This window comes from Abramis brama (assembly GCF_963993115.1).
Source record: "Abramis brama genome assembly, chromosome: 11".
Lineage (NCBI taxonomy): Eukaryota > Metazoa > Chordata > Actinopteri > Cypriniformes > Leuciscidae > Abramis > Abramis brama.
The window spans coordinates 7625093-7845965 of record NC_139973.1 but is presented as its reverse complement, the minus strand read 5'-3'; the positions used below and the strand labels follow the sequence as shown (position 1 = coordinate 7845965).

The 220873-nt window shown below is 36.8% G+C and overlaps 10 protein-coding genes and 1 long non-coding RNA gene across 26 annotated transcripts; 7 read left to right on the top strand and 4 right to left on the bottom strand.

Moving 5' to 3' along the window:
- The first annotated feature begins 14265 nt into the window (after window positions 1-14265).
- On the top strand, window positions 14266-74560 carry cfap20dc (CFAP20 domain containing). 5 transcript variants are annotated; one of them, XM_084128294.1, is made up of 19 exons: window positions 14274-14332; window positions 39352-39503; window positions 41444-41500; window positions 41897-41986; window positions 42724-42817; window positions 43369-43441; window positions 43728-43842; window positions 44012-44165; window positions 47224-47373; window positions 48822-49001; window positions 49154-49267; window positions 50009-50140; window positions 59544-59857; window positions 64750-65079; window positions 67340-67522; window positions 69306-69377; window positions 70278-70339; window positions 73568-73659; window positions 74240-74560. In XM_084128294.1, exons 5-19 carry the CDS (start codon window positions 42787-42789, stop codon window positions 74350-74352), a joined length of 2115 nt encoding a protein of 704 aa, XP_083984420.1. In that variant the 5' UTR covers window positions 14274-14332; window positions 39352-39503; window positions 41444-41500; window positions 41897-41986; window positions 42724-42786; the 3' UTR covers window positions 74353-74560. The 5 variants fall into 5 exon arrangements, with proteins under 5 accessions (XP_083984422.1, XP_083984420.1, XP_083984421.1 ...); XM_084128295.1 differs by lacking the exon at window positions 41444-41500; XM_084128296.1 differs by lacking the exons at window positions 41444-41500; window positions 50009-50140 and having other exon boundaries at window positions 14266-14332.
- Window positions 74561-74832: 272 nt separating this feature from the next.
- Window positions 74833-76842, top strand: LOC311092033. The gene is made up of 4 exons (XR_014608200.1): window positions 74833-75040; window positions 75123-75226; window positions 75683-75764; window positions 75864-76842. It is a non-coding gene; the product is annotated as an uncharacterized lncRNA (long non-coding RNA).
- A 306-nt stretch (window positions 76843-77148) lies between these two features.
- LOC311092086 (protein FAM3C) lies at window positions 77149-81344 on the top strand. Its single transcript, XM_084128400.1, has 9 exons — window positions 77149-77680; window positions 77773-77865; window positions 77981-78019; window positions 78117-78240; window positions 79039-79097; window positions 79299-79349; window positions 79462-79546; window positions 79651-79777; window positions 81206-81344. The coding sequence occupies exons 1-9, from the start codon at window positions 77668-77670 to the stop codon at window positions 81299-81301; spliced, it is 687 nt and encodes a 228-aa protein (XP_083984526.1). The 5' UTR covers window positions 77149-77667; the 3' UTR covers window positions 81302-81344.
- Window positions 81345-81835: 491 nt separating this feature from the next.
- Window positions 81836-89634, top strand: LOC311092087 (protein FAM107B). 2 transcript variants are annotated; one of them, XM_084128402.1, is made up of 5 exons: window positions 81836-81972; window positions 83382-83439; window positions 83858-84062; window positions 85659-85806; window positions 87354-89634. In XM_084128402.1, the coding sequence occupies exons 1-5, from the start codon at window positions 81949-81951 to the stop codon at window positions 87468-87470; spliced, it is 552 nt and encodes a 183-aa protein (XP_083984528.1). In that variant the 5' UTR covers window positions 81836-81948; the 3' UTR covers window positions 87471-89634. The 2 variants fall into 2 exon arrangements, with proteins under 2 accessions (XP_083984528.1, XP_083984527.1); XM_084128401.1 differs by having other exon boundaries at window positions 83382-83448.
- camk1a (calcium/calmodulin-dependent protein kinase Ia) lies at window positions 87843-117013 on the bottom strand. 2 transcript variants are annotated; one of them, XM_084128398.1, is made up of 12 exons: window positions 116675-117013; window positions 113949-114059; window positions 101609-101740; window positions 99239-99313; window positions 98963-99101; window positions 97992-98118; window positions 97569-97644; window positions 96872-96984; window positions 96480-96558; window positions 96291-96378; window positions 95357-95525; window positions 87843-93431 (listed from the first exon to the last, which is right to left on the bottom strand). In XM_084128398.1, exons 2-12 carry the CDS (start codon window positions 114032-114034, stop codon window positions 93340-93342), a joined length of 1176 nt encoding a protein of 391 aa, XP_083984524.1. In that variant the 5' UTR covers window positions 114035-114059; window positions 116675-117013; the 3' UTR covers window positions 87843-93339. The 2 variants fall into 2 exon arrangements, with proteins under 2 accessions (XP_083984524.1, XP_083984525.1); XM_084128399.1 differs by lacking the exon at window positions 116675-117013 and adding an exon at window positions 116295-116361.
- Window positions 117014-117670: 657 nt separating this feature from the next.
- pbrm1l (polybromo 1, like) lies at window positions 117671-134557 on the top strand. 9 transcript variants are annotated; one of them, XM_084127668.1, is made up of 30 exons: window positions 117671-117793; window positions 118575-118720; window positions 118813-118910; window positions 119784-119931; window positions 120117-120269; window positions 120367-120483; window positions 121648-121716; window positions 121951-122049; window positions 122137-122222; window positions 122300-122391; window positions 122558-122765; window positions 122871-123012; window positions 123117-123199; window positions 123323-123602; window positions 124953-125058; window positions 125156-125819; window positions 126435-126646; window positions 126775-126969; window positions 127155-127312; window positions 127703-127945; window positions 128038-128183; window positions 128292-128449; window positions 128971-129154; window positions 129322-129529; window positions 129850-130048; window positions 130466-130642; window positions 131308-131472; window positions 132054-132121; window positions 132856-133057; window positions 133770-134557. In XM_084127668.1, the coding sequence occupies exons 2-30, from the start codon at window positions 118586-118588 to the stop codon at window positions 133931-133933; spliced, it is 4959 nt and encodes a 1652-aa protein (XP_083983794.1). In that variant the 5' UTR covers window positions 117671-117793; window positions 118575-118585; the 3' UTR covers window positions 133934-134557. The 9 variants fall into 9 exon arrangements, with proteins under 9 accessions (XP_083983794.1, XP_083983797.1, XP_083983793.1 ...); XM_084127671.1 differs by having other exon boundaries at window positions 117671-117998; window positions 130466-130558; XM_084127667.1 differs by having other exon boundaries at window positions 117671-117998.
- A 229-nt stretch (window positions 134558-134786) lies between these two features.
- stau1 (staufen double-stranded RNA binding protein 1) lies at window positions 134787-150729 on the top strand. Of its 2 annotated transcripts, none has more exons than XM_084127676.1 (15): window positions 134787-134981; window positions 136878-137162; window positions 138819-138940; window positions 139029-139209; window positions 141594-141744; window positions 141888-142059; window positions 142743-142838; window positions 142918-143130; window positions 144361-144504; window positions 144904-145050; window positions 145825-145900; window positions 146039-146361; window positions 146438-146560; window positions 149588-149667; window positions 149819-150729. In XM_084127676.1, the coding sequence occupies exons 2-15, from the start codon at window positions 136973-136975 to the stop codon at window positions 149904-149906; spliced, it is 2106 nt and encodes a 701-aa protein (XP_083983802.1). In that variant the 5' UTR covers window positions 134787-134981; window positions 136878-136972; the 3' UTR covers window positions 149907-150729. The 2 variants fall into 2 exon arrangements, with proteins under 2 accessions (XP_083983802.1, XP_083983801.1); XM_084127675.1 differs by having other exon boundaries at window positions 146036-146361.
- Window positions 150730-151526: 797 nt separating this feature from the next.
- On the bottom strand, window positions 151527-156174 carry rdh20 (retinol dehydrogenase 20). Its single transcript, XM_084127747.1, has 5 exons — window positions 155644-156174; window positions 152948-153046; window positions 152690-152838; window positions 152209-152340; window positions 151527-152036 (listed from the first exon to the last, which is right to left on the bottom strand). Exons 1-5 carry the CDS (start codon window positions 156094-156096, stop codon window positions 151913-151915), a joined length of 957 nt encoding a protein of 318 aa, XP_083983873.1. The 5' UTR covers window positions 156097-156174; the 3' UTR covers window positions 151527-151912.
- Window positions 156175-159610: 3436 nt separating this feature from the next.
- Window positions 159611-164761, top strand: LOC311091715 (somatomedin-B and thrombospondin type-1 domain-containing protein; the record flags this gene model as incomplete). Its single annotated transcript, XM_084127748.1, has 5 exons — window positions 159611-159893; window positions 161547-161738; window positions 162213-162288; window positions 163048-163230; window positions 164369-164761. The coding sequence occupies 5 exons, from the start codon at window positions 159611-159613 to the stop codon at window positions 164484-164486; spliced, it is 852 nt and encodes a 283-aa protein (XP_083983874.1). The 3' UTR covers window positions 164487-164761.
- Window positions 164762-164855: 94 nt separating this feature from the next.
- kcnb1 (potassium voltage-gated channel, Shab-related subfamily, member 1) lies at window positions 164856-201234 on the bottom strand. Its single transcript, XM_084127746.1, has 3 exons — window positions 200666-201234; window positions 197913-198575; window positions 164856-170260 (listed from the first exon to the last, which is right to left on the bottom strand). Exons 2-3 carry the CDS (start codon window positions 198486-198488, stop codon window positions 168332-168334), a joined length of 2505 nt encoding a protein of 834 aa, XP_083983872.1. The 5' UTR covers window positions 198489-198575; window positions 200666-201234; the 3' UTR covers window positions 164856-168331.
- Window positions 201235-202123: 889 nt separating this feature from the next.
- Window positions 202124-211369, bottom strand: ptgis (prostaglandin I2 (prostacyclin) synthase). Its single transcript, XM_084129095.1, has 10 exons — window positions 211255-211369; window positions 211008-211131; window positions 210061-210236; window positions 209354-209500; window positions 208263-208387; window positions 207930-208111; window positions 205454-205592; window positions 204834-205015; window positions 203278-203429; window positions 202124-202386 (listed from the first exon to the last, which is right to left on the bottom strand). Exons 1-10 carry the CDS (start codon window positions 211314-211316, stop codon window positions 202242-202244), a joined length of 1434 nt encoding a protein of 477 aa, XP_083985221.1. The 5' UTR covers window positions 211317-211369; the 3' UTR covers window positions 202124-202241.
- Between the last annotated feature and the right edge of the window lie 9504 nt (window positions 211370-220873).

Genomic DNA, 220873 nt, shown 5'->3' with positions numbered 1-220873 from the left:
CGACTCGTTTCAGCAGTTCAGAATTGATTCTTTCTTTTAGAAGACAATGACTTTATTTGTTGTGCACTTTGAATCTTAAAACTTCACAAACAGCTATATTACACTATATTATGTTACTGCATGAAAGGTAATATTCAAAAAAGCATATAGGGACTTTAACATTAGCTCAAGTATTAACTTACATGAACTAACGGTAAAAAATAGTCTGTATTAGTAAATGTTATTAAATAAATAAATACTGTAGATTTATTGTTCATTCTTAGTTCAATTTAACTAATGTAGTTCACTAATGAAACCTTATTCTAAAGTGTTACCTTGTATTTTATTATTATTATTATTATTATTTAAATCCAGAAAAAAAATTTCACATGAGAATGAATTAATTTTGTCATCTTTGTTGTGAGGTCAAGATCTGAGAAAGCTCTCATGGGCCAATGGTTCTCCATCACCCTGTCAGAGCTGTGAGTTGAATACATTATCGCTAATTATCACTCCAAGGTTTTCTCACCAGTGCTCAAAGCCCATGTGTTTTTGTGAGAGTCTGGTTTTCTCCTAAGACAGTCACAAAAACGGCTACGGGACAGGGAACAGCAGGGGAGTTTGAGAGAACTGCCCAGCTGGACTTTAATTTGAAGAATCTGATTAAATTCGGTATTTAATTACCCTTCTCTCAGAGGAGCTGTTGGGGATTGTCACAGTGTTTTGAGCGTGTAGGGTGTGAGCCATCTGCCTGTACCTCTGGAGCACTCTCTGGTGACCCCTGCAAAAAGAGGAAGAAATCATTTTCTCTTTCAATTCTCAGCTCTCTCTCTCACACACACACACACTCACCCCCCGTCCTTTATATATAGCAACTCTTTATAATTTTTTCAGTTGATTTCACATGTTGACAGTTGCTGCATAATATATGGTGGAGTGCATCAATTATGTAGCATTTATTCAGGCAACAACTATACAGTATGCGAAATTCATTGAATCAGTGCAACTCAGCACACTGTAAATCTCAGACATAGTCATAACTCACTGTTATGTACGCCAAATAATTCTTCCCAAAGGGATCCTGCGCACATAGTTTATGGCACAGAGTGTGAAAAACATATAAAAGGATATAGAAAGTGCATGACTGGATTTGGTGGCATTCATAAAAGTTTAAATACTCAGGTCAAAAAGGAAGTGCTAATGAAAATCAAGGGCTCACTTGAATCCAATGATACTTCATCGCATCATGCATTTTATATAATGGCATTTACTTCTTGTAGCCACTTTTCTTTGCGGCATGGCGCAAAGAAAACCATGCGCAGAAATGGCTTCGAGAAAAAGAGAAAAAAGAGCTTGGCCATAAAAAGAAAAAAAGTGATTGCCTATTCACCTTGACATCAATGTGGCCTGCAATTAAAATATGAAAAAGCTTTAAAAAGACAGAGAGAACCTTTTGAAGATGAGCATTCGATGAGGATCAGCACAGCGATTCAACACTAAGGTCATTATACAATTGGGAAAGGCTCAAGTCAACGTAACAGAAAGCCATGTTAGAAAATTCTTAATGATGTTCGAATGATTCTGAAACCAAAGGGGGGCGGCTTGTTTTTTTTTTCTTTCCATGAATTATTATCTTGCCTTTCCCTTAGTGCTGATACTAATCAAAAACAGACGTGAAACCCTTATTAAGGACTTATCTGAATGTATCTTGGCAATCAGTCTGCCTCAACTCCGAGAGGGATATTTATGCAAATTGGATGCTTTGTCACCACGGTTTGTCATACATTATTTGTGAACTTCATAAAGAGCGCGGTTGCGGATGAAAATGTCTATAGCTTCTGGACGGCTGCATAATAACGCAGCCTATTTGCGAAGCCTAAGGTATCACGGCCAAAATATGCATTTCTTCTGGTCTGAGATATGCACACATATCAGCTTAAACGGAAAATGCTGCATTTGCATATATATGCAATTTAACATATTACATCATCACACCAGTGCATTCAATCCGCAGGAAAATCTACTTATCAGAACAGCATCCATATTCCGAGACACTAACCTGAGGAGGCTTGTCAAAATAAGTAGGAGATAAGAATAGGAGCTTTTCCTCTGCTTTCACAAGCCATAGACCTTAATTAGGCCATTTTGGGATTAGGGAATTTGAATTTCAGCAAAAATCTGCTGTGCCACTGCTGTTCCAAGACTGTTTTACATTTCTGCTTCAATGTGCCAATAGCCCTAGGCAGTGTGAGTTAAACATTTAGAAGGTACTGACTCCCAGACTTAGTCGTGATATGATATAGAGAGAGGTTAACCCAAAGAAGAAAGTATGAGGGCCAAGAAAGATGGCTTGTAAATTGAAGAGTAATACTGTGTCAGTTTAGAAGCTGTGTTGGCATGGTATTACTTTTTTACATAAAAAAAGCATTTGTCATCCAGTAGCTCTAGCAATTCCAAGGTCATGGGCTTGAATTCCAGGGAATAGATGAACTAATACAACGTCTACCTATCCATAAATGCTTTTTCTGAAGTCTGAACTTTTGTTGCCAGGTGACTGCATAATTGAGTTGACCCTATTTTCAAATTGAGTTTGTGCTTAACTGATTTGATGAGCACTACCCAATGGGATTAACACTTGCGCCGTAGTCCCGCCCACTGCTCAAATAGCCAGCTTTCAGATGCAAAATAAACTTTTTAATTTATAATAATTTTTCCTCAAAAAGTTGGGAGAAGAATTAATTTAAATTATAATGGTTCCTGTGCACAAGATGTGCATGTAAGGATCATGTAATGCGCAAAAAGGCAGTTTGGAAGAGCCTCCCACCCTATTCATTTGAACGAGTGAGTCGTTTACGCTGACATAACCTGATAACCTGTATGTCGATGATTCAGACTAGTTTAATTGAATCACTGCTTTATAGCGGATTCGACTTCATTTCGTAATTGACGAATTTTGCAACATCAACACTTACTGAAACAACATTAAACCAACACAAAATTAATAACGACGCTATTGTCTTCTGTAGAGCTGTATCACACACTTTTCATAACTAATGAACTGTACACAGTTATTGAACTGAACTGAAATGATTAAACACTGAACTGTTTTTTTAGAGCTGCTTTAAAGCAGAATTTGAATGTCTCAAATTTCAAATTTCTTTGGTTGACTACAGCCCTACAAATTTGATAAGGTTTGCATCATTGATCGTCATATAATGTTCATCACTGTAAAGCCGCTTTGAAACAATCTCTATTGTATAAAGTGCTATAAAAATAAAGGTGACTTGGCTAAAAGAATCAATACAAATTATGATTCTAGACACGCAACAGAGAATGCTGTATGTGCATCTTCATTGCTTAAATATTATGCTTCGTTGATTAAACATTGAAGCTTTTCATAACACTATTCTGCTACTTAATCAATACAGTAGCTTGTATCCTAAAAAGATACACGATTTAAAAAGTAGCGATGGTAGGCTACTGCAGATCACATAACTGCTGCCACATGCATAAATGTACAATGTACAATACAATAAATGTACAAAGCATTTGGCAATGCACCACGGATCATTTAAAATTGCTACAGCAAATAGCCAAGTGTGATAAAGCGAGAAACTAAAAATAGGACTCACACAGAACAACTTTACCCGGCTAAAGGTCACAGGTTTCATGAATGGTGGAACATCAATGAATCTATAAGCTCTGTTAGTGTCATCTCTTCCGAACACCCTTTCCTCTCTTTTCCAACCCCTCGCCACCCCTAAAGCAATCTCTGTTTGTCAATATCTGTAACCATCAGTTCTCCCAAGGACATGCGAATAGGAGGGTCAAATGCTGCCGCTCAACCTAATTATGCTGATGGCGGCAGGCAGCTAAAAGCCGGAAGGTTGTTAGCTTCCAGAAAAGTCCCTTTACTGTCCTCTGAACGGACACTCAGCATTAAGATTTCAATATGTTTGCCGTGCCAAATGGGCCCGCTGGGGCTGATATACAGTTTGAGACAACATCAGAATCATCAAAGGAAATGTCTGTCGAATGTGCAATCAAAAATGCTGAGCTGATTTAATTTTATTAACTCGAAATGCTGTGATACACATATGAATAAATCAATATGCATGTAAATGGAGCCTTGAGTATATATATATATATATATATATAAATAAAACACAGTTACATTTGCACATTTTGAAAGCTGTGGCTCATACTTTCTGATGAAAAACGGCCCATTTAAAAGAATCAGAGGCATTTGATAGAACTCCACTATAAATCAGTTTAATAGCATGTGACTGCTTGACCAAACCTTTGATATATGACTACAGGACCTTTAGCCACAACTCCTCCGTCTACAATGGGTTCAGTTTTCTGGATCTGTAGAACCGCACCATGACACGTAGATTGTGTTCTGAAATGAGAAAAATGATTAAGTCTAAAATTGAAATGAGGAATTTTTTTTACAAAAAAGACTCTAGAGTGGTAGCCTTTAGTTTATATATCTATATATAAATCATGACAGACATTACTTGGTAATGTCAACCCCCCATATACCGTATCTTGAACAGATTCATAACATCATTTATGTAAAAATGAATAATGAAGATGAATCATTCATTTGAATTATTCACTTTTCATTATAACTGAACTCAATGTCTGCAATGATGTGATGTGATTTGCCTGAGCGAATTGGATCTTGTCTCTGCAAAACCATTCTATTTTACCCAGCCTTTTCCACTTTATCAGTGTATTAAGCAGAACTGATTGGAAGTTTGGAACACCTGCTTGGAGGTTGCCACTGTCACCCTGACCCGGCCAACAAGGTCAGATGAAACCGTCAGTTCTTTTCCCTCCAAACACGACTAAAAGAAAGTTGAGGAAAGCCATGTTTGTGATTTTTTCGAATCTAGGACATTATGCATTGTTAATGTGCAATCTATATTTGTTTATGACTGCACTTGGAGGAAATGAATAATGGATGTTGTACTTGTATTCCCTATTGAAAATAAACAGCTCTAAAAACAATTAGCACCTCAAGAAGAGATGAGAATAAAATAGCCTGAGGGACAGTCATCACTGATTTTTATAAATACTTCTTCACTTGAGTTTAGCTGATATATTCCTGTACTCTTACCTTTATTTTAACTAGTAGCATGTGATCAGCATCCATGTTTCCTAAAAGGCATCAAACAATACAATTTTGTGGTTAGGGATAGGCTTAAATTATTGAACAACACATCTTAACAACCATTTCCTTCCCTATTTTCCAGTGTAATAGTCGCCACACCGTATTTATGACAATTCAATGGGATTTGTTCCTGCAGGCTAATACTATACTTACATAATTCCCATATACAATTGCATTTGTAAGTGGCCAGAATTGAAGAACTTTGCTCTTTATTGTTTAATTTGTTACTTTCTAGCATCATTCAGCATCCCTACGACCCTACTGTGTAGGACAAGCAGTTTGAAAAATGGATGGACTTTAAACACCCAGTTTTTATCAGCAGAACTGAGCTTTTTGGCCCCATTATGACACTCAGCAATAACCATTTTCTACCCATCATCCACTTTATTAATTATAAAACTCTATGACTGTATACTTTGAGAAAAAGCACCACCTGCTCTGATAGGATTTTTTTGTGGGCCAACACATTCTAAGACAAACTGTTCATCTCTGAACATCAGCCATGGCAGTTCTTCAATAAGCTTATAATTATAATAGATGGTGTTTGTCTGTTCTGAATCAACTGATTAGTGAATTGTGGTGTATTGTATTAACGCAGGAGTGTGGCAGATTATAAATCACTGAAACAAGATCACATTTCAGGTTTTGCTGCCATATTTCCTCTGCTGCAAAACCTAGCCAGTGCATAACTGAAAATTCAGCTATTTAATATCAGTGCTGCATGGTTAAATATGAATTATTACATCTAGCATTTTAATATTGCTGTTATAAAATCAAACTGTAACATTATCCTGTCATTAAGAAGATGAAATTTAGGATCTTTACTTCTGATGCAGTGCAAGTACACCGTTTAATTTCTGATCTGACATTTTACTTTTGTTGTAAAGCATATGCTAAAATTTAGCCACTTATAAATGAAGAACGAAGCACCTGGGTGAGAAAGAAAAGAAAACCTATACATTTCCTTCTAGCTTTATACTGACAGAAGAGCACTTCCCCTCTACCCCCATCTTTTAATCATCTAATTTCTGCCAGACTCTCAATTACATGTGACAGTTGGCTTTCTGTCTGAACGAGGGCCACTTTATCTTTGTATGTCATGGTTTGTTAATCACATCTTTCTTCTATTCATGTCCAACCAGTTGAACAAAATCAAGAGGGAGGTCTACACAATCAAGAAAGCTATTTCAATATTTAAATGAATTGTTAAACTGAATTTTTCTGGCTGCTACTTTTGCCCCTTTTGCACAGGTGTCCATCACACCACTAAAAGCAATAGAGCATTCAAATTCCTTGCACATTTTAAAGGGGTGGTATAATGCCCATTTTTACAAGATGTAAAATAAGTCTCTGATGTCCCCAGAGTGTGTATGTGAAGTTTTAGCTCAAAATACCCCACAGATCATTTTTAATAGCATGTTAAAATTGTCCCTTTTTGAGCGTGAGCAAAAACGCGTCGTTTTGTGTGTGTCCCTTTAAATGCAAATGAGCTGCTGCTCCCGGCACAGAGGACGGAGCTTCAAGAGCTTGTGTCCTTCCTTAGCAGCTTGCAGACACACACTAAAATATCAGAAACTGTTCTGCCTTTTATGTTCAAACTGGAGTCGGACAAAGATGGAGAGACTCAACAAGATGTGACTAACATCTAGAATGCAACAGGAAGTTTCTGAATGGTTAGTTGATGAATTTATGTGATGTTGAGTTAACTATCTCCAAGTCATTGATTAGCATATTCTGTCATGATAACCTAAAAATCGCTTGTTTGGGAACTGTTGTGCGATGCCTACAGAGCGACATGCTAGTGCATTTGTGTCTGTATTGCAATAAATGTGAAAAGACGGATGCGACAGCTTGAGCAGACTCCCAAATGTGCTCTACTACAACAACTCTTCCTCTTCTCATGGACTCAACCCCTTTGTTGCGTGTTCCCGGGGGCGGGGTTTATGTACATTTTAGGGTTGGTGATGTCACTAACCCAGAAGGAAGTTTGTGTAGGCCCTATCAGCCATTTGTTGTAGTCCTTAAAAAGCCATTTCTGTAAAAGAAAATATCTCCCTTTGCTTTGAACTTTGAGCGTTGTAACTTTGCAGATGTTGTATATGCTCAAACAGCAACATTACACACTAACTAAAGTTAGAAAAGTGAAATCATAATCAACCACCGCTTTAAGTTTAGCAACAACAAATACATTGTGAATTTATATTGCTTTTATACAATAGTTCAATAAACAAAAAGTTAATACTAAGAGATTTACATTTTAGAAACCAATATTACCATTTGCTTTGTCTAGTTTTTGCTCCGTCAATGAAAATATGACCAAACAAAGCCACAACAGAATTAACCATTTCTGTATACATTTACATATGCATGTTAAACAAAAACAATTAAATCAAATGTCCTAGACATGTTTTAAAATGTGCCTATTTTCAGCAGCCCATTTCTAAAACTTCAGTTCCCTTTTTGAGTCACTTCATCAAATTTATGATAGTAATGTAAAATCTTATTTTAGGCTATTTCTGTTGCAATATATTTCTAACAACACACACAGTAGTGGTGTTCTTAAATTAATGTGTTTACAAATCATTTAATGATTCAATGAAAACAGTTGATTGTTTCCTTCCTGAATATATATATATATTTTTTTATCAGTTGAGTATATGATTAAATGACTTAATCAAACTAAACACTAAACAGTCATTTGTTTCATAAATAAACTGGAATCAACTGAGTTATTCACTGAAAATCAAAAATCACGAGTTCACTGCAAAGCCTATGGATGGAGCTTGACGCCCAACTTCCCCTCTCTGGATATAATGGATGGAGCTTGATGGTCCAGCCACACCCTATCCCTATCCATAACCCTATCCCTACACGTAATTAGGTCAAGCTCCACCCATTACATCCAGAAAGGTGGAGCTGGATGTCATTTGGCTCTTCACTGATCACCACATGGAAAAATCACCAGCTCTAATGAACAGCCTGTCTTAAAAAAAAAAAAAAAAAATTGCTAGGTTTTTGCACCCACCCCAGCAAGCCCAGCCTCAAGCCCAGTCCACCCAAGCCTCAAGAACCACTATACATTCAAGACTTTATTCTTGAATAGAAATTATATAAAAACGTATAATTATTGTATCTTAATTACTGTAGTGCTAAGAAAACATATATCTTGGAAGAAAAAAAAAAAAAGTGTCACAATAGACATTAATTCTTTACAAGGAAGCCTGCACTCATGGGAAGCTTTATTGGAGCTGAGCAAGTCAGCTGGATACTGGTCCATAGACCTCTGTATCTAATATCTCCTCAAAGCTTTTTTAAATGTCCTTGCTCCGCAGTCACCAGCTCATGCTAATCTAATTCTACAAGCTCAATGTCTTCACTGAAGATTGTGATATGCTGACATGGCATGCTGGTAATGATTTATGAACGTGCCTTAATTGGAACCTTTGCTTACTCTGGATGTGCCAGAAATTCTGCTGGCATAAGCACATTTTAATCACCAAAACATGTATAAGTTGTCTGGGACATTTGATTGAATTGTTAAAGCTGCATATACTGTACATGTAAATACACTGTATATTAAAAATGACTTGTGATATATCAAAAATTGTATCACTGTGGTTTAGAAAAAGTTTTTACTTGACATGAAAACCGTTGAGTTTTGCCATGACTATGTGGTGCATTCGTTAACTCTAGCATAAAATGAATATTTATGGCTGATCTTATATATACTTTGTATTTTGAAACACCTGACCTTTGGGCTTATGAAAGATGTAAGACATAAGAGAGCTCTTTGCATGAAAAGGAGACTGAGGCAGGACACGTTTATGGTTTGTCTTAAACACATGACATGATTGATGGCCAATGGTTCTGTTCACTTTTTAGTCACTTAAATTCATCAGATTTATGATATCATTATAAAATCGTAATTTAGTCTATATTTCTCACCATTGCAATACATGTCTAACTTTTAACTTTAACTTTTCTAACTAAAACCCCATTCGTGTTTATTACCATGGTCGAAACGTTGTGGGCATCTTCTCCAGTTCTGATAATGATTGATGGCATTCAAAGTTATTTGCCAGTAAAATTGGTTTCCAAGATTACATCATCATTCTTAATTACACAGAGTCGTTCATGTGAGGTGGCAACAGTTAATTGAAAACTAATTCCCTTAAGTGGACAAGACTGATTGCTGCCGAAAGTGTAGGTCAGCAGAACTTCTAAAACCCTCTCTAAGTACAGTTGCCTTTGCCTTATAAATCACTTTTTAAACCACATACCTGAAATATAAGAGCTTTTGGGCGAATCTAGATTCTGTGTAGTGATGTTTTGTTGCATAACAACCCTTAAACTACAAAAGCAAAGTTTGTCAAGACTAACATGTTAGTATGAGAAAGCTTAAAAAGATTTTGAAGTGTTGAATTACAGGTGTTAGGGACGTCACTAAGTGGTTGCTAAAGTGCTCTAAAGGCCCGAATACACTTCAAGTGTAATTTTTGTGAAATAATTTCAAAAGCCTCAGCCTTCTTTGACACTGAAATCTTCTCTGGTTCATTTCTTCTGTTTAGTCCGTCCATGTCAGACACGAGTAAAAACATTGACACACTGGAGAGTTGCTTTATAGTTGAAACTGAAGTTGTAATTCTAATAAAAAAAGTGATGCTGACACTTTCTCTTTCATGTATAATACAGCCATTTATTGTATAAAGTGCTATAAAAATGAACATGACCTAACTTAACAGGATTGCCGAATTGCAGAGCTTGTGCAAACATATGCACATTGCTCAGATGCTTTCTTAACTGCGGTTTTCTCACCCCTGAGCTTCAGTTGCTGAGTTTGAGCTTCAGCAAGAACCAATGAGGATCATTCTCGTTTTACGCAACACGTTTGAGCTTCAGCAAGAACCAATGAGGATCATTCTCATTTTACGCTACACGTTTGAGCTTCAGCAAGAACCAATGAGGATCATTCTCGTGTTACCAACACGTTTGAGCTTCAGCAAGAACCAATGAGGATCATTCTCGTGTTACGCAACACGTTTGAGCTTCAGCAAGAACCAATGAGGATCATTCTCGTGTTACGTAACACGTTTGAGCTTCAGCAAGAACCAATGAGGATCATTCTCGTGTTACGCAACACGTTTGAGCTTCAGCAAGAACCAATGAGGATCATTCTCGTTTTACGCAACACGTTTGAGCTTCAGCAAGAACCAATGAGGATCATTCTCGTGTTACGCAACACGTTTGAGCTTCAGCAAGAACCAATGAGGATCATTCTCGTGTTACGTAACACGTTTGAGCTTCTGCAAGAGGTTTGTTCTCGCAAATCAAGCAGGTTCCATTGAGCTTTTGTTTATGTTTGCTGATTAATGTTCATCATATAAAGCAATCGTGTCTCTTCAGAAAATTTGGACTAAACCGTCCAAACCAATTCGTATGGATTAGTTTTACAATCTCTTCATGAACTTTTTGAGGCGTCAAAGTGCCAGTTGTGTAGCTGTCAACGGAGGGACAGAAAGCTTTCAGATTTCAACAAAAAGTTTGGAACGACATGAGAGTAATTAGTGACAGAATTTTCAAATGTGCTGCATATATTTACATATTCAGCTAATAGTATACAGATGTCCGCTAACAGTATACCACTGCTTGTGGATGTCAAACTTCTTAACCCTAAGCGATGAACAAATAGGAATTTCACAGTGAGTATATCGAGGCCATCAAGTGGTTTCTTGGAGTTGCTAAGTGAAGTTGCTGGGAGGTTGGCACACTGATAGGGTGTGGAGGGGTCGAGGGATGTGGGTTTGGGCGCTGATAATGGACTGCAGTCATGAACAGAGGTGATCTATAGTACTGCCTGTTTGAATTTATGAGCATTATGTATGAAACCGTCATACTTGAAATTTCAAATTCCGCAAGACATATGCACAGAGCTATAATCCTGCACTAAGTGATGGAACCAATTTTCAAGGATATGAATAACAGAAATGTTCACCAATAGAGAGGCAGTAAGACATAATTGGAGTCTTGTTTTCACAGCTAAGCTTGTGAACGACCAAAGCTGAGCTTGAGGACATAAGACACGGCCAGGAAGGGTAATAAATGAGACCATCTTACAAATGCACAGGTACATTTTTATGCTTTATCGACAATTTGACTCGGAGGCATCCCTTACACGAGGCGGAATTAATTGCATGGATTATATTGAGACCAAAGTTAATTGAGGACGTATGAATGTGACATATCTTTTTTTTATCCAGAGGAAACAAAACCCTCTATCTGCAAACAAGTCATGAATTGTTTGATTAAAAAAACAACTGCATGGATTCAGGGCAAAAGCAGCACAGATCGCTCTCCCAGAGTACATAATAATAATAAAATAAGATAAATAGAAAGAAATGCATGAGTATCTAAGTGTGTAATTAGACAATTCTTAAAATAACAAAGAGACAGTCCATCATCTTTGTCTTCAGCCTCTCCTCCGTTCTGCATCGGCAAGACAGCTTATGTGGGAGTATTTGTTCTGTTGTCCATTCAGAATTTCACAGTGAGCACTTGGTGATGAGATGTTTGCTCTGCCTTAAGTCAGTGTGGCAATTATGAGGTTGTCACACAGAAAAATAGAAGGCGGTATGAGAAGAAACTTTCGCAGATATGGAGCCGCAGTGAAAAAGCCTGAGAAGATGATTTTTTTCCAACTCTTCACATTTATGTCAACCAAGTGGAAATGTCATTGCGATATGGTTATTTAATGCCTCATTGTGCCTTTTTTTAAGCTGTGCATTTTTCTTCACATTGGATGCTAATATAGGATGACTGATTTCAGACCATATGTCTCATAATCTCTTAATGATCTGTAAAATGAAGGCAGAATATTATGACATAATGTCTAGATCTGTTAATTCTGCTTCCCAGTGGCCATATTAACACGCAGAGTATAAATTACTTTAACAATCTTCACAAATAACTATCATTTTTAAATGGGTTAAAGAACGATTTGTTTGATGTAAAAATAACTGTTCGGGATGGGGAGCTCATTAAAACAGGTGTGCTGATAATTTACAGTTATGCCTTTTCCGTTATCCAGCACATTAAGCAAAGTAATGCACAAGCACCTTTTACCAACTTGGGTTTATTCCCAAAAATACTAAAAGCAAGAAGTTACTGTAATATAAGAGGTTAAATAATTGGTGTGCAAACATTGGTAAATTTGACCCATTATTAATCCTGTTAGGGTTATGACAAATCCACTGTTGTGTGGTCTTTTCTCAAAAAGAACTGAATTAGAACAGTGCAGTTAATTATCGTTATTATAGCAGCAATTGACAACGCATCTTACTCCTACTCATACATAGACATATACATATATATATATATATATATATATATATATATATATATATATATATATATATCTGTTAGCATTCCTGCAAATTCTGCCAAAAACGCCTAAAAAAGGCCTACCCAAATTAAATTGCATGCTGTTCTTGAACCATTTGGAGTATATGCATGGTATTGGTCTCTTTTGAAAGGGGAGACTTTGAGGTTTGTTCCCAAACAGTCAGAATCACTGTAAGTCTCACTGGTATTGAGTAATAGAACTTTGAACACACTAAAAAAGATGGAAAAATTTTCCGCCTAACTTTTTTTTTGTAAAAAGATGCCTGCAGATAACTATAGCTGGGAGGTATTAGCTGGAAAACACAGTGGGATCACAGCATGAAGCCTTACCAAGCCCAATTTAAATGTTGATAACAATACCTAAGCTAATGAGTGTTTTACACAGGTTTATCTAAGTTTATGTCTAGGCGCTCCCCAAAAAAGGCCACTTGGAGACTCCAAATGACACTTTGTAACCACAGACTCATAACATGCTGCTATTCTTGAATGCTTTACTGTACAGTCATAATTTTGGGCTCTAATGAAAGGTTACACTTAGAGCTATTCTATTCCTTATTCAGATTCACTGTAAAAAATTGTTGACACATAGTAACTGAAGTATAAACATATTATATTGTTTTTTTGCAATTCTTGAAACTGAAATTTGTGCAAATAACAATACAAAACAAGTGTTATGATATTAAAATATTGTTTAATATTAGTATTTTATACACTACATATATATCAAACTATTTAAAAATTTATGATTAGGTTTTTCTTTGGTTATTGAACCTCTCTAGGAAGGTGAAGGAAAGGGTTCCTCTCTTGATGTCCATCATATGGCTTTCTGCTGACTCCCATTCTTCATCCAGTTCAATGTCAGATGATTTTCTGTGATATAAAAAAGCAAAAAAACAAATAATTTACATCTTTTATGTATTGTGTACTATTTTAAACACACACACACACACACACACACACACACACACACACACACACAAACCCGTGGATAAAGACACACAGGGACATAAACAACGATACACGCACACCTCATAACAATAACAAGAGCGCTAAAAGCACCAAACACACACAAACAAACACGGACAAACACAAACCCGTGGATAAAGACACACAGGGACATAAACAAACTGATAAATGTACAACACAACAGTAACATGAGCGCTCAATGCACACATACGCTTGAGGGAGCTTTAGCCATCAGCAGTTAGCACTGGGCATCTCAAAACAGTGAAACACAAACACAAGATACTCAGAAAAACACGTCAAATATGTTATATAGTATAATAAAACACTTACTTGTCGAAAGAGACGATTTCCCATCAAAAAAGCCTTTCTCCAAAGTCATATGTCATTTGCTACAGCGTTACGCAGTTTTGCGCACGGACGCACTGATCCAAAACAACCATTTGCGCACCGTCATTGCTGGCCGTGTTTGGATTCCTCCCACAAAAACTGCATATCGATGTCTTCAGGAGATCATTGGCTATCAGAGACGTCAGTCATTTGCTAACATTGCTCCAATTGGAGTAGCCAAATGTCCGTCAAAGCGAAGGATGGACCGTGTCCCTAATGCGCGGTGACTGGCTCAAGCTGGAGGAAAAACCCCCCTTAAACTCCGTGATTCGCTGAAATCCGCTGTCATTCAAAAGTTCAGGGGTCAGCGGCCATTTTGAAGTCAAAATAGCTGTATTATTGACATGTAATTTGAAGATTTACCATAGTATGTTTCATAGTTGTGAGAGGTCTGTCGGCTAACTTGGAATGCTACTATTCACAGTAAGTGGCTGTTTATTGATATATAAATGTGTTATGGACTAAATACTTAGCTGAATTGATTGTATGGAGCCTTTACAGTGTAACTAAACCATTGTTGTTGCAATGTAATGGATCAGTGGACGAACAGAAGGCTTTTTAGGCAAGTGTCTTCCACTTCCTGTTTGTTTATTTGGCTGTTGGTGGTCTGACAAATACACAGATTGTACCCGCTGTGTTTATTGTATCCTAAAACGGCTTATATCGTTAGAATCACAAGAATCTCAGCTTTCCATAGATATGCGACTTGTAAAAATTTTTTTTTTTTTTGTCTTTCATAAAGTTAACCCTCAAACCACCCAATGTCCCGCGGGCGACCCGTCGGACCACTATCTGGATATATATATATATATATATTAGGGGTGTGCAAAGCAGCCGGTATTTGTATCTGTATTTGTATTTGTTGAGGGGGGAAAAGTATTTGTATTTGTATTTGTATTCGAGTAAAATTCAAAATAGGTGTAAAAATCCATTTTTTTTGCGTTACACTTCTAATTTACGTTATAGTGTAAGTACTCTTTAATTGTATCCATTATAATAATTATGGATATGCAATATTGATTAATGTTTTTCCATAAATCCAGCAATGAACATGTAACAAGGAACGTCATTGAAAAGAAAATAACATAACAGCCATTACCTTACGCTACTCTGTCAACAGCCTATTGTCTAAATTACCGAGAGTTATCCAGCCAAGAATAAGCCTAGAACTGCTTTTCTGACGGACTGATATTAATGACGGCTTTTTATTTCATTTCTCATCTCCATAAATATATCTAAAGCTAATGCAAGGGCTAGAAATTAATTAATTCTTTGCTGATACTTCCTCGTCATCATGGAGAGCGCAGTTCGCACCGCTTTCTCCTTTCCACAAGCGCTTGCTCTCTCGTGGCGTCTGTCGTTGCTATGCAAACATGGACATAGGCGCACCTGGAAAAACGAACGCGCCGCTCGCTTCTATTATAAGCGCGCTTGCCGCGCGCCTACATTTGAAATCTGCACATGCAAAAAACGCGCTATGTGAACGACCCCTTATGACAACGTGACATTAGCCTAATCCAAAATATTTCCATATGTGGCTCTTTCCTCCTCAGCAGCACCGCCGGTCGCCATGTCTCATGAGGAAACGCAGCTTTTTGATATAAAGTTTTTCTTGTTCCCGAATACAAATATTTTTAAAGTATTTGTTCGAAATAAGTATTCGTAAAAAACACATTATTTGTGCCTTTCCGAATACCGTATTCGGGTTCGGCTCCACCCCTAATATATATATATATATATATATATATATATATATATTATTTTTTTTTTTTTTACATTTTACCATTACTTTTGTAAAGTAATTATGCTTGTGGTTTATCTTTCAAGCCACAGAAAAACAACACATCTTCCACCTTGAAGAATATCCTGGTTGTGTAATGCAAGTAAAAGGGGACTGGGGCTGTCAAGCTCCAAAAATGACAACAAAGGAACTATAGAAGGAACTATAATTCCACATCTTCTAAAGCCATACAATAGCTTTGTATGATACTTCTATAGTTCCTTTGTTGTCACTTGTGAGCTTGACAGCCCTAGTCCCAATTCACTTATATTATATTGAAAGGAGCAGCCAGGGTGTTTAAAAATTTTTTTCACAGTGCCAAGATAGCCAATGATGGATAAAGTCTATCAAAAATGATGTGCTTTTTAGGTTACCTTTTAAGATCATATATTAGAAAAGGCTATGAAATGATTTCCTTATAGATTAAGTTGTCTAATCAAAGATCATACATAAATCATACAAAATGGGGTATACACTGTATGAAGCTGCATACAAATTGTGAAAGCACATGTATTTGAACACATTCACTGGAGTCCTGCTGCAAAGAAAACCAGAAAATATTGTTATCATAGTAAAACTATTTCAACTGTAATCTAAAAAGAAAGGACAGGCTGACAAAAATGCTGCCAGTACAGTATTTTTGTATTTATTTCTTAAAAATTTTTTTTATATATATATATATATATGCATATGATTTATGTATATATATATGCATTTATCTTGCTTTTACATTTAAGGCTGAAAACAATAAGTTTTCAATAAAAGCAAACATTTTTCTGAAAAACATCATTAATGTAAGACTCAGGGTTTAACATGTATGTATTTTTGCTAGTGGACAGCTGGGGAAAAAAAATCTGGCAAAAAAAAGAAGAAAAGAAGCACTCTCATTACCAGAATGACCATGAGCTGTGTGAGCTTTGTGTTAAAGCCGATCAAATGCTTTGGTGAAGAAATCCAAAGGCAGTATATTGGTCATCAGCAAAGTAATTAGAGTGTGAAACAGTCCCTGAAAACAAATAAGGACTCTTGATCCTGTTCTCGCAGAGCTGCATTCCCAAACCAAGGTCTTTCATAACTGTGTTCTCATGAAAAGAACGTCAAGTTATTGTTGACTGAAAACCAGCAATAGCATCTTTTTTATAAACTAGAATTTAATGACTTGCTTTCATATATCAGGTTGCAAAAAAACAAGATTTTGAAAACTTAGTTGTAGTCAATTAAATTGTCCCAAAATTGTAACAGTACAGTAGTTTACCGAAAAATGAACATTCTGTCATGATTTACTCACCCTAATGTTGTTTCAAACTTACTTTCTTTTGTGAAACACAAAAGGGTTTTCCCACACAATTACAATGATTGAGGACTAAGGCTTTCAAGCTCTGTACAGGGAGCACTGTAAAAGTATAAGTGGTCCATTTCATACAATAACTTCATACATTTCATTCAATGTGAGAAACAGACCGAACTTTGTGAAAAAAGACCTGAAATGCCACATACTTAAATTGGTGAATCTTCTGGAATTTGTAATTTAAAAGAATTGTCTGAACAAACCAATTTAATAGAACAATTTAATAGACTTTCCAAAGTTACATTTGAGAGAGAGAGAGAGAGAGAGGACCATTTAGGACAAAGCGATTCGCTAGAATGAATGTGACAATAAAACATTGATAGACCCTTTTCACATTTCAGTCAGGACCACTTTTGTCAAATGTATATTTATTATAATGATAATGCATACAGTTAGTGTTGGCGGTATTATTCTGTTCTGGGCAAACTCCACGCGCCTGTCCATGCAGCCATGCCTGGACAGAACGGGGAGAGCAGCAAATCAGATCCCACTTGGGGTAACAGACCAGATCCAGTTATCATGCATACATAATTGCAATTCACAAATTTAACATGAGTTGTTGTAAACAAGCCAAAATACATGAGGGAGGATGATTACATTAAAATTTACTTTATGCTGAAGACAATCACGAAACAGATTTCCGATTAGATTACAGATTTCCAGCTAGGTGGATTTGAGGACGGAGGGGGGAGTTAGATGTAGCGTGCAGTCAAGCAATAGAAGAGAGGCTGAATGAATGGGGATTTAAAAGAACCGCTGTGATAAGTGTTGAAACTGGATTGGTAAACGTCAGAAACAGCTGACTATCGGCTGATGCAAGCTTGACTGACATGGCTCAGAGTGGGATTCAAACCGGGGTCTCCAAAGTGGGAGGCGGGCGCGCTAACAAGGATGCTAAAGACCGCAGCCGCTACGTCAGTTGCTAGTGCACCTCTTGAGATCAGGGGAGTTAGGTTTACATGCACAGCTCTTAATGGCCTAGGTCCGTTACACTCACTCACCCCCCTAAACCTTACTCCCATCCGGGTCACGGCACCAAATGTCACCGGTCCTACTCAACCTGCTCCCAGCGGAATTTAAATTGAAGTCTCCGGCCAGGGAGTCGGGTGCACTAACAAGGATGCTAAAGACCACAGCAACTAGCGTCAGTCGCTAACGCGCCTCTTGAAGCCAGGGAAGTGAGGTTTACACGCACAGCTCTTACTGGCCTACGTCCGTTACACTTGATTTTCAGGGTTATAAGAACAGTCGTCATATTTGGGTAAACTTCTATAGTGGTGAACAGGAGACGACAGCAAATATAATTTGTGAATTCCCATTTGCTCCAATAGCAAATGAAAAAATCACTACACTGCTAATAGTTGAAAAAAGTTGTTTGTTACTGAAAAAGCTATATTGTTCTGAAAGTGTTACTGTGATGCTACTTATTTATGCGGTTGGAGTGTCACTATCAGTGTTGATAAGCAAAGTTAACCTAGTAGTACTTTGCCAGTTTGATTGATTGATTTTGTGCATTTACATCAATCTGGTTGGTACTTTTATAGTGCTTTTAAAGCCTGAAAGCTTCAATTTCTGTTCATTGTTTGTATACAAAAGACCTGCAAAGTCTTCAGAATTCCTCCTTTAGTGTTCTGTGGAAAGTCATATGGTTTTGGAAAGAAAACACAATAACAGAATTATCATTTTGAGATGAACTACTCTTTCAACTCTATTGATTTACGAATTTAAAGTGACTAAAAGTACACCGTACACAGCATACAGTGCTCATCTTTCCAGGATACAGCTCTGATCCAAAGATCTGATCCAGATTTTGCAATAATCCTCAGAAAGAGGTGGTCAGATGCAGCAGAAGCTACTCTCAAAACACTCTAGCTTACAGTCATCTAAATATTATTCTCAAATAAAGCAATTCCATATACACTGAGCTGCAGTTACGTATTGTTCAAGTACTTTAGTTCTTTCAAAACGCTTTATACCCAGCCGAATGTACTGGTAATTGTTCGTTAATCTTGTTCAGTCTGCTTCCATATTCCAGTCTCAGTTATTTTCTGAAATTAATCATAATCTTATGCAAGTTTGGCAAAGAGTGTTAGGCCTTGAATTTAAGAGCATTATATCTTTAGGTGCATACAAATTGCAAGGAAATATTTAAATGTTTTACAAGACAAAACATTGCCATTATAAATCATAGGTTAAGTGAGATCCACATACCGCTCAAAATAAAGCAAATGAGTGACATAATGAGACCATCAATAATAGGCTATATCTGGCAGCAGTAAACACACTGACCTATTTATCACATATTGAAAAGTGATAAGGCAGAGATGGAAATAACAGACCATGAACATCTCATGAGAACTTGGAACCCCATGAGATTGAATTTGCAGTTCAAAATGTAATTTTATAAAAAACCATCACACCTCAGCAGCAAGGCTGCAATAAGCCATTGGCAACAAGACTACATTTACAGAAATATAGGCCCTTATAGGCTATGTATATATAATCGTTTCTTCGCTTCTTGGTTGTTTATTTTGAGGTAATGCTAAACTGATATTTATGCATTTTTTTATTATTATTTCTTATGTTTATTCTGATGTTTGACTCCTGTTATGTTTCTCTATTAGCTACTCCTACCTTTTTAAATACACCAGTTTATACAGGTTGAGATCGGTTCAGATAAGAGTAAGAGAAAAAGTTATCTTACCGTCTTCCATCTGACTTTAGGATTGAACTTTTGTTTAAGGTGTACAAGACAATGCAAGTAAAAAATATCAGGTCTATATTAGCATAGATGAAAAGGAATTTACATTTTTTTTTTTTTGTATGTTGTGGTTTTGTTTTGGATTAAAGTAGAACTTGTTCACTGGCTTCTGGCGAGTTTTGACGAGTAAGAACTTTTTCTCCTGCCTCATTTGGACTTTTGATTTTAAAATATACATGGCACCAAATGTAAGGTTATACTGGGCATTGTCTGCAAAGGATAAACAGAAATCATTAAGGAACAAATTTTCCCTAATGGGCGCCTGAGGCCGCCAGAGGTCAAATGGAAAGAAATGTTGCCGTGTTGGCTGTGCTGTAGTGAAGAAACTAGCTGGAACAGAAGGTAACTGAGGTCAAAAACATTCTGTTCTTGTGTTTCTGCTTAAACAAAGTCACAGTACACTTTGAAGGATTTGAAAACAGGCTAGGACATAAAGTCCTAGAATGCATGGGGCCAGAATTATCCATATTCACAATGGAATAGTTTTATATTATTTATTTATTTATTTTTGTATAGCATTATTCATGTCATGGTTTTGTTAATCTTGATTTCTCACAAATTGTGTGATTTTTCTGGGCAAGACAAAGTTAACTGCAGCGCTTACAGAGTCACACCGCCGTGCAGAGAGGACCAACATCCATGGTCAAATATTTAGTTAAATAATACAATCAATTTCAGTTTGTTTACCGTCTTATCCCCCAGAGCACTTGGAATATACAGCACGTGTCGCATGAGATTATTCTGTGATACTTTTGTGTCTTTTTTAAAAAGCTTGTTGCTGGTTTCTATTCACTGCCATTATATGGACGAGCATGAGTATTTTTTTGTGGTCCATAAAAGAAAGAAGGGCATACGGCATTAGAACAACAAGTTGAGTAAATTATGACTTAATTTTCATTTTAGCGTGAACTATCCCTTAAAGCCTTAACTTAAGAACTTAAACCCTTACAGATGTTCCTTCTGCTGAACACAAAAGAAGATAGTTTGAAGAATGTCGGTAACCAAACAGTTGATGTTCCCCATTGACTTCCATAGTATTTTTTTTCCTACTATGGAAGTCAATGGGGTACATCAACTGTCTAATTACTGGCATTCTTCAAAATATCTTCTTTTGTGTTCAGCAGAAGAAATAAATTCACACAGGTTTGAAACAATTTGAGGGTGAGTAATTGATGACAGAATTTTCATTTTTAAGTGAACTATTCCTTTAAAGGTTCTACTGTATATAGAACCTTTTCTTCTAAGAGTATAGTAGCTGGATTATTTGTAGGAACATGTCCCTAGCGTCCCTATAAATTCTACGCCCTTGCATATTCAGATTTAATTAGAACAGCCCCCCTCACTGTGGTGTAGAAATTTATTATTGGCTGTTGACTGATGTAATCGGCCCAGTTGAATGTGCTTTTGCTGAATTCTACACATTCTGCACCATCTCAAATGGACTGATGGGACATTTCAGAGCCTGAAGGGATAGTTCATGAAATCCAATTAAGGCCATGCCTTAAGGAGGCGGGCCGGGGGAGTGGTGGACACGCTTCAATCTTAATGTGCGTTTTTCTCGAATAAATGTCTGCAAGTGGTGAGACAAGACTTCTCTTGTTTTTAGTAGAAATGCCGTGGTTGGTTCAATCACGCCCATGGGCAAAAATGCAAGAGTTAATTTAAAAGCCAAGCAAAAAATTCCTGCCAATCCCAACAGCATGGAGACTTGATCTACATTTGTTGTTTGTTGTATTTCCAAATGTTCACCTGTTGCCTTAGAATCAACATATTCAAATTAGCTGCCTCGCTTCTAGCAACGACGCTTTTTAAAAGCTGCATACTGATTGGCTCCCTGCACTGCGATTACCTTAGGTGAGTGTATATTTGAGAGGCTTCGTGGGATGCGATTTGCAAGTGCGGGCCATCCTCAGCTGGACTCTAAAGACAGGTGCTCCACTGGCTGCTATTCAATTACTACAACAATATAGCACTCCCCCATGGTGTCAGCTTCTGAAGACTATTCATCTGCGCCTTAGAACCCTGCATTTTGTCAACAACACTTAGCAGTCAGCTCCCAAAGGGCTTTCTTGCATCAAGCTATTATTAATCTTGTTTGTTCCATTCTTTCTTTTTTCACTCCCTTCCCGGTATCACTGACGCTAAATTCCCAGAGGTCCCAGCGATCCATGGATCAGTGTAATCAATGATTTATCTGCATGCAGATGGTGACTGTGACGGATGTAGGCCATGCAATAGAGGGTTACGCTGCTGTCCTTCAGTTCTAATGGGTTCCTTGTTTTCTGTGTCCTTGTATCACTCAAAAGATATAGAGGAAAAACTGGGGCCAACTGTAACACATGCTAAATTTCTTCAATCATGGATAACTAAGAGTTCAAACTGATACGCATTTTATTTTTATGCTGTTGATTTTTTTTTTTTTTTATGAAATTAGGAAATATGACTGAACTGATAAAATATGACTGAAATTAATATTTTTAAATGGACATAAAAGCATGTAAAGGTGGAAAAGTACTAAAGCAATGATATTATTACTCTGAGATATGTGTGAGATATGTGTACAATTTATCTTTTTCAAATTGAGTTCATTAATATAATTTATTTTCAAGTGGTAAAATTGCACACCCGACACTCTTGTATTAAAGGCACAATATGTAAGATTTTGGGATTCAAATATCAAAAACACTAGAACAATGTTATATGTTGTTGAGTTATACATATTTTTGGAAACATTTGGAATAATGTTCACAAGAATTTTACGCAAGTCTGCTATTATAAAGATTTCATTGATTTATATTACAAGCCATCAGAATCCCATTTTATGGCTATACAGTATGATATAGGAGAATATGGAGCAAAAGAATTGCCATAAAATGGGATTCTGATGGCTTGTAATATAAATCAATGAAATCTTTATAATAGCAGACTTGCGTAAAATTCTTGTACGCATTTTATTACTATTATTTGAAATAATATTCATAATTTCTTTTTTAGATTTTTTACAAATATTTTGTCTAAAGGCTCAATACAAAAAAAGAAAAAAAGAAAAGAAATTATGACTATTATTTCAAATGTCAGGCTTTACAGGGTTAAAATAACCCTGCTGCACTGATATGCCTACAGTGTTTTGCATTTCTATGTAATAAAACTGACTGAAAGCTGATATTTACATGATTACACATTGTATTCTAAAGTGAAAAGTTATTTCCTGGAATCAGACACTATCTATTGTAAAACATTCTGAGACAGCATGTTGGATGGCTGAATATGTGTATTCATTTTTTCAGCATTCATCTCAACAAGAATAGTAAGCTATACCTTTGCACATAATACAGTCAGTGTTATCCACCCGTTGCAGTTGCCATTTGAATACTGACTTAATTTAAATATATTTGAATAATACATTCCATGTACGCATTTGATTTGCTGCTTTTACAGCGGAGGAAAAAAAACTGAATCCACAGGCACATGGATAAAATTGGTTTTCAGGTTCATTATAGTTTGCCTGTCACATCACTGTAAAATTAATAATGTGAATAATGTAGTTTGCTTCTTGTTTATTCTGAACCCGCAGAACTAACAATACACAAAGGAGGAACTATTAAAATGTGAGACAACAGTCAACAGGTTGATTCAACTTAATTTTACAGCTAACACAGAATGAAGGTGTTATTATTACTAGAATAATTTACTAGAATATTACAGTTTTATTATGTACTAGAAAATTTCTACAAAGCCTCAGATAAAATGTGTGAAAAAATAAGCAACCAAATACAGTATTTTTCCTGCAAAAAGCAGATTATTCAAATTGTTCCATATCAATATTCCCTTCGTCCTCATTACAAATAAGTTAAAGGAACAGTCCACCCAAAAATGAAAGTCACCCGCATGTTGTTCCAAACTCGTATATGCATTTCTTTCTCCAATGGAACAGAAAATAAAATGTTTAGCAGAATGTTAATTCTGCTTTTTTCCCATACAAAATAACAAAAGCAGTGAATAATTGCGTAAATGTTGGGCTTTTCTTCACACAATAGCAACCGTATGGCTTAAAATAAATAAATAAAACATCATGCTTGAAAAATGCACAAAAGATTTTTGAAATGACATGAGGGAAGTGCTGAGTAGATTATTAGTCCGTTACTGATCTCAAATTACATGACAAAAAATGTAGTTAATGTGATCCATTACATTAAGCATTGTAGGTAATATAATCTGACTACTTTTAGATTACTTTTGGATTACTTTTGCCCTAACTTGTTTATCACATTGAATTGAATAGGATAATATTGTACCATATTAATGCAAAAATACAAAAAGAAAGAAAATATATTCCATTCTTTGTTATCAACAACATGTAGTTTAGCATTAAACTTTACATTATGTCTAAAATTATTGAAGGAACTGCAGGGGGTTTGTGAGTTTAATGAAAGGCTAATAATTAAATAAATCTTTTTTTTATTAAAATAAATAATTAAAAAAAATAATTATAATGTGTAAATGTATACAATGTTTGAAAGAAAAAAAAACTGACTGACTGGTCTGTGTGAGCAATTTCACAAAGCTAGAATTTCTGAATGTATATAAGCAATGTGCTTTTTTAGAAAGGAACATTTAAGGAACACACGAAAAAGAAGAATTAGGGAGAATCAATAAATTATGAATGATTTGCTGCCATTGTGTGAATGATATGTAATCATGTAATAATAAAGTAAATGTAGTCTGAAGTTTTTTTTAAATGTAATACAATCGAATTACAAGTACTTAATTTTTGGAAACTGATTACATGCAATCAGTTACTACCCAGCACTGCATGAGGGTGAGTAAATGATGGCAGATTTTTCATTTTTGGGTGAACTGTCCCTTTAAGAACAGACTCCACCACTCCAACATGAACGACACAATTAATTAATGGAAACTACTGACAATTATTCTCAGTTTCTTTCCTGTTAAAGCAATGTGCATATCATAAACATACTGAATGCAAATTGCTAATTCAGAAGAGAGGTACAAACCGTTGCAATGTTCCAGTAGACTCTAAGCACATCAAGGCACTAAGCTGTCTGTAAGTCAGAAGCCTACTTCTAGTGAGGGCTTTAATTAGCCTATAGTATTATGGGGGAAAGCAGTTTTGATGGTCTGATCTTGACAAAAAGCACACAATTATTAAAACATGTCTGGCCCCAGAGAGAGCTCTTACGCAAGTGCATTTAGGTTCTTGACAGATGCTGTCGTCTCAGCTTAATGATTTATTTGAATTGCAGAAAAAAGTTGTAGTGCTACATACGAGTACCTCTACTGAAATAAAATAAATTAACGAGGATATGGCCGTCATTATCTGTAATGGTCACAATTACAGCCATCATGAGGCCTATTATTTGAAATCAAAATTGCAGAAAAACAAAAGCAAATAAACTCAATGCATAGTAGGATATTTCCACTGCTGTGGCCCTTCATGTCCTTCTGTTCTTAGTTTTTATTATAGATAATTATTGATGGAATTACATGATATGCAGATTCATTAAATCAAATAAATCACTATTATTTGTTTTGTTATTATTGCAGAATATGTACGGCAGGCTGTTTTATCACATTATTTATCATTACATTTTTTGTAACTAACGGGACATGTTAAAAACCCTTATCATAATAAAAACATCTATATTTTTATCAAGTCCGACGGCCAACCAAACATGTTGTGCCAGTCCGGGTTGGGGAACATTCCCAGCTGACCCTACACCTCTTACTGGGCTGCTAAATAAAAACCAAAGGCTCGTTATCAATCTGCACTTAATTAGTCTCCTTCACACAAAATCTGGCATGACAGATTGTGATGGGTAATTATGCATGCTGATGAACAAATATCACCCATGCCAAGATATGAGGACAGAGACAGAGGAGCATGTCTGTGTATGAGACAACTCAATGAGAGAGCGACACGACACAAGGATCTCACCATGGCCTATTCTCACAGTTTGCATCACGAACTGTTATTCCAAAAAATCTTCATATAGGCTTTCATCAAAATAAAATAACATGCTTCGTTTTTCTTGTAAAGGTTATTTAGAAATAACAAATATACAAAAAAAAAGTATAATAATTAATATTAGTAAATACTGCTATATATACATATTTATTGTGTGTTGTGCCTGAAATGTAAATGTAAGCACATGCAATCTAATATTTCAATGCTCAACGTGACATTTAAATGCTATAAGTACTCTATTTTTTTTCTTAACCTGAATATTCGTAATATTACATAAAAGAGAAATGCATGGTTTAGGAAGTGAAAAGTTCATTTGCAAAAACCTTTGGATTTCTTTTTCTTTTTATGGTATATTCCCTAACCAATATGACTGTTTTGCATCAGAACATTTTTGCAGAGCTACATATTAGCAGTGCATTGAATATAAATGATGCCTTTTAGACACACTGTTATTCTCGTAACCCACTGCCAATTAATGAACAACACATAATAGCTATCAGCACGTTTTCTCTGCCTAAATGTTTTGCTTCAGCTCAATTTTGCAGCAATTGCACGAACAATCAACTGTGGCCTTCAAATGGCATTTAAAGCTGGCTTTTATTTACTTCGTGCATAAACAGTAATTACACCTCACCACTTCTTCAGACAACAGCGTAGGCAAAGATTCAATACCAATCTAAGTAAATAAATAAATAATACTAGATAAATAATAAGTGTAACTCTGAACGAAACAGAATACTGAATAAAGAGATGTATTCATTAGTGAGTTTTAACATCTTAGTCAGAGTAGCGCACAGAGCAAGTGACAAAATGATGTTTGCACTTCTTTCGCTATTCATTTGGTCATCTTATATTTTCTGTCTGAAAAAAAAAAAAAAAACACATGAATCATGGCTGTTTGAAAAGCACACAGAGGTGTACAGCACAGATGTATTTAGGACTTCACACAGCTTGTGTTTCGGCTGAGTGCACGGCTGCCTCGCGGCAGATAGCCTGAGTCTTATTGATAATGTAATCCTTTAGAGGTCAGAAACATGCATCATGGCTAAGAGAGCTGGTGTATCCATCATGTGTGCGCCTCAGATAAACGATCTAAGAGAGAGGCGCGCTCTAATGACTGCTTTTAATGGGAGTTGTCCCCTTTCTTACCTAGGAAATGCCTGGTACGAATAAGTGGTTCTAAACAAATCGGTTGAATGAATCGTACATCAAGCACGTGTTTTCTCTGAACAACGTCAAAACTTGTTCTTTCAAACTGTTATTCATGCAAAAGTTGATTGGGACCCTACAGTAAAACCTAGAGGAATTTTTGGAGGACATTTAAATATTAAAAGTCTTATCCCGAAATGTGATGAAATTTGAACTTTGTTAACTGAGTCTAACCTTGATTTGTTATGCTTCAGTGAAACATGGTTACATGATAATAGTTTAACTATTATGGATGATGTTCCAGGATATATGCGTTTCAGAAAAGATAGAGTTAAAGGTAGAGTTGGTGGTGTGTTATTCATTAAGGATTCAAGGATTCGTTTTAAATTTTTAAAAATTGTGTGGAGGTTGAAGTTAACAAGAAACAAAGTGTCAGCTTGGCTTGATGCCTCTTGTTTAACCTTAAATAATAAAAAGACAAAGTCTATATGTTTTTCAATAAAAAAAAAACCTGTAACAGAGTACTTAAACATTAGAATTAGAATTAAAGATAAGGTTATTAAAAAAGTATCAAAGGAAAAATACCGTGCCATGATTTTAGATTCTCAGTTAAATTTTAAAAGTCATGTGAATAAGATACGTAAAACGATAAAGGCAAATCTTACTAGCTTCAAAATAATAAGAAATTGTTTAGCATGATCATGCCCTTCTGTTTTTAAACTCGATGATATTATCACACGTCATACGGGTTTGCAATTTCGTCTCAGACAAATCAGTCTGTAATTAATCATATCGAATGTCTTAACCTAAAAATATTTAGACAGAATGCAAATAAGATACCATCATTGTCAGATTCAGAAGTAAATACAAGATTTGTTTGTCTATTTACTGTTCTTGTTATTGTATTTATAAAAGCCCTATAGGGACAAGTTTTGCAAATTAGCTTTAGCTACAAGCATGATACATGCATTGGATGGCTGTTGTCCCAGTTTTATCTATGTTTATTGTATCTCTCCCTATACAAACAAAGTATTAAATAAATAAAAAATCATTCAATGACTCACTCATAAAGAAGTCCACTTTTTTATGCCCTTCCCTTAATCTCGTTCACTCAGGTGTACGTCATTGCTTATACTGCACAAGTGCCCACTACTGGCGGAAACCTTCCAGTGGGTTTAAATGGAACGCCCTATGCCCGTGATCACTTGTGGGTAAATTAAGTGCAAGTTTCTGTTGTGACGTCAAAATTGTGTTGCACTGTGGTCTATGGAGCAGCAAGAACTGTACATATGAGTAGACTTGTTCACTCTGTTAAAATTGAGGGTCTGTCCAAATAAACTTCCCTCGTCCACTTGACGAAGTTGAAGGCACTTCAAAATGGCGGCGCGGATTCCCCCGAGGGAAACGCTTAGAGAAGTTTGTGCGTCTAAAAGTGGAGTTAATCGCAGCCTACTCTTTCCCATTATTTTTTTGGGGGGGATAAATAATTAAACACACTACCCTCTACTCCAAACTCCAAAGAAGTTTTTGCATCTCACAAATGTTTTGTTTGCCTCTTCATATATTCCATCACCGACTTACTGGCAAAACACAAACGGAACTCATTAACTGCAAAGCCAAAGGTCCTTGAGCAGTAGGCACTCTCTTACTCCTTTGTTTTGTACAGTAATCTAAAAGTGTACAGTAATCCACGGGAACGGCAAAAGGTCAGTATGTGAGCGGGAGCTGTTGCAAAGCCTGAGGCTCCAGACAGAGGGATTAGTCATCGCTATATGAGAGCGAAAGCGAGTGAGAGAGACAGATTCGGCAGCTTGTTTGAGATGAGCGGGGGGGACTAGGAGCTAGGAGTGAGAGCGAGGCAGAGAATGGAAGAGAATTAGAGTGATGGACTTGCCGGCCTGTTTAATTAAGGTGGACGAGTGCAGAGATATGATACAAGCCTCCAGCAAACTGAAAATCCCATTTCACACAACTTGCAAAACATTTCGTTCACTTTTCGCTTCACTTACTGGTACTTAAAAGAGCTTTTAAAAAAAACTGTGTTATTGACAGGTACATTTTCTTCTTTAAAAAGGGCCAAAGTTGAGTTTGTTACATTAAATGTACTGTCTTAATAAATATTCCTGCTCACATTGTGCACATTTAATCAGGGTTCATAATGGGTTCAACAATTTGTTTTCATAACCTTTCAAAAAATATATGGTAACATATATAGTACAATTCTGAAACTAATTTCTGTTTGGCTGACATCATAGGCTGTATAAACGGGAAAAAATACAAAGTTCTGTCATGAAATTCTAGATGGCGCAGGCTGATAGGTCCTTAACTCAGTCTGCTTGCAATCACATCATTCTCTATGGGGCAAAGCTGATTGGTTCCTGCTGTATCATATTTAGTAGCCAATGAGCTCGCTGCTCAACCTTCAAATACTAGTTGCAGCATGCTTTCAGAAACCCTCCACCTTCCCCAGCTCCATATAGATATATATGTATAGATATGTGACGAGTAATTCATATACACTATATTGTACAGCAGAAACATGTCTTACTTGCTCACAGTTGTGTATGTGTTGGCAGTAGCAAGTCCCGTACTTGCACTGGAGCAGCAGCAACAATGACAGCAGCAGCGAAGCAGATCTATTCTGCAAATACAGCAATAAAACAATGCATTAATATTAGATGAAAAACTTATCTTGAAATTTTGCCTTGGCAAAGTGAAATAAAGGTATTTATGAAATAAAGGTAAATCGAAATATAAAAAAAACAATAAAAATGACAATAGCACAACAAAATACCTTGACTAAAATTAAAATGGAAAATATAAAAATAAAAGCTATTCAAAACAGTAATAAATACATTTAGTTTAATACTGAAATAACACTGTTCTGACAGCTAAGCCATAGTCTTGCTATTGAAAACTTCTTTTCGTTTGTTACTCCCAAACACCAAAAAAAAAGAAACAATGAAAAATGGTCATAATTCTCCAGTTTATTCCCACGTGCATTGGCAATTCGGGGTCAATCATATTGTTAAAACACTGTATTACAACATCCTTGAGTAAATTCCACCATTTATGTCCCCTCTGAGAGAACAGTGAGAGCTGTGTTTGTTACTGTGGCATATTTCATGTGAGTGAGCAAGAGTTTCTCAGTGTGTTCCTGGCCTGCCAAAAGGTCAGTTTAATTCTCCTTGAGAAATCTGTGATTAATGTTCTCTTGCCTGTATTGGTTTTTTGGCGACCTTTCCCGTCCCGTTTCAGGAACTTACAAAATGAATCCTATATTTAGTCGGCTATTAATAGAGAACAATAATTTGCAACATTTATATGCATTGGTAAAGTTACTCATGCTCATGTCTGCCGCTTAAACCGATGGAAAATACATTTGCATTTTCTGTGCAACAACTTGTGTTTGCATTTTTTTTTTCCGACAAAGTAAGATGAATGATAATAGTCAAAAGTTTGTGAGTTGAAAAAAGTCATTTCGATCATTACCATCTGGATATTGTTCTGATGATTCTCAATACTGTACTAAGGTTGTTCAAACCAAACAACTGGTCTAGAGTGGGATTTGGACATATGGTAAGAGCTTGTTATTGTAATTCTGAAGTTAGAAATATCTTAAAAAGCAGCTTAGATTCCAGTGTGTATAAATCGGTCCAAAAAATAATGCCACGGTTTCTGTTTCCAAGAACTGTTGCGTGAGCAATTCAAATAGTCTCGTAGTGCCTACTGTGGATTTCATGTACCATGTTCAATAATACATCAAATTCCTCTGAAATGGAGAAACATTCTTGTAGTTCTAGTTTTCCATTCGGAAGGATGCAAGCTATTTTAGGATGCTACTATGAGGGGAAATCTCAGTTCCAAACTGTTCCCTTCTGTGTTTTCCTTCCAAATAATTTCTTTATGATTCTGAATTGTATGCTTGTATAAAAAATAATCTTCTATACAGGTTTACTCTGACATCTGTCAGGCAGCTTTCATCTACACTTCTTCTCAAACCACAGAAATCTCTTATGTATATTTATAGATACAAATCTGCATAAACTGCTACAGCCGTAAATAATTATAGAAACATAAAATATAGAAATCTTCCAAATAAAATACTTTTAACTGCCTTAAAATTAAATGACAGAACTGCAAAAAATAAATAAATAGGGGGGAATCTAAAACACAAAATGGAAGATAATAGATACAGTTTAGACTGAAGATGCATTCCTGGAATAATTCTCCAATAATGTTTTCAAAGCTTGTATTTGCGTAAAACCCACCAAGACCAGTCTCTGTGTTCCATTATCACCTACAGCTATGTTAACATCACAAACTTAAAGAGATTTGAATGCATCTAATGAACAGAAACAAACATAATGTCTATACTAAATGACTGTAAACTGAAGTGGAAGCGGTTTATTGATTTTCTGTGCTTGCCAGACCATGCTAACAAAGGCAATCCAGAGAACTTTGGTTGCTTGAAGCACTGCACGTTCACTTAAAGGGATACTCCACTTTTTTTGGAAATAGGCTCATTTTACAACTCCCCCAGAGTTAAACAATTGAGTCTTACCGTTTTCGAATCCATTCAGCCGAACTCCGGGTCTGGCAGTACCACTTTTAGCATAGCTTAGCATAGATCATTGAATCGGACAGGACCATTAGCATCTCTCTCAAAAAAATGACCAAAGAGTTTCGATATTTTTCCTATTTAAAACTTGACTCTTCTGTAGTTACATCGTGTACTAAGACCGACGGAAAATGAAAAGTTGCGATTTTCTAGGCTGATATGGCTAGGAACTATACTCTCATTCCTGCGTAATAATCAAGAAACTTTGCTGCCGTACCATGAGTCCAGCAGGCGTAATGATATGACGCAGCGCCTGAAAATAGTCCCCAGCTCGGTAATTTCCAACGTGACCGGGACTAAGTTTGTCTAACCTATTAGACCCAGGGGGGTAATTGAGCGCTCGATTTCCGTACCACCCCCGGGAGCCGCCATTGGCTAACAAGCCTTCACCTGCTGTTAGCATCCCATTGACTCCCATTCATTTTGGCGTCACTTTGACAGCGAATAACTTTACATCTGAGGCGTTTAAAGACTCCATTTGTCCATGGTTTATTTCTAAAGAAACACGACAATGTATAAAAGGCTCCATTACCTTGCATCTTACGTTATGGCCCCGTAGAAGCAGTTTTTGTAAAAGTAGGCTAACGATTGCGTCATAACCACGCGAATCTCTGGAAATTACCGTAGAGACAGGAAGAGAAGCTCGCAGTCAATCGGGGGGACGTGGAGGCATAAAGTCCGATAAAGTCAAGGGAGAAGCCCATAGAGAGTCATGACGTTGCTCCTGGTCCTAGCTCATGGACAGCTCCTACTCACACTCTCCGTCTCTGCGAGATTCGGAAGGGAATGGTTCAGATTTCGCTTGGCACAGCTACTAGAAAACTTACAACTTTCAGGCAGGCTGCTCACATCACATCCACGTCGTCAAGCTCAGTTTGAGTCTGCGCAGTACGCTCAGCCATCAGGAAGTGAGGGCTTCTAATTTGCTTCACTTCTCTCCGTTGAAACCTATGGGGTCGCTGTGTCCAGTTTATATACTGTCTATGATTAGACCTATTTTCAGGCGCTGCGTCATATCATTACGCCTGCTGCACCCATGGTACGGCAGCAAAGTTTCTTGATTATTACGCAGGAATGAGAGTATAGTTCCTAGCCATATCAGCCTAAAAAATCGCAACTTTACATTTTCCGTCGGTCTTAGTAAACAACGTAACTACAGAAGAGTCAAGTTTTAAATAGGAAAAATATCGAAACTCTTTGGTCATTTTTTTGAGAGAGATGCTAATGGTCCTGTCCGATTCAATGATCTATGCTAAGCTATGCTAAAAGTGGTACCGCCAGACCCGGAGATCGGCTGAATGGATTCGAAAACAGTAAAACTCAACTGTTTAACTCTGGGGGAGTTGTAAAATAAGCCTATTTTAATAGAAATAGATTCTATATCTAATAGATTCCAGGTAAAACACTCCAATGCCTTCTAAAACTGCAATTTTAGTTGCATTTTTTTTTTCTGTTGATGATGATTTTAAGAAGTTTTAAATGTGTACAATTAAATATGTTCATGTATCTCCTTTCATTTTCTTCAAAACACCCTAGAAACCACTACCAATGCCCTAGCAACCAGAACACCCTATCAAAACCACATAGCAACAAAGCCGCTCCGAACACCTTAGTAACTGCATAGCAATGCCCTGTCAAGTAAATGCCATGTTCCAATTTGCTAGTTTAGATTTATTTATATTCATTACAGTAACTTGGGCTGTATAAAAGACATCCATTGAATATCAGAATGCTTTTCCGTAACCTCTCCACAGCTCATGCTTTTGGACATGCTGTAATGGTATTGTCATAACAAAGAAATATCACACACTCACTCAGTGAGCAACGATGTTCATGACATGTGTCACAATTCATGGCAGGGCCAGTAACATTGCATGTCAAGGCAGATTGCTTTCTAATGTATTTTGGCCTCTGAGTTTCACTCCACTCGACTGAACCCTTGACATTTGCAGAAAAGTAGATCCCTTACCAGTAGACCTACCAACACATGCTCATATTTATTTAATAAAGAGGACCATGAATAATGATATTATAAATTAATGGAATTCCACAATACAATTTCTGCTGTAATATTAGAGCTTTTATCTTATGCTTTTAATCTGAATTCAGAACCAAGCAAAATCAATATGAGCAAATCACATGGCATATAAAAGAGTATCCTAATTATCTTTTCCACTTTAACACGTCCAGACATATCTAGGTCATTTTTGATAAAGAAGAACAATGCATGCTTGAGGAATCAGAAGAGATGTGATGTTGAAGAACGTCTCATTAATACTAGCACTACTGGAGTCTTGACTTTTTCTATCATAGTTTCAAACTGAACTCACTTAGAAACACAATAAAGGCAGTTACATTTACCTTTGTATTGGTACACCTAACACGAACATTACACCGCACTTACTACACATCGTATTCAAGTTTGTTGATCTTCTAGCTTCAATTTCAACAAGAAACGCATTTGGTCTCGAGGGGCGTTTTTAAAGGGCCCCTGAAATAAAATTTTTTTTTTTTTTAGCTTTTAGTATGAATATGTTAGGCTTAAGGTTATGAATAAGCTGGTGTGTTCCAAACCAATGACAAATTTCACATTTAGGAGATATAAGCATTCAAAACTTACAGTCTCTCACTTCCACTAAAATGTATCACGGATTTGAATGACGTCACCGCGGACTTCAGCTTCTCATCACTTCTTCTGTCCAATCAAATGCTCTCTAGAATCTAATACCATGGCCAAAGCGGCCGACCATCCATTATTGACACGTCGCGAAGCAATATGGGTTTTTGCCAGGGTCCATATTGTCCAATACAGCTAACTTAACTTTAGCCATGCTGTAATACTTTGAGTAGTAGCATTCTACTTCATTCTATTCCATTCATTCTATTTCAGACTAACAGCATAATTATGATTATACTACAGTTCACAAGAAGTTAACTTACACAATTTGCTCCTCCAACGAAAATCGTACCAGGGTTAAAGCAGAATAAACCGCCTCCAAGCAACACACAAAGTAGTGGTGTTTTGATCCTGAATGAACTTGTTTTTGAACGAATCGGTTGAGTGAATGATTCAACGAATCACTCATAAAGAGGGCTTCGTTCCTGAGAGATTCAGCGTTTGTGAGCGATTCGGTTGAATGTTGTTGATTCACTCAAAAACGCAGTCCTTTGCTGACGCCTACCGGCACTATGTTAATGTGTACATACCAGGGCAGACTTAAGAAATTGGAAACCATGTAATTCTGAATACAATTTTAGATTTGTAAGAAAAATGTACTGTAAAAGTTTAATTTGTTGTTTTCCATGTATAGGTCATCAGGAACAGTAGCCAGAAGTATTTTTTCCATCATTTAATTAGAGGGAACATTTACACCTCAGTCAGAAAAACGAGACAGTGATTAATTGTTCAAAGACACTTGATTCCCTGTTGAGCCACTCTCCTGTGAATTTGCCTTACTGTCTATGAATAATTTGCAGTTTATTAGCAGCTTGTTTACATGTGTATTGCAGAGAGTGAAAAACTTACTCTCAGTCTCTGCATAACACCAAGGGACGGACATTCTAAAGTACTTTTACAGCACAATTATTTTCTCTATAATTGGTTTACTTGGAAAAAAAGCTGTTACATGGAAAAGTTGTCAAGCTATTGCCACACAAAGAAATCTTCATATATCCATGATGACAGTGAAATGATGGTTACAAATTTCTGGTTTATAAGTTAATTGCTGAGGCCATTCTCCACTGCAAAGACAATATTATAGTCAAATAAAGGGAAATTTATAGTTATCGCATGCAGCAACCTGAACCTTGAGAGACATGCACCATACAGATTTTATCAAATAATTTGCTGATTTTCTATCAGAGTTAGTACTGGCTGCAGATAAAGTCCTAATTGTTGGTGATTTTAATATCCATGTAGATAATGAAAAAGACGCATTGGGATTAGCATTTACAGACATTCTAAACTATGGGAGTTAGACAACACGTGTCAGGACCTACTCATTGTCGTAATAATATTATCACACAGAATCAATATTGATGCCGTTGAAATTCTGCAGCAGAGCGATGACATCTCAGATCATTATTTAACTTAATTTAGCCAAGGTTGCAAAGTCAGCTCTGTGTTATAAATATGGAAGAACTATCACTTCTGCCACTAAAGATTGCTTTATTAATAATCTTCCTGATCAGTTTCATCTCGTCAGCATCCCAGATAGCTTAGAAGAACTCGATGTTGCAACAGAAATGATTGACTCTCTCTTTTCCAGCACTTTAGACACAGTTGCTCCATTGCGCTTAAAGAATATTAAAGGAAATAGTCCAACGCCTTGGTACAAACGAGCACACTCAGGCCCTTGAGAGAAGCCAGAAAAATGGAGCGCAGCTGGAAGAAAACATACGTTTACGTTTTTCGGACTTCGTGGAGAGAGAGAGCACGATTGTGTATGAAAGGCCTTAAAAACTGCTAGATCTGCTTATTTTTCAACACTTTTAGAAGAAAACAAACACAACCCTAGGTATTTATTCGAAACAGTGGCTAAATTAACAAAAAATAAAGCTTCAACACCGGACGTTTCCAAACAGCACAGCATTTATGACTTTATGAACTTCTTTACTTACAAGATTGATAATATTAGAGAGAAAATTATAACTATGCAACCGTTTACTACAGTATTGCATCAGGCAGTGCATTGTAGTCTCCCTAAAGAAAATTTTGATTCATTCATTGCTATAGGAGAGGACGAATTGTCTAAACTCGTTAAATCATCTAAATCAACAACATGTATGTTAGACCCTATCAGTGTTGGGAGTAACGCGTTACAAAAGTAATTAATTACTGTAATGCATTGCTTTTTGCTGTAACGCGGTAATGTAAGGCATTACAGGGGGAAAAAATGTAATATTTTACTCGGTACAAATGTCAGTAACGCGCGTTACAAGCATTGTTAGTTAACCTGGAATAAAGTGGTAGTTTTTTTTTTTTTCTTCATACAAATTCGCCAAAATCACCGCGAGATCAGCAGAGGAGAAACGTCCGCGCAAAATGTTTCACTTCCTGTACGTTAATCAGACAGAGCAGAGATGAGTGAGCCTGCAGCGGATAGTACATTCTCAACAGCGAGAGAGGGAGTTTCCTGCTTACCAGTCGCAGTGGTCCAGCGCCGTTTCCATGGCAACTCTGCGCCGCGGCCGCTCCAGTGTTTGAAAGCGACATGAATGTTCAAAGTTCACGCGCACGGCCATTGATTAAACCACATCAAAATCATGCAGCATTTACAAACATCTAGAATTAGAACATTACTTAAATAAAAATCTCATTAATATTAAATTATACATTTAAAACTGATTTTGGAGATCTATGACTCGTTCATAGACCAAATGGCCTATGCCCACACTACTGCAGTCACTCACAATAATAATTAAAATAAAAATATTTGGCTTAGTTATTATTCATTAGTTATTTTTATTTTTGCTAAAGTTTAAGCCTAAAGTTTACCCCGGGCTTAAAGTAAAAAGATGTCTGTACCATGCGTCCATGCAAAGTACCATGGTAATATTTGAGGTACCATGGTTATATCTGAGGTAGTATGTACCATGGTAATATGTACGGCAGAATGTACCATGGTTATATCTGAGGTACTAGGGCATGTACCATGGTAAATCTGAGGTACCATACTATGTACCATAGTAACATACTGTACAGTATAGTACTTCAGATATTATCATCATGGTACCATGATAATATCTGAAGTACTATAAAGTATGTACCATGGTTATATCTGAGGTACTATGGTATGTACCATGGTAGGTACCATGGTAAATCTGAGGTACCATACTATGTACCATAGTAACATCTACAGTACCATGCAATGTACCATGGTACCATGATAATATCTGAAGTACTATGTACCATGGTTATATGTAAGGTACCATGGTACTACCATGGTACTACTATGGTACTACCATGGTACTACTATGGTATACCATGGTATGTACTATAGTACATCATGGTAAAATTTCTTATGGGTCCAAGCTCAGTCGGATACCACATCACCTTCTACTGGATGTGTAATGAGCTAATTGAGCATCATAAGCTACATTTAGATTGCCAAATCCATATTTGCAGTTATTTTGGTGAGAGTAACTTAAAAGTAATGCAATAGTAGTGTAATGCCTTACATTTTAAATACAGTAATATTGTAATGTAACAAATTACTTTGAAATGACAGTAACAAGTAATAAATAACGCATTACAGTTTCGAAGTAACTTGCCCAACACTGGACCCTATACTGACTAAGCTATTGAAAGAGATGCTTCCAGAAGTCTCTTCTTAATATAATTAATTCATCTTTGTCACTAGGATATGTACCGAAAACTTTTAAGCTGGCTATTATTAAACCTCTTATTAAAAAAATGCAACTTGATCCTAGAGAATTAGTCAATTACAGGCCAATCTTGAATTTACCTTTTCTGTCAAAGATACTAGAAAAGGCAGTATCCTCACAACTATGTTCCTTTTGAGAAAGAAATGATATCTGCGAGGATTTTCAGTTAGGATTTAGACCGTACCATAGTACTGAGACTGCTCTCATTAGAGTCACAAATGATTTGCTCTTATCATCCGATCGTGGTTGCATATCTCTATTAGTATTACTGGATCTTAGTGCTGCATTTGATACCATCGACCACAGCATTCTTTTGAATAGACTCGAAAATTATGTTGGCATTAGTGTAATTGCACTAGCATGGTTTAAATCATACTTATCTGACCGTTATCAGTTTGTTGCAGCAAATGGAGAGATGCCATATCGATCAAAAGTTCAATATGGAGTACCACAAGGCTCAGTACTAGGACTGTTGCTGTTCACTCTGTACATGCTACCCTTAGGAGAAATCATTAGGAAGCATGGCATTAGTTTTCACTGTTATGCTGATGATACTAAGCTCTATATTTCTTCGCGCCCCGACGAAACGCACCAATTCACAAAATTAACGGAATGCAAAGCTGATATAAAAAATTCGGATGACTAGTAATTTCCTACTACTTAATTCTGAAAAAAACAGAGTTTCTAATTATTGGGCAAAAAATCTCTGCACGTATTAACACAGAATACTGTCTAACAATTGATGGCTGCTCTGTCAAGTCTTTGTCATCGGTTAGGTGCTCTTTGATACCAATCTTTCATTTGAAAGCCACATTTCTAGCAACTGTAAAACCGCATTCTTCCATCTTAAAAATATATCTAAATTAGTTAGGAACAGTTAGTTCATGCGTTCATGACCTCAAGGATAGGTTATTGTAATGCTCTACTGGGTGGTTGCCCTGCATGCATAATAAACAAAAACGCAGAAACACAGCAGCTAGAGTTCTTACCAGAACCAGGAAGTACTGTATGACCATATTAGCCCCATTCTGTCAAAACTGCATTGGATCCCCATTAAACATTGTATACATTTTAAAGTATTGCTGACTTCAAAGCACTAAATGGTTAAGCTCCCAGTACTTGAGCGAGCTCTTAACGCATTATTGTCCTTCATGTCTACTGCGATCTCAAAATTCCGGCTAGTTGATAATACCTGTCAGTTTAAATCTAGACTAAAAATGCATCCCTTTTTACCTGGCATTCATATAGAACATTACATTTCTATTATTCAAATCGGTTAATTGATTATTAGGCTGCATAGATTAGGTCAGCCGGAACCGGGGACGCTTCCCATAACACCTGATGTAGGCTACTTGTTACATCATAAGTAGAATAGCATACGCTAATGTTAGTCTTTCTGTTTATTCCGAGGTTTACTGAAGTCAGCTGGATCCGGGCCGTATCCAGATCAGATGGTGGACCTGCGCCTGGACCCATCCAAACTTTGTTGTATTATTTTCATGTTATCACTGTGAAGCTGCTTTGATACAATCTGTTTTGTTAAAAGCGCTATATAAATAAAGGTGACTTGACATGTTTAACTTGATTCAAAACTGAAACAACAGACACTTCAGTGCAAAATAATGCACCATACAGTGAATGAGATTACTGATGAAAAAATGAGAATGTGCTTGACTAACTGAATCAAATAGACTTCATTTGTTAAAAGGTCATTTTGTACTGAAAATAAAATATTAATGAATGAAATATTAATAGATTACAACCAATAAAAACCAAGTTAAATGTTGGCCTTCAGATAACCATAGAAACATTTCAGCTTTATCTGAGTATTAAAATCAACCTTACACTGAGTAAATGTAAGCCTCAGTGCTGGGGTTGGCCTTTACATTCCTATAGATATTAATATATAGCAATGATAATAATGAACGATTTCTGCATAGCAGACAGTTTTTCTTGTAACTGCTTATTAAAAATAGCTCAATTAAACGCTAAAGGCATGAATTTGTTAAAAAGGCCAAGTTATTTTTATGGAGTTATTTAAGTTATGAGATTTTTTTTATTTAAAAAAAAAAAGCTTTCTAATCAATATGCAAAACGCATAACAGAATACACAACTCAACATTATTTAAACACATCCACACCAAAACAAACTGATAATTCAGTCAGTGCGCAATGTTTCATTTACATGCTGAAATAAATTAACATCAGGAACAACATTAATTCTAAGTGCAGTTTAAAGGCACTCAATAAAAAATCTTACTATGAACTCTGCAAATGTATTAAGCCAGAAAAAAATGATGTAAATGTATGTTTGCATCCATAGGCCTAAGGCTATTGTTATAGGAAATGACAGCTCGGTGGTCACCTATTACCTATAGGTAATTACAAAAAAATGGGGTAATCATTTTCAGTATTCAACAGATTGCCTACATTCACAATGAAGTGGCACTCTTTTTGGTTTCGAATAGTGTTGTTAGCTTATTGATTGTAGGGTGTCTATTCAGGTATGTTTCAAGCTGCCATCAAATTACATATTTGACCTTCAGTGACAATGGCCTTAATTTACATTGCTTAGTAATAGACTTATTAAAAACTGTCCAAAATCCAATTTGGGGAGCAGTTTGCAGTTGCTGCATCATTTGTATTGAAATGCATGTAAAGACACCATCTGCTCAAAGTTAAACCTTTGTCACACACAAACGCAAGACACGCTTCTCTCTCTAAATTATCATGGATAGGAACCTAACAGATAATATTTCTTTCTTTCTTTCTTTCTTTCTTTCTTTCTTTCTTTCTTTCTTTCTTTCTTTCTTTTTCTTTCTTTCTTTCTTTCTTTCTTTCTTTCTTTCTTTCTTTCTTTCTTTCTTTCTTTCTTTCTTTCTTTCGCACATTGCACAATGAATACTAATTCTCTGTTGATGCCAGTCTCCATAGTCACAGGGTAAAATACTGAAAGTTTAATCTCTGACTTACAAAAAACGCATGCATTTGACATTCACCATTCAACAATGATGAATGATTCACAATGCACTTAAAGCAGTAGGTCTAAGGTGTTGCAAGACTTTGGGGAAGATGTTATTTCTAACACATGCAATTGCACTGTCATTCAAACCTCACTAGTCAACGTTCTGTGTCTATTCTCCATGCGTAAAGAGAGGCATATTCAACATGACATAGAGAATGTTCAGGTAAAATCAAGTTAATTAATATAAATATATAATTGGTGATTGAGGAGATCTCCTCCTTCTATGTAAAGCTCTTTGAGTGCCGAGAAAAGGGCTATATAAATGTAATGAACTATTATAATATAATATAATATAATATAATATAATATAATATAATATAGGCTAATATAATATAATAATATGGACAATTCATACTAAAACAATGAAATGTATTAATAAAACTACACATAGCAAGTATATTAATTGCTTAGAATCTCATTGAATATTCAAATTCACATTACAGGTGGAATTTAAAATGCATTCTCTATTTATTCCAGAGTGCCACGGTGACAGCGTCCCGTTACCATGGAAACGACCTGCCGCTGCACTTGCCTGTGTGTGTATTAGCTAATCAGCTAACCAACTTAAGTGTTTTAATATTAAAGCGCTCTAACAGCCTAAATGACTAAACGAACCGAGAATTTTTAACACTGTTTTTCGTTCTGCTGGGTGAATGTGGTTCAAATGTGTTGTGCGCTAGTCTGATAGTTACCATTATGAAGGCGACTGCTAACGTTAGCTGATATTAGTTCTACAGAACCGTCATTGTGCTGCAGGGGTTATGAATCAGCTTTTGTTTGTCTCGAAGAGGACATAATAAAGCAACCTTCACAATTCAATCTTTTGGCAGCATGTTTAGAAACGATTATCAGGTAATGTGAGTGGGCACTGAACTATAGTTCTATGCTGTATTCTGCAATTCTTTTCATTGTGTGTGTGTGTGTGTGTAGGGTGGTCTCACGGTTGACATCTTCAGTGCACAAGGAAAAGATCCTGTGGCAAAATGGAAACTGTATGGCAGAAAACCTCCAATAACTAAAGTATGTATGTTTCAGTATGACAGATTTTGCCATAATGAAAAGAAGAAAACTGAGGTTTTTAACTGGTCATAGAAAATATAACGTTATACCCTACAATATTTTTCAGTATATTTTTAGCATCATCATATTTTGCTGTGTTTCATAATCGTTTTATTCTAAATTTAGCTTAAAAGCCTACAATATAAGCAATGTAATGATGGCCTCCCATTTTGACAACTTACCTCAGTCACAAGGTCAGCATGTGTTCAAAGAACGTATCTTTTTTTACCCTAGGCAAGTATATGTAGCCAAGACTCTAAGGCATGTCCATATAAAGAAACTGGCCTTCAAAAATAAACATATAAAGAAAAGAAAAACCTTGGAATAAATGAATAAAAACCTTATTCAGTGGAGTAAAAAGGGACACACATTCATAGAAACACAGTTTGCAGTGCAGAATCTGCCTGGTAAATAATCTCTTGAATTGGATGATGGCTATTATTTTACATTCTCATCTACTTGAAACATACCACGAGTAGCAGCAAAAAGAAGAGCTAAAATAATACCATACCAGAGAAACCTGCACAAACCCTTGTAACTTTAAAACAGCGGTATCTGCAAAAAGTCCATGCATTGCTTTTATGTTTTTATATATCTACTGTATATATTGAGATTGTGGGTACATACAGTAATACTACTGAGGAGGATTATTTGAAGCATCTGTCTTATTATTTATTTTATCTTCTCTTTGTTAACAGGTTTTTGATAAAGAAGTGAAGGGCTTTGTATACAGTCTTGAAGGCAGCAGTCAAACACACAAGATGCAGTTACCTAAGGATAGCAAGATGGCTCGTAAGTGCTGTCAAAATCAGAATAAATCAGATTTACATTTACATTACATTTCAGATTTACATTTGCACTTACATTTCACATACAGTAGCTAACGAAATGCTAGCTTTAGGGCTTAGATTAATTTTAAAGATTACTTAAGTATTCTATTATAGTAAGGCTACTGTTTTTTTATGTCTACAAAGCTAGATTAATCTTTAAGATTAAATTTAAACTGTATTCAAACATTCATAAAAAAGAAAAGAAAAAAAGGCAAACCTCACAGAAAATACAAAAAGCTCACATAATATATTGTTAATATAATATATTGCACCTTTGTTAAAAGTGCCAAATTCTATTTTTGAAGTTTTAGCCTAGATCTGTTACTGTACTTAAGCATCTTCACAACATTGCTTTCTCATTGCAACAAAAAGATCAGTTTAATAATGCCAAGTGTTACCGTATTGTCATATAGGGAGGGATTGATTATTGTTGAATCACCAATTATACATGTATGTGTCTCTTTGTGCGTATCTCTTTCATATCTTAAAATCTCATGTTTCTTGTTCCCATAGTTGGTCTGATTCAGAAGTTTCTGATTCTACAGGTCAACATTCCTTTGGGAAAAGACTTTTCCACGGAGTTTCTGTAAGTGTTTCTATTTAAAAAATAATTTAAAATTTAGTGTCATTGTTAACAGGTTCATCTGACATCTATCTTCAAGCTACTGAAAACAATCTTGTTGTTGCGCTGCTATGATATAGTTAAAATTCAGGGTTTATTACCATGGAGAGTGAATTAATTCACACTTTCAGGCATGCAGATACCACTCCTACACATTCTTGTTCAAACACACGTGAGAAAATGATTAAAGATCTTTCCATCTGCTTCACAGAGCAAGCTATTTAGTTAACTTTGTAATGCTGTCTTCTAGAGTGATTGATGAAGAGCACCTAAAGAGAAGACTCTACTTGTCGACAGTTCATAAAGAGCTCTCAGCAACCCCGTTGCATGCGAGAATACCTCTAACGTGCCTCAAACGAAATACTGTAAGTCCTGAAGAACATTATGCGCTGCTGCATTCTCCACGACTATCTGCAAATGAGCAGTCAGATCATTCTGTCTTAGCTCTGTGAGATACTTTGTAACATGACCAAAAAATGACCTGTAAAAAATGTTCTGGAGCTAGTATGATAAGGTACTACTGTCTGTGTGCAGTGGTGTAATCTGTGTATCGATCTGGACTCCCTCACCACTGAGATATTCAGAGGGAAGCGCTTCCTGTCTCTGGATGGCATCATCATCTCCGCCTGCTGTAAGGTTCGCCGCATCTTCACGATGAAGAATGAACCAGCAGACTGCGTAGATGGAGGTTGGGGAAAGCTTTACTTGATGGACACCATTTTGTAGCCCGCTTTTTAAAGTGTTCGTATTATGCTTTTTTTTTACATTTTCGACTTTCTTTAATGTGTGATGTTGCTGTTTGAGCATGAAAAAGGTGTGCAAAGTTCCAAAGCACAAAGTCACAGAGCACAAAGTCACTCCAAAGGGAGCTATTCTTAATATAAGTAAGCACTGTTTCTGAACTCCCTGAAACGCCTCGATTGTAGTCTTCAGTTTTCTTCTGGAAACGCACACGTCACAATATTCCTCATTTAAATAATTCCCACCCAAAGCATATGCTAAAAAAAAGTGCAGAGGCCTGGTTGAGTTAGTTAGAGGTGTGTTGAAACTCACGGTTATGGTAAGGGACGTGACATTTCCGAAACATACTCGAAGCGCTTGACCAATCACAACACACTGGTCCAGCCAACCAATTGGAGCACATTGCGCTTTTTGGAAGGAGGGGCTTCATAGAGACAGGAAATCAAGCCTAGCATCGGTTCTGGCAGTCAAGCTCGCATCAGCAGACTCTTAGATGATACACGTCTACCTATAGGAATACAACGCCTTGCATCCCTATATAAGGTCCATTCAGTATTATCAGCAGCTTTAATTACCCTAATTTCCCTCCTCAATCACCAGCTCCTCCTGTCGTCCAGACAGGGCTTGGCCTTCTGATATTCCTCTTCGAATCAGACTAATTTATAATAATAATCTTTTCTGGGTACTCAAAATGCTTTACATATGGAAGGGGGGAATCTCCTCAACCACCACCAATGATCAGCATCCACCTGGATGACACAACAGCAGCCATATTGCGCCAGAACACCCACCACACATCCGCTTATTGGTGGAGAGCAGACAGAGTGATGAAGCCAGTCAGTCAATATGGGGATGATTAGGCGGCCATGATGAGTCAGTACCTCAGTTTAACGTTTCATCCGAAGGACCGTGCTTGTTACAGTACAGTGTCCCCATCACTTTACTGGGGCGTTAGGATCCACACAGACCACAGGTTGAGCACCTCCTACTGGCCTCACTAACACCTCTTCCAGCAGCAACCTGGTTTTCCCAGGAGATCTCCCATCCAGGTACTGACAAGGCTCAACCCTCCTTAGCTTCAGTGGGCAGCAGTCTTAGTCTGTGTCTCCACCAAAGTGTTTTTTCCCCGTGTCTAGCGTATTTTTCAATTTTCAATTGTTTTCAATGGGAGGTTTGCATTTTTAAATAGGCAGGAGCGTAAGGAGGCGCTGAGCGTCTATTTCTATTTTTTAGCGGTCGCCGAGAGTTGAAGAATGTTCAACTTTGGGTAAAACGCATCGCTCATCACTGACACTGTCACTTTTTACCCAGCCGTCCAATCACAGTGGAGGAGAGGTGGGACAAATACCACACCGACCAACCGCCACATTCTGCTTGTACAGCGTCAACAGATGACAACAACAAGCATAATAATGGAAAAAAGAGTCAGAACAAATACTTAACATTGTATCTACATTTTTAAATAGAAAAAATACAGAAACAAACTATCTGTGAGATGAGATACTAGTAACACTTCCGTGGATATTGCGTATCATAGCAAGCAAAGCGTCTCAACTAAAAAAAAAAAATGAGAAAATGCTCTCAAGCACCCACAGCTAGGCGTTTTCAGCTGAGCACCTAGCAGTTTCAGCTGGCTAAAAACGCTTTGGTAGACATGCGGCCAAAGGGGGTTATTGCTGCACTCAATTGGTACTCACTGCAGAGTCAAATGATGTCCAGCTCCTCCTCTCTGGAGCTCTAAGGGGGTGGAGGGATAGAGTTGTTGGTAGGGTTAGGGTGTGGTTGGATATTCTAGCTCCACCCATTAGGCCCACATTACATTCGCTAGCTACACGTAAGCTTCAGCCATTTGCCCTGCAGTGCACTCCCTGTTCTTATCTATGCTAGGCTGCATGGATGGTTGGAGAGTTCTTGCCCAGTACAGAACCACACCACCAAATTGTATGCTATTTGTCAATCATCTTTGACGATAGTGATCCTCCTGACAGAACTAAACTGAGTGTTACTGACAGACTGGAAAGAGAGGTGGTGCAATAATGTGAAATATGTGAAAAATATGTTTTTTTGAGAAATCAAACTTGAAAACCTATTCTAGTAAACCCCAAAAGACAAAATCAAGACATTGAAAGGGGGCATAATAGGTCCCCTTTAAAGTAATTTGTGTAAGTGCCACTTTCCATTAATAGGGTATACTTTGGTATACAATTACTTTAATTAGAGCACAAAGAGCACAAAATCTAATGTTAAATGTAATGTTTAGCTGTGTCCTACATTTTTTTGCAAACCTGTTGCTGCATGACTTTCCTCCTATTACAAAAAACAACAACAAAAAAAAACAAATCCATACAGTTCCTCCTACGAAAATAAATCAGTTTCTGCAGCATGGCAAATAAATAAATATCATTCCATTTTCCAATGCAAGATTGCATTATTGACTGCACACCTATTCAAACCTGTAATTATAGAGATGGAAAAATATAATATTTGTGACATTTTTAACATTAATGTAAAAAATTGTATGACAAGCATTTTTTCTTGAATTAATGAGAAATACGTTTAGCGAATAACTAAAAAGCAAACTTAAAAGAATAATTTAATGTAGGCTATAAATATATAAATACATTTTGTATATTTAAAAGAATTATATTTATTATATGTTATATTAATGCTTAATATTAATTATACAGTCAATGTTAATAATGTTAAAATATTAATTCATACTTATTTTTCTCAAAAAACGAAATTAAACTGTATTCATATTCACAAAAAAAAACTGACAACAGTGTTGCAAAAACGGCAAACCTCGCAGAAAATACAAAAAGCTTAAATAATGTATTGTTTGACCTTGGCTGAAAGTCTTAAAGTTAAGCACCTTTTCACTGACCCTTTCTTGAAAAAGATAAAAAATTAATGGAAAGTGCTAAATGCTTAGCCTTACTTTTTGACCTTAAAAAAAATTGCTTTCTCATTGCCTAAAAACATTTACTTTTTGTATTTTACTCTAGGTTTAGGTTTAGAAATAGGAAATGGTCCAAAAGAGGAGATTCCCAGGAACTGTCAGTTTCCTAGTGAAGTTCAGCATGTTGTCCAGCTGGTGAACATGAAGACACTGGGACAGACTGATTTAAAGGGAGGACCTGCGAATTCAGATACTGGTCAGTTCCACATGCAAATACTTCATCTTTCAATGTAATTTCCCTTCTTTGCTTAACTCAGTGTTGAGTGTTTAACTCAACTGAGTCATAAAGTGTTGTGCTTTTCTCCTGTTCTTTGCTAAACAGAAGGTCAGTCCCCTCTGCAGAACTCTCCTGCTATTTGCTGTCTGTTAGTTTGCTGACAAGAGACACCTCTTGCCAAGAGAGCTCTAATCATCTCTCTTTAGTCACATACCTGTCCACTCTGCCAGCCCAGTGAGACCTTCATAGCTGTTCTTAGGTTTTTATTTATCCAGACATCTGTTAGCCTCACATCACAGTGCCAGACTGCTGTCATCTCACCTTTAGATTCTAGAAAAAGAATCAAATAATGCCCTAGCAAGATATTAACAAGAGGTCAACTGACAAGAGGTGTTGGACTGTAATGAGATTATATAAAATGTTTCTACATATACAAATACCGCAATCTCTAGTTCTACATTAATAATTTTTTCCCTGTTTTATCACCTAGCAACAATGTATCAAAACACCGTGGGCCTAGCATGAAACCGTGTAGTTGTGGCTCACAGCTTTGGATCCTGAGCTGGCTGTTATGCTGAAATGACAAATGGCAGTATTTTGTGTTTTGCTGCCAGGTTGCCATGACCTTAACACTGCTTTTTCTTGCAGCGTTGCACTAAATAACAATTGAAAATACGCCAGTTCCAAACCAACAGATGGCAAGGGCCTCACAATTACAAGGATTATGAATATGAAAGCAGTCGTATTGTCATAGAGAATGTCGTGATGTTAGTTTAAATACAAAAAATATTACATTAACTATTTTAATACATTGTCACTTTGCTTGAATGGCAGATGTTAGAATACTCAGGGGTTAATTTGGGTTGAAACAATCCACCTTTGAATAGAAATTTTGCTTGATTTATTAGAAGTTATGTAATAACTTTACATAGACAAGAACCATAGATGCTTTTATTTTATTCTGATTTTATGGTTGATTTTTAGCAGACACATAAGGGATAAAGCCTGACACATGGGGTTATAGTCAGAAAAATCAAATTTTTCGATATGGAAAAGTTATTGAACCTTTAGACATGATATTTTAATAATGTAAAAAAAAATTAAAAAAATAAAGTATTATATCTGATACATCAGGCTTTTATGGCTCATATATTATGATATTGTGAGAATTTGGAGCTCATACTCGTGAAAAAAAAAAAAAACCTCAATTTTTTATGCAATTTAATATGCAGTTTAGTGCAGTTGTTGATATTTATATGGCCAAAAAGTAAAATGAAATTCTGTAAATCAATGTATATATATATATATATATACATTATTATTATTATTATTATTTTCTTTTTTTTTTAGTAAAAGTATTGATTATGTTGATAATTTAGTATATCAGCTAGGATTTGGTAAGCGTTTTGTGCATGTCTGTTTTCTAGAAGATACAGGTGGCATCAAGGCATCCATCACAAGGTGTCCTACAACCCAGGATTTCTCCCATATTGCTTTTGGTTCAAAAGTTATCGGACCTCCTCCGCTCACCGCCAGGAAGAGCAGCACATCTGCAAATAGGAAAGAAGAAAGATCCAAGTCTGAATTGAGCCTCAACACACCATTAGGCAAATACATATTTATTTATTTTCTTGACACATAACATCTAAGTAATAAAAAATTTAGTTCAGAGATTAGATTTTTAGTAATGATACATGAGTTGATGTAGTCTGGGGAAAGCAATCATTTTTGTACTATTATATTATGTTTCCAAATATAGGCCGAGCTGAAAATGTTCAGCCACGACCTCCACTTGAAAGGCCGTCCACTGAGAGAATGGGATCTAGGATACCACAGAGAATCCACAATGCAAGGAGAGAAAAATCCAACACAGGTGACTTTATTTAAGTATATTATATACTGAGCCTGTTGGAGCTACCACCATTCAAATGTTTGGCATTGGGACCATTTTTTTTTTTTTTTATGTGTTTGAAATGTGTCTCTTATTCTAACCAAGGCTGCATTTATTTGATCAAATATACAGTAAAAACTTTAATACTGTGAAATATTATTACAATTTAAAGTAACTGTTTTCTGTTTCAAAATATGTCTTCAGTGTCACATGATCCTTCAGAAATCATTCCAAAATGCTGATTTAATTCTCTAGAAACATTTCTTATTATCAATCCTGAACACCATGATCAATTTTTTCAGGATTCTTTGATGAATAGAAAGTTCAAAAGGACAGCATTTATTTGAAAGATAAATCGTTTGCAACATTATAAATGTCTTTACTGCCACATTTGATCAAAATAATGTGAATTCAAAAACTCACCCCAAACTTTTTTTTTTTTTGTAAGATGTAAAGTCACTCAGCTTTAGTATGTTCATATGTTTTTGGCGACTTTAAAGATTCTTTGTTTAAAGGAGCACTTTTTATGTTTTTCAGTATTGATGTTTTGCATTTGGCAATCAAAATTAGCACTTTTTTTATTTTTAGAAATGTTAATCAGACAGACCCTCCCCAAGTGCTAAGTGTTCTCTTGAATACAGTTCCTTGTTGACTTTTGAAGTCTGCTGCTACTACAAAGTCATTGGATTTTATTTTAGTCTCATACTGTATGTACTCCCTAAGATAAAGAAGGTGGCAAAATTAGCCTGAACCCAAAGGGACCTGAGCTTCAAGGAAAATTTGCATTATCCTCACTTCAAACTCTGGGCTCTGATTTAACAGTAGAAGGTGAATTAACCGATCCAGTTCTGCAAGGTGAGTAATTATGTTCCTTACATGTTACATGTCATAGCAGGGCTGCCAACTCTCACGCACTGAGAGTGAGACTCACGCAATTGACACTTTTCAAACGCTCTCACGCCACACATCCATTTTCTCACGCACAGAAAAATTGTGGAGCAAAGAGGTACTTTTAATATTAAACTAATTCTCAGCTCTTAGATTCCGTCAATTTTATTACGAAATTCAGACAAAAATACGTTTGGCGCTTGTAAATGTGACGTGACAGATCGCTGAGCGCCTCAGTTCAAGTGCACGTGAACCGATCACCTGTTACTTTTTTATTTAAAGATGCAGTACAACTTACCGAAAGTATAAATAATAATATCGACCAATTAGTGTTTTTCAACCACGGAAAGAGGTCAATATAACAGCAGGAGAACAATTATGTCACATAACGTTACATTTACCTCAGGAAAGCCATTTAACGACCATAGCATGTTAATTGAATAGAAAAAATAGCTAGAGAGGAGATTTTGCTGAGCACTATATTACATATTTATTATATTTTTACTTATGTCATTAAATAATTGTTATTATAACAAAAACTGCATTATATTTAATTTAATGTTATTTTTAACCTTTAATAATACCAGCAGATTGGGCCCTCTATTTTTACAGCATTAGGTGAGATTATTTTTTTAAATAAAATTTAAAATAAACATGTATCCAAATTAGTCAATATTGAATCAAAATCGGAATCAAATCACAAGAATGGAATTGAAATCTTGAAATTTTTGTCAAGCAATAATAAAAACTGTATCCTATACCAGTCATTGTACAATGTAAACATTGTAACATGTTGTCACTAAACTTCATAAAATTCTATTTAGTTACCAAATGTTTTGACAATCACAATTACACTTATTGTGATGCAATATTTGTTTTTACATACCCCCCCCCCTCCCCCTCCCTCAAAAAAAAAAAATCTCCTCACTCCAAGCTAAACTCAAAAGTTGGCAGCCCTGCATAGTAACCTCAGTTGTGTGGCTTGTTTAGGAGAGGTGCTCTACTTTTAAAATGATTAATTTAATTGTTAAGTGATCAGACATATATGATTTTCACCTGATGGGTGATAAAATGGGTGAAAGAAAATATAGACTTGTAAGCCTTTAAACATCCACATAGCAATCAACCACCCAGAAAACCATAGAAATTAACTAGCAAGACCCTGACAATTGCCCAGAACAGCCTTAATAACACATTGTTATGCCCAGACACCCACCCATTGTGATGCCGATTTTTGCACAGGAAGGCATCATTCACATTTTCTAAAGGTAGGGTAGGCAATTTCGGAGAGGCTAGCAATAGCTTTGAAAGCATAGATCCCATCCTCTCTTCAGAGCGCCCTCCAAAGTCACGCCTCCTTCAAACCAGATGAGACCACTTCTATTATTAATTGCTATCAGGATTTGAAGAGAGTTACACCCAGTATAACAAAAAGTGATTATGAAAAACATTGCCTACCCTAGCTTTAATGCACAGATAATGTACAAATGTAGTTTTACATGAATACAACTCCAATTATGGAATAGTTTGTGAACAATGTAGATCAATCTAAATGTAAATTAAACATGTATACAACTACAAAATGTTTCTAAAACTAGATCTGTACATCCATCCTGATCTCTCAGAGTTCAACTCTACTTGTCTTGAAGTACCAAAGGCCTAGCAAACTAAACATACCAAATGAGTGATTCTGGAAGCCGCCTTGATGCCAGCACTGAGAACACGAGCAGTTGTTCCACATTAACAATCCTTTCCTGCGGAGTAGGTCTAACTCTAACTTCCCTTTAGCTGAGGAAAGAGAGTTCATTAGTGGTAATGGGACATTAAGTACACTGTGTAGGTCAGAAAGAAGTCTCTGGGGTTCAGGCAAGCTTGCACCGTGGGCAATTAGAAAAGGTGATTACAATATAAGCCTGTTCAAAAACGTGCCAGGAATCGAAATATGCAAAACCCCTTGGAATGGCAAGAGCGAAGGCAACTCTTGAGAGGTGCTCTGTGAGCGTGCATGCTTTAATTAGATGAAATGATACTCTGTGAAGAGCTTAATAGAGCCTTTACATCACTTTATCTGACATGGCCATTATGTTGCCGTTTTCGTATTTCATCTTGTTTAGCTGACAACGTCATTATGATCCATGCATGTAAGCAAAACAAACAGAACAAATCACAGGGCATTCAAAACAACCCATTAGAGCTGAATCTCAGTATCACAGTTGTTTCTCTTAGACAGCAATGAAAATAAATGGAGACAAAAATGGAGTGATGTGTCAAAGACCTTAGTGATAAATCATAAGTCTCTGCTAGACCTTCAAAAGTGTCTCAATAGTCTCAAACTGTGCTCAGAATCTTTGCCAAGATTTCATTTGAAGTCGGATTTCAGTGTAAACGTGAACATTTCTCATCAAATTCGTACAAAAAACAGATTATCTGAGAAACATTTTTTAATTAAATTTTATATTTTTATATAAATTTTATACCTCTATGTCAACAATTGTCCCATTTGTTTCTATATCTCATAAGGAATCTTAAGAAAAATAAGTTGATAAGTTGTCCTATTACGTTTTTTTTACATTTTCAAACTTTTTAGTGTGTAATGTTGCCGTTTGAGCATGAAAAAGGTCTGTAAAGTTACAAAGCACAAAGTCACTCCAAAGGGTGTTATTCGCTATATCAGTAACACTGTTTCTGAACTTCCTGAAACGCCTCGATTGTAGTCCCGAAGTTGTTGACCAATCACAACACAATGTTCCAGCCAACCAATCAGAGAACACTGGGCTTCATAGAGACCGGAACTAAACAGAGCATTACTGCCAGACTAAGAAGAGAAGTACTGCAACAATGTAAAATATGTGAAAAATAATGTTTTTGGAAAAATCAAGAATGAAAACCTATTCTAGTAGACCCCAAAAAACAAAATCAAGACTTTGAAAATCAAGCATAATAGGTCCTCTTTAAATGAAACAGCCGAGAAGTCTTATGAGCTACAAAAGCAATAAAAACTTTTATTTGCTGTGATATGACATTGCATTCATCTAATAGTCCACAAAACATTATGAGAAATGTAGTGTCATCAGGATGACCTGTGCATTTGTGGTGGATGATGATAGTCACCAACCAGAGTAATTTAAAGCGCAAAACAATTTGTTTGGCTTTTCGATACCCTTTATTTGTCCTTGTCTCTAGGTACGAGAAAGTACAGCTCAGGTTCACAGTTCACACAACTTCACAGCGGTTTAGTCAGACTTTTTGCTGCTGTGCATTTTGCTGAAGTAGATCAAAGCTCTGTACACTCACACAGCAAATTCATCACTTGGTCTCTGCGGTGTCTTTTGCTCCCTGCTCTCTGGGTGTCTTCTCTTTGGTATGAGGGCATGCAGACCCCACAGGCACACATCGCCCGTCTGAATTATGATCTTACTGTACCATTGCTCCCTATCTACTAATGATGCTGTTTTTGTGTCAGTGGGAAAGCCAGAAAGTATCCCCCCACACACACACTCTCTCCCCTATTCCCGAGCTCACACACACACTGGCAAGTTAATACTATTTTCTCTTTATTCTCTTAGGACCGCACATGTATATTCCTGCCATACACATCTTTAAAATATTCTTTTAATGCATCTCCCCCATTTATGTATATTTTAAGGCATAATTAAAGCATAATGCTGCAGTTATAAAATCCAGAACAAATGAAAGAGGTTGGACGTATCCTATAAATTTCTACTCGCACACAGTTGGCAAGCGTAGTAGAATCTATCTCAATCTTCAAGGTTTCTGGTTCTGCTCTTATTTGCATATGCTCATTAGAATGAACGCAGGCGAGGAACATGAGTGCCAGTATAAAAAATGAAAGACGAAACATTATGTTTAGTAATTAGATCTCCATTATTGATCTTTATAGAGACAGCAAGTCAACGGAAAAAAGAGGAACAAGTAGTAATTGTTTTCTCAACGTTATTACCATTGTTTTCAATTGTCTTTTTTTTACAGAAAGGTTGCACTTAAATAAACAAGGAAATTCTCTATGCTCAAATGATTTTCTTTTTCCTCTAACTGTTATTGTCGAAGAAATTGTAAATGAAAAAATAATAATATATACACTGCCTTTCAAGCATCTGGGGTCGGTAAGATTACAAAAAAAAAAATAGTTTATTCTTTAATTTTTTTTTTTTTTTTTTACATTTCACCGACCCCAAATGCTTGAAAGACATATATAATTTGTAGGGGTGTGACGAGACGCTTACTCCACGAGACACGAGATTGGGTTCACGAGAACGAGACAAGACGAGATTTTTACACAATTTTTAAGAAATCCTCAATGATGAAATATATGAATGGAAAATAGTCTTTTATTCAACTGAAAATCACAAAATGCAAAATAATTTAGGTGCATTTTGAAATCAACTTGTAATGAATGTTATTTTACTTCTATTTTAATGAATTATATGCAGTAAAGGACATGCAAACACTGCAAAATGTTTTGCTATAAACTCTACCGTCTGGCTTCTCCCCTGTACGATTTCACATGAGAAATCTAACTCCTTTCCACAAATTGAACATAAAAAAAATAAAACAGTATAATAAAATAAATATAAATAACTGAAATAACACTTTAAATGCAAACAGTAAGTGTGTATCCATAATCAAAGTTCAAACAGAAACAATTTTTTTCTTCAAGCATGAAAAAGAGATAAATTAACTACACAGAACAGACTAAGATTATGGTCATGTTCTTTTTCAAGAATTTAAGCATGTCGACGATTTCTGGCAGCAGTTGAGACGTTTGGGCAGTAACTAGGGCTGCACGATATGAGGAAAAGCTGCGATGTGTGATAACAATACATTGTTTAATATTGCGATGTCGATATGACTTGTGATATGTGAATGTTAGCTATACTGTTCCCATGTCTTAGTGCTTTAATAGGTTCTTTGCGTGATAGGTCAAATGTTTATTACCTGCCTGGTTCAGATTACACTATTTTCGCGCGATTTTGGCACGATCCGTTTCGTGGAGATTAGTAAAGGACAACGTTACGGGCGTCGGGACGCAAGATTCGATCGTTTCATTTCGTATAGTGTCATAGTGGGCGACAACCTACGCGTCTGCGATGCTTCAGGACATCACGACAGAAAGACTATGTTTAATTTTAACGGTCCTCCACGACGGGTTGAGTGTGAGCGAGAGTGAGTGTGCGCGAGTGAGTGAAAGTGCGAGCAACAGTGAGTGTGCGTGTGTGTGTGTGTGCGCGCGAGTGAGTGAGTGAGCGAGGGACAGTGAGTGTGTGTAGGCAGAGAATGTCTAATATGGCGAGAAGTTTCACTCTCAGTACACTTCCGGCTTTTGAACTGGTTGCAGTTCCACTCTGATTCCATATGAGGGCGCTCACAGGACGAGTGCAGAATGAATGGAGGTCTATGGCGCTATACCAATAAAAATCCACTTTTCTCAGGATATAATTTTTTTTCTAGTAATTTGAATGTTGTATTCGAAAGGAGATGCAAATAAATTACACATTGCTGGGTGTTAGATTTTTTTGAGTCACTTATTTGCTTTAAAAACTCTTTTAAAGTGTCAATGACGTCATACACATCGTACGACCAGAGATACTGCTTCACGGCAATCCTTCACTCACTCTGGTGCGTTCGCGCTCTGCACTTTCTTTTCACTCGAGGCATCGACAACACAGCTGACACAGGTAAACACACGTGCTAGAAGAGTTTTTGTTTTGTTTGTTTCTGGTCCCGCTGCGGATGGCACTATGCCATCAAGCGGTATCTCTGGTCGTAATCAGTCCTTCACTGACCAATCAGCGTTCATTAGCAGAATGCTAGCGTGTTATGGGCAACAACAACTCAACCTGTAAGAAATCAAAAGGACATAAGTACTCGTTTATTCAACTTTCGACCTAAAACCCATGTTGAACTTGCAAAATCTACAATCAGATCTGAGATTTCTCAACGGCAATCGGGTGAGAGAGACAAATTTAGCCGTCTAGCCCCATTGACTCCCATTCATTTTGCACTCATGGCGATCGCCCCCAGTGGAACTCTGGTGGTACTACAACCAAAATTCGGTACAATAGAGCTTAATAGGGAGTGGGCAGGCTCTCCGTAGACGGGCTCTGGTGTAGGCTTGTTCGACTTCATGCAGCTCTGCGCAGACCGATCGGCGGCTGACTTGAAGCAGTGCATGCCGGTTAGAAATTTTGTCCGACTTGATCCAGCGCCGACGCCACGTGACTGTGACATGTGTCATCAAAGTACCGCGAGAGCGATTCGAGAGTAGCCGGAGAACTCAGCCAGCGCAGCTTCTCAAGAGCGGCTGCACTGGGCTGCACGAGGGCGGGTGACGACACAGCTGTTCCACCATTGGCCGGATTCACCGCATGACAACGATCACGTGTGTTGCGTGTTTATTCAAACACCTTTAGTTCCTCTAAAGCTCACAAATCAGTTTTTTTTATAACAGTAAACACTCTTTTTATGTAGTTGCGATGTTAAATTGTGTCATGTTTATCAAAATAAAACTGATTAAAAAACGTAGACTCCACTTCATTGATAGTAGCTTATGTTGAACTTTATTCTTGTTCAAACAGACGCTGTATGAAGCAGTACATAAAGTATTTAATGAAAATGTCTCTGACACATTATTTGGCAAATATTGCATTTATTTCACTTCAGCTGTGGTAAAGTATGCAAACACCACGTGAGCGGTCACTACGGGAACCAGAAAGTGTCCGACTTCACGTCTCCGTTTGCAGCTCCTCCCCGCCTGCACGCGGCTACTCTCGCCGATCAGTTGCATCCAGCCGCAGCCGATGTCGAACACACCTTGTGTGTGTGTGTGCGCGGAGTGTGTGTGTGATTGGCCCGGCACACAAATGATTTAAAAGTGGCATCTTCAAGGGCATCTTCAATACTAATTTCACCCTCACGCTCCATCACGCTGACATCACAACAACTCACGAGACAATAGGCTTGTTTGAGATGAGCAAAATCTGCGCAGAATCGATCACCGGTGATCAGCGCGAGATGCATGCCGGTTAGAAATGTGTCCGAGTGCGGTCCGCCTTGCTCTGATGTCATGCTGACGTATGTCAAAAATCTCTCGCGATCGCAAGGCGGATGTGTCGGATTCTGCAGGCGAGCGCAGTTGCTCTCCACTTACTGCGCTGATCAAAAGCATGATGGGAAACGACTTGCTGACGACACAGCTTAATGCTCATTGGTTTAAACAACTGTGATGTATTGTTCTCTTTTAAAATGTTTGATTTTAAAACTCTAATATCATGTTTTATGTGTATATTTTATGTGTGAATATTCCCAAACTATCTGACAGTGCGATCTCTTTGGGTTATGCAATTTAATTTTTATAAAAAAATAAAATAAATAAAAACACATATGTCTGTATTAAAGAAAAAAATATTGATAAACATGTATTTGGAATGGAATTAAATAAGTACTTTGGGTGTCTTGTTCATTTTATTTATTTTAATATAAAAGCATCAGAACTTAAATTACATCCAGTTTATTAGCAACACCGTGCACGAGCGTGAATATCGTGAATCCCGCGATATCCATCTTTGATCTCACAGGTGTCAGATCCATTGCGAGAAGAGAGAACTGTCCGTCTTGCCTGCGCTTTTTTCACTCCTCCCCTCACTGCAGCCGCCTACTCTCGCACACATTTCAGGCGAGGCTAGGCGCATCTCAAACAAGCCTAAAGTTTCACCTCGACGAGAAATCTCGTCGCGTTTTAATCTCGCGAGATCTCGTAACACGAGATCTCGTCACACCCCTAATAATTTGTATATAAAGTATATATAAAAAAGTTATGCTCTTGTGATTAAATAGCTGCATTTCCAGCATCATTCCAGTCTTCAGTGTCACATGATCCTTCAGAAATCATTCTAATATGTTCAAGAAACATTTCTTATTATCAATCAGATTTTTTTTAAATGACGTCTTTTCTGTCACTTCTATTCAGTTTAGTTTTCCTTGCTGAATAAAAGTTTTGAATGTAAGTCTATGTAGTTGTTTAAAAAGTATTGGGACAAATTTGAATGCTTAAAGGGGTCATCGGAGTCTGATGCAAAATTCACTTTTATATGGTGTTTGCATATAAATGTGTCTTTGCAGTGTGTGGACACAACCACCATACAATGAAAAAATCCATTCACTCCTTTTTTTTTATCTTCAAAAAACACTCTCAATAATCAAGCCGTTTGGATTTTATGAGCAATATAATGTCATATTGCTCATGCTCTGCCCACGACCACTGACGGACTGTCCCGTATTAGCATATTTCCTTCAGCCATTTGTATACTGTCTGACAAGGCAGGTTGCCAAGGCAGCACTTTACATGTCTTGTGTCGACACCGACACGCCCCATGGAAGAAAGGGGTGGGGTGAGCAGTTGCTCATTATCATTTAAAGGCACACTATGCAGTTTCCGTTTTCTCAAACGGCGACCCCTAGAGTCACCGTGGAGTACTTGTATTTAACGTTACTGTCGTAAATGCCACTCATGCAGAGCCGTCTCTGCACTCTTCCGACTACACTTTCTTCGTTTTCTTCGTCGACTCTGCCATGATTCACGTCTGAAATGCGTGCTAGTGTCTTCCATAGAGGCTGCTTCATATGTTGTTGATGTATGTGACATCGTGCCGTAAAGCAAGTCGTGATTCTCGTGACATTTGTCGGGGCGCCACCTTTCAAACTTGCATTGCTGGTTTTGCCAGCGGCGTCCCCCCCCCTGCTTTGCTATCGGGATGATTCGCCCTACTACGAGTTCGTTTACCATCGAAATGATTTCGAAGCTGTTATATTAAGGTACAAATCTTGCATAGTGTGCCTTTAAAGAGACATGCACCGAAATGGGTTGCTGTGAACAGAGCTGTTTTTGAGAAGGTAAAAAGGGTGTTGTTTTACACAACCATTGAGGAATTTTAACCAAAGTATGTTACAAACTTTACATGAAGACCCTAAAGAATCACACCAACTTGTGGAAAATGGGCATCCGATGACCTCTTTAAGTCACACAAATATATGACTTTCAGTGCATTATAGTTGGTTTGACATCTTGAAAGTGTCCACATACTTTTTGTCTTAATTTCAAACAATATATTGTTTTATCAACTTAACGAAACGTCTTTGTGAAATTGTCACTTGAAAGGGGTTTCAAATGTATTTTTACTCTAAATTACACTTTATTTTTGTTATATGATGCACAGGCCTAAGACCTGTAAATCAGCCAAGTAAAGCCAGACAGAATTTCAGAACAAAATACTAACACATACAAAGTACTGCACATTTAAAATTGCAACAAATGGTGATGTTACCTGTAAATCTTCCTGTCATATTTCTGCAGACTGCGCTTCTAGTGCGGATACATCTGGGTCAGCCTTCAAGCCTCCATGTGCTGCTTCACCTCCAGAGCGTGTGCTGACTACAGATGATGCTGACCTTTGTGACACAGAAACCGAGCTCTCTCTCTGCGACGAGGAATACGAAGAAGAAGTCTTCACTTTCTCCTCATGCCCTCACTCAGCCAGACGGAATCAGGCTAGCAGCAACCCTGTTGAGGATTTGACCTTTGGCCTTAAAGGTCACAAGCTGGTAACAGAAGGAGAGCGCAAAGATGCACGTCTGGAAGATGATTTCGTGTGTAGTGAAAGTGAAGAGGTATGGACACATAGACAACACACACAATTTAAAATGCAGATACAGCAATACATTTATGGCTTTGAAATTGATAATTGATTTAACAGCTTGCTTCTGAAATGCAATTAACAGATTTCAAAACATTCAGAAAGTTGCTCAAGTAATTTGAGTATTTACTCTAATTAATTAACAAGAGCGGCTAGCAGAGCTGCACAACTGATAACTAGAGCTAAATTGTGTACAAAATAAGATAATAATATTTTTCAATAATTTCAATATAAGAAAATAAAGTAAGTTTTTGGTCTCGTCCTACTCAGCTTATGAAATCACTAAGAAAAACTAGTTTCTGTCAGATTGGTACTATTTCAAAGAAATTGAGATTTGTCATTTAATTCATTATTATAGAAAACAGACAGATAGATAGATAGATAGATAGATAGATAGATAGATAGATAGATAGATAGATAGATTGCATTTCGTTCTTATGTGGAACATAACATATATTTGAAAATGTCCTTACCATGAAAGTACTTTTTAAGCAATTAAATAAAAAAATAAATAAACAAAATGTGCATAAGGTCATCTTAATTTTGTCAATCCTGTACACATTTTCTGAGACACCTGAAGAAATGATCAACTCTTCCTTTAATGCCACAGATGTACTGTAGACATATGCAACCACAACATCAGAAACAATTCCCCAACTCCTTAACACCTGTTGCCTGCATTGTTTTCTTTCCAAATTTTCCTCTCAATCGACGTACAATCTAGTGGAATCAGCTGTTAATGATACACACACAACTTGATTGTTCCCCCCAGGGTCCCTGCCACTCTGTTAAGTAAATAAAGAAAACCATCAGTTTTCTTCAGTTCAGTTCATTTCTGACGAGACGGCATTGAGCTCCAAGGTGCTCCTGGGTTCTGCGTCCATTGAGAGGATCATCATTCATTTATTTGCAGTCTGTTTCCTCTCCTCTTGGGAAATCATTCTCATCTTTGGCATACATATGTTCCTCTTCACTTAATTAGAGATTTTTGATTGATACCACTGACAGATTTATTTGTTGTTTATTTCCCCTTCCGTTCCCACCCTTGATTTTTATTTTAATCTTTGTTTTTCATCTTCCACAAAGCAGATGTCTGCATTTGTCTACTTATTACTAATGGGAGTTGAAAAAAATAAATGATAAATAAATGATTTGTTTGAACATTATGTTTATGTTATACCTCTATAACTTGCACCTGTGTGATATTAAATCATTTCCACTGGAAGCAGAGGTGATTACATTCGCCTAATGACTTCCATTAATGCCACAGAGTTGTCAAAAGAAGATAGATGAAGGCTTAACATTTTGAAATTCATCTGTAACACATCTTAATAACCACTAAACACAACCTGAGAACATTCACTTTCTTAGATAACCTGCCTAGCTTAAATAAATTCATTGCAAATAGATATAGGGCCACACCAGACTGATGCGAGTTTACCGAATGTCAGCACTACTCATGGTGAGAGGAGATTTTATTTTATTTTTTAATCCAAATAAATGGCAAAATATTAAAACCGGTCCCTCCAGGGGATATGAAGATGGAAAGAAAGAAGACAAAAACTCAGGCTGATCTGATGGCTCGGCTGGCCGTGCCCTTTTAGTGAAGTTGTCATCATTAGTGTGAAGCTTGCTGTTTAAGACCATTAGTGTAGATCAAAGCCTCACTAGTTTAAAGACCTTATCTGTTCCAAAACAGAGCAGAGACAGACAACTTTCCGGGCATAGTGTCACCCTGATTAATTACAGGTAACTCTGATGTTACTTCGCCCGCGCCAGACTGTCTTGCGTTGTGGCTATTAATGCGTTTCATCTGTGACAGCGTTGGCGTTCGTGGCTCTGAGATCCTTGCAAGAGATTTCATCATTCTCTTTATGACTCCATCACAAGTTTGTTATTAAAATTGATATTTGTAGTTTTAGAGGGAAATTTGATTTATTAATGCATTTCCTTCCTTGTGTTAATATCCCAGGCTGAAAGAAGATAACCGAACGGAGTGCCGTTATTAATCTCGATATTTCATAACTAGTGATGATTGCTAAGGGAATTTATTTTAATTTTAAATTAAGCCTTAAGGATCAAACTTTAGTGCATAACTCCCCTAGTGAAAAAGAAATATACTAAAATGTAAATGAAATATATTTATTTTATGCTAAGTATTTTATGTACTTAATAGAAATACCCTGCAATTGTACTTTTAGTCTGCTAAATTGGAACAACTAATTTTGTACTTAATGCACTTTAATTATATTTAATATATGCTTAAGTATATTTGATCGTGCTAAAGTTGAACTATTGCAAGTATACTTTATGTGCACTTTATCTTGCATTTAAAGACTGATGTTATACAGAGATCATACTATACTAATAGTGATATTAAAACAAATTTTAGGCTTAATATTAAGAAATGTGCATTGTGCAATAAAAAAGTACTCCAAATAAAGTTTAATTATAATATTTATATCAGTAAGTCTCAAACGATATGTCAGTAAATATGTTAATGGCTTTGTAGTATACTTAGTATGAAATAAATGTATTTTAAACACACTTTGGTATATATATTTTTTTCCTTTGTGCAACAGATATGAATAATACCTCAAATCGTGTTGTTTGTTGAGGACAGGTGTGCTATTACATGTTCTTTACCTGGTGGATGAGAAAACGATTATTTTTTTTACATTAAAACCGACCAGAATATCATAAAGTCTTAAAGGTGCCTTGTGTAAAAATAAATAAATTCATACTCCACATTCCATACCAGATGGGGGCAGTATACCTCCAGAAAGTGAGTTGGTCTTCTCTAGAGTATGAATATCTTCAAGCTACTCCCCTTCACCTTTACCAGTGAATATGTTCATATTCGTTTTGTTCATATTACATTTTTATTGTTAGTTTGAATTACATTAATTTGACAGACAGCATTCGCTGATGTTGACCAAGCTAGCGCCAACATAACCAGAGCTGCCAACTCTCACGCATTAACCGTGAGACACACGCAAACACTTTTCACATGCTCTCACGCCACACATCAATTTTCTCACGCACAGAAAAATCGCGAAGCAAAGAGGACACGGAGACCGACAGACTAGACAGAGCAGGTTAGTTATGATATAAAAAAATCTCAGCTCTCAGATTCTGTCAATTTTATTACGCAATTCAAACAATAAATACCGTTTTGGCGCTTGTAAATGTTACACGACAGATCCCTAGCGCATGTGAACCGATCATCTCTACTAGCTAATAGTAAAAAAATCACGAACACTGAAAGATACAGTAACGTTAGGCTACAACTTACCAAAATGTATTCCTCATACATAATATCGACCAATCAGTGTTTTTTATCAGCGTGAAGAGGTCAATAACACAGCTGGAGAACAATTATGTCAGATTTACCTCAGGAAAGCCATTTAATATACATAATATAGGTCACGTAGTTGGCAAGAAAAAAAGAGCAATAGAGATTGTGCTATGTGTACTATATTACAATACTGTATTTATGAACGTTATATACGTTTATCGAACAGCCTTCGATACATTTCTATGTTATAACTTCCCGAAAATCTACAAACATATAAAACAAACTTCTAACGAAATACTAACAGCATCTTACTTACCAATCCAAAAGAAATGTTGCAAGTTCGAAGTCAAACCTAATTTTTTTCATGTCCATTAGTTGTCTCCAGCGATGGAAAGCAGTGCCAATGTTTACTCTGGTTCTGTTCCTTTTTTATCAGATTTTATTTGAATGTAGTAGTGGGGCTGTAGGCTACTTTCCACACGATTGACATCAGGTTCAAGTACGCCCACAAGCCGTGCGAGTTATTCGTGTATTGCATGTTTGGCTGGTGGTTATGTTGCCGGCATACCGCCTCCCATGGCCGAAACTGGTATTACGACACCTGTCGGGCCGTGGCTAGTAATGCTAATGCTAATTCAGGTTGATATCTCTGCAGCACTATAACTTGACATTTTTTTAATGACATCATCGCCCTTATTTCTTCTCATTCTTTTGATGCGTGTAGCTCATTTTTTGGATATTTTTACCTCAATTTTTACACAAGGCACCTTTAAAGGAGCAGCCAGCGATTTCTGAGAAATGCTGTAGATATTTGAAATCACCAAAACAAACACGCCCCTACCCAAAAGGATCACACCCCTAACTTGATAGCTCCGCCCACAAATTCACAAACACGCTATGCAGCACAGGTACCTCCCCCCTCATGAGTGGACACGCCCCTTACTGCTGATTGGCTACAAGTGTCTTTTGGTGCTCTGTCCAATCCACTTTCAACAGCGTTTTTTAGAAATCCCTTACTGCACCTATAAGGCCCATTCACACCAAGGACGATAACAATAATGATAAAGATTTAGTTCTAAAAATTGTTTTAAATATATAATAATAGCAGAGTCCACACCACACCTGTAACGATGACAGCACAGGGAAACGATATCGTTGGAATCACTTTCAGAACGTTATTTTGTCCAGCTGATGAACGATAAAAACATTGACAGGCAATCAGAATCCATTCCGCTTTAAAGAGCTCGAGCATTTAAAGTGGCAGACAAAAAACCTGCAGCACACGCTTAGACTAAACAGAGCGTTATCTTTTGTTGGTGTGGATGCTAATATAGTTATCATCATATTTATCTTCATAGTTATCATTCTTGGTGTGAACAGGCCTTTAGAGCTAAAAAGCAACCATCTAGTAACTACCCTATCATCAGAACACCTTTACAACTTCGTAGCAATGAACTAGCAAACACCCATTTATCAGCCTTGTATCGTTTTTTTTTCTTAAAATTTTAAAAATGTCATTATTTCATACGAACTATTTCTTATAATAACAATTATTTTTTCTTTTACAGGATGAAATGCAGACAGAGTTCCTCCATAGATGTGCAGTCCATTCCATTACTGCTCCCCCACCACCTCCTTCAATACAAAAACACACAGTCCTACCAGAGTTCTCTTATGAGCCAATTAAGACTCAGGCCTCCACAGTCCGGCATGTCTCTAAAGGACCAAAGAAGCATGAACCCATGCGAATAGCACCAACCCGCTGTCTCTCACCGAGTACCTCCAATAGACTGGATCGGTCCGAGGCTGGCAGACCACTGCCTGATGGAGATACCAGGATATCTATCAACAGAGCATCTGTGCGAGAGATCTCACTGAACAATTCTGGGCTCCAAAAGGTAAGCCTGTTCACTTGTCTTAGTGTTTTTTTCCATTCAAAAAAAGTCAGCGTGGTCTGATAATCTACACAAGCATATATACACAAAAGAAGACATTTTGAAAAATGTCAGTTTTTTTGTCTATACAATGAAAGCCAATGAGGTCCAGTGTTGTTTAGACTTAAATTAACATTCTTCAAAATATCTTCTTTTGTGTTCTGCAGAAGAAAGAAATACAGATTTGGAATGACATTCATTGTTCGGTGAACTATTCCTTTGAGGAACTGACAAAAAGTTGCAAGCATAATTTAGGTAATAATTTAGAGAAATGGGCCTCAAAATAAAGCAACCACATGGGTTTTGTGGAGTGAACCCACACAAATCACATGGCCTGTGTTCATGTGGATGAAATGTTTCTTAACCGTAGCAAGCATTCAGGGTTAGAGGGGATCAAATCAAGCACATACTTCAGCTGAATTAGTGCACTCCAGCAGAGTGGCTTGTTTATGAGGGCCTCAGTTTCTTATTGTAATTTCAGAACTGGTGTGGTTCTTATCTTCCCCAGAGGCTGGATATTTTAATCTGAATCCATTCAGATTGAGGGGAGTGGGTTGTGCCCTTGTATTGCAAATGGCTTGGACATAATGTTCATTTGTCTCTGTGATTTTTAAAGCATTTTTTAGGGGTTTTGAACTCCCAGAGGAATGTTTTTGCTCAGAGGTCGCTCTTTCTTAGCTCAGGGGTTACGCTACAACAAAATTACTTTGCCTCGGACATTTGACCTATATAGAAATAGACACAAATGAGACAATTGAGCATGAGTCAAAACTTTGGAGTCTTGATCAGTGGGACTTCACCAGTATTGATGTACTAATGTGATGCTTCCATTGCAAAGCCAATAAAAAAAAAAAATAATAATAATAATAAAAAAATAAAATAAAAATCTGGTCTATTGAAGACGTCAAATAGATTGTTTAGGCCCGTCGAAAGATCACCACAGACACAGTACAATCCACATGGGATAATCTCACAGTAAAACAAGCAGCTGTACAAAATAAAAATGATACACCAGTGTATGGCACTGAGAATTGGGTAAGAGAGAAACATAAACCACTTAATTGGGGAAATTGAAAGATTAAATAATGCTGATGACCTGGGTCTGTGGTGGAGTAGTGAGTTTGATGTGTGAATTAAACTCGAGGTTCTGTGGGGTGCGGACTGGATCGACTCCATTCCTAGAGCTTCCGAACAAATGTTTTTTTTGGGGGGTGCGGACTGATGGGGCAGTGAGTCAGTCCTAGAGCTTTTTAGGGAAAAATCGGGTCCATCCGAGACGTTTACTCTAATTCATTTTATAACTGTATCATTTTTCTCTTTTAATTCCTTTTATAACTGTTTTAACTTCCCTTGCTTTTATTTTGTGCTTATTTTCTATGCAAAGCACTTTGAATTGCCATGGTGTGATTATTTTTATTCCTTTCTATGTAAAGCACTTTGAATTGCCATAGTGCATGAAATGTGCTGTATAAATAAACTTGCCTTGCCTTGCCTTGAAAGGAACAAATCAAAAAAGAATATTTCGTAAACATTTACTCACCCTATATGTAAAGAAATATGTCTTTTTTTTCTTTTTTTTTGTCCATACAATGAAAGACGATGGGGTATAATGTTGACTCCTGCTGTATGGACAAAAACAGTGTAAATGTTCTTCAAAATATCAGAATATCAAAATAACAGATTTTTTCAATAATCCTGAAACAGAGACTTCAGCAAAATCTGTATTTGCTCTCCATTTCATCTCATTGAAGCCTAGGAAAAACAACTAGGAAATCAAAGATAACTCATTAGTGTTCTTTCCTCTCTTAGAAGTTGGGACATGTTTGTTAAACAGAAACTAAAACTGGTTCAAGCATTCAGCACGACTACCAGACTCTCACCGCAGGTCTGAAATGGTGATCAAGTAAATGGTTTAAATAGATTTTGATGTGGGAATGAGGATCATTACGGGTGCCCAATAACACTACTTTCCCCCATTTAAACATGGCACATAACTTTGATGCTGCTGAAGTTTCTGGAAGGTCGCTCCTAGATCCAGGTAGGACTTCATATAAGTGGATTTCTAAGCAGCAGGCAGCCGTCCCTGCTGATGTCTTGGCCTTAATGGGGGTGCCAATTAGCTTGCAAGCTATGATTGATTGCTTGCTAATTAGCTATACCCAGTAACGATTTGTCTCACTGCAAAGTGGCACTGATGAAGTAATGAGATTTTGGGGCTTTACAGGTGAGTGTCGATGGGAGAGTTCAACCTTTGGGCTCCAGCAGGTGTGATCTGAGGAGAAGTCAAGATGAAGATGAAGATGAAGAGGATGAGGATGAGGAAGATGAGCTACGAATATTGGCAATTTTGAAGAGAGAGCAGGAGGAAGAAGGAGATATGGGCAGCCCAGGCCTTAGTGCATCACAGGTAGGATATTCTAGCCTGACTTCGTCATACTCATATTCTAGGCAGAATGTGAGTCTGATACTGCTCCATAGAGCTTTGATTATGAGGCGTGTCTTAACCGAACCAGAAAAAAAAAACCTCTGCACTCAATTGGATAGACCTACAACCAATCAGAGCAATGCAGTAAGTTCTCTTTCATTCATGATTTGTTATTAATAACTTTAAACAGAATCATCAGCTGAAATCTGCGCGGATTATCAAAAATACTACACATTTATAGGACATAAAAGGGTCTCTGCGGCAAAAGTGAAAGTAAAAGCACAGAAAAGCACCCATTTCAATAAAAGGATATGTCAAAGTTTATATAACAGGGTCGGGAACAGACCGTACACTCGCACATCTGTATAAAAGTGAAGTCAAAGCATCTTGACCTCGTGGGGTTTTTGTGAGAGGAGTTTGTCAAAGGCTGGAGAAATTATCTTTAAAAAAAGAATTAGGCTCTAATTAGTAATTAGAAAAAGTCCTTCCACAGCAGAGAAATTAATATTTTTTTTAATAAAAATCTATAAAAAAGTGAGACATTGTGGCTTGATTTCTTTTATTAATATTCATTTTTCATGACCAAAATAACATTATGCACAGTGAGGAGCCAACAGGTTACAAGCTTCACATATTAGAAAAATACAATAATAAAAAAACACATTTTTAATGGCTCGTCAAGGTTGTTTCAGATCAGCACCTGCAAGTGTCGCCCATTGAGACGGGTGTCGGATTGTTTCGAAGCCTCGACGACACAATATGGCACATATGCTTGCTTCAACTGTTTCACTGTTTCACGAAGCCTCGATCTGCCCACCACCAGTTCTCTGTTCGTCTTTTAAAATTAATGCGCTGTCGTTTTCTTTTATAACAGATGTTATGATCGAAATGTTCGATCATTCGACATCGAATCTAAACATTTTAATTCTCCAGCTGCAGTCATCTTTGTTGAAAACCAATTAAACCCAAGCGCTATTTGATGCCGTGGTGATTACGTAACCGCAGATCATCTGTCCATCATCGATTAAAGCCCGCCCTGGCAATTTGATTGGCTCGGCCTTCTGGGAGCCGAGCATAATTACTCCTCAACGGATCGAGTCCAGACCGAACTTCCCGACCAAAAAATGTTGTGGGCGGGGTTCGGGCTGGCACCCAGGCTAAGGATATTCATATATCACCCTACAATCAATATTATCAATATAGTTATTTTATCTATTTCTTTATTTTATAAATAAATATTTTAAATATTACCAAATATTACCGCTATTCAAAAGTTTGGGGTTAATTAGGAGATTTTTTTTTTTTTTTTTTAAATAAATATTTTTCTTTGGAACTTTCTATTCATCAAAGAATCCTGAAAAAATATATCACAAAAACATTTCTTGAGCAGCATTTTAGAATGATTTCTGAAAAATCATGTGACAATAAAGACTGGAGTTATGGCTGCTTTCAATTGTAATAATTTTTTCCCCACAATTTTACTTTATTTTTGATCAAATAAATGCATCCTTGGAGCATAAGAGACTGTTTTGTTTTTTTTTTTACAAAAAATAAAATTAAAATCTTACCCAGCCCAAATTTTTCTGCAGTTGTGTGTATAAATATATACAATATAGAATGGGTGTCTTAATGATACTAAAAATACTTTCTGTTTGCAATACTTCTAACTTGACTGATATGGCACACCAGATTTCCAGGTTTTGTGAGATTCAATCATATATTAAAAACACAATACCAGTAAATAAACACTTTTATGCTCTTTTAGGTTCACCACTGCAACATAAGTCTGAGTGCAAGCAGCGATGACACCTCAACCTGGACTCAGTGCATTCCTTTGGTGGGCTAACACGCACACACACACACACACACACACACACACACACACATTGCCACACTTGAGGATGGCTTGGGAAGGTCTAAATTCCTCCTTCATCATTAGGTCTCTTAGTTATCCAGAGTAATTTGTATGGATGAACTGTAGCTAGCGGGCAAATAACAGAGTGAATATTAAAAACTAGTTTCCTATAAAGAAGGGCAATCAAACAGTTTATAAAAAAAAAAAAAAAACACTGATTAGAGTGAAATAAACTCCCATGGCATAGCAATATCAGACCCTATCCATCAGTTGTTGATGTGGTTGTCGTCTGTTGATTAGAAAGATATGCAGCAACTGCTAATCATGCCTGGTATTGAGAAACTGCAAATTATAAGACTGTAAGATTGTGAAAACATAGCAATACTGCCACCATCAGGTTAGAAGAACTTGCACAATACTCAAGTGCTTCTCAACTGGTTTTGCTGCAGGACCCAGATTTTACATTGTAACATAATTTATCTGGCAGAAGTAAATACAAATGTTCTTAAAATCAAACACCAAAGTGTATCAGTATTACTATGAACTACATAGACCCAACAATATGCAACATTATTAAAGTGACACATACTGAATTGGACAACTGACAATTTTGTAAATGCATAAACAACAGCAGAAGTGCGACTCTCCAGCCTAACACATGGAACGACATTAGTATTAAACTCAGAACAGACCTGCAACCCGATTTTGATTTAGGACCCACCAGTTGAGAACCACTGCTCCAAACTTAAAGCTTAAATCATTATTTAACAGCAAGGTATACAGTTATCCAGAACATATTATATTTTCCAACTAGACTGGAGCTAATAGTGGTAAAGAACCAGATTATAAATACACACTTCTTATTTTCTCTCTGGTTTATAGCCAGTGGATCAAGGCCAGCACTATCAGAAAGAAATGAACCCTCTTCTTCACTTTAATCCCAGGTAAGAGAAAAATACAGGTTTTTAGCCTCACTAAGTCTGTAAAGTTCTGTATAACTCTAAGCCATTATTCTAAGCTCTTAAGTGTTGAGGCTCAGTCGTGAATGAGTAATTTCAGGAACTTTATCATGCAAGTTCATAAGAGAACTCTTGTTAGCCCTCGGGCTCATGCACTTTCAACAATTCTGACTTCTAAAAAGTGGTAACGAAATGTGATAGGAACAGGGTAGCTTTTGGGCACTGAACATTTTGATGTTTCTATTGACAATTTTATCCATTGGTTCCAGGGTACTAAAAAGAACTTTTGAACATCAAAGCATATAAAAAAGAAAGCATGTGGTGTGCTCCACAAAATTTGATACCAGTCTTCAAAAGATTTGGCTGCCATTCATTATATGATGAAACTGTCAGACTGTCATTACGGAGCATTGCAACTTTTGTCAAAAGTCTCCTCATTCTCCTCACTCCTCAGTTTTTGAATTACTTGTGAAATAGGAATAATAACAACAATAATACCAATAATTTTTGTTATTAATTATATGAACAAAATGATATATAATATATATATATACACTCACCTAAAGGATTATTAGGAACACCTGTTCAATTTCTCATTAATGCAATTATCTACTAAACCAATCACATGGCAGTTACTTCAATGCATTTAGGGGTGTGGTCCTGGTCAAGACAATCTCCTGAACTCCAAACTGAATGTCAGAATGGGAAAGAAAGGTGATTTAAGCAATTTTGAGCGTGGCATGGTTGTTGGTGCCAGACGGGCCGGTCTGAGTATTTCACAATCTGCTCAGTTACTGGGATTTTCACGCACAACAATTTCTAGGGTTTACAAAGAATGGTGTGAAAAGGGAAAAACATCCAGTATGCGGCAGTCCTGTGGGCAAAAATGCCTTGTTGATGCTAGAGGTCAGAGGAGAATGGGCCGACTGATTCAAGCTGATAGAAGAGCAACTTTGACTGAAATAACCACTCGTTACAACCGAGGTATGCAACAAAGCATTTGTGAAGCCACAACACGCACAACCTTGAGGCGGATGGGCTACAACAGCAGAAGACCCCACCGGGTACCACTCATCTCCACTACAAATAGGAAAAAGAGGCTACAATTTGCACGAGCTCACCAAAATTGGACAGTTGAAGATTGGAAAAATGTTGCCTGGTCTGATGAGTCTCGATTTCTGTTGAGACATTCAGATGGTAGAGTCAGAATTTGGCGTAAACAGAATGAGAACATGGATCCATCATGCCTTGTTACCACTGTGCAGGCTGGTGGTGGTGGTGTAATGGTGTGGGGGATGTTTTCTTGGCACACTTTAGGCCCCTTAGTGCCAATTGGGCATTGTTTAAATGCCACGGCCTACCTGAGCATTGTTTCTGACCATGTCCATCCCTTTATGACCACCATGTACCCATCCTCTGATGGCTACTTCCAGCAGGATAATGCACCATGTCACAAAGCTCGAATCATTTCAAATTGGTTTCTTGAACATGACAATGAGTTCACTGTACTAAAATGGCCCCCACAGTCACCAGATCTCAACCCAATAGAGCATCTTTGGGATGTGGTGGAACGGGAGCTTCGTGCCCTGGATGTGCATCCCACAAATCTCCATCAACTGCAAGATGCTATCCTATCAATATGGGCCAACATTTTTAAAGAATGCTTTCAGCACCTTGTTGAATCAATGCCACGTAGAATTAAGGCAGTTCTGAAGGCGAAAGGGGGTCAAACACAGTATTAGTATGGTGTTCCTAATAATCCTTTAGGTGAGTGTGTGTATATATATATATATATATATATATATATATATATATATATATATATATATATATATATATATATATATATATTAGTGTTGTCAAATGCATCTAACATAAACGTTTGTGCTTGTATAATGTGTGTGTGTGTGTATATATATATATATATATATATATATATATATATTACATACATGCATACAATATAAAGATATAGGTAACACTTTACAATAAGGTTCATTAGTTAACTACATTAGTTAACATTAACTAATAATGAACTGCACTTATACAGCATTTGTTCATCTTTGTTAATGTTAATTTCAACATTTACTAATACTTTATTAAAATCTTGTTAACATTAGGTAATGCACTGTGAACTAACATGAACAAACAATGAACAGCTTTATTTTGATTAACTAACATTAACAAAGATTAACAAAAACAGTAGTAAATGTATTGCTCATTGTTAGTTCATGTTAGTTAATACATTTACTAATGTTTAATAAAGGAACCTTATTGTAAAGTGTTACCAAGATATATATATATATAAGATAAAAAATCAAATAATAAAGAACCTACATTTAATAATGAAAACATAGATTAGGAGGAAACTAATTCTGTTATAATAATAATAATAATTATTATTTATATTATATTTTATAATTAATAATATTTCATGAATTATATAAGCAAAATTATTATAAATAATAACAAACATTACTATTATTATTAGTAGTATTAGTAGTAGTCATATAAGTATATAAATAAATATATTTTTAAAGATAAAAATCAATAAAGAAAACCTATACTGCAATAATTAAAACATGGTTTATGCGGAAACTAATTCTGCATAATGTAGGACCTTTAAATGTAAATTAACTGATCAGAAAAATTTGGAGGTAATTTTATTATTTTATATGCACATTTTGTACAATCCCACAGCCTAACTATGGCTAGTTTCCTACGCAAAACTTTTCCTGTCAAGGGATGCTGCCCACACTGCCACGCCTCGGTGATTAATTAAGCATGGTTGTCAGGGACAATGAATAACCAGGAGTTATGCATGTGCTCAGAGGCTTGCATGTGTCACCTAGCTGTCACCGCTGCAGCAGAGCTCACTGGGAGGTCATCATCCACCTCCCTCCCGTCCCACCAGGGAGCCTGTCCATCAGCACCACATGGTGCCTTGAAAAGTGGCATGTAAATGAGAGAATATGAAAGAGAGAGACTCTCTGCAGAAGGGTGTCTTTCATTCACAACCCGTGAACGTAACCCGTAAGCAGCAGAGCAGGAGTTTCAAACATGGGCTTTGGTGCAGCTTTGTACAATGATTCCAAAAGCTTCATTATAATAAAACTATATATTAATATAATTCAGTTTTAGTACTAGGACAGATGCTCATGCCCCTTCAAGAGCTGTTTTATTTTAATGGCTATATGGTTAACCCTCTTGTAGAGAATGGATGGATGTCCTTAGCCCTCCGATAGTTCATCCAAATCAACAGATGGCCGATGAAAAAGGAGACCACAGCAAGGGCTCAACCAGAGGTATGACAGCAGAAAAATCCCCATCCTGGGCGCATATGCTTTGTTGCTAAAAATACATCATGATCTAAATTTCACTTGCACAGAGAAGATATGTGCTCAAGTACAATTACTTTCATGATTTTTATGAACCCACAGTGATATTTCTTTGACAGTACTAAAACAGCAGGGTCTTAAATTGCAGTTGTTACTGCTCAGGAAGAAGAGTTTATACACTATATGGGGTAAATTGTCACAATGCGAACCTGCTATTAAATTGCCTATGAGAAATTATTGAATGGCTGTAATGTAAAAAGTAAAACAATTTTGAAAATAACTGGAGAAATGCAATGGGTAACATATACATATATACAAATATAAAAACAGATAGAGGAAAATACGCATTTATTTTATTTTGTGTAATTGAACTTTTGACTCAAACCCTATCAACTTCCAAACTTTCCCAGACTTTATTTTATTATTTTTCTATATGTAACTTTTTTTCTCTATGCTTTTGACTCAAACCCTATCAACTTCCAAACTTTCCCAGACTTTATTTTATTATTTTTCTATATGTAACTTTTTTTCTCTATGCTATCCACAGGGTCTATGTTACACGACAACAGTGGAGAGGAAGAGTTTCTCAATTTGATGTATGATCCCTGCCTCAACTGTTACTTTGATCCACAATCTGGGAAATATTACGAACTGCTCTGATCCTGCGATGAGCAACATGTTGATCAATACTGCCACTATGTATGGTTTTAATTCAAGCACTATTATACTGTCCTTCCTAACAATGAATTTAATGGGTGTATATTTCTTGTAACTGTTTCTAATGCGATATAGTTTTTTAGTGATCAATTCATATTCAAGCATGTTTGAGCTCATAACTGAAAAGTTAATAAACCATACGATTGAATCCATTTCAGAGTTTATTTTAGTTCCAACTTTTTATTCAAATTTATAGAATTGTTCCTAGACAGTAAAATGTAAAACTAACTTAAATTGTAGATTATTTGTTCTAATTTAATTCACAGGTTTTAACTTAATCTCACTTTTTAATTAAAATTAACATAAAAGCAAAGCCACAATAATAATAAGACAATCTCTGACTGCAACAAGTTCTGCAACCTTTATTATTGACGGAAGTCGAGTGCGTTCACCATCGACCAATCACACGCCCGTTGCTCCTTTACGTCATGTGACAGGTAGAATCGCTAGGAAGTAAACAACTATAATGGCGAGAAAGTGTTTGAAGGTAAGCCACTACTCAAATATGTTACTAAATTTGATTTTATATGGTGTTTTTTGGGAGCTCGCCTTCGCTTTTCCGTCATATCGCGAATCCAGACAGGCAGAAAGTTCGGAGAAACCCACCTCAGCAGCACCAAATGTTCAACAGGTTCGTTATCGACTTTCTTTCTCAAGTCACTTCCCTGTCAGTTCGCATACTACATACTGACTACTGATGTCTTATTTTTCAGGTTATTAGACTCCATTCAGGGGTGATCGCGTCTGTTGTGGTCGTTACTGTTGCTGCAATAGCAGCTGCTGTCTTCATCATACGAAAATACTGCTGTCTGAAGAGGTAACTTATAGAGATATGCAACACTGTGTGCTTTATGTGACAGTGCAACCTAACCTTTCAGTCCTTTCACCCAAAAAATATTTTTCAATAATTTACACTACTTACACACTTCGTACACTAGTCCCTACGAAGTGATAACTTCATTTTGTGGAACCTGGTTTATATACTGTACACACACACACACACACACACACATACACACACATATATACATATATGCATATACAGTCTGTTTATCTATGTATGTATGTGTGTGTGTGTGTATATATATATATATATATATATATATATATATATATATATATATACGCATACACATCTCAAAATATTGTAAATATGAATATATATATATAGTATATTATATATGCATATTTATAATATTATGATTATATATATATATATATATATATATAATATTATATATATATTTTTTTCTTTTATTTTTTTTTTCTTTAGTAATGCAACATATAGATACTCAGAACTGCGAGAAATAGAAGAGCAAAATGCAGCCAGAGAAGAGGACAATGATTCAGATGAGGTTAGTACGTGCGGCATGTTAACAGTAGTTTATAATGGCTTTCAAAAACTATGTATACTTAATCACTTTTAATTCTTACTCTAGCTTTTCTTTCCACAGGACCTTTTGGACTGAATCATGTAGCACAATCTATCCTTCAAGTTTCTCTTCCATTTTAATACTGTGACTTTATATGGCCAAAAGCATCACATGGGTCATTTAAAAACCACCAGGAGTTCCTGAAATATTTATCTCTGTTCCACCATTTTTCAGCACGGATATGTCCACCAACCAGTTAAATTTAGCTGGTTACATTTGGGAGGATTAATAGGCCAAGATCCCCTACATTAAAGAACTGGGGGAAAGGGGTTCAGAAACGTTAAGATGCACATTAGAGATGAAAGTTACTGTGATTTAATTTCAGGCAAATAACTTCTGAAAAGAGCTGTGGCAGTTGTCAGTTATGGTGCCCTTTGCTTAAAATTTGGTTATTGGTACTTTTTAAATGCACTCCTTGAAATATGTATTTAGTATTTTCTTGAATTTCTCAGTGCACGAGGAACGTTGTACCAAAGTCTGTTACAATGATTGTTTCTCTTTATTTATTGTGTATGTGTGTGTGTGTGCCTGATCTTTGCTTGAGTTTAAAACAGCTTCTCATTTTAATCTCAGGGTTGTTCCCACTGGATACTTTGAACAGTGCCACTAATACCAGAAGCACATCTTAATAAGTGGTTAACTGTAAACTGTCTTATCAACTGTAATGTTGCTGTAGAGTTTTCACTCCAGTGCCTTACTGTGTAATTTAACTGTGGTATGCGAATGAACAATAGTCTGCTTTCCAATGCTGATAATGGTATTTACTATTGGCAGTGTTTGACTTTACCTGTATGTTAAGGTTATAGTGTTGAAAAAGCAATATTATGTGGGGCCCAGACCTCCATGACTGTGTTTCTCAGTTCTTGATTTGGAAGTATTTTTGATGATTGAATTCTATATCTTAAGATTTTCATGTTTTCACCTGAGACTCAGATGTTTCCCCACTAATGAATATGGGTTGTTTAACTGAGCAGGAATAAAATTATATACATTAATATTCCATGTGTGTTTGATGAGTATGCATTCACTTTTTTGTCCACAAGAGAGCAGTACACAATTGTAAAATCAGTGTGCATGCAATGACACTTCTCATCTGCAGCCATATCACCCTGTAGCCCAAGACTGATTGCCCACTGAAGCTAAGCAGGGTTGAGCCTGGTCAGTACCTGGATGGGAGACGACCTGAGAAAACCAGGTTGCTGCTGGAATAGGTGTTAGTGAGGCCAGTAGGGGGCGCTCACCCTGTGGTTTTTGTGGGTCCTTACACCCCAGAGCACCGTATTTCGCATGAGACGTTAAACCGAGGTCCTGACTCTGTGGTCATTAAAAATCCCATGGGCCAAATTTCTGTCCATCATGGCCTACTAATCATCCCCATATTGACTGATTGGCTTCATCTGTCTCCTCTCCACCAGTAAGCTGGTGTGTGGTGTGCGTTATATGGCTGCCGTCGCATCATCCAGGGGGATGCTGCACATTGGTGGTGGTTGAGGAGATTCCCCCTTCCATGTAAAGCGCTTTGAGTGCCGAGAAAGGCGATATATAAATGTAACGAATTATTATTATTATCTGCCTAGTTGGTAGTCGGTTAGTTGAGGAATTATATTGTTTGAATTAAGGCTGCAAATGTAGGCTACCACGCCTTACTTCCTGTTGAATAAGGTTTCACGGGCTATATACGGCTATATAGCCCTGAGAACTTTCAAACAGGAAACAACTCCGAAGTATAAGAGAGAGATAAAACACATTTCTTGTGGTTTGAAATCATTTTAATGTTGCATCAGGCCCTTGAGAAGCCGAGAAGAATATTTTGTGCTACCAAAAAATGAGACTTAAAGGTAAAGAAAACGTTTTTGGCATTTCTGATTAATTTGTGTGATCGTTTGTGAGTATAATGATGACATATTAATTGTGATATATTCATTTGCAGACTGTGTTTATGTTCTCGTAACAATGCTGATCATCTTAATATGGTGTTTCGCCGTCAAATGGTCAAAACACCAAGAAGCTGCCAAACGATCATGTAATGTACTGTATATGGTGACAGCTTGTGTCATGCATGATAATTTGTTAAACCAAAGATTTCAATCTAATTGTTATATTTTAATATGTCTAAAATAAGGGCCTTTTTATTTCAGATGAAGTTAATGGTTTTGTGACAGACTGTGATAATCCAGGTAAGATTAATTTGTATGTTTTTGTGGATGGGAGTTGCATGGGTGATTGCAGTACTGTATTTTTTCATGCAACTTAATTGTTTATTTCTCTGTGCAGGTCTGTTTAAGGCTCATTTAAATTGCTGTCCACTTAAACACTGCCCTGCCAACTACTTCCCATTCCACCTTTACAGCGGTGTAGCCGATGTGGTGGCTGCAAAAATCTGCCTTAACAATACAATGTAAGAACCGTTACATAGCTTATTCATGAGAGACTAATAAAGCGATAGTTCAATGTTCATAGTTCACCTTATGTTGTTCCAAACCTGTACCTGAGTTTCTTTCTTCTGTTGGACACAAAAGAAGATATTTTAAAGAATGTTGGTAACCAGACATTCTTCAAGTATCTTCTTTTGTGTTCAACATAAGAAAGAAACTCATACAGGTTTGGAACAACATTAATGACAAAATATGAAGTTTTGGGTGAACTATTCCTTTAAAGGAAGTTAAAATAATCACCCAAAAATGAAAATTCTGTCATCATTTACTCATTCATATGACTAAAAGTATAACAGTAGCCTATATAGTAGATATATTTTAAATAATGTTCATGCTGTTTGTCCATTTATTTGTTTGAAAGCTTACAGTGGTACAGCTTTCATTTATTAAAATATTTTTGGAGAATATGTTAATTCATCAATTGCTTAGTTCATTATGAAAACAGGTCAATTTAATCAGTTAAAAAGTATAAAATGGTTTAAATGTGGCTAGTTGTTGAACAAGCAAGATTCAGATAGTTACAAATGTATGAGATTATAACAAGTTGGATTTATTGATTATAAATTATATAAAACTAGTTATTGAGTATTTAAAGCACATTCAGTTTATAAGTACTATTACAGAAATGTCATTACTTCTTTCATTATGCATGACTGACATATGCATCACATTAAGATGTATTGAGAGTGAGTAAATGACACCATTTTTCATTTTTGTAATGCTTATAGATGCTAAAATAGCACAAATGTTCTTCTCTACAGCATCATGGGTGGCATCAGGAATAATGCAGGACAAGGGCTGAACATTGTGATAGCAAATGGTTCGTTTACTACAAATAATTATGCAGGATTTAATTTTTTTCTTGTTTATTTCAAAACATTTGAATTTTGACATGGAAATAAGTTTCATATTTTAAATACGTTACTATATTTTATACGTATTTTTATACATGTTTACAGACAATTCATAATAATTATGGACATAAAATTCAATTTGAATAACTGGCTCTTTTTTTTCTTAGGTGGAACCGGTGAGGTTTTAAGAAATGATTACTTTAATGTGAAATCTAAAGGTAGGTCTCTTAATGGATTTGTGCATGCAAGAAATTGAATCTATTAAATCTAAATTTACTTGAACAAATTAAGCTATCTTGACATACGGAAACGCTTCTTTCATCCTTCAAGATCCCGAGGAATTACTTGCCTATCTAAAGACACTAAAGCCAGGAAATATAGTGCTTGTGGCCTCACACATCGACCCCACACCACAGTAAAAATCTGACAGCCTTCAGACACCATCGACATGATTAACTAGGGTTTTGAGTTGAATAATTCATACATGTCTGACTTCCACTGCCACCATCTCTCTTCTAGACTGACTGATGAGATTAGAGAGATATTCACTGCACTGGGCAGCACCATGGTCACATCCCTGAAGCCCAGGGATAGCTGGGTATTCGCCGGCACCTATGGAATAAAGGAAGCTAGACCTTTTGAAAAGGTTGGAACGTCTTGTTCTTTTTTCTTCCTTTTTAATTGCTTTCACAAACTGAACAATGAGCTATTTTCTGTGTTAATTTCAATCATGACAACTCTCGGGATAGTGTCAGGAAAACATTTTATTAATGTAAATGGAATATACATAGGTTTTTTGGCCCTGGCGGACTAGATCTGCTATGGTTGCTGCTGCTGCAGAGAAAATATGGCTTGCTTCTGTTAAATAAAATAAAATAAATGGAAACATGCTGCTGCAGCTAGAGAGAGGGAGACCCCTCCATAGCAGATCTAGGCAGGTGGTGCTGGGGAGGTGGAGGGCTATAATAAGAAGAGTTAGTCCATTCGTTTGGATGCGTCATGGTTTTAAAGGGAAATAGTAATTAGGGTGAACACAATCCCAAAATTGGGAGCTTTGTCCCGCATCCCGCAAGACATTAGTGTCCCACATTTCGTCATGTTGTAGATAGAGAGGGAAATATCCAACCAATGCATTTGTAGAGAGGGATTTTTCTGCTGATGACAACTGTGTGGATGAAGAAAAGGAACCATGTGGACCTCATCAAAAGTCATTAAATATAGCTACACCAGCCAGGACAACAAAAACATACAAGTTCAAGATGCACTAAATCCGGGAAAAACGCATTTATTGTTTGCATAGTCTGATGAAGGAAAATAAACTAGTTGCTACTTAAGAAAATAATTTTAGTTTAAAATGTGTAAATTACATTGTATCACTCGAACCTGGGCAAACTGAGTGCCAGTCACAGTGCCGGTCACAATTAACAAAGCTTACTGATGATTTAAAATGTTATTCCAACGTGATGGCAAATAGGCTTCCCAACTAATGTAAATCAATATTTACATAGTATAGTAGTAAAGTTATCCCTCACTCACGTGTCCCGCATTGTCTCGCAAAATCACATACTGTCCTGCAATAGAGCAATAAGCAGGTGGTCACCCTATAGTAATGAATGCGTGAAACTGATTGGCTTTGGAAGTTACAATGAAACAACCAATCAGAATGCGAGTAGAGATTCATGGCTGAACTATTCATTTCTATAGAATCCAGTGTTATTTTAGTATTATGCAATATACTATATTATACCATTATATATATGCAGAGAGAGAGTTTAAGTTGTGGTCATTTTTTATATTTTTATTTATTTTTATTTTATTCATTTTTGTACTTCAACTTCAACCTATTTTAGTTAGATTCCAAGGCAGCATTTCTATTTTTGTATTTAACATTTCATTTAAATTCATTACATTTGTTTTCATTGACATTTATCTAATATTTTTATCTAATATCATTATTTCTATAAATGATTTATATATATATATATATATATTTATTTATTTTTTTGTAAATTTTTTTTTTTAATAATATTCACTGCAAAACATTTAAATAGGTTGTTTTCTCTGTTACATTTAGTTGATTCAGAATGATGTGGGGAGGAACGCGTATGGAGACTGGCCTGAGATGGGGGAGGTCATTGGCTGCTTACCCAGAATAACTGAGACTGAATGAGTCTGACACATTAGCCAACCTTAGATCACCACACTTTCTGGGACATTTGAAAATGGGACATTAACAACTCTTTTTGCCATCTTCCCTCCCTAAGCAAATAAAACTGAAGGAATAGTTTACTCTCATGTTTTTCCAAATCCATATAACTTCCTTCCATAAAACACACAAGGAGAACTTTTGCATACCGGTATGTTCACATTGCTCTTTTCCAAACAAGAGCAACATTCTGTCATGATGATCATATTATAAAGCAAATAAAAACTGAAAGACAATAACAGAGCTGATTCTTCTTTTCACACTGAATGCCTTCACATTGGTTCTTTTATATCAAGGTAACACTGTTGCTGTTGATATTAACAATGAGTGGAAACCGGGAAAGTGACATCAGTTTTAACACAATCTCTCTTTTTCTCTCCCCCTCCCTCTGCTGGATTGTAGTACCAGTTAGGGCACTGTATGCAGTCTGGGTTTGCTAAAGTGTGCTTGTGTTTGCGTGTGCGTGTGTGTGTGTGTGAGGGGTTTGCTTGGAGGGATGTAATTTCCCTCCTGCCTCTCCTCTTGCTCTGCATGAAGATAGCAGGTGGAATCCCGAAGAAGTTATTTCTGGAACAGTCCTGAAGCAGTGAGTGCTCTGCACCTTTGGAATCATGGGAGTGACCCATGGAAAGAAAGTAAGGATATTTTATTCCATTTTGAAGAGCCGGTCTATTGCTATGTTATGAGTGTAAGAACGATAAAGAACTCTGATTGTAAATGGACAATAGACAACGTTTTAGGCTTAAATTTGTGAAATGTATTAGTTGACTGTTTGTTTTTTCTGTTCATCAATTTTTTTCTGTAATCTAAAATACATATATGAAGAGTTCAGATGCAAAAGCCTCTAAGTGCCATCTGAAATTTTCTTCTAGAATGATCATTTTTATCAAGCTCGTATATTTAAGTTCAGTAATTTCACTTAAATGACAATTAATAGGTCATTTTCATTGCCATTTAAGTGAAATTACTGAACTTAAATATACAAGCTTGATAAAAATGATCATTCTAGAAGAAAATTTCAGATGGCACTTAGAGGCTTTTGCATCTGAACTCTTCATATATACTTAAAGGTGCACATTAAATACACTAAACTGTATGAGTTTTGAGTTCATTAGTTTCAGTTCTTAAGAATATGTGTGAAATCAAGGTGCGCAGAGTTGTTTTATTATTATTATTTATATAGTTTTATTGTTTTATTAATGTTTTGAATTGGCTTTTATTTTCAGTTTAATTTTAGTACATTTTTTTAATATAATAATTTCAGTGTAACTTTTAGTTCAGGAAAGATTTTTTTTTTTTTTTTTTGATTTATGTCAGTGAATTAAAACGGCTTTTAGTAAGCCGTAATAGCAGCTAAACCTGCATTCTTCTCGGCTCGAGACATCTTAATCTGCATAGCTTACATGTGACTTTTCAGTGTAAAAAAGGCATATATTTGGTTGCAGTAACTTTAACAATAACTGATGTACTTTCCTTTGGTTATTTAGTCCAAGGACTCCTCGTGACTTTCCTGACACAATCACATTCTAGACAGCAGATTATGAAGGGAAAATGGAGAGTTTGTTTGGCAGGCCCAGTAATGAGGTGGCTAAATGCCAGCTGGTCCCAAAACCATTTTAGCCCAATATGATCAACCCAGCGTGGTGTTAACACACACACACACACACACACACACACACAATGCCTCCCTTGTGTTAGTGCAAGTTTCTCTCAATACACAGGGCTATTGTCCTCTTCATCAACAGCTTTAGTGATTATTTTCGATCGTTTGGATGGATAGATAAGGATGAGAAAGTGCAATATCCACTTATTAACATAGTAATAGTGATAGCATGGTTTTTGGATACTGCTTATGATGGTAATACCGTGGTATATAAATATGTTAATCGCACAGTAATATGGTATATATGGTACAATGATCACTATACAGCTCATCACTGTGAAAAGCAGAAGGAAACTGCAAAAGAAATTAAAGATTTGTGTTCTGTAATTTGTGTTGTGGTTAAATATAATGACTAACTACAATATCCATATCCTCCCACAGGCAGATCATAATCATCAGAGTCATAATTCTGCCTGTGCTCAACCACTTATTGGACCTGGTGAATCAGGTTTTCTGTTTTTTATATTATTTGTTGCAATTACTGTAAAAAAAGATGTGATCAATAAGTCAACATGTTTTTTCTTTAACTCATGAAAACAATTTAAACAAGTTTAACTTTTAAGTTTTATGGAAACAAACAAAAAAATGAGTTGAAATGACTTGTACAATTTGATAAAAATTTAAGGCAGCAACTTAATAAAGTTGAATTATGTGTATTTCTTTTTTACACTGATGCTTTTCATTAATATTGCTCATTCTTTCTTAAACAATGTATTAATCTTTGGTGAATTTGATGCTACACTCGTGAGAGGAATCCTATTATTTTTCGATGCAAATTAGCTCACGATTTTCACCTGGTGGATGACATTGGCCGTTTTGTAATAGAAGGCTCTCTTTTGCTTCTCTCCCTCCATTAGATTTAGTCTCTGATCTTGGATCAGTGATAGATCCTGATCAGACGTGGGCCAGAGAAGAGGATTTAGACCAGAGCAAGTTGCTCCCTGAGCAAACGGACAGCGGTTACTATGAAGAGCTCATCAGGCCCAAAAAGCTCCACAATCCCATCAAAGCGTCCAAGTGCCATCAGGAGCTCCAGCGAGAGCTGATTATTACACACAAAAGGTGCAAACTGACCCAGATTTTGAGCAGAAAGCATGTTCACATTTTGAGGCATGAACAAAAGCTTAGTTTCAGCCTTAAATTATCACCTGACCCAATTTCTAATCTCACTTCAGACATGTGCCCGCAGCTGAGTTTGTGTCTCCTTTGCATGTACATGTTCTGTCCAATAGATAGCAGTAAAGGCAAAGTTGTGCTTGCAGTTAAAGTCACCATGAAATCAAAATTGACAATTTATTTTTATTTCATGGAATATTGCAGTTTTATAAAAGATTTTTCCATGCACATCATTTTTTTTTTAAATGAATGTGCCCTCATAATCTTTAATAAAAATAACCTCCTCTCCCTCTTGCAGTGACATCTCTTCTCTTCTCTGATGATGTGTTTACTGGCGCAAGGGCGGGGCAACCTGTCACTCACATGACATCACAGCAGTAACAAACCACAACCGTCCAATCAGTTCGCGATGGACAAAATCAAGTCCCGCCCTACATTTTTTCTTGTTCAAGAAGCCATTCACTCAGATATACTTGAGGGAAGAAAGACTATCTCAACTTCCGTTTAATGCTGACTTTAATGTAGTTTGTGTAGAGGCTCCTTGGCGTGGATACTTATGTAGTCCTAATGCATTTTCTGAAAAATGATCGCTACATTTGGTGTGTTGGCTATTTGAAGTGAAAACAACTGATATCAAAACCGACACTATTTAATTCCTTAAAACACACTCCTTATAGCAACGGTTCATCAGTACATGTCATTACGAAAAAATTCATCCTTTTTATCTTCACATTCATCAAGATGCCGTAACTGGCTTTACGTCTGAAAAGGTTTTCCTTTTTAATGACGTCACTAAGACCATGTTGACCAGTAGCTAATCAGTTGAGGTGCGTTCAATCCATATCAGAATTACCATAATTACGAGATTCCACCTTGTAATCAGCGTTTACGTGGTTCACGTCCTCATAGAATTATCTTCTGAGAGCTCCAACTTTTACCACATGACCACTGTAGATAATTTTTCCCTTGATAGTGTTGCCATAGAAACACACAATTCCGAGTCTAAGGACTTGAATGACTCCGAGTTGAACGGCATGGGTTGTCATCACATAATTAAGGCAATTACGACATGGCGCAAACGCAGTATTATTATTATTAGGCTATTGTATTTGTTTTTGCACCTTTATAAATTGAGAGAGTCTTTTGTTCCCTATTGTGACGTATGTCCGGAGTTAAACGGCTTCTTGAATGAGAAAAAATGTAGGGTGAAAGAACACGTCAATCAGAGAATAAAAGAGATGTCACTGCAAGAGGGAGGGGAAGTTACTTTGATTAAAGATTTACAGGGCACATAAAAAAAAAAAAAAAAAGTTGAGCGCATGGATAAATCACTTAAAATAAATACTGTAACATTCCATTAAAAACAAGAATTGCCTTCATGATTTCATGGTGACTTTAAGGATGAACTTGATCTTCAGCCTCCACATCCTGATCATTCCCTTTTCCAGCCAATTACAATGAATAAACTATTTCTATAAAGAAATATACTATAAGTAACAATACCGTAATATGAGATTTAGTAACACGTATCCTATCTATCAGAGGAGCAGTGATGGAGGAGAAGACAGAGTTACAGAGAGTTCTTGAACAGAGGAATAGAGCTCAAGCTCTGAAACAAGAGAGAAAACAGGAAGAAGGAAAATCACCCCTGGAGCAGGAGTTACTGAAGAGGCAGATGAGGTTAGAGAAGGTAAAACCTGAAATAACACCCCTCAAACGAAATTGATATGAGTATTCATATACGGTATTAATACTGTATTAATTAAATGCTAGGAAGCTATTCAAATGACTCAGAATATGCCCTGATTTTGTCCAGAAAATATTGATCTTTGTGGTTAACATGATTTCACCAAGTAGAACATTTCAATCAACCAATCAGATTTGAGGGATAGTTTTTTAGTTAATGTCAAGTTTAGGCTTTACACCATTCCTATTCACCTATCATTTTCCTCTGATTTTAGGGATATATTATGGGTTAGGGAAAGGGTTAGGACTATGTTTTTGGACAGGAATGTTGATCCAGGAACATGCCTTACTTGGCAAAATCACAGCGACCGATCTTTGGTCCAAAAGTTGTATTATGGATCATAATGTATATGTGACCCATGACCACAAAACCAGTCACATGGGTAAATTTTCTGAAATTGAGATTTATATATCATATGAAAGCTGAATAAATAAGCTTTCCATTGATGTATGGTTTGTTCGGATAGGAGAATATTTGGCCAAGATACAACTACTTTAAAATCTGGAATCTGAGGGTGCAAAAAAAAATTAAACATTGAGAAAATCTCCTTTAAAGTTGTCCATTTATGTTCGCGATTGTGCTGCATTCACTCACAAAAATAAATGTTTTATATATTTACAGTAGGAAATTTACTAAATGTCTTCATGGAAAGTGATCTTTACTTAATATCCTAATGTTTTTTGGCAGTACATTTTTTTTATTTATAATTTTGACCTATACAATGTTTTGTTGGCTATTGCCACAAATATACCCATGCGACTTATGACTGGTTTTGTGATCCAGGGTCACATATAACCATTTTCTATAACTTGTTTCTGTATACAGTAGTGTCCAAAAGTGATATCTGGAGGGGATATTTGTGTTTAAAGACCCTACAAGTTCAATTAAACCATCAAAATATGAGGAAAATATATATTTTTTAAATGATGTAAAAACAAAACACTAAACTCAGTTAAGGTATTTATCTAACAAAATTATTTGACAAAGAAAAGGCAAACTACAGCTACATGTTTTATTTTACTATGCAAAAAAATGCATAGAAAAACAAAAAAGCTCACAGCAAAAAGTATACACCGACTACAACATCATCAGTTATTAATATTTCATTGGTTCTCTCTTTAATCTTTTGTATTCGCATGTGTTCATAATTTCTTTGTAAGACAGCCCGGCCAAAAATTATGTCCACACAATTTGGCATGTTTCATTATGTTATCACCAAAATTTCACCCAAAAAATGAAAATTCTGTCATTAATTACTCATCCTCATCCTCAAACCCGCAAGATCTTCATTTGTGTTCTGAAGATGAGCAAAAGTCTTACGGGTTTGGAACGACATGAAGGTGAGTAATTAATGACAGAATTGTCATTTTGGATGAACTAACCCTTTAAAAATATTTGAATAAAGGATGTAGATTTTCCTAGGCTGGACATCACTTTTGGCTATTACTGTATACCAACACCTCATATAGAGATTATTTCATTCTTTTAAGCTTGAGAGAGAGGCCGGTGAGCAGAGGGAAAGGTCAAAGGGCGCACCTGAGTTCATTAGGGTCAAGGAGAGTCTGAAGAGGACAGCGATCGCAAGTGCTGGGGAGAAAGAGCTGTAATCACACATCTACAACATCATAGATCTACACGAGTGTTGATGCACCTCCAGCTGATGATTTGACAGTTCTTCATTGTTTAGAAAGCTTGGGTTTGGATTTTGAATGAAATCAAAGAATGTGAAAGAACAATATTGAGGACAAGAAAGTTGGAAATGTTGGCTAATGATATGTCAGTGTTACAAAATGTTAGGTACTTATAATGGTCTCATAAGATTTCATGTATTGCACCTTAATTGCTGAGTAAGTGGCTGTCATTTGCACACACAAGAACAGAATAACTCCAACTGGAACTGTATCTAGGCCTAGTGTTTGTGTATAGAAATTATTCGTCTGCCATATTTATAGATGATACACTTTTATGCTTTTTAATGGAGTTCCTAACAAATCTTGGGTCATGTAATCCTACCTACACAATGCGTATGTGAACAGACAGCAGTCATGTCCACTTTTTCCACATTTATCTTTTGTTGTTTAAATATGTTTTAAATAATTTGGTATGTTCAAATACACATACTAGTTTTGCGGTATGTATACGGTGGTGCACAGTATTCATGTTTTCTATGTGCACGTTATAACATGGATCTCCTACTACGTTTAACATAATGTGCAGTATACAACCAGAGCATAGGACAATGTATCCCATAATGCAATGCGTTAGACTTGATTTTCCATTTCTAGCATGACGAATGAACTGCCATTGTCAATTGCAAATTTTAACATCTCTTTTTCTTGACTTACTATTTGATCAGACAGGAAAAGGTTAGATTACACAAAATTAGATTCAATTGCAAGAAAAAAACTATTTTTTATGGCCAGTATCACTGCATAATGCAAATTTCTTTACAATTAAGTCATTGTTGATTTATACTTTTTGTATAAGTGACTTTTTACTGTTTTGAACGTCTCTTTTATCTAATTTACAGATCAAAAATGACCGGCCTCTTAAATTGCTTATCTCTCATAATGCAATACTGTCATGAAAACGTTTTCGTTTTCTTTCAATTTGCACAGGTATTGTATTACTTTTTGAAACTGATTGACCGTAGGCCTCATTGATCTGAGCAGTTCCAAAAAGAAACCTGTGCAAAGTGAAAGTGAAAACAATTGATAAAAAGATTACAATAACATACCATAACAAAAGATTTATAAGCAATTTTTTTTTCAGCCAGTCATTTTTGACTGGGAACAAGGTGGGGAAAAAGTAAAAAAAATAATATATATTTTGGAAAGTTGTTATACCCAGTGTGAGTAAAGTCAGTAAGTTTTAGCCCAATGCAATCACATTAAATCTAGGGAAGGAAATAGAGAGGCTAGCAATAGCAAGCTAGCTTTGAAAGCATAAGATCCCAACCTTCCTATCAGAGCTCATTACAAAAATAGCCACGCCTCCTTGATGAACGCGCAAGGCCAGAGCAGAGTATGCAAATTACCTCATGTCGCAAACCACATAGCCTAGCATTACAATAATAATTAACGTAAACAACTTAAAGAGTTCTAACTGACCACCTGACTGCTGCAGATTCATTTCGGCGTTGATAGTGTTGACAAACACATAAATCCGAGTCTAAGGATGCGAACAGGTCGGGGTAACGTCTCGGGTTGCCGTCTTGTAATTACGGTTATGGCATGTCGTGAACGCAGCATAAGCTCTTTGTTTTGGTTCAGGAGGAACTGTAAAAGATGGCTGCTGTTTGTTTGCGGCGCTCAGTGACTGTCCACAAGTCTGCATGGAGCAGGGTGCGCGGAGATATGCAAATACATACTCTGATAGGCAGGTAGGACATCGGACCGAATGCAATGATTGGACGAACATTTTTTGGTCCTGAGACTTCCAATATTTAGACCACTTCTATTATTGATTGCTGTCAGGATGTGAAGAGAGTTTCAACCAGTATAACAAAAAGTGTTCATGAAAAACACTGCCTACCCTAGATTAAACTAGCATTTTCAGGAAAAAGATAATCCTCTCTGGGTTAAAACGACCGGAACATAACATGAGGGTTTGCTTAAGAGCTTTTCCACTCATATGATGCTGACATCATAAAGCACATGATGTTGATCTCTCATGATGTAGCCTATGTTTTGGCTAACAACACAACATAGTTTTTTGTAAATACGTTTTGTACATTTTCTTAGTCTTTAAATAAAGAGATTTTGACATGTATTACAGTTTGAGTGTATTTTCTGAAAGTACCAACCACAGTCTGCCTTTGCATAGCACTCTGATGTGAACTTTATTTGCATTGTACACAAAGATTTTACTGAACACACACAATGCATAGACAAGGAGTGTTTATTCATAACGTGCTACTACCTGTATATCTTTAAGGGTACAAATCATTGGCTCTTCGTAACTCCATCGATAACACATGATGCATTGCATCCATACATTTGTAGCTTTTACAAAAAAGATATACAATATATGTATACATCTTCTTCCTGTATAATACACATACTGTATTTGTGTCTACTCTACACTTCCTGAACTTTCATGTGAAAATATAAATGGAAAAAAAGGTCAAAATTGATCAAGGGAGGAATTATCTACTAAAAACCCAGGGTGTAGCTTTCTTTAGTACTTTTCAAAGCCAAAGTAATTCATAGATGACTTCTAAATGATTTTTAATCAGCCCTTCTGAGGCAGTTTGCATAATTACCATAATTACTATAACTGATTGCTGAACTGCTCATTAGACTGATGCATTTTTATACTTATTAAATCACTTATAGCACTTGGGTTTTAAGCAGTTCTGTTCACAGGTTTAAGAGGAAAATGTCTCTAATATGAGGGATTAGCTAAATAAATACCTTGTTTGGTCACACTTTACATTAGGTGTCTTTAATTACTATGTACCTACATCAAAAAAATAAGTGCAATGTACTTATGGTGTTCATATCGTATTGCAAAACCTTTCAGCTGCTATTGAGGTGGGATACGGGTATGGTTAGGGACAGGTTTGGTGGTATGGGTAGGTTTAATTATAGATAGAAATCTCTAGAAATGACAAATTAATTATAGCTATAATTACATGCAGGCATTTTCAAAAAATATATAAATACAATGTAAAAACATGTATGTGCACAATAAGTGCATTGTATCAAATCATTCATTTAAATGTTAATACACAGTAGTTAAAGACACTTAAAGTGAGACCCATTGATTTTTCTATTATTATTTGTATTATTGTTGGCTTCAAGTAAGTAATGTGCTCAAATTGGCACGCATGCTGTATACTGATGAACAGTGTGATAAATGTTCTTGCATTGTTCTTTTTGTTTCAATCCAGTTTGAAAGTAAGGCCAGTATTGAGTTCTTAATATAATGTTAAATCAACATTTTTGTTTTTAAACATAACGTATATATTTTACAAAGAAAAAAACAGATTAAGTCAAGTGCCAATATCTTGTTCCCTCCGATTTCAAAATGACACGACTGCAATAGTCTGTCTCATTTTTCATTTAGCATAGTGGAAAAGATATGAATATGTATATTTTATGTTTTGATCATCGCTCTTGTAAACATTTTTACGAGGTCATGCAAACATTAGACGTCTTCTGCACACGAGAACAGTGCAGATTATGGCCAGCGACCCAAACAAAAGATCAGCTCACACAACATGCACTGGAAAAACTGATAACCATAGACGGATAAATCATTTTGGTTGCAAACTTAATCAGTGTCACGACAAAGAGTAATCAACAGCTGTTCCAAAACCTTCCAAGGCAGCATCCTAATTTAAATAGAATCTCATAAATCACTGATTCAAAGCAACAAATAGAGTCTCTCATGTGAAGCACATACAAAACTCAACTCACAATTGATTGAAGTTTGACGCCAGCATGTTGCTAAGCTAACTTTAAAAAAGCATAAAGTCCTGTTCACACCAAGAACAATAACTATAAAGAAGCAGGATGGATTCTGATTGGCTATTTTTATCATTCATCAGCTGGACAAAATCATTCTGAAAGTGATTCTAATGATATTGTCTCTCTGTGCCGTTATCATCATAGTTGTGGTGTGGACAGCTGCTATTCTTTTATATTTAGAACGATTTTTAGAACCATATCGTCATCGCTAGTTATCGTCCTTGGTGTGAACAGGCCTTAAATTTAGATAGCTTTTCCAAATGTTGGGTTAAATAGTAAGTACCCTCTAACAAAAATATAAGAACGGTTTGCTAATGTTCCCATTAAGTTATGAAAACTTTATTTTGAAATGTTCTCGGTGTTTTTTCTTGGTTAAATGAACGTTAGAGAAAACATTCAGGGAATATTTTCTCTATTTTATTATTTTGCAAGTATTATGAGAACGTTACTTTTGAATGTTCTCTGAACCATCTGAAAAAAATGAGTAAGTAGTAACTTTTAGACCAACATCTAACTAAAATGTTTCCATGAATGACATTAAATAACATTTTTGTGCTAATGTTTTGATAATGATATTAAAGACCAGATAATTTCAAATGAACATTCTATTAACGTTACTCGAAGAATTTATCACAACTTTAAAAGTTATCTTGCCAGAATGCCCTATTGGCCTGTTAGATGGGGTTTTTATTGATACTTTTTGGTACTTAATAAAAATATATTTACTGAACTTGTTGCACTGCATTATTGAGATTGCCTTCTCCGCAAAGATTCTTGTCCAAAATAAGGTGTCTTAAAAGGCAGCATAATTTTGGACCAGGAGTGTTTATCCAATGCATCCTCACTAGGTTTTGAAACGGAGCTACAGACTACTTTTGCCCCTTAAAGTCTAAAACTGGAAATGAAATCTTATTTGAAAACGTAGATTATCCAGGTTTGATACTGCATTTAATCTGGGTGTAAAAAAAGCTTTACTGTGGCTCAAATCTCTTAACCCCATCACGATTACCCACTGTTCTGTCCACATGCTTCATATGAAGGTTTATACCCACAACAAGATCATGTGATATCCGTTTGAGCTTGGAAATACTCCTAGTCTGACTCCAATATGCATTTTTTTACCACCAATTTGCACTCCAGAGCCAGTCTGAACCAGATCACAAAATCAACGACATGGACATCTACCCAACAGACTTCATAAAACAAAACCACAATGGATTAAGCCATGAAAGTTTAGAAGCTTGTTTCCACCACTGAATAAAAAATAAAAAAGGTAATTGTGACTTTTTGTCTCGCAAATCTGCGAGTTATGAAGTCTGAACTGCGAGAAAAAAAGTTAGAAAAGTCTAACTTTTTGTTCGCAATTACGACTATTTTGATATGAAAAATGTCAGAATTGCGAGATGTAAACTCACAATTGTGAGAAAAAGAGTCAGAATTGTGAGATAAAATGTCGCAATTACCATTATGTATATTTTTTTCTCTGGCGGAAACAAGCTTCCATATGAAAATGTATTAATGATGACTTTATCTTGACTTCAATGACTTTATCTTGTTTCCTCGTGAATTTATCGCCTGAGCAAGTGGGGCTTATTAAGACATTAATAATTAAGACATTGTATAACTAGTGGCTTTCCAAGAAAGTCCAAATTGCTACAGGGTACAGACCTGAACGTTTTCTTTAAAAAAATAAAATAAAATAAAATATTTAAACCTTACATAACATATACAACTTAAATGCATTTTTGTCTTTGGTTGGGGTACAGAAATATTAATCAGACAAAATTAAATAATGGTTAAAATAGAATTACATATATCTGTCAATGAAATACCCAAGTCTGAATGTCTGGAACAATCACGCTCTCCTCATGTCATGTCCCACCAGCAGCACTAGTGCATGTTACCAGGAAAGCTCTGTGTTCCGGGTCAGACTGGAGCCGTAGATGTGCATGTGTGGGTTCCTCTGGGTTCCTCTGGGTTCTGCCGGGCTCAGAGTTCTGCTTCAGATCCTGCTGGTCGGTCGGCAGCAGTAAGCACAGCTTCTAAGACTATCCCGATCGGCACTGCCTCGACGCCCGTCTGTACTGGGGGAATCTAAACATAAAAGTTATATGAAAATGAATAGCAGTAGGATCTTATAGTATATAAAATAGCATTTAGCCCAGTGTTGTTATTGTAAACTATTAAAACTATTAACCCTCTGGTGCTGCTCGCTTTATTTTTATTTGAACTATTTGAACTACTTTAAAGGGATGGTTCGGAGTAAAACCAGAAGCCTTTTTTCCCTTGGTCGAACATTATTAAAGTTAGAGCTTATTTCGAGATATCAGCCGAATGGCTTAGTGCAGGCGCTAACGGAACCTAGGCTGTATCTCGTAAATTACCCAACTAATAATGCCTTCTACAGTAGTACAAATAGGTTCTGTACTCATAAAACAAGGCATTGGAAAGTTTGTAAGTACATCAGGAGTTTATTTAAATAACACTTGCCTGACGGCTAATGCTACCGCTAACCCGGACACCGACGTCACTTCAGTGGTTTGGGAAAAGCACGTAAAAGTCCTGACAGAAAGCGATGCATAAGGATGTAGTGTAACGACGCCCAGTTCCAGGAATGCACTAATATTTTGTTGGTAGTACCAGTTTGCAACAATTAGTAGTTAACACTAAGTTGTCAACTGGCTTTCTGTCAGGACTTTTACGTGCTTTTCCCTAATCAGTGAAGTGAACTCGACGACCGGGTTAGCGGTAGCATGAGCCATCAGGCAAGTGTTATTTAAATAAACTCCTGATGTACTTACAAACTTTCCAATGCCTCGTTTTATGAGTACAGAACCTATTTGTACTACTGTAGAAGTTTGGTGCCATTCTGGGCATTATTAGTGGGGTAATTTACGAGATACAGCCTTGGATCCATTAGCGCCTGCACTAAGCCATCCGGCTGATATCTCGAAATAAGCTCTAACTTTAAAAATGTTCAACCAAGGGAAAAAAGGCTTCTGGGGGGGTGTTTGGCTCCCCATCCCTTTAACTATATTTTACTTCAATAATAGTATTTAATATTTTTTATTTTTAGGGGATACTAAATTATATTTAATGTACTAAATTATATTTATATACCTGTTAACCACTTTTTGAGCATAGACACACGAAAATTGAATTTCCAAATGAAACTGTAGTAAATCTTGAATGCTTTGGAGTAAATACTTTTCTTTTTAAAGAAGACACTTGGCAGATTATTGCTAATGTGAAAAAAAAAAAAAAAAAAAAATTATAGAAGTTTAAGTTTATAATTATGAAAAATGCCTAAAAATACAATCAGACAAAAAGCCTGCGTGCTCGAAACGTAAAATGTGTGTGAGTCCACTATTACATTTTTTGCATTATTTACATTTAACAAACTCTGGTGCTGTTTGGTCATTTTGATTTTTTTGATTTTTTTAACTTCATCAGAATGGTACGAAACTTGATAAAGGTTTTGGCACTTGCTATGTGAACACACACACACAAATAAATCATGGAAATGATTAGAAAAGGTTAAATGGTCTTAAAAAATAGCCACGCTTGTACAAATGTCCTATGTATGAATGGGAACTAGTGGAAACGTTTGCTACTGCGCCCAAACAAAATCTTACCGAAAGCTAATTTTTTGAGATATCAACCTCAAATTTGGAACAACTTCTTTAGATTTATGGCTTTGATTTTCCCACAGTCTTAAAGTAAAAAAACTGAAAAAAGCACACCAAAGCTCATAACTTTTAACTGGCTGATGGAAAAGTATTTCTAAAAATGCATTCTAAAAATCTAAATAATTAATTCCCACAGTACCTCATTTAAACGTCTTGCGGCAGATTTAAGACCATGTATTAAAATGTAATGCCTAGCAGAAAAAATACAAATATTTAAGACTTTTTAATGCCCTGCGGGAACCCTATACTAAAATTGGGACACATTAATTCTTGCATACCGTTTAGGATGGATTGTATGCGACTTTCATTCGAGAATGATCTCAAACTTACTGCTCTCCTCTTCCTCCTCCTCCTCCTCCTCCTGGTCGAGCTCTTTAGCGGGGAGGAGCAGGTGTCTGTGGTAGGGGCTGGTGCTGGTGATTTGGCTCGGCCCCTCTAGGCTGGTGCTCAGCTGCAGTCTCCGCATGTGTCGAACCACTGCTGTCGCGTTGAATGCTTGCTACAAAGACAACAACAAACAATAACGGGCCTCTAAAATATGTTTACAAATTAGATTAATGAGGACAAAACTTCACTAAACATGATTTGTAGCAGCCTATGAAATGTATCATGTCTCATGTAATCAGTGTTTCAGTTGCAAAAAAACATTACTAAAACAGCAGCTTGTAAGCAACGTCACGTAACATTAAATTTACCTCAGGAAATCCATTCAAAGCCCATAGCTCGGTAGTTAGCTAGAAAAATTAACTCTAGTGAGGAGCATTTTGCTAAATATATGCAGTATATTACATATAATTATATTTTTACTTAACCAGTTCTTGAATATTTAATACATGTTTGAATAAATCCATCCAATGCAATTATTATAAAAACTGACTTATGTGCCATTTAAATGTTTGTATACAAATCAGTTGTTAATTTAAACCTGAAATATTATAGTAATGTACAAACTGATATGGCTCCCTGTATAATACAGCATTAGTTGTTTTTAGAGATTAGTAGAATTGTTTTTCCCTTTAAAAAAACTGACAAGTACTGTACTTGATAATTATCCGGAATTGAATTGAATCGAATCGCAAGCATGTGAATCGAAATCGAATCAAATCGTGAAATTTTGTCAATGTCCAGCCCTAATAAATATTCTTTCACCTAAAATACCCTATGTTTATAGCAAGTTCTTCCTGCCTATTTCAAAGAACATCACCAGGATCTGTTGGGATGGAATTGTGAAGAATTTAAAAGAATGATGTTGTGGGATTCTCACCTTCCATTTACTCTTGGCAAAGTTCTTCTTGATCTGAGCGCTGACAGACTCATGAATGTTCCTATCAAGAGCTGTGTCTCCGGAAATCCTTCAAAAGTAGAGATGGGGGATGGATTACAAAAGCAATTTTTGTGAAAAGATATACCGATAGTCAAAACATTCAGAACACTTATTTTTAGGTAATCCTACCATGGATGCTGTAAAGCCTGATCACATGTGTATCTCTGAGATGAGTCTTTCTCCATCAAGTGACCGATGAAATCCTTGGCTGGGATGGAATATGATCGACAATATGTTGTCAAACAACGTTCAAGCATCAAGAAAATAGAAATGGCCAGAATAGAGCTCAACAACAGTTTCAAGAAAGTGTTCTTCACTGTCTGCACTCCTATTGGTAGATTCTGCATCACGTCGCATTGCATGAAAACAAACTCGGCTCAACACCGTTGCGTCACTAATGGTATTTTTACTGCTGAAAACCTACTGTTGAGCTCTATAGGTGCAGGACCTGAGCTTTTCTTTCACGTCAAAGCATCTCAAGATAATGATACTGGATTATGATTACAATTACATAGAACTACCTGAGTCAGAGATGTCGTCCCAGTACGGAGAGTCAAACTCATACTCTGCTTTGAGAATCTGCTCGAACAGCTTGGCATCGTTTTCATCGTAAAATGGAGGGTAGCCACATAAGCTGCAAAAGACAATGCTTTGTAAGATCAGCTGACTGTATTTTTTCCCTCTTATGATTTGGCTACAAATAAATAAATATGAAATATTGATTTAGATTCAAATATGAATTTATGTTGATTCATTATACATATCTAACCACAAAATGGTATGAATGAATACATAAATAAATAAGGACTCACCATCAATACTAATAATTAGATAAATGAAATTAATATATTTGTAAATTTAAAATATTGACCATAAATAAACAAATAAATGAATATGTTGATTCATTACAAATATCTGTCTTTAAAATGGAATAAACGAGCACTGACAATAAATACAAATAATTAAAATGAATTCAATAAATTAAATAAATATGTTCGTAATTTAAGAATTTACCATAAATAAATAAATAAATAAATAAATTCCTATAAAATTAGCAATAAACAGTCAAACAATGAATAAATGACTGACCATACATACAAATGTATTAAATAAATTCAATAATTAAAATTCAATAAAAAATTATAAAATTGACAATAAATAAATAAACAAACACTCAAATAAACACTCAAATAAATACAAACATCAAGAAATGCTTACAGAATATAAGAAATCACTCCTATGGACCAACAGTCTACAGCTTTACTGTATGGTTTTTGTGCCAAGACCTCTGGAGCTGAATGAAAAAGTGAGAGGGAGGGAGGGAGGGAGGGAGGGAGGGAGGAGAGAGAGAGAGAGAGAGAGAGAGAGAGAGAGAGAGAGAGAGAGAGAGAGAGAGAGAGAGAGAGAGAGAGAGAGAGAGAGAGAGAGAGAGAGAGAGAGAGAGAGACGATTTCAGTGTTCGTTTTATTCCGTTTAGTTCACTTTCCTTTTAAGCATTGTACAGAATGAGGGCAGCATCAAAGAGGCTGTTTAAAAATGTAAACACTAGACATTGTGCAGAATTTCAAATGACTGAGAGCCTCTAAAAACATACACATTACCTTACTAAAGACGGTAAGAGAATTTAGCCCTCATTCATACCTACGTATCCAGGTGTCCCACAGGCAGTTGACATCACACTTCCTGAGTCCTCGATCTTAGACAGGCCAAAGTCACTGATCATAATATTGGAGTCCTCCTCTATACTGTAGTACAACAGATTCTCTGGCTGCACAGAAAGAGAATGAATTCATCTGAATTAATGCTGAACGTTTCCCTTGAATCACATTAAATCAAGTCATATCTTACTACATTTAATGCACAGCCATTTTCATATGCATAACCCTGTGTCCTAATCAGATGTGACAAACGATAAATCATATATCTTCCATGTTAAATGTACAATATAAAGTAGCCTACCGTTCAAAAGTTTGGGGTCAGTCATTTTTTTAAAGAAATTAAAACTTTTATTCAGCAAGGATACATTAAATTGATCAAAAGTGACCGTAAAAGCCTTTTATAATATTACAAAAAATTATATTTCAAATAATGTTATTTTGAACTTTCTATTCATCAAAGAATCCTGAAATGTTTTATTATGGTTTCCACAAAAATATTAAGCAGCATAACTGTTTTCAACATTGATAATAGTAAGAAATGTTTCTTGAGAACTAAATCAGCATATTAGAATGATTTCTGAAGGATCATGTGACACTGAAGACTGGAGTAATGGCTGTATGGCTGTTAATATTTCACAATATCACTGTTTTATGAAAAAATGCAGCCATGGTGAGCTATATACAGTATGTGGTAAGCGATACACTAGTATACCATTCCGAACACAGCCTATTTTTGTCATATTGCTAAGCATCGCCTACTGTTAAAATCTCATTGCTCTGAACAGCTGAATATTAAACATTAAATACTTTCTAATTGGCAGTGATTTTGTCCCTTTTGGCAGCATTTGGCTTTCACCGAGGACAGAAAAAACATTGCATGCTGAAAAATGTGTCATATTGCGCCTGCTTAGAAAGGCAGAGTGTGATTATAGGGAAAGAATATGTAAGCATTACCTTCAGATCTCTGTGCACAATGCCCATATCATGCAGATACTTCACTGCATCTAAAATCTGACGTATGAGTTTGCTGGCATCTCTCTCAGTGTAGAAGCCCTTTTCAACAATCCTGTCAAAGAGCTCTCCCCCTGAAACACTGTGAAGACCCACGCAAACAAACTGCAATTAGCACCTCCACTATAATGACATAAGCATTCAAGACACTGCAAATTAAACAAACATCAGACAATATCTTGGTTGGTGTGATCTTGAGTGGTGAGATTTTAAACTCACAGCTGCATGACCAGATACAAATGTGACTGACTTTCGAAGATGTCTTCCAGTGAAACAATATTCTCATGCTTTATTCTGAAAAGAAAGAAGAAAAGACAGCAATGATTAGAACTAGAGTTGTCAAAAAGTACCGACTTCGGTACCAAGTTGGAACCGAAATTTTAAAAATGTGACGCTTTGAGCGCTGTTGAGCGGAATCGGAAACACCTCTGATTGGCCATTCATCGGGTCATCGGATATGTCTGTGATTGGCTACAATGATCAGCGCTTCAAAAACGTGTTGTAAACATAGACAGTAAAAGAAATGGACACAGCGACCCCATAGACTTCAACGGAGAAAAGTGAAGTCAATTAGAAGCACTCACTTCCTGATGGCTGAGCGTACTGCGCAGACTCAAACTGAGCTTGACGACGTAGATGTGACGTGAGCAACCCGTCTGTCTTCTAGTAGTTGTGCCAAGAGAAATCTGAATCATTCCCTACCGAAACTTGCAGAGACAGAGAGTGTGAGTAGGAGGTGTCCATGAGCTAGGAGCAGGAGCGACTTTTGCTACGTATTCTGATTAATTATTTTGTCATTTTGCCTCCATGTCCCCCCGATTGCCCGCGAGTTTCTCCTCCTGTCCATACGGTAATCTCTCTACTGTGCGACAGAGAGTCGCGTGGTTATGATGCAATCGTCAGCCTATTTTTACAAAAACGGCTTCTACGGGGCCATAACGTAAGATACAAGGTAATGGAGCCTTTTATACATTTTCGTGTTTCTTTAGAAATAAATAATGGACAAATGGAGTCTTTAAACGCCTCAGATGTAAAGTTATTCGCTGTCAAAGTGACGCCAAAATGAATGGGAGTCAATGGAATGCTAACAGCAGGTGGGGGTCTGCTAATCAATGGCGGCGCCCGGGGAAGCTTCAGTTTTTTCCGAAACATTGGCCCCCTGGTTGTAAATACACATCAATGACGCTTAAAAATGACGTTTAAAAGCAAGCGTCTAGTAGCGGACTGCTTGTGCTTTCAAACGCTCCCGCTCCCGTTTTTTAAAACACTTTCAAACAATTCCGTGTGCTGTCAAATGCTCCCGCGAGTTGATCATTGTAGCCAATCACAGACATATCCGATGAACGTGTGAACACAATGGCCAATCAGAGGCGTTTACGATTCCGCTCAAAGCGTCACAATTTTACAATTTCCGTACCGAATTGGTACCAAAGTCGGTTCTTTTTGACAAGTCTAATTAGAACAGAAAATTGGCATTTAGACTTATCATATTCGCCTGACGAATTGCTAAATATTAATGCTCTAAATATCTTTTTATGCTCTATCATAATGGCTTTCCTTCCATCTCCCCTATTTTTATATCATTTTCTCAGTGTCTTTGATGAAGCTACACCGACAATACTGTAATCAGACATTAATAATATTCTGCTCCATCTCCATTTGACTTCCACTCTTTTGGTTTCCTGCTTTCCATTTGATTACAGTTTTTCACACCAATGGTGGAATTCTCTCTCTCTCTTTCTCTCTCTCTCTTTCTCTCTCTCTCTTTTTCTTTGGTTCCTCTCCTTCACAATACTGCTGCGGGGAACCTCCATACCATCTCAGCCTCTGTGTGTGCTGTTGCCCTGGCAACAGAGACACTAAAAATAGGACTATCTCCAGTACTCTTGACATTTCCAGTGCACACTTCTACGATTTCTCAAACTATAGCACATTTTTATGGGACGTATAGCATTTACAAGAGCTTTTCTTCTCTCAAAGAGCAATACAGCTCTTAAGAGGAAAAGGAAGAGACCATTCAGCATCTTGACTGCCACTTATTCTTAACACTAAAGAGTCAAGATCTCGGCAGCATCTGTCATGGCTATAGACATTATTCACAGCAGCGCCATCTTTGATTTTTAATGGGAATGAAAGCGAGGTTTTGAGGGATAGATATACATCTCTTCAGTGGAGACACTAGGGGGGCAAGTGAAGGCCAATCAAATCAAATAATGCGGGGCTTAATGTTAACTGAAGATGAGTGTGAATTTCAACGCAACACTTTTAGTTTTTTACAGTGAATGAGTGTGTGCGTGGTAAGATGTAAGTAGCTAAACATTTAATATTTGGCAACTTTTTTACGATGGAAATGTTTAACGACCATTACAGTGATGCAAACTACTCAACTTTTTTAATGTAATTTCGCCATTTTTAATTGAAAATATAACAAATCATGAAATTTGTGCCAATGCCCGGCCATCCCTTATGAAAAAATTATCTGGTCTTCAGCTGGTTTAGATGTTTGGCATGCCAGTTGCCCATCCTGCCAAACAAACCAATTTTGACTGTTTTTTTAATGCAGTAGTTCATGAGAGAGTCAGTTCTGACCTGTGTAACACAGCAATCTCATTCTCAATGCTGTTCTCCTTTCCCTCCAATGCTTTCTTAGGGATGCATTTAATGGCCACGAGTCGCTGGGTCTTCTTCTCCTCAGCCAGGAACACCTCAGAGAACGCCCCCCTGGAGAAAAGCAAAGATGGAGTTAGTGTTGTTGGACATTTAACTTTCCCCATTGGACCCTTACGTTTTTTATACATTGACTTGAGAGTACAGAGTAGAGATAACCCAATATATCAGCCAGGGCTGCATTTCTCAAAAGTAAATGCACCAATGGTCTCTATGATCTACTTAGGCTGCCAATACTTTTGATAAACGCAGCTCAGGCTGACTAATCGGACAATATTTGGCCATTTCAAGATGATCGACATCAGTCAATAATAATCAAATACAAGAATTTAAAAAAATATATTATTTTAATAATTATAATTGTATCATGTATATCAATTATATTAATTATCCATATACATTTTAAGAATTGTAAATATTCATTGCAAATGGTAAATGATAAAAATGGCAATTATTACATGTTCTAAGTTTGCCACAAATATATGATATAAATCTGGGGTTTGCCAGAACTGCTTATTTTTGTAAAGTTAGGAATAAAAACTGAGAAATAAATGTAAAAAAAAAAAAATGCATACACGTCGCTACCTTTCAAAAGTTTGGGTTCAGTACAATTTATTTAATATTTCTGAGGGAAGTCTCTTCTGCCCACCAAGGCTGCATTTATTTGATAAAAAAAACTGTAAAAACAGTAATTTTGTGATATATTATTACAATTTAAAATAACTGTTTCCTATTTTAATGGTTTTTTTAAGATTATTTTAAAATTCTTCACCATTCCTATGATGGCAAAGTTGAATTTTAAGCATCATCATTCTTATATGCTGATTTGGTGCTCAAGTAACATTTCTTATATTTATCAGTGATGAAAATAATTTGTGGAAACCATAAAACATTTTATGATTCTTTGATGAAATGTATTTAAAAAGATATTTTTTGTAACATTATAAATCTTAACTGTCACTTTTGATCAATTTAATGCAACCGTGCTCAATAAAAAAAAGAATTTCTCTAAAAATATGTAGGAAAAAATGGACTGACCCTGAACAGTAGGCCTAGTGTAACTCTGAACAGCTCTAAAAGTTAATGCACATATGTTTTTCTAAATCATTGATGGAAAAAGCAGGAAAAAAAAAAAGGTAATTTGTACCCTTCAGCGGTAACTCAACTCTGGCTGTTGTTCAACACAACAAAAAAGGGACTTAAACAGTGCTAACACCTTTTTCCTGTGGTATTTTTTTCTTTGTGTGTTGTTTGTGCAACATAAATATTGTGAACAGCTGATATTTTATCAGGTCATACTTGTCAGGTAGGGGAAGATGAAACAGAGTGCTGTAAGTCTGCACTCTCCAGAGGGACACAGGTTGTGCCAGAAAAAGACAAACAGCACAAGCTGTTTAATCATCCAAGTAATATTTCCATGTGTTTAGGCATCTATGTATGTTTTTGTCTCATTCAAGCATCCTTTCAGGTTTTTAGCCTTATATGCAGACAAACACATTAATTCTCATACTCTTCCTTAAACACAAAGCCTGTGTGTTAAAACAAGCACTGTCATGTATAATCTAGCTGCCCCAAACACACACTCCCTAAACTGCCTTCTTAATCACAGAGGGAGCAATTAAACACAATTTGCCACTAAGGAAAAGAGAAATAAACAAGTCAGAGAATAAATGACAGTAGAGGAAACTTCCACTTCCTCACTCCCAAGGCTACATTTCATATATAGCTGTTAAATTAATATATTTTTAAATATGTATCAAACTGTTCAAAATTACAATCTCCTAAATATGAATACAAATAAGTACAAGTTTTGCAGCACCATGATCTTAAAGAGGCCATATTATGGCCTTTTCCAAAGTCTTTTGGGGTAAACTAGAATAAGTTTTCATGTTTGATTGTTCAAAAAACACATTATTTTTCACATATTCCCAGGCTGTCAGTAACACTCTGTTTAGTCTCCCGGTTCCTCCTTCTGAAAAGCACAATGCGCTCTGATTGGTTGGCTGGACTAGTGTGTTATGATTGGTCAACCACTTCATGTTACGGAAATGTCACACTTCTTACCATAACTGCAAGTTTCAACACACTACTAACTCAACCAGGCCTTTTTTGGGGGGGTATGCCTTGAGCGAGATTTATTTAAATGAGGAATACTGCAACATTTTTTTTTTTCCCGGAAGAAAACTGAAGGCTACAGTCAGTCGAGGTGTTTCATGGAGTTGAAACAGTGTTCACTGATATATAGAATAACCCTTTGGAGTGCACTTTGTAACTTTGCAGACCTTTTTTAGTGCTCAAACAGTAACATTACACACTAAAGAAAGCTGAAAATGTAAAAAAGCATATAGGTCCTATTTAATAGTATAAGAATGAACTAAAATTAAATAGAACACCCTAGAAAACCACCTAGAACACCACCTAGAACATGCTAGCAACTGCATAATGATGCCCTGGGCATATTTACATATAATGATACATGTAAAAACACATTGATGTTTACATTACAATACAGTGTTTGCATTACATAAAATGTTTAAAAATGGTACAAGGGTGCTGAGAGACTTTACAAGGGTGCTGAAAGCATTATTAGATCAGCCAAAATTATAAAAATATTTGCAAATATTCATTTAAAACTCTCAAAATATGTGTAAAATATATTTTAAAAAAGGACAAAAAAATAACATGCATTTTGAGAATGACAGTAAAATGTGTCTGAATGTGTGGGCCCAGTCATTATGCATCATGTGTGCAATTGTCAGTATTTTAAAAATATTTTTAAATGCGTGCCTGTTTCATTGCATAACCCTGTAAGAGGATGATTTCAATTAAAAAGACCTTATGATATGTTGTTGTTGAGATAATACAAATAAAATGAAGGACTCCAATGACCTGGAAGCCACACTATATGAGTCATGGTCACAGCAGGGTTGTTTATTGAGAGAGAGCATCTCATACAGCGCTGCAGCTGTCAACAAACTTTCTACTGGACTCGTATCACAGAGTTATCAAAGTGCCTTAAGTGGAGTGAGGGGAGTGTGCGCGCGTGTGGGGGGACCAAAAGGAGGTCGGGAAGAAAGAAAGAAGAAAAGAAAGCGAGAGGAAATGAAGAGAGCGAGAGCTGTGCTGTTGCCGTGAGACATGGTGTAATTAAGGCCTCCCATGGCTTCCTGTGGGTAAAGGAGGAGGAAGATGGGAGAGAGAATGGAGATTAGGAAATGATACAAGACAGCCTGTGTGGGTGTTTGGGTCTGTAAATAAGAAAATTGTTTCGCAGAGACATGTAGCTGATCGAATGCCTTACATATGTTATGAGGCCAATAATTTCCCAACAGCAGCTAAAATAGATTGAAAAAATGCCCACGGTGTAAAGTGTTTCTTTAGAGAGAACATCTACACTGAAAGGAAAATGACAAACATTCATATTCATAATACATGAATATTCATAATTCACAATTCATATTTACATTACACTGTAGTGTTTACATTAGATCAAATGTTTAAATATGGTACAACTATGCCGAGGGACTCTTACTGGCAATTATTAGATTAGCCAAAGAGAATTCATTTAAAACTTTCAAAATATGTATGAAACATGTTTAATGAAGAACAACAATGCAAGGGCATTTTGAGAATTAAATTTGTCTGAATGTGTGGGCCCAGTCATTTTGCATCATGTGTATTTTAATCATACTGAAAAACATAACATTTTCTGAAGATACAGTTATTTAAAAATATTTTTGCTGCTTCATTATTGTTATGTCCTAGTGGCGTGGTTTCCAATATACATTTTGTTATACCCCTGCACCCCCAGTCCATCTCTGGTTCGTAAACTTTATGGGGGCTCGTCCAGGATCTAAAATACTCATCCCAAGACACTGGGAAAAAAATTGTCTACATATGTTCATTGGAACTATGGTTTCGGGAAACACTGACTCATTGAACTATACTGATAATGACGAAGCTTGCGACCATAGTTGGCTAACGATGCTTTTGGGAAACGCACCCCTGGGAAATAATCTGTAAAGCAATAATACAATCATTCAAAAAGTTAGTGTCAGAACACGGATTTAATGTCTCTCATTATTATTCAAACCCCAGAAACAACTCAATTTTGTGTCTATCATGCTTTGGTCTTCCACAATAAATTCTCAATTTAATTTAAGTACATTTATTGAATACCCTATCTTAAATTCGTTTTTTTCTTCAGCAAATATTGATAATTTATAACAAAAAAGAAAAACTTGCTACTTAGAATCACACAGACTCACTACAACAAGCTGTTATTAATAATTAAACAAAAATGCAGCATGAGTGGCCCTGTTTTCTTTTTTTATGGATGTCTTATAAAGGCATGTAAATAAATGTTTGGGGAGCTTTTTTGTAATTTTAGATTCCCTTAGAAAGCCGTATAGATTTGGCTATAACTACTGACTGAAAAAAAAATTCTGACATCAGACCAACCTGACGAAACTTGCTAAATAAAACTGGCTTCCTGATAAACTAAGCGTAGTCAATACAAATTCTCCTTTCAAAACATCGGCCTCATTTTGTTTAGGAAGGTTGGACAGCTTAGAAATTTCATTCATCCTCCTTCTGTGACATAAACTTTCATCTAAAAATAAAATATCTCATCCTGTCACTATAGCAACCAGTCCCCTTTGACCTCATATGCCCACTTTGTAAATAAGATGAGCACTGTGAGCGGCTGAGAACAAAACAGCAAAGTCAAATGTTTGAATTCTGTAAGCTTTGAAAGAGCACAAAGATAAACCGTACTCACATTTTTTTTCCTAAATATCCATATTTTCAACTAAACACTGAAAAAACACAGAAACACTATCACAAACCTGAAATACTAACCTCTTGTCTTACAAAAAACATACCTTCTTCTTACAGAAATAATATAAACAAACTGTTATTTTCATATATTAGTTAGCGCAATGTCTTAAGCACTTATTCATATCATGTCATAACAAAGTCTCCAAAGTACCACCGTTCTTCATTATGTTGTTAACAGTCATGTACATTTGTATAAACTGTATAAATTACAATATGGAAAACAAGCAGACTGGATACAACTGTTAACACAACTCTTAGCTCTTTTTATGGCTAGACAAAGTCTCTCAGTAAATGTAACATTTACATTTGTGTCGATTTGTAAATGTTCACCATGTTTTTAACCATCCTCCATTTAATCCATGGTCGCAGCTAGATAAACCAAAGCAGATACAATTTCCCCAGAATAAATCAATTGACTCCACTCAAAGAATTCACGGATAAACCAATTCCATAATCTACTTTAGAAAAGAGGCTTTCTGTCAACATTTACAGTTAAATCCTCTGAACAACGCCTTACTGGCAAACTAGTCATAACCGCATCAACGCTTTGAAATTAAAGCTGGGTTACAGGTTTGCTTATGCAGAGAAACCGTTCCATTTTGTGTCTATACTTGCATTAATGCGAGATTAATAGTGCAGAACATACAAAAGAACACCTTTTGATTAATGACCATACAGTGTGTGGTCTAAGAGTACAGAATGACAGAAACCTTTTGAGCAACCTTTCTAAAGATTAGCCTGCACATTTCCCACAACATTTACAAATACAGCTTCTGCATTTCTATTGGTACAACATACATCAAGAAGGGTCTCAAGGTTTTTGGACTTTCCCATGATATATCACTCTCTCTCTCTGTTTATTTCTGCTGATGGGGCAGACAGGTCCCAGCTGCAGCAATTTTGCCTACTACACAGTCCTCTTTAGTTCATTCAGCTCTCTGTAGAATTTGTTGTTTGCCGACAGAAGAAAACATCATGGCCTGTGGCTCTCAGCACAAAACTGAAATTGCTCATTGACATTGAGCACGTTTACATGCACACCAATACACAGGTAACTAGTTCATTGAAGTTTATTGAAATAACCCGATTTAACGGTTTACATACAAATCAATAACCTGGCAATGCAAGTAAACCGCGTTTACAAGACTGTATTAAAAAACAGGTTATTCACCAGTGGTGACTTCAAAATGTAAGCACAAGTTTTTCAAAATGTCAATGAGAGACTTGCACAGACTCATTCTCCTCTCATATTTGAAGTTTCTACAACTGTAGCACTTGTCCTTTGGCTGCCCAAGATGAGATCACATTTTTAATATTAGTTTTATATTAAAGTCTGTCTGAGTTTTCGATATATTTCTCCTCCCCTAGCGCGAAACACTCGCTGTGGCTGGATGCGCTTAAAGGCCCAATGAAGTGCCTTAGAACGTGCAGCTTTGTATGATTGTACAAATTTCGTTGACGTAAAACAGGAAGCTAAGGTGGGACATATTGAATGGCTCCTCCCCCTTTTCAAATAGCCAATAGCGTTTAGTTTACCTCACAGACTGCAAGTCGTACTTGACAGCACCATGGAAGCGAAATTCTAGCCATTTCATTCTTAACCAACATACAGTTGGAAATAAAACTTGAGCAGCCGAACACATCTCTAACCCATACTGCTCCGTGACGTGTCAACGGTCGCTTAGTAGCATAGGGAGCGGGACGCTTTAGATTCTAGCGAGCATTTGATTGGACAGAATTTCCGGTGATGTCATAAAAATCCGTGATACATTTTAGTGGAAGTGAGAGACTGTAAGTTTTGAATGCTTATGTCTCCTAAATGCAAATTTTGTCAATGTTTTAGAACACACCAGTTTATTCATTACCAAAAGCAAACATATTCATACTAAAAGCTAAAAAAACCACATACATTTCAGTGGGCCTTTAAAGCAACACTATGGAACATTTCCTCTGCGGTCCCCCTACAGGTTGGAAGCGGAATTGTCCATTACCGCTGTCGTAAATCATTTAGCCTACCGCAGCCTACTGTCGCACGCACGCTCGCTGTTTATCCAGCACCGGCTTTGCAATGAACGATGTCCACAGACAAGGTAGAGTATGATGCATGATTTTATGAAAGTATGATGTATTGCGACATCAGAAACGAAGAAAAACGAAATAATGACTATTGTAATGCTTGCCGTAAAGCTAGTCAAATTTGTAGTTTTCTTATGTCTCATTAGAACTACAGAAACGCGACCCGATCTGGCAATCTTACATAGTGTGGTTATAGCAGATAAAGGACCGCAAAGCGGAGGAATAAGTGCCTTTCACCCTGTTACGACTTGATGAACCACTGAAACGATTTTGGAAACATTTTAAGGTAAAAAATGTTACATAGTGTTGCTTTAAATCTGCCGTGTAAGGATGCTTTCCTGACACATATCACACATGTGCACTTCAATAAGCCGACAGAACCTAAGGTGTTGTCGCTTGGTTTATTCTTAAGCTGTTTATGATCTTACGCCGATAAAGGAAAATGGTTACATGCGTTTACATGACCACACGTGTTGTCGGCTTATTAAGCATAATCGGTTAAAGAACGTGCATGTAAACGCAGTTCCATTTGTACACTAACTGCACAGCTCCAGTCCAATGCAGAATATAATACATGCAGTCATAGAATCAAGCGGCTTGTCTGCAGACATGTTCACTGACCGTCTGATGGATGTGACAAGCAAGACTGATTGGCTGGCTTGGATAAAATTGTCTGCCAAATGTGTAAATATATAAATGTAATGTACTGCAAGTTCCAGAAGTCGGGGAGCACACAGGTTTTTATCAGTTTGGTGAGAAACAATTCACGTTTGCAAGATACTTACAACGGCCTTAATTTATTAAAAGAATTTGTGTAAAATCATTCTACTGTAAATTGTCACATTAAATGCAATGCACTTATTTATGTAACACTGTGTCTACACTAGAAGCGACCAATGTCACATTGCTTAAGGCTGTCAGCACTGGAAGTGTCGAAACTGAGTGTCACCTCAAGGCTTGACTTCAGGAGCAGTCACTTGTTTCCTACTTTATTTAATCAGAAATACATTAAAAATGACGTTGTGTGAGCTATTTTATAACCACATTTATACATAATGCAAGTGTTGCATAAAATCATGGTTAGACTGTTTGAAAGTTTAGAGTCAGTATGATTTTTTTAAGTTTTTTGAAAGAAGTCACTTATGCTCATCAAGGATGCATTTATTTGATCAAAAATACAGTGGAAACAGTAATTTTGGGAAATATTATTTCAGTTTTAAATGAATGTTTTCAATTTTAATATCTTTTCAAATTTAATTTATTGAATTGAATTCAATATTCAATGAATTTTGAGCATCATTACTACAGTTTTCAGTGTCACATGATCCTTCAGAAATCATTCTAATATGGAGCTCAAGAAACATTTATTTTATTATTATTATTTATTATGTTGAAAACAGATGTGCTGCTTAATATTTTTTGTGGAAATTGTAATACATTTTTTCAGGATTCTTTGAATAGAGCAGCATTTATATGTAAAAGAAATATTTTAACATTATACATGTCTTTACTGTTACTTTTAATGTGTCCTCGCTGATTAAAAGTATTGATTTCTTTCAAGAAAAAAATCTCAATGACCCCAAATCTTTGAACGGAAGAGTATAATGTTTCATAGCAGACAATTAATGAAATTTGTACATAAATAAAGTAAAAAGGTTCAAAAGGGAAATTCACCAAAGTGGCTGGAAAACCTGTTCTATAAATAGAAAAGTGGGATCCGTCAACTGAAGGTGCATTGCAATTTGCCACAAGGGACACTTATTTTCAGATTTAACCAATCCTAAACATCACAAAAATGAAAATAACTGCGGTTGGCCTCTTCATAAGTCATGAAGATGGTCTCTCTCTGTTGAAGTAGGTATTTCTTTGCCAGAATAATGTACAAAGTGGTTCATACTATATGCTGATAGTCGAACACAAAGGTATTAAAGTCGGCATGAAACAAAAGATGCAATAGTCTTATCCTCCCTATCGTATATCCGAGTGAAACGGCTTCTCAAACAAGAAAAAATGTAAAGCTGGACTTGGTTTTGTCCATCAGGAATTGATTGGATGGTTGTGTTTTGCTATTTCTCTGATCACGGGAGTGTAGGGAAGCCTAAATCCGAATTCGGAAAGGCATGGAAAATGAATAATGCATTCTACGGAGCCTCCAAAGGGACACGGTTAGGCTTGCTGCGGTAGTCGGTTACATTACAGTACAGATTTCACTTATCACATGAGGATAGTAAGGAGAGCTGAATGACAGGAGGATTTGGTGCGCAACAGATCCTGAGCATCATTGACAAATATCTTATCTTGTAAAATGAGGGGTCAGTACCACCGCTCCCTATAGACAAAGTACACGTGATCGCAAATTGGAAAGTGAAAGTGAAAAGCGAGAGTGCGTTCAAAAGCGCATTCAAAATATTTTTTCCCATCACCGTGTCCCTTTAGGGGCTTCGTAGGGGGCTCATAGTATTCGGCTTCCGGCACATCCCTATGTGAGTGACAGTTGGTCCCGCCCTCGCGCCAGTAAACGCATCATCAGAAAAAAGAAGAGATGTTGCCACAAGAGGGAGGGGAAGTAATTTTCATTAAAGATTACGAGGGCACATGAATTTACCAAAATAACTAAATAATGGTGTGCATGGATAAATCATTTATAATGAATACTGCAATATTCCATAACACATACGAATTTCATGTTGACTTTAAGGACTGAGGTATTGGTACAACATAGGTCAAGCTTAACAATTGCTCCACACAGTGATGCTAAGAATTTATCTCTGGTGATTGTGTAGCATGCACAGCTCCAAAGAAGGGGATTTAACATGAGGCCGCCCATGTGAACTCAAGCTGAAGTAAGCATGCCCAAATGATTATGTTATGCCATCTGAAATAGCAGTCATTCTGGCCGCAGGAGGGGAGAGACACTCATAACAACCCCCTGATGAATATTATATGCTTGTGTATGTGTCTGGGAATTCATCACAGCTCTACACTAGTGACTTTCCCCTCAGCAGCGCCTTGGAGGTTGGCGATGCGCTTGCACCCAGTATTCGCCGTCCTGTATCTCACATGCTTCGTGAATGTCACTAAGATGCGGCATGGCAGATCAGTCTGTCCATCTGTTTATCCCTCTCTCTGGCTCTCGTCCTCAGCCACGTCACCCAAGATGGACCGAACGTGACAGTAAATGTACACACTACACCCACGCACTCTGAGGTATAAATATATCTGTGACACAAAAGGGCTAGAGCACTTAGGGTCGACGAACGCTCCACTACAACTGGCTTCAGATGAATAATAGAAGCGTTTTAAGGTCTCTCACTACATGACTTCAAAACAAACTGAAATTTTTGTAGTTGCTTTTGCAGGAAAGCAAGCAGGAATGATATAAATTTAACAAATTCCCAATATTGACGGCAAATGAAAGCCCTGCTGAGTGCCACACTGAGGTGTCATTAATCACACCCGGCAAAGTGAGAAAAAGAGGCAACTGCTCCAACAGAAAATGGTTTCTGATGACACTCAGTGCCAATATATTCTGAATATTGTTTTCATAATGCCAACATGACATATTGCTATTCTTAACAGACTAAAACAAATGAAGGAGATCTACAGAGGAAGAGCTACAGAAGAAGATTAGATGAAATACTTGTTGATACCATAGTTGCAGGTGCGATTCAACGGTCCGATGGATGAATGATTCCCATATAGTGCTAAAACACTAAAGATGTGATTTTCCTGTACTCATGATGTCCTTTTATTACACTGATAAAAATTATTTTGTGGTGAAGTAAATACTACAGAAAAAAACAATGTAATTTACATGAAAAAGTTAGTTCAGGAAAGAATAAAAAAAAACTAAGAAAATTCTATATTAGTACTCAATTCAAGCGTGTAGAAATGAAAGCGTAAATATCAACCTTATACAATTAAGTAAAATTACTCAACTTTTCTGATACAGGTGTTCCCATCATGCACTGGGCCTTGAATAATTAATGAGGTTGACTGTTTTCCAGCTGTATTTACACTGTTTTATCATTGCTTTTGCTGTTAGGATTAGTAACTTGCCATTTTGTGACATTTGGAGTTTCATTTGGCATTCAAACACCAAAACGATCCATCAAATGTTACAGTCATTGTGTATTGTCTACCAAGTATTGAGGTCTCTGCGTTCACATGAAGCGCAATCTCTAATCTGTAGATATGGTGTCTCACACAATATCTATTGTATTAATAACTTAGATATTTCTAAGTAAAGCATATACTTGGTTTAATTCAATGATATATTGTTTGAGTGAAATGTATTGCAAAGGAAACTTCAACTAAATAGATATTACTCAACCTTTTACTAGCCAAGTTAAAATTACTTATTTTCTTTGTTACTTTCACTTAACTTAGTTAAGTATTGTTTACTTAATTCCATATGTGAAATTTACTTTAAAAATATGCATGCAAAAACTTGCCAAAAAAAAAAATTAAAACTCTGTTTTTTTCAGTGTAGATCTAATAGGGAAGTTATTAAATCAAATCATGTTTGGAGAATTATCATTAACTACAACTATTAAGAAAACTTTTGTTAATTAAATTAAAAATGAAATAAAATATTAAAATATACAAAAGTAGAAGTGTTACCTGGGTACGAAGCCCCTATAAAGACACATGCTGGTGGGAAAACATATGAGATGGGAGCAAAATATTTATTTCTATTATTTTGCGTTCACTCACAAAAGTTATGTACTTCTGGGGGGAATGCAAAACATTTGTGAGAGCGCAAAAGCATTGACATTTTTTCCTCCCATCCCATATTTTTTCCATATCCATGTCCCTTTAGTGCAGGGATGGGCAACTTCGGTCCTGGAGGGCCACTGTCCTACAGAGTTTAGCTCCAACCCTGAAAGAATCACCTGCCTGTAATTTTCTAGTAATCCTGAGGACCTTGATTAGCTTGTTCAGGTGTGTTTGATTAGGGTTGAAGCTAAACTCTGTAGGACAGTGGCCCTCCAGGACCGAAGTTGCCCATCCCTGCTTTAGTGGCTCCATACCTTGGCAACTAACTGAAAATAAGTTTAGCACTAAAATTACTAACTGGAAATGAGTAAAAACTAAAACTGAACTAAACCCAAAACTGAAATAAAAATGAATTAAGCTTAAAAAAAAAAAATGAATAAAAATATCAACAAAACTACTACAAAAAACTAACTCAAAATATGAATAAAAACAATAATAGCATATTAAAAATGCAAAGATAACACTGACTCAACTGCCAAATGCAAAAGGCAATTGCATAAAGCATTAATCAAACAAAGCTCTGGGCACTTTCATGGTAAATCGAGCAATTAATTTATTAAACACTCACGTCCCCAAGACCTCCTTGAAATCGTAATTTTCCTTGATATCAGTTGTCTTCTTTTTCCATCCATTTTCATCCTCTCCTAAAGGCATTGTATAGTTGATTTCCACTCAGGAACTAAAAAAAGACAGAAGTAGAGGTCAGTGAATAAGTCAATGAAAAAGAAAATGTATAAGTTTAATACAAGACACAGACACACAGAACAGAGAAAACAATGATTTAAAAAACCCTGGATGTATATTTAGAAGAGTGTTTTTGGTTTCATGGCTATTATTAAATCGATTAAATTATTAAATGGATCAATGTGATTCAGCAGTATTAATGCTCCTCTGAGGAGCCACTACTGACACACACTTATTGACATTTCTAACAAACTAGGTTGAATTAGGCTACATGAAACAGAGTACACCATCACACTGCAGGACTACTGGTAATCTGAGTCTGCATTCCATAAGAGAGAGAGAGAGTGAGTGTGAGAGAGTGTGAGTGTGTCTGTGTCTACCCATAATTTCCCCTTAAAAAGGTTTTTTATTTTATTCAACAAATAAACTCACACACACACACACACACACACACACATATAAACTGTAAAATTTACAACAACAAAAAAACAGCCAGAAATTCACTGTAAAAAATGTTGTGACAAATGTTTCCAGTTTTACAGGATGTCTGTATATTTTACAGTTTATAACAGTATATTTTAATAAGTTATACATCCCCGGTTTCACAGACAAAGCTTAAGCCTAGTCCCAGACTAAAATGGATGTTTGAGCGGTTTTAACTGAAAGCAACTTGCACAAAAATGTCTTAAAATATGTCAGTGCCATTGTTTTGTCTCAAGATGCACACCAGTTTTTCTACGGCACATTTCTAAAAGCTACTTAAATAAATGTTGAACTAAGGCCTAATCCTGACTTAATCTAAGCCCTGTTTGTGAAACCAGGCCATAATGGACATAATGTAAGCGGCTGTTAATAAAACATGGCTAATACTCATATAAAGACTATGCACAGGGTCATACACAAAACACTATCAGGGTAACACACATGATGACACTAAAATAATGCAATAAAAATTTACTAAATAACATAAAATGTAACACAAAGTACACTAATGCAAGAGCATCACCAAGCACCACCATGTTTAACTGTAGGCAGAGTGTTCTTTTCAGCATATGCTTCTTCCTCCAGACATACCGCTGATCCATAGAGCCCAAAAGTTTTGTTTCATTGCTCCACATAACAGAATCCCAAAACTTCTGTGGCTTATTTATATGATTTTGAACAAATTGGAGCCTCTTGTGCTTTTGGGTCAGTATCTTGGAGTTCTGGCATGCATTTAGTATGTGCCTTACTGTGCAAGCTGAAACCTCAGTGCCTGTTGCCACCAAGTCTTGCTGCAGGTCTTTTGCAGTCACTCAAGGGTTTTTCTGAACCTGCATGCCTTCTCAGAAATCTGGTTGCAGCTGTTGATAGCTTCCTTTTTCTTCCCCGTCCAGAAAGTGTAACCACTGTTCCTTTAACTATGAACTTGTGAACTATGCTTCCAACAGTGTCTCTTGGAACATTTAGTGCCTGCGCTATCTTTTTGTATCCTGTTGCTTGTTTGTGAAGGGTGGTGATATCTTCTCTACATTTTTTTGAACCATTCTTTTGACTTATAACCATATTTCTAACATGCAGTCAAACGTGACACTCAACAAACCTAGCCAGTTCAGATATTTCATGTGTTCAAGCTCAAGCACACCTGGTGCAACTAATGAAGCCCTTGATTAGCTGCATCAGGTGTGCTTGAGACAACACCTATTTTGCAGATTTGTGCTGTTGTGAGAGATTCAATTTTTTTTTTTAAAGGTCTGTGAAAGAAGGTGTGTAACACACACACACACACACACACATATATATATATATATATATAATATCATATAATATATATATATATATATATATATATATATATATATATATATATATATATATATTACACACCCTCTTTCACAGACCTTTTTAAAAAAAATAAATAATAATAATTCAGCTTTATTTCGTACCCTGTTCATAGAAATTGCCAGACAAAATAACAAACAACTGAGCAGATCCGGCAACCCATAACTCTCAAATTTATGCATATCATAACTTTTATTCTTTCAACATCTTACATTTACTTAGAGTAATCCCATTATGTTTGAACATGTATCATAGTAATTGCATGCTATTATATAAACATCAGTACGTTACTTTTAGCAAAGGAATACACATAGGCTACAACAAAACAAGGCTAAAAATCAACTATGATCTTAGGAAAACCACTGTTTCACAGATAAATTGAAAACATACAATTCACAAAAACCCTTACCAATGTCTCAAAGTGCTCCGCATCTCGAGTCATTGAACAAGCAATGCACTATGCCAATGGATGCATATTGTTCGTGTATGTGTATAAGTGTGTGTGTATTCAGACACTGCGCATATGCGCATGCAGAAGTCTGATGCCACCTGCACAAATAATCTTCTATGATCAGACAAGGAAACTACATGAATGGACTGAAAAAAAGATGCGTTTTCTGTTTTAAATCGACGTTATCTTACACAGACACCTAATGCAACTGTCTGTAGGTTATTGCCCACATCATGCATTAAAGCTTGTGGCATTGCAGAAGATTATGCTTCTACATTTAAATCAGTTCAGGCACATCAACCGCTGACTTCGAGGAAAACTTAAAATAAATGCAATACCTGATCGACTGCTCCTATGGAGGGATGGTCCTCTTCTGGCTCTTTATCTATCCGCAATTCTCTTTCGATGCAATAGTTGCGGGATCTACCCTGACGTCAAATAGCGAGTGGAGGAGGCGTCTTATTTGAATGATTCAATATAATGATACAATCCGGACTTCATGATACTATTCCCGAGTGCCATTCGCAGAACCCTACAGATTGTTGGACCACAATGGCAAATGACTTAACATTAACAAATTACAGTCAATGCATCACGTAAATAAATAAATCCCCCCCAAAATCGTTCAAAGTAGCCTACGTACATATGTGTTTCCACTTTATATTTTTACTTGTATTTTTTTTATCTTGCATTTGCACATTTATATAATTTTGAGTTAGTGTTTTTTTTAACGAATTAATTAATTTATTAAGTAGGCGTAGAATGTTCAGATTGTGGCCTAAAGGCCGAAAAATAGCGTTTTCAAACAAATAATGGGTTCCCATGTAAATTTCCACTGTTTGTTTTTAAAGAATGCAGCATCTTGTTACAGTATTTCTAAAGATTCCTCGAAGGTAATTAATCAATTAAAAATGACACTTTTAAATTATATTAGAAAGCCTCTAATTTATTGTTTAGTTTTTATTTTTTTGTCTTATTTAATAGTAATATTATTTTTCATTATTATTATTTATTATATATCAGTTATTCTTAAAAGATTTTTCTTTATTCAGCTCCATAACTATTTTTGTTAATCCTTAATTCATTGCAAACTTAGCACTGGCGCTAAGTTTGATTACGTTGTAATTTTGGGGAAAAAGGAATAAATAAAAAAAGAATACATTCTGGATAAACGAATAATAGAAAATAAAACATTAAATCTGCTGAAAATGCTCATATTAACTCTAATGCCGTTTGTTTTCATTTTTAGTGAATAGAAAAGGGTATTCAATATTTAAAATGTTCTACATTTTCGGAAGTGGGGAAGAGCTTCTTGAAAGCACTTCCGGTTTCTTATGACGAAGGAGGCGGGACTTTGTTAGCTGTCCTACTTGCTAGCTAACAGTTGCCAGTTGCCACTCTGTTGCTACTGAAGGATAATTCCTAACTGTGCCAATAAAGTAGCGATTTTAATACGGGTAGGTCAGCGTATTTCCAAAGCCTTTTGTTCCCGAATACATTAATTAACTTCAGCAAGATTAATATAAGAAACCGAAGTGCGCTTAGAAGTGAGTGAGTACGAGAGCACACCTCGAGACCGCTCTTTTGTTTGACTGAAACACGGAGTGTCGATTGGCTGTTGGCGTTTAGGGATTGTTTACCGGAAGATTAGCACGCGGCTAAGTATGCTATTCCACACAACACTGTACATGCATATAGTTCAAAGCATAATAGCTTCCGTTATAGGCTGACTTCAAATCTGGTATGAAAGAATGCATATGGGTGATGAATTAATACCCAAACCTTTCTTTGTCCTTCCTCAAGCAGGTGAACTGTAGTTTGTTTATGACTAGTAGCTCGTATAGACATTGTAAACAACATCTTGTATTGCAAAATAATACATGGTGAGGTACAAATTTACAGTTAATTATGTTAGTTATGTAGTGGCATATAATAATGGCATCTTTATAATCATGAAAATATTTCTTACTCTAAAATATTCCATTCTCTTTGAGCAATTCACAGTTGCCACATTCAAATGGCAGAACGTTTTTTGGTCCTACTGGTGACATGAGATCGCTAAAAAGTATAACCATGTAAATGTATAGATGGATACTAACGATTGGTGCCTTCTGCCTGACATGCATGGAAATCTTCTCCACAAAATGTTTTTTTTGAAGATCTCCATCAGGAATGAACATTCATTAGTCTAAAGTGGTGGAAGCCCTGTGTCTAAAAGGATGTTTGGGTCATAAACAGGTACTGCTTCAATGGGCTCCAAGAGAAGACGAGCCACCTCTCCCTCCAGCAGTGCCAGCGGAGGAGACTTCGACGATGCCACCTCATCCACCCCAGTCAGTGGATGGAAGAGGAGGAGAGCTTCCACTACTCCTTCTGTTGATCAAGTGAGTACATGGGGTTTAGTGTATTCACGCTGCTTGCTTTGGCACACAGTTTAAATCACTTCTTTTTTTTTTTTTATGTATCCCATCTTTAGATTGCTGTGTGCCATGAATTGTACAACACTGTCAGAGATTACAAAGACGACCAAGGCAGACAGATCTGCGAGCTCTTTGTTCGTGCACCAAAGAGGAGGTACGCGTATATTCCTTGCCTTTGAACGTACTCTGCCAGTCAAATGTATGGACACACCTACATGTTTTATATATATATTTTTTATCTGATTGCATTCAGGGTTATTGTAGTCAACATAAACCAGAACAGACATTTTCGTTACTTGAAATAAAATGTATGTTAAAGGAGAAGTTCACTTTTAAAATGAAAATTTTGTCATCATATAATCACCCTCATGTTGTTTCAAACCTGTATGAATTTCTTTCTTCTGCTGAACAGAAAGGAAGATATTTAGAAGAATGTCAGTAACCAGACAGTTTTTGGGTCCCATTGACTTCCATAGTAGGAAAAAAATATACTATGGAAGTCAATGGGACCCAAAAACTGTCTGGTTACTGACATTCTTCTAAATATCTTCCTTTCTGTTCAGCAGAAGAAAGAAATTCATACAGGTTTGAAACAACATGAGGGTGATTATATGATGACAGAATTTTCATTTTAAAAGTGAACTTCTCCTTTAACTGAAGTAAAATAAGTATGTTTTTTTCCAGCTAATTGCCAAGGCAACATTTCTCAGACTATTGAAAACAAATAACAAAAATGACAATGACCACACAACAAAGTTACCAAAACTTTACAATTAAAACAAAAAGGAAGAACCTTAAACATCTTTAGTTTTATGTTTGAATAACTAAACCTGGCTCTCACCATGAACATAATCATAGAAGCTGGCATGGTGTTAAAAAAATTAAAGTAGTAATCACACTTCTTTATTCTGTTTAATTATTTTTAAAAATGAATTTTACAGTCTGATGAAATAAATAATACTGATTTAATGTATGCAATAGACACTAACGTGCGCCTTAACCTCTCTTCCTATATTTCTTGTTTTAGGAATCAGCCTGACTATTATGAAGTGGTGAGTCAGCCCATAGACATGATGAAGATACAGCAGAAGCTCAGGGCTGAAGAATACCAGGATGTAGAGCAGTTCTCAGCTGACTTTCACCTGCTTATTAATAATGCCAAAGCTTACTATCAGGTGAGTTTGCATTTACATATTTAATTGCATTTAATATTGAAGTTTCTAACACATGAATCAGTGCAGTCTGTCCAGTATTATAGACTGCTGATCAGCCATGGATGCATTCCACGAGCAAAATTGTTCTGCATCACATCCACCGTCAACTCTGAAATGCTAATATACCTGTGGGTCTCTTACAACAGGCTGACAGTGCAGAGTATAGAGCTGCCGCTAGGCTTTTGAATGTCTTCCTGTCCACCAAGAATGAACTGCTACAGGGAGGGGAAGGAGAGGAGGCCGATGATGATGAGGAAGGGGATGATGTGGAGAACCCAAGTGCTTCCATGGAGGAGGAGGTGAAGATTTTTCCTGTTTGTGGATGGCTAGTAGTTTTATTTCTGTGCACATCCAGACTGATATCATCACTTTTCCCTCTGTATGTCTGCTCAACAGAGACCACCAAGCTATCTTAAAGCCATACTGGAGCAGCTCTTGGAGGCCATTGTGTCATGCACTGATTCCTCAGGGAGGCTTGTTAGTGAGCTCTTCCAAAAACTTCCCTCCAAATTGGTGAGAGACAAGTTTGTGCACTCGGTTAATAAGGATAATCTAGTTTATAACTAAATCTGACTTAAAGGGGACCTATTATGCCCCTTTTCACAAGATGTAAAATAAGTATCTGATGTCCCCAGAGTGTGTATGTGAAGTTTTAGCTCAAAATACCAAACAGAATTTTATTTACAGCACGTTTAAATCATCATTTTTTGGGTCTGTGAAAAACGCACTGTTTTAGTGCTTCTCCTTTAATGCTAATGAGCTGCTGGTTCACGGCACAGGGGGCGGAGCCTAAGCAGCTGCGATCAGAGCCAGAACAGGGAAGATGATAATGATAAAACAGACAGTCACAGTAATGGTGTTCATTTCGACCATAAAAATGCCTACAGAGTCAGAGAATATATGCTGTATGGAGTTGGAACAGGTCTAGTTTAGTTTACATTGCTTGTATACACTATTAATGCAAGCCTGCTGTAGGACTCCGTCTGACGATCTGAATTGTCTGAATGATGACAAAATATACTGATGAGTTTAATAAAGTTTACTGTATGTCACACAAAAGATGAAGCATCAGTTTTTCTTCAGAAAATCACTGTTAGAGCCGAGTAAACAGTATACGAAGTGCATAAGTAACTTACATACATTTCTGTAGAGTTGAGGGAGCATTTTCTTTGAAAACAAAATGAATCCACCTCGTCTTCAGTGGCTGGCAGATTTCAAGAGTAAATAGAGAGAGCTATGTGAATGAATACATCCAGCTACAACACCTTCAATGCTTGGGAGATGCTTCGACGCTTCTTGTGAGTGCATTGCTGCAGCAATGGCTGATGTGTACAACTCGCAGTGAACTCGATCAGGGCGGGTCGAAGTTATAACGGCAGTGTCAGTCAACACTCGTGGGCGGGGCCTGTGGCTTTAGTGATGTCACTAAAGCCACATTCTGAAAACAGGTCGTTTGGAGAGACTGCTTATGATTTATGGGGATTAAATAAAAAGGAGTGAGTGGATTTTTATCACTGTAGGGTGGTTGTGTACACACACTGCCAACACACATTTATGTCCAAACACCATACAAAAGTGAGTTTTGCATAATAGGTCCCCTTTAAGTTCCACTTTGGTGTTGAATGTAGTTTACTTTCATTGATTCATTTCTTCTTTTGCACATTCCTTCCTTTCCAGCATTATCCAGACTACTATGCTGTAATAAAAGATCCAATAGATCTGCGCACTGTGGCTCAGAGGATACAGGTATTTGAGGCTTTGAAAGCATTCTTTCGCACAATAGCAATGGAAATATGCACATTTGGAGCTGGTATAATAATTTCTACCATGACATTACTGTCAGAGGCTGTTGATGTAATATATCTGTCATAATTGTATGTAATAAATAATAATAATATGATGTAAATTTTAAAGTCTTTGTTTAATAATAATTATTACCTCTTGGCATCTTTATAATAGTAATGTTTTGTAATGTTGTAGGCGGGACATTACAAATCCATCAGTGCCATGGCCAAGGACGTTGATCTTTTGACGAAAAATGCCAAAACCTACAATGAGCCAGGGTCACAAGTTTTCAAGGTTTGTGTTCTTGTGTACCCTTGTTATCTATCATCACATACATTGAGCTAATTTTTATTTAACACACTCATTTCTATCTTTCTAAAGGATGCAAACACAATTAAGAAGGTATTTTCCCAGAGAAAGACCGAGATTGAACAGGCTGAACCCACTAAATCCAGCCTCCGTATCAGGTATGTCCTTTTTTCGTAAGCTTGTTGTTCTGAAGAGGCATGTTTTGGTCTGTAACACGTTTTGTGTGTTTTGCTAGAAACCGGAGGTCTGCTCAGGGTGACCGCCTGTCTGCCATCACTATGGCTCTTCAGGCTGGATCTGAAAGTGATGAAGACTCAATTCTCACAGGTTACAATCCATATTTTCCCTTTGACATCCATTTTCTAAGATTACTCTATAGCAATCTATTTTAGAGAGCCTATCAACTCTACTTATGCAAAAATACATTGGCATGGTCCGCTTTTGAATGATTGTTCTTTGAAGTACCTTTGTCTGTCCTCATACTCTGTCTCAGGCACTGTGCGTTTTGACACTGGAGAAACGGAGGCTGATTGTGGTCTGAGTGCTGGTGACCCAGTCCTCCAGTTGTACCAGTCAGTGCGAGGAGCACGAAGCGTTCAGGGGAAGCTTCTAGCGGAACCGTTCCTCCAGCTCCCTGTAAGAAGGGAATACCCAGACTACTACCATCAGATCAAAAACCCAATCTCCCTACAACAGATCAGGTGTGGATAACACACATGAATATCTGATTATTTTAATCTAAAATAATCAGTTAAAAAAGTCAAGTTTTCTTTACACACTCTTTCCATGTTTTACATTTCTTAAAGGGATAAAATGAAGAATGGAGATTATGATGGAGTTGAGCAGATTGAGGCTGACCTTACACTCATGCTTGAGAATGCTAAACGCTACAACATGCCCAACTCCACTATATATAAACGTGCTCAGAGGTTACAGCAAATAATTCAGGTCAGTCTGCTTTGATATACTTACAGTTCTGTTCCATAGCCTAATGGGCTAACTGAGGAATTATAAAATGACGGTTAATTCTTTGGTTTTAATTTGTGTTCAAGCAAAAGAAAAGAGAGCATCGAGATGATGATGAAGGAGATGTCTCTACTGCAAATTCTGACGTAGGAAGTAGCAAAAGGAAAAGGTGATTTTTTTTTATTTTCTTTTTGACATCACTTGCATTATTTTCATGAATATGACTTGCAATCAGTAATGAAAAATCCTTTTGACATTCTTACTTTGTGCTGACATAATCTGATCCTAACAGCCACAAGAAGAACACCAAGAAAAACCGAATGAAGACTCTGTATTCTGCAGTGACTGAAGCACGTGAGGTAGGCACTGGACGGCGCCTCTGTGATCTCTTCATGGTGAAGCCCTCTAAGAAGGACTACCCAGACTACTACCAGATCATCCAAGATCCAATGGACCTGCGTACCATCGAGAACAATATCCGCACTGAGCGTTATAACAATGAGGATGCACTTATGGATGACATGAAGCTTATGTTTCGCAATGCCCGCCACTATAATGAAGAGGGATCTCAGGTGGGAATTGTGACTACTCAAACTGAATGCTTTTCAACTTTATTAAAGGAGTCATGACCTGTAATTTTCACTTTTCCACGAGAAAAAATGTATGTTATGATTGCCTAACGATTATACACTGGCCGGGAAGCCGATATTTAAAAGTGAAGCGTTTGTTTACCCCTGGGTTCGTCAACCAGCCCACGTGCACGCGCACTCAAATACGTGATGTTAATTTCTGGGATAATTTTCTAGGATATACCATATATGGACACCGCAGACCTATGCTGCAGGAAACCCGCCCTGCCCCTCTCCCCCTCATATTCAGTCGAGCGCCGCCATTACTGAATTCCGATTCGAAGTACGCACTCGACCGTGAAAGATGCAGAAACGTTCACAACTTGCGCCATGATGTCATTTTGGAATGAAATGCTGAAGCGTTACCTGCGGTGTCAACCCCCCTCCTTCCTGCCACCAATCAACGCGCCCCTCATTTGCATTATTACAATGACCGTCCACGACAGCCAAAATATCGCATCAGATCTCGCGAGACAATAATGCCTTCAGAAATAAGGGTCAGAGGAGCTCTGTGTTTATTTTTTTTCCACTTTTTTTCCACTTTTCTTTTTTAGAAGGGCCTGAAAGACTATAATAGAGCGTGGGTATCCAAGGTAATACTAGGTTATGACTCCTTTAAATCAACTTCAGAGTTAAAATACACAACCGATCAAAAGTTTGGGGTCCATAAGATTTTTTCATTTTTTTTCATGAAAGAAATTACTTTTACACAACAAGAATACTTTAAATTGATCAAAAGTGACAGTAAAGACATTTTTAATGTTACCAAAAACCTATTTTAAATAAGTGCTGTGCTTTTGAACTTTCTTATCATCAGAGAAATCTGAACAAAGTATATCACAGTTTTCACAAAAATATTCAGCAGCACAACTGTTTTCAACAATGATGATAATAAATCAGCATATTAGAATGATTTCTGAAGGATCATGTGACACTGAAGACTATAGTAATGTTGCTGAAAATTCAGCTTTGCTGTAACAGGTATAAATCATATTTTAAAATATAGAAAAGTTGTTTGATATATATATAATATTTCAAATCAAATTATAAAATAAATGCAGCCTTTATGAGCAGTACCTTCTTTTACTTATTTCTAAAACTTAAAATCGTAACTACTTCACTACGATAAGAATGACACTTACAGAGGTGTTAAAAGAAGAGTTAATCCAAAAAATAATATTGTGTCATTAACTCATGCGGGTTCAAACCCAAATATAGTCTTAAAATCTAATAGACCTAATAATTTGAAGTTTATGTTTGTCATTACTTTTTTTTTTTTTTTTTTACCCACAGGTTTATAATGATGCAAATATCTTGGAGAAGATTGTTAAGGATAAACAGAAAGAGCTTGGCCCTCCCCCAGAGGAAGATGACGTTGGCTCTCCCAAACTCAAGCTTCGTATGTTTTTTTTTTTTTTTTGCAAAAATACACTTTAATGCAAATACACTAATAGAGACACAAATTTTAGATTTAACAAATGCCTCTCTTTTTTTAGGCCGTAGTGGAGTTGCAGCCTCCCCTAAAAAGGCTCGTACACAGACAACACCACTCCAGCAGAAGCTTTCTGATCTCTACGAAGCCGTGCGCAATTTTACAGACAATCGTGGTCGGCGTCTCAGCGCCGTTTTCCTGCGCCTGCCATCACGTTCTGAGCTGCCTGACTATTATGCTGCCATTAAGCGTCCCATTGACATGGAGCGTATACGAAGCTACATGGTACAGGGGCGCTACCAAGACATCGACTCACTGGCAGAAGATTTCATCCTTATGTTCAACAACGCCTGCACCTACAATGAGCCTGAATCTTTAATATACCGTGATGCTCTGCTGCTCCATCGAGCCTTTCTGGAAGCCCGTCGCCGGATTGAGGATGAAGAGGATGGAGATGAAGGTGGTCTGGGTGGTTTGTCAGTTGCCTCTCTCGTGCGTGAGCTCATCCGTAACCTCTTCGTTTCAATGATGGGGCACCAGGATGACGAGGGCCGCTGCTATAGTGACTCTTTGGCGGAAGTTCCCGCCATTGACCCCGCTAACCCAGAGGACCCACCCCTCAATCTAGAGATTATTCGTAATAATGTGGATCGCGGCCGCTACAGGAGACTGGATGTGTTCCAGGAGCATGTGTTTGAGGTACTGGAGAAAGCAAGACGTCTCAACAGGTAAGCAGTGAATAGTGTGAAGATCAGCTTTTCTTGTCATCATTATAAAAACGATTCTGTCCTGATTCACTCAGTCTTAAATTGTATAAATATCTTTCTTTCTGTGGAATTATGGAAGTATGCTGATTTTTATAAACTGAAAGGGAATGGGGTTAGGCTTTAAAAATGACTAAAAACACCCAAGTGTCAAAAAAAGGCTCCATATTATGACTTGTTGGCTATGTTTTTGAAGCCATGCGATAGCTAGCTTTGTGTTTGGTGAAAATCTTCCCTTCCGTCGTATGTTTTTCAAACATCACTCCTCAATTCGGCAGTAAGTCATATTGGACCATCTTTATGAGCTGTTTGTTCATTTTCAAAAGTTCATTATGTGGAAAACCGTTGCCTGGACATTCTGTTAAATTTCTCTGTTCATGTTCCATGGAAAAAAAGATATGTGTTTGGAATGACATGAGAATGAGTAGCCTGCATGAGAATATCTTCATGAATAATTCCTTTAAGCTCCATTTTTGTCTAACAGTGTGAAGTTTGATGTTAGAGCCAACATGAATTGAACTTTGAAAAGGTAATCTGAGAGTTCATAACAGCGTTATCATTCATAACCTGTGTTATCAGGACCGATTCTGAGATCTTTGAGGATTCTGTGGAGTTGCATTATTTCTTTGTGAAGATCCGTGATGAGCTATGCAAGAATGGAGAACTCTTGCTTACCCCAGCACTGAGCTACACATCCAAACATCTGCATTCCGACATAGATCAAGAGAAGCGAGAGAAACTGCCCCAAGAAATTGAGGAAGACCGACTGAAACAGGAGGAAGACAAAAAAGGTTTCCAAAATTGCTTCTAGCATTAGTTATGCATGTAACACCCCAGGATACCTTTTAAAGTCTTGCTGCTAAAATTACTCCCAAATATAGAAGTGTACTAATGTGTACTTTGCTTTTATGATTTTTAGCTCTTCCAGATGAGGACAAAGTAGAGGGTCCTGCAGGAAGCCAGTGGCCGTCAGGTCCTCAAAGCTCATATAGTCAGGACTGCAGTTTTGAGAACAACACCTACAGCGTGGGAGACTGTGTATATGTCCAGCCTTCAGAAGCAAATTTACAGCCTCACATTGTCTGCATTGAGAAACTCTGGAAGGATGAAGCTGGTGTGCACATCCTCACTATTTCTTTAATTGCTTGCCAATTCTCTATTTCTTTATTTTTTACTGATGTATCACCTCCATTTGCTGAGAACTTACATAAAAACTTGCTGTCAAACTCATAATTATATATTTCTTTTGAATTATCCATTTTTTTTGCATTAACATTTGGATGTGTTTGTTTTCTGCAGGTGAGCAGTGGATGTATGGATGTTGGTTTTATCGTCCAGGAGAAACTTTTCATCTGGCCACTCGTAAGTTCCTGGAAAAGGAGGTATTTAAGAGCGACTATTACAACCGTGTGCCTTTCAGCAAGATCTTGGGGAAATGCGTTGTGTTATTTGTAAAGGTGAGTAACGAGCCACATTCAAAATATGTTTTAGATGGATTAATTAATAAGTTTATCCCCCAGTTTCATAGACAAGACTTAAGCCTAGTCCCAGACTAAAATGCATTTTAACTGAAAGCAGCTTGTGCTGACATTTCTTAAAATATGTCAGTGCCATTGTTTTGTCTCAAGATACAAACCAGTAATGTTTTTTTCTAAGGCATGTATGTATAAAAGTTACTTGTCCTAATTGAACTAAGGCCAAATCCTGGCTTAATCTAAGCCATGTCTTTGGAACCAGGCATATATGACCAAGAGGTTCCCAAAATACAGCCATAAGCCACAAGAGGCTCACAGGCTCTTAAAGTATTGTGCGTTTAAGTCTCTTGAATGTGGGATATTTTTTTTAAGGAGTATTTCAAGTTGCAACCAGAAGGCTTTAAACCTGAAGACGTCTATGTCTGTGAATCCCGCTACACTGCCAGGACCAAAACCTTTAAGAAGATCAAGATATGGTCAATGCCGTCAAACTCTGTCAAACTAGTCTCTCGGGAGGTACCTTTACCTGTAGTCAGAGTTGCGTCCATGTTTGTCAGTGCAAAAGACAAAGTGGCTGCTCTTCCTGATGGAGAGAGTGGTGGCTTCATCGAGAAGGTATGAATGATTGTTTTTGAGTACAGTTCTTATTCAATTCTTATTTAAATTGATTTGGCTTGTAAATTTTTTTTTTAACTTGATCTCCACAGGAGCGAGAAGATGTTCCAGTTGAAGTGGCCAATGGGGAGCCGGGTTGCCAGTACTTTGAACAGCTCCACTACAATGACATGTGGCTTAAAGTGGGCGACTGTGTCTACGTACGTTCCCATGGACTGGTGCGAGCACGAGTTGGCAGGTGGGCAAAATCATGCTTATTTTACCCAAAGTTTTCATTAACCAGAAAGCTTTGACAGTAATGTAAGTCTACAGCAATAGTCTGAGTTGTTATGGTTGACATGGACAGGATCGAGAAGATGTGGCTGCGGGATGGAGCAGCATTCTTCTTTGGACCCATCTTCATCCACCCTGAGGAAACAGAACATGAGCCAACAAAGATGTTCTACAAACGGGAGGTGTTCCTCAGCAATCTGGAGGAGTCCTGTCCTATGACCTGCATCTTGGGTATGGGCACCAAGTGAATGAATTTATTGTAATTTTAATGAAATCCTAGTTTTATATATATCAGATTGTTGTCCATCTGCAACCAATAGCCCACCAAACTGTGGGTGTTCAAGCTGTGATAAAGACATTTTGCCAACCATTATTGTCACATGCTGGTGCCTCTGGTATCATTATCATACTGAGAGACCTAAGGCCTACTTCTTGTGGATGTCTGCTGTGATTTTATGTTATAAGACTAGCCACCTCAGAACCCTGAATTCATAATTGAAGCAGTGCAGGGTCGCTTGGCTCGAGAAAAGAACAAAAAACATCCAAGTGAAATAAATGATAGCAGTTCCAGGAGCAAATTTATCATGTTGACACTTATATGGCTGTGCTTGCTTACAAATAGGATTTATACTGGTGATTAAGTGCTTGAACATTTTAATATTAATTCCTCTGTTCCCTGCCTTTTCTCAGAAAATTCTCTTATTAGAAAACTTACTATAGACCAAGTTTTTAATCTTTGTCTTTTTTCACAGGGAAATGTGTGGTCTCTTCTTTTAAGGACTTCCTGTCCTGCAGGCCAACTGAGTGTCCAGAGGAAGACGTGCTCCTGTTTGAGAGTCGTTACATTGAGAGTGAAAAGCAGATGAAGAAGTTCAAAGCACTTAAACGTTTCTCCATCTCAGCCAAAGTGGTTGATGATGAGATCTTCTACTTTAGGTGCATTTTACTTTCCTACCTTTGTTTCAGTGGGAAGTATCACACAGCCAGAGTGTGTTTATAGAATATGAATAGGTTATTTAAGAGTTCTTTAGTATGTCTTATTGCTGTTAGTAAAAATCATTGATTGGTTTATTTACTAACTGTTGCTTTAAATAAATTTTCAGGAAACCTATCGTGCCTCAGAAGGTGCCATCTCCCCTGCTGGATAAGAAGATTGAGGAGCTAGAAGCTAAGTTTGCAGACATGGAGGATCTGGATGAAGATATGGACGACCTGGATGAAGATGATGATGAAGCAGCAGTGACGCCCTCAATGCCACCCAGTCAGGCATCCGCAACAAGTGACATGGATATGCCTTATACACCACCACAGGTACTTCATACTCCCTAGAAATCAGCCTTTGCACACACTGTCCAGTTTGACGATATTAACCATTTTCCGATTATGGATGCATCATATAAATGTTTTTACAAAATTGCCTTAACCAAGTTAAACATGCTCTTTAATATTGTAGATATTGTGATTGCTGTCTGTTTTTTCCTGGTAGTTATTTATTGACTCTTATCCTTTATTCAAATTCAAATTCCTTAACTGTCTAATTTTAAGATGATCAGGCTCAACTTTTATTCCCCATATTTCATATTTTTAACAGTAGCTGTCATTTTCTTTACACCCCTGTTTACTATGTACAGTCCACGCCAAAGATAAAGGGCATGTCCAAAAAGGAGGGAGCCAAGCGCAAGATCAACATGAGTGGCTACATCTTGTTTAGCAGTGAAGTTAGGTCTATTATAAAGGCTCGTCACCCTGATTTCTCCTTTGGAGAGCTGAGCCGACTGGTGGGCACAGAATGGAGGAACCTGGAAGCTACTAAGAAGGTGGAATATGAAGGTACATCCTCAACACTTTTTGAGAGGTTGCACTAGTCTGTTGTTACCATAGTTACTAATTTCTATTAAGATAAATCCGGTCATACTCAAAGCAATTTTTACAAGTCATTGCAATGATTGCAACCAATTCTGTCGCAATATAAGAGATGCATTTGATTTTTGATTGTGTCCATGTCTGACATTTCTTTTCAGATTTTAAATGATACGATTATTTTTCTTTCTTAAAAATAGCCAGGAGCTGGATATTAATTTTCCCCCAAAAAATTAATGAGTAGCTAGCTGTGGTAACTTGGGGTGTTTTTGTTTTCTTCTATATGCATAATGCTTTGCTGATTATATGTATATGGCAACTGTTTATCTTATTCACAACATTACGCATACTGAAGTATCTGTAATCCAGTTATCAATGTTTTACCAGAACGAGCAGCTAAACTGGTAGAGCAGCAGGAACGGGAGAGGGTCCTTCAGCAGCAACATCAGCAGCAGCAGCAGCAGGCTTCCCCAAGAGCAGGTACCCCAGTCGGCACAATGATGGGAGTGGTGCCTCCCCCAAGCGCTATGGGGATGCTTAACCAGGCCATGCCACCTGTGCCAGGTAACGCCAAATCTCCCCCACCCTTGCTGAAAGAGACAGATGCAGCGTCCGGGCACCCTCCAACAATTCTCGTCCATTTGAATCTAATACCTCAACTCATCAATCATGTCACTATCTTCTCCATACCAGCGATGTGCCCTATTAGTTCTGATTTAGTTAATTTATATTAAATGTCTTTTTTTTGTCTTGTCTTTTGTTTTTGAGTATTGCCACGTTCTTTTCTCTTTTTGCATGACAACCTTTTTTTATTAACCAGTAAACACGTAGAGCTCTTTTTTTAACAAGGCTGAATTAACCAGATTTAGGCCTGGTTTCACAAACAGGGCTTAGTAAGCCAGGATTAGGCTTTAGTTCAATTAGGATATTTAAGTAGCTTTTATAAACATGCCTTAGAAAAAACATTACTGGTGTGTATCTTGAGACAAAGCAATGGCACTGACATATTTTAAGATATGTCAGAGCAAGTTGCTCTCTGTTAAAACAGCCCAAACATGCATTTTAGTCTGGGACTATAAGCCTTATCTGTGAAACCGGGGGTTAAATATTCACACTTGTAAAACTCTTTCTACAACATTGATGTTACTTTTTTTGTAGTTGCATGACGTTTTAGTCAGCTGCATGTCATCAATGCATGGATTTTTTTTTGTGCTATCTCCTCACCCAAGGCATGATGGGAAATTATGGCCCGCCCTACATGCCTATGCAAGGTCCTTCTGACGGCATGATGGGCATGGGTGGCACACCACCTCATCCTATGGGGGTGCCCCAGCTGCCTTCCCAGCACTTCCTTCTACCAGGCATGGCCGGGTACCCTGGTATGCCCCATCCGGGTAAGAAGCACCCCGATTAGTCAGAAATCCCACCTGAAGATCTTCTGACCAGCTCCAATCCAAATTGAAAAATAGGAAATCTGGGTTTATCTTGGTTTGAACTCATGGCTTTGTTCCAAAAACCAGTGAGCTGCCTAGACAGCAAGGCATCTTATTTGATTTAAAATGGAGCCCATTTTTGTACATTGTTTCACTGAATGAAGAAATGCTTTGTTCTGCTCAGTATAACTAGATAATATCTGTATTTCTGCATGATCTAATTTTAGTTATATCCAATTCATAGGGTGGGAATATTCACACAACACCACTAACATGCTAATGTTTTTTCCCCTCAATGTCTCACTTTTTCTTTACACAAGATTTGTCACCTCCATTTCTCTCTGAATCTTTGTTTTTTAGAAACACCATTAGTTTGGGGAAAATGTAACTAGTAAAAACAATATTAATTAATTTATTATATAATTCATAATATAATTAATTCAATCAGTGCACATTATTTGCAACCTTATTCATCGATGTTAAAATGTAAAGTTACGTGCAGTCATACAGCATTTCTATATTAAAGACTGTTTCCTTCTCAGGAGTGATGGGCCCAGGAATGAACGGTATGGCTGGAAGTCCTGGTCCTGGAAACCATTATGGCATGCAGGTAAAGAACATATTCATGCAGCTTTCACTAGTGACACTAAAGCAGATGCAGTTTGCAATCTCCAGCCATATTCGGACGGGACTAGTTTTGATTGTGATTTCATTTACCGATTCAGGCGGGACTAACATCTCCATGTTTAGTACAGAAGTGCAAGTGTGTTTTTTTTTTCTCTGTGCGTCTTTTTGCGTATGTCTTTTAATTATTTTTTTGTTGTTGATATGATTTTAATTTATTATAAAAAACTTTAACAAATTTATAGCAGTGGCTGCTGATAATAAATAAGTGAGCAGAGAAATCTAGACAAGGAGGCTTTTACCTGACACTGATATTAAAATGGGCAGTCTTCTCATTTTCCGCGATTTGGCTCTATTTATTAATTGTATATATTATTTTTCCGTCGAATACCATCCATATTGAAACTAAATTAAAGCATGCCGAAGATTGTTGCGCAAACGGTAGCTCAGGAAGGTCAAAAAAACATGAGGAGAAGCATTAGGGTAATACAACTTCAGCAATCACAGACATTCGCATTCGGGCGGGCGTTGAGTTTGCCAAAAAACAGTAGGTAATTTGTCCTGGAATTTTTACAGAGGTTGTGTGAGAAAAACACAGACTTGGCAGATTCGGAAGGGATTAAAATCGTACATCTGTGAAACATGTCTCTAACGACCTCCTGGAAAACTAGTCCCGTCTGAATAGGACTTCTGTCTTTACTTTTCTCTTTGGCCTTTCAGATGGGTGGATATGGGCCAGGGCAACAAGCTCCACCACCATATCCAGGTCAAGGTCAACCAGGCCAGCATCCAACCCCACCTATGTTTGTCGCCCCACCTCCAAAACCCCAGCGTCTTCTGCATTCAGAGGCTTATCTGAAGTACATCGAGGGCCTCAGTGCTGAATCCTCCACCATTAGCAAGTGGGACCAGAGCCTTAAAGGTAAAAATCATGTGTGTAGAAATTCGAGAGTTGTTTTATTTTTTTAAATAATAATAGTTTTACTCAGCCAGGATGCATTAAATGTATTATAATTGTAATTACATTATAATAAACATTCACAATGTTACAAAGGATTCCTATTTCAAATAAATGCTGTTCTTTTGAACTTTCTATTCATCTAGAATCCTAAAAAAGTTTGCACGAAAATATTAAACAGCACAACTGTTTTCAGCATTGATAAGCATTTCTTTAGCAGCAAATCAGCATATTAGAATGATTTCTGAAGGATCATGTGACACTGAAGACTGGAGTAATGATGCTGAAAATTCAGCTCACAGGAATAAATTACATTTTAATCGTTATTTGAAACTGAAATATTTAGCAATTTTATTGTTTTACTGAATTCTTTGGCATTGTATATTAAGTTCAAATGGAAATTATATATTGTGCCTTACAAAATAATTGTCATTGTTTAAGAAATTGTTACTTATGAATGGTTTAATTTTTTTCCCCTTTTCCCTATGCCACACTTTTGTAATATTTTTCCTCTTATAATGTTGGTGTCTTGCACCAAAACCATTCATAATTAGTTCATTTAAATTATAATTTTCTTTGATTGTTAGATTTAAATTGGCTGTAAGTCGTAAATGACTTCTGTGATGTTATAGCCAAAGGATCTTTGAATGATTCTTTCTGACTATCATTCCTTCAGCACAAAGAAAAGACTGTCGGCTCACCAGAGAGCAGGAGAGCCGTCTCCCTACTCACTGGCTGAAAAGCAAGGGTGCTCACACTACAATGGCAGACGCATTGTGGAGACTCCGAGACCTGATGATGAAAGACACGCTCAACATCCGGCAGGCATACAACCTTTAAACATTTATGTTCTACCCCAAATCTCAGGACTCTAATTTATGCAAGACTATTCTCCTACCAAATCTTTCCTATCATGACTCAAGATGTGATAAAGTATTATGTACTGTCAGAAATGTTTCAGCAATAATTATATCTCCTAGTTGTGTGCATATGTGTGAAAAAATAAAGCTTTTAGCCACCTCTTTAGGTACGTATGACGCACTGGAATGAAGTCACTCGTGAAGCAATTTATAACTACTGAAATGGATTTGAAATGTGTCGCTTTGACTGTTACTTTAGATGAATTCTGGTTGAGTTTATGGTGTTTTTATATTGCTGAATATATCACCTCAAACAATGGCATCACCAATCCTCAAAGTTCTCTGGCTATGACCACTCTATACAAAGGCTTCAAATGGGCAAAAGTTGTAAAAGATCACAGTAGCATTTTATAAATATATTTTCTTTTTATACAGAGGCAAAATAAGCTGAGTTCCTCTTTATTTTACTGATAATGTAATTTGTTATTTTTTCATTGTGTACATATAAAAAAGCCTGTGATAAATGCTTTGTTCTGCAATGCTTATTCTGAACACTGTTGCATTAATTAATTTCACCAATAAACAACATTTTCAAAAGGATAAAGTGTACTTCAAGCATGTCCAAAACATGTTTGTGAGAAGATTGAGTTACAGCCCCTCCACCCACCACCACTAACACAAGGCCCGGCTCACCAAACCACATATCTAACTCGGCAGATTCAGATTATGTTTAAATACGAGTAATTAAATAGCCGAAAGGTAATTTAAATTATTAAAAAAAAAACCTTTTCTCATAATTTTAACCCCACAAATAACTGGCGTGATGTCATTTCCTGGCAGGGGCGGAAAATATCGGGCTATTCTCTTTAGTGTTTGCCCTGTCTACACTCACCCTTCTCTACCTCTTTCCCCGTTTTTTCATACTAAACCAGTCCAGAACCCCTTAAAATAAGACGAAACCGAACTGACACTACGCTTTAACATCGTAACTCATGGAGTAAATCACAACCGGGGAGAAATGAACTGAGGTGAGCTTTATTCAGCAGGAGATGCGCGAGCTGCTAGTGTGTTAGCTCGAGCCATTCATATCAATGGATCTTCTCGCATACTGTCATAGCTGCTTTTCACTGAAATTCACATAGAATATTATGTAAACAGGTCTGATTTGGTTATGTCATGCTTGGTATAAATGTGTATAGTGGTTGTTTGTGTATATCGCTTGCTTCGATACTTTGCTTTGCAGGAGTAGGAGGAGTCTTGACAGCTGATATTTATTTTAACCAGTTTATGCGGTAGTTAAAAAAAAAAAATCAAACATATTAAAATTCAGTAGACTTTGCATACTGGAGACTAGGAAACTATATTGTACATACTAATTATATTTAAGCTGTGCTAATGTTAATTTATGAAATATCAGTTTAATCTTAAGTGACTGCCTGACTACTGTGTTAATGGATGTGTTAACCCCTACTGTTCTATTGTCAACTTTTTTGCATATGTCTTTTTCTTGTTATTGAGTAGACTTCCAGGAATTGTCAACTAATAAGAGCTCGTTGCCATGTTACTGTAAAATGCTGTGATCAAAACTTTGCTGGAAAACCTGTTCTCTGGTCTTCTAAATGCATTTTGCCCTCTGATTGATAGTTCATACTTTTTTAGCAAGTAAAAGGCCTTTAGTATAATTCTAAAAATGCCCACCTTCAGGTTGCAGTACCGTTCTTTAATGATTTTTATGGAGTATATGTAAGAATACATTTTTTAAGAATAATATTTAAAGACGAACATTTACTGGACTAAAGCAACTTAATGTTAACATGTAAGCTCCAAATATGATATAACAGGATTTTCAGGGACATTTATTTGTATATCTGTCAATCATCATTGTATTGCACTGCATTAGCCTATAGGTTTTGCCCATCAAAATCTAAGGGTTTAAATGTCTTAATAAAACATGATATTTGGAGATATAGAGTGACAACTATATGTGTATATAATATGCATTTTATGTAAGTAGTCCGTTATAAAAAATCTCTGTAATAAAAATGTATTTACACTATAGGCTGTTAAAGTTTCATATTACTTTTTGTCCATATAAATAAATGCAACTGCACCAAATTACATATTTTTTCTCCTCGAAATATTTCTGGGGTGTTTTTTTCCCCCTCCCTATGAGCTCCATATTCTCACTATATGAGCTATTAAGGCCTTATGTATTAAATATGATACAAAACATAAAACACATGCAAACTTTTTAAAATATTTTTTTTATCAATAAACTTAAAAAAATTAGATCATTCTTAAATCCTTCTTTAAAATCTTCTGCTAATAATTCAGCTTGAATAATCTAACTCGGACTCTTTTAAAACTTCTGTTGATCATTTAAATTGTGTTGCTACGTTTAAATCTGTATACGCTGTTGGAACACCAATCGCCATTCAAAACCTTGACAACAGTAATGGCGTCACTGGAATATTAAAATTAGTCTTCTTTACTTTTAAACAAAACAATATCACATCAAAAATGGCAGTGCAAAGAAGTGAACAAGAATGATTCATTCACTTAACAAATTGTTCATAAACACTGATTTGTTCACAGATTTTTCACTACTAATATAGATGTAGACACTGCCAAGACAGTATCGTGTTGTGATATATGTATGCGTAAAGATGCAGCTTTTCATTTACTTTGTCAAATCCTAAAATCTAAGCTTACCTGTATGATACTGTATGAACATTACTCTTTTGCTTTAGCACTTATATTAAATTTTTTTGGAAATGCAAATGTAGATTGATCTTTTGGTTGATAACGCATAACATGTCTATGATAACGAATTTTGATCCTTTTCATTTTTCCACTCTGCAGGTAGAGCTTTGCAGTCCTTCATTCTACAAACCCACTTATCTCATTCTCTCTCTTTCACATAGGCTACAACCCTTCTTTAATAAAGTTCTCTTCGTACCTCACGGCAAAGTCTATACCTGGTCATTCAATCAATCCATCTTCCTACCAGCCAATCAGAATGTCACAGCTTCAGTTCCAGACGCCTGTCAACACTGCACCCAGTGCCGCCCCTTTACAGCTGGCCCCGCCCCAACCTGGGTTCAGCATTCCCTGTGCCTCTGCTCCCTTACCCTCAGAGAGTGCCAGTCACCCGTTACGAAACTCCGCCCTGCCTTCTGCATCCGCCACGCCCTTCTGCAACCCCACAGGTTGGTGATAAAGTGCTTGGTGCATTTTTAGACAAAAGGCATTGTTAAAGTCCCCATGAAATCAAAATTGAAGTTTTTTGGCTTTTAGTAAGAATATGTTAGCCTTACTGTTATTGCTCCAAAACATTGACAAAATTCACATTTAGTAGATATAAGCATTCAAAACTTTGTCTCTCACTTCTGCCAACTTTGCACTTCAGCTTCTCGTCAGATTCCCTGTCCAATCAAATGCTCTTTAGAATCTACATGGTCCTGCCCCCAAATAGACGCTGAACCTGGGGCTAAAATTGGTCACTTGTTTACACATTTACTATTTTCTACACTATATATGGCATAGGGAACAATTCAGACAATGTAAATATGCTTTCCATTGGGGCGAATGAAGTCTGGTTTCACGTTAGTGTCACGTGAACCACTGCTCTGGTCCAGAGGCACGATAGCACAGAGCGGATCATATGCACGATTCTGCCATAGGGAATCGGCGCATTCCAGAAAAAGTATCGGACCCACTTGAATTCTACACAGAATTCTATATTTTAAAGCTATATGGAGATATATTAAAATATAAAGAAGGAAACTGCGGCTTTGCCGAGCTCAATGGCTCTGGCCCAGCTGTGATATTAACTAAACGCTATTGGTTATTTCTTAAAAGGGGTGGAGCTGTTCGATATGTCCCACCCTGTCGTCATATTTCAGAGAAAATTATATCAACACATTGAATAATGCTGCGTGTTTCAAGGCACTTCAGTGGGCCTTTAACTGTTAGGACTTGAAAACTTGAACATTTGAATTCTTCATCTATGCCCAGGCCCACATGGGAATCTCAAACTTTTTTGTAAAGATTACTTTTAATAACATATTTCGCATCCACAACAATGGTTTGAAATTGTCTATTTAAACATGTTGAAAAACTACAGTTCAAAAGTTTGGGGTCATTATGGTTATTAAAATAAATTAATAATAAGTTAATACTTTTATTCAGCTAGGATTCATAAAATTGATCAAATGTGAAAGTAGAAGGGTCCCCGGAGGTCGAGGCTGAAACCGCACAACCTGAGTTGATTAAAAGTTGATTCAGGGTAACCAGTGGCCCGGTTCTCTGGAGGGCCGGGTTGGCTGGGACAATAACCCCGGGCTTAAGTGTGGGCCCCCCGGGTTCGCCTGGTGAAAAGGTGTAACATTTATAATGTTTCAAAAAAATTCTGTTTTAAAATAAATGCTGCTCTTTAAAACTCTTACTATTAACCCAAAATATTATGCAGCACAACTGTTTTAGCATTGATAATAAGAAGAAATGTTTCTTGAGCACCAAATCAGCATATTAGAATGATTTCTGAAGGATCATGTGACACTGAAAATTAAGCTTTGCCAGGAATAAATTACATTTTAAAGTATACTAATATAGTAAACGGTTATTTTAAATGTTATTATTTCACAATATTACTGTTTTTATTATATTTTTGAAACCTAAAAATATTTATTTTAAAAACATTAAAACATCTTGCCAACCGACCCCAAACTTATGAATAGTGTATTTTTCAGGCTTTTTTAATGCACATGCAAAAACATCAGTACATGGTTTTGCCCTGATAACAAAATGATTTTCTTGGATTGGTTGAGTTTTAAAATGTTTTCTTTTTGATTTATCGATTTTAGTATCTAACATGGCAAACCCTAAAGAGAAGACCCCAATGTGCTTGATAAACGAGTTAGCCCGTTACAATAAGATCCAACCTGAATACAAGCTACTCAGTGAACAAGGACCAGCCCACTCCAAGGTAAGACTTGGCACTTTACTATATACACAAACACACAAAACTATCTCTTCCCACCTGTCTGAACTTTCTGATGGTGTCTGTTGGTCAGATTTTCTCAGTGCGGTTATCTCTGGGGGATCAGCACTGGGATGCAGAGGGGACCAGTATCAAAAAAGCCCAGCACTCAGCAGCATCATGTGCCCTTGCCGAAACTACTCTCCCCAAACCCAGTCACAGAAGCCCCCGCCACCCTGGCAAGAACCCAGATGGGATCTACAAGGGCTCAGAGTGTACGTCCACATTTTTTCTTTATCTTCTCAAAAGGACTAATACGGAGCCCTGCACATGACATGCGGTCAAAAATATATATATATATTGTGGCCACGAATTATGAACTCGTTCACTCGTTTAAGTAAGTTGTGTGCACAATATAATAATTAATTCCCTCATTTTAAAGGGATGGTTCACCCAAAAATTAAAATTCTGTCATTAATTACTCACCCTCATGTCGTTCCAAACCCGTAAGACTTTCATTCATCTTCAGAACACAAATGAAGACTTTTTGATGAAATCTGAGAGCTTTCTGTCCCTCCATTGACAGCTACGCAACTACCACTTTTGACGCTTCAGTTCATAAAGGGATCATAAAACTAATCCATATTAATTGACCGAGAACCAATGAGGTTCATTCTCGTGTTGCGCAGCACGTTTGAGCTTCCACAGAACCAATGAGGTTAATTTTCGTGTTACACGGCACATTTGAGCTTCCGCAAAAACCAGTGAGGTTTGTTCTTGCCCGTCAAGCAGGTTCGGCTGAGCTTCTGTTTATGTTCACTAATCAATGTTTAAATGTGAATGAAAGCTTAAATGAACTCTTCATCATATAAAGCGATCAAGTCTCTTCAGAAACTTTGGTCTAAACCGCTCAATTCATATGGATTAGTTTTACAAACTTTTTGAAGTGTTGAAGTAGTTGTTGTGTAGCTTTTTTAATTTTTAATCTCATTGAATTGAATGAGATTTCATTAAAAAGATCTTCATTTGTGTTTCAAAGATGAACAAGTTTTATGGGTTTGGAACAACACGAGGGTGAGTAATTAATGACAGAATTTTCATTTTTGTTTGAACTAACCATTTAAGTAAATCGTGCGAACGATATAATTTGTTCCCTCGTTTTAAGTAAATCATACGCATTATGTAATAATTTGTCCCCTCGATTTAGTAAATTGTGGCCACATTGTACTAATTCGTTCCCTCATTTTGATTAAACTAAAACAAGGGAATTAACTATGACCTCGATTTAGTAAAACAAGGGAAGGAATTATTATTTTGTGCACATGATTTAGTAAAACGAGAGAATGAATTATTATATCATGCGCACACTTTACTTAAAATGAGGCAACGAATTGGTAAAAGGTGCTGACGCATTAGTAAGGCGTGGTAATGAATTGTTAATTTGTGGCCACGATATACATATTTTTTTCCTGCATGTCATGTGCAGGGCTCCGTAGAGTATCACCCAAAAGTGAAAATTCTCTCATCTTCACATTGCCGAAACCTGCATGAATTGGGCTGTCGAGCTCCAAAAAGGCAAACAGTATTGTAAAAGGAATCCATATTGACTTGCTTTGCTTTAGCCAGCTCTGTGTTCTGCAGAGTTTAGCTCCAACCCTAATCGAACACACCTGAACCATCTAACCAATTTAGGATTACTTGAAAATTACTGGCAGGTGTGTTGGAGCAGGGCTCTCCAGGAGAAGGGTTTGCTACATCTGCTTTAGAGACTTCAAATGTACAGTCACATGAACTATTTTCATACGTGGTGAGTAGATGATCTTTGATTTTTAATTTTTGGGTGAACTATTCCTTTAAAATTCCAAATAAATGTCTACTTTGTTTCCACTTATTTTAACCTTGAATGTATCTGTTGGAGTTAATCTGTCTTTGAAGTAATGTATAGTTTATTGTAGTTTTATTCAGCCAGCATGCATTAAATTGATCAAAAGTGACAGTAAAGATGTTTAAAATGTTACAAAAAATTTGTTTCAAATAAAATCTGTCCTTCTGAGCTTTATATTCATCAAATAATCCTGAAAAAAGCATCAGTTTCCACAAAAAGCACTATTTTTAACACTGATAATAATAAGAAGTGTTTCTTAAGCACCAAATCATCATATTAGAATGATTTCTGAAGGATCATGGTAATGGCTGCTGAAAATTCCCAGGACAAATTACATTATTCTTTTTTTCTTTTTTTTTTTTTTTATATCCCAAATTACAGTTCAAATGCTTGGGATCAGTAGGGATTTTTTTTATTGATCAAAAGTGACAGTAAATACATTTATAAGGTTACAAAAGATTTCTATTACAAATAAATGCTTTTATTCTGAAGTTCTTATTCACCAAAAAATATTAATCAGCGCTACTGATTTCAACTTTGATAATAATAAGAAATGTTTCTGCCATTAAATCAGCATATTATAATCATTAATGTAATGCTTATGTACAGGCTGCTGGAAATACAGCCTTGCCATCAGAGGAAACATTTTAAAATTGTAAAAATATTTCACAATATTGCTGCTTTCACAGTAATAGATTAAACCCCATGTAGGTTGAACCCCATGAATGTTAGCAGTGCAAGCAGCTGTTTGACATGCATCTCTCTCTCATGCAGATAACGTAACCCACACTGTGGAGCTTAATGCACTTTGTATGAAGTTGGGCAAGAAGCCCATCTATAAGCCTATAGATGCCTACCATGGGATGAGACCAGCATTCAACTACAACATCAGAGCACCTGGCCCTTATGCACGCTCCATGCAGCAGTATGCACTCTCTATTTGAATCTTTTGCTTTTGCTTATTGAATGATGTAAAATAGAAATGTTGGCTAAGATAGCCAGTGATTACTCTTATGTTTTGTCAGAAAAAGATAATATTATACTATTCCCTTTTCTTCTCTTGATCAGTTATTACTACCCATTTCCTCCTGTGGGGCCAGTACTGTATCATATGGAGCTGTCTATCGGTGGACAACAGTTCCACGGCAAGGGCCGTACGCGTCAAGCAGCCAAACATGATGCTGCGGCCAAAGCTATCAAATACCTGCAGAAAGAGCCAATAATGCAGCAACTGTCTGAGGTGAGTTCATGTTTATAACATGATGAATTGGCTGTCAGTAATGCCGGGTACACACTACACGATTTTAGCCCCGATTTTCACTCACCGACAGTTTTGTGTAACTTTTGACAGTCATGTAGTTTGTGTGATCAAAAACGCATCGCCGATGCCTGTGAGATATTTAGCATGCTAAATGTCTGGACTTGTCTGCAGTCATAAAACCTCAGCATGCATGGCTTCTCTCCTTCATATTCTTCTTTTTTTCACTGTAAATTGGTGCGCAGACAACTTGGGTCACATGCTTCTTACATGCATCATTTTAACAAGAAAGAAATCCTGTCTCATGCATGATCTTACATTTATTTCCTGTATCAATTCTAGCGTTTGTTTGGGAGCGGAATGTAGTTTGTAGACCAGACAGAGCTGTCTGCGATTCTTCCTATTGAAATGTTGTGTAACATGTGACCCCCTGTAGATAATCCATCATGTAATGTGCACACAACAGCAACCAAATGGTACTCCAGACAGTTGTGTAGTGCGAGAAGAACAGCGATCCAACAACTTTGAAAATCGTGCTGTGTGTACCAAGCATTAGTCATTCTTCAAAAAGTGCTGCTTTCAATTCTTGAACCTAGTAAATACAAGCAAAATGCAATTATCTGATCTATTTAGTTAAATTGTGAATAATAATCTCTGTCATGTAGATGAAAGAAGAGCCAGTACAAGAAAACCTTAACAAATCCGAGATCAGCCAAGTGTTCGAGATTGCACTGAAGCGCAACTTGCCTGTGAATTTTGAGGTATGTCATGATCCCATCATGCATAGGCTACCAAACCACAAATTGTTCACTTTTCTTTAATTCTCCTCACTGTATACAGGTGCTAAAAGAGGCTGGGCCTCCTCACATGAAGAGCTTCATGGTGAGGGTTTCTGTGGGCGAGTATTCAGGGGAGGGGGATGGCAAAAGCAAGAAGATCGCCAAGAAGCTAGCTGCCATCGCTGTGCTGGAGGAGCTTCGCGGACTGCCTCAACTACCTGTCACAGACAAAATACCACTACGCATTAAAAAGAAAAGCAAGTCCATTATTAAGGTAGATGAGGACTTATACTTGGATGGGTTAATTTGATGGCTGGAGTGCTGTTCTGTTCAAAAACTAAAAAAACGTTGCTAATAAATATTAAAGTTATTGATTTGTAATAGTTTTGCCTATTAAAATGTTAAACAATAATGTAATCATTAAAGTACCAAGTTAGAGTGTTCTTTCTAGTTATAGACCAGTATATCAGCCTGGGAAGTAAATAATCTTTTTTATTGATTATATTTAATTCAGAGAGTATTTATTTGGCCAGTAACTGCATGTGCCTGATTGGCCAATTAGCTAAAGTGGTTTCAAAATGTACCAACTGCCTTAATGGATAAATCTTGTATACAAATATTCTTTAGTGATTTTGTTATACTACTGTTGAAAAGTTTGGGGTCAGTAAGATTTTTTTTTTTTTAAATGTTTTTGAAAGAAGTCTTTTATGCTCACCAAGGCTGCATTCATTTAAAGATGCAGTAAAACTGCATTTTGATGAATATTTTGAAATATTACAATTTTAAATAATTTTTCTATTTGTAATTTATTCCTTTCAGCAGTCATTCCTATAACATTTCTTATTATTATCAATGTTGAAAACAGTTATACTGCTTAATATTTTTGTACAAATAGTGAATTTCTTTTTCTAGGATTCTTTAATTACCTGTAAATACCAACAAACAGCATTTATTTGAAACAGAAATCGTTAACATTAAAGGGTTAGTTCACCCAAAGATGAAAATTGTCATTACCCTCATGTTTTTCCAAACCCGTATGACCTTCGTTCACCTTCGGAACACAAATTAAGATATTTTGGTGAAATCCGATTGGTTTGGAACGACATGAGGGTGGGTGAGTGAGTAATGACAGCATTTTCATTTTTGGGTGAACTAACCCTTTAAAATTGTCACTTTTGATCAATTCATTGTTGCTGCCGAATAAAAGTATTCATTTCTTTAAACTTTAAACATTGACTTACTGACCCAAAACCTTTGAACAGATGTGTATATATGGGCGAATTCCTTTGACAATGTAACTGAAATATCCCTAACTTAATTGATATTGTCTCAAATCAGGAAACGAGTGACGATACCAATGGCTGTCATTCTATGTGCTTTTTCAGGCCTTTCATTGAATTAATTAAATGATTGCCCCTTTCATCATATTCTCATTAATCTAAATGTATTGATCAAGTGTGTCAATATGTATCTCTTTCTTAATGAATCTTGCACCCGCTCTCAGCTGCAGACCAGTCCCGAGTATGGTCAGGGCATGAACCCCATCAGCAGACTGGCCCAAATCCAGCAGGCTAAGAAAGAAAAAGAGCCAGAGTACGCGTTAGTGACGGAGAGAGGTCTGCCTCGACGCCGGGAGTTTGTCATGCAGGTACTCATCAGAGTGAAGATTCTGTTCTCTGACATTTTTATAATAGTTCAGTGCACATTTTGTGTGAAGGCCATGTTCTTCTGGCCATCATTTTCATATACAACCTGCTTGTCAGAAATGTTCCCGGATAAGTAATGTGCCCCTGTATCGCTTTCTGCTTTTTTGTCTCATACTGAGTTACTCTGTATGGAGATGGTTTCTTAAAATGTTCATGCATTGTATACCCTGAAGAAGGCTCTTAATCTGAAATGCGTTGGTATTTCTTAATTTATTAAAGTTCTCCTTGGATTCTCTTTTTGCACTTTTTATGTTGTCTGCTTTCATGCACCTTGTGAGCTGATAAAGTCGCTCCAGATCTAACCTTACTAGTACTTACTGTTTTTTTTCCCTCTCGTTCAGGTGTCAATTGCGGGTCAGAATGCAGAGGGAATGGGTCCTAGTAAAAAAGTGGCCAAACGAAATGCAGCCGAGAAGATGCTGGAGCTTCTGGGCTTCAAAGTGCCTCAGCCACAACCATCCAAACCGGCATTGAAAACAGATGAGAAAGTGAGAGTGTCTGCTTATTAACAGCATTTACTTTGCAAAAACATGGTGAAAGTAGTTTCAGGGGTTTTCAAACTGGGGTCCTGTGCAGGAAGGGACTGAAAAGAGGGTTTGAGAGGGTAAAATATATATATATTTTTTACTTTATTTTTAAGGCTGTCAAAGTTAAGAGGTCTAATTGTATATTAATGCAACATGTTTAATGTAATGGTTTTTTTTTTTTTTTTTTTTTTATTACATTCCCCAAAGTTTACATTACTATTTAATTCTTTGTAAATACTGGTCAGAAATCATTACTTTTTAATTTTTTTCGCATAAGTAGTTCTTAACGGTGGGTGAACAAAACAAATCTGCATATCATTTTGTGTAAAAATGAATAACTAAAAGGTAAATATTTGCCAGATAATACATGATCTGAAATAAAAAAGAACAAAAATATTTATTTTAACAACAATATAAAAGCCAAGTATTTAATTAGTTTGTTTTTATAATATGACACCTAATTTTATCACCCAGCTGACATTTTTGAATACAGGAAAAAAATTTGCTGCTATATATTTGGAAGGGGGTCATCATCATATTTGGGGCTCCTTGGCATCAAAAAGTTTGACAATCCTTGAATTTATCCAGAAAATGAATAATATTTAGTAATTTTCATCCAAACCTGCATAGCTTTCTTTCCAGCATGGAGCATAAACAGAAACATATGAGTGCCAACTAAAGGTGTTAGTGTAAAAAGTTTTAGAGTACTTTTTTTTTTCATTTATCTTTATAAAGGCACCTGCTAAGAAACCTGGAGATGGACGAAAAGTGACCTTCTTTGAACCGGGATCTGTGGACAAGGCTGGTCTTGGTATGTGTTGTCCACTCATTTGTCATATTCAGCTGCTATCATCAATATAGATGTGGTCATATGTACATGGTCCTTGTATCATTGTTCATTTTAGTGAATGTTATTGCTTGCGATTGACACTTGCGTTTCTCAAAGCAGTCAATAAGGAGGAAGATTTCCGAATTCCTTTCCTCAGCCATCAGCAGCTTCCTGCTGGCATTTTACCTATGGTGCCTGAGGTGGCACAGGCGGTGGGTGCCAACCAGGGACCCCATGCAAAAGACTACGGTCGCACAGCTGCCCCCAACCCAGCCATGGCCACAGTAACTGCCATGATTGCCAATGAGCTACTGTACGCTGGCACTTCCCCGACCGCCGAAGGTATACTAAAGACCAAAAACAGCTTGGCACACAGACCCCACGGACCCCTTACCAGACCATCCGAACAGCTCAGCTACCTGGCCACTGTACAGGGATTACAGGTATTGAATATAATGATAACGCACTTATCCTCCCCAATGATGTCGCTCAACCAATCTATTTGTTTTTTTGTCACAGGTTGAATATAAAGACTTTCCCAAAAATAACAAGAATGAGTTTGTGTCTCTGATCAACTGCTCCTCTCAGCCCCCTCTCATCAGCCACGGCATTGGCAAGGATGTGGAGTCCTGCCATGACATGGTAAATAGTTTTTTTATTTTTTTTATTAATCGATACATTCAGCAAGGAGACATTACACTGATCAAAAGTGGAAGTTAAGGGTACGTTAACGTAATGATGTACTAAAAACAGAAAAGTTTATCGGCTACAGACGACAACATTGTCAAAGCGATCCCCGTTCGAACGGACCCGTGACAAAAGACTAAAAATGCTGTATTATGCTGCCAGACCAGTAGTTGGCGATGTCACTTTGTAAAGAAACACTGCGCACCTATAGACTGAACACACAATAGGCTATGTGCACAAGCGCCGCGACGAACTTCCGCTAGTGTCAGTTGTCGGCATATCAGTTTACGGTTTACGGCCGCTTCATCGGCATCCGCTGTAAACAAACAAGATGAGTGCTGCTGTTGTACGAAATAAAGAGATACTATGTGCGTGACACATCTAAGTTTCTAAGAACTGTAGGTGGATCTTACGGCCGTTTCCCACATACTCCGTGTGCAGTGTGTGTGTGTGTGTGTGTGTGTGTGAGTGCGGTGCAGGAGCAGCATGCGCTATAGTGCTTCACATATGCGTTCGCAGTGAATAACTGATTCACGGCTGTACCACAAACACTTACTATTTTTATTTAAAATCCAGAAGTTACGCTGCAACTTTTATTTAATAAAATGTTTTTTCAGCATTGCGATTCTCTTTGTACACATATAACCTACACTCTTTAATGGACGCATGCACGTTTAAACACAATTTAAACAACGTAGGGCTATTATTCCATGCATTACTTATATTAAGTTGCTCAAGCAAGTGGTCAAATATTTAACTGTAAATTGACAAAAACAGCCGACTCTCATGCCTTTTCTTTTCCATTTAAATTTTAATAAAATAAATCTTGCATGTCACAAAGAACTTGTTTTTCCACCTCCACGAATGAGACTACAATTTATTTAATTAAACGCATTTATGGTGAAATTACTACATTTTCATGTCAATCTTTGTTAATTTTGACCACGAAACATGCGCTGTCACTTCAATTCAGCGTTTGCAGCACAGCAGAAATAGACTCGGTACGGAAACGATCTAGATAAATTTTAATTTGTCAATAAATTGTAGTAATCTCACCATAAATGCATTTAATTCTATAGGCCTACTACTATTTTTCACAGTCATCTTTTTACTTTTAGAAGACCGGGGTAAAGCAAGGTAAACTACAATTTACTTAAACAAGGCGACATAATGATCAACACTCTCATTCGTGGAGGTGGAAAAACAAGTTCTTTGTGACATGCAAGATTTATTTTATTAAAATTTAAATGGAAAAGAAAAGGCATGAGAGTCGGCTGTTTTTGTCAATTTACAGTTAAATATTTGACCACTTGCTTGAGCAACTTAATATAAGTAATGCATGGAATAATAGCCCTACGTTGTTTAAATTGTGTTTAAACGTGCATGCGTCCATTAAAGAGTGTAGGTTATATGTGTAGGCTACAAAGAGAATCGCAATGCTGATAAAACATTTTATTAAATAAAAGTTGCAGCGTAACTTCTGGATTTTAAATAAAAATAGTAAGTGTTTGTTGTGGTACAGCCGTGAATCAGTTATTCACTGCGAACGCATATGTGAAGCACTATAGCGAGTGCTGCCCCTGCACCGCACTCACACACACACACACACTGCACACGGAGTATGTGGGAAACGGCCGTAAGATCCACCTACAGTTCTTAGAAACTTAGATGTGTCACGCACATAGTATCTCTTTATTTCGTACAACAGCAGCACTCATCTTGTTTGTTTACAGCGGATGCCGATGAAGCGGCCGTAAACCGGAAACTGATATGCCGACAACTGACAATAGCGGAAGTTCGTCGCGGCGCTTGTGCACATAGCCTATACGCACGCGCATTACGTCACCATTTTCACAAATTCGCATTTTTGTAGTTTACACGGAGATGATTAACGGTATTGTTTTCAAAAACATGCACTTTGAAACCCCGTTTTCAAAAGTTTGTGTTTTCAGGCCCTCAAAATGCTATTGTCGTGTAAATGAATGACCAAAATGCATGCAAAGTTTTTAGTTGTAAACTCCTTGGTAAACGGCCCCTTAGACATGTGGTGGCACATTTCCATAATGACCAACGCAATCTACCAAGAGCTTGGTAATCGATATGTTCGGATGACATCATCTGGCATTCCAAATAAATGAACACGAGTGGAGAAAATTCTCCACTCTCTACCACACACTCTCTCTGTTCTCTGCAATACTTCTCCAACTATCGTAGCCATGTCAAGCCTAAAATGGGTTATGACATGCTTTTTTGGGCATTAAATAATTGCACAATTACCAGTAAATTGATTACTGCAAACATTAATAAATCATGTTGTATGGTTCATATAAATCTGCTCCCATAAATTTTGCATCTGAAAGTAATAACTCCTACAAATGCTTATGTAATAAGGGCAGCCGCAAAAATAACTGTCCACTCCTTTTCACTGCTAATTTTATCTTTGATAAATAAAATGCCAAAAAAGGATTTGCGCTAGGTCTGACCCTAATAATGTTACAAAAGATTTCTATTTCCAATAAATGTTCTTTTGTACTTTCTATTCATTAAAGAATTTTGAAACAATTTTTTTATTACGATTTCCACAAAAATATTAAGCAGCACAACTGTTTTTAACATTGATGATAATAAGAAATCCTACTTGGGCACCAAATTATCATATTAAATATACTTCTAAAGCATCATGTGACATTGAAAGTAATGGCTGCTGAAAACTCCGCTTTGCCATCACAGGATAAATTCAAATTTAAAACATTAAAATATATAAACCGTTCATTTAAAATCGCAGTAATATTTCACAATATTACTATTTTTAACCATATTTTTGATCAAATAAATGCAGCTTTGGTGAGCATCAAATACTTCTTTCCAAAACATTTAAAAGTCTTTTTATCTTTATCTTGGTAATGTACTTTAAAGATCACTGTGGAAGATCTATCTCTACTTGTATCTTGCTTATTGCAATGCCTCTATCTCTCCGGACAGGCTGCTTTGAATATCCTGAAGCTCCTGTCAGAACTTGACCAGCAGTCCAATGAGCGCACAGCTAATGGACCAATGTCAGGGTCAGTATTGTATGGTCTTATTCATTTTTACATGAACATGAACTAGTTGTATTGATATTGGCATGCATTCACAGTAATGTTCTTTGTAGATGCCTTCCAGAGTGATTTACACAGTTTTTAGAATTCTTCTGACCCGTCTCCCCCTCCACAGGTGCAACAAACAGGACCTAGAGGGCAGTGCATTATTAAAACCGGCTAACACAAGCACCATCGGAAAGACTCTGGATGGCACCGTGTAGAATTGACCATTTGATTGGTCGTTTTATTTGCGAAACACTACAGAAAAATCAGAAGCAGAGTTTAGATTGGCTGCTCAAAAAGGCCTATGAGTGATTCTGAATTTATCTTGGATTTAAATTCATTTAAAGTATTCAAAACTTGCAGTTGAACAAGATTGAGAGATGTTGATGTTTAATGTGCACATGCGGTGAAACATTTTTAAACGCTAAGGCTTTGGAAAAGTTGCCTCATCATATCCAGTGAAGTGGTGGTTTTGTTTTTGTTGTTAAATTGTAAAATGATAATTGTGAAGTTTGACGATTAGATTGGCTTTTCTTCATTGTTCAAAAGGAAGTCATGTATTCTGTGTCATAATTTTATTTTATTGCTTTTATTTTTCTGTTTTTTTTTTTTTAAACGTTGTATTATAGGAACCCATCGAGTTGGGTTGTATTAGCGCTGTTGTGAAGTGCAGTATAAAACCCCGTTGAAGGATATGATGAAGCTCTCAAACACATCTCTGCTGTGCCGGTTTTTCTTCAGTGCTTTTTGAGTTACAATGACAACCATAACACACACACACAAAAAAAGTAATCTACCTTTTCATGTAGGTCTGGGAAAATGTTATTGTGACTTCACTGTAGAGTGTGTGGTGTTTTTTGTTTTGTGTGTGTGTGTGAGTGAGTGAGTGAGTGAATGTATGTATAAAGCACGATATTGTTCAGTCATGTCAGTTAAACATGCATTCTCCTATCAGTGTTGACCCCACCCACTCTCTGCCAGTTGCATCCTGTTTTCCTCATGGAATACGAGTAAAAATGATGTGCCTCTTGCACAAAAAAACTGTGTGTGGTTCTCATGGTCATGGAATACCTGTAAAAATCAGGGAATTTTAAATTTTTGATTTAAAGGCCTAAAAAAGGGCTCTAAAAAGCTATTTTTTATATTAGGAATCTATTTATATAAGTTTGCTTAAACCTCAGGATCAGCGAAGGCCAGCAGCAAAGACAATGGTTAATAAAGTGAAATTAAATACATAAAGTATATTTGGGTAATTTAACATTAAATTGCAGGTTTGCGTAATATTCCGTTTGCATTTCACTGTTCATATTCATTTTTAGGAACACTGAATCTGTTTATGAGCAAGTGAGAAAAGTAAATGCATGGATCACATTTAGTCTAGAACTATAATAACTGACATGTTCACACAGCGCACAAAACAGCTCTGCACTTACTCATGATTTCTCTCAACATGGGGACAGGAGAGGTGTCAGTCAATAAATGGGAAAACAAGTTCATTTTTCAAATAAGTTACACGTTACATTATTTTAAAAAATAAGATTGAAAAATGAATGCGCTACTTTACTAGTTACTTGAAAAAAGTAATCTGATTACAGAACTCGCGTTAGGCACTCGCCCCAAATGTTGAGAGTGAGTGTGTGAAAATAATATATATATTTTTTTCATTAATGTTTTTTATTTCAAAAAGGGACAGTGTACACTTCCTGAATGTAAATGTACCTAAATTGGCCCAAAGGCTAGTTTTCATTGGCAGTCCCTGTGCCAGATGTTATTAGAGCAAAAAACTAAAGAAAAGATAAGAGAGAGAAAAACAACAACAATAATAATACAACCAGATGTTGAACTTGCAGTTTGTTTTATGATTTTATGAACAAGTACAACAAGCAATCGTTTTCAATATAATTGGAAGCCACAGGAAAAAAACACCTGTACACTCTTATTTAAATAGGTATTATGCCCAATGACCAGTCCCAATCCAGTTGCTTAAAAACAGGTTTCAGATGTGAACCATATCAGTGGTAGTTGAACGGCTCACCCACGAGTGATTAGTCAGCCTGAAAAACAGAACACAGCTAAATTGGGCCTAGATAACCAGAAGAAACCCTTTTCACTTCAAACAGTGACATACCCACACATTAATATAAACCAATTCAAAGAATATTCCACACATTATTTGCTGCAGCTGTTCAAAAAAGACCCGTCAAATTTGTAGTGTTCCAGATGTTTAAGCAGCCTTTATTGGGCCGTTGGCTGCTCTTTTCTTCCTCATGGACTCAATGAACGGGTACATGCACTGGTCTGAACCCATAAAGCGGTATGTCACCACATTGGCTTCCCATGGAATCAGGCTGCAAAGACAAGATGTCATTCAAGTCAAATGCTGATGTGTAGGGCATCAAGGTATGCCCTTTTAACAGCGAGAATATATGTATGGTGCCAAAAAGGAGGCAGATTATTTAGTATGATGCAGATGTGAAGAGAAATAAGACTTCAAGCATGTTGATGTTGGTCTGTACTCACGCTCTGGCCAGGAAGGGCAGGTAGGTTATTCTGGGGATGCACACTAGCGGCTGGTCTATGAGAATGGCATTCATAGCCTGCTGTACGCAGTACAAGGGCTCCAGTGGAGGCAGGATCAGTTCAACCTCTTCCCTGTAGAGGGAGAGAGACGGCAACAGTCGAGTACTATGAAGGGCCATTTACTGTGATTTATACGTTCAGTGTAGACCTTAAGTGCAGTGTACTTGATATCTGAAGGATCATGTGACTCTGAAGAGTAATGCTGCTGAAAATTCAACTTTGCATCATAGGAATATATTACATTTGAAAATATATTCATTTTAAGTTATTTTAAATGTATTTTTAAAAATACTTATTATAATTAATAATACTGGTTTTATTGTATTTTTTTATCAAATAAATGCAGCCTTATGAGCATAAGAGACTTTCAAAAACATTTTTTAAAAATTGAATTTTTGAACAGTAGTGTATATACACTGACCTAATCCTGCAGCCATCAAACATGCCAGTGTCCACAACATAAGGGCACACAAGAGTGGTCTTCACTCCATCCACGTCCTCTTCCGTTAGTAGTTCATGGGCCAGAGACTCATGAAATCCCACAGCAGCAAACTTACTGGCACAGTAATCCTAAAATTCACACATACAGACATCACTAGTTTAATGACATGAAAATTAGGAATAAATCAAACATTTTGAAGGTGGGTTTTGAATACTATGAAAAATGAGCCCTTCTCACCTCTACACAGGCTGTGCTGAAGAGTCCAAGGACACTGGCTACAGTGATGATGTGGCCATGATTATTGGCCTTCATCTGAGGGAGGAACGCCTTGACAGTCTGCATGCAGACAAACAAAATAAAGCAGTTTGATATAGATATACCTTTAAAGGCATAGTTCACCTTAAAGTGCCCCTATGCTGTTTTCAAGGTTCCTAATATTGTTTTGGAGGTCTCCTACAATAGGTTCACATGCATCCAAGGCCAATTTTTTTTTTTTTTCTCATAATACACATTGCAACATCACCCCTTTTCTCACAGTGTCTGAGAGTCAGTCTCTCTAAAACCCTCCTTTCTGAGAGCTTACTCTGTTCTGATTGGTCAAACGGCCCAGTCTGTTGTGATTGGTCTACCGCTTACAGCACATGTCGGAAACCAAACGTCCATTACCATATCTGAATTTCAGCTCCGGAGGCTTGCTCAGCTCTTAATACACAGTGGTACGAACAGTAATGATGGTGTTGGTTATACCATATCAGTTTAACCAAAGTCCTTAAACTTTGGAAGTGCATGCAAAGTGAATTTGCTTTCATAGCGCAGAAAACTGCGTCTTCTCGACATGTCTACAACACAAGCCTAACTCTTCCAGGCCTCAGCTTCAACTAAAGTGTTTGAGGGCGAGTCAAAGTAGACATTGTTCGCGAGCAGCCAATGAAGACCATAGGCTGGAATTATGAAAATTTGTTACAAACCTACGTAGGTTTGTGCAGGAAGTAATTACTGACGACTCTTTCAGGCAGTTCAGAATCGGTTCTTTCTTTTGGGAGACAATAATCCTGCACTTTGAAACTTTGCAGACCTTTTACATACACAAACATCTATATTATCATATTATTATATTAAGCATAATAGGGGCACTGTCGTTCTAAATTCATATGCTGTTGGTTTTTCTGTTGAACACAAACTGAGAATTCTATAAGAATCTTCATGCAGCTCAATGAAAACATCATAAAAGAAAAACACCATAACAGCACAATTAAAGTAGTCCACATTCGCTTTATTCTACGTCTTCTGAAGACATACGATAGCTTTGTGTGAGGAAGAGATTGAAATTTATGTTGTTATTCACTGATAATCATCCCCACAGGCAAAGTTCTGAAATCTCATTTGGTTTGGTTAGAATTAAGATTTCTCAGACATTCCGTTATATCACAATCAAAAGCATATGAATGAGAATGAGATTTCAGAGCTTTGGCAGAGGGTATTTGGTTTTGGATTTTGAGAGCCATGATTATTATGAATAGCTGCATGAAGGTTCTTCAAAAAAAAAAAAAAAATTCCTACAGAAAAATAACAACATAGGCTATGTGTTTGGAACATGGAAGGATGATAAATAAAGACTGAAGTTTTCATTTAATAAATAGCTATGATCTTACACAGACCAAACTCACTACCATTTTCAAGGCACTAACAAAAAAGTAACACCAAGGATGTTTAGAAATGTACTATGGTAGTACCAAGGTATTCTTTGTACTTGAATAAAGTGATCATTAGTTTAAATGGTAGCGCATGGTATAGAATGGAAGTTTTATCCTAACAAATGCTCAATGAACACTAACATTAACACAGGTGATAAAATGTAGATGCACTGTAAGCTGCCTTAGAGTAGTGTGTCTCTGAATACATCTAAATGCAAAGAACCATTGATAGCATCACCATCACTGGTTGTTACGATCTCTTTTTGGCATCCAGTGCACACATCAGCTCAATGCTAACGTGTAGGCTGCTAAAAGATTGCTCAATGTAAGCATTAATCCACTTCGTACGTGGTCACAGTTATTTGCCTTAAGAGGATCAGAGTGAGACTTTCGCTTGGTAAGAATATGTTTTATCAGAGAAGGGCTGTAAATAAGGCTAAAGGGATAAAATCAGGTAATTCCCACATTATGCATGCATATCAAGTAATACAAAGGCAAAGCAGCTTTATTTACTTCTAATCCATTTATTGCATCTGTCAAACTTTAGTATGTATGCGGAATGTAATTCAGTATTGTACAAAGTGCATGGCACTGTAGATAATTCTCATCATTCTCAGCTTAGAAGATTCATTAATGTTGAGTCTATGATTTTTTTTAATGCTATTTATGCATCTTTATTTCTTCAAAGTCTATTGAGGTTTTTTGTCACTCATTAAATTAACATTTAAGCAAATCCAAAGAGACTAACGGTGAATTCAAGGCGAAGTATACATTTTATAAGTTCATGCATTCTCTGGGAGTTGAAACCTTGACCTTAGTGTGGCTAGAGCCGTGTGTTCTACTGTTACAGGAAAATTATAGGCCTATATTATTATTATTATTGAAAATGAATTAGTAAAAATAATTTAAAAGTACATAGGCTATACTTTTTTTAAATGAAGATACACATATGTTGGTCACCCTCAGGTTGTGTTCCAGTAATTTTCAAGGGATTTATCCCCCAAAAATAGTTATATCATTGGACTACATGCAACTTACTGACTGTATAAAGCATAAGCAATTTAAAAGGCCATTTAAAAAAGGGGAATTTAAAGGTCATTTAAAACACACACACACACACACACACACCTTGGAACCAGGAAGATCATTGCAAAAACGGCTAAATAAATCGTTTGAGATCATTTGTTTGAACTTTGAGGGTACCATTTTTGATATTTTACTTCAAACTTACAATCTTACCCAGAAGAGGGCGTGGCAGTTTACTTTCAGTGTCCTCTCCACTAGGGTATCTGGGCAGTCCAGGAGTCTCTCACCGGCCACCACCCCGGCATTGTTCACCAAGTAGGTAACATCCCTTCCCACATCCTTCCGTACCTGGTCGGCAGTGCGGTACACTTCTTCTCGGTTTGTCACATCCACCGTGTACGCGTTTGCCTGGCCCCCTCGCGCCCTCACCATCTTGGCTGTCTCCTCATTAGCGTCTCCGTTGATGTCCCACAGCACCACTTCTGCGCCGTGTTTCGAGAACTCCAGGGCGAACAGGCGGCCCAGTGCTCCTCCAGAGCCGGTAATTAACACCAACTCGCCGTCTATGGGCTTCGTACGTGGTCTGAGCACAATGCGCAGACAAGAGCGCAGGATGAAGTACACTACGTCCAGCATCATCATCTGTAAATCCATTAGGAAGATCATGGTGCCCAGGTAGATGTGTGATTGTTTGAGGGAGTGAGTGAGACAGCCAAGCTTGTTATTGGACTAGCCATGCCTTCCCCTCAGAGTGCTGTTTAAATACTCGTCCTCAGGATTAGGGGAAAAACCTCAAGCCACTAATTAAAATGCTTTTGCTGTGAGAAAAGGCCTACTGCAAAACAGGACGGTGCCCTAAGGGAACACGGTGATGGAAAAAGATGCAATGCTCGCAAAAGTGTTCCTAAACTTTGCGGTCGCTCGCAAAATGCAATATCCTTCACCTCGAATGGCTGTCACTGATTATTTCGGTAATCGAGTAATCGGCTGATTGTTTTGAAGATTATTCGAGTAATCGGATAATTTTGTTGTTGTAATAAAAATAGACCAAAGCAAAGACCTAAGCATTTAAAATGATTTAAAATACATATAGTAACAATGAGGCAATCATATTTGGTTCAAATAAAGCATCAAAAGCAAGTAGGCCTAATCATATGGTTTCATAGAACAACACTGTTAAAATACATAATATACATAAACAATCTGTAGCCTACATTATGTATTTTAACAAATGCCTGCAGCACTCCACATGCAAATGATAGTTCGTAGAGCAACATTTACTGTGAATGGAGCCGCTCTGAGACGCACGTAAATCGCATTAAACCCACAGGGCAAATGCCTTTTGTGAATTCAAAATAGCACTATGATATAGCATGGTTTTTAAATTGTTTTAATACATTGTGCAGCCTTAGAAAACGGTCTAATAATGTGGTTCATGGATTCTCATCCGTGGTATTCACCAGGGTGTCTGTACTGTACAGAATTTGTGTACATGACCATTGTATAAAATTATATAAAATATAAATAATCTGATTCTGAATATGTTAAAGCAGAAGAGTGGCGCTGTTCCGCTTCTATAAATCTATAGCAATTGTCTAATGCGCAAGTTTAGCCGGCTAGCTTGAATGAACTATAAATCTCAGCATTGGTAATATTGCAATGTTACATCAAAACATAAACCTTTAAACACTACCCACTTTCACACATATTTATAGTCCTAACCAGCAGTGCCACAATATTATTGTTGATGTGATCTCATGTATGCTGAAAAAGCCACACTAAAACATAATGGAACATCATTGAGTTCCCTGAACCACAAAAACAATCCACTGTGGACATTTGAAAACCACAACTGATATATTAGTAAATTCATTTTAGTAACCAACTCTTCTTTTATTATTTAAAGAGTGGAATCATAGGACTATGGAAGTGTTTGTGCTGTAAGGAGATTATGTGTGCGTGTAGCATTAATCTGTGTTGGTAATGCATTTGTAAGGCAAATTCTTGCATGTAATTGTAATTCTTGCATGTTTTGAACAGTGTTAGTCTTGTTTAGTTATGGACAAAGCACTGTAGTCATGGATGGATCAAAGGTCTCCACCAGGTATTGCAAGCTTTAAATCAACTTAACCTCGCTTTTCAAACTCGCAAATGACAAGTTAACATTAATGATATTTTGCATGGTTAAATCACATTAACATACTTTATACACACAGATACAGTATATCACATAGAAAACTGAGAGTTTTTTATATTAAAAATTCAAATAATCACATGGTCAAAACATGGGGTAACATTACAAGCAACGTGAGTAACGTGATTACTTTTTCAAGTATGGTAACTATAAAGTAATGCATTACTTTTACATTTACAACCAAATACTACTTTTTCAAATAAGTAACACAAGTTACTTTGTTGTTCCATTTATTGACTGACACCTCTGTCCCCAATGTTGAGAGAAATCGTGAGTAATTGACAGAATTGTTTTTAGCAGTGGCGGAAAAATCTGAAAGCCGTCTGTCATTTTGACAGATACTGTATCTGTCAAAATGACAGACAACTTTCAGATTTTTCCGTGATCTGATTGCAACTTGTAACTGTAATTCTCACCCCTGTCCACTTGTTTGCTTGTGCGCTCTTGCTGACTATCAAGTTAATGGTAAACAAAATGGAGTTACATGACATTGTTTACAAGCTGTTTTATTGGTTGAAACTCTGATTGAGCGATTACATGAGAGACATGATACGGATTTCGGTAAATTGGACTGTATTCACCATATTTTCTGATATTCATTCATGTTTATTTCTTTCTATAACGTAGTAAAAGTAAGATTCGCGTTCACTCGCGCTCCGTTTCGCTTGAACTGTGATCTCTCGCGCCACTTCAAAGAGCGGCAAAACGGTATTTATCGCTTGAATTTTGTGATAAAGTGGACAGAATTTGAAAGCTGAGACTTTGTTTCATATCGCAAGTAACAAAGCACAAAGCTTATTGCGATTTATTGGGCAAGCATTCATGATATTACCTGAAAAGTGACCCACAGACTCTGTTTCAACTTTCCCTCTGTACAGTAAATTTCATTCAGCCTGAGGCTTATTCATTTCACTTATGGTGTGAAAGGGCCTTTACATTTGCCAAAAATAGAATTTTTTTGTTATAAAACAAAACAAGCAAGCCCAACTCAAGTAAGACAAAGTAACGCAAAAGTAATGTAACATTACATTCCACAAAAAGTAACTAATTAACAACATTTTAGTACAGTACTTTTTTTTTTGGAGTAATGCAATATTGTAATGAATTACTTTTAAAAGTAACTTTCCCCAAAACTGGTTAAAACTAATTTTAAGATAACAGCATTTTTGAGTGTAAGGACAATTGTATTGTTTTTACTCTTAATGAAGCACAATTAAAGTACAAGGACCTAGACTATTAATTAATTATACTTGAGACAAAAAAAGCCCAGTGGAATTATATAAACTTATGTGTATACATGCAAAAGTTTCACAATATCAAAGCCCCTCTTATTTGTACACACACATCATATGCACTTGCACGTGCCCATTTACCTCACATAACTTTTAAGTCCCTCTTTCTCTCTCTTTGCATACAAGTCATGGGAATGTGTATATTTGAGGCCCTACATTACAGCAGTGCCTATGGTATTGTTCTTTCTGCATGAATAGCCTCTAGCTACAGGAATTAATTTAATCCTCCCTTTTCACGTGTTTCAGCATCAATGCACAATACTGGCCAGCTAAGGAAACATTGAAGAGAGTCCTCAAACATAAAATCAAAACCAACTACTGTATATCCTAGAACAATTGTATTGGCTAAATGCAAACTGTTTTAGGTCATCTGTTACCTGCAAACTTTATCATACAGGCCATTATTTTTTAAATGTGAAATGTAAGTGCATAAAAAGATCAGTATACACTCTTCAAAATCAGAAGAAAGTCAGTCATGCGGGTTTGAAATGGCATGTAAATCATAACTTTTAGATTAACTAATCCTCTAACTTTGCTGCAATTTGTGAAGACATGAGTGTACTAAAGAGACTTTGTAATGAGTTTAACTCACCTTAAGTGCCATGAGGCCAAAAAACCAAAACCTCTGACTGAGCGAAATATGTCACCTAAAACAGGCTGGGTAAATGTCACATGATAGAAGTCAATTACATGCATGAGATCCTCAGATGAGGGGAGCAACATATTCAGGCTGCTCATTATCATGTCAGCGTGCAGCTCCAGACGCTCGCGGATGCTTCTCTACCTCGCTGTGCTGGTAACACTGGTGTCCCAGAGCGAAGGAGGTTGTCAGGATACAGGACTGTGTTGCTTTGGACAAAACCAGTCATGTATTACTGAAGACTGGAGGAAAGATCGCTCCTATGGGGAATGTTACTGCGACCAGGCATGCAAGACGACATTGGACTGTTGTCACGACTATGACCTTGCTTGTCCAGGTTTCTAGAATTTCATATTTTTCAGATGCCATGTATTAAAATTATAAAACAGATTCAGGCTGCTATAGGCCATGTCTGTGAGGCCAGATTTTATCCACAGCTTCTTGATCAATTTTAACATCAAGGTTTAAAATTTTATATGAAAATAAAATATTGTGTACAATATATTTTCGTTATGCTGCTTGATAATGCAAACTGGTATTTCATATATTTTTTTAATGTATTTTCTTAATTATAAACACACTGGCTTGTAGCGCAAATAGATTTACTATTTACTGCACTTTCTTATACATTGTAAAAAATTATTTTCATGATTTATCACAATATTTTTTCTTTTGTCAAATCAACTTAGATAATTTATGTGGTTCAGATAACATGAGTTTCTGTTGATTAAACCAATCTCCATCATATTAACTCAAATTTCTAGGATCCAGGTTACTTACTTTTTTTAAGTTAAACCAACAATATTTTTTTTACAGTGTAGTTATTTACCTATAGTGGCTAATGAATCGGAAGTCTCGCACATTTACAGAAAATAGCTTACTTTTGTATTGCAAAATAAAGTGGATGTTTTTAATATGAATAATTTAGATGAATGCATCAGGGATGTGCTGTAACTGTATTTGAAAACACTGGAGGATTGGAAAAAGTTTTCAAACATCTTTTATTGCAGATTGTTTTGTGATCCCATCACATTGTAATGTGTGATGGCTCAGTTAAAAACTACACTGGAGAGTAAACCTCATTTCACATGCAAAGAAGCCTTAAAGGCACGGCAACGACGACAGCCTGCTTAGTTTTAAGTTTTAGAGTGAGGGTGGAAAACTGTCATCCTAGACAACAGGGAACATTATCAGAACTTTGGCTAATGTTCAAGCAAAGTTCTCTTAAATGTTTTAACAAAATGTCTTCCAGTAACATTAATAGAACATTTGTTGTAAGTTGTATGCACGGTCTTTAATAATGTTCTTAAAATGTTATCACAAAAACAATGTTTATACCACATTTTGAACATTTTCACACCTTAAAGGGAAACATTAGCAAAACGTTCTTAGAACTTATATTTTTTTAGTTAGGATTAAAAAAAAATGTGTGCAAAAACAAAAAGTGGTTTTGAGTTAAGAAAATAAAATGTATGATATAACCCCTTTAATATATTTCTGTTGCTACTTCTGCTTATCATGTCTGGGCAACGATTAATCACGATTAATTGCATCCAAAATAAAGGTTTGTGTTTACATAATATATATGTGTGTACTGTGTATACATATTTTATATATATATATATAAATTAATTATACACAGTACACACACATATATTATGTAAACACAGACTTTTATTTTGGATGCGATTAATCGTTGCCCAGCACTTTTTAACCCCGCTATAACAGGAACGTCCCTAACGTTCTGGTAAGGTTCTCTCAAAGTTATGAAGAAACGTTCTTCCAGTAACATTAATAGAATGTTTGTTCAAAGTTATATGGTCTTTAAAAATGTTAGCGCACAATGCATCATTCATGAAACGTTTGTTGGATGTTTTTTTAACTGGATGTTTTGAAAGATTTCATTACTCAATGGGAACGCTAGCAAAACGTTCTAAGAATATATTTTGTCAGCTGAGAATCTGACACATCCCCTATGTGTGTGTTTTAGCCGTGTCCTGTGTGGTGAGTGAATGGAGCGTGTGGTCTGGCTGTCTGGAGCCGTGTAAACCCACACTTCGCAGCAGGTGGAGGCAGGTGATTCAGGAAGCGCATAATGGAGGCGAACCCTGTCCCGCTCTCCATCAGACCGCAGGCTGCGCAGAGTACCGTGATCAACATGGCCCCTGCCTGCAGTCACTGGGTATGGTAATCTATAGCTCTGTGAAACATCCTTTGCCATCCTTCAACACAAATGTCAAATTTAATAATCAACAGTGGATAATATCTTAGGTTTGAGGTCAGCCCATTAGATCCATAATAAAAGCAACTGGTAGTAATGATTTATACAGCCATTATTTTTCCATTGAATTGTTATTCTTGGATGGACTCTGTGGTACACATCACATCCCATTAATCTTATATAATTACATTATCAGTTCATAGCCTGTTTCTGAGTGTAATCAAATGATGAACTGTAATCATCATCATCAGTTCATAAGCTCTAAGCACTAAAGCAACAATCTAAATGCCAGCTTTTACCCTGAACAACTGTATAGTACATGAATGTGCTTTTGAAAATGACTTGTGAGACTGCAGGTGAAGAATGAGGGCAAATATGCATTCAAATCTCTCTTTTATAATCTTTGACCTACTCCTTTGTCTCATTATTTTACAGTCCCAGCTCTCATTACCACGGGTGGCTATGGAAATGCACGGAAAAAGAGGGAGATTTTTGACAACAATATCACAAGGTAAGATCTGACAGTTCAACACTAAATTGTAAGAAGTTGCATGGTGGTATATATATTTTTTATATATATATCTACCATGGTACATATTGTAGATCTCACAAAACACCACTAAATATAATACACATACCCTGACAATACAAAATGTATTTGTTTATAATGACATGTACCTTTGTAGCAACATAGTTGTCTTTGATAAGTACAGTAATGTTTCAAAGTTTGTGAACGGTAAGACTTTAATGTTTTTGAATGAAGTCTCTTGTGCTCACCAAGGCTGCATTTATTTGATCAAAAATAGAATACAAAACAGTTATGTTGTGAAATATTATTACAATTTATGTTTCTATTTGAATATATGGTAAGACTATTTTAGTGACGTAGTTACACATTACTACATGTACTTACTATAGTAATAACAGTAAATTATGCATAATTACAAGTAACTAACCCTAAACCAAACCCTAACCGTAACCCTATAGTAAGTACATGTAGTTAATTAATATTACACAGTATAATGTACACAAGTACAATGTAACTACTTAAAGTGTAACCGAATATTTTTTATTTATTCTTTTGATGTCAAAGCTGCCACTACTAATCTTCAGTGTCACCCGATCCTTCAGAAATGATTGTAAAATGCTGATTTATTGCATCCTTGCTGAATGAAAGTATTCATTTCTTTCAAATAAAAATCTTACTGACCCCCTTTTGAACGGTAGTGTGTATATGTCATTTCTGTGTGTCTGTATGTGCACGCCTCAGTTACTGTGTGGAGTTTGAACTGGCGTCCCTGTCGGCGGGTTGTCAACGCAGCTTCAGTCCTCACACACGTTGGATGCGGTACCTGAAGGAGGGGCATCAGGTGTGTGTGGAGTGCCAGCCACCAGCACTGGCCCAGGGTCAACGCTACTGCTCCGGGGACGGGGAGAACGTGGGACAGGACAGGTAAGAGGAGAAAGACCTGGATTTTTTTTCTAAGGCACGTTTAGAAAAGGTACTTAAATGTCCTAATTGAACTAAGGCCTAATCCTGGCTTAATCTAAACCCTGTTTGTGAAACCAAGCCTATAACAAACAGTAAGCCTAGTGAAAAATAAATATACCAACATTTATTTGAAATACATTTTGTAGTATACTCCAAATACATTTACATATTTATGTACTTAATATAAAAAACATGCAATTGTACTTTTAATATACTAAATTTGTATACTTAAATTCTGCTAAATTTGGAACTACTACTTCTGTACTTAATGCACTTTAGTTATCTGGAAATAATGCTGAGGGCCAACTAAAGATATGCCTAAGTATATTTGATTGTGCTAAAGTTGAACTATTGCAAGAACTATTGTCATAGTTGAACTATGAATGGAAGAATGAATATACACTATCGTTAAAATGTTTCAGTTCGATAAGATTTTTAAGATGTTTTTGAAGTCTCTTATGCTCACCAAAGCTGCATTTTTTTAATCAAAACTACTGTAATACAGTAATATTGTGAAATATTATTACAATTTAAAATAGCTGTTTTCTATTTTAATATACTTTAAATTTTTTGTAACATCATAAAAGTCTTTACTGTCACTTTTGATCAATTTAACGCATCAATGCTGAATAAAAATGAAAAGCTGTAAATTTATTACTTGAGCTGTAAAGTTCTAACTGTAAATCATTATGTGTTCCATAACAAAAAACAAAACCAAAAAATCTAAAAATAATTTCAAATGGTCTTGATACTAAGTCTTGGCCACTAGAGGGAACCATGAGACATCGTTAAATATGTAAGTGCTTGTGTATAAAACACATTGTACTGGTTTGAGGCCCTCATTTGGAGCACTCTAGGGCCTCGTTATGTTTTTTTAATAAAAAGAGAGTAATTGCCTGTTTAATCTAGTCTACATTTAAAACCCTAATGATGCTGGGGTACTGATTTTATGTAGTATTTATAACCAACACATAAAACGCAAGCATTATACTCTAGGTAGGGTGGAAACTCTTAACCTAGCTCAAGGACATCATCAGCCAGAGCAATACCCATCACTCTATCATCTCTTTCCATCACATTCTCACTCTCTCACTCTCAGGAGGCTGTCTCTGCAGTGGCAGGCCGTGGGGAATCCTCAATGCAGAGGGGTGTGGAGACGAGTCCGTCGACGAGACTCCTGTTCCTGTCCCACTGTACACAGTTTTCTCTTCATCTAACTCGCACACTTTAACTGGGTCATGAAATTTCAAAGAAGTGACGATAGAATGTGCAGAGACCGTTTGGGTAACTCAAAGCAGCTCTAGGCTTGTAAGCCTAATGATACAGTTGATTACAGTACGTTATCAAGAACAGATTCAATATTAGTCACAGAAAATTCATATTTCCTCATAAAAGACTCCTTACTAATGCTTGCGCCCGTTATATTATGATTAAGTAATGCGTTTTAAGAAGTAATTCTCCAATGCATGAATTAAAAACTGTAAATTTTCAAGTGTGAGATAAGTTTCCAAATGCTTTTTGGGGCCTTAGGGCTGCACCATTTGAAATCATGTGTATAAACTCTAATGACAAAACAGAATAATAGGTAAAATTAATAATCTGTATCATTTATTTGATTTCCAGCCAACCAAGGGGGGAGGGGGATATCTCTTCTTCATACTGCAAAGAAATCTAAAGATTTCAGGACATTTTGACACATTTTTGGCTCTTTTTCCTATATAAGACAAGGAATTGGCTTTTCGTCACATACAGAACAAGTTACAGCTTCAGAGGTACGACATGCATTAAACAACATAACACACGTACAGAAACAACGGCATAGAAAGTCAACAGGTAGAAAGATTACAAAACAAACAGCCTTTAGACCTACAAACAACATTGTAGAAGATTTAGGGGAAGGGAGGGATTGTAAACAGTGCTCTCTTTTTTGAAGTTCCCTGGAAATTCTATATGGATGCTTACAGTAATTTCTTTTCATCATGAAATGCTTCCTAAATTTCATATTACTAGTTACCACTGTTATTGTACAATTTCGTAAGAAAACAACAAAAATCAAATAAACGAAAGATGTTACTTATTTATGCTTTCTGGTTTGAATGAAATACACAAATCATAAATAAACTGAATTAAAAGTCAAAGTGCCTGTTATATAACACGTTACTGTAAATCTAACATGAACATAAAACGTTTTATTTTCAAACAGTGTCCATATGTTGATGCTGGAAGCATCACTAGGTCGTCACAGTTTGACACCTTTGTGAGCAAATTTTAATACCACTTAATTGAAAGGATTTTATAAATGTACCATGATGAATTGCAACCTGCACTGTCATGTGGGTGGGTATTCTAGACAAAACACCTTTAATGCCATCAAACTATCCAATAAGACACTGACATTGTACTCAAATTACTGATTGTCATCACTGTTTTTAGACTGGAGTCAAAAAATATCCCACATATAATCACCCATATATAATTCGCTCTAATTTTTGTTAATGCTCTAAGCACACTGCACTGCAAGTGTTCCTCGTGGGACGTAAAATATTCCAGACTTACCCCTGGATCATAAAAAAAAAAAAACAGGGTTGACACTGACCTCAGGGCACAGCCTAACACAGATACACAGCAAAGAGTTTTGTAAGGTCACATTTTAGTGATAATGTTCTCTCTGTATGAATCTACTGAATGAATAGGGTATTGAATGTGGATCACACACCCGGCAGATCATGGATATAATATAATATCCACATAAAAGACCACTAATTGGAGCAAGGGACCTTAGCACTCAGAAAGCAGCTTCCTCTCCACACCATTACAGTAAGCAGTACATGTTGTTGCATTCATAAATTATTCTGTATAGAGCAGAGAGGAAGATCCCTCTCACTTGCAGTTTTTTCTCTCCTCCCATACACACCCTCCTCCCGCTCTCTTGCAGAAAATTGGTATTCCGTTCACACCTCACTTCAACTCAGCTAAAATCGTTGAGACAGGGATGGAAGCATACACACTCACAAGTCTCGGTAGAGGCCGAGTTTCTCCCCATCATCTTTGCACTCCCCAGATAACACATACATATTCTAAGAGACAAGTACATTCTGACAATGTGACTTTTAATGATGGTACGGATGCAGTTGAGTATGTTTTTTTAGTCTAATTTAGCCCTCTCTATCCCAGTTTTCAAATTCAATATGAGCGCTAGAAGGGAGGGCTTGTGGTCACCATGGAAACTGGATATAGTCATCTTCAGGACATCGTCTACATACCTGTGAATACATGCTGGACTATGTGGTTACAAATTGGTGAGGATGGCTGCGATGGCGATAAGAATCAAATCTTTCAAGGATATTAAGTTTGTGCAGTGTAAAGGGATTGTATCAAATTTGGAGATAAACATTGCCATGCATTATATACTTTATTACAGAGCTTGCTATCAAAAGATAAATGTTTAGGTTTAAGTGGTGGTCATCTTGGTCACATTGTGTATGTTGAGCCTGAGGACACAAAAGGTCCCATAAAACCTTTTATTAAATCAAATATTTTAAAATAAACACTCTCCCTGGCAATGCAAAAGTATGAGACCATCTCCCTCATTTCATATGATCATCTAGAAAATACTTTAGAAATATATATTTATTCTTATATTCAGAAATATTTGTGTTTGAACAGTATCCACTTCTATGAGATTGGAAAATCTAACTGAAATCTTGAATTGACCTGAAGTTTTTCAGTAGTTTCTTTGTCAGATTTATTCTAGCTTTCCATCGCTTACCAATATCTGTTAATAACAGGGCGAGGTATGTGTTGTCCATTCGTTCTCAGTGTTGCTTCTGTTTGGGCTGCCAATGTGCATGTGCTACGTAGTTGTAATATGAAATCATAAACATGGGCTTTTGTAATAAAACCTTACACATGTAAGCACAAGTGTATCTTCGGTAACTTTCTTAAAAAGGTATAGTTAACTTACAAGTGAAAATTCTGTCATCATTTACTCACCCTCATATTGTTCCAAACCTGTATGCATTTCTTTCATCTGTGGCCCCAATGGCTGCCCAATGGCCCCCCAAAAAATATTCTTTTGTGTTACACAAAATAATTCAATCCTCACCATCAATGAAATGTGGGAGACTAAACAATGACAGAATTTTCAGTTTTTGGTGAACTATCCCCCTTAAGCTTTGCCATACTAGAAAAAAAAAAAAGATGACACACAAGTAGGTACATGAGGGGAGGTAAATTTAAACAGATTTTGGTCTCTTCCGATTTTTTCTCATACTGATGAATATGACAAGAAATATGTGCGATAGATTTCTACAGATAATCTTTATGCCTATATAAAAATAAATAAATCAAGTAGAATCACACAGCATGTGAATATATTTTGAAGAGTGAGCTTGTGTGAAGGAATGTTGGTTGTTATATACGTGCACATTATCATACCATCAGCCCTCCCTATATCAAATACGCTTGCACACAAAACACTCATACTGTATGCAGACCCATTACTGCAGTTAAGTAAGGCCAGTTTATTAGGGGATAGGGGAGGGGTGCACTAGTAAACAGAGTATAACATGTCTCTAATGCTAATTTTTAAGGTGGGCTGTGGACAGTGGCTAGCTGACGTGGGCAGTGACGGACTGTCCCCCTTGATTTACCATACACACCTGGGCATAAATGTCTGGTAAGTTTTCAGCCTCAAGCTAATTAAGCTTTAGCATAAATCCTGTTCTTTCCAAAAACAACCATAAGCCAGATCTGCTCTGCCTTTATCTTACCCCTGCTATGCGCCAATGCAGGCTTGTTTACAGAAGAGGAAAAAGGGCAAGAGGTGTAGGCAGTGGTGCATCTTCAAGATCCTGTCCCTTAATGATGTAACATGACCACGGTTTTCCAGTTAACTCTCCCGCATAAAGTCACCAGGGTAGGCCCCCTGGTCAGATGCCTCTAAAATGAATCTCCATTGTACATTAGTCTCCGCTTTCTCTAAAGTCATTTACTGAACTTGGCCTTTTTTCTTTTCACTTTTTCTTTCTTTCCGCGTAGTCCAACTCACCACCCTGAGGCCTCAGAGGCCCTTATCAAAAGCGTTGGAATGTCCCCTGTCCCCTTTGGGCCTCCGTGAGTTCTCTGAAGCCACATGGTTCTCATGGCTAACACTTGGGCTACTTCCCAGTGGAAATATGCAGTTCTGACCTAGCAGCCTTTGGGCAGCTTCCAAGTGGTTGGTGGCCCCCTGGTAACCACTAATTCGAGGCTTGGAGCTGAGGCCACCAAGCAGGCGCTCTGATGGGCCACCCTCACGCAAGTGCTCCTCGTCATCTGTGTCGGCATCGATGTACTTGCTGATGGATGCATCATGGAAAGTGAAAACTGCAGGGGTGAGTGCCTTCTTCTCTGGTGTCTTAGGTGGAGTCCTGCTGCTGGCTGTTGTGTAGACTGACACCTCTGGGCTTAGGATGGAGAGGTCAGAAAGAATAGAGCTGTCAGACAGAGGACCACCAGATGGACTGGTCTCGCCACAATTGCGATGATTCACCCTAACCGCATGCATTTTCTGAGAGTTTATAAGCAGAACTTGTTGCCGCGAACCATCGGTGTTGAGAGGTTTAGCACCAGAACAAGGTGGCGTGAGCATGGTATCATGCTCCAGTGTTGTCTGCAGGCTTGGATTAGCACTGACTCGACCAGAGAGGCCAGAACCAGGACTGTGGGAGAACCGAGAGCTCTCTGGGAGTGGCAGACCCCCTGCCGGACTGTAGGGGAATCGTGGATTCTCTAAGAAGTCTGTTGCACAGCTGATATAACTGTCAATGCTCGATAGACTTTTCATGTCTACCACCCCTTCACGACCCCCATTCAGTGGGTCACCTCCTTGACCTGGCAAAGCTCCCAGCTCAATTTCATCCCTTCTATGGCCTGCTCGAGATACATTTTTGTCTTTGGTGTTCAGGTTGGGCTGTGACTGAGTCTTTGCCATCTGGTTGTACATCTCTTCTAGTTTCTGTGCATTAAGCCTCTGTGGACTAGAAGCTCCAGCCTTGCTCGGTGAACCTTGGTCTGGGTTGAAGGAACGATTGGAACTGGTCTCTGAAGTTGCCCTCTTAGATGACCATTTCCATCGACTTGGTGAGAGATGGTTGTCCTGGGTTCTCTCACCCTTGTCCATGACCACCACATCCAGAAGCTCTGTACCACGGTTAAACGCCTCTCTAACATTCATGGACACTATGCTGCCATTGCGTTTGGCTCGCTCTAGAGCCTCACGTCTCTTGATGGCCTTCTCTTGCCGTTTCTGTTCCTTGTAGAATTCGGAAAAGTTGTTGACAATGATAGGAATGGGTAGGGCAATGACTAAAACTCCTGCTATGCAGCAAAGCCCACCTACAATCTTACCCAGAAGTGTCTTAGGGTAAATGTCTCCATATCCCACAGTGGTCATGGTGATAGTGGCCCACCAGAAGGAGGCAGGGATGCTCTTGAACTTGGTGTCATCCTCGTCCTTCTCCGCAAAGAAAACCAGACTGGAAAATATCATGATCCCCATTGCTAAGAAGAGGATAAGTAGGCCCAGCTCATTGTAACTCCGACGCAGCGTAAAGCCCAGTGACTGCAACCCGGTGGAATGACGTGCCAATTTGAGTATGCGCAAAATCCGCATGATTCTAAAGATTTGCACCACCCGCCGTACGTTCTGGAATTGCAGCACGCTCTTATTGGACTCTGTCAGGAATATGGTGACATAATATGGTAGGATGGCCAGCAAGTCGATGACATTGAGAGGACCTTTAAAGAATTTCCATTTGTTTGGTGAGGAAAGGAAGCGAAGAAGATATTCCATGGTGAACCAAGCGATGCACACAGCCTCCACATGGGCCAGCTGGGGATTATCAGTTGTCTGACCAAACTCGTCTGTGTCTTGCAGCTCTGGAAGGGTGTTAAGAGACAAAGCGATAGTTGAGAGCACAATGAATAGGATAGAAATGATGGCCAAGATCTGAAAGACAAAAAAGCAAACAAAAATACACTATTAAAAACAAGAAAAACCTTCATAGTAAATAAATACTGAGATTTGTGTCTCAATACCTCTAACATAGTGGTAAAAAACCCCAAAAAACATTGTATGTACTAGTGTAGTGATGGATTGACAGATTATTTACACTTTGTGAATTTTTCAAGTTCTAACCATAAGAGAAATCCAACACTGGTGCTTAAATAAAGCTGTATTAAAAGTCTGAAGAAATGCACGGTGGCAATTATGGATGTAACAATTCCACTAAGGAGTTTCTTCTTTAATTTCTTTTATTATAGTTGCGTTGACAGGATTAATTTAAGTGTGAGAGACAGACAGAGAATGACTTTGAAAAAGTGACAAGTAAGGTCTAGGTAAATCATAGTAACTGACAATACATTTTTCTTTGTGACTATGAGCGGGTTGTTATACCACTGTTGTGATTTGTAGAAAACTTTGTTGAAGCATGCTTTACACCAGAAAACCTGGTTAGACAGCCCTGTGCTAAACAAGTTGTCAACTTCAACTACATGAGTCAAATCATCTACATAAAAAGTCTTTTTACTCACTTCTGAGCAGTCGAACAGCTACACTGCCAGGATATTGCATAATAATGGCTTTACTTGTGTTATGTTAGGTCAAGAAAGCAGTGTAAAGTAGTAATACTGAGAGGGTTGAACATTTTTGAGAAATATACAGAAATGTTGTGAAACACTGAATAACCAGTAAAACCAGAATAGCAGATTAGTAGACAAATCCACAACACAGTCTAATTATTCAGATCGAAAATCTTGACATAGATTTTTGATTAAAATCATACTAAAACTAAACTCCTAGTAATTAAATCACTCAGTTTATTGATAAACAGAACTAGCAACTAAAACAACTAAATTGGGTGAAGTATTTAATTTTCTAGCAATTGAAATAACAAAGAGGACTTCTGTGAGGTCTCACAAGTCACAACTAAAACATCAGATATGTCCTGCTGTCTAAACACAAAATAGTTCCCTGTGAAACTTTCCAGAAAGAAAACAAACTGTTAAGCTAGAAAATTAGAAAAAGATCTGTAAAGCTTTAAACCTCCCACAGAACAACATAATGTCTATTACAACAAAATGGCAAACACGTGGTACAATCCTACACCACTAAGCCAACAAAGAGGCTTTCGTACCAAATAAATGAACAAGAAAAGCAATTGTCAGAGAAATGATCAAGACCCCAACAGTGGCCAAGGTCTTTGGCTGAGGCGCTGTTTACACGACACCGCTTTCAATTAAAAACGTATAACTTTTTATTCGTTTTGGCCGTTCGTTTACATGACGAAAACGCAAAGTTTTGAAAACGGGTTTCAAAGTGCAAGATTTTGAAAATGGTCTCCGTGTAAACAACAAAAACACGAATCTCTGAAGACAATGACATCATGCACATGCGTATTACGTGTTCAGTCTATAGTGTTTCAACGCCATTTAATGGCCTGGCAGCAGAATACAGTGTTTTTAGTCGTTTTCGCTGATCCGTGTGAAGAGATCCATGTGAAGAGATCGTTTTGACAATGGTGTCGTCTGTATGCGGAAAAAACTTCTCCGTTTTAAGCATATCGCTGTCGTGTAAATGTATCCTGAGATAAGAGGAACTTGGAAAAATAAACTCAAAAATCGCTTCATAAACTCTTCGGGGGAGTGGAAAGGAGGGGACCACTTAGGGAAAAAGCCTGGAACAACTCAGAATGCTATAAGCAAAAAATATGATGGTGGAAACATCATTGAGGATTCCTTGTGAGTCAGTTTTGGGTGCATAATTCTAATGATACACATCCTATTTGTGAAGAGAAATATTGTCACCTACAGCCACTCTGTTTATGATAGCTTCATTCTCTATTCCCTGTTTTAGCCTGCTAATCTCTCTTTGTCCGTATTATTCACCTTCACATGAATAGTATGGAAATCTTTTGTGACTCATTGCATTTGTAGGTGTTTCTCTGTGTGTATTAATATGTCTAAGAGGAGTTGATACCCTCCAGTCACGTGAGTCATGAGGGTAAGTTAGAAGCAATAATAAGATTAAAGACATCCCATAACCTATAAACAGCAAAGATTAGCCTTTTATTTATAAGCTTGCTAAAGCTTCAGCGGCATTATTTCCACACCGGTATCAGCAACCACAATCTCTACTAAGTCATACTGGAGCTCCCACCCCCACTTCTTTTTTATCCTTACTGTGTAATAAAAGGCATTAATGTTAGCTGGATGTTTGTGATGTCAATGGTATATTCTATTGCTGCATTCCATTCTAAGGTATAAAGTTTTTTATTGGTCCTAAGTGGTTAGCAGTGATGTTCTAGTCTTTAAAACACCTCTATAAAAGACAAAGAATTATAATAGAACTATAATAGAATTATAATTTTCAGTTTGTTATAATAGAAAAACCCTTTCAGTTTTTCTCCTAGAAAAATTTAGCTTCAATTCAAACATTTCTCATCAAATGTTTCCAAGGCCAAATGGAGACCAAATTAATACCTAAAAGAAACATGACGGACAACTCCATTACATCTGAGCTATGAAAGAGCAACCTCTGAGCAACAACAATTTACTACAGCTTTGAATGGTTCTGAACCCTGAAGGTAAGAAAGAATCCTTTTGTAGGTCATTTTCTTGGCTTTTTACGTCAAACATGTGTGTGCACATGTGCGTTACAAAGTATTCTTAATGTTAAAAAGTGAAAAGGGCAACTAAAAAAAGACAGTCCACTTCAGTGACAATGAATGTTAAATGGGAAGTACATGTTAAATGGCTTCGGCACATATTCTCAGTGCACAATCAATTGAGCCATTGACCAAGTGATAATCTGTTAATAATGTCTACACACTCAAGCTGAGGAAGGCATAACAGGGTCAACTCCCTGTGTAGAGACGGCTAAGGATGCACAGGGAGAAATCCCAGCCTTTTTGCATCATCGCAGGTGAGTGGCTCATTATCACATCCAGTGAGGAGTTTCTACAATCATGTACAAATTATGTTCTCCTGAGACACACAACAAATACTCGTATGCATACAAACACACACACTAGCGTGTGAAGGCTCCAAAAGCTGCACAGCAGGACATCCCATAAAGAGCAATTCAATCGCATGCAATCCCACAGGAAAGAAAAATCACAAATGAGATTCTTCTTTAACAGACACAGATATATATATATATATATATGTATATGTGTATATATATATATATATATATATACACACACACACACACATATATATATATATATATATATATGACAATATGACAGTTTATTATGTTTTTAAAAACATTTATTTATGTTTCTTTTTGTTACAGTTCGGTAATTTCCATGATCAGGTTGTTACCTGCAGTGACATCACTCTCTTTTGGATGCCAACAGCTTGTCAGAAAATCACAGAAACGGGTACGGATCTTGAATCAGTCACAATTTTCAATAACATCTCTATGGTCTCAGGGAAACTATACATTACGCATCAGAGAGCGCACGTGGTTTAAAAGCTACAGTAAATGCATAAAAGCAATACTCAATACTTTACCATACTCGAGGAATAGGTGAACATAAAAAATCGTGAAATTATTTTTGAAGGAAGCCATGTTGTTGTCATGTGACAAAAGAACCACCCCATGTTTTTATTTTTACATGAGGTGTAACTCAAAGAACATATATTTAACCAAAAAAAACCCCAAAAAAACCAAAACAATGAAAGGAATTATTTATTTTTCTTTTTCCTTAAATGGACTTGTACACAAATTATCATTATTTTCTAAATGTACATCAAAAATTATATATATTAATAATATTGTGATATTTATTATTAAATAGAGCCAATAAATTAAAACGTATAATGAAAAACGGTTTAAATGTCACCCTCCCCCACATACCCCTCCAAAAAACAGTATAAAACCAACATGAACACAAAGAGGAAATTGCTATGAACTTGCCACTTGTTTTGTTTTTTAAAGACATAAAAAAGAGGTAAATATAATCCTGCATAACCCACACGTTCAGCAGATGTTTCTGTGACTCTTCAGTGAAAACTCCTCCTTTGACCTTGACCACTGACATTCAACCACTGCTGCAGAATTGTCATGGTAACCTTCTTCAAGCTCGGTAGGAGGCAGTCACATGAAGAGGTTTGTTTGAAAAGTGTAGAAGTCTCTGTCCCTCTTATCATCAGCATCAACACCATGCTAGACTGGTTGCTACAGTCTGAAGGTGTTAATGGGGGGAAATTACAGTTGCCAGTCCTGTACTAATCTATTCTGTAATTTTATCATGGGGATGATTCAGAGGTCATGATGATGGACAGAGGCCAAAGGGCATATTTGGCCAGGATGCCGGGGTTAAACCCCTACTCTTTTTTCGAAGGACATCCTGGTATTTTTAATGACCACACAGAGTCAGGACCTCGGTTTAACGTCTCATCTGAAGGACTGTGCTTGTTACAGTACAGTGTCCCCATCACTATACTGGGGCATTAGGACCCACAAAGACCACATGATGAGCACCCCCTACTGGCCTGACTAACACCTCTTCCAGCAGCAACCTGGTTCCCTCGTTTCATCACGGGTGGGGATACACACGAGCTGTGCATTGTTTGTATGGGAGTGGAGCATGCCCAGTCCTCATTTGAGGGGGCTGAGTGCGACCACTGAGAGAAGCTATCTTTGAGAATGCTTCGCTCCCGCTGGGCGCTCTTCGAGGAGAGTGCTTCGACACACGTTCCACACTGTTCGGGTACTATTCGCGTGCGACTTAGATCGTGGGGTTCGCAAATGGATCTGGATTTGTGAGGGCCCAGCCCTTTCTCTGCCCTCACATGCCAGGTCTAGTGCCTTCTCTCAGGTGCCTTCTCTTCACCCCTGGATGAGGTACCGGTACTGCAGCTATCCAGCTCTGAGGAGTTGGATGTTGTTAGTATTGAAACAGGAGATATGGAAGACTCGACACCTCATACTCCTGCATATGAGGAGCTTATGGAGGTTGTGACTTGCGCTGTCGCTAAGCTTAACATTGACTGGTCAGCCGAGAAACAAGAAATACATCAAAAGAGTAAACTAGATGAAAGATTTCTACCATCTACCATCTTATCACAACCTCCTCATCTGGGATTGCCTTTTTTTCCCAACCTCCACATCGAGGTGTCGAGGTTGTGGAAGAAACCCGTTTCCTATCGTGTTTTCAGCCCCCAGACATCTAATTATTCTAATATTTTGGGGCTGAAACACCATGGCTATGTAGCGATGCCCAGGGCTAAAAAGACGCTTACGAGCTTTTGCAAAAGGAGGCTATAGAACGGGTTCCTCCTCCCAGCAGGGAGTCAGGGTTTTACAGCCATTACTTTGTTGTTCCAAAAAAGGATGGAGGGTTGCGTCCTATTCTAGATCTGCGCCAACTAAATCCCACTGTTCAGAAGCTCCAGTTCCAGATGCTTACACTCAAACGGATCGTGTCACAAATTAGGTCCGAGGACTTGCTTGTCACGATAGATCTCAAGGACACATACTTCCACGTATCCATCCATCCACAAGTTGGATGCAAGTTCCTGAAGTTCGCTTTTGTCGGTGAAGTGTACAAATTTCGAGTTCTTCCTTTCGGCCTAGGTTTATCCCCCCGCACTTTCATGAAATGCGTGAATGCAGCTCTGGCTCCTCTGAGACTATTGAATTACATTGATGACTGGTTGATTCTACCTCAATCCGAGCATGAGATGTCATTCTCGCTCACATGAGAAAGTTGGGGTTGAGGTTCAATGCCAAGAAGAGTGTGCTTCTTCCAGCTCAGAGAACCACTTTTCTAGGCGTGGTTTGGGATTTGACGACGATGCAAGCACATCTTTCTCCTGCTCGTATTGTGTCAATTCTCTCAGCCATAAATGGGGTAAAACTAGGCCAGTAACTCACTGCCAAACAGTTCCAAAGACTGTTGGGTCTCATGGCAGCTGCATCCAACATGATACCTTTTGGCCTGCTGTACATGAGGCCCCTGCAGTGGTGGCTCAAAACCAGGGGTTCTCCCCGAGGAGAAACCCGCTTCACATGATCAAGGTCACGCAGTGATGCCTACGTGCCTTGGTTATGTAAAAAAAAACCTTGGTTTCTTTCCCAAGGCCCGGTGCTGGGGACTCTTTGTCATCTCGTAACACTAACGACAGATGCATCCCTCACGGGTTGGGGGCGATCATGAGTGGTACTCTTAAAAATGAAGGTTCTTAAAAGGTTCTTTGTTGGGGTATATGGTTCCATGAAGAACCTTTAACATCCAAGGTACCTTTCCATTGCCGAAAAGGTTCTTTGTAGCGCCAAAAGGTTCTTTAGATAATAAAAGGGTTCTTCACCATCAATCTCATGTGACCTCACATTGTTGGAGTAAATTTTTTTTCCCATACATTGATTTATTTGTGGAGGCCTGCCACAATATCTGCACTGACCGCCACAAATAGATTTGTGCTTCCTACATTAACTAGACTGTAGCGGCGTGCATTTGGGCAGTTATGCATTATTTTCACATTTGCATAGTTGACAATTACAGCATTTTTTTTTTTCTAGATCTGTAATGAGATTTGTTTGTAAACTTGTTTTCCGCCCTAAATAAAAGCTTGACTGCAGTTTCCGTCAAAATAAAAGCTCACGTGCATGTATAGAAATTTGGACAAAACTAATTTAATTTATTTTTCAGTGCATTTGTTTTACAATATATGCAGACCTGCAAACTCCTCAAAGTAAAGAAGGTTACAGTGTCAGGTTACCCTACAGTGGGGGGGGGGGGGGGGGCGTGCCCCCAGCTCGATTTTTTTGTGATTTTAATATGCAAATGACACATTTCTGAGCGTGACTTAACAAAAATCAGCATACTTATCAGCTGTTGTGTAAACAGTCACATTTAACTTACCCACATCACGAATGACTGCCTAACGCATGAGCGCGCACGACAACCTAATATTCAGGGTAGCTCAGAAATCGAGTAGTAGCCGTATATCTCGGAACTCAGGGCAGAGCACCCGGCTAACGATAAGCCTAGCTAACGTTACAGGGATATTCCACCATTTGGGGAATTAAGCTCATTTTCCACCTCCCCTCGAGTAAAACAATTGTTTTTTACCGTTTTGGAAACCATTCAGCCGATCTCCGGGTCTGGCGGTACCACTTTTAGCATAGCTTAACGTAATTCATAGGTATGACGACAATACAATATTATTGTAAATTATATCACATAAAAAAAGCGGTAGCTAACGTTAATTGAATCAAGCAAACAAATAGCTGTTGTTTTTGCTCCAAAAAGCTTGACTTACCTCGAATTTAACATAAGATTCCTTCACGTTATGAGTTTCCATCAGACTCGCGTGGTAGCCAGGCGTCTCATCCAATGGCGAGCTCAGTTGACGCTGTGTGCTTCAAGATTCTGACGCAAGTGCTAAGATTCCGATTGGCCAAGAGAAAAAGTGCTAAGATTCCGATTGGCCCAGAGAAATGTCAATTATAAGAATTATCCAATAATGTCCCCCCCCCCTCACGTAAATGACCCAATTGACCAAGAAAACGGCGATTGTCTCCGAAAAGCGACAAGTTTGCAGGTGTGTATATGGCTATCACTGTAATAGGAATAATAATATTAATAATTATTATTATTATTAGTAGTAGTATTATGTAGTGTAAGACTGAGACAATTTAAAATAGGTTCTAGTCCCATTTAAAGTTCAGGTAGAGGTCAGTGTACAGACTTTTTCTTTGTTCAATTTTTACACCGAATATGGGCAGGAGCTCTTCATTTCAAATGAAGGGTTCTTTGCAGTACCAAAAGAGGTTCTTTGTGGCACTAAGAAAAAAAATAGGTTCTTCAAGGAACCTTTCAGTGAAAGGTTCTTTGGGGAACCAAAAAAGGTTCTTCTATGGCATCGCTGTGAAACCCCCTTTTTGGTTCTTCCTGGCACCTTTATTTTTAAGAATCTTCTTTCCTGGCACATAAATCGGCTGGAATTGATGGCTGTGTTTCGAGCACTCACACACCTCCTCCCAGACCTGAGAGGCCATCATGTGCTTGTCCGCATGGACAACACATCGGTAGTCTCCTACATAAACCATCAGGGGGTTCTGCGGTCACTTCACCTATACAAACTGACTCACCAGATCCTCCTGTGGGCCCAAGGGAAGCTGCTTTCTCTAAGAGCAGTTTATATCCCTGGGCATCAAAACCACAGAGCAGACATCCTGTCGAGGCAGGGGCTCCTGTGAGAGAAGTTTAGTCAAGCGGAAGTACCTGTTTGCATCTCAAGAGACAACACACTATCTGATGTGGTTCTCCCTCACTCATCCAGCTCCTCTCGGACTGGATGCCATGGTACAGACGTGGCTAGTTGAGGCTATTTCACCTGCTTATGAGTTACAATATACAATATACTTACAATATATAATGTTGACGTCAATGGTTAATTTTTATTGTAAATGGAAATCATCACTATCTAAATGAACCCCTAACCCTAAGTACTTGCACATAACACATAATTATAGCACAAATAATACAAGTTGAGGAGAGGTGTGATATTACTTTTATAGCCCATCAGACTTCTAACAGATGATAAATCAGGTACAAATATTTTGACCTTTATTGAAGAATGGACTCGAGACAAATCTAAAGACAAGAATCATATTGACTTGGGCTAGTAAGCAACCATTCAGAAACACCCTAGCAACTAGATAGCAATGATTTTGCAACTGCCCACAATGACCTAGAAACATGGCTATTTGCTTCTAGATAGTTACATTCCTTCATTTACATCATTTACTTGAATGTGAGCAATCATTTAAAAAGTTGCAACAATGTGAGAAGCCAGACAGACCCATACTTGTGGATTGATAGGGGAGAGATGAGCTTCTGATAGTGTTGCCGAACACGCCTTCACGTCCCTCTGAAAGTGACACTGTCTCCATGGTTACCAGAAGAGACCATGTCTTCCACATTTTCCACCAAACGATGGCATGACAAAGCACTCAAACACACATACATATTCTCCTGAATATCAATGTGAAATGAGTTCAAATCCTTCATAAATCGTTCAGTTTTTAGTACTGCCCTTGAAGAAATGTCCTCGTCTTTATCTTCTGTTTGTCTCTCGAAACAGCTCTGACCTGATGCTGGAAGACAAGGTTCGGCTGTATCTGTAAAGCCCTTGAGATACAGGGGCAACAGCTGTGTCCTCGTGCATTCACACACACAGACACAGAGCTAGATGACCTGAGCGACTGGTCCTTGGCAGAGCCCTATTTTTTTCGTTCATTATTCATTTGTCTGCAATGAGAGGGAAAATCCAGTCACAGAGTCTATATATAAACCTGCCCAGCCCCTCATGTAGTTATTAATAGCTCCAGTCGGGCAGCTTTGGGATCCTACAGGAGTGCTCTCTTAGAATACACACACACACACACACACACACAAACACACACCTCATATAGAGATCCAACAGACAGCGTGTGGAAATATTTCATGCTCCAATTTTTATGTTGTTTTTCACTGTAGACCATCAAATAGAATTAATAAATAACTAGATTTCAACATTTTCTTATAGTTGATACCACAAGTCTCTATGATGTTCAGATCACTACATATGACACAAGTTCCTCCTTCAATGTGCGGCTATAGGATATATTCATGTTTTAATGTGCATAGGTTCAAATTGTAAGTCTGGTTGCTTTGAAAAGTAATATCACAGCCCTCCTCAACAAGCTGCATTATTTGAGGATTCATTCGTCTTTAGCAGAACTGGTACAGGATGATATACACACCAAAATGCAATATTAATGAACATTCTGTCATCATTTACAAAACACAAAATAATATATTTTGAAAAATGTTGGTAACCAAAAAGTTTTGGTTCCCATTGACGTCCATTCTATTTTTTTAAGCATATAATGGAAGTCAATGGGAACTGTTTCGTTAGCAACATTCTTCAAAATATCTTCCTTTGTGTTCCACACAAGACAGAAAGTCATTCAGGTTTGGAACCACATGAGAGTGAGTAAATGATGACAGAATTTTCATTTTTGGGTGAACTATCCCTTTAACAGTTCTTAACCTAAGTATGAGAAATAGTTCTAATTCTGCACAGTGTAACTCATCTCTCATTTGTGTGTCATTCAAGAACATCTAATGATGAGAAATCAGACACGTATCTATCACAAATACGCAGTTATGCACCAGTGACTCTCTCCGAGACACACCCGACCACACAAACTTGCTCATACATTTAACATTAGACACTGGCACAAAGAATCAAACACGAACAAAAACAGCGGTACACAAAGTAAACACATGCACATACGCACGCCGCTGCTTATCCTGGCAGAGACAGCTGTGCGTTCAAGCGTCGCACAAGACACAGTTGCTATGGTGACAATGACGACACGCTTTTTAGCATTGCAGGGATGGGAGAGAGAAAAGAATGCATGTGTGTGTGACTGTGAGTGTGTGCCTGTGTGTCAGTGGAAAATAAGACAGTGGCGAAAGCATTTACAGAAACGCAACAAGCTAAAGATGAAAAGTTGAGACGTGGAGAGCAGCAACACATCCTAATGTAGAAGAACTAAACGATTGACAAGACGTTACAATATGAGCGAACACACCCAAAAGTCAGCGAATCATGTAATTTGACTCGTGACCTGAATCTTTAAAGTTTAAAGGCAGCAACACCATGCAACAAAGAGACAGCCTTCAGGATTACACTTAGGTCAAGGGAAAGGTAATTAAGAGAGGAGTACCGCAACCGCAGCAATCACATTATTTTTTAATGTATCTCAGAGAGTAGTCTCAGTTATTTTCCACATGGAATCTACATCGGTTTCACAAGAGTAACTACTAACAGTATAATGCCCATTTTCAAGACACTGTGTTATTTGCTGACTTATTTAATATTTAATTTTTAGCATACTGAAAATAGTCACATTATTTGACAGCTTGGTTGTATCATACTTGGGACTTTTTTAAAAAAAGTTCAGTAATAATTTATAATGATATATAATTTTTTTATTGTTTTTGAAAGAAGTCTCTTCTGCTCATCACCAAGCATGAATTTGATAAAAAAATACAGTGAAAATGTGAAATATTATTACAATTTAAAATAACTTTATAAAATTGTATTTAAATAACATTTTAAATTGTATTTACATAAATTACATATTTTAATATATTTTAAATAAATTATTTAAAAAAAAAAATGTATTTCCTGTGATGGCAAAGATGACATTTTTTCAGCTCTAATCCTGTCACATTGGCTAATCCTTCAGAAATAATTCTAATATGCTGATTTGGTGCTCAGGAAATATTTCTTATCACAGTTAAAAACAGTTGTGCTGCTTAATAATACTGTTGTGGAAACCATATACATTTTTTTCAGTATTATTTGATGAATAGATCAATTTAAAAGAAGAGCATTTATTTAAAAATGCTTTTTTGTAACAATATAAAAGTCTTTACTGTCACTTTTGAACAATTTAATGCTTGTTGAATTAAAGTCTTAGGCCTGGTTTCACAGACAGGTCTTAGATTAAGTCCAGGATTAGGCCTTAGTTCATTTAGGACATTTAAGTAGCTTTTATAAACGCGACTTAGGGCTCGTTCACAAAGAATGTGTTTTTGCTTTGAAAAACGCGAGACGCGGAAAATGGAATGGGGGAAAAAACTTTTTTTTTTTTTAAGTTTAACTGATTTTAAGACCTACGTTTTTAGAACGCCGTCACGCACGAGACGCTGAAAAAGATTCAGATGCGAGCACAACCTTTATACACGTCCGTCTAGTGTGTTTACATAGAAAAACAATGTTAAAGTAGCGCATTGGAATGGAAAAACGCGTTCTGTGTGAACGGTAGGGGTGGGAGAAAAAATCGATGCATCGATGCATCGCGATTCTCTCTCCAACGATTCTGGATCGATTCTGAGAATTTCAGAATCGATTCTGAGCTTAGTTTTTAACCAGATATGCGATGACGCTGAGTTTGCTTTAGAAACACCCGTAATCTGCTTTCTTCCAATTCCTCACACACATATACATACACCAATCATGGGGAGGGGGGCGAAGTAGATAAAGAATCATTCTGGAATTGGATCGGATCGTGAGGTGACTAAAGATTCCCACCCCTAACATTTACATACTGTGAATCGTTTTTTTGAATCCAGAATCGTTTTTGAATCGAAAATCGATTTTGAATCGAATCTTGAGCCTAAAAATCGATATCGAATCGAATCGTGACATTTTCTGAATCGTGCACCCCTAGTGAACGGCCCCTTAGAAAAAAACATTACTAGTGTACATCTGGACATATTTTAAGATATGTCAGTGCAAGTTAAAACAGCTCAAACATTCATTTTAGTCTGTGACTAAGCTAAAGACTTGTGTGTGAAAACGGGGGTCAGTGTAACTTGCTGACCCCAAACTTTTGAACAGCAGGCACAAATGGCACCATTTCTTGAGAAAGGCCTTTTCAATGCTCTGGTTCTACTCTAAAGACTTTAAGCCCCCCCTCTCTCTCTTCTCTCTTCCCCATCCTTGAGTGCCATTTATTTTGTACCCCTGGCCTTTGCTTCCCTGTCAAATCCATTCCAGCAGCAATCCAATCTCTGACACCAATAGAAGGGTCTGCACTAAAGATGCTCTCCGTGCTTCAGCAGGTCTTGTGTAGTGTGTTTTACGGTCGTTTCTATTGATTGCACTGACTATAACGCAGCACGGTGAGCGCTACCTGTCACTATAAACGTGACAAGCCAAGTGGCAGGGACAGAATAAAATGACAGCATAGGAAACTGTTGAACCCTGCTCCCTTTCTATTTGCCATTTCTGTGATTTATTAGCTTGTTGCTCATTCGAATGGAATTTCTATGCAATAGGGAAAGAAATGGATGGATTTTCTCAAACAGTGGATTTCAAAGAATACATCACTTAAAATTTAAATTGAATTACACCATACTGTATTCTGATGAATAAATTCAAGTAATCATAAATGATAATGCATATAGTAATATTTGCTGAGAAAAGACATTACTGTGGTAGATGAATAACACAAGTTAGTATATTGTTTGGGCTGGGCGATTAATCGCATCCAAAATAAAAGTTTGTGTTTACATAATATGTGTGTGTACTGTGTATAATTAATTTGTATATATAAATACACACACATGCATGTATATATTTAAGAATTTTTATTTATTTATATATAAAATATTTATTTATAAATATACACAGTATTTACATGCAAATATTTCTTAAATATATACATGTGTATATACAAAATAATTATACACAGTATAATTAATATACTGATATACGTGATTAATTGTTGCCCAGCCCTAAATTTAATAGTACATTATGTGGTAACTGTTCCATCATTAATGAATCACTAGAAAGGAACAACGCAATATCAACATTCTAGTAACTATGAACTAACAAGAAACTCTGATTAATGAATTAGTAAGCAATAGCAATCAGTTCAAAAGCAGTAGTTCACTATTAGCTAATCAGTACATATATTTTTTAAATAAGTAATTGCAAACTGACAGTCCTGATTTGATTTGTTTCTCTTAAACAGCAATTATTAGACCAAATGTAGAATTTTCCACTTATTTTTAAAATCTTCCCGGTCTACTGCCATTTGTTATGACATCCACTTCAAACTTTCTTTAATTCTACATAAGTAAATCCACTTCACAAGCTTATTACTCTTCGACAGTGATGCCAAATAAATATACATATAAGTTCAAACACAAAATTCTAAAGATGGCTGAGAGCTTGTTTCTCTGACGCATAATCTCAGTAATGAAAAGGTGCTCAAAATGGCCAAGACGGCAAATTGAACTCATTTTCTCATTGGATTCCTTTAAGACCAAATTACCCCTCACACGTACACCTTCCAGTTTATCACACGCTCACCCTCTTCCTGTTTCAGTCAAGCTCATGACTCGATGGAGTATTAACTCCAGCCTGGGAAAGACTTCAATAGAATGAGACACCATGTTCCACTGTGATACGCTGACAGAAACCATCTTTGATTATCTCTCTCTAGATTAGCCTTCTCTTGTATGCCGGAACTTTCTCATCATATCATAATCGCTAACATACAAGATGTGTCTGCTAAATTAGCCAGAGCTCACATAGGTTTTTTACCTTATCTATACAGCTGTTTCAAACCTTGTGAGGACCAGTCTAAGGCAGCATTACATGTATAAATGACAGAAAAGGCAATACCAGAATGTATTGAGAGTAGAGGAATATGTTGATTGCATCTTTATAATGAAAATAAAATGCATCAACATTACATAAACCTTGTGTCTAATGTCATGTGAAAAGGTTAAATAACCATGCCAGAGAAAAGCCCTTTTATTTTATTGTAGGTCTGCTATTGCTTATTGCTCTTGACAGTAATATAGTTTTTTAGAGGGCACAAGAAATTACTCATCAAATCATGTTAATTAAAAGCTGTGCAGCCGGATTTGCTGGTTCTGTTTATTTTCATAGGCGATTTACACATTACGAAAGAAGCTCTATTATGCATTATGCAAGTGCTCACATTTCTGGAGGTGACAGATAGTTCTTGAAAGGCAATTAAAGGTGTATACTGTAGGTGTTTTATTTAGAGTACCACACACACACACTGTCCCTGCTACAGTACCTGACAGATCTCTCAAATGGGTGTCCTGAGACATCAGGGGCAAGTTACATAAACTTAGCCACTATGTAAGACTGTGTATTAAGAACTAGTTTGACAAACTAGCAGTTAGTAAAGAGGTAGTCTTACTTTTCCAATTCAAATCAGACTAATCTACCTTTTTATGTAGCTTACTTTAAAAAGTTAGGACCAGTATTGAAAAAAAAAAAAAACGTAATGACTAACTTTTAATGCTAGTTTAAGCAGTTTATGCAACCGACCACAGACGTGTCTTTGACGCTGTAAACAGCGATAAATATTCAGTTTCCATTCAAAAACACTCACGGCTTGTCAATTTGTGCCTTCAGGGTTGATTACAGCAGGTTTGCTGACACGTTTTTGGAAGGTGAGTTAGTGTAGATTAAGGGAGTGTAGATTAAGTTAGCCAGGCAAAATCTTCTGTAGAACCTTTTTAGAAAAAAAAATGGTAACACTTTCCAATAAGGTTCATTAGTTAACTATCTTAGTTAACATGAACTAAGAATGAACAATACTTCTACAGCATTTATTAATCTTAGTTAATATTAATCTCAACATTTACTAATACCTTATTAAAAGGTTCAAAGGTTGTATTTGCTAACATTAGGTAATGTACTGTTAACTAACATGAGCAAACAATGAACAGATGTATTTTTATTAACTAACATTAACAAATATTAACTAAAATAGTAACAAATGTATTGCTCATTGTTAGTTAATGTTAGTAACTAATGTTAATTAATGAACCTTATGGTAAAGTGTTAATAATTTTTTTTTTGAAAATTTAAATATGATGTTTCATTTACAACGATTCAGCAGTCAGCTGTTTAATTCATGCTCTGGAAAACACACTATTGATGCAGTGAAAAAGATATGTGTAATGTTAGCCTTTGAGTGTTAAATGTTAGCTGATGCAACAAGCAAACTAACAAACAAATGACACAGTAACTCAACTTGGTATGATGAACAGTCTCAGCAGGTTTCAATGAGAGGTAGTATTGGAAACAGACTGGTCAGGTTGTGTTGTCCTTGGGCTTTGTAGAAGCTAAAAAAGAAACCATGAGCCCAGCCCAGTCGACAGAGATAGCACAGTATTGAGATAGCATAGTATTGACATATTGTCTCCGGGGGCACAGACTACAGGGCAACCAGGGCCGATTGCGAACATGAACCTCTGCTGATTCAGTCTTTCTTCATTTGTTTAACAATGCTATGTAGCACAGTATCAACACCCTGTAGGGTGTTGGGCGATAGGGCTGGGCGATTAAGATTTTATCGATTAACTCGAATGTGTAGTTTACGTCGACTTGTTTGAATGAAAATCGGTTTTCTCTTTAACATCCGCCGACGTGCCCCTCTGGGCTCCCGTAGTTCCGAACAGGCTCAGCGTTTGCCATAGAGATACACAAACAACATGGCAAATGAACAAGACCGCGAAAGCACAAGCACACCCGCCAAAAACATTTACAAACTGAATCTGCAGGGCTGCCAACTCTCACGTAATTGTCACTTTTTACTAGAGCCTGACCGATAAAGGATTTTTAAGGCCGATACCGATACACATATTTGGTGATTTAAAAATCCGATATTCCGATATATCGGCCGATATATATTTAAAAAAAAAAATCCAGAAACGCGTAACAAAACATGAACAGATTTCCCTAACATTAGTTATTTGTCGTTATTTAAGAGTCCTCAGCCTTACTAAAATAATATGATAATGCAGTTTAAAAATAAACTTGTTTGTTTTATTGTCACAACAGAACAGAATATATTAAAGTTCTGATAAATATAATGTATAAAAATACAAACTTAAGATATGAAACTTAAAGTCCTTTGAACAAAAAAAAGTCAACTTATTATTAATATTGACAGTAATAATTCAATTATGTAATAGTGTGTGTGTGTGTGTGAAGAACTGATAAGATTGTAAATGTGTACCTTGAAATGCAATGTAAGTCGCTTTTGATAAAAGCGTCTGCCAAATGTCAATGTTATAAGCTACCTTATAATTACAATGTCAACTTGCTTATCCCTTTACCTGCACTCTTTTAATTCTATCCATCTATTCCATCAAGCTACAACAAACCATTTTCAATCATCATTTGCTGCCTGCCTTCTAAAATCTACTACTTAGTGATGCACTAAATACATTATGTGACTCGTTAATGCTGCGGCTAAACGAAGTCAGCAACGCACACTTGGATTTCACACAAGTGTAAAAGAAAAGCTAATTTTTATGCACAGGCTATGTTTGATACTTTTTCTCTATGTCTAAATGTTCACTCCCCGCGTGCCTAACTTACATTTTACAATGCAGAGACTGGAACTACAGATATGCTAGTTATAAATACAGTAATCATTACTTTATTTAGGCAGAATAAGTTCGTTGTGATTTCCAAGCTCATTGATGTTAGCGATCTTCCTTGTATAGTGCCCTCTGGTGGACAAACTATGCAGCGCCAACACTCATAACATGGTTGAAGGGTGTTTCGTCCGCTTTTATTTTATTTTTTAAATATTCATTTATCAGCCATTATAAATGCCGATACCGATAGTTTGGAAAATGCCTAATATCGGCCGATAATATCGGCCCGCCGATATATCGGTCGGGCTCTACTTTTTACACGCTCTCACGCCACACATCCATTTTCTCACACAGTGAAAAATCGCGAAGAAGACACTGACACCGACAGACAAGGTTACTATTGATATGAAACAAATTCTCAGCTCTCAGATTCTGTCAATTTAATTACGAAATTCAAACAACAAACACCGTTTTGGCACTTGTAAATGTGACGTGACAGATCGCTGACAGATCTCAGTTCAAGCGGCACGTGAACCGATCATCTGTTACTCTTTACTACTAGTTAATAGTAAATAAACACGAATGATCAATAGGTCATTTGAAAGATACAGTTCAACTTACCGAAATGTAATAAAATCGATCGATCAGTGTTTTTCAACCGCGGAAAGAGGTCCATAAAACAGATAGAGGACAATGTCACGTAACGTTACATTTAGGCTACCTCAGGAAAGCCATTTAATGACCATAGCACGTTAGTTGGACTTTAGAAAATTGCTATAGAGAGGAGTATTTTGCTAAATATGATAACTATATTACATATTTATTATATTTTTATCAATATCATTAAAATATTATAAGGTTGTTATTATAAAAAACACATTATATTTAATTTGAGATGCTGACAGGCATTAGGTGAGAATTTTTTTGGGGGAGAAAATTAACATAACACATTAACGTATCTACTGTGCCTAAAAGAATCGATACTGAATCAAGATCAGAATCAAATCACAAGAACTGAATTGAAATTGTGAAATTTGTGTCAAGCAATAATAAAAACAGCATAGCAGTCATTGTACCATGTAAACATTGTGTTGTCTGACACAATAATCTGTTGTCTGACAAAATAATTGAATAATAATGAAAAAATAAAAACAAAAAGCCTCCAGGAAAAAAACAAACAATACATCGACTGCAACATAATCAGTAATCAATTAATATTTTTAATATTATAATACTCTCTTGTTTTTGCATGTGTTTATAAATTCTTTGTACAGTATGACAGTCTGGCCAAAAATTATGTCTGCAAAATTTGTCATGTTTAATTGCATTATCAGAAATAAAACAACTGACTCAAGCATAACTATGCAATATGCTTACAAAAATCTTTAACACATTTTTTATAATATTTGAATAAAGGGTGAAGATGTCGATTTTCCTATGCTGGACATCACTTATGGCCGCTAATATGATCGTTTTGATATACTGGATCGTTTAATAGCCTATATATTGAGTAGATACAATGTATATTATGTTTATATGTATATCATATTTATCTACAGTATATATCTATGTAAGATAGTGATCACTATGCTTTTTGCCTGATATACTGGATATATACAGTACAGGTCAAAAGTTTGGAAACATTACTATTTTTAATGTTTTTGAAAGAAGTTTCTTCTGCTCATCAAGCCTGCATTTATTTGATCAAAAATACAGGGAAAAAAAAGTAATATTGTGATATATTATTACAATTTAAAATAATTGGTTTTCAATTTATTATACTTTAGATTATCATTTATTTCTGTGATGCAAAGCTGAATTTTCAGGATCATTACTCCAGTCTATCACATGATCCTTTAGAAATCATTCTAATATGATGATTCATTATCAAAGTTGGAAACAGTTCTGCTGCTTAATATTTTTTCATAACCTGTGATACTTTTTTTTTAGGATAAATGATATGAATAAAAGTAAAACAATAAAAAAAATTAAAAAAAGAAGCAAATTTTTAAAAAATAGAAATATTTTGTAACAACAATATACACTACTGGTCAGTAATTTGGGGTCAGTCATTTTTTTTCTTTCTTTTTTTGAAATAAATCAATACTTTTATTCAGCAAGGGTGTGTTAAATTGCTAAAAAGTGATAGTAAAGAAGATTTATATTATTAATTATATTATTTTGAATAAATGCAGTTCATTTTAACCTTTTATTCATCAAATATATTAGGCAGCAGAACTGTTTCCAACACTCATAATAAATCAGAATATTAGAATGATTTCTAAAGGATCATGTGATAGACTGGATGTCACATGTGACACTGAAGACTGAGTAATGATGCTGAAAATTCAGCTTTGCATCACAGGAATAAATGATTTTTTAAAGTATATTCAAATAGAAAACTATTATTTTAAGTTGTAATAATATTTCACAATATTACTGTTTTTTTCTGTATTTTTGATCAAATAAACGCAGCCTTGATAAGCATTAGAGACTTCTTTCAAAAATATAAAAAAACTTAATGTTTCCAAACTTTTGACCTGTACTGTATATATATATATATACACAAATATATACTGTAGCTATATATATACATATTGTAAATATAATACTATATATACAGTATATATACAGTATATATATATATATATATATATAGCCTAAATATCCCCCAAGCTTGTAATCATCAATATTTAAACGGAGAATCACCTAATTAAATTAAACAACGCGAAGGAAGTATATTTTAAATAATGTTTTAATGACATCTTGTGAACTGTAAACAGACTCTCCTCAGAACCACAGAGTAGTTTTTCCCATCAAATAAAATGCGTGCAGCAACATTATAAATATATACTGCAGTAACGTGGATTGGCGAGGCCCTCCTGTAGCCTCGCTAGTTACGTTGCTAGCACCTGGGTGCTTTGCTTTTAAATGGTATATTAAAGACGAATTGCTTCTATGGTATCTTAATTCAGCTTTGCAAATTGTACACACCATCTATGTTTTGTCAAACGCGCCATCAGGCGACTTTTTAAAAGCAAACATTCCTCCTAAAACTCCATTCTTGTCCTTTATCACACTCACAATAGCAGCCGCAACAGGAAGTCATTACAACTAGGCAAAAATAAAAAAAATAAAAAAATGCTGCGTTTGCAAAAAGGCAATTGCGTTATTTTTTAAATGTGTTAAACATCTCAAATTAATCGCAAAGATTGACGTGTCAATTCCCCCAGCCCTATATATATATATATATATATATATATATATATATATATATATGAATTCTGAATGAGTACGCGTGATAGAGACAAGACGAAAATAAGATATTAACTGACATCTATAATCTACGTAATCTTCCAGATGTAAGCACTTAGAAGGTTAGTGACTATATAGAAAGGATCAGTGCCTATATATGTAACGCATTAATCACTGGAAAGTGGGAACAGGTGCATTAATATGATTCATTACAGTACCTAAGGATCATGACTAAAATGGGAAATTAATCATGAATAATCTACCCTCAAAAAAACTACTTTGGTTGCTATAGTTTCCCAAAATTCCATTAGCTTCTCTTAACAAGCAAACACTATTGAGAAAGAAAAACGTGACACTGACTGACAGTGGCATTTCATTCACAATATGGTATTTCTGAGTCTGCTAAGCATGCTGGTCAAACTTGCAAGTTTGAATGAGGAAATCAATGTAAGCTTCATTATGTACTCACTGCACACTACATACTCTTACTTCAACACAGAAACACAAGCCATTGCCCTGGAAACCGATGGAGTTTGCCATGGCAACAGAGGCTCTGCTGCCAATTGTGTAGGTGAATGGGAATGCTGTGATTAGGGATGGATTAACACTTACTGCATGTGGACCTATTGAGAGTTAAACAATTTATCAGAAATTGTATCATTTTTAAATTGCTATTGGACTACAGCACTCAAAGTATAGGAAAGTAACTTCTAGAAAGCTTTGATTGTGCCTAAAAAGGCTAACAAATACAATTATGTTTGCAAAGAGGCAGAAATAGGCCAAGATTCTGCAAAGATTAGGTCAAATTAGTTGTTAGCCTTAATGGAAAAGCCCTTAAAGGGACAGTTCATCCAAAAAAATCGAAATTCTTTCATTTACTCATCTTCATGTCGTTCCAAACCTGTATGACTTTTTTCTTCCGTGGAAAAAATTCTAAAGACTTTTTGCTCTTTTCCATGCAATAATAAATGGGAACTAAAGTTTTCAAGCTTCAAAAAGTGGTCTGACTTTACTCCAAATCTTCTGAAACAAAATAATATTTCTGTCAGAAACAGGCCATAATTTAAGCCTGTATACTATTAACTGATAGTCTTCCTTTTCAGAGAGTTGTTCAGTCAGCCAAGTCAATGAGTCAACTTGATTCATGATTCTGATTCATTTTGGGAATAATCTAAACGTAAACTGATCTAAACAAATCAGACAACACTATATATCAATATTTTTTTTTAAACAAAGCTATGGCTTCAGAAGACTTGACCATACCCCCCCCCCCACCTCTCTTTTTCCCCTCTATTTTTCCCCTCTCTTTTAAATGCATGGAAAAGAGAGACCAGCCCATTCTTCCGAATTTCTCTTTTTACGTTCCACGGAGGGAAGAAACTCATACTGGTTTGGAATGACATGAGGGTGAGTAAATGATGACAGAATTTTCATTTTAGGCGAACTGTATCTCTAACTGTAGCACAAACCTGTTCTTTAATGTCAAAGCCAGACGCGCTGCTCCAGAAAAGTCGCTTCTGTTAATGGCGAGACACTGACATGAGACTCTTTTTTCTGACTCGCGGCATGTTTTTGGTAACTGTGCGCGAGAGAGAAAAGAGCGAGACATAGCCGAGCTTGAAAACAGCCATCTGATTCATAACTATTTTTTGGTGTATGATGGTAAATTTCTCTAGAGCTCTGCAGTCACATCTCATTTCAACAACTTGCATTGATGGGTCTGAAAAAATAATTACACTACTCTATTCATTAGATTCCAAGACTGCCTAGCCTCCTAAATGCTACAAATCACCTCCTAATGAGGTGTGATAAAAATGATTAATTATATATGCAGAAATATGGGCCTGGTATTAATTCGATGGGGCCCAAGCGCCAAAGAATGTCATCTTAAAAACGACAACACCACAATTTTACTCTCATTGCTCGGCAATGCATAAATTAAAATGGCGCCAGTTAAATGTGTTATCCTTTATGAGATCATGCATAAAGGCACATCATGTGATATCTTCCCTATAAGTGGCCAGTTCAACATGTTCAACAACGACAGACACTTTACTAACTCACTTTCACAAATGCGAACGAGATGCGATAGAAAGGCGATTAGGGCTGATTGCACAATAACAAGCCTCATGGCTTCCTAGCATTTAGATACAAAGCTCACAGAGCATTAGATGATTCATATCACACTGTTGTGATTCTTGATTACATGATTCACAATAAAAAGTTCACATCACAACTTCTGTGTCACAGGTAATTAGGCGATCCTAACCGCAGCAAACCACAGGTTAAGGCCTGCGTACCACGCCGAGCTTCACGAAGCAGCTGCCGAGTACAGCACGATAACTGCAGGACACTTTCTAATAATGCATGAGTGTTCAACTTGCACATCAAAATAATTCATTGTGGTAACAATAGCAAAGCATAATTACAGGCTGTTTTGCTAAATGATTCTTATATGCAGACAATGTAACTGGCAATATTATGTTAACACTTTAGGTCACACTTTAGTTTAGGGCCCAATTCTCACCATTAACTGACTATTAACTTCAGCTTTTGCCTCAATAAACTCCTTATTACTGCTTATTAATACTAAGGTAGTGGTAGGATTTAGGTATTGGGTAGGATTAAAGGATGTAGAATACGGTCATGCAGAATAAGGGATTTATGTGCTTCATAAGCACTAATAAACAGCCAATGCCCTAAATGCACGCTAATAAGCAACTAATTAATATTGAGAATTGGACCCTAAAGTGTTACCGACTATTGTATAGAAGCAATATCACTTATTGTTGTTTAAAAAGTGTTTTCTAACTAATATCATATTTCGTTAAAATATCATTTTGAGTGGAGCTAATATTTTAGCTTTATTGTATTTTAATGCATATTTGCCACTGTATACAGTATGTTACACATTACACATACTTCTTACCATTTATCACTTTCAGCAGGCTACAAACTGTTACACTGTACCTGCTATAGTTATGATTTTGCTACTTGGAACTATTATTAAATTAAGCTCTTACTCATTAACAATGGAGTTTCATATATTACACAAATTACTCATTTCCTGTTGTGTTGACTAAAGGATTAATGAACAGGGTGGAGCTTTAGAAATGATTAGTAGCAATTTCAAATTCATTTCACCTCATCCAATCCTATCAATTCATACACTGAGATATAAATGTCACTTTTATTATCTGAACTGCAAAGGAATAGATTCCAGCCCTGGTCACAAAAGCGGAGTGTTTCCGTAGTTTTCTATTTTTAGGTTAGACATCCTGACATTAGACACCTTTACAGGCACTAGTCAGATATCTTCATAAATTTTGCATTGATAGAATGGATGGCTTATTATCTGTATCCCTCATAAGAATTAATGTCCCTTGAACATAATAGTAATAAAAATGCAGTAGTATTAACTAGTGAAGGAGAAAGGTTGTCTTTCTCAAAATAAACAGGGTCACCTTCATTCGTGCCATATGGTGTTTTAATTTTTTAATAAATCAAAGGCATGATAATAATCATATGACACTTGAACTAGATCTGTGAAAATGTCCTTTATCAACTCTCAGGTATTGCAGAAGGCTTTGAAAGCCAGAAGGTAACTGCCACCATCTGAGCGCTGCAAGGGCTTTTAGAAGGACAATGGCTGTAAATAACTACATCCAGTAAGTGATTACTTCCTTTTAAACCAAATAGAGACAGCAAATAAGACTGGTGTTTTGTGACATCTCTGAGAATCAGGAAATATCCACATCCTCAGGCACAGGGCTGGGTCGGAACTGTGGGTCTTGAATAAAAGTAATCATAAATGAGATTCTTTGAAAAGAACATTTGCTAATTATATAATCCGTCTTGACATGTTCGTACTTATAGTCTGAACTCACAGAACCACCTTTAATTGGGATTAATCTTGGGTGATTTGACATTCTTTGCATTTGGTAAGTATTCTAATACCAGCAGTTTGTCTGTCTCCTCCAGGTGCAACACTTACAGCAATACACTCTAGACCATGTCCATTAACTTTTAAGAATTTAGGTTAAAGTCCTTATGAATTTATAAGAGAAATATTTCAGATTTCACTGCATGGCCTTACCACACAATACTAAAAAAGATTATATTAGACTGCCATCATATAATTTTAAGTTACTATTTCAAATCTAGAATGCATGTGTATATATCACTGTAAGAAAAAAATTATAGAAAAACAGAAAAGCTACTGGCCCTTTTCTGCCAGGACATTTTCTCAGACATTTCCTTTAACCCTAAATGCAACACAATGCAATGCGTAATTTAAAAAATGGGGGAAACAGCTGTAAAAAAGGAATACAGAAAATTCTTTCATATTAAACTGTACATATTCTATGGGCCCTATTTTAACGATCTAAGCGCATGGTCTAAAGCGCAGGGCGCAAGTTCACTTAGGGCATGTCCGAATCCACTTTTGCTAGTTTAACGATGGTAAAATGGTTGGCGCGCCAGGCGCATGGTCTAAAAGGGTTGTCCCTATTCTCTTAATGAGTTAAGGGTGTGTTTTGGGATTTATGTGCGTTAAAGGGGGGGTGAAATGCTATTTCATGCATACTGAGTGTTTTACACTGTTTGTTGGATTCCCATGGATTCCCATGCTAAACATGGACAAAGTTTCAAAAATTAAGTTGTGCGTTTGATGGAGTATTTCTGTGGCAAAAATACTCCTTCCAGTTTGTCACAAGTTTCGGAAAGTTTTTTTCGAGTATGGGCGTGTGTGACGTCAGATGCGGCGGAATTTCCTTATACGGGTCCTAAGGGCACTTCTCCCGGAAGGGCGCGCGCGCACCCGTAGACCCGAGAGCGAGAGAGTGAAAGCAGTACGCCCATCAAAGCGCTGTGCTCGGCTTTAGGGAAGTCATCGGCTGCGCTGCAGTCACAGGACTTTGTTTGTTCCCTGCATTTCGACGACGATTGTTTTATAAACAAGGCCCAGTTCGACGCCGGATTTGCAGACCATCTAATGCTTAAGGATTGGAGCAGTCCCAACGATAAAGATTCACGGTCGTGCGTTGGAACCGCAGGCGGTGAGTAAAACTGCTTCAAATGTCTGTGTTGTTAGCTATCGGCGCGTAAGCTCCGCCCACACGGCACGCCTCCAGCCGCTCGGCTTTTTCCGGAAAGACTCGGTACAGCCTATCTTTCTTTTATAAATATAATAAAACTAAAGACTTTTTGGAGATATGAAGGATGCAATACTACTCTATAGGTACTCAAGATTAACATGAGATTGACTGAAACTGAGTGTTTCACCCCCCCTTTAAACCAGAGTCTCACCTCCCATTCTCTTTAAATGGCAGTTGCCAACAATGCGCCAGAACACACCTCGTTTTCAGACCAGCACGCCCATGGGTGCACAAATGGGCACAAATGCATTTGCTATCTAAACAACGTGGCGCAGGACGTGAAAATGATAACTGCGTCAGACTTAAACTAGCAAAAAACACTTGCATCGCGCTTGACGCTAAATTGCGCCGGGTGTAAGATAGGGCCCTATGTGTATTATAACACATAGTTTTTCAACTTTTTAAATCACCTAAATGCCAAAATTCATTTTAAATACTTCTGTGGTGTGAATAATTAATTACTTTTTAATAATTATTAGAGAATTTGAATAATAGAGAACATGTTGTTTAAAATATTTGAACACATCACACCCAAAGTATTCCCCAAATGTATTTCATGCTATCTACACATGTACTCATTCATGCCTTGACTGAGGCATCACAGCTTTGACCATGAGGCTTCAATACAAGGTCCTGACTCCTGAACTTAAAGCAAATTGTCTTGTACTTAAAGCCACCTTCTGTCTTGTAAACTTAATTAATTAATACACTTTTAGAGGTAACTAAATAGAATGGTAATGCAGGACTAGTAAATGCAGATAAGATGAAGTCTAGCTTTGAAATATGACCGGGCGGTAATCTGCAATGATATGACGGCGGTCTGACATAATCTCATTGTGCGGTAGGGCCATGCAGCAAAATCTGATCTGAGACAGATGTAGACAGAGCCCGTTCGAGTGAGAATGAAGGGGAGAAAGGAGGGGCTGAAAACAGAATGGGACACAAAGTCTCATGGAGGATAATTAATGTGACATTTCCCTGACATTTAGCCAGAGGTGCAGTAAAGGAGCCTGAAGAAAGAGAGAGGGAGGGGGAAGAGTAAAAAGCCAAAAAAGAAGCCTGACTCTTTGTTCAGTTCTTAATACAAAAACATGTGTGCACATGTGCCTAAACAATGGTCCAGTTTAGCCATAAACCAGTCAAACACTAACTTTGTCCTTTAGTGACATAGTTCTTCCTTTCAAAGTGATAGAGTCATCTCTCTGTTGCCTGGTAACAGGAAGGACAGTCTTATACTGAACTGTCCCTCCCAATCCCATGTGACTATATATATATATATAAACACAGGTACACAATTATAGAATTAGAGCACATTAAATAGATGGCCAACACAGAGTGAGAATGCAAGTTTACAGATAAGCATACATCTCTCACAATACCATTCGACCAAGATGCTGTTCTTATTGATCCAAGATGTCAATTAAAAAGGATGTAGATCCATAGAGATGTCAGACCTACAACTGTGATCGACACATAGAAGGTCTGAGTCTAAATGTTTACATGGAAATACTGAGTTTTGAATTGTGTGAGAAGCACGAGAGTGCCACTCTGTTGTGATTGATTACAGGGCTGAAGCAATTTGGTTAGTCCAAAGGCTTGAACTGCACTTTTTACATCTCCCTCTTAAGCTAACTGAGTGTTGATAAATGCTTCTGTGGAGTTTTTTTGCATTTGTTTTTTTTCTGATATCTGAAAATGTATTTCTGATATCAATAATTAGGAGAGAATTAATAATTCAGATATCTAAAATGGCTTTCTTACCAGTAACAATCACATTCATGATATCAGAAATTAACATTGTCACTAGTAGTGACAATCAAATGATCAATATCAAAAATGAACATTTTTACTAGTAGCAATTCAATTGCTGATATCAAAAATAAAGGTTTTAACTAGTAAGAATTGTATTTATGATATGTGAAATTGGAATTCCAACTAGTAAGAAATAAATCCTTGATATCAACAATTGAATTTGAATGGCAGCCTGTGATGACATTTGACTAGTGAAAAGAGTGATGACGTCATTGTTGATATCAAGAATGAACATTTATACTGGTAGAAATTTCCATATAGAAATTGCCATTGTTACTAGTAGGAAATCTAATTCCTGATATCAAGAATTAGCATTTTAACTAGTGAAAATTTAATTGTTGATATCAAGGATTCATATCCTGCATGGGAATGAATATCAGTCGGATAAGATGCTGTCAGTGTAAATGTAAGTGATGCATACCTTGGCTGCTACAGAAGAGCCCGGTTTCTCTAGAAGGTCCCACAGTTTCTTCCTTTTCTCTGAACAACACGTATTATCAAATTCTTCGCCCTCCCGGTCCTTCATAGTATCCGCTTCCCGCTTGAGCTCCTCGTTCATCTGCTCTTTCTTTTGGTGGTACCGGGCCTGGCAACACGACTCCAGGTAGATCTCATCCACCCCCCAGTAGTCCAGCTCCATGTTGAAGGACAGGGCGCACATTTCCTCCATCATGTGCAACTTCCCAGTGCGGTAGAAGTTCAGAATAGACGTGAACGCCCCAGGGTGCCGGTCAAAAAAGTACTCGTTGTCGTCCAAGCTGTAGTCGTCGCATATGTCCATGAGTGATTCGTGGGTTTTGCAGTCTCGTAACTTGCCCAGTCGTGTGCGCGGCAGTCGGTCCAGGGTTCTCCACAGGACCTCGTGCGGCAGACCCCCTACGTTGAGTTTGACACGCCGGTAGCACGACATGCTCCGGATTATATCCGCAGGCTCCGGGGGCAGAGAGGCCGTCGAGCGAGAGCCAACTTTACTCATTCCTGCGGAGGGTTTATCCATGTTGTTTTTTTGCGTAGATTACCCTATGATTTTGGTCATGGGACAGGCGGTACCAATGGTTCTCCGAGCTGTTTCATTCTATTCGGGCTGTTGAATAAAGGAGAAGCAATAAATGAGTTTTAGAATATTGTTTTCTGAAGTTTTATCCCTTATTTTAAATAAATAAATTCCCAAACAAATTACTAGCATGAGCATATTAAAAGTCTGACTGCTGAACAGGAAATCAGAAAAAAAATCAGTTATATTTGCATGACTTTTGATTAACGGTTTGACGCGCATTCTTCGAATCTACAGCGCGCGCCATCCGTGTTGTTCGATTCGAATTTCGAACGAATGACTCTTATGAGTCGGTTCTTTTTAGTGAAACAAAACCATGTAGCAGGACCAGTGTAATCTGATTCCTGGAATAAACGTCTTTTATGAGCCGGTTATTTTCATCGAATTAATAATAATATCTAACTTATTTTTCAGGTAAACGCGGGGGGCGGCCATTTGTAGGCTAATTTGAATGTGTCTGGCTTCCGTTGTCATTCGCTTCCATTATTATTATTTTTTTTTAAACAGCTCATTATGCTAGGCTACTTGATATTGCAAACTGGTATTTCTCACCATATTAATTTAATATTGCCTTAGTTATAAACACGCTGGTTTGTAGCGCAAACAGTTTTACAGTTTACTGCACTTTTATATATTCTTCTTGTATTCCCTTAAGTTTCGCACATTCACAGAAAACACCTTAACGTTACTTCCGCGTTGAAAAATAAGGTAGATAGCGCGACCAATATATGGTTCGAATCCTAAACGAATGACTCAATTCGATTCTTTTCAGTGATTCAGTAGACTAAGAGAGCACGAACAGTGTGGCTAGAGCCGGGTTTTTTTATTTTATTGAATCCAAACATACAGCTTGAGCATTTAGTGAACTGCATTTAATTTTAAAAATTGTGTGAAAAGTCATTAAAATATCTGTGTAAGCCTACTTTTGAAAGAACTGTTCAATTAATTTCTGCCCTGTTGGGATCTGAAATGATCTCGTATTTTGACAACAGACTATCGAGGGCAGTGAGTGCAATTCGAAGTTTTAAATATTAACGTTAGGCTACTAATTGAATCTGAAGTAACTTACAAGAGAGTGTTAACGGAACCGTTAAGGAAGCGGAATCGCAATTATTCAATTCCTAAATCCAAAAGCCTTCGAGGTCGCTGTCCACCAGCGTGGTGCTGAATCGCCTGCTGCTTTCCTGATAGCAGTTAAACGCCCTCTCGTCTCTTTAAACTCACGAAAGATAACAAACATTTGAATCCAAATATTGGAACGCACGTGATCCACCTGTAATCTTTTGAAAGGAACAGGCTATTTAATCATCAACATCATAGGCTGCGGTTTGAGACTCCCCATATTCCTTTTGCTGTAAAGTATTAAAAGACTCCATAAACTATTAAGTAAAAGACTTAAAGGTTATATTTAATTTCCATACCTTGTAACTAAAGAGTTAAGTGTAACGTCGGCTGGAGCCCAACCGTAGCCTACATCTGCAGCAGCAACAACAACATGCAAAATAGGAGGAAAACATGATGGCATGATAGACGTTTTGGTTTAGCCTTTAGTAGCCTACACAATGCGAAGCTAATTAAAATGGATTTTAATGAGCATCGCACGTCTTTTCTTGGATAAAATGCTATTATTGCATAAGGCAGTCATCACATCAATGTGTCAATGCAGCTGCGCTTATGATATGATTTCAGTGATCTCGTGCACTTGAAGAAAAAAGTGACGCTAAATACACAAAGCACATTATTCGGGACCAACAAAGGACATATTCAAAACATTTTGACAATGTGCTATCATAAAAACATTAAATATAATTTAAACGTTGTAGGAGTGGCATCCAGCAGTATTGATCCTGCATCATACATAGAAAAAATGCATCTTCAGACGTGTTAAAACAACATTATAACCTAATTGCAGCTGTAGTTATTAGTATGGCATGTTCAACTGCATAAAATGCAATTAAATGTTATTTATAAAAAGCTTATAGCTCATCTACACAGCATGTCACACTTTTCTCATTAGGTTTTCGGCAGAAATTTCCAATGTGATCAATAATACTTAAGCATACGGTAAACATATATAAAAACTGGGTAGACTGATAAATATCGGTAGAAAGAAAACCCACCTTAATTTGTGAAGACTTATTGCTGACAGCGGTGAGAAATTAAGCATTTAAAAGGACGAAAACGCAGGGACGCCACAGTTTAAATAAGCCAGTACACAGCAGCTCGTTCATCTTCTCCAGACATACACATATCGCGCCGCTCGTGGAAAAATATCAACAAGTCTTGGGGTGAATCCACACTGTTTTCGTTCACTGATGTCTAACATCTCTTGCGTGAAGTCGACAGCTGCTTTCCTTGCAGATGTCTGGCTCGCCGTAGTCTCGCCGCCCAATGGCAGAGAGACGACGCGCTTAACCCTTGCCAGCACCCGGCACCAACAGGCTCTTGGAGCAGCTCCTTGCGTGTCGTTAAGAGGAACCTGCGTGAAAATGGCGCCTGGAGATAGGGCAATACCGAAAACTAGCCACTAACTAGTCATATGCGTTAGGAAACACATCAGCTTTTTGGGGCAGTGCTCAAGCAACCTATGAGTCAGTTCAGCCATAGCTGCAGCTCCCTGAATATGTGAGTTTGATTTAATATTTTACCAAGACGAAGCACAGCAGCGGTACTAAGATGCTCTTGGGTCTCCAATCATTACATTCAAGAAGACCTTATATTGAATTTCAGCAAATAGAGCAAATGATCTATCCTAATTATTATTAACCTTGACAATCTGTTGAGATGGACTTTTCTGTCTTTAAATTATAGTGATGTAGTGTAGATAGGTGCAAGCATTATTTGTTACCTATATGCATTTAAAAGATTGCAAGAACATGAGAAACAAGTCTTTTGTCTCAAAATAAATGTGATCATTTCATTTTTCTCTAGAAACCTAAATCTAAAACAACAACAAAAAATTATGTTGCCTTTGGCTTGCTCAGTTGGGGATATTTTGGGGATATTTAATTTTATTCTATCAATCAATAAATTCCACTAGAAACAAACCTTGTTGTATTATTTTATTTTAATTTAATACTGTGAAGCTGCTTTGATACAATCTGTATTGTGAAAAGCGCTATACAAATATACTTGATTTGATTTGATTTGATATTTTAGAACATATATTAAATTCGATTTTTTGTTGTTGCACATAATGGATAAATTTCCCAGCAAACAGGTGTTTTTTTGGAGAAAAAAAAAATCAAAAGAGGATTTTACCCTGGGGTAACCCATGTTCCTTTGACCTAGTCAAAAGACTAGACAGATCGAAGCTTTAACTTTGTTCTATAACAAAGCAGGTATGCATTTTCCTAAATCTGACCATTATTCACTGTAGTAGCACATTTACTTCGGTTTGGCATACTATTGACCCTGACAAACAAAAAAATGCAGAAAATAGAATAAAACATCTGCGAGGTGATATAAAGCAGGTTATCAAAATTAAAATTGCATTAGAAAAGTGATATGGGGTCGGATACTTCTTCCGAAATGTAGAATAGTAAATCCAAAAGAAATAATGAATGACTAAACCAGAGTTTAAAAAAATACAATATTTATTATTGCAATAAGTATTCAAGACATTGCTAAAACATTGTTGTAAAAAAGAATATTGTTATCTGTACAGTTTTAATAAGATTTGGCATATTAGCACGGTCAAGATCTAATTCTGTAGCGGATCTCAAGATCTCCCGCTGGTTGAAGAATGCCAAAGCCATATCGGCTGGGGTCTACCAATGGCAGCGTTGCATTCTTGTTACATAGCTCCAGATCAAATCGAGCCAAGATTGTGAACACAAGCCTAAAGGGATTGGAAAATTAGAAAATAATTTCAAATGTCATTATAAGTTGCTAACAGACAGAAGCATTAAATAGGCAAAAGCTTATGGATGTACTTAGAGCAGGTGTTGATAAAACAAGGACTAAAGGTGTGGTCACATTAGTGAAATTTTACTAATAATTTTAAAATTGGATAATTGGATAAAAAAGATCCATTGATTATTGTCAATAGTCTAGTAATGTATGAAGCACCGTTCATACATAAGGCACTTTCAAACTAAGCAGCATTTTGTTTGTCAACGCGATGAATCCAAGGAACCAACTTGAACACAAGCAAACTTTTTCTCCCTCACTCGAAAATCCCAATCGTGTGGATTCCTATTGAAATTATTGGAAAATCTTGCACAGCAACAATAAATGTGACTGCACTTTAAAGAGGACCTATTATGCCATTTTACAAAGTCTTGATTTTGTTTTTGGAGTCTATTTTAATAGGTTTTCAGACTTGAGTGTTAAAAAAAACATATTTTACATTGTTGCAGCACCTCTCTTCCCCTTCTGTCAGTAACACTCTGTTTTGTTCCTGTCTCTATGAAGCCCCTCCTTTAAAAAGATTACCATTTTGTTGGTCAATGGTCAAACTCATCGAGCATGTTTCGGAAATGTCACGCACCTTACCATCACCACAAGTTTCAACACTAAGGCAACTCAACCAGGCCTCGCCCCCCTTTATTTGCTTATGTCTTGGGCAGGATTTATTTAAATTTGGAATATTGTGACGTGTACGGAAGAAAATTCAAGACTACAATCGAGAATGCATTGCTCAAACAGCAATATTACACACTAAAGAAAGTTGAAAATGTAAAAAAAACAGCATAATGGGTGTTGATGTGTTGAATGCTATTATACTCACTCTTTAATTGCACTAACTGCAAATTGCTGTCCTGGACACAAGTTGTCTTTGGTCCCCCAGGGCATGGAGGGATATTTCACCCTCACCCCTTCCTTAAAGAAGTCCTTCTTCTCTGTCCCATCTGCATTAAGGAAGCGGTCAAACTGGAACATCTGTTGCATTACAAGACAGGCAGAGTTAAAATTTTGATGTCTTTGGGTGTAAAATTAATACAACATAATGGTATTAGTAGCACCTGCCAACAACATTAAGACTGTCTTGATGAAACACAGTAAAGCAAGAAACTGTGCTCATATGATATGTTCGTGAGACATGTCCAATGTTTGCTTGAAGGAACAGCATCTTGCTGTGCTGTTAATCAATTTACTATTAATCAGTATGCTTGACATATAAGCTTGGATCAGATCTGTAGTTCACAGTGCCAACACACAACACTACGGTGTGCAACGTAAGCATTTTGGCCTACAAAGTGGTGTGAGCGTCTGCTTCTCACAGATAGTAGGAGCAGCAGCAGTGTCTATAAACTGTGGCCCCCTTCCCCCTATTTGTCTTTGTGCCAATGACAGCACTTGAATGGCTAATCCCAGATATTTTACTAGATTAGCCCTTTGACCTGTGCAGAATGTAATCCAAGCTTGATCATAATAGTGGACGTCAATAAAGATAAATAGGTTTAGGTTATGTCAATAAGTGAGGCGTGTTAATAAAGCAATAAGCAATACCTTATCTGCAAAAAAGAAAAAGCTCTTAGCAGACAGATCTAAAACAATCAGTTACGTCTAAAAATTAAGTTAACATTTTAGAAACGTGAACTTGACATCTTGATCCTAAGGAAAGTACAGAATAAGATTAAATTAAATTTTGAATTATATTTTAATTTTGAATTAAATATATTTTTTCTAGTTGGTGTTGCTATATGGTTGCAATGTTATTAAATTAAAATAATATATTAATTCAATATATCTTTTTTTTATATTTTAATTTTCCCCTGCATTTTCTAATTGGTACTTAAAAACTCACCAACAATATGTTGTTGTTAAATTCACATATATTCCTTTCATTTTATAATTTTTTTTTTATTTTTCATTTTCTGATTGGCACTTGCCCATGAAAAAGTCACCAACACGATGCAATGGTGTTGCTGTGTGATTGTTAAGGTGTTTGAGTTGTTTTTAAACATGTTCCCATGTAGTTGTTAAGAGTGTTGTAGGTGATTTCTATGGCATTGCTATTTGGTTGCTGGGGTAGAGCCTACTCTGGCTTGCTCTGGGTCAAAAAATTTGAAAAGAGCCAACCACCAAGTCTCTATTATATTCTAGATGTGGCTTGGTACCTTTATGTGAGTCTATGAAAATGTTTAGGCTGTAAAATAAAGCAGTGTAAGCGCTTGAGTCTATTTCAAATGCACCTATTTTTGATAAAGTGAAAATCAATACATGTTTAACATTTATCTCAAATCTCGCACAGATTTTCCACAGGTAATAAATGATTTCTCCCCCAAGTGAATCTCATCTTTCTGCCTGATTGAGTTCAGGAAGTGGAATCTGAGAGTGCACCTCTGGCTGTTGGTGGATCTGCGGGTCCATTTGAGGGCTGATGAAGGGGAAAACGCACAGGCGATCGCCCCGTCGGAGTTGGTATACTTTGCCATTGCTTAAATGAATCTTCTTATCTTTCATCACTTCTCTAGTGATTAGAGCAGCTGCAGTTAGACGCAGAGTCTCTTTAAGAACACTATCTGTAAAAACAAGTGACATTTAAAAAATTTGTTTTTAATTTGAAATGGAATTGGTTTTGTAATTCCCATCTTGAAATATATATATATATATAAGCACATGAACACACACACACACACACACACACACAAATATTAAGCTGTAAAATATAAATATAATTAAATACAAATATTGTGCTGTAAAATACACATATATATTTACAAACTTTTATGTTAGTGACACCCCTAATATATATATATATATATAAATAAGTTTTAAATATATATATTAGGGGTGTCACTAACATAAAATTTTGTAAATATATAATATATGTGTATTTTACAGCACTATATTTGTATATTTATATACACTTAAATTTTAATCCAGGATTCAATGGCAGAAATCGAGCATATACACAAGATTTTCTATGGATAATAAGCTATCTCACTGATGTGGCCTACCAAACACTGGAGTGCTTTTCTGTCTCTCTTCTGGACGGAGGTGTTTTCCACCTTGGATTTCCTCTCTCACAGCCCTTAGCGCTTCAGGGTGGGTGAGTAAGCAGCCCAGTACCCAGAATGCAGCGGGACCTGCGTTCCCCTGAGGACATAAACATACCTTAAATTACTTTCATACCAACCACTAAAAAAGGTTCTTCTGACACTGAATATTTTTTTACATGAAGTGTCTGGCTTTACTTGATCTAAAGTAAACTTATTTTATTGCCTGAAAACCAAGAGAGAGTCACCTGACACACGGACATTTCACAAGATGTATGACATTTTTATATAAATATACAGCAGGGTCTAACCGACAGCATATTGCTTCTCCATAAGCGGTTTTATATCAATACTGCTGTCAGTGTGTGCAGACAGAGCAGTGCAGTTAAACCTGTCATACAACAATTGCTGTGGGTTTAGAGAGACTCCGCACTGACACCGTCAAGGTCAATGAGGGATGAAGACTCTGAAACAGACTGTTAGGTGAATCTGTCTGTCAATAAACCTGACAAAGCAAAGCACTAAGAAATGCTTTCTATGTGAGGACATTCCTATGAGATTACCATTACTTTTGAACTACATTCAAAAGTTTGCGTTGTCAGTAAGTCACAGATACATAAATGTGCGGTCACATTTACAGATAAATAAATGTACATTTATTAGCATTTATTTTAAATGGATTTTTTTTAGTAATATAGTAAAAGTCTTTACTGCCCTAGTGCATTTGCTAGGGCATTGTTGGGTGGTTGCAACACCTAGGGTGTTGTGGGTAGTTTCTATGATAAAGGCCCATTCACACCAAGGACGATAACTATAACGATAAAGACATCATTTTAAAAGTCCACACCACAACTATATTGATAACGGCACAGAGAAACAATATAGTTGGAATCACTTTCACAACAATATTTTCCCAGCTAATGAACGACAAAAACATTGACAGCCAATCAGAATCAATCCTGCTTAAAAGAGCTTAAGCATTTAAAGCAGCAAAACTGCAGCACGTGCTTATACAACAATGTTCGTTGATGTGGACGCTAATATAGTTATTGTTATAGTTATCGTTCTTGGTGTGAAAGGGCCTTAAGTGTTTTATATTCTATTTGATTGATTTGTCTCTTTCTTCCTTCAGTGGGGGAAATTTTAGGCCTTATTGCTTAGAAAAGCTACATTATGTTTTTACAGTATCATTCATGTGCAAAACACAAACTATAGGGAATGGGTTGTGTGCCAAAGCTTAATACGTATGGCTAGGAGTTAACCTTAATCCCTAACCCTAAATATGAGCAATAGTATTATTAGCAAGCACCACAAAGTATGCAGTGAAGCTATTTCTCTTTAGTTATACTGCTCTCATGTGGTTACATTAGAGTACTGCTGCATGATGGCTTAAACAATGTAAATCTATGCTCAAATTTAAAAGGGATTAGTTTGTCATTCCAAACCCATTTTACACCCCCTTATGCACGCAATAATTCTGTCAAACGTCAGGGAAGCATTAACACCTCCTTTGCATAATTCCCTTCAGTTACAATAGAATCATTCAGGAAATGTTGTTTGGCCTCAGGATGTAGCGTCTCAGGTGTTCTTTGGGCAGCTTGTCAAATTTTGTGTTGATGTACTCTGGAAGTGTCAGGAACTCGAGTGAAATCACACACTTGTGCATTCCACAGGTTAACAGGCTCTTTTGTTTGCAAAAATCCCTGTGGCAACTTCAAGGTGTTTGTATATCACCACTATGTAGTCATAAATGATTATAAATGATATCATTCAAAAAGAATTCTAAAAGGAATATCTCACCATAATGTTCATGATGAAGAACTACTACTTTACCCAATAGTTCATGTTATTCCAACCCTGTATTTTTTTTTTTTAGTTTTCTAAGTAAAATACAAAAGGAGATCTTCCATACAAGGAAATGAATAGTCATTTAAACTACCAAACTCAAAAATAGACAAAAAAGCACCATAAAAGTATCTATATTTGAAGTCTTCTGAAAACCATATGGGGTTTATTGTTATGGAAAAGAACAGGGAATTGAGGTATACCATTCTAAAGCTAAAGAAATGCTGTTCTTTTGAACGTTCTACTCAAAGAATCCTGAAAAAAAGTGTCATGGTTTCCAGAAAAATATTAGGTTGCTCAACTGTTTACAACATTAATAATAATAATAATAATAATAATAATATATTAAAATAGAACCGTTATTTTAAATTGAAAAAATATTTTGTATATTTTTGCTGTATTTTTAATAAAATAAATGCAGGTTTGGTAAGCATAAGAGACTTCTTTCATAAAACAGTGTAACTTTTGAATGATAGTGTATGTTTACTATTACAGAATGTGTTCTTGTAACTATTTTGCAATGCATTTGGATTTTTATGGCAGTATCTGTTGTGAAAGGACAACTAAGTGATACAGACAGGGAGAAACTCACCTGTGTGACCCATAGCTGAAGCAGCATTGCTCTCCTCTGAGTCTCAGTATCAAGGCCTTCTTTCTGAAGTTGCTGTACATAGTCTCCCAACCATGACTGGTGTTTTGGTTTTCTATCTAAACATTGTGGAGTCAGACATTTCCACAGTTTTTCTCGTGCTGAGTTTGCAATTTGTTTCTCCGCTAATGAATGCATACAAAAAAAAACAAAAAAAAACCCCCGGGTTAGTTATGTAATTATCATCTAATGAAAAATTAATTTACAAAGAAAAACTAATGTAAGAATGAACATCTGTTTTTATTACCAATTTCTTTCAAATGAAACCTGCATTACCTTTGTTTACAGTAGTTCGAGCCAGTTTAGGTAAAAGCTTGTCAAACCGGCGAAACTCCTCGTACACTTCTGTTAGTGCAGCACTATTGTTCTTCTCTACTCCGAATACAGTGAGATAGCCAGTCCTGCAGAGGGAAAACAAGACAGGAAATGATAGGTATGAGGATATACAGCATACATTTAAACAAAAAAATAAAAAAAACCTAGAAAGCCGATTAAGTGGGCCTTAATTGTTTTGCACTAAATCCAGTTTTTCGAGACTGTTAAAACAACATTTAAGCATTTGATTGGTCACCATTGTCACAAAATGCCACGTTTTACTGCATGACCTAAAGGCATATATGAAATAATCAAGCTGCACCTTGTGGAGACATGACAGTCTTCTATTGTATGACAGTCTTCACGTACAATAGTAAGTGATAATTATTGTGCCAGCTTTTGGGTGGGACAGTTTCTGCTAGTTGATGGGTCTAGAATGATTGCCAAATCAAGTATTTAGCCAAGCAGTGTGCAGGTGAAGCAGTTTTTCCTCAATGACAGTGCAACGGATCTGTTGTGTAACTTACAGCTTTATACAGAAAATAAAATGAGGTACAAAATTAAGCACTTGCTATAATAACGACCATAAATATGGTTATCATGGCCATTGAGATTTACTACAAACTTAATCATCAAGTTTTAGTTTTAGAGTGCATTTTCAACATGCTTCCTGCTGAGTTCAGCTCTCTAAGCGTGACAAACATAGTAACTCTACTTGCAGCTGTGGTTCTGCTACATGTAATCTGTTGATCATTTCACAAGGCTTGTGGTGTGTTTTGAAAACGTTGAAAACGCAAGAAGCAGGTCAATGGAATAAAAAAAAACCCACATTTTTTAAAAATTCAACTTCTCTTAACTTAAGCAATATGTTTTTAGGACACCGTCTGATGCGCAACACGCGAGTGTAATGGTTAAAGACGTCCGTCTAGTTCGTGTTCACATTATAGAACAATGGAAAAGTTGCATAGAGGAATGGAAAAATGTGTTCCGTGTGAACGGCCCCTTATAGTCTTAAAGGGTTTCTAATATGTTGATTTTAGAGGTTGACATACTTGAAGAGCAAGCTGTAGCAAAAATTAAAGAGTCCATCTTTTTTCCACTCAGATTTCTTAAGGTCCTTTTCTGAAGAGTCCATGAGCAGGTGGAGGTTGTTCTGCATTGAGCTGCAGAGTTGAGTCAAAGCCGTCCCCTGAAAATACCTAGTCAAACACACACAAACACATACTGTATATGTAATTGGTTCAAATTAATTGATGTTTCAGCTTTCATATTTTTAATCTTATCAAAAAATCTATTTAGCATCTTAAAAAATTTAAAAATATTTCTGTCATGACAACTCTCTGAATGTTTGGCATGGTAATGGATATGACAATGTTAATATGTTTGGTCTTGGCAGAGTAGATCTGTTATGCTGCTGCTGCTGCTTCAGAGTAAGTACAGGACTTGCTACTGCCAATACATACATGGCATGCTGCTACTGTACAAAACATACATGAATTAGCCATGGCAGATAGCAGGTGGAGCTGGGGAAGGTGGAGGGTTTTTTAAAGCGCACTGAAAACTGCTACAGCAAACACTGACCAAGTATTTGAAAGTTTAGCAGCAAGCTCATTGGCTACTGACACAGCAGGAACCAATCAGCTGTGCCCTATTGAAAACGATGCCTGCACCATTCTAGAGTTTCATATCAGAACTTTGTATTTAAAGCAAATTCTCAAGATTACATTAGTTCAGAAAGAGCGACTTATCAGAAACCTACATCTCTGCTCTTTCCTTTTCAGATTCAGGTTTGTGATTGGGCAGGTTTAGGCTGAAGATTCTCTTCATTAGGATGTGAGCATAGCCAGTCTGGTCAAGCGTGATCACATCTGACAGGACTTCATCATAGCAGTTAGAGTCCAGCAGAACAGTGATGTATTTTCCTGCTGCACGCACCTAGTTCACATTAGATCAGTGTGGTTAGTGCTAAATATGGAAGTAAGCTGACACAGGAAATGTCATGAAAGATTATTTCAGATTGTTATCTTAAAAAAACACCCTAATACATGTATGTAACATCTAGATAAAGATTTATTAAGAAAACAGCCATCTAAGGATAGTTTATGTGTAAAATACATCATTTTTGAAAAAGTAACATTTTTGTAAATAAGGTGAATTATCACAATTGCTAATATATTTATTAGCCTACTTGCAACAAAATGTCTAGTTATTTGAACCTTACATTTCGGAATTAAGATTCTACAAACCTATATGATTTCATTAGCCACATGACACGTTGCATTTGTAAAGTGTAATGTTAGGATTATGAGAAGCTGTAATTGTAAATCTTAGTTTTTCGGGTGACATTTTTAGATATAAAGTCGCATATGTCAAAGTCAGCGAGAAAGACCCTGTGTGTCCATGTAGCTATATAATGATGTACATGTAAACTGTATTTTAAGGTAGTTGATTTTTAAATTTAAAGCAATCTCACATGCTTTACTTCATCTAAAACTATTTAAAAAAGCATTTTTCTAATTTGACCTTTGATCAGTTGAGAGACTACGTTAAATATTTGAATTTTTAGCTATTTAAATGAACTTGAGTAAAATGCTAACCTGTATTCCCTGTTATTCGTCTGCACATTAACATAACAAACGCCCCTTTTGATAGACTATCTATTTTACTTATTTTACTATACGAAAATATGAACTAACAAGAACTCACTGTAAAAATGTCTCCGTGCTTCTGTTTCATCCGAGTCAGGAATTTAGCAGCATCTTTTCCAAACTCAAGCGCGTGACCAAGCCAAGGAATCATTCCTTTATCAAGAGGAGGTTCATTTCTTCGTCTGCAAAAACGACATGTTTAATTCGTAATTGTTTGAGATGTGTATTATTATTTTTTTTTTTAAGTTTAATTCTCTTTGAAAGTATCGTTCGTCAAACTCGAGAGCTGGTCTGTCTGGACTCACCTTGTGCGTCTCGCGTACAAAAACAGAACAACGAGTCCCAGCAGGAGAAGCGCAGTCCACATGATGACGAGTGTGCCTGATCCACTGCACTGCTTTCCAGAAGTTAAATACTCAACTGAAACCAACACTAACATACGTCACATCACATCACATCTCATTACGAAATTCACAACTTTCGAAGCGGTGGGCGTGTAAATCTCTGAATATGACTTAACCTGAGTCCTGACGATGACATCTACTGTCTGTCATGAGAGTTTCAGTGGAAACAACACGACTGTTCGTCACGATGATTAAAGCATTCAGATAAAGCAGATCAATACCTACTTTAAACTTATCATAAACACGATTTCATCAGTTTGCGAATTACCTATGCAACGACGTTTTAGTTGTCAGCTTTTTAAAGGATTTTTCTGTTGTCGAATCGGTGTTCATCTCACATTTGTTTTCCTTTTGCCTCCTTTACGTCGTTATTCGTTAATATTAATAAGACTTTAGGTGATACACGATATATGTAGTCCTACTAAAATGGCACATAGTAACATATGGTAGGCTAGACTACATGTTTTGCCAAATGTAGCCTAAGCTATTCTAAATGTAGGATATTGCCCAAAACCATTGTTTCAAGGTCAAGAAAATGAAGAAGTTACACAAATATTTAGCAACAATTCATGATGACTTCTCAGCAAATGAATCATCATTAAATGGAATGTCAAACAAAACAAAACCATCCACATAATTTTCTTGTAGTTCTCACTTATGATTTATTGACAGACACTCTTATATTTGATAAATGTTTGCTATGGCTTCTTCATTATATTCTGGAATTAGTCTATACTTGGGTATAGGCCTAGATGTGTGTAGCCTATAATAATGATCAGACTTCACCTAGTGAATATGGGAAATCTTTTGACATGAATCATGTTAGGTGTATCTTTTATTGTCCAGCCATTTTCAGAGATTAAGGGTGTGTGTGCTGTCTTCATGTTCTATCTACTGATGATGACGAAGTTCATCATTGTAGATGTGTTTGCTAAATGACAGGTGGGGCATTTTAACGATTCAACTTGATCTGTCTTTGATCTGTCTAAATGGATCTGTTATACTCAATTTGCTTTATGGGTATCTAGATTTATTAATACAACCTACAAGTGATATTAACAGTTTTTCATAATAATAATTATATATATATATATATATATATATGAAGAGTTCAGATGCATATTATTATTATTATATTATATATAATCCACACAAGACCAGGAGAACACATGGCGGGATCATGACAAATATGTATATAAAACAACAAACAAATATTACAAATATAGGCCTATACAAAAAATAATATATTATAAATATTCATAAAACAAAGAAACAATCAATATAAATACAAATTTAGAGAGTAAACAATCAAAATTACAATTTTAAATCTAAGACAAATGCTTGTCAATTTCTGACTGTCTATAGCCTGTCACGCCTACATCTAGGCTAAAGCAAGAGTATTTGTAACAAAGCTCATTGTAAGTGAAATCAAAAGCTTTTACATGAGGATTATGCCTATTCAGTTTCCAAGTCTTTAGAACAGAATGGCTGAATACAATCAGTAGACAAGCTGTTAAAAAAGCATTGCAGCATTAAACAGTCCATAAGGTGGCGACTGAGTCACACTCATAGGCTTCTAGTCCAATGTTCTGCTATGCCAATTCTCCGAATGGTAATTTGAGAATTTGTGTTAGAGAGAATTCTATTGTGCTAGTTACATTACAGGAAGAAAGAATGAACTTTGTGGTCATTTTTCAATACGCCTACCTATGTACCTACTATGGACTACTTGCACAACTACTTCCGCATTCTAGTTAGTAGGCCTACATATCGGGAGTTTCCGGTTTGAGAGATAAATGATCTCTGTATTGTTTATCTTGAGCCTGCTGAAATGTTCCTATAAATATATTTTCTTTCCAACTGTGCATTATGAAAAATAAATAGCTAAATATATGTAGGCTATCCACTAAGCTGCAGTTCTATATGTTCGTCTTCTCATTAACAGTTAACTGACATTTCATACCTGTTGGGTTTACATTTTTAAATGAAATTGACTATTAAAAGGATTCTGTGTGTGCTGATATTTATTCCAGTCTTTTAAAATAGTTGAATGAATGAATGAATGCTCCCGAGGTGCCTGTAACGATGCTAAACAGGCTAGGCTATTTAATCAATAACGTACACAGCGTAGAGGAGAATGACAGTCAACTATGAATATTAAAGCATTTTGGCCTAACATGTAAATAGTGAAAAGATTGACATTGAAAAATGACAATGGTTAAAAAATTGAATACAAATAAATAAATGTTCCTTGTTATAATAATAACTTATGTTATTCATCTGTTCTCGTAAACTTCAGCGTCGCGGTCGCTAGTTTAGACGAACACTGACACCCTGTGGTGAAATAATGGCGTATTTTTAACACCTGCTGCTTTCTCAGATCGGCTTGGGTTGGATTAAAACTTCTGCACACAGTAAACAACAGAATATCCCTTCTCCTGTCAATAAAAATTGCCACATTTTTTATTCTTATTGAGGACACTCATTTTAGGTGGCGTTTGTTCAACTCATTTACCATAGTCCAAGGCTACATTGAAAGTAAACATAACCGGAAATAAGTGAGACGTACTATTTCCAAACGGAAGTGCGTCACGAAGCTAAACTCTGTAGGACAGTGGCCCGGACCGAAGTTGCCCATCCCTGACCTAGTGTAATAGGTAGGGGCAGAACTGGCTCTGGGTAGGGGGTGACCGGGGATGGTTGTGGGGAGAGTTGTAACACCATTAATTCCAACAATCACTTCAGGATTTTCCTACTTCCTCCCCGATCCAGCATGGTGATTGTCAAGGCTGGAAACAGGCACTTGCAGAATATATAGAGAAAAACAGATTTTGACCAAGACTATTTGGTTTAGTATCTGTACTATTGCAGATAAAATTGTATGACTTAGGCTAGATTAAATAGTAGTAGGGCTGGGTACCGAGTTTCGATACTTTTTAGGTACCGATCGAATTTCCTCGATACTATCGAGTATCGAAAAATGACATGTTGTTCGGTACCAGATTTCGATACCTAAGGGGTTAACTCGTCAACGTCAGTGCTCAAACAAATACATATGAAATGCACAACGACACACATAAAGTCACTCACGCACATACATGTGTAGAGTTTGCGTAACTCTACGCACACGAGAAGCGCGGAACTCTCCACGGACATACTCATTTAAGACGCGCGCGCGCACCCACAAACTCTCCACGTGCATACGAGACGCGAGCACACACACAAAACTCGCGCACATACTCAATGAGACGCGAGCACACACACACACAAACTCTCCGCGCACATATTCATGAGACGCGAGCACACACACATAATACCTTAAAGATGTGGAAAAGTCGATCAAAAGTGTGGGTACATTTCTCTAGGCTCGATGCCAACAGCGCGCGATGCAGTATTTGCGGTAAAATAATTGCTGCAAAGACCGGTACCGCGACAGATATGATGAAGACCTTGACAGTGCACGGCCACGGAGTAAAAATAATAGCAGAAAGTTGCTTCGCCTTCGACTGGTAAATGAAGAGGTACCTTGTTGATCACTCTGACAGTGTTTAATAACCTACTGAGTGTACACAGCCGTTCAAAAATGTGTTGGTTAGTCAGAATTTTTTTTTTTCAGTAAGGATGCATTAAAGTTATCAAAAGTGACATTAAAACATGTGTAATGTTACAAAATATTTAGTTTTTAAATAAATGCTGTTCTTTTGACATTTTTATTCATCAAAGAATCATGAAAAAAATGTATCATAGTTTCCAAAATATTAAGCAGCAAACTGTTTTCATATTTCTGAAGGATCATGTGACACTGAAGTAATGATTTTGAAAATTCAGCTTTGACATCACAGGAATAAATTACATATTGAAATATATTCAAATAAGATTTTAAATTGTAATACTATTTCACAATATTACAAGTTTTACTGTATTTTTTATATATATAAAAAAAAATCAGCTTTGGTGAGCATGAGCTCTTTATAAAACATTTTTTGTTCCTTTGTGCTTTTTTTGTTCCTTTGTGCACTGGCTAAGGAGCATGAGTCAAACTGAAAAAATAAAACCAACATTTTCTGAGGTAATGTGTTATGTAATCTTGTTAAAATGGATTTCATAAAATTGGTATCGAAAAAAGTATCGTTAGGAACCGGTATCGAAACTGAGGTATCGAAAATGGCACTGGATCGAAAGATTTTGAACGATACCCAGCCCTAAATAGTAGTTTCTTCAGCGATATGTGATGCATTTCCCCCCTGCTAATTTCAAACCACTATACAGCTAGCTAAACATTGGCTGTCAGGGGTGGGGTGGGTTGTAACACTTATTTAAAAAGTGTTACATCCACCCCCTTACTAAGAATATAACTAAGAATTTTCTTGACTTAAATGTTTTTAAAGAATGAATAGGGCATGGAAAAGAAAGACTGACAGAGGTGTCTCTGCCAGTGTTTTAAATAAAGTGGTCTGCATGGAGCTATTTAACAACTGAAATGCGCCCTATATGCAGTTTCTCGGACCATCAACCCTGCACTCCAGGGTTACCAGCATAATTCATCTGTCAGAACTGTGACTGATTAAGAATATACACACACACTCACACACATTTTTATTAACACTTGAATATGGGTAAGTTTCATAAACTACAACAACAACACCGTTCATATCATAATGTTGTGTAGTAACCGATGTGGCTCGGGTTAAATTAATCACTGTGGTACGTCTGGTCAGGACGCAATGAAGATGCACTTAGGTTTCGTTGAGGATTTATTAGGTGTTCTTGTGTGTGTGGTTCTATAAGACAAATAGAAACCAATATATCAATACTTAACATTCATAAAATAATTGTTAATCAATAACAAAGACATTTCCATAGTTAGAAAGCATTAGAACATATCCAGAAGTCATATTATTTAGACTTTGGTCAGACTGGGGATCGAACCCCTGGCCGTTGCGTTAATGACGTCACATAGGCAGCGCGTACAAAACAGAATGACGAAGCACTTTCTTAGCATACTCGGCAATATCAACAAATAATATAAATATACCCAAATGAAAAGCTATTACAATAATGCTTGATATAAACAACAAGAACGTACTGTGTAAACAATTATTAACATGCAATGAGATAATATGCAGATCGATCGGCCATATAGCCGACTTTAATTAGGCCTATTTAACCTATCAAACAAAATTATGTTGATAACCCATAAACCACAAATGAAATAAGATCCATAAACATAGAAACTTACTTTTAGATGCACGCACACGATTAATAACACCACTTTTTGAAATGAGGCAAACTCCCGTGAGCTCCGCATTCCACACTCTACGGATTCATAACTTAATAACGCACTTCCTTTCCAGCATATTCCAATGACTCCGTTATTCCACAAGGGGGCGTTAACAGTCCATAGTCATTGAATCTGTCAACTCTCTCTCAATAAGAAAATCCTACTAATATAAATCTATTACCTGAAGTGCTAAATACAAAGCCCTTTTTAACACATAAGGAATGCTTTTATCGCTTGTTTCTGCTCCTTTTTAGCACTTGTCAAGTCGTGTCATTTCGTCGACTGTCAATGACGTCGTATTCACGTTACCCTCGATTTCTGGTTTTACTTCCATAGAAACCATGGAAAGACCTTTTTAATATAATTTTATTAAGACAGGTGAGCAGCAGTTTGGATACTTTTAACAATAGAAAATTAGTTGTTATATTGCTCTCTTGTTCTCTCTAAATCATTATTTTTTTGATTTACCACGAGTAGCATGTTTGTACCATGCATCAACACTATTTGTCAATTATCTAGCATAGCTTAATCAGAAAGAGCTTTATTTGTGGCAACAGTAATACAGCATTTTCTCCACCATACAATATATTTAAAAATTAATTACATGCCATTTAGCAACACAAGGCATCCAGCTTTTATTAATATGATATTCTAATATCGATCTAGCTTGCTGCAAAGTGCAAGTCATACCTGCCTCCGTGCGAACGCACAGAGTACATAACTTTCAAAACACTCAAATGTATTTTAGTATGATTGTTTTTTGACCAAGTAAAACAGCGCTGCGTTACCCCAAAATTAGTAATTAGTAATTCAGGACTTGCGAGTGGCTGTTTAATTAGAATTAAATAAAATGAAAGGATCAAATGTAACTGAAACAAAGTTCAAGTTCAGGGAAGAAGGAGCTCGGACGTTAAACGTAACTTTAAACATAAAATAAACAAACTACAAAATGAAAGGAGTGGCAGTGCCCAACTGCGGCATATTGGCATAATAAAAACAGCAATGTAAAATGCTTCTAAAAAGCTTCTAACTCCCATTCAATGCTCATTCACACCATCATCAAGCTACGCCTTTGTTATTGTTTTGAATAAGCGACCTCTAGTGCCGAATCTTACATACTGTGCCTTTAAAGAGTCATTTCATCTGACATATTAAACATATTCATATTGACTCCCCAAGTCCCAAAATAAAAGCTGTCAGTAATGAAACAAATAAATCCTTATTCAAATGTCTAGTTCAAATATTGAATCAGGTTATACACCATTATATTTATTCCCATGAATGCCTACTCACATTATGAAAGTCTTGATGGGATATTGCTCAGTATTTCACACTTAATTCTATGCATTTTCTCCGCCTGCCTGCCAGACAAGTCTGCTAAGATTTGTAACAGGGCTTATGTACCCAAAATGATCAGGCCACCCATGCAACAATGGACTGCAATGTTTTCTAGTCCTAGCAGTTCAAAGGCCACACAAACTAATGAGGCATTATGCACAGGGGTGCACTAATCGATGTGACAAAAGCCTCATTTGACTGCCGTGATCTCTCTAAAGAAAAAAAAATATTTCACTGTGAATAAGCAGAAGAAAGCTGAAACCTTGGCACCACTCATGATATGCACTACTTAATGTCTAGATCTATAATGTCTCTATTCAGTGGCCTCAAAAAGAATTTGTCCACACTTTGACCAAACTTAAAATATGAGTGCCACTGCATTCATGACAAAATATGAAGTACTAACCTAAGTTCAAGGAAGGTTTTAAAAGTTTTGACAGAACGCGCCAATATGTTTTAATAGACTGTGGGCTGAAAGTTTGAAATGATGCCCTTGTAGCAGTGGCTGAATGAATACTGACACGAGCGCAAATACTTGTACTTTTTCCTAGGAGTTAATAGAAAGGAAGACAATTGATTGAATTTAAGGTATTTCAGAAGAACTTGACAAATTATAATATTAACATGGAACACATTCACAACCTGCTCAAAACTTCTACAGAACTTCTTGTCTATCTAACGAAACTAGTTCAAAAGACAGGACCTGACTTGTTTACATTGTGGCCACATAGAAGTTCCAGTTTTTCAGTTATTCAAATGTCCTTTCAAATTTCCACTGAAGAATTTCCACTGCCTCAACAAGCTAGATATGCATCTCGTGGTCAAGGAACTCATTTATATTTGTCACAATTGTAACATTCAGTGGTATAAGGCATTTAGATTTAAAATACAGATAGGTAAATATTTTACACTTTTCCAGGCTCAGTACATCACTGATAAACGTGGTGAATCATCTGTTATTGTCTATAGCTAAATCATTGAGTTCACAGAACTAATAGATCATACCATTACAGTTTTATGCAATTTAGTCCATTTTTAAAAAATATATTAACTTTATATTACATTCTACATATAAACATTCTTCTTTCAAAAATATATTTTATTTGAATTAAAATCAACAAATGCAACTTTTGTAAAAATGACATTTCTCATGTTGTGCATGCGTAACCACTGTTGGACACTGTTCGTGGACAAAATACAGAAACTAGAGCAAACGGTTTGTTTGAGGAGAGTTCTAAAAGCCCATAGGATCAAAAGTACGATACGAAACACTCTTATCATACTATAACTCAATGTACGGATACTCAGTTTGACTGTCTTACTGTGAGGCAGCTACTAGAGGCTTCAATATGCAGCTTGATAATTAAAAACATCATTAGTTTCACCACATTGTGCCCTGAAATCAGCATGCAGACAATGAAGCAATCAAATAATTTACTTCTAAAACTGATGATAGCGAATTATGTAAATACAACAAATTGCATAAGAACATCCACCACATGTTCACACTTGAACACATAGGCTTCATCGGACATGAAAGAACATTTCCTCATTAGCTCTAGGCTCCCCGAGGATAAAAGAATTGGGAGAGAGCTGGTCTTTTAATCCTGCTAATTGAATCAGTTGACAAAAGAAATGGTGGGGAAAGTTTGACCTGACAGATTCTGTAAGAGAACTTGAGTGCCCCCTTTTACCCCGAAAGGGGTTAAGATGTCTGTAAGCTAAGTCAATATTGTTGACTGACTGTATGTGTGTGTGTGTGTGTATTTTGCTAATTTTGTCCATACTGTACAGCTTTAAATGAGCAATTCACACACACACACACACAAAAAAAAAATGCAGCATCGGAATAGTTTAAAATGATTCTCTTGGTTAGCACACGAATGTTTCCATGATAATAAGCTCCTTTGTACATCACACAGAAGCAGAACCATCTTCCCTCAGTTCCTGTATTGTTTGGCCAAAGTTCACATTCTTCTATCAGTCTGAATATCCAGCAAGCTGATATAAGAGCTTTGAGTTTCTCTGGCAAAGTGCTGCAGTCACTCCTTATTGCCAAGGGATGATGGGTGGAAAAAAGAAGTGTAAAACATAGAATGCACAAATGCCGTATTCCTTTTCAGAGTGTCCTGCTGATATAATGTGATAATTCCTCTATTTCAGACATCTGGCTCAGTTTCTGAACATTTTGACCAGTTCTTACTCACCCAGCAGTTCAAATTACCACAGCTTGCATGTTAACCGTTCACTCTCCATAAGCAATAGCAGCTTATTCTCCTGTTGGATATTTTTCATTTTATAAAATCAATAATACGCTCAAAACACAATAAGTGTTTTCACAGTAAAATACTGTCTTTTTGGCTGTCTGGATTTTTGTTTTAAAATATAGAATTAAATTAATTCCTTTAGTAAGGTTTTTCAATTATCAGGGATCACATACCAACCTGTAGAGATCATTTAAGCAACAGTTCACTTAAAAAAAAAAAAAAAGAGAACATGTTATTATTGACTCATGTTGTTCCAAACCCAAACAGGTTTTTTTTTTTTTTTTTTCACATGGAACTGGAACACAACAGGACAATCTTCATGCAGCTTCTTTTTTTTTTCCATATACAGCAATTTCCATTAATTATCTATCAAGCTTCAAAAAGACATAAAAGCAAAAAAAAAACCACAATAAAAGAGAATAAAATTTAAGAGCTGCAGCAAAGTGGAAGATTTTCAGTGAATAACTTATAATCTGGCCAATCATATGGCTTTAGAAGACTTGAAGAATATTGACTTGGAGCTTGATAGACTCGTTCACGACTGTTAAATATTGTCCCTTTGTATGTCACAACGAAAGAACAGTAAACTGAAACATAAATTGTTTTCATTTCAAGTGTTGCTCCTGTAAAATGA

Coding starts and splice junctions, on each gene's coding strand:
- cfap20dc (XM_084128292.1), top strand. CDS start 41,798: ATGTTTAGAAACGATTATCAG. Junction 49,002..49,153: donor GAGCCTCAACACACCATTAG/GCAAATACATAT, acceptor TTCCAAATATAG/GCCGAGCTGAAAATGTTCAG. Junction 59,858..64,749: donor TGTGTAGTGAAAGTGAAGAG/GTATGGACACAT, acceptor TTTCTTTTACAG/GATGAAATGCAGACAGAGTT.
- LOC311092086 (XM_084128400.1), top strand. Junction 77,866..77,980: donor AGAAGCTGCCAAACGATCAT/GTAATGTACTGT, acceptor TTTTTATTTCAG/ATGAAGTTAATGGTTTTGTG. Junction 78,241..79,038: donor ATCTGCCTTAACAATACAAT/GTAAGAACCGTT, acceptor TCTTCTCTACAG/CATCATGGGTGGCATCAGGA.
- LOC311092087 (XM_084128401.1), top strand. CDS start 81,949: ATGGGAGTGACCCATGGAAAGAAA. Junction 81,973..83,381: donor GAGTGACCCATGGAAAGAAA/GTAAGGATATTT, acceptor ATCCTCCCACAG/GCAGATCATAATCATCAGAG. Junction 85,807..87,353: donor GGCAGATGAGGTTAGAGAAG/GTAAAACCTGAA, acceptor CATTCTTTTAAG/CTTGAGAGAGAGGCCGGTGA.
- camk1a (XM_084128398.1), bottom strand. CDS start 114,034: ATGCCTTTAGGAGAGGATGAAAATGGATGGAAAAAGAAGACAACTGAT. Junction 99,314..101,608: donor GAGATTGCTGTGTTACACAG/GTCAGAACTGAC, acceptor CTTTCTTTTCAG/AATAAAGCATGAGAATATTG. Junction 96,985..97,568: donor GGAGTGATTTCTTATATTCT/GTAAGCATTTCT, acceptor TGTCTTTTGCAG/CTTATGTGGCTACCCTCCAT.
- pbrm1l (XM_084127666.1), top strand. CDS start 118,088: ATGCATATGGGTGATGAATTAATACCCAAACCTTTCTTTGTCCTTCCT. Junction 122,223..122,299: donor AAATCCAGCCTCCGTATCAG/GTATGTCCTTTT, acceptor GTGTTTTGCTAG/AAACCGGAGGTCTGCTCAGG. Junction 129,155..129,321: donor GATGAGATCTTCTACTTTAG/GTGCATTTTACT, acceptor ATAAATTTTCAG/GAAACCTATCGTGCCTCAGA.
- stau1 (XM_084127675.1), top strand. CDS start 136,973: ATGTCACAGCTTCAGTTCCAGACGCCTGTCAACACTGCACCCAGTGCC. Junction 138,941..139,028: donor AAGGACCAGCCCACTCCAAG/GTAAGACTTGGC, acceptor TCTGTTGGTCAG/ATTTTCTCAGTGCGGTTATC. Junction 144,505..144,903: donor GCCGGGAGTTTGTCATGCAG/GTACTCATCAGA, acceptor CCTCTCGTTCAG/GTGTCAATTGCGGGTCAGAA.
- rdh20 (XM_084127747.1), bottom strand. CDS start 156,096: ATGATCTTCCTAATGGATTTACAGATGATGATGCTGGACGTAGTGTAC. Junction 152,839..152,947: donor TCAGCACAGCCTGTGTAGAG/GTGAGAAGGGCT, acceptor TGTGAATTTTAG/GATTACTGTGCCAGTAAGTT. Junction 152,037..152,208: donor CTGCCCTTCCTGGCCAGAGC/GTGAGTACAGAC, acceptor TTGTCTTTGCAG/CCTGATTCCATGGGAAGCCA.
- kcnb1 (XM_084127746.1), bottom strand. CDS start 198,488: ATGGATAAACCCTCCGCAGGAATGAGTAAAGTTGGCTCTCGCTCGACG. Junction 170,261..197,912: donor GCTCTTCTGTAGCAGCCAAG/GTATGCATCACT, acceptor TTTGTCTTTCAG/ATCTTGGCCATCATTTCTAT.
- ptgis (XM_084129095.1), bottom strand. CDS start 211,316: ATGTGGACTGCGCTTCTCCTGCTGGGACTCGTTGTTCTGTTTTTGTAC. Junction 208,388..209,353: donor TGCTACAGCTTGCTCTTCAA/GTATGTCAACCT, acceptor TTCCCTCTGCAG/GACTGGCTATCTCACTGTAT. Junction 205,016..205,453: donor GAAAAGCACTCCAGTGTTTG/GTAGGCCACATC, acceptor TTGTTTTTACAG/ATAGTGTTCTTAAAGAGACT.